Here is a 288,358-nt window from a genome sequence, read left to right as displayed (position 1 = left end):
TTTTACATCACAAGATTAAATGTCAAATGTTGCACATATTTCCAATTTGGACTAAATCAACTTGTGCCTAAAGATAGTAAATCGGGCCGATATCACGCCATTAAGGTTGCATAATGATAACTGATCATGATGAAAGAAAATGAGAGCTTGATGATCAAACCTTGATTGATATCGTTTGCTCGAAGGCAAGATGAACAGTAGTGAGAAAAAAAATCGATGTGCGCTGATAAGTTCAGGAGCAAGTGGACAGCGGGGTGTCCACCTCTACTGAGCGGAGTTTGGTTTCCGGGGGGGTGAGGGAAGGATTCAGCAGGGAGCCCTTCTCTGATAAAGCCATCGTGCCCACCCCCCCTTCCCCGAGACCAAAAGAGGCAAGGGGCTTGGGAGTCACACGTGGGGAGCGTCACCCCGAGGGAAGAGGGGGCGGGGGGTGTCTCCCCACTCACATGACCGAGCAGCTCTTGGTCTTCTCCTTCTTGAAGGTGGTGGACAGCAAATCTGACTTGCTGGGCAGGTGGAGGAGTCTTTTGGAGAGACGGCGGGTGGGGCTGGGCTTGGGGAGAGGCTGTAGCTTGTTGATGCAGGCCAGCGCGGCGGTGCGGAACACACTGTTGATGCTCTTCTCTGACGTGAACGCAGAGCACTCCAGATAGGCCTCTGCACCCAGCTGCTTGGCCATAGTAGAACCCTGAGCATGAAGGGGAGGGAGGGAGGGAGGGGGGTGTCAGATGCCATGCCAGTCTAAAGCCTGATTTACACTCAGTCGTACAACGCGATATGAGCTTGTAGATCTGACGTTTTTACGACAGAGTTTAAATTAAGCGTAACAAACCTTATTTTAAGCCTAGTTCGGCCCAAAGACTTGCAATGAGAAACGTTTTCTACTTCATTGTACGACGTGTCTCACACATGAAATAACCGACCTACAAGCTCACAACGTGTTGCGGATGCAATGCGTTGTGAGATAGTCGATATTTGGTTCAAGGGATTAATGGAAAAAACGATCTGACATTTTCTCTCTCACCTGCTCGTGAGTTATTGGTGTCTGTTTCTGATTGGACAGCTCCATCAGCGTGCAGACGTCTGTGCGTAGATCGGTCTTACAGCCAATGAGCAGGATGCGGGTACTGGGACAGAAGTCCAGGATCTCCGTCTTCCACTGTGTGGACATAGAAGATATCTCGTAAATAGTGTGGAAATAAAGCGTGTAAAGGGGGGTGTATTTTCTCTAAGCACAATCTGAATAAATCTAAATAGTGAAAATATAACAATTTTTAGAATACAATAGAAAACACAAGAATAGAACTTGCGCTGTGAGCTTGTAGTTCAGTTATTTTACTTTTGTTGTAAAATAGGGCATTCATTTATATAAAAAAACATAAATGAATGTTCCGCCCAATAGTGATGATATTCACCCCACCTCATGTTTGCGATGGATTTATGATGCCAACTTGCTATTGATTACCAATACGCTAAAGCCAAATTTATGCTTTGGCGATAAAGTGTTATGCAACATGTCAACCATGTTGAGCTGAAAATACGTCATTATTGGAGAGTGACATTATCTGACATATCACATTTGCACACTTTTACGCTGAATCATAAATTAGAATTAAGTAGAATTAAGGAATTGTCTGAATTATACCAAAATAATCTAAACCACTGAATATTCAACCGCGGGCTGGAGGCAGGCATTCGATTATCAAATTAATTACTTAAGTGAAGTCATTTAAACCTGATCTCCAAGCCTTTGTGGCTCAAAACGTTACCATTAATAGGAGCTATTTGGTGTGTGGATTTCTTCTGTTTTTGTGTTATGTTTGTTATGTTTATGATTATTACCTTCTTCAGTCCACTGTCAACGATGTCTGGACGGCTGATGTCAAAACACAGCAAAACTGCATCAGAGTCACTGTAGCACAGGGGCCTCACATTATCATAGTAGGGAGAACCTTGAAGGGGAAGAATGGGAGAACATATTTAATGTGGATAACACAGGGATGAAACAGGGGAACAGCACACAACAAATGAGTGACAACTGAAGGCACACATCTCAAGCTAGTTCAGCTATCGTTGTGAAGCTGATCAGTTCAATTTAAGCCTGATTTGTATTTCATTACATGCAACTGTTGCGCACTGGTTACACATGATGGCATCACGCAGCGAAATGCAATTTTCACAATGGGTCGCGATGCGACACATTGTAGCTTGTAGATCTGCTATTTCCAGTGTGTGACACCATAGCACGATGGAGCATAAATTAAGCATTTGTGTTTGCCTAAACACAAATAAGTTGTAAGATGGGATCTGCAATGGGTCGTGGACGTCTCTGGGGACTCAGCGTACATCAAGCATACAGTACCAGTTTTTTTTAATGAGCTTGGGTGAGACTATTAGTTTCTCCAATTGGCTCCAGGGCTGAGAAATTAATTAATTAATTTTGAGAATAGACTATATCTGGCGCTGGTTGCTGTGACCACGTGTGCTTGGGCAGAGCAGGGACGGAAATGGAGAGACTGAGGAGCGAAGGAGAAAAGCGGGGATTAGGTTTGATAGGCATCACTTCTCATGCTGAGCCTTACTTTGGTATCCCTGAAACTGCTCCTTTCCTGGCTCCTCTATCCTCTATTGGCATTTCGGAAGGGGGAGAAGATGACAATCGAGCACTAAATCCTCATTGATCGTCTCTAGCAGTGGATTACGCAAGTGGAACAGTGTGGCTCGGGGCAGGCAGACGCTCCCACTCATGTTCAGAATCCTTAAGTAAGCCGCCCCCAACCCCCCCCCCCCCCCCCTTCCTAAAGTCCTCCGCGCCGCGTGCAATACCTCCGGTCCCTTTGTTACCACAGCAACAGCCTTGGAATCCACCATCTGCATCAAGCATTCCTCCCACCCCTCTATAAAGGCTTGCCTTAACTGCCAATCAATCATTTTACACAGCAAAGTGCCCGCCCACCTACTGCCGAGGACATTCCTCTCTTCAGCAACAGGGTTGGAGACTGAAGACATACAGCCAAATCATCACCATTCACCACCATACCAAGCCCCAGTCTGGTTCAGTTCGGCACCAGCCAGAGATGAATACCATATTGGTTCACATGAAAGAGTAACAGTGTCTCAAGGGGATTAACATGTTTACTTAGGTTCCATACCAGTCTCAGTAGGGATTTATCTTTCCTATGTGGCTATAAATAACAACTGCATGGTGTAATCACTCATCAGATATTATATAATGTGCCTAATTGATTTACAATGTAGAAGAAAAAAGAACATAGCATCAGACAAAAAACTAAACAAAAAAGGGCAACATACAACATGGCCATGTGTGCATATAGATCTGTTTCATAAATAGTTAATGATTTTTCACATTATCAAAGGGTAAAATTGAATTTGCCAGCTGCTGGGGAGTCGTGAGTGGAATAACGTTAATGACAAGCTGTGGTTCCTCAGGGCTCAATGTCCAGAAGGAAGTAAACAGTGCTGCTGAAGGAACAAAGGTATACGCTTGTTGCATCACAATCTCTGGTTCTATGCCTTTGGGTAAGAAAAAAACGTTTGTTGTTGTTGGGAACAAATTATCCAAACAATGTGCTTAAGACCAATCATCTTGCATTTATTCCCTCGCAAAGGCAGCACAATTCACCAGCCTTTGAATGTCTCACAGAATTCAGAGGACCACCGCCATTTGCACCTTCAACTATAGGGGAGAAAGAGCATGGTCATCACCTCTTGGAACACATTTCTCATCAGTGAGAAAGAGACATGCGCTAACATTTGACCATGTTATCACCACCATGAAAGACAGAGAGATAGAAAGAGGGCAGACAGTGGTACCTGCCTGGCTGGGGGCACCACACAGCCAGGAGACCGGGTGTGATTCTGCATTAAATGGACACTGATCTAAATGCACAAATCGATGGACAGGCACACAGGGGTCCAGAGGGGGCCATTTCAATTAAAGCTGACAAATTGGTCCCCCTGCCAAGGAGAGGAGGGAAGGGGGGAGGGTATCTCAGACCTTTCATGCTGTTTTTCTCTTTTCTCAACACCACATAAGCAATTTCTTGTCTTTCATTTTGAAACACTGAAAATTCCATTTGTGTTTCTTTGTATCATTCTATGTCCCTTTGAAAAAATGTTAATACATACATCAAAGTTAGATGATGATGAATATTTTTAACCAGCACGGGGCTCTGTGTGTGTGTGTGTGTGTGTGCGTGCGTGCGTGCGTGCGTGTGTGTTTTTGTGTTTGTGTTTGTGTACAGGTGCAGTGGCACCACATTCCTAAGCCCGATTTCTAATCCTTGAGGAAATAGCTTGTTCCTGCTATGGGGGAGAGAAAGCAGGAGTGCACTCTACTGAGGAAGATCACAAAGAGCCCTCCCCTGTCATTAATCCTCCACCCTCTCTGCAGTCTGACATTACATCACAGAGAAGCCCTTCCATTCTCTTCCTCCTCCTTGCCAGTCAAGGCCATGCCAAGACATTTGGAGTCATCTACTTCACTTTCTTGGTCCGGCAATTCCAGCTGGCAAATTCGTCACACTGGGAGGCAAACTGGAGCCAAACAATGGAATGTATTGAGGTCAATGACAGACAAGCAAATGAATAAACACAATTTTTTTTGAATGATTGCGACCCTTGTAAAATAATCGATCCAGGGAAATAAAAGAAGACGTATCACACATTGTTTTCTGCTGTCCTGTTTTTCTGTGTGCACAGACTGCACACTATAGTTTTATTGAGGTATATACAGTATAAAGACCACAGATTAAGTTTCTGCCTTATCGTCAGACTGTCAACTATTGATAGCCTGTCAACCAATTCCTGCCCAGTCAGAAACGTACTCTGTGCTCTTTAGATACCTCAATAAAATGATATGTGCATTGTACACAAAAACAAGTGACCAGAAACCGATGCGTAATATGTCTGCATGTTTGTCTGCATGCCTGTTGTGTGCATGTGAACAAGTCTGTGTGCATATCTGCAGTATGTGTGCATGAGCATGCCTATGCCTATTTGTATCAATATTTATGTGTGCCCATATCTGTCTGTGAGCGTATCTATTTGTGCTCATACCTATATGTGTGTGTGTGTGTGTGTGTGTGTGTGTGTGTGTGTGTGTGTGTGTGTGTGTGTGTGTGTGTGTGTGTGTGTGTGTGTGTGTGTGTGTGTGTGTGTGTGTGTGTGTGTGTGTGTGTGTGTGTGTGTGTGTGTGTGTGTGTGTGTGTGCTACATTAACTAAATGACATGCCTTTTATGCTTAAATTAAAATGTAAAAACTGTTGTGTTGTGCGCCGAACAAATTAGCAGACCTACAATGCGATGTATTGTGAGCTTGTAGATAAGGCTATTTCCGGCGTGCAACAAAGTATAAATCAGGCTTTTTTTAGGCACATCATTAGCACACTCATCTCCAGCGGAGAAAAAGCAGAGGTCAGACAGATTAATAATCTACATGGGGATGACTCACAGATTTAGGTATGAGAGGAGACCATGCAGCCCATCTCCCTACCCAGAAGCTTGTACTAGTGCTGCAGCTGCTAACTACAGTATGTAGCTTGCAGCCCCCATCTCCGTACCCAGGAGCTTGTACTAATGCTGCAGATGCTAACTGAGTAGCTTGCAGCCCCCATCTCCCTACCCAGGAGCTGTATTAATGCTGCAACGGCTATGTAGCTTGCAGCCCATCCCAAAAAAAAAACACTCTACGTTACATTACGCCTGATTTATACTTGGCTGCATGCTGTGTCTCCCACAAGAAATGTACAAGCTCACTATGTGAGCTTATTATGCAACGTGTAGTGAGCTTGTACATAAGCGATTTCCAGTGCGTGACACCGGCACACAACTAAGTATAGAGCACCAAAGTCTGACGTAATGTACGCATCCTACCTGGGTCACGTTTTTTTCCCCCCCATTCTGAATTCCCAAATCCCATAGACGTGTTTAATATCCCGGCATATAAGAATTGTGTTAATAAACAAATGATCCCGGTTTGACTCAAATGGGTATGAAGCATCAATTGACGGCGAGAAAACGCTAATGCTACCGCCGCCAAATTAATTACATTTTCGCCAGAAACTGATCCGTATCAAATATGAGTTTGATATGAGTCTGACAATAGTAAACTACAGAGCCACCTTTCTGACGATAGCGCCGGGACAATTCGTTTATTTTTGGACCACAATTCTTATATGAGACGATTCTAAGATGACCCAATATTATTTTCCATAGAGAAAAACTTCCGTGACGTCAGGAGTGACGTCAGGACTAAAAAAGGCTTTCGTGTTTTGCATGCTACAGATAGAATCAGACCTGAATTGCATTGCAGGGAGAATAGAAAGGATGTGTCCTTGTTGGCTGTGTATCATTGTAGCTCGATTATGAACAAGCAGTGCTTTATAACTATAGGCTGTAACAAACAATTATTAATCAATAATCAATCAATAATTAAATCCATAAATAATCAATTAACCAATAATCAATTAACCAATAATCTATTAATCTGTCAATTTCACTATCTGAACATGAACAGACATCTTGAAATTGTTTACCCAGCAGTCAAAACCATAACTTTACTTATACTGTAGTATGGAACAAAAACTAACATTCACATTTTGGTGAAGTTGCACCATTAGAAATAACTATAATAACTACATGATAAAACAATTATTAAATATAACTACATGATAAAGCAATTATTAAATTACTAAAATGTCATTTGATTTATTTTTTTAATTACAGTTAAATAATTGATGAATCATTTTATCTCTATTTAACTAGGTGGTTCCATGGAAGTTCAAGGAACATAACAAAGATATAGTTTGCTTGATTACCTATCTCAAGCAAGTTTCAAGTCTAAACAAGTTGATTTTCATACTGTACTGAAATTAACAACTGGGGGGGGGGGGGGGGGGCGGGGGATTCACATAGTGTAGAAATGGAACCATATGGTTCCATTTGTAAACTCTCCGAGTGATAGATGAAGAAATCAACATTGAGGGTTTAACTGTGTAGAGTAGACTGACGCTATTTAACCACTTAAACCCTATATATTTAGTTGACTGGGGTCCCCCAACCCAGGGCTCTATTGTAGGTCCAAGTATTTCCCTCAAATATCTTTGCCAGAAATAGCCGATCTACAAGATCACATGTCGTGCTGTGATGTGTTGTGAGCTTCGAATGCTCACCCCAGAATCATGGTTAATGTGGTTTTAACCCATTAAAACCCGGGAAAGCATCTGTGTCACTTTAGATTTTAAACACTTTAACCATATTTTATACTTTGGCTGAGCTGCTATTTTTGAAAAATCTTGATTTTTTTTGAAAATCTTTGAATATATATTTTTAAGCTAACATTTTTCACTCAAATCTTTGTTTCTGGGGGTCCCTGGAACAAAATATTTTGTCCGTGGCCAAATACATATAATTTTGGGGGTCCTTGACATTAAACTACTGATATAGCAACATAAGCTTTTCAGAAAACTGTTAGGATTTAGATTATTATTTTTTCAATCGGCCTCAGGTTTTAATGGGTTAAAATGACACAGATGAACGCATCTGTGTCATTTCAGATTTCTTTGGCTATTCAAAAATAGCAGATCTACAAGCTCATAGCGCGGTCCGCGACCAAATACTGTACATATAATTTTGGGGGTCCTTCACATGAAAAGGTTTTGATCACACCACTGTACCAACATACGATTTTTCATTTTTAGTTAGGATTTAGAAGATTTAAAAGAAAATCAGCCTCAGGTCTTAATGGGTTGAAAAGCAAACAAACCACAGTATGATTTAGAAAACAATCTGCAGTAGTGTTAAGTAAACTGTGAGTCATAGTCAATGGGCTAAACATGCCAGACCACCAGTATGGTCCTTTAACAATATCCGTTAAAACAACAATTGGCTGTCTGTCTGTCCGGAGTTTGAATAATTTATTTATTAACAGTTTGCAAAAAGGTACAGTGGTACGATTACACAATGATGTTAAAAGGATAACACAAAAAGCCCTGAGGGCTTGTTTCATACCGCTGGACGGAGCAGCACCGAAACGTTGTACTTACTCAAATATTTTTGGTGTAACACTTTCAAAAAGTGTTCTACACTTTTTGAAATATTTAACTTGGATTTGATAATGGAATTGAATGGGGCTGTGATCGCGATGAAAACTTGCCCAAAGGTGGAGTCATACGTAATAGATATGAATGCAACATCACTACTTGTCACAGTAATCTGGGTGCATCACAGAGCCAATGTGAGAAGGGCAAAAGTGCTGTGATAAGAGAAATATAAATGTTAATTACTATGGGCCCTCTTTGTCCCAAACTCTCTGCTCACCTTGCCTTCTCTTGCCCATAACACTGCAAATGACCACATGGTTGATTGCACATTAATTCACACTGTGGCTGTTTCTATTCTCTAATAACAATACATCCTTTCCTCTAGGGAGGCTTACCCTTTTTAAAGTCCCTGATACATAAATAGTATACTGCCCTGGGTGGTAATAGCCAGGCGGCCGTTCGAGTATGTGATATATGACCATTAGCATGACGCTTTTCATCATCTTTTAACGATGGCTCTGTTTTACAGATTGGAACAGATTGTTCCATCAGCTAAATTGGATATTGGCTCATTCCAAATCAATCTCATCCATGTATCATGCAAGTAATCATTATGTGTATGGGCTGAAACACAAAGCCCTGTGTCAGCAAGTCCATTCAAACTAGTATTTATTACTCCCTAACAATATACTGTAACAAGATTCATTATTCACCATCATGAGTTACAGCCACTGGACAGTGTGAAGCCTGACTTATACTTAGTTGCGTGTGGGTGTTCCACACCAAGAATATCAGATCTACAAGCTCACAACACGTTGCACTGCGAGCGTGCACCGCCTTGTGAGCTTGTAGATCTGCTATTTTCAGTGCGCAACACCCGCACGCAACTAGTATAACTCAGGCTTTAGGTCTCCCCCTTGCCTTGTCTCTTCCTCTTCCTCTCCCCCCAGCCCCCACCGCTCTCTCCCTCCTCTCTCCCTCTGCATGTCTGATTGGGATGGGCTGATTAAAGCCAGTGGATTGATTTTGGTCAGTAAATACAGGGGTCCTGAGGAAGGGAGGGAGGGAGAGCAGCCTGCTGGTGGGGGGGGCGGCGATGAGGTCAGTCCAATCAATGAAGAGGAACCAGGATAACAAGGAGACCCGCTCGCCATGGTGGGGGCCCCACAGCGGCACAGCTCTGTGCAATTAGAGCAGATTACAGTAAGAAGGTGAAACTGCATGGTGTGTGACCATCCGTTAGCCCCTACTGCCTGTCATTCATCACCGGGACGGTGACGTGAGATGTGCTAGCCGTCCCGGACAACAGACTTAAGGGGGGGGGGGGGGGGGTTGCAATATGGTCCCCGTGGTCAGCCAGACAGGCGAGAGAGCGATAGAGGCAGAGGGGGTTGGTTGAGGGCAACAGGGAAAGTGCAGGGAGGGACGGGGGAAAAACAATGACAAAAGGGGGAGGGGTTGTAGAAAAGAATGGCAAATAATGCCAGAGACTTTTAGACTACTAGAGGTTCGGGCCACGTACGTGTATATGTTCACAGACAGAAGGGCGGATGAAGAAGTCCTAACACTTTAGGTCAGTCACCAATACAGCACAGCGTTCCCATTTTGAATCTTAATCCCCTGTATTGTGCTGCTTGTGCGGCCAACCCAGGGCAGCATATGGAGGGGAATGCAGGTCACGATCATTGCTGAATCTCCTGCCTAGCTGTCTGCTCCAGAAACCTTCCTCGTTGTCGGCCTTTCCCCACATCCCAAGGCACCCAGCCTGCTCATGCTAGCCAGACCAAATGCCCAGAGTCTGGGATTTAAAAAATGGGGGATTTGGTCTGGTCAGGGAATTACGTGAGTTGTACTACCACTGTTGTAACTTTCAGGTCATGGAGAAAATGCTGAGAGCATGGTAAACAGCATCATCACATACAAGTGAGTCTGTTACATAAGGGCTTTGTTGTTAGCAGGCGGTCTTACATGCCCACGCATGCAAATACTTTTATTCACACTTAAATGAATATGCATTGAATACACACACGCATACACACACACACACACACGTATGCAGTGCATGCAAATGCACGCACATACACACTAGCGCACATAGACATTGCCTAGCATCGGACGTACATACATACATTAACATTCCCAGGACTCATAAGGGTCCATTTGGTCTCATTTGTACACTCTCAAGAGTTAAATGAATACTGAGCATTTTGCTGTGTGTCTCTTTCACAATCTTCGAAAGCTACAGCGTCTGTAATTCCACCCAGTAGAAGTTGAGAACAGGAAGCTGTCATCTGCTCTTCAGAATGGAACGGTATTTGACCAATCCTCTTGACGCAGAAGGAGTATTCAAGAAAGTTTATTTTAAAATATCTTTAAAATAAAGTATTAGAATTTCCATTTCTGCTAAGCAGCTAGCTAGATAGGCTTTGACTTATTTGGTTTCCAGTAGGAGTTATTTATGCGACTGCACAGACGGATTGGCGAAACGAAAGTGTGTGAATGCCGTAGCGTCCGCTTTATTTTCTACTCATTTTCAGAGCTTTGAAATTTGTGGGAGCCAACGCGTCTGTCTTGAGAGACTAGTGGATGTACACAGGCATGTTTACTCAGCCATGGTGACCTAGTGAAGATGCTTGCAGCATCCAGCATGCATGCCTGTGTATGGATGAACAGGATGTGGGGTCTGTAAGCATGGAGGGAATCAGACAGGTGCTGCAGAGCAGACCCAGGTTTACTGTATCCAGGTCAGTACACTACACCATTGAACCCCAGGGCGAAGCCGCCATGACACACTGACCTTCTTTTACAAGTCTATTTAAAACAGTGGGTCGAGACCAACTTTTGGGCCGCAGACCCATTTTTATGGGTCTCGAATAAATATCCCTTTTTTCCTTTCCTACATTTTGTTTATTTTGAAATAAAAGTCAGAGAGAGAAGGCAGGGCACTCCGTCAGGCACCCGGAACTAGTGGCAAGCAAACTGACGCTATGGGAGCCAATCCAGGGCAAAGCCAGGAAAGAAGCGCACTACTTACGTCGATGCACTGCGGCGCGAGAGCTTAGCTAACAACACTGTAGAGCTCAAGACCCTGATATTAGATAGGAGAGTGTGGAGGGCAGCGGGTGGGGTTGTGGGTGATTTCATATTTACTGATGAGACATGCTGTGACACCAACACATAATTGTACAGTATATTTTGGGCTGAATTTGAGTTCAGTAGAATTGTGCAATTTTGTGAGGGGGTTTCTGATCTACTCCTGAGACATGCTTTCCTATATTTCATGGTTTAACCCATTAAGACCGGGAACGCGTCTGTGTAATTTTAAATGTCTTTGTCTATTCAAAAATAGCAGATACAAGCTCATAGTGCGGCACCGAGTGCCGCGCTATGAGCTTGTATATCTGCTATTTTTCAAAAATAGTGAAACGTTTTTTTTGTTTTTTTGTTTTCCAAAAAACTGTTAGGATTTAGAAGAACATTTTCAGAATCGCCTCAGGTCTTAATGGGTTAGATTCACATGTGAGTACGGTAGCCTATACTCTAATGCACCAATACTTGTCTCATGTTAGGTAACAGTACATGCATTTTGTGTTCTCAAAATTAATATTAATACATTTATAAGCAAAACAATCACCATAATATTTTAATTTTTTCCGTTTAATCTAAGTCCACACAAGGGTGTAAAAAGCAGTGCCCAGTCCCTTTTTCATGGTTCACCTCATGGCCTACTACAGTGGTTCCCAACCTGGGGGAAGCACCCAGGGGGTCCCCACTCCCCACATGATTTTGGGTGGGGGGGGGGTCCTCAGAAGACAGTGTAGTGTCAATTTAAGGACTTTTAAGACCGTTTTAATATAATAAAGAAAAGAAAAAGACCATTACAGCATCAAAAGTAATCAAAAACTATACTATAAAAACTGGTCAAACATTGGCCAAATTGTCAAATAATATAAGACAGAGGCAACATTTTTGAAAATAGACGATCTACAAGCTCACAACACCTCGCAACAATATCTATCTGTGGAACCGGGTCAAACTAAATGTAATGCCTCAACTCCTTCAATTCCAAGTACTTGTCAGGGTGGGGGGTCCCCAGTTCACATATGATTATTTTGGGGGGTCGCGGCCTGAACAGGTTGAGAACCATTGGCCTCTATAGGCTACTAGACCACACCAGATCATTCATCAACCCTGCAAAGCGACTTGATCCCAGTCTACTAGCTCAGCTGGAGATGATGGAGACAGATGCATCTCAAGATCAAAGCGCAGAGCATACATTCCATGCTGCAGGGAGGAGGCAGACAGACAGACAGACAGACAGACAGACAGACAGACAGACAGACAGACAGACAGACAGACAGACAGACAGTTACCTGAGGTGTCCCACAGACTGAGCTCCACACGCTGCTCCTCCAGTTCCAGGCAGGCTGTGTAGTTCTCAAACACCGTTGGCACGTATGTCTGTGGGACAATTAGCGACATGGTGTCATTAGTGCTGAGGCGTCACTGATCAGCCAACATCCTTGGCTGCCACAGTGCCAGTGGCACTATTGTGAAAAAAATTGCAGATCTACAAGCTCACAACACCTCGCACCACGAGGCGTTGTGAGCTTGTAGATCGTATATTTTCGAAATGTTTTCCTCTTTCTTATATTATTTGACTATTTGGCCAATGTTTGACCAGTTTTTATAGTATAGTGGCAGTGTGCCACAGGTAATGGAATGTAGCAGTAAGTAACACGTAACCATCTGGGCTGAACAACATACACACTGTAGTAAATTCCTTAATTAGCTGATGATAATTGGATTTCTATCTTTTCTATCTTTTATTGAGCCTTTTTCATTTTCTTGACAGTGTCATGCTGTTTACATCAACATCCATGTGACACAATACAACCCCAATGTCCCCCCTCCCCACCCCAGCATAATTGGATTTCTGTTCAATATTATATTTCTACAACTATAAATAGGCTATCATAGGTAGTCCTAGATAGGCTACTATGGCGCATAGCGTCATAGATGCAAAAGGAATATAGAACATGTTTTTATATGGCGCAAAAATAATAAAACATATAGGATAGCCTATATCTGGAATAATTAAATCTTTAGAATTGCGCATCAAATTCGCCAGCCTGCAACTGCATCACACTGGGTGTCTCTTCTGTGTGCCAACATTTTTTACATAGGCTCTGTTATACCGAAGAAAATATGCATTTTGCCCACAAACTATAAAACAATATAACCTATACTATTATGATGTTTTTATATCACATCATTGGTTCTCAAAGTGGGGTCCTTGGGAGGGGGGGGGGGGTTCCAGGGGGTCCCCACCAGCAATATTTGGCTGTTCAAAAATCGCAGATCTACAAGCTCACAGCACTGTGAGCTTGCCTTGTACATGCTATTTTTGAATATTATTAAAAATATATATTGAAAGTATTGGACATTTTTGCATACATTTTAATTTGTTTCACACAAATCTTCTCTTGATCTGGGGGTCCCTGGCACAAAGCATTTTCTGATCGGGGGTCCGCGGCCAAATAGCCTACATATCAATTTGGGGGTCTTTGACTTGAAAAAGTTTGAGAACCACTGATATAATACATGAGACACACACTGATAATGTGTTTCTGTGTGCCAAAAATGTCATTTTGACATAATAGGATCATACCGCAGAAAATCTACGTTTTGCCCACAAACAACAAAACAATATAACCTGGCTATACGCTAATATGATTTTTGTATATCAGATAACATAAACATAACATAACATAAATGAGACACACACGGTGCGTCTCATTTAACATATATGATATTTTAAACATGGAAAGGGGACATTCGCATACCTCTGGATAACAGTCCTTCGCCAGGACTTGCAGCATCGCCGTTTTTCCGCATTGAACGTCTCCCACCAGAACCAGTTTACATCTCACCACCAACGGCTGCGTGTTTCTCCTTTCCTTCATTGTATATAAATATATGGCCCAATAATGCTGTGCATAAAATGTTTTAAAAAACACAGGAAAAAGCTCCGAACCGTCCCAGTGAAAACACGCGTTGGTTCCAGTGTTTCTCCTCGGAGGATGAAATGCCTGCAGAGGATCTGCTTGAATCGGCCACTGCAGTTCTTTATACACGGCGGCAGCGGCCAATGGGGGCGCTCCATTCCACGGGCTTATTTCATCACTTTTAACCACTTAAACCCCATATGGGTAACGGAGTCCCTCAGGGCTCAATACTAGTGTATTTTCTGAATTCTGAGGGGAAAGCTTTCGCTGAAAATAGCAGATCGACAAGCTCACAACTTCAGCAAAAGCTTTCCCCACAGTAGCGATGCTGGGGTTTAAGTGGTTAACTGCTCACACAATCATGTTCACAAATCACACTAAAACAAGTTATTTTGCCCATGATTGTTATTGTATGAAACAAATCTATCCCTGGGGAATTACACTTGTGTGGATGAGTCATATAGCTAGCCTAAATTGTCTTTTCATTTCAGGACCCGATTGATATGCATTAAGCCACAGAGCCCCATGTGATATTTTTATTTATTTATATATATATATATATATTTATATTTTTACACACACACACACACACACACACACACACACACACACACACACACACACACACACACACACACACACACACACACACACACACACGTAGCTATATCTGTAATGTGTATCCTGCTCTGTTAGCCAAAGAAATGATATATAATATGAATAATATAAATATTATTAAGTATTTTCCTGCCATACATTTAGATAGAGACAAATGTTAATCATTCAGTTTAGACTTGTCTTTAGTCACCTGTTGGCCCTTGCATTTATTGCTTAGCTTGCTACAATTTAATCAATTTCATTGACTTAGCTCCTGAAATCAATAGCATAGCAGGGCCATAGGGAAAAAGTGACTGTTAAGCCATTCCTCTGTAGACTAATTAGTGTGCTTTCATCTGCACTACAGGGTCAAGTCAACTGCATTATCATTTCCCCCCTTTTGTCTAATCAACCAGTATCTTTCTTTGTCTCACTTTATTCTGTTAGTGATGGTTAGGACTCCTTCAAGATCAGAAAGATAACATTTAACAGTCTGAAATATCTTGTGAACTGTTTAGTTGTGAAAGTCTGCCTGTATTTAGCAAACATGACCTGAACCTCACATGAGGAGTCTATTTCCCCTCCCTGCGACCATGAAAACCCTACTAATTGCAAATAATGCCTCAGTTGTCCAAAAAAATGAATTAACCACTTAACCCAATTGTATATGTTGTATTACAAAGGTATCATATGAAAATAGCCGATCCACAAGTTGCATTGCAACACGTTATTAGAAACAAAAATTTAGAATTTTTGTGAAAACCTTTGAAAATGTTTGAAAATGTTTTAATGCCCACAATAGGGACGCCAGCTTGAAAGTGGTTAAAACCTATGACCACAGTGAGAAAAGAACAACCACCATGATCACATATGCATTATGGTAGAGCCTATGGAGTTCTCCATTTTGACATCCAGGGAGATGATGTGTGGTCACAGGAAGAGTCACTCAGGCCCCCTGATGGACAGCTTGCGAGTGGCCACACACAAGGTCAATTCAGAGGTCAAAAGGTCAGGCCTCTCATTGGTACAAGCCTGACACTGCAGACACACTGAGACTCACACCCTCAAGGTTATTACTACTGTATGGGAAGAGGTCCTCACTGCAGATAAAGGAGAATTAAAAGACAAATGTCAATTAGTCATCCTCTCCTCAGTGTCTAGCAGATTGCTGGCTTATTTACGTAACTTTTCCAATCAGTGCGCTTGCAGAGTTATTGTCCTGGGCGGTTAAAAGCAATTTGCCTTTGTTCACCGACAGCCCATATCATTCACCCTGCATGCTGACATCTGTCTACAATGTGGTGTTTACCATACTTGCTCAGAGACAAGAGGCAGCCAGTTGAAGGTGCAACATACAGGGTGAAAAAACACCCTTTTTATGGCAAGGCTTCTGGGCGAGCCGTCTAGAAGAGGCTCAGGGTCTTTGTCTGTGTGTCTGTGCATGGCTAATCATGCAAACCACTGGCCCAATCAAAGCCCAAATGTCTCCTGTTGACAATAGATGAAATACTTGCCTGAATAATTTTCGCATCATCTTTTGGGAAATATTTAACTTTATATAGTCAATATGACGTCATAACGACATGGCATCACTGGTGTCAATATGATATCATCAACATGACATCCAAGATCCACATAGAAGCCACACCATTATCACATTTGGGTAACTGTATCACTTTCAGTCATGATAGGACTGCCATAGACCTCTCAGTGACTGTAAAGCGATCGGATAGATTACGCCCACATTCTGGCATTGATAGGGTACTTGCATGGTACGTGTTTCTCTGTACATGTACGCTAACAACAATACTATTGTTCAGGCCAAAATGAACATATTTATTTTGGCCTGCGCAACGGTATTGTTCAGCAAGAAGAAAAGAAGTAAAGAAACTGAACTCTCGCTAACCCTTAACAGAAACACAGTGGTGCAGAGATGAATGCCTGCATGCGTAACCACTGCAGTGCCCCCTGTTATGGGACAGAGAGGGACAGGTGGCTGTGAATAATCAGCAGGCATAAAGTGACACCTTCCAATGTGGCTGACACACACAACAGGAGGAGGGGGTGGAGGAGGTGGATGGATGGGGCAGGGGGCGAAGGAAGGGGGTGTCACCGAGCTGTGACTACGGGCAGGATAGAGCCTTGACACCTTAACCCTTTAACACCCTGACATAATTTGGTTACAGTGATTGTAATAATCATCAACACTGGCTGGCACTAATCCACAAGTGAGCTCAGGAAAGTGATAGTAGGCCTAGTAGTTGTGGCACTACTGTCGTCACTTTTTTTTTTTTTTTACAGGATTCTCCTTTGAGGCAAAACACGATTATATTCTGTTCTTATGCCAAAGAATTCATCAGCAACTGAAACACAAACGACACACAGTAAAATCATCAGATAGTGTTATTTTAATTAAGAGTGTACAAATGGTTCCATTCTGTCAGTCGGTCGGTCACTTGGTCGGTCAATCGATCGATGGATATTGATCCCCATTGGAGAATTCAGGTGTATGTGAAATATTTTGACCAGTGTGAGCTTCATTTGAGAAGTTCCTTCAGACCTGGCAAAAACAGGGAATTGCAGACAGAATGGCAATATCATGCCATATTATGGCAGGACTGCAGTGCCATTCTCAAGTACATGACAGATGGGGCATGATGATTATCATGATGGAAATGGTCATAGGGATGGTAGGCCTCTGCTTCTGATAGGAAATAGAGCATAAGCTGAATCTGAATGAGGGGCATATGGAGATGGCTGTTTACCTTTGGGACAACAGGATCTAGCACACCACACCAACAACAGTACTTGGATTGCTAACTGCTATGGACTGATTTGGTGCCTTAGCTGTTTATACACAGAGACATGCGAGCGCTCATGTTGTTTCACTCTCAACTGAATCTAAAGAATGGTTTCCATGCATGACTTTTAACATCACTTGAAAAAAAGAGAGTTAGTTTATAGTTTATAGTTTATACAGTTGAACATACAGAATAAAGACAACAAGATAACTATTGACCAAAAAGGTATGGGCTGAAGCCGAAGCTTATTATGCCCACGTTATTAAAATTTCAATTAATTGTCACAATAGAAAAATGGAAACAAAAGATAAAAATAAAGAAAACCAAGTATCAACGATGCTGCAAGGCTTACAAATCAGAACAAACGAAACAGAACGAAAATAAACATATTCGGCTTTGCATCAATTACACAGAAAACAAAAAACTAAAAAACTAAAACAAAAAGTAAATACTATATACCAGTTGGCAAGCCGTGGTGGATGAAATAGGTCATCACCTGCACGTACAGTAAATAATACGTTTCGGGAGTCACTGATTCAAAACAATCAGATTCCACCCTCCAAAATCATCAGGGTTGGTGTTTAAAAGTATCAGGGTTAGGGAACATTGTTAAGGCATAACATTCTGTCAAACACTGAGAATGACAGGGTGAGATAGATTGAGAATGATTTTTAAGCATAATTCTTGAGCAGCTTCTAAGCATCATCCCAAACTGTGTGATGAACTTTCACTACAAAATAGAATCTGTATCTTCAAGCACTTGTACATATAGCACTTCTGCCCTCTGTTGGTAGAGTTCTTAAAATACATGCAAATATTTGTTACCTTTGTGGCACTACAGTCAGTCAGTTTTATCTCTGTTGTCTCCCTCTTCCGACAGAGAGGTAATTGCAAAATGTCCAAACTACAATAAAGACGGCAGTGCATCTAGTGTCCAATCCAGAGCGATCTGCTTCAAATAACTTAATTGACATTGTCAACCAGTATGCAATGCGTCCCGGACACCAGTTATGTCCATCGTTTCATTAGTGCAAACAGATTGTTCAGGATTAAGCCACCTAGAAATGGGTCTATGAGTCTGCCTGTGTGTCTGGGGCTAATCTCACAAACTGCCTGGACTGATTACATTTCTATTATTAAAACTATAACAATGTGAGTTGTCACAAAATTAAAGCAGAATTTTGGAAAAAAGTGCGGGGACAGTGGGGACAGGTACAGAGTACAGACACCGGTACATGTCTCCTGTGTACCTATCATAGAGCAGCCTCTTGCTGAAAAATTTCCCCCGGATGTTTAAGTTTAGCCGTACAAATTCATACTGAAATGTATGTTATGCTTGTAGCTTGTAGATTCCCATTCAAACAGGGTGCACATTCTGGAATCTCTTTAATATCTTTTTGTTTATCTGCACAGGAAGATGCAGTTATGGGGGAGTGGCCTGTTGAAGCCAGCTGTGTACTTGGGTGATTGGTGCCTGAAGATCTGATTGAGGGATGCCTGTTAATCCTGTTAGCTGATTGATTAGAACATCTTGGGTGAATTGCTATCATACTGTACTCTGGTTGGTTGGTTAAAAGAGTGGACTCTGCAGAGTATATGGAAACAGCTCGATAGAAGTGTAGGTAGGCTGTCATGGGGAGAGATTCACACTTTGCCTCTCCATTTAAGTTTGATTTTTGAGTTCTTTAATATTTGCCATTTTTGTTGTCCTGGCCTGGATCCAATACAAAATCGTAGTTTTTCTGCAAGCCTGCCTCCTGGTCCATTTTTTAACTTTCCATGGTTTTCACTGACTTTGTGACAGTACCGTATGTCCATTTCTCCCCTGCTAGTTACAGTTTATTAACATACTCTACTACACAGCCTAGTTATATTTTATTAACATACTCTACAGTTTGGTTAAAATAACATGTTTTACTCATTAAAAGGTCCCAATGTAGCCCGGATGGGAAAGACTGTGCTTCAAAAGTCTTTGTTTTGACAGTGTCAATTCATTTAAAAGGAGAGGAAGCCACAAAATGAGAAGACAAACATTGGGCTGAATGATTGTGACAGAAAAGGTTATTCAGGATTTTATCTTATGGTTTTGGCTAATGAGTGGGTGATGGCTGATTTAAGCAGTCATACGTATTGTTTATTTGTGCCTGTGAAATGTGTGGCTTGTTTATTTCACAGTTTCTTGTATTTGTGATTTACCTGCTATGGTCTGTATACAGCCCTTTGGTCCATGTGGGTTGTTTTAAAATGTGCTTCATACCGTAAATACTTGATTTGACTTGACTTTGGCTACTATGTAAACACACCCAAAATATGGATTGATTAGGAAATAAATATGTTTATATTATTGTATTAGAAAACTAATTTAGCAATAGATAATTAAAAATAATCTATTGCTAAAAATACATGTGCTAATAGTGCATAATACGTACATGTTTAGCACTACATTCAATAAAGCAATAAACAAATTTGCACAAATTGTATTAATCTCAAAGCATTGTCACAAAACCAACTTTTCTGTGGTTGTCTGGAACGTATTAGGCAGCTGGACTGGACTCCACATGGGTGATGATATCTTTGACCCAGTTCTGAGTTGGGTCAGTACAAAACTGCTCTCCATTCTTCATCGTGAACCTAAAACAGACAGAGAGAAAAGAACAAGACACTGCAGTTTTATTTATCATGATGAATAGATGTTTTAGTATTGATAAGCTGTCACTCTGAGTGTGTCACCTCAACTTTAACAGTTTATAAAATAGGTAGCTCAAATCACAATCTAATTGATATAATCTGGTTTGTTTCACTATTAATGATATTTAATATCATAATAGATGTTTTGAAATGTACTGGAAAATGTCTACATTTAAATGTAATACAGCAATGCAGTGATATTAAAAAGAAAATATACTTTGTAATGTTTACTTTTTAATAGTTAAGTATTTTTTTTAAAGCATGTACTTTTGAATACTTATATCGTCTCTGTCGGGTGGAAACCTTATATGTCCAAAACTATTACTTTTCAGGATTCAAAAGTAGCAAAAGTAGCAGATCTACAAGCTCAAAACACGCTGCGTTTCGAGTTTGTGGATCTGCTACTTTTGATACTTCTGTGTGACACTGTAGTATGATCAAGTAGGGCCTTAATTTTCGAAAAAACACAAAAGGTTAGAATATGGAGATAAGAGGTTTCTGCCCGACAGCAACGATATTTTACTTGACCAGGATACTTTAGGGTAGACTGGGGTCAAAAGTAACACTATTTACGTTTTCCTTCATAATTCACAGACTACTTGAAATATACTAGTTTTCTTGATATAATAAACATGCCCCATGTGCCCTAATTAATAATACCAGTTATAAGCTTTCACTAGAAAGGACAAGACTAAAATATTACTTTTAATGCAATAAGTCAGAGTGTTACAATTGCCCCCGTGACGGGGGTTGGGGCAATTGTAAAACTGTATAATAAGTCGTATATTATTACACGGCTTGGTTGAATGCTTGATTCTAATTGGTCAATCGCTGAATTCAGCGGTGTGTTATCAGTGAATAATGACCGATGACCTCTATAACAGACTGCTGTCTAATCAGAGACTCAGAGCACCTGCTCATGTCAACCTACGCTGCTTGGTTTTATGATGTAATCCAACTCCAATTCAATGTTTTCAAAAACATTCTTGAGAGCAACGTTTAGTTGTAAATGACATGGTGCTGTCATAGCCATGTAAACACACGCACCATGTCATTACATGATACAACTAAACTTTGCTCTCAAGAATGTTTTTGAAAACATTTGAAGTGAGAAATAGACGATGCAATTACCAAAAAGTGATTCTCTTTGATCCTCTACACTTTGTTTATCGTGGTGCAACAACGCAAGAATACCAAAACATTCGCCCCAAAACACCCGGGGGAAATCCGGCGGTATTACAGGGAAATCCGGCGGTATATAAAATGGGGGTTACCTTATGGAATACACCCTGTTGGGCTTTAATTTTCAATAATGACCACCGCCCGTACATTATCCCTTGCTTAACACACTATATCTCAAATAAAAGCACATCACTAAGTAATATTTATTTTTTATAATTTAATATTGTTACTTAAGAATGTTTTATATATATATTATTACAATTATTTTAACTTTAATTCGAATAATTTTATTTTTCTATTTTGTTTTATCAAATGTATGTCTATTTTTTATTTAAATGTATTTTTACTTAGAAATGTAGTGAAATGTAAATGTTCTAACATAAAAGTATGTAGTCCCTGACAAAAAATCTGCTTGCATTGTAACACATGTTACAATTGACCCCCATCACTGAGTTACAATTGACCCCGATCGGGCAGCCATGATGAAATCCCATATCTTACCTGGAAACACCTAGATGAGCATAGGCTGCTAACATTAATTTGTGACCATGACCAATAACGATACAATTCATCTAAGTTTAAATTTGCTGTCATCTAAACTTTAGACAGCAGAAGGAAATGACTGTACATTGAAAAAATTACTTTTACACCTCAAAATCTGAGATGAAATGATCATTCTACCCTTCCGCCTTAAGATCAAGACTATCATCGATTTTTACATTTGCATATCTATGATCGTCTTGGGCTTCACCCCCCAATTGTCACTGGACATCCGCCTGTAAAGACCGTATTACTGCGAACATGTACAAATGCAAAATATAAGGTGCTTACCCGCCGGTTAACATTCGGAATCTTTGCGCACTGTATTGGTATTTTTCAATAGATATGTGTTTTAATCCCTTCTTTGCCTGAAAGCCAGTTAGTCCATGAGCCAGAGCCCCAAAATTGAGCAATGATTATCGAAAGAGTGGGCAAAACCAAACCTATATTAAATTGTTCATAGGGTCAATACGAGTAAATAAATATATGATAACCTCTCCACAGGAACAGCTTTTTCATGGTTATCACACATTTTGTAATTTTCCCCATACGTACATGACAGGTGAAAAAATGACAACATTTTAAAAAGAGTTATCATAATGAAACTTCCTGAGCTGATTACTTACATGAAGACAATGATTTATCGTATTACAAGTTTTCTGAAATTGTATATTTAAATATGCAAATTCTGCATTTAGTCCATGAGCCAAAGCCCCAAAATGGAGCCAGATATTGAATATTCCCTCGTTAACAACCTTTGACTTCAACATATTAACAAAATGAAATAAGAATGTTGACTCTGGCTTTGTCCAATGTTCCAATGTTTGATTCTGGAAAGTTATGCAAATTCAGGAATATTTTCCTAATGCCTAATTTGCATATTTAAATATACAATTTCAGAAAACTTGTAATACGATAAATCATTGTCTTCATGTAAGTAATCAACTCAGGAAGTTTCATTATGATAACTCTTTTTTAAATTTTGTAATTCTTTCACCTGTCATGTACGTATGGGGAAAATTACAAAATGTGTGATAACCATGAAAAAGCTGCTCCTGTGGAGAGGTTATCATATATTTATTTACTCGTATTGACCCTATGAACAATTTAATATAGGTTTGGTTTTGCCCACTCTTTCGATAATGAAATCTTGTCTGGCTCATGGACTAAGTGTAATACTGGCTTTCACCGGATGCGCCCGGTTATTACCGCCCATTGAGGAATACAGGGAACTTCCGACAGAATCCGACACAGACGGGATTAAAACACAAAAACACCCAGAAAAACACAAAATACGGGCTAATACAGTGCACACAGGTTCCTAATGTCGAGTTAACATCCGGGGCTACAGGGTTAGCACTTTATATGTTTTTTTTTTACATGTACGGAGAAGTACGGGCTTTCCACGCGGATGTCCAGTGACAAACAGGCAGAGAGAGGACCCTACTGAGCGCGTGCAGAAGAAGTCTCATCTCATCCCTCGTACTTGTTACGGGGCCAGAGCTCAGCTCTGGACCTGTCTTATTATTGTAGGTATTCTGTTTCTGCCACTTTTCGCAGTTCTGGCTGAACCGTGCTGTCGCTTTTTACGAAACTCTGCCATATGGTAGATGGTCATGAAAAACTATCAAGAAATAATTCTCACAATCTTTCGTCAAAAGGTGGCGCTATAGCAAAATGCCAACTTTGAACAGGTACAACTCATGCCCTGTTTGACCTACAGCCATGAAACTTCAATACACATATGCGTCTACTCATGATGAACAACTTTAACCCTCTGACTTTTGACCTCTGACCTTTAGATCTCCCACCATTTTGAATTATATGAAAAACAGTTAAAACCTATCTCCTCCTGGGATTTTTGAGTAATCTGCACGAAACGTTTTACACATGAACTTTGGACCTATGCCGAAAAAATTATACAAAAGATTTTCCATAAGTGAAAAAATGAAGCTTTAATGAGCCAATGAATATTGCAGTTTTATGACAATTATTCATCTGCCCCTAACACATACATGCAGACTCACATTTCTTTGAAACTTTGCGTTAATGTTGAGGGTCATTCCAAATATTACTGAAACCAATCTTACTCCAATTGGTCAAAGGGGGGCGCTATAGCGATTTTTTGAAAGTGCAAACTTTAAACAGGCAAAAGTCATGCCTCGTTTGGCCGACAGCCATTAAACCTGCTTACACATGTACCTTGACTCATGAGGAACACATGTATCACGTTGACCAGTAAGCTCCGCCCTTAGATTGTCCGCAATTTTGAGCAGTTTGAAAAACACTTAAACCCAGGATTTTTCAGCTATTTGCGTGAAACTGTATCATCTGTGTGATCTCCTTTTTCACGGCTTCTTGTCTGTTGGTCCAATGCCTTCTCCCTTAAACGTGTGCCTCACAACCTGAAGGTTACCAGTTCAAGCCCCACTTGATGTGGACTTCATTAAAGTTGCATTGCACACAACATGATTGTGTCAATTAATACATGTGCAATTGTTAAACGTAACCTGAAAAACTTATTTGAGAGGGTATGTTTTTGCAATGTATGACATACTTCATTCTGAAAATAGCCGATCTACAATCTCAAAACTTTTCAGATAGCAACGTGTTTCTGAGCTTGTAGATCGGCTGCTTTCACTGGTTCACTTTTATCTTCAACAGACAACCTCAGCCTGGACAAAGCTATAGCACTATAGGTAATGTTGCAGCCCGTCAATCCGAAGGTCGAGGGTTCGATTCCTGTTAATGGCAATAGATTGACACGTCCAATCAATTCATTCTGCTTCCATCCTTCTCTCTCTTCAATCTATTGTTTCCATGTCTCTCTCTCTTCAATCTATTCCGTTTCCATGTCTCTCTCTCCGCCCTTAGATTGTCCGCAATTTTGAGCAGTTTGAAAAACACTTAAACCCAGGATTTTTCAGTTATTTGCGTGAAATGGTATCATCTGTCTGACCTCCGTTTTCACTGTATCAGGTCTGTTGGTCCAATGGCTTCCCGCTTAAGTGAATGTTTCACAACATCAAGGTTGCCGGTTCAAGCCTCACTTGGTGGAGACTTCATTTAAAGTGCATTGCAAACAACAAGACTGTATTAATGAATACATATGCAATTGATAAAGATAACATGAAATGCTTATCTGAGAAGGTCTGTTTTTGCAATGTATGAAATGCTTCATTCTGAAAATAGCCGATCTACAATCTCAAAACATTTCATATAGCAACGTGTTTCTGAGCTTGTAGATCGGCTGCTTTCACTGGTTCAGTTTTATCTTCAACAGACAACCTCAGCCTGGTCAAAGCTATAGCACTATAGGTAGTGTTGCAGCCTGTCAATCCAAAGGTTGAGGGTTCGATTCCTGTTAATGGCAATAGGTTGACACGTCCAATCAATCCATTCTGCTTCCATCTTTCTCTCTCTTCAATCTATTGTTTCCATGTCTCTCTCTCTTCAATCTATTCCGTTTCCAGGTCTCTCTCTCCGCCCTTAGATTGTCCGCAATTTTGAGCAGTTTGAAAAACACTTAAACCCAGGATTTTTCTGTTATTTGCGTGAAATGGTATCATCTGTCTGACCTCCGTTTTCACTTGATCAGGTCTGTTGGTCTAATGGCTTCCCGCTTAAGCGAATGTTTCATAACATCAAGGTTGCCGGTTCAAGCCTCACTTGGTAGAGACTTCATTTAAAGTGCATTGCAAACAACAAGACTGTATTAATGAATACATATGCAATTGATAAAGATAACATGAAATGCTTATCTGAGAAGGTATGTTTTTGCAATGTATGACATACTTCATTCTGAAAATAGCCGATCTACAATCTCAAAACCTTTCAGATAGCAACGTGTTTCTGAGCTTGTAGATCGGCTGCTTTCACTGGTTCAGTTTTATCTTCAACAGACAACCTCAGCCTGGTCAAAGCTATAGCACTATAGGTAGTGTTGCAGCATGTCAATCCGAAGGTTGAGGGTTTGAGTCCTGTTAATGGCAATAGGTTGAGATGTCCAATCAATCCATTCTGCTTCCATCTCTCTCTCTCTTCAATCTATTATGTTTCCATGTCTCTCTCTCTCAATTAATGCATGTGCAACTGTTAAAGGTAACATGAAATGCTTCTTGGAGAGAGTATGTTTTTGCAATGTATGACAAACTTCATTGTGAAAATAGCCGATCTACAATCTCACAACTTTTCAGATAGCAACGTTTTGTGAGCTTGTTGATCGGCTACTTTCACTAGTTTTCGTTCCGAGGAGACACAAAAATGCCTTTATTGGTAAATGGTTTGTGAACCAGTGATCTAGAGTAGTTCGGGACACAGAGGCTTGGTTCATAATGGACGGAAATACTTATAAATATCAACAGACACTACCAGTAATTGTGTCAATTAATACATATGCAATTGATAAAGATAACCTGAAATGCTTATTTGAGAGGGTATGAAGTATGTATGACATACTTCATTCTGAAAATAGCCGATCTACAATCTCAAAACCTTTCAGATAGCAACGTTCTTTCTGAGCTTGTAGGTCGGCTGCTTTCACTGGTTCACTTTTATCTTCAACAGACAACCTCAATCTGTACAAAGCTATAGCACTATAGGTAGTGTTGCAGCCTGTCAATCCGAAGGTTGAGGGTTCGATTCCTGTTAATGGCAATAGGTTGAGATCTCCATTCAATCCGTTCTGCTTCCATCTCTCTCTGTCTTCAGTCTATTATGTTTCCATGTCTCTCTCTCTCTTCAATATATTCCGTTTCCATGTCTCTCTCGCTCTCTCTCTCTTCAATCTATTCCGTTTCCATGTCTCTCTCTCTCTCTCTTCAATCTATTCCGTTTCCAAGTCTCTCTCTCTCTTTCTCTTCAATCTATTCAGTTTCTCTCTTTCTCTCTTTCTCTTCAATCTATTCCGTTTCTCTCTCTCTCTCTCTCTCTCTCTCTCTCTCTCTCTCTCTCTCTCTCTTCAATCTATTCCGATTCTCTCTCTCTCTCTCTTTCTCTTCAATCTATTCCGTTTCTCTCTCTCTCTCTCTCTCTCTCTTTCTCTTCAATCTATTCCGTTTCTCTCTCTCTCTTTCTCTTCAATCTATTCAGTTTCTCTCTCTCTCTCTTTCTCTTCAATCTATTCCGTTTATCTCTCTCTCTCTTCAATCTATTCCGTCTCTCACTCTCTCTCTCTCTCTCTCTCTCTCTCTCTCTCTCTCTCTCTTCTCTCTCTCTCTCTCTCTCTCTCTCTCTCTCTCTCTCTCTCTCTCTCTCTCTCTCTCTCTCTCTCTCTCTCTCTCTCTCTTTCTCATAATTATGTTCTTTTAGAAAGTGAGCAACAGCAACAGTCCACCTGGCCTATTCCAATGGATTGGATCTACCCACCTCACCTGCTGTCATTCCCTCTCAATCCATAATCACACCTGCCCTCACTCACTCCTCATAGTCTCTCTCTCTCTCTCTCTCTCTCTCTCTCTCTCTCTCTCTCTCTCTCTCTCTCTCTCTCTCTCTCTCTCTCTCCCTCTCTCCCTCTCTCTCTCTCTCTCTCTCTCTCTCTCTCTCTCTATTCCCTGGCCCCGCTTATCGCTGCTTGCAGCTATATTTCCTCTTGTACCTCTCTGATTAGAATTATTGAGTGAGTTACATTTGCAACAAAAAATCAACACAAAATATCACTTACCCTACCTTTAATCAGAGGTTACATTTTTAATCACAGTCACAGGTTAAGGATGTAATCACCGATTTGTTAGGCAATGCTTAAAATTAAGTGGTGCAACACAACTCGAATAAAATAAACCCTAGATCAACAAATCCTTGATAAACCCTAAACTATAAGCTTTATTTAATTATTCTTGGTGCAACTGGGCAGACACAAAGGCAGGAGTTCGTGGAATGACACAGGAAGAAAATAACAAAAATACTGTGATCATCATTAAAACTTACATTCAGCCAGCAGGACATCCAGAGTTGAGAACAGCAGCATGCAGACCACTGGAATAACTGGTATCTTCTTCATCCTCATTGTGGGATCGCTAAAGCGATCACACTAATGTTATTGCCACTATTTATTATTGTGGGATCGCTAAAGCGATCACACTAATGTTATTGCCACTATTTATATACTATATTCCGCCCGTTTTTTGATGGCTAACTAGTCCTTCATACTTTTAGCTACAAACTCCGTTCCAACTCTTCAACGTTCGGCCTACTCAGGACATATCGGCTACCATTTGAATTTTTGAAATCATTTGTACTTTTAGAGATATTTCACTTTTTACTTCTAAAAAACTCCCATTCATTTCAATGGAGAAATTCAAGTGACTAAAAATACTTTAAAGTAAATGCCTTGAGTAAAAATACTTAAGAGTACTTATATTGAGTAAAAATACTTAAAAGTACTCAAAATGAGTAAAAATACTTAAAAGTTGAAAAAAAGAGTAAAAATACTTAAAAGTTGATAAAAAGAGTAAAAATACTTAAAAATTGTAAAAATGTGTAAAAGCTACTTTAAAGTAAATAAAGTGACTAAAAATACTTTAAAGTAAATACCTTGAGTAAAAATACTTAAGAGTACTTATATTGAGTAAAAATACTTAAAAGTACTCAAAATGAGTAAAAATACTTAAAAGTTGAAAAAAAGAGTAAAAATACTTAAAAGTTGATAAAAAGAGTAAAAATACTTAAAAAATGTAAAAATGTGTAAAAGCTACTTTAAAGTAAATAAAGTGACTAAAAATACTTTAAAGTAAATACATTGAGTAACAATACTTAAGAGTACTTAAATTGAGTAAACATACCCAGTAGTACTCAAATGAGTAAAAATACTTATACCTTTCAAACTTTTCAAACCTTTCAAACCTTTGGAACCTCTTAAACCTTTAGAACCTTTCAAACCTTTAGAACCTTTCAAACCTTTAGAACCTTTCAAACCTTTCAAACCTTTCAAACCTTTCAAACCTTTAGAACCTTTCAAACCTTTAGAACCTTTAGAACCTTTAGAACCTTTAGAACCTTTCAAACCTTTCAAACCTTTAGAACCTTTCAAACCTTTAGAACCTTTCAAACCATTCAAACCTTTAGAACCTTTCAAACCTTTCAAACCTTTCAAACCCTTCAAACCCTTCAAACCTTTCAAACCTATAACACTACTAACACTATCAATACTCAATACCAATAACATTCTTAGCGATCCCACACTGTTTCTTCAGGAACAGTACCTTCTAGTTGTGGGATCGCTAAAGCGATCACACTACTGTTATTGTCAACACCGTTTTTTGACCCCTAACTAGTCCTTCATACTTTTAGCTACAAACTCCGTTCCAACTCTTCAACGTTCGGCCTACTCAGGACATGTCGGCTACCATTTGAATTTTTGAAATAATTTGTACTTTTAGAGATATTTCACTTTTTACTTCTAAAAAACTCCCATTCATTTCAATGGAGAAATTCATACTTTTAGATAGAAACTCCGTTCCAACTCTATAACGTTCAGCCTACTTAGGACATATTGGCTACCATTAGAATTTTTTGAAATAATTTGTACTTTTAGAGATATTTCACTTTTTAAATAGTAAAAATACTTAAAAGTTGATAAAAAGAGTAAAAATACTTAAAAGTTGTAAAAATTAGTAAAAGCTACTTTAAAGTAAATAAAGTGACTAAAAATACTTTAAAGTAAATACCTTGAGTAAAAATACTTAAGAGTACTTATATTGAGTAAAAATACTTAAAAGTACTCAAAATGAGTAAAAATACTTAAAAGTTGAAAAAAATAGTAAAAATACTTAAAAGTTGATAAAAAGAGTAAAAATACTTAAAAGTTGTAAAAATTAGTAAAAGCTACTTTAAAGTAAATAAAGTGACTAAAAATACTTTAAAGTAAGTACCTTGATTAAAAATACTTAAGAGTACTTATACTGAGTAAAAATACTTAAAAGTACTCAACATGAGTAAAAATACTTAAAAGTTGTAAACATTAGTAAAAAATACTTTAAAGTAAATAAAGTGACTAAAAATAATTTAAAGTAAATACCCTTTAGAACCTTTCAAACCTTTAGAACCTCTTAAACCTTTAGAACCTCTTAAACCTTTCAAACCTTTCAAACCTTTCAAACCTTTCAAACCTTTAGAACCTTTCAAACCTTTAGAACCTCTTAAACCTTTCAAACCTTTAGAACCTCTTAAACCTTTCAAACCTTTAGAACCATTCAAAGCTTTAGAACCTTTAGAACCTTTCAAACCTTTAGAACCATTCAAAGCTTTAGAACCTTTAGAACCTTTCAAACCTTTAGAACCTCTTAAACCTTTCAAACCTTTCAAACCTCTTAAACCTTTCAAACCTTTAGAACCTTTCAAAACTTTAGAACCTTTAAAACCTTTAAAACCTTTAAAACCTTTAAACCTTTCAAACCTTTAACTCTACTAACACTATCAATACTCAATACCATCAACATTCTTAGCGATCCCACACTGTTTCTTCAGGAACAGTACCTTCTAGTACTGTATCTGGTATTATAGATTTTTTTTAGCTGTTGGAAATAACTAGGCTGCCCTTGGTTGGTAAAGTCCAGATGACAAAAATATGAGGTTTGTGGAATTTATAGTTATGCAGTCTTATATTATATTATTGTGGGATCGCTAAAGCGATCACACTAATGTTATTGCCACTATTTGTGGGATCGCTAAAGCGATCACACTACTGTTATTGTCAACACCGTTTTTTGACGGCTAACTAGTCCTTCATACTTTTAGCTACAAACTCCGTTCCAACTCTTCCACGTTTGGCCTACTCAGGACATGTCGGCTACCATTTGAATTTTTGAAATAATTTGTACTTTTAGAGATATTTCACTTTTTACTTCTAAAAAACTCCCATTCATTTCAATGGAGAAATTCATACTTTTAGATAGAAACTCCGTTCCAACTCTATAACGTTCAGCCTACTTAGGACATATTGGCTACCATTAGAATTTTTTTAAATAATTTGTACTTTTAGAGATATTTCACTTTTTAAATAGTAAAAATACTTAAAAGTTGATAAAAAGAGTAAAAATACTTAAAAGTTGTAAAAATTAGTAAAAGCTACTTTAAAGTAAATAAAGTGACTAAAAATACTTTAAAGTAAATACCTTGAGTAAAAATACTTAAGAGTACTTATATTGAGTAAAAATACTTAAAAGTACTCAAAATGAGTAAAAATACTTAAAAGTTGAAAAAAATAGTAAAAATACTTAAAAGTTGATAAAAAGAGTAAAAATACTTAAAAGTTGTAAAAATTAGTAAAAGCTACTTCAAAGTAAATAAAGTGACTAAAAATACTTTAAAGTAAGTACCTTGATTAAAAAATACTTAAGAGTACTTATACTGAGTAAAAATACTTAAAAGTACTCAACATGAGTAAAAATACTTAAAAGTTGAAAAAAATAGTAAAAATACTTAAAAGTTGTAAAAATTAGTAAAAAATACTTTAAAGTAAATAAAGTGACTAAAAATAATTTAAAGTAAATACCCTTTAGAACCTTTCAAACCTTTAGAACCTCTTAAACCTTTAGAACCTCTTAAACCTTTCAAACCTTTCAAACCTTTCAAACCTTTCAAACCTTTAGAACCTTTCAAACCTTTCAAACCTTTAGAACCTCTTAAACCTCTTAAACCTTTCAAACCTTTAGAACCTCTTAAACCTTTCAAACCTTTAGAACCATTCAAAGCTTTAGAACCTTTCAAACCTTTAGAACCTCTTAAACCTTTCAAACCTTTCAAACCTCTTAAACCTTTCAAACCTTTCAAACCTTTAGAACCTTTCAAAACTTTAGAACCTTTAAAACCTTTAAAACCTTTAAACCTTTCAAACCTTTAACTCTACTAACACTATCAATACTCAATACCATCAACATTCTTAGCGACCCCACACTGTTTCTTCAGGAACAGTACCTTCTAGTTGTGGGATCGCTAAAGCGATCACACTACTGTTATTGTCAACACCGTTTTTTGACCCCTAACTAGTCCTTCATACTTTTAGCTACAAACTCCGTTCCAACTCTTCAACGTTCGGCCTACTCAGGACATGTCGGCTACCATTTGAATTTTTGAAATAATTTGTACTTTTAGAGATATTTCACTTTTTACTTCTAAAAAAACTCCCATTCATTTCAATGGAGAAATTCATACTTTTAGATAGAAACTCCGTTCCAACTCTATAACGTTCAGCCTACTTAGGACATATTGGCTACCATTAGAATTTTTTGAAATAATTTGTACTTTTAGAGATATTTCACTTTTTAAATAGTAAAAATACTTAAAAGTTGATAAAAAGAGTAAAAATACTTAAAAGTTGTAAAAATTAGTAAAAGCTACTTTAAAGTAAATAAAGTGACTAAAAATACTTTAAAGTAAGTACCTTGATTAAAAATACTTAAGAGTACTTATACTGAGTAAAAATACTTAAAAGTACTCAACATGAGTAAAAATACTTAAAAGTTGAAAAAAATAGTAAAAATACTTAAAAGTTGTAAAAATTAGTAAAAAATACTTTAAAGTAAATAAAGTGACTAAAAATAATTTAAAGTAAATACCCTTTAGAACCTTTCAAACCTTTAGAACCTCTTAAACCTTTAGAACCTCTTAAACCTTTCAAACCTTTCAAACCTTTAGAACCTTTCAAACCTTTAGAACCTCTTAAACCTTTCAAACCTTTAGAACCTCTTAAACCTTTCAAACCTTTCAAACCTTTAGAACCATTCAAAGCTTTAGAACCTTTAGAACCTTTCAAACCTTTAGAACCTCTTAAACCTTTCAAACCTTTCAAACCTCTTAAACCTTTCAAACCTTTAGAACCTTTCAAAACTTTAGAACCTTTAAAACCTTTAAAACCTTTAAAACCTTTAAACCTTTCAAACCTTTAACTCTACTAACACTATCAATACTCAATACCATCAACATTCTTAGCGATCCCACACTGTTTCTTCAGGAACAGTACCTTCTTGTTATTATTATTTATTTATTCCCGCCGTTTTTTGATGGCTAACTAGTCCTTCATACTTTTAGCTACAAACTCCATTCCAACTCTACAACGTTCGGCCTACTTAGGACATATCGGCTACCATTTGAATTTTTGAAATCATTTGTACTTTTAGAGATATTTCACTTTTTACTTCTAAAAAACTCCCATTCATTTCAATGGAGAAATTCATACTTTTAGATAGAAACTCCGTTCCAACTCTATAACGTTCAGCCTACTTAGGACATATTGGCTACCATTAGAATTTTTGAAATCATTTGTACTTTTAGAGATATTTCACTTTTTAAATAGTAAAAATACTTAAAAGTTGATAAAAAGAGTAAAAATACTTAAAAATTGTAAAAATTTGTAAAATCTACTTTAAAGTAAATAAAGTGACTAAAAATACTTTAAAGTAAATACATTGAGTAAAAATACTTAAGAGTACTTATATTGAGTAAAAATACTTAAAAGTACTCAAAATGAGTAAAAATACTTAAAAGTTGAAAAAAAGAGTAAAAATACTTAAAAGTTGATAAAAAGAGTAAAAATACTTAAAAGTTGTAAAAATTTGTAAAAGCTACTTTAAAGTAAATAAAGTGACTAAAAATACTTTAAAGTAAATACCTTGAGTAAAAATACTTAAGAGTACTTAAAATGAGTAAAAATACTTAAACGTTGAAAAAAATAGTAAAAATACTTAAAAGCTGATAAAAAGAGTAAAAATACTTAAAAGTTGTAAAAATTAGAAAAAAATACTAAAAATACTAAATAAAGTGACTAAAAATAATTTAAAGTAAATACCCTTTAGAACCTTTCAAACCTTTAGAACCTCTTAAACCTTTAGAACCTCTTAAACCTTTCAAACCTTTAGAACCTTTAGAACCTTTCAAACCTTTAGAACCTCTTAAACCTTTCAAACCTTTAGAACCTTTAGAACCTTTCAAACCTTTCAAACCTTTAGAACCTTTAGAACCTTTCAAACCTTTCAAACTTTTAGAACCTTTCAAACCTTTAGAACCTTTCAAACCCTTCAAACCTTTCAACCCTTTAGAACCTTTCAAACCTTTAGAACCTTTCAAACATTTCAAACCTTTAGAACCTTTCAAACCTTCAACACTACTAACACTATCAATACTCAATACCAGCAACATTCTTAGCGATCCCACACTGTTTCTTCAGGAACAGTACCTTCTAGTTATTATATACTATATTCCCACCGTTTTTTGATGGCTAACTAGTCCTTCATACTTTTAGCTACAAACTCCATTCCAACTCTACAACGTTCGGCCTACTTAGGACATATCGGCTACCATTTGAATTTTTGAAATCATTTGTACTTTTAGAGATATTTCACTTTTTACTTCTAAAAAACTCCCATTCATTTCAATGGAGAAATTCATACTTTTAGATAGAAACTCCGTTCCAACTCTATAACGTTCAGCCTACTTAGGACATATTGGCTACCATTTGAATTTTTGAAATAATTTGTACTTTTAGAGATATTTCACTTTTTAAATAGTAAAAATACTTAAAAGTTGTAAAAATGAGTAAAAGCTACTTTAAAGTAAATAAAGTGACTAAAAATACTTTAAAGTAAATACCTTGAGTAAAAATACTTAAGAGTACTTATATTGAGTAAAAATACTTAAAAGTACTCAAACTGAGTAAAAATACTTAAAAGTTGAAAAAAATTGTAAAAATACTTAAAAGTTGTAAAAATTAGAAAAAAATACTTTAAAGTAAATAAAGTGACTAAAAATAATTTAAAGTAAATACCCTTTAGAACCGTTCGAACCTTTAGAACCTCTTAAACCTTTAGAACCTCTTAAACCTTTCAAACCTTTAGAACCTTTCAAACCTTTAGAACCTCTTAAACCTTTCAAACCTTTCAAACCTTTAGAACCTTTAGAACCTTTAAAACCTTTCAAACCTTTAAAACCTTTAAAACCTTTAAAACTTTTCAAACCTTTAGAACCTTTCAACCCTTTAGAACCTTTCAAACCTTTAGAACCTTTCAAACCTTTAGAACCTTTCAAACCTTCAACACTACTAACACTATCAATACTCAATACCAGCAACATTCTTAGCGATCCCACACTGTTTCTTCAGGAACAGTACCTTCTAGTTATTATTGTAATTGAAGTCTCTGTCAGTCTTGGTCAAGTTGTTTCACTCTCTCTCTGTCTTAGGAAATACAAGATCTTAGGGTGGCAGTGTGGGTGGGTGGAAACATGTGGCGGTTGGGCCGGGACACCGGCTCTGGGATTCATGGTGAGGTGGCCCTAAACCAAAAACAAACTCAATATCACTCCCTCACACTCTCACACTCTCTCTCTCACGCACACACACGCACGCGCACACACACACACACACACACACACACACACATGCACACACACACACACACACACACACACACACACACACACACACGCGCGCGCACACACACGCACGCATGGACGCACACACACGCGCGCGCGCACACACACACACACACACACACACACACACACACACACACACACACACACACATAGGTTTTGTAAAGCACTGTATAAGGGGACTGGTTCCATGGGATTAACTTCAACATACACATCAGTAATCAATACACCTTTCCATACAAGCTGCTCACTAACATCATACAAACCCTGGTGATAATCACTGCAGCCGTGAGCTGCGCTAAAGTGGCTTAATTGGACCTCACAGCCAGGGCCGACCGCAGCTGCAGGACGTTGCGTAATCGCGGCGCCCGTGAATAGCCTACACATGGAGACGACAACATACTGTAGTGACTACATTACATACTGTAAGATGTAGGCTACTTCTGTTTTCATGAACGATGTAACACAAAGGTTTCCTTTGTAAATAACCTGAAGATTTAAACCAGCTTTACATACATAGATTCTAAGGAAGTGTATTATGAAATTCAATAAACATATATAGTGCAAGTGTGTAAGAAAATATCAAAAATGGCCACTTTTTTTTCCCTGCCTGGCAAAAATGTAACTTTTGATCCGCTGTGTAATACCTATTTTTTAGGGTTTTCATATGTGTAGAATCCATTCCTGATGTTATTTTTTTATATCAGGTCAATCTCACATGTTAAAGGTCAGGTCAAGGTTAAATTTGACCTCTGGGAGAACAACAAATGGAAACAACTTGATGAACATTCATGGTTCACTTTATTCATGATTTATTTTTGTGAAAACTGTCATTAACATGTCACAAGAACTGGTATTCATAATAACATGAATGTAAAATTATATAATAAGATGGCAATATATATCTTTTGCAACTACATCTGTATTCTCCAACTCATAATCCACCCACCGCATCCTGCTGGCCCTCACCCTCCTGATTGGCATGCACAACATTCTCTTACCCACATGCACATCCTGGTCTACCTCATACTTACAAGTATCCTCCTTATTGACATCACTCCTCACTATAGCTTGAACAAATCATCAGTAACTATCTTCACCAGAGCAGTTACAGTACATAAGTGATGCACTTCTTACTCTGTGCCCTAAATTGATATTGCACCATGTCACGTAGCTCTGGCGGCCCCGGGTCCCTGGCTCAAAAAGCCATGAGGAGCTAAACATGAGAGTGAGACACTGTAATGACACGCAAGCACAAGAATCCAGGTCCACTCCAATCCTTGCGTTTGACCATTTATTCCAACAACACTTTACAGGTACAACAGTTCCCAGCAACTATATAGCTAAACATGGATGTTACTGTGTTGTGATATGATACGGTCAACAGAAAATGTAGGCTCCCACGCTCACCCCCTCTCTGTCCAAATTCCCACACTATAGTGCCCAGGTGAACGCCATGACTAGTTATTAGCGTGCCAGTTTTAAGCCATTTAAGCTCCTTGAAGAATGATGGCTTTACAAGACATAATTTCCTAGATTTTTGCCAGACCCAAGGGGTCGGGCTTACATGAGGCTTTGTATCTGTTTTCTCCATACATGGGCATGGTCACTTTGTCCCCCGGCCCTAGCCAAAAAACGAACTATTCATGACATCATTATTATGTCACATACTAGGACTTCATTCTGGGTCTGGCAGAACCAGGTCTCCTGGTCTTGTTTTTTATGTTCTTATTAAGCATGCCTAGAGGTACCGGAACCAATTGAACCTAGGGGGGGGGGGGGGGGGGGGGGGGGGGGGGGGGGGGGGTAGGTTAAGACTTTGACAGGGGCCATTTTTGAATTGCAGCCCCCTGAAGGTGTATCTTTAGGGCAGTTTTGAAAGTGAGTAGGGTTTTACACTCCTTTACTCCTTTAGGTAGGGCATTCCACATTTTTGTTGAATAGCATGAGAACGAGTTCATTCCCTTTGTTGAGCCAAATCTGGGTTGAACATGATATAATTCTTTTTGGGGGGGTGAGTTTTGCCTAGTGTTATAAAATAAAATGCATGATAGCACCCACAAAGCTACTACTGGTGCAAGGCTATCACATATTTTCTAACTCTAGACATGTATACCATGACAAAAATCACTATGAGCATTATTCCCCTCAGGTGATACCGACCAATCCCCCTGGCTCACGGACTAATACTACTGTAATACTATGGTTGTCATCATTTGACCACCAACCAACAAACATGGATGATCCAGGTGCAAAGGTTGCTCCAAAATATTTCAGTAATGCCCCTGAAAAGCTTAAAGGTCAAATGTATCTTACAGGCCTATTTATTAACCACAGTTACCACACAACTGATGCCATTGTATCCAAATATGTCTAAATAATATTATTTTAGAATCTACAAAAATACAATTTACCATAGCTAGAAAGCAAAGGGTTAGCTTAAAAGTATTTGGGAAATTTGGACATTGTTATTTATCAAAATTGCAAATCATAACACAAATAAATCAGTTAAAATCAATACATTCATTAACAACAATGGTTGGTAGGTTAGCTAACTAACATGCAAAGCTAGCTTTAAGATGGTAAACATTATGCTTACAATCCTACTCAGGTTAGCTAACAAGCAATTAACTAACTGCAGGCCTAATAAACAGGAGATTGGGATAGAGGAAAGTTGCTGAAGGAGGGAGGGGGAGGAGCCACAGATGGACTGCATTCAACTGCATGTGGTTTATTATAAAATAAAATATATATTTTTATTTCATAATAAAATAATAACGCCAGTTTTGGTATGTGGGATACATAACATAATTACAATATGTAAATAGTATCTAAACAGATACTAACAGATCGCATGCCCTTCAGTTTCTTGTCTCTCTGTCCTCGAATAACCCACTGTGTGTGAGTAAAGGCATTTCAATGACACACACACACACACACACACACACACACGCACGCGCTTACACGCACACACACACACATTTGTATTACTATACTTGCGAGGACATCAGCATTTTGTGAATTACATCGTTTTTTAATTTTGCCATTTTTAACCCTAAATCCGCTATTTTCGGTGTACAACAGCGGCATGCAACTTAGTATAAATCAGGCCCACCTCCAACCCCAACCCCTGTCCTAACCCCAACCCCTAAACCTAACCTCTAAATGTCTAACCCTAATCCCATCTCTAACCTGAATCTTTTCCCAATCGTAAGCCTAACTCCCCAAATCATTTTAAACCTTTAAACAAACACTTTTTTCCTTGTGAGCACCAGGAAAATCGTCCTCCTTACAATGTCAATTTCTCAAATACCAAGGAATTATTTGTTCTGCCCCATGTGGCCCCATTGTGGTTGTGGCCCTTACAAGTGTTCGGAGACTGGCTAAAGACACGCGTCCGTTGTATTGGTGAAATTAAGAGCAGACAAGACTGTTAAAATTAAGTGTATTTAATAATAAAGCAGATTGAATATAGAAATGTACTTAACAGAGATCTCTGGGCTCCCAATGAACTTTCCTTAACATACAACAAGTATGTTCCCTCTAGTTCATGAAGTCTAGCGGGGTCTCTCTCTCCCTAGAGCCTATATATTATATCTATAATCATGCACAGTTTATCAGTAGAAGTCCACATTGGTCGGTCAGGTTCTCTTCCCAGGGTGTGCGAGTGGCCCCCCTTGATTTACAGGTTCAGCCGATGACCTTGGGTTCTCACAGGCCGAGTCCCTCGCACCTGCGGAATGCAAGCACAACCTCCCTAAAAAGTGGATGCAGATACCATTGTAATCCTCCTCTCTCTCACAGTGTCGGCCCGGAATGGGATTGAATTTTGTCTACTGGGAGATAACACACAGAGTTCCGCTATGCGAATAGATAATATTTATCACAATAACTGTACTTCTAAGAATATAATACTAACAGGGCTATAATGATTTCATAGGGTAATAATGTATTTTCTTTGGGTGTATATATGAACAACAATGAAACAATAGTAGTGAAGACACACACATATGCTCTTAATCTAATATGAACTGCTAATAACTAAAGCTTAAAAAGGATACCATACCTGTGCAAAACTGTAGTCCCGGGTTTCCAGAAAGTGGCACACCTGTTTCCTGTTCTGGTTCATTTTCCCAAATAGCTTCATTTGACTGGGTCAGTCAGCAGCGATTTAGAACTGGAAACATGTGTGGGTGGGTCATATGTGTATCTGGTTCAAACGAAGCTCTATGACACCTTTTGAAAACCTTGGGACTATATGCACAGATACTATGTATTACACTTGTTGTGCAAAAAATGAGTGGAAAGGACAACAACTAAGTTAACATACATTAACCACTTCAACCCTATTTTATACACTATCGCGACGCGTTGTGAGCTTGTAGATTGTATTTTCAAACATTTTAGTACTTTTACTTTTGGTACTTTATGTACATTTTGATACCAATACTTTTTGAATTCCGGACTTTTACAGTACAGAGTACTTCTACGTTGCAGTATTGATACTTTTACTTAAAGGGATATTTCACTTTCAAAAAAACTTTTGGTCATTGTATCATCTACTCAGGCTTTTGTGAACCCCCCAGACAGTTTTTAAGTTGCTCGATTCAGTATTTAGATATTTGATATTCATTTCATCAGACACGCCCCCTTCCTATACAAACCCATTGTAACTTCAAACTCCATTTTAACCATGTTAGATTCATCAAAAACACCCGTCCTTGGTTCTGGTGACTCATACCGCCACCCTAATACGCGAGGGGGCCGTGTTTTTTCAATTACTTATTTCATTTATTTTTTATATTTCTATTGGAAAATTAAAAAAATTAAATGGAGTTTGAAGTTACAATGGGTTTGTATAGGAAGGGGGCGTGTCTGATGAATATTAAATATCTAAATACAGATAAATACAGGCACGGTGGCGCAGTCAGTAGCGCTGTCGCCTCACAGCTAGAAGGACGCTGTGGGCGCTGAGGGCGTGTCTTCTCCTCCGCGTCATCAGCGACCATACCCTAGGTGGGGTTGGCGAAAGGGCCTACTCTGTGTGGAGTTTGCATGTTCTCCCCGTGTCTCCAAGGGTAGTTAATACCCTCACAAAAACATGTAGTAATCCTGGTCACTATACCGCCTCCCCCATGACAGCCGGGGCGCCTGATGGAGGGGAAGGGAACTGGTTGGAATAACGTGTTCCTTCCACGCGCTACGTCCAACAAGGGAAACTCCCCCCTGTCAGGTGACAAGAAGGTCAGTTGGCTCTCATGCCTGAAGGAAGCATGAGCTCGGCCCTGGCCTCCCTACTGTGGGGGACTGGTGTAATGCTGGTGTAGGGCTGGTGTAGCGCCCAGGATCACTTAGGAAATATCCCTTTAAGTAAAACATTTAAAGAATTAAATAACATAACCCTAACCTAACCCTAACCCTAAAACCAAAATAAAGTAACAAAAACTGGAAAAAAATGTAACAAAAAACAAATCGCCCACGGGCTGGCAACGCATACACGCACTGCTACAGATTTTGTCCAAACATCACGCATATCGGTACACAGAACACAGTATCTCTATAGTCATTAAACGAAACGGGTCTTTCAGATTTGTCATATTCCATCCTGATTGCCTAAGATTGTCTTCCAAAGTTTGCAGGAGTGCTCTGTTTTGAACAAAATACCTCAAATCATGAACACAGCGTGCGATTTCCGTGAAATTTTGCACGTACATTCCTACTAGGCAGAGGAAGAAATGCCACTTGAAAATGTTCAAAATGGTGGCACTGTAACAGGCCGATTCGTGTTTTCCTGCATTTTTCACAAATGCCTTTTATAGCGCCACCAGGAGTCCGACTTATGTAAAACAGTGTTTTTATATTACTCCTTCAAATTTTATCCAAATTTCAAGCAAATAGGTACACATTATTTCTTTAGTCAAGCAATCAAGACGGATCCGTCCAACTTTTCATATTCCATCCTGATTGCCGAATTCCGAACATTGCTGGCCCACAATAACTTACCTGACCTGGCACTTTTTCTAGTTTTTTTCTGTGACTATTACAATGTCATGGCAAGTAGTATGTTCCTGGAAATAAAGTATTAAAAACCTTGATCTGTCCTACAATTGAGCCTGTTACAGCAAAGTTTAGAAGTGAGTTACATACTGTATGTAGAAGTTTGGTTTGCATAGCACTGTAGAGGCCTGGGCCGGAGTTTAATAATAATAATAATAATAATAATAATGGCTCAAATTGATATAGCGCTTTTCTAATAAAGTCGCTTTACATACAGAAAGGAAGGAACCAATTTTAATAAGAAAAAAAAAGAATATAATTAAGAAATAAGTGGTAGATTAAAAACGATAAAAAGTTAAGCATGGGTTGGAGAGACGTCCTAAATAGACCGTACCTCAGCTGGGAAAGGCTATCCTGAAGATGTGTTTTGAGTGTGGTTTTGAAGGAAGTGAGGGAGGGGGGCATCGCTAATGCCGAACGAGCTAACGTTGTTTGCTTATTTCTCTCCCTGGCAACACCGAGTTGCCAGGTTCTGGGAGAGAAACAAGCAACCAGCGTTAGCTCGTTCGGCATTAGCGATAGCTTCTCAGGGACTTTCAGTGCATGTTTGAGTATCATGAGACTCTACAATGAGTAGTATTGGAGAAAAAAATTACTTTGCCTCGGTTATAATAGACGAATTTCACTTAGGCACGCGCTCCCATTATGCCAACGGAGGGGGTCGAAAAAATGACGACAGGGGAATCGCTGGAAAAAATCAACGCCACTTTCTACGTCGGTAGGTGACTAACGACACATCAAAGATAACACTTAAAATGTCCGGATCTCTCCTTTAAAAGGTTAAAGCATTATATTCTGATAGTAATAATACTTCCCATGCAAATAGGGCTTAAGAAACCAGAATCCCCCAGTTTATGGTCTATTCTATCCACCCCAGACAAAATAAAAACAAGACAGAACAACATTAGTAAAATGTATAGTTTATCAATTTATTCACCCACTGCCCCTTTCAAATGTGCTATAGACAACAGATGCACCCTGTACACAACATTATTAGACATTGTTGGATATCATTTCTGACTTTTTTTTAAACCATGGAACTTATGGACATCATCTTTACCATGAGACCAGACACCATAATCAGTGTTGGAGGTGGGTACAGCATAACTTTTAGTGCAGTTATTGCATTACAAAGCAGACATACAAATTAAAGTAGTGCAATTATACTCCCATCATAACAGAGGAGATATCTTGATAGTCTCGGCTAGTGTCCGTTGATGCTAGACTTTATATTGCATACATAATTTAGGCATGTGAAACCCAAATCAACAGGAAATCATAATTGTAAAAAAATTGTGCTTTGGGTGTCCAAAGATACAGTACTTCCATTCCTTTGTAGAAATTTCCTGCAGGAGAAATTAATCTGTAAATAGGAGGAGCTGACTTTGGTACTAATGAGAGTAGACCTACTGCGCTGACTGTGTATTGTTTTGCTTGTTTTGTTTTGTTTTATTTTGTTTTGTTGTGTGTGAGTTAAATAACTTTCACTTAAACCTGGGTCCCCCAGGACTCTATACTAGGGACACTAGTATTTCCCTTTACACCAAATCTCCAACAAAAATAGCAGATCTACATGCTCATGAGCTTGTAGATCTGCTGCTTTCGCAGAATGTTTGCCCAAAGAATATGGATGCTATAGGGTTCATGCCATGGTGTTCATTATTAAAGACATAACTGAGCTATCGTTTAAAGACTTCTGAACAGACAAAGATACACCCTGGATCAAATTGTTGTTTGATTAATAAAGAAGTCTAAAACTATAGGTCGGTGTGTGTGTGTGTGCTATCTTTAAAAATCCTGTTCTGCACCTAACCCAGCGCCCACTGATGTGCTTATAGTTAATCGTTCACTATAAGTTATATAACTTAAACCAGAGGTCTTCAACGTTTTTCAGACCAAGGACCCCTAAGCTGAGAAAGAGATGAAGCAGGGACCCCCAGTGCCACTACATATTATATATATATTTTTTCATAGATAGCTTCATAGACTTGTGTCGCATTGTGTTGGATTCATGTTAATGTGTATTTTCAGACAGTTAACCACTTAAACCCTCAATACTTAGAAAACGTCGAAAATAGCTGATCTACAAGCTCACAACGCCTCACAGCACGAGGCGTTGTGAGCTTGTAGATCGGCTGTTTTCGGCTAATAATGTTCCCCGGTATAGGGATGCTAGGGTTCAAGTGGTTAATGTAAAAACGAGTTCCTATCACACAAAGATTTGGCGGCCCCCCTGTAGTAACTCGCAGGACCCCCTAGGGGTCCCGGACCCTCTGTTGAAGACCCCTGACTTAAACCATGGTCCTTCAGAGCTGCATGAGGGTGTCAGTGGAAGCAATCTTTATGATGGTCTCAAATAATTACAGTGCATCATACCAATAAAACAGAGAAAATTACATATACATACACGTACAAACGCATGCTTTCTTTGAAGACAGAAACATGTACAGTGACCCAAAACCCTCTCAATTTACTGTCAGCATTTTTTTGTGCAACTTGATCTTACTAAGGAAGAACTGAGAATTGAATATACAATATATACAAATAAGTCTTAACTCTGCATACATGTGATTGGCTATACAAGTCATACAGTGTACTGATTTACTCTGATTTATTCATGAGCAAACCAAGAGGCTTTGCCTTTTTGCCAGGCTGCCATTGTAAATAATAATTTGTTCTTAATGACTTGCCTGGTTAAATAAAGGTTAAATAAAAGGTGAAAAGCTCATGTGAGGATGGTCCCGATAAGCCCTTCGGATGTTAGATGAATATGATATGTCATGTTATGCACATAGATCATCACATTATTTATGCCACAACAACATTTTGCTGCTTTTACCTGTAAGAGTAAGTGACAAATAAATCTTGAATCTTGAATGTTATCTATATGTGCTGTATTAACTACTGAGTTAATGTACACCTTTCGAGGACAATGAGTTACATTAGTGCTTCTTTTTTCTGTGCTGTTTGAGATGTATTTAGTTTTATGCTTGTGACAAAACTGTAAAAGGCATGAAGTTAGAGCTACTATGCAAAGTTTTTAATTAAACTTTTTGTGTTGTCAGTCAATTTATATATTCTTGTTCATTGTGTCTTCCTTCTTTTTTGCAATGTGCCGAGAAGGTGGGGCAAAAAAAAACAACTGTGGAAAGACCTTGTGGCTGAAGGACTGAATCTTATTTCAATTCAGATGACATTAATATACCACCAGAGGTCGCTGTCTACACAGTTTTAAGTTTGCAATGGAATGCTGCCCTTCAAACCAGCTCAAACCTTTTAAGTCTAGTGCTAATAGCTAATGAAACTATAAACAAGGATTATTTGGAGTTATAACAAAACCAAAAATGTGAGTAGCACATTGTGTACAGTACACAGTAAAATCCTCAGTGTTCACTTATCCATGTGACAAATTGTGACTCAGTCAGCATTTGCAGCTTGATCTTACTAAGGAAGAACTGAGAATTGTTTGTTGCACCAATTGTTGCATTTTTAAACTGAGTATTTTACGGTGTGCTCGCCTGACAAATTAACATTTGCAACACTCTCATAGTTAAATTAATGACCACTGAGGATTGTAGTGTAGTGCTGTAGCAGTACTTGATTGTAAAGTGTATTTCCACAGACAGGAGGCTGATATGGTGATAAGGCATGCAACAATACATTCTGGACTGTAGTACTTAGTGTTTTGTTCAGTGCTGATAAGAGCAAGCTTCCCAGTGGGAACTGATAGTATGATAATGTTATTTGTTATATACTTTAGACATTTTCTAGAAATCTACGTATATATAAAGACTATTTATTTGTTATGTGAAATAAATTGTTCTTTTTGGCCATAAAGAAAATTTCATAATCAGCATAACTTTGCTATATCTCGATACGTTCTGGTTACACGACCTACAACATCTAAAGTTAGATGAATCACCCACTGATAAACAGATGGGGGGGTGGGGGTATTTAAACAAAAAAAAAAACTTTCATTATTATTTGAAAAATGTGACATCTTATGCCTGTGATTTGTATTGCTTTTGGGTGTCATTTGTTGAAAAAAGCTATTTTGTCTTAGGGAATCAAAATTATCAAAAATACATTATTTGGTTAATATTGAATCTTCAATATAGCTAGGTTATAGGATTTTTGCCATCAACCACCATGTACTGAGCAACAATTAGCAGATTGTGGGGTTTGCCCTGGGTTGTGCCCAAAACATAATCACAATGCTTTCTAAGCTACCGGACTAAGCACTGATACATTCACAATTATGATAGGTACATACAGTATGAACCATAGCTGTTGATGTGCTTGTGCTTTTCATGCATGGGTTTTGAATCACCAATATCTATGGATATGTGGATAGCAATTGACAGCCTAGATATGAATTCAGTACAGACACAGTACAATAAAAGAAATTATCACAATTATACACTTTAGCCTGATTCATTCTTCGTCATACGATGGTGTCGCACGGCGAAAATAGCAGATCTACAAGCTTGTAGATCGGCTATAGGGACGCCAGGTTGAATGTGTTTTTTAAAAAAAAGCCTAGAGTAACACAAGCAGTAGAGAAAGCAAGCAATAAAGGAAGTGAAAGAACATACATTTCCCTCGAGTGTCCCAACACAACTGACATAGGTGTCGACTCTGCTACAGCCTAGTGTGCCTTTCAGCGAACATTTTTGTTGGACCGCTCGATGACGGCTCACAGAGAAGTGCGGTGATGGAAGACATACTGAAGATGTGTAATTTTCTGTCCCCTTTACAGAAGCCAGGTTTATTTTAGAGAGGGGTGGGACAGAGAGAGGGGAGTTCTGGGAACCCTGCAAAGGGAGAGTTACTCACCTTTGTGTTTTGATCTTCCCATTACTATTAGGATAGAATGGTAAAAAATTGTAAAAAGTACAGTACAGTACTCTGTGTGTGTGCGTGTGTGCGTGTGCGTGTGTGCGTGCGTGTGTGCGCGTGTGCGTGTGCGTGTGTTTGAGAGCTGGACCAGCCCTGGGTGTCTGGGCAGACATGGGACGGCTTGGCAGTTGGGGCATGTGGTTTTCTATGTTCAGAGCAGAGAGGTCGGGGTTAAGATTAGGCTTGGAGTCAGGATGAGAGAGGGTGGCATGCTAGTGGTCGGTCAGTGGCTGGGTTTCTGCACCGATTCCTATGAATAACGAAAGTGTGCAGCGGGAGGAAGCGGCCCTGAGTCGCGTGACGGTGGGAAACAGGGAGCTCTCGCCGAGGGGGCAGCAGTGAAGCGGGGACGGGGGGACGGGCCTTTCATCTGCAGCTGTACCGGTCAGCTCTTTCTTTGTCTCTTCTTCTATTTTCCCCCCTCTTCGGCATCCAGAACATCAGCCTCCTGTTCTTTCTCTTTGAGGATGCTCTCACCCTGTCTTCTTCTCAACCCCAGATGGGGCCACTTGAGGGTGTGGACGGAGAGTTGACGGCTGGCAGAGAGGAAGTGCTGCTGCTGCTGCCCCCTGGTGGGCCCCTGGTCCCTGTGCACTATGACCTCCTAATCTGACCCCAGCCCACAACACAGGCTGCTCCTGCAGGGCAGCAGGGGACACATTTTAGTGGAACACAAGCAGGAGGAGGCGTCACTGCTGTGTGATTGAGGGAGAATTTAATAAGGATACATAGTTTTCTGTCTCACCTGTCTGTCTGTGGTAGTGATCATTCTATCAACTCTTGAGTCTCAGAGAACTGCAAAACACATGCAGACAGGAGTTAGAGATCATTCATCAAAGAAGAAAATAATGTCCTTGTTCGTTCAATAGTTATATAATAATCATAGTAATAATAATAAGCGGTCAGTTTATCAGCCTAGGGAATACACTTTTCTATAGAGAAATGCGCTCAATTAAGTATTCAACTTGCCTGTTGGCTGGAATTAGCTGAGGGCGGGGTGACAACACTTTGGTCCAATAACGGGTTGAGAGGAGCGGATCCAGGAAGGTGTGTGGCGCGCCAGTATATGTCCAAATACTCAGATAGGTGTTCACATGCGTCCTCCAGCTGGTTCTCATCCAGTATGACATCAAACATCTCCTAACATGAAAGAGACAGAAGCATGTAAGCACATACAGTTTTAGCTTCCATATGATTTGCACGTTTTGAATTGAGATGATGTTTTGTTTTGTTGTTATAATAAAAGGCCTCTGCGATTCGTTTGTGCCCAGAAAAAATCGGACTCTGTGTGCAAGCGCCTCAATTGTATAACTCAGACTATACAACTCTGTTCTGGGTCTTGTCAATATAAATACAGGTTGGATTATGGAGAGCGTGACGTACAGGTGGACACTGTGACAACTTGTCGCCCGCCATCATCTGGACGTTGAGGTGTTTGCTCTGTGATTTCCCCCGAGATTTGATCAGCCTCTGAAGAACCTGTGAGATTAGCCAGAGATGAAAATAGCTAAAATAGAAACCAAAAGAAAACTCTTACTGTACAGTACAATTACACCTTCACTTTAGCCTGATTTATACTTAAAGGGATATTTCCCTTTCAAACATGTTTGGGTCATTTTAACGTCTACTCAGGCTTTTGCGAGCACCCTAGACCGTTTTCATGTTCCTTGATTCAGTGTTTGGATATTTGATATTCATTTTATCAGACACGCCCCCTTCCTATACAAACCCATTTTAACTTCTAACTCCATTTTAACCATGATAGATTAATCGAAAACACCCGTCCTTAGTTCTGGTGACTGATATTGTCCTTCTAATATGTGAGGGGCCATGGTTTTTCAATTCCTTTTTTTCATTTATTTAATTTGATTTAATTTAATTTTCATTTCCCCCCCAAAGAATAAAAACTCTATTAAAAAAGTGCTCGGGTGGCGTAGTGGTAAAGTCCCAGCCCACTACCACGGCGGTTGTGGGTTCAAATCCACCGTGGTGCATCCGGCTTTGTCGGGCGTCTATGCGAACACAATAGGGTGATATTAGTCATTGCACGTACCCCTACACGGCTAGGGTGGCACCTGTCAGCAGGGAGTGTTAGGCGGGAGGAGCAGGACGAAGGCCCTACGTCCTCCCGGTGGGGGCTCCTCCCTGGCAGGTGAGTCAGTAGGATATAACAGCAGTGACAACACAGAAATGTTTGTGGGGAGGAATTAATTGGCATAACGACTAAATTGGGGAGAAAAAGGGGCAAAAAAAATACTGAGGAAAAACATCAGTCACCAGAACCAAGGACAATGTGTTTTCAATGAATCTAACATGGTTAAAATTTAGTTTGAAGTTACAATAGGCTTGTATAGGAAGGGGGCGTGTATGATAAAATTGATATAAAATATCTAAATACTGAATCAAGCAACTTAAAAACTGTCTGGGGTGCTCACAAAAGCCTGAGTAGACGTTAAAATGACCCGAAACGGTGGTGAAAATATGTGAAATAAGTGAAATATCCCTTCAATGTCACACACCAAACAAAGGCAATCTACAAGCTTGTAGATCTGCTATTTCTGGTGCGTGACACCTACTAAGTATTACTCAAGCCTTAGAAATCAGGCCAGATGATGATGAAATAAAAAGATTATGTTCGCCGTCATAAAGAAATATTCTCAATATGTGTATTTCCACTGTGTTGCATAAGATATTGCCCTTTATTTGTGTGAAGTTGGTACATCTTGAAGACTCTTACCCCCCCCCCCCCAAAAAAAAAAGAACATGTCTACACCCACAATATGCATACACTGTAGGCTGCAAGACGCTTCTAAATACCTACATACACTTCTATCATGAGTTTGACTTTTAAAACCCAGTCTGCAGGAAAGTGTATGCAATCCACTGATTTTAAACGGACTTTGTGGAATTTCTTTGGGTTATTATGAAGTTTGAGTTTTACTTTTGGTGAAGAGACTTTGACGTAGACAATAATGGGAGCCAGGGAGGTCTTGAGAAGCTGTGCTGGGTGGTTAATGGTGTCTGCATCCAGGACTACTAGCTGCAGGGTCTTGGCCAGCTCGAAGATCCTCTCAATCTCACTCTGGACCTCAGCTGCAAACACACAACATACATACAGTATACAGTAGATTTGTGATATGTATGCAAGAATAGACCATATTAACAAAGTGTCCATTTTGCTTTTACTTCATGCTCGTGGGGGGGAAGCGTGTTTCTATACAACATTTACAGATGACAAGGAATGGTCTTGGCTGCTTGAAAGACAATAGACTTCTATGTGTCACAATTTACTTATTGGTTCTAATTTTACAACATTCATCAGTTGGACAATCACAATAACATTGGAACTGTAACACAATTATGGATAAGGCAAAGCATGTGCTCTAGGGCAGTGGTTCTCAACCTTTTCAGGCCGTGACCCCCCCAAAATAATCATATTTGAACTGGGGTCACCCCATCCTGATAAGCAATTGAAATGTAGGAGTTGAGGCATTAACTTTGGTTCAATCTGGGAACCCAGCGCCAAATGAAAAGGAAAAACAGCGCCCTCTGCTGTTTTTGACTATCTCAGTTGGCTCTGGGAGGAAGAAAACGTAGTACCCGTGCGCAAGGAAACCAGGGTTTTGGTCTGCCTTCAGCGCATCACTTCCGGTGGTGCGACTATGTTTTCATTCCCACTAACAATATTTCTACACGGAACACTAACACCACTTCTCCCAGAGAACATGGATCGTTTTGGTTATAAGCCCACTTGTTTCTATGATGAAAGAGCAAGTTAAAATGTGAATATCCTTCCGTGGTTTTGTCTGCTCCGCGGACGCTATTGTTAAATTCGTTTCGGTTTGTTTCGAGTGGGGAAGGATCGACGGACACGTGAATCCCGCCCACTACATTTGATTGGGTAAAGCGCGGCCTGCTTCCTGATCTGAAGGCACGCCCACTTGTAGGCTACTGCGTACATGTTATGACGAACCTCCCCGACAGATTCAAACGCAGAGCAGAATCTGTTCTTGAGAGATTAACTTTGGTTTGACTCGGTTCCACAGATACATATTGTGAAAATAGCCGATCTACAACGCGAGAACTTGTAGATCGGCCATTTTCAAAATCTTTGCCTCTTTCTTATATTATTTCTATTTGACAATTTGGCCAATGTTTATTTTATTTTTTTAGGTGTTAGGTATTTAGGTAAGGTCCTTTACTGTTATTTGACTTTACTGTCATCTGGGGACCCCCCAAAAATCATGTAGGGGGTCCAGGGACGCGGGAAGTGGGGTGCTGAGGGTGCTGCAGCACCCCTGGTGGTGGGGAAGAGAAAGAAAAAAAATTGAAAAAAAATTGATTAAAGTTGATAAAAGTCTATATACACACTTATATATTAAAACAATGATGTATTTAACTTTGGGGAATAAAATATTTGTTGAAAAAGGTGAAAAAAGGTGAAAAATGTGAAAGAAATCGCGGAACACATGTGAAAAAAAATTGCGCACGCGCGCTTCGCGCGCGAAGCGCGCGAAGCGCGCGTGCGGAGTCCCCCGCCAAGCCCAGCCCCCCCTGGCATAAATGACTTCCAGCGTCCCTGAGGGGGTCCCGAACCACAGGCTGAGAACCACATACTGCTCTAGGGGGCTTTTACAAGGGCTACAAGTATACAAGAAAAATGTGTTCATCTGAGTCCAGACCTTTTATCAAAATGATCAGGCAGCCATAGACAGACCTGGAACATAATGTCGTGCCAACTCACCCAGACTGGAACGTGTGTTGGACCTCTCCATAATGGCCTTCTTGTTGAGTACAGAGCGCTTGGCCAGCGACAGATCAGCAGTCACCCGTGTAATGGAGATCCTGCAGAAGAGGTGCCTTATCACATCACTTCCACAACTGCTCCAGTTCAAAGGATGATCTGAACTCATGGACGCTCTCTTACATCTATAAATACAACTGTCATGTGTGTCCTGTTGACCATGAAATATGATATACGGAACACAATGCACACGAGAGTCCTCTCAGGGCAATTGTCAGTGCTGCAGAACATTGGCGTATGCACGGAGAAGGATCATTTATCCAGTAATCTGCGGTACCCACCTGCCATCAAATCTGTGCTTGAGGAAGTCAAAGAGCGCTTTCTGCATCATGTCTGTTACCTAGGAGACAGAGGGGAGGAATGACAGCACGTTACGAGTGACACGTAATGGTATCACAAGTACACCTGTGTGCACACTCACATAAGCACGCACACACACACACACACACACACACACACACACACACACACACACACACACACACACACACACACACACACACACACACACCTCTCTCGTTTATATCAGTGGCTCTCACAGTGTGGTCCAGGGAGCCCCAGGAGGTTCCAGGGGCTCCCCAGCAAAATGAGGAACAGTTAAAAGTTTAAACACTTATGCTATATTTCATTTTCTTAGTTTCACTGAAATGCAGGGCGTTAGTGTGTTTGTGAAACTCTCTTCCAGGAGCAGCGGGATGTGTGTGTGCTCTCTTCCCCCTCATTGTGATGATGTGGTGATATGACTAGATCTGACAGTGGACCTAAATAGAAATGAGCACGGCAGAGGAAGACATGGATAGAGTCCTGCGCCAGACTACGTTTAGCTACATCTGCGCACATGTGCACGTGTGCACGTGTGTGTGTGTGTGTGTGTGTGTGTGTGTGTGTGTGTGTGTGTGTGTGTGTGTGTGTGTGTGTGTGTGTGTGTGTGTGTGTGTGTGTGTGTGTGTGTGTGTGTGTGTGTGAGAGAGAGAGAGAGTGCACGCGTGAATGTGTGTGTGTGTGTGTGTGTGTGTGTGTGTGTGTGTGTGTGTACTTGTGTGAGATGAGATCTATATTCAAGCAGGCCTGAAAAATAGATGTGTTGTGAAATGGTGGATAGTGCCAGCTGTGGTGCCTCTGCTCTACCATGGTCTCAGAACGAGAAGAGGAGGAAAAAAGACAGAGGAAGGAGGAGGGCAGAGTGGGAGAGTGCTGCTTTTCTCCCATAGTCTGAGAAAGAGAAGAGAGAGAGAGAGAGAGAGAGAGAGAGAGAGAGAGAGAGAGAGAGAGAGAGAGAGAGAGAGAGAGAGAGAGAGATGCTGGCGTACACCACTGGAGCATCCTCAAAGCACATCACCAGAGCAATGCATAAATATTTCACAAAAAAGCACACATGCGCGCACACACACACACGCACGCACACACACACACACACACACCCTCATATACAAAACAAACGGCTTGGCGCACAGAGCCTCTGCAGGCACAGAGGAGAGAGGGAAGCAGAGAGAAAATGTTGAAGTATGGAGACATTCTACGCATTTATACCACGCCACACACTTCTGAAACTTCATCTGCACCATTTTCTTGGAAATGAACAAATTGCACACCGACTGAACATCATGATTTGACATCTTAGAATAGTGATATAGACACATACCCGTAGCAGCTACTGTAGAGCCAAATTATGCAGCCGATGTGTTATTTGTTTTTTAATTGTCTAAAATAGCAGATCTACAACCTCACAACATGTTGCAATGCGTCATGAGAGCTTGTAGATCAGCTATTTGTTTTAATAGGGCTTAAGTGGTTAATAAAATAAAGTTCAGTTTATGTGTAATTAATATTTACTTATTATTTAATTACGAAAAAATATCTATCAAAAAGTAAAATGTCCTCAAATAGAAACTTCAATCAAATTTAAGGTTTTCAAAAGATTTTGCTTTTTTTCTGTATCCTATATTAAAATTTCCTGGAGGGTCGACCGACGGTGGGTGGACGGTGGACATGTGGACTTGCAAGGCGCATCATTGCTCCAATCCTCACCAAACTTGGCACAAACACTGTTCAGGGGTTTTCCATCAGAATAGCCACGCCAGGGGGGCCACGTGTGGTGGGGCCCCTGGGTGCCACAGGTGCACCCTTGCACTAATCCACACCAAACTTGGCACAAACACTGTTCAGGGGTCTGCCATGATAATAGTCACCCCAGGTGCCATGCCAGGGGCCTCAGGCACTCCGTTGCTCTGATATTCACCAAACAACATGGCACAAATGCTGTTCATTTGACTATTCATTTGACTATTGTTCCATGACAATAGTCACACACAAAAAAACTAAATTGCACACATATGGGGCACTACAGCACTGTTACAGCAGTGCCTAACATTTCAAATGGCCATAGCTTGGTGACCAATGCTCTGATCAGCGCAATATAGGACTGGGTTTGAAGGCCTGAAAATCTAGTCGTTCAAAACGTTGGTAATCGGTGGTCATAGACTCTCCAAAATCGCCATTGGACCCAAACATCTGGCATCGCCCCTATACTGTACTGTAGGTTTATGCACTGTGCTTTATCTCTGAGAGTGGGTGTGAGAGTCCTACTGCATGTGCTGTAACTTCATCAGGCTATGGCTATATGGCATTTGGTATGAGTGCTAATGGAATAACAGAGAGGGTGTTTTCTTCCTATCGATAAGACCAGACTCCTCTAGATCAAACAGCCTGAAACCAGTCTTAACAGAGAAGAAAATAAAAGGTAGGACATGATCAAGTTGAACTGGACACGATGACTCCAGAATGACCACACTTGATCTGACGGGAGAAAACCTGGCCAGATCAGGATGAATTTGGAACTGTTAAGCAAAGACACTGGCAGCTACACAGATAGTCTACCATTCATTTTCAATGGAAGCCAGCGACATGAAGATACAAAGATACAGTACATCCGACGTTTGAAGCTGCTATAAAAGCTACAACAGCTGTAAAGCTACAACAAAGTTGAGCTGGTTTCAACTTCAGCTATAAACATACAAAGCTACAAATATGCTTGTATCTTTTGTATCTGCCAGTGTGAACGCAGCATTACTGATGTAAGACCACGGATAAACGTCCCCTTTGAGCACATGGAGGATAATGATGTACAATGATAGCACAGATTTTAAATCAGTGCTTAATGATTCTCACCTCATAGCCTTTCAATGAGGGGCCCACCAGTACCACCGGCCTCATGGATGGAACCACGTCATAGGGTGGAACATGCTCCGTCTGGAGAGGCCATAAACACAAGTAAATGTTAAAAATAAGACATCTTGTACTTGTATATAGCCTACTTTAGCCATATAGGCTACTGTATTTATTTGGATTTTGGTATCCAAACATCAATATTCCTTCAGAATAGGAAGCAGCAGTCATATACATGTATCCGTTCGCATGATTTCTATGGCTTCAACCTGCATAGCCTCCCCTAACCCACAAAAAAAATGAAAAACACTAAATCTATAAGCTAGAAATTATTGATGGTTGCAGTGTCAATGTACATTACCATTTTTACAATAAATATTACAATAAAACATCAGAATGTTCAAACATTCTGATATTTTTTGTCATAAAAAGTGAAGAACATTTGATGGTGTTATTGAGCAAAGTGTAAAACTGTAATGCTCTGATACACAGCGGAAGAGGCACTGTGGCAAACATACCTGTTTCTGCTTCTGTTTGGCTTTCAGAAACAAGAAGGACAATCATTTAACAAGCGGAGAAAAAGCTAACAGGAAAGCTATGGCATTTAGGTGAAGTCATAGATTCAGAAGACAGAATTTGAGCATAGATTAAGTCCTTAAGAGATTATTAGTAAATAATGCATGCATGCCATGCTGATTTTAGACAAAGGCAATAAACAGCATAACAAGCATTGGACTGATGATATTGAATGACTGGTTAGTGGTTAGCTGACATAACAATTGCTTTTGCTAAGGCAAAGTTATTTGAGAACAGCACACATACACTATATCACTGGTTTCAATTACACAGGTTAAGCCAATGTTATCATTCCCAAAATACATTTCCAAGTAAATTTGAATACTTCCGCCCCCTCATTGATTCTTTGATACACACACACAAACACACACACACACACACACACACACACACACACACACACACACACACACACACACACACACACACACACACACACACACACACACACACACACACACACACACACACACACACACACACACACACACACACACACACACACACACACACACACACACACACACACACACACACACCAGCAGGGGAGGGCATTGGTTGTGGGGGGCCTGTTCAGCAGGGAGCTGAACTGGGAAGGATAGCATGTTCCTCTGCAAACATTATCCTCCCAGTGAAACTCCTCACTGTCAGGTGAAAGAAGCAGCGGTGACCATGTGTATCGGAGGAGACACGTGGTAGTCTACTCTACACCCTTCCCAGACCAAACAGTAGGGTTGGCATAGCCCTACAACGGCTGATATTCCATACATTGCATATAAAAGGCCATAGAACATGCAATGCATTTTCATGGAGGGATTCATGGAGGGATTCATCTAATTTGTAGCGCTACATGTGTACTCACCCATCCAATAATTATTTGGGGTCAGCTCTTGTCATCTAGTATCATATCCGTTTGAAAGTTCTGGCAGAAAACGTGTATTTAGTCAAATATCTCCACTTTTCCCACGAGATTCACATGACCACATTCTCTTTACGCAAAGGGACGTAATTCACAGCAGCACTAAACACTTCCTTCAATGAGCGCATACATATGGGGCACACTTATGCCGGGTGCGTTGCAGCTGCTGTGGGGTAATCGTAATCAATGCACTACAATTTACCAAAGCTGCTACAATGTCTGAGGAGACAAACAAAGATATATTTTACACATATGTATACCTGTACATGAGACGTAACAATAAAAAACCCAGTGTAAACCTCCTTTTAACCTTGTAACCTTGCTGAGCTGAATCCCTCCATGAGATTGCATTGAGTGTTCTATGGCTGTATATGAAATACATGCACTGTATATAGATTCTAGAATATCAGTCATTCTAGGATTATGGTTGGCAGTGACAGGGACTGTCAAACATGGGGGGAACGATTAAAATGTGGAGGAAAAACTAACAAAAAAACTACTAAATCAGTTAAAATAAAACGTGCTTCTGGATTATTCATTTTATCGACAAATTAATCAATTGAATAATCGTCAAGACATTAATCAATACTTGCAGCTCAAAATCCATGTCCATAAATTTAACCATAATGAATTCTGAATATACAGATGCAGGTCTCCACCGCACCCACATACCTGCAGATGGTGGAGTTGACCTCCAGCCCCCAGATGAAGCATTCCCTGCTTTCCTGTAGGGCAGCACAATGCCAAGGTTCATTATGCAAGAATCCCCACGGGGGGCAATTTAGTGGTGCAAGCTCTTCCACAGCGGGAACACGTGAACTAGAACTAGCGATATCTCCTTTTTGTCTTTTCAGAAAGTGTTCTAAGTAGACAATGTGGAATCAGGACAGAGTGGAGAAAGAGAGATTGAGCAACATACACAGACAGAAACAGTGGGACATGGGCAGTGACAAAGAGTTTGAGTGTGCTGATATGAGTGTGTGAGGGCGATATACCGTACCGGTAGTTGTCTTACACTGTATGAGTCCCTTTACCTTTGCCTATAGTCCAAAAGCCCCCAGGTTTACAGTGATGGTGACGCAAGAAGAAGGTCAAGTAACCAGAAGACCCATACGGATACATTTGGTTACATTTGTACACACTCTGGGTTAAATTAACAGAGAATTTGACTGTGTATATTTGAGCTCTGACCGTGCTGCTTGTTTCTGTTCCTGTTTTATCCTCATGGCCTCCAGTTTGACTGGGCTGGGAATGAAGGTGATGTCAGCGCCTTCCTTCACCAGCCGCCCAATCCACCAGTCATTGTTGAATTTCTGCACAACACAGGAAACAACACTTAGCATAGACCTATCAAATCAGCGTGATTTAAGGCTTAAAGGAGGAGTTCACCCAAAAAATTACTTATTTTCTATCAATTACACACCCCATGAAGCCTTGATTTCATGGATTTATTTTTGTTTTTGTAGCATTCCTAAGACAATAATTTGATGACCGTGTGTATTTCCGGTAGGAGACACAAATAATCTACTTTGTGTCTCCATACCGGATACATTAGCCGGTAGGAGACGGGAATCAAATTATTAGCTTAAGAATGCGACAAAAACTAAAAAGAATCCATGGATTCAAGGCTTCATAGGGTGTGCAATTGATAGAAAATAAGTAATTTTTTGGGTGAACTCCTCCTTTAATGCTAAACTACAGATGTTACCAAGTGGACACGTCCATTTGGTTACATTTGTACACTCTAACACCATGGATTTCACTGCGTAGAAAATGTTACAGAACAGATAACACTGTACTATAAATGTTTAAATGTAAGTGCTGATGTTATGTGAGGTTTTTTTTTTTTTTTTTTTTTTACATTTTTTTTATCCCATGATTTTGTAACACATTTTTTCACCCAGTGCCAATTGGCTATGTAATCCTGGGCGCTACTCTCCCTCTGCGAGCCTAGGGAGAGCCCAGCTCATGCCTCCTTCAATGCATGAGGAGTTAGCAAGCTGCTTCTTATCACCTGACAGGGGGGAGTTTCCCTGGTTGGACGTAGCGCGTGGAAGGAACACGTTATTCCAACCAGTTCCTTTCCCCTCCGTCAGGCGCCCCGGCTGACCATGGGGAGACAGTATAGAGACCAGGATTACGTGAGGTTTATGTGAGGTTCTTGTTAATCTCAGACAATACCTCGCCCTCATCTCCAGGGTCATTTCTTAATGTAAGAGGTACATGTATGAGTAGTTGCCTATATACTGTAGGGCCCCAAAACTGACTTGGAGGCACTCAAGGTTGTATAGTTGTTGTTTTTAACCACTTACGTAACCCCTATTTTATACTGTGTCATACGATGGTGTCATGCGCATTTTTTTTTAACATTTTCACCATAATGACACGCCAGTTTCAACCTTAGAATCCTAGCCTTGTCACAAGCAGGCCTGCTCACCTCTTTGATGTGTAGAAAGTCTTTGGTTTCAAAGTTGATCGCAGCCCCTTGGACAGGACAGTCTTCATCTAGGGCCCCACAGTAACTTACATTGGTTTTCACTGCAAATGCTACCGGTTTAGACTGGAGAAAGACACAGAAAAAAAGCACAAACATTAAACTAAGGAACATTAGAGCAAAAGCTATAATCACTGAGGCTAATCTTGTAAGTCTTCTGGGTCTGCTTCACAAGACTGGTCTTACAGTACGTTATAGGCTAACGGCTAATGATGATTTTTTTTTTTAAATGAATGTACTCTTGGCCTAGGATCTTTGTATGACTACAGTCTAAAAGCCTTGACGCAGTGCTCCTCCGTACAACCAGACCAAAGTGTTTTGAACTGACTGACATTGGCCTTAAAACAGAAAACAAGAGCAAGAAACGCGCACGCACGCATACGTGCACACACACACACACACACACACACACACACACACACACACACACGCGCGGGATCAGGGCCCACTTGAAAATCACGGCCCACCCATTTGACAGTTGATAGACTGCCGTGTTAAGTGGTCAGGGTGGGCCTGGATCAATGGAGCTAACGTAGGTATACTTTAAGGCCCTGTGTCCACTGCGCTTTTTTTCCGGCTGAAAACGCCAAGGCGCTCGCCTAAAAAAACTATTCCAGGCGCCCGAATTGAGCGTATTTTAGCTATATTCGGCAGGCAGGGAAAAGTGTCTGGCGTGCACGGCACGCGCAAGCTCAAGGTTATGCCCAGCGCAACGCCAAGATGCTGGAGTTTCCGAAAACGACATCTTGGTGGAGTTCCTATTTAGCAGTGCCACAATGAAAACTCACATTTTCAAGGTTTTTAAGACCAGGAACGCATCTGTGTCATTTTAAGATTTCTTTGGCTATTCAAAAATAGCAGATATGCAAGCTCATAGCGCGGCACCGAGTACCACGCTACAAGCTTGTAGATTTGCTATTTTTTAGAGGAAAAATATCTTGAAAATGTGTACAAATCTTTGAATATATATATACATTTTTAAAACGAACATTTTGAACTCAAATCTTTGCTTCTGGGGAGTCTACAAATGTCTTCTAAATCCTAACAGTTTTTTTGAAAAAACTTATGTTGCTATAATATCAGTGGTTCTCAAACTTTTTCATGTCGAGGACCCCCAAAATGATATGTATTTAGCCGCGAACCCCCCATCTGGAAATATTTTGTTCCAGGGACCCCCCCCCCCCCCCCCACAGAAGCAAGGATTTGAGTAAAAAAATAAATATATAAATATGAGCTTGTATATCTGCTATTTTTTGAATAGCCAAAGAAATCGGAAAATAACACAGATGCGTTCTTGGTCTTAATGGGTTTAAGAAAAATTACGACGTTCACATTTCACATTCACATTAATATTAATATTATATTAAAATACATTTCTTAGTGTTTTGCCAATTGTTTGGGGGCCCACTTGCAATATCCTCACGGCCCACCGCTGGGCCCCGGCCCACAGGTTCAGAGCCAGTGTTGTAAAGCAGGCCTCTCACCTTGGCTCTCTCCAGCTGCAGTTGAGCCTGGCGCTCGGCTTCACGCCGAGACGCCTCTGGGTCCTCCTCCAGGGACAGGTCGGAATCCGAGGGTCGACTAGTGTAGGAATCGGCTGAACCCTGACGAGAGGACGAGAGGAGACAGCTGAGGTGAGATCAGAGGAGACGGGAAATCTGTTATTGTCTGGAGAAATGAAAGTCAATCAACCATAATGGAGTACCCGCCCACCACCCTATAAAAAAAAGGAAAGTGCATTGACTCTTGCTTATCGTCAGGCAAGTGGCTTCACAATGTGGCTGCTGATCCTAAGCAAATTGATGCTTGATACCCTACAAAAAAAAAGAAAAAACATATCCATCAGCCAAGACCGAGGGTCCCCATGTCTTTCTTGTAATATGACCTGCCTTGATAGCAGATCATATTGCTGCGTAGTGACACTGGTTTGGTACCAGTCTGTCATTTCTTGGAGCCATGTGAACCTGCCAACTAGGACTGGCAATTCCTGCTGCTTTCCAAAGCAGCCTTCTCTGGGGAGTGTGTGCAGGCGTGAGCGCAGCAACAACACCAGCACCAGCACCATCACATCCCTGTTGTCTTTATTTATTATTGTTCAGGTGGTCTCCTGAGAATGCTAGGGCAAGTGGTAACACATTGATCAGAAAAGGAAATGAAATCACACCCTATGCTGTTGCATTCATGTTATAGTGCAGGGGTTCCGACATTTTACCATGCCAAGAACCCCCAAATAGCCATAACCTCTGACTGTGAAATGGCTTAAAAGGATTATATAGTAAAAATAGCTGCAAGACTGCTAGAGCATGTAGATTGGAGAAAATCTGGGAAAGCTGGGTAAGGAACTGCACCGAACTTCTGAAAAAAATTGAAGAGAACATCACCTGAAAATGATCGACCCTGTCATGTCGCATGCTAACCTTATATGCACTAGGTTTTTTTTCAAACACACACATGGTGGTACAATGTACGAACTGACATTGTCCATAATCACATGGTGGCCATTTTCCCCTTACTGTATGCTATATTCAGGAGTGGGAAATCCCATGGGGTTGGGGTTCCCACCCTGAGTATGACTTAAGAGGAAATGGGCAATTTGTATCAGAAGATATAGGCTAAAGGTACTCTTTGGACTCACTTGTTTCTCATTGGACTTAATCCACCTGCACATCCCTGGAGCTCATCACAACCCTAAACCCACGTTTCTAGAGGTATTACGGCAGCCTGGGGCAACTCCAAATGGTAGGGACCTACCTCCAAATGGTAGGGACCTCACTCCAAATGGGAGGGACCTACCTCCAAAGGGCGTAGCTTTAGTGCAAAGTAAAAAATAGTTTCATATGAACATTATATGCAACGTAGTCTCATTTACCTTCATTATCAAGTACTATGTACAATTCCAAAATGTATTAACTGATTCCCATCCTATCGGTATGCAGCTCGTATGGTCTCATTTACTTTCAAGTTATATGAGCATTTTCACATCACATTACTCAGCACGGGCACTTGCTCGGCTACCACCTTGCTCGGGCGCACCTCAAGCATGTTTCTGTCTGCATGCCGGCCTCGTTTTCAAGTGATGTAACAAGTTGTGTTGTTAAAACCATTTGATGCGGAACAGAGAGGCTACACTGTTTTGGTATGGGAAAGAGATGCTAGCCTTGATTGGTCCTTGCCAGCTAAACTGTCAGCCAGTGCAATTACCGAAACCCTTCTTTCAGCCAACGATATTGCCGAAACCCTGCCAACTTGCTCTTTGGAGCTTGGCCGCTCACCTTTGGAGCTAGGCCCCCCAACTTTGGAGAGGTTACAGCATGCAATAACATGTACATTGGCTTATACCTCCCTCACTGCAACCTCCATTTCCCTTGTGACCCTGCTCTGTCCCAACTGGGCTGTGAAGCCGACAGACTCCTCACTTAGATGGACACACCCACACAAAACTGCCAAATATAGCTCCATAACAACGGCAGCCTTCTTTTACTCTTTTTGCACCTCTCTCCTTCTCCTTGTCTAAATTTCTCTCCCTTTCTCTCTCCATCTCTTCTCTACACCATCTCTTTTGTACGCAGAAAAAATGGGTTTGCTTTATCCAGTGCAGTATGCGGATATCATTTAAATATCAAAGCCTGCCAGAGGGGGGCTGGAGTCTAAAAAGCTTGTACCACAGGATGTTATAAAGCCTAATTAAAGCATATAGCCTTTCACTGGGTGCTGCAGATGGATGGAGGAGCTGATGCTCTGAAATATCGGGTATGTTTACAGTGTAATATCCTCCTATCATCTGCACATACTGTACTGTGTATTGCATACTGATGTAAGGGCCGTGTTGTACAACCTATATGCGTGATGGGGACATATTATGACAATAATTGCCTGTAGATTAAACAAAGCTATAAGGGAAAAACTCCTGCATGTGTGTGAAACAATTACAAAGTCACACTTGGGCACGGAACCTGTTCCTGTGTAACAAAGCCAGTGTGTGTGCAGTCAATAGATTACTTCATTTGAGATAAACTCTATCTCTATCACCATTTCCTTACATTTTGTACTCAGGATACTGTGCAGCCACCGAATCAATGACAAGTGACACGTGGTTCAGTGTATCACTTCCTACTTCATCTTCTGTCTCTATAAAACATGAAGGAGGATCTGCTACGCCCTCATTGTGTCTATCACTGTAAACCTGGGGACTTTAGTGGGCTATAGGCAAAGGTAAAGTGACACGTAAGACAACTACATCACACTCACACACACTCATATCAGCGCACTCACACTCTGTGTCACATGTCCCAAAGTCCCCTGCCACAGCATCGAACAATTCTGATTAAGCCTGCATCATGTCATCCCATTGGGCTTAGAAAGAGAAATGCATGGATTTTCTCTGTTCTCTGGTCTGCTCTTTTGAGCAGTCAAAGAAAAGAACAATTCTTTAAATGGAGTGAAAGATTTAAATGGCAGCAGTGCAATGAACCTGCTTTTTGGACCAGTGAATGAATGAGGTCATGCAGTGTTTGCCTTTCACCCATTGAGTAAAACTCACCTCTACTGTACTGTAGGCTTATCCTGTTACCGGAAATCAATGTGAAATATGTTGAAACAAGCACATAATCTGTGATAAGTTGAGATCAGTTCTCAGTTTGCAGTTACTCTTGACAATTTGGGCAGACACACCAACCGAGTCCGACTGACCAAGCTTGCTTACTAGCTGTGTGGTCGCAGCTAAAAAAGACTATTCATATAAAATATGCGGGAGATTTTTTATTTTATTTTGGGTGAGAAAAATCTAAAGACTGACACTCACTAACTACTAAATGTGAGTTTTACATATTTTGGATCTGTTACATCTTTGTTTTCATTTGTAAGGTTTGTAAACATGACACCATAATTCAAGTTATAATGGGTCATTAAAATTTCAAAAGGCCTTTCTCCCATTAACAAGCCAAACGCATACACACAAATGTACCATACACACAGGTGACATACAGTATGCCTACGTAGTACCATACACACAGGTGACATATGCATACCATACCATACCATTGCATCAAATGGGTAGCCACCAACCAAAATAAAAAATTGCAATGGAGACAAAGCCGATTGACTCAGGATTTACACACTAGACGACAGATACATTCGTTTTAAACTGTATTTTGGGGGTGTAATACTGTAGGTTTGTTTATATCTGTAATGTTTGTAAACATTGGGGTAACCCAGACCTATATATTAAACAATGGGGTAAGGCTGTTCCTAATGGCATATTTTCAATCTATTACATATCAAACTCTATGTTTGACTCTGTGGTATATCTACTTTGAATTGTAAGTTTCACAGAGGAGAAACTTATAATTACAAGACCAACATTCCCAAAAATTCATGATCATGATCATCATTAATCATGATAAAAGGTTAAGCCATCAACCAAATCATTAACTGTTATTCTACAGCAATTAAGTGAATGTATGGGATTAGAACAGGGAATCCCAAACTGTGGTGCGTGCACCCCCTGGGTAGGGCTGTCACGATTACAAAATGTAAGTTGATGATTAATTGCAATTAACGATTTAATTGTGTTTTTTGCCTTTTTTCATATTTGAAAATGTATGAACATTTTTCAACATGGAAACGATAATGACGATTATGCAAAAATAATTGCGATTATGCAAAAATAATTGCGATTATCTCAAATTATTGCGATTAGACAATTATGTAATAATTATTACAGGCCTACCCCTGGGATGTGCCAGCTGCCTCTAGGGGGTGCGTGACATTAATAGTGAAATGGTGGTGCTGGTGTTATTATTAAAAATATGATCAACACATATACATTTCTCTGTACTTTGACCTTTCACCAAACACATTCCTCAGTAGGTCAGTTAACGTTTTCTTTTCAAACCACGTGAGAAGGTCATCTTCCATCACTGGTAAACATATGGTAACATTTTACGACACCAGATTGGAGAAATCTCACTTCACAATCACCTACAATAATTTGCTTTCAACACAGGCCTCATGGGAGATAACTAAAACCACTATTGCTAACCACACATCACTGAGATCAGTACAGAGTAATGTCATAAGAGACATGCACTCTACTTGATGTAGCGATAGCATTTGGTTGATATGTCAGTAACCAACTCTCCAAGCTCATAAGACTAGTAATAACCACCTACATTGTTTCCCAGATACAAAGGAAAAGATAAGTAATTGAGGAATTAATCCTAATTGTAACTCTTTTTGCAAAGATGTTTACACAAGCATGAGTCAGTGATTGCATATTTTCACCAGCAGGGGGAAGCATGCACATTAGAGTCAGCTTGCCTTTCCAATGTGAACTGCCAGCACATTAGATAATAACAACACTTCCACAAAGAATGATTCACAATGATTGGTGGCCTGGTTCTACTTAGCTCTCTGGTTTCCATTCTCCGTCATTCCATTTTTTCCCCATTTACATGCCCTGTAACAATGCGTGAGATTGATTTTGTTGTGTAATTGACAAGCCAGACAAAAGTAAACAGGACATGCGGTCTTCAAACCATCATGTGTATTGTTTGTGTACAGTTGTGTATCTAATTAGATCCAGCTTTTTCTAATTCATGTTTTTTCTTAAATATGCTTTCCTGTCTTAGTTGCTGCTCAAAGGCATACATCAACTAAATGATTATTATTTTTTCCTTTTGAAAATTAAGAAATTATTTTGACTGAGGAAATCCCAGTAAGGTTGAAACAATTTGTAGCCGTGGCATTTTTACTATGCAAGATTAATAAAGGCATGTAACTGCACTTATCTCCTTGTCCTGCTTAAGAGCCTGAACATCCTTTACTATATCTAGGGTCAGGTTTTTACCATGTTCTTGTCGACTGTAAATCACTATTGAGCACTTGTCAATTCGATCCTTTTCCATGTTTGAATGGATGCTTGAAGGCCCTGAGATCATGAAAACTACAAAGCAAATCAAAACTCTGGCATGAACTGATTAAACTTATACAATCAACATGTAAGCTAGTATCAATGCTTCTACCCTTCTTGTGTCTTCCAGATTCTTTTGAACTCAAACTTCATGGAGAATTCAACAGATGTGCCTCCCAGTGAGGCTAAAACATGAAAGAAAACAGGTGTGAAGGTTTAACAAACTGCCCCCAACTGTCCGAAGAGGATTAAGAGGAAAAAGGGAGGTACGAGAGAGGAGAGGGGAGTGGTGCCGCACGATGTGGATAAAGTAAATGAACCCAAATAGACTTATCTTAAGCCAGCGAGAGGGCTTGAAAACATGAGGTGTTAGAGAAAGAGTCAGAGAGAGGGAGAGGGGAGAGAGAGGGAGAGAGAGAGAGAGAGAGAGAGAGAGAGAGAGAGAGAGAGAGACAGAGAGAGAGACAGAGAGAGAGAGAGTAAGTGAAGGGGGCTGAGGATAGGCGAGATAGAAAGAGAGGGAAAGGCAGTTCAGAACAGATGGAGAATAGGCACAGTGGATGGATGGATGGATGGACGGATGGAGAGACAGACAGACCCACAGGCTTAGTTACAGAGAGAGGCGAGAGAAAAAAGGGGCGCATCAGCCTACCTTGTTACAGATGAGTCCTGTAGCGCTCGAGTCGGAGGCAGACATGCTTCTACTGCCAGCACTCTCTTCCCCCCCATCACACAGAGAAGGCGGAACCCTCCTCCCCTCAGACCGTGGTTACAGAAGGGGGAGAGAGAGAAGTGCGCTCGGCCTAAGTGCTCCACAGCTGACGTTGCCGCGCTGCCTCAACAGCCATTTCCTATACAAAATTGATGCCCTGACTGCAGCACTGGTGTGCACACGCCCTCCTACTGGTCCGATGTTCTTCTCCAGCTTCAGACAACAAGCTTCTCTCCTCTCCCTTTATGGAAGCAGAAGAAGAAGAAGAAGAACACCTCCGTGTTTTGGCATCATGCAACCCTCCCCTCCTTCAGTTACACAAGATCCCTCTCCTCTGCTCCTCTCTCCTTCCCCCCTACACCAGAGACCTCGATTCTCTTGCTTCAGCTACGTATCCCTCTGCTCATGCAACAATAACAGAAGGCGATAGATCTCGAGAATTTTACCACAAATCCCAACACCATCTTACATTAGGTTCTGTTTTCTGTCTGAGAAGTGACTTATAAATCCACCTGATCCAGCGGCTGGTTGGTCTGGTGTTTACCCATGTACACTGTGTAAAGTATCATTATTCATTGGGCGCAGATAGAATTTCTATAAATACGACAGAACAAAGAGTGAGCGGTTATGTAAGCCATGCTATGTGATAATAACAATAACCAAGCTGGGGGAAGGCTGAGAGACGAGGTTGTCTGTAATTGCCATTTCTCTGCCAATTAGTGACGTGGGTTACGATTTATCTATGGGAGATGGTGCCGAATGGGCGATTCTGCATCAGTGCCACTGCCAACTTGGTGGCCGTTTTGTAGTTCTTTGCAAAGCTAATCCCTGAGATACATACTGTAGGGTCAGAGGAGGAGGAGAGAGGAGGACATGGAGAAAGAGGAGAAGAATGAAGACGTTGAGAGGTGGATAGAAAGAGAACAGAGGAATAGAGGAGAGCATGGCTGTGCCTGCTGCCCGCCTGCCTGCCCTGCACCATCTTCCTGACAGGCAGGTGATGTATGAGCCTATAGAAATGCAGGGGTGAGTCAGCAAGCAGCCATCTCTAGTCCATCTTATGTCTCAATAGGCCAGCAGAGACATTCCTATTGTGGGAGACATCCTCATTGTTCCTGGCATGACTTAGGCTCTATTAGAGGCAGGCCAGGGCTGTATGCTTCTTCTCCCTTGGCTGCCCCGGGCACTGAGGACCCTACTTTGGAGTCCATTATGCTGGCAGCATGCGCTCTCTCTCTCTCTCTCTCTCTCCCTCTCACCCAGCTCATTCAACTTTGTCTGCTTCAGAATTAAGTGCACTCCACCAGCACTTTTAGCAAAGACGTCTTAGGGCGATATATTCCCGCACAGCTTTTTTCCCCTTTTTTTTAATGAAAGGCAAGCAAGCAGACAAACAAACACATGCACAAATGCATGTGTGTGCATGTATGCACTCATGTGCACACACACACACACACACACACACACACACACAGACACGCACGCACGCACGCACGCACGCACGCACGCACGCACGCACGCACGCGCGCGCACGCACGCACACACACACACACACACACACACACACACACACACACACACACACACACACACACACACACACACACACACACACACACACACAGAATTATTGTAGTTAGCAGAGCTAGGTCTTTCAAATGTCTGCTCTTTGTAACTGAGAAGATGGGGTAACTGTTTCCATCATTAGTGTTGTGCTGTACCAGTTATTGAGTCACACGCCCTTGCAAAACAGTGGGATAGGAAGCCAGACAGGGAGAGAAGCACTACGAATGAAGAAAGATTGTGATGGATACCTGCAATGTACGTACACACACACGCGCACGCGCACGCACACGCACACACACACACACACACACACACACACACACACACACACACACATATGTAGTAGTAATACTGTCTGAAGACGCAAAGATGTGAAAAACAGGACAGCATATTTCTGTTGAATGTTTATCTATTATAGCCCCTCAGTTATATTGTCATTGCTATAATCCTTGCTATTGTAACCTGTTTGTGCATCTGCTTTGCCAATGTTAAATTTAAAAGCTGTATTGATTTCAATGCTGAGACAGAGAGAGATCGAAGGGGGGATAGTGATACACTGAGATAAGGCAGAGGAAAGAGGAGAGAGAGAGAGAGAGAGAGAGAGAGAGAGAGAGAGAGAGAGAGTACTTCTCAGCTCTAGGAGTAGAGAGATTGAAAACGAAATGTTTTTTCCTATTTTTTTCTTCATGCTGTGAGTTGGTCTAAATATAGCCCTCCCTCCATTCTCAGCCCCTCCCTTCCACTTCTGTCTTCTCCTTCTCTGCTTGGTGATCAGGCTGCGTACCACACATCTGAGGACCAGTGACAGGCCTCAGGCTGTTTAGGTGGGGGTGGCACCATCGATGGCGAAATGTCAAAGTTCACTGAGTTTAGACAGATTCCCACAAGAAAGAATTAAGCAGATTCGAGACTTGTCCAATATACATATATATTTTTTTGATGGCACGTATAATGTATAATGTAAATGTGAACCAAATGTCTAACATTAACCACTTCTGACCTGGCATCCCTATATTTTTGGCATTATATGCTAAAATAATTTCCCCAAAAAATCAAAACAGAGAATAGCAGAAAATAGCAGATCTACATCTACAAGCTAACAACCCATCACAATGCGACATGTTGTGAGCTTGTAAATTGGCTATATATATATATATATATTTTTGGTCAGAATCAGCTTTATTATCACATCACAGATTTACAGAAGTGAAAAGAAAGGGAAGAAGAAGAAGAAGAAGGGGAGGGCAAGGGGGAAGAGAGGGGGGGGGCAAGGGGGAAGAGAGACCAATCAAAGAAAACAAACACATTGTCTACATATGTTTTCCTCACAGTACCTGAGATAAGATGTAAAGGTGCGTGAGCATAGCAGCAGATGTATATTGTACATGATATACTATGATATACTATGTTTGTCGTACAAACAAAGTATATAGGGCTTAAATTATTCATGGAGAACATGAATTTGTTTTCTGTAGTGACACATGCTTCACTTTTAAATCTTACCCTTCTAGGCCTTCGTTCTTACACAAAGGGATAATTTTAGATCAAGTGCCATTTCAACTTCAAACTTGCTGAGAAGTTCAGGTGTATTTATGTGTCATTCCATTCCTGTACCAGCGACATGCTGACTACCTCTAATACATAAGCTCGACACTTTTTAGTAGCGTGTTTTTTTGCACCCTCTATTCGTGCAAGGAAGAGTTTTGCTGAGCATGCAGGCTCCTCAGCACGCCACTGCTTCACATTCACACAGTTACACACATTAACACCTGAGAGCTACTCAGTACAACTGCGTCTGATGTTGTCGGACACTAAGAAGTTCTACCAAAGCAAGTATGTTTTAGTGCCTTGCACAAGGGTCAAATGAACAACACTTGGAGGCAAAAAGAGAAGTACGGTATTCATTCACTTCTACTCCCCAGACCCCAGCCAGTCCAGGGATTTCAAACAAACGGACAACCTTTTGGTTGCAAGCCCCATCTCTAACCTTTAGGCTACCAAAAGCTGCTTTACAAGCAGAGATAGTTCAATCAGAGCCAGAGATGGTCCCCTGACGGTGCAACCAGAGCAGGGCAGAGTGGATCAATAGGAGAGCCACACAGATTGATACTCCTTCCTGCTCTGAGCAGCTCCTCCTTCCTCCTCCTCCTCTAATGTTTCCTCAGGATGCGTACTCCCTGGCTGTAATGAGCCCTCGGCAGACCCCGCAGCCTAAAAATAAGCACTTCCGAGTCATTCCACCACACGTTACACAATAACGATACCTCCAGAAACCGCTTCCTCGTCCAAGCAAGGACACCAAGTTCTCCCAACGACGCCCATTAATACACGGTCTTAAAAATAGGAAGACATCTCGCATTACTGCGAGGGAAAATGCTGCCGATGTGACGGGGACAGTGTAACGATATGAATCATCAAGGATGCACTGGCACTGACATTGGCATACGACTGCAGCAGGAGAGATGGAGGGAGCGGAGGGCACACGGTGAGCTCGGCCAGGAATCTCTCTATCTTTCATCCACGCTGTCGACTTGGCCTTGCCGGCTGCGCTGTGCATACTTAGGCTTTTATCCCCCCAGGGATCCCTCAACCTGACTTCACCAAACTGCTTCAAAGTGCAGGGAGGCTGGAGCTAACCCACATAAAGCTGTGTGTACCAACAGTACGGCAGAGAATGGCACACTGCTGCATCCTTCATTAAATCAGATGTGTTTGTTAGGAGATGACCTGATTTTAGGCTCTAGGTCTTCAGCTAGGCCCTAATTGGTAACTTCTACTGAGCTGAGCTAACTGAGGGAATGTCACACTTATCAATATCGTCAACTGTCGGGTAGAAACCTCATATCGCCATATTTTAACCTTTTGTGTTTTTTCGTAAATTAACGCCCTACTTGATCATATTAGCGTCACACAAAAGTTCAAAAGTAGCTGATCTGCAAGCTCGAAACGGTTTACACCCGACAGAGACGATATGCTCTACTTGTCACATTAATCCAAAATGGGTATTTTCAATACTATACTGTATAGTTGAAGGCAAGTCACATTACAGGTTCAATGTTATGGCCAAAGCAATGTGTCTTTTCAAAAGAAAGCCGGCAGAATAAATTGGTGATGTATAAATTGTGTCCTAGATATAAAATGCCTTAATAAGACATCTCCCTTTCATGAATACTAACGATATGTTTTCAAAACGTACATCAACAATGTTTCCAGACAGGAGCTCAAAGAGAGGCTAGAACAGGAGTCTTTATCCTTCTCAAACTGTGCTGGTTCATCAAATTTAATCAAAGCTTTGCACACTGATGCACTAATACACACACACACACACACACACACACAGACACACACACACACACACACACACACACACACACGCACACGCACACGCACACACTCACTCACACACACACACACACACACACACACACACACACACACACACACACACACACACACACACACACAGATGTGTGTACATACACACACACACACACACACACACACACACACACACACACACACACACACACACACACACACACACACACACACACACACACACACACACACACACACACACACACACACACAAAGCACTTCGCTCCTCACGGGACAAGCTTTTAGTGCTCTGTCTCATGCAGTATTTAATTGACCCCACACAGGAAGCCTAGCGGTCCCAAATGTACTCCTTCCCCCCACGAACAGAGATGGCATGAATGCCTGCATATATGCCCACAGCCCCGCACCACTACTCCAGAGCCACGCAATTGCTCTAAATGTCCTATTCTGCTATAATACAATACTACATTTCAGCAGAAATATTGCCAAAGAGAGTAGGAGCTCATGTTTATCACAGGGACGTACATCATGTTTTTGGCAGTGCATGTAGCGTAAAATTCTATAATGTCCCAAAAACAGAAAAACATCGACTCAGTTAAAACTTCAACTCGAAATTATCAGAGCAGCAGTTTGATCTTTCATAAGCTGCTGTGGGGGAAAAGTTGATGAGATTTTTCCCTTTTTGCAAAATCAACCCAAAGCACTCACGAGATTCTGGCTCTGTGGTTTAAAGTGAATACAAATGCAATTTGCAGATGGTGCAAGGAGAATAGATGCGGCGAGCTAGCTGTAAAGAGAATGAGATGGCAGCATACTTACTCAGTCGGAGGTAGGAGAGTACACTCCCTCTCTCTCTCGCTTGTTCTCTTGGCTAGTCAGTCATGATGTGCTCTCTCTCTGGGGTAACACTGAAGTGTACTGTAGCATGCTTGTAAGCAGTCTATCCCTCTCTCTACCCCCTCCTCTCTCTCTCTCTCTCTCGCGCTCTCTCTCGCTCTCTCTCTCTCTCTCCGGTACGCAACCCTTTGCCACGTCAGTGAGGCTGTCTCTACCCTGCGCTCATCTCATCCTCCCCACCCTCTCTTCCCCTCATCCTTACCTCAACAATCCACCAGGACAAGTCTGTACCACAACTGCATGTTAAGTTTGGTCAAGTCTATATGCTATTGTTGTCATCAGCATAATGTTGTATTAGATGACTATAACACATTTCCTATTTATACTTAGTTGACCAGAGTCCCCCAGTGCTCTATACTAGGCTTCCTCCTGTTTCCATCTTCGCTGAAAAAGAACGCGTGGCGACATATTGTGAGCTTATAGATCTGCTGTTTTCACCAAATGTTCGCCCCAGAATATGGCCGAGTGGTTAAAATCAACCCAAAAAGTGAACTTACACTTGCTGTCCAATTTGATGGATCCAGCTACTGGCCTATTTGTTTGAGGCCATAATGAGGCCAATAAATTAAACAGCTAGTTTGTAAGAGAGAGTTAGTAAAGTAATGCTTTTAATCTCTACATAACTAACAAACATAGCCACTAAAACCCCAACATACAACAATCTCCCTTGTCAGTCCGATCACATAGCTTTATCAGCCACTGTGGATTTCAACATGTCAGAAGCTGAAAGTTTGCAGATAGAGGAGGACATTGAGATGGTGAGGGGATACGGATGCCATGTTAGGTGTCTCGCTGTTCGACATGTGGAAGGGTCCCTGGTGTGACCCTCTGTTCATGGCGTGTGTTCTCTGTTTGTCATGGCTGGCTGTACTCTGACAGCTGCGTAGCTTCTGTGTGTGTGTGTGTGTGTGTGTGTGTGTGTGTGTGTGTGTGTGTGTGTGTGTGTGTGTGTGTGTGTGTGTGTGTGTGTGTGTGTGTGTGTGTGTGTGTGTGTGTGTGTGTGTGTGTGTGTGTGTGTGTGTGTGTGTGTGTGTGTGTGTGTGTGTGTGTGTGTGTGTGTGGATTAATTTGTAGTATCTGTACTTGTGTTTGTGTGTGTGTAACTGTGTTTGATTGTGTGCATACGCATGTGTATGCATACAAGTGTGCGCATGTGAGGGGACATTATGCCCATGTGCGTCTGCTGATACTGTAGCACTGCAGCATTTACAAGCTGAGATCACCTTCTGATCTTTCACACTAATACAAATACATGCAATAAGTCATAAAACAAGACACAAAGAAATAGGGGTATCTATGTTTCAACTTGTACAGTATACCACTGCATTGTATTAGAGTGAATGCAGCAATATACAATGTACTGAAAGCTGAAGTATGCACATGGTCCAGTTTGCGATCAAACAATGACTATAGCTGTTTCCAGTAAGGTTTAAATTCATAATTTATAGGAAAGGTTGTAGGAAACAGGCAAAGAGGACAGAGAGAGGATAGAGGGAGATGGAGGGAGAGCACGAGTGTGAGAGAATGAGAGCAAGAGAGAGAGGGTGAGTATCAATTCGAATTCTGTATGAGCAGCAGTAGATGTGAATAAAACATGAATGAAAGAAGGCTTAAAAACTAAACTCCACACAATGCTTTGAGTGGAGAGATATTGGAGACAGAGATGCGGATAGAGAAAATCTTTGAGAAATACACAGACATGGAGATTGTGAGCTCAATCTGCAGTTGACCACCAGCAGTCTTATGAATGGCATCCAAACATTGAGTGCAGATGTCTGTCTGTCTGTCTGTCTGTCTGTCTGTCTGTCTGTCTGTCTGTCTGTCTGTCTGTCTGTCTGTCTGTCTGTCTGTCTGTCTGTCTGTCTGTCTGTCCCATATGAAGTGGCTCTGTGGGCTGAGCTACCCATTGATGCAATATGGATGAGGGGTGTGAAAGGGAGGTGGGGGTTATTTTAAGCCACCGGGGATTACAGCTTTACTTTTTTGAGTGGAGAGAGATGACACCTGGTTGCTGCCGATGCCGAACTGCTTTCAAGGCGTTGCGTTGCGTGGTGGCTGATGCGTTCGGATGTGCAGGTACAACCTGTGTTCCAAGACCCCCCCCCCATTCCTGTGTGAAGTGTGCACACAGGGAGGGGAGTGGAGGGAGGGCGTGACTGCACACATCGTGCTTGGCATTGCCTCAGATATTTAACCTCTTAAGCCCTATACACGTTGTATGACAAATACTTAAAATAGTTGATCTACAAGCTCACAATGAGTCACATTTTTGGCAAATGTCTGAATAAAGAAATGTTCAATATGGCATCGCCAAAATAGACTACAGACACCTGGTTGAAAAATACCTCTCAGAGGTAAATTATGTGTTTTTCATTTATTTTTAGTTGCATTATTCAGTTGAGATTAGTGTAGTTCTTCTTTCCACAAAGCTATCTCTGGAGTGATCATATTTGGTTATATGTATGTGGTTCTACTGTTTATAATGATGTTCTATTATTATTATCATTTAAAAAAAATCACTATAATAATATTGTAGGCTAATATCTAGGACAAATGTGAGTGCAAAGGGTAGGTGTCAAGGTATCAATAAAAGTAACAGTTCCAGGCAGTGATTGCATGTAGGCTACATCTTCTATCTGGATTCAGCATGCTACTGATTGGTCGGCAGGCTATAAGTAATTAAATCTCAAATCGAGTAATATACCATTTAATCAAAAGGGTATGGTGCTATTGGTTTTGCAGTGATCCATTACATAATGTTGAATGCATGTAGACAGAAAATATTATTAACTATTAAATAGCTACACCTTAATAATGTTATTAGGCTATTTATCATTGGTTCTTCTGCTTCTATATGCTGTAACCCAGTGGTTCTCATAAGTGGATTCTAGGGACTCTCTGGGTTCCTTTAAGGGTTCTAAATCGACCCTTAGGTTCCATTTGTAGTCTCTATTGTCAGAGTTAAGGGGAGACCTTGAAATGTAAAGGTTCGAGAAACACTGCTGTAACCACATGCGGTAAGGTGTGTAGTCAGAGAAGATGAGCGGGCAGCAAATAAAGCGACAGACATAAAAATCATGTAGGCTGGCTACGTCCTTCGGTCTCAAACCGTAGGACGTAGCCAGCCTACGTGATTTTTCATCTGTTGCGACATTGTGGCAAGGCTCCTAATTTATCCCAAATGTGTGCTGGCAGAGCAGACTACACTAGCCTTCCGAGGCTGCTCTCTGTGCCGAAGTGAAAGCCTGTCTAAATTAATTATGGAACTCGAGCGACGGACCCATTCATTCCACGAGTATCGCCGCTATCTTTTATGTCTTTATAGGCTGTATTATAATACACATAATGTTGGCTGTTGTATACCTCTACGTAGCAATCAAAACATCACATTCCGTCCCAAAACACTGAGCAACAGACCCCCAAACAAAATAAAAAACAACTAGAAAAAAAATTAACCAACCTCGTTAAGCAGAAAGACGCCTGAATTCGTCAGGGACATCCGCAATTGACAGAAATCTCGGTCACCTCTGGCCAACTTCGATAAAAGGAGCCACAGTTTGATGACACAAACTATGGCCAGCGCACCTCTCCTCCTCCTCGGAACATTTTCACAATTGGAGAGAGAAGCTTAGCCAACGCATGGTAGCTATTACTTGTATGAAGACACAGCTGCAACTAAAAAGCTAATGTCTTGTTTCTTGTTTCATGACATGATCAATGATTGTACACAAAGCCATGCACACACACAGATACGAGGATGGATTACCCTTGTGTTAATAAATAATGCAAGACCTGCACTTTTCATATAGTCAGGACTCAGGGAGGATTTCAATGGGATCATGTGGGCTATAGTTCTTCTATTTTTGAATTCAAATAATGGTGACATGGGGATGGGGGATCATATAAACTGTAGCTTGTCAGCCTTAATACACTGCTGCACTTGATGGATATCTATAGGCCTACTGAAGAATCTTGTAATTTGCCTGACATTTTAGGCAGTGAATTATATTTCTCCAGGCTATAGAATGTGCCTCATTATATTGTGGACCCAATTATGAAAGATTTGCTAACCAAGCAAATGGAGCTGCCTGTGTCAGCAGGATTTGTTGCTTATGTAAGACAATATGCCTATCACTGAGCTATTTAGATGCAGTTTGAACTTTTAACAATAAACCTGCTTGCAATTGGCACATTGTTGAAATGTGACTAAATGATAATTATGTCATAAAGAAATGGGAAATATCATCTATAGGCCTAACCAATCACAACTTGTGTTTGAAATGCATTTCCACATTCATAGTCCTAATTTGCTGCTATACATGTGCACTGTATGTGTTGTGATGTGCTCCATTGTACCTAATGCAATCCATTTAAACCCTAGTTGACCGGAGTCCCCCAGGGTTCAATACTGGGCCCTCTCCTTTTTTCATCTTCACCAGTGTTTCTCAAAAATTTCAAGGACCCCCAAATTGATGTGTATTTGGCCGCGGAACTCCTTCAAGGTCCCCACAACGCTTTGATGTGTGTATGTGAACTTCTAGATCAGCTATTTTCACCAAAATAATTGACAATAGGGTTCATGTGGTTAGGATTTTGGCACACAGGAGAGTGTTTGATTGAGATAGTATCGTCAAAGCAGGAAGGGAGTGTTCGCTATCTAAAGTTGGATGGAGAAGGGTGCAGGTCTTCTCCTTTTTCACTGATCTAGCACTTTGGCTCGCTCACATCCTGCTACGCTGTCCATTTTTACAGAGGTTATCGACCCCTACAGTCAGGTAGCCTAATGCCAATGTCAAAAAGACAGGAACAAGACACTTTGGATCTCTGTCTCTCTCTCTCACCCTTCTTCTGTCTTTCTTTCACACACTGTGTGTGTGTGTGTGTGTGTGTGTGTGTGTGTGTGTGTGTGTGTGTGTGTGTGTGTGTGTGTGTGTGTGTGTGTGTGTGTGTGTGTGTGTGTGTGTGTGTGTGCGTGCGTGTGTGTGTGTGAGGGAGAGATCATTGTTTCAGATACATCAGTTTCCATTTTATAATCATACTAGCCTATAACTTCCTCCTTTTTTGTACAAACTTTTCTAATTCAATCATGGCTTTGCCATATAGAGATGATTATTATGGTGTATTGGATTAATGTACTGTATTTGTCTCATTAGGACTTCCCTTATCCTATATTAAAATTGCCCATCTGCTTGCAGACCACTTCGTCACGCTCATGTCACCATGACTCAGCCATAAGGAGTTCCCAATGCAGCTACCCCCCAAATATGGAATGTGTTGTCTAACCTCAATGTGTTGTCATGGCATCAGGCACAAACAATCAGTCAGCTCCATATATGGGCACAAAAGGGGGATTGCCCATTATGTCATCAGATCACTGATGACATCAGTGATCGCCATATATGGACAAAAGGCCCAAGGACTGACAGATACAGAGATCTCCATTATACGACATATACATGTACATATCAGTCAGATTAGTCAGATTGGCAGTGCGATGTAGGTGTTACTCTAGATGTCCGCATAGTGGACCAAACCTCTTTCTTCTAGCCTCAGATGTGAATGGCATCCAGCAGGCACCGCTATTATTTTTATTTAATTAGTTGCAAACCCACAATCCTGGGTTACGCCGTGTTCATGCTCAAGCACAAGTTGTGCACAAATTACGGGGCCAGAGCTCAGCTCTGGACCTGTCTTAATGTTCCCCTCTTTTTTCTTCTGCCACTTTTGGCAGTTCTGGCTGAACCGTGCATACGCTTTTTACGAAACTTGGCCATATGGTAGATGGTCATGAAAAACTATCAAGAAATAATTCTCACAATCTTTCGTCAAAAGGTGGCGCTATAGCAAAATGCCAACTTTGAACAGGTACAACTCATGCCCTGTTTGACCTACAGCCATGAAACTTCAATATACATATGCGTCTACTCATGATCAACAACTTTCACACTCTGACTTTTGACCTCTGACCTTTAGATCTCCCACCATTTTGAATTATATGAAAAACAGTTCAAACCTATCTCCTCCTGGGATTTTTGAGTAATCTGCACGAAACGTTTTACACATGAACTTTGGACCTATGCCGACAAACAAGCAGCAAAGATTTTCCATAAGTGAAAAAATGAAGCTTTAATGAGCCAATGAATATTGCAGTTTTATGACAATTATTCATCTGCCCCTAACACATACATGCAGACTCACATTTCTTTGAAACTTTGCGGTAATGTTGAGGGTCATTCCAAATATCACTGAAACCAATCTTACTCCAATTGGTCAAAGGGGGGCGCTATAGCGATTTTTTGAAAATACAAACTTTAAACAGGCAAAAGTCATGCCTCGTTTGGCCGACAGCCATTAAACCTGCTTACACATGTGCCTTGACTCATGAGGAACACATGTATCACGTTGACCAGTAAGCTCCGCCCTTAGATTGTCCGCAATTTTGAGCAGTTTGAAAAACACTTAAACCCAGGATTTTTCAGCTATTTGCGTGAAACTGTATCATCTGAGTGATCTCCTTTTTCACAGGTTCTGGTCTGTTGGTCCAATGGCTTCTCCCTTAAACGTGTGCCTCAGCACCTGAAGGTTGCCAGTTCAAGCCTCACTTGATGCAGACTCATTTAAGTTGAATTGCAAAAAACATGACTGTATCAATGAATACATGTGCAAACGGTAAAGATAACATGAAATGCTTATTTGAGAGTATGTTTTTTCAATGTATGACGTACTTCATTGTGAAAATAGCCGATCTACAATCTCACAACTTTTCAGATAGCAACGTTTTGTGAGCTTGTAGATCGGCTGCTTTCACTGGTTTGGTTTCGAGGAGACATACAATTTCTCTATTGGTAAATGGTTTGTGAACGAGTGATCTTAGTGTTAGTGAAACAGGGGCTTGGTTCATGACAGAAGGCAAAAGTTTATGATCTTCAACAGACAACTTCAGCCTGGATGAAGCTATAGCACTACAGGTAGTGTCTCAGCCTGTGAGTCTGAAGGTTGAGAGTTTGATTCCTGTCAATGGCAATAGGTTGAGCTGTCTGTTTCACTCACTCTGTCTGTCTATCTGGCTCTGGTAGGTGGGTCATTCCACTTTACAATTGCATCGCACAAAACTTGACTGCATCAAATAATGCATGTGCAATTTTTTAAGATAACATGAAATGCTTATTTGAGAGTATGTTTTTACAATGTGTGACATACTTCATTGTGAAAATAGCCGATCTACAATCAAACAACATCTTGTAGATCGGCTACTTTCACTAGTTCGTTCTAAGGAGACAAAAAAAATCTTTATTGCTAAATGGTTTGTGAACCAGTGATCTAGAGTAGTTCGGGACACAGAGGCTTGGTTCATAATGGACGGAAATAATTATAGATGTCAACAGATACTGTTAGGGAGGTCATATATCTAGCTCAATGAGAAGAGAGGCAGCCTGTGAGTCCGTAGGTCACTAGTTTGATCCCTGTCCCCGACAATGTATTTAGGTGATCATGATTTGGCTTTCACATAGTGTTTCTTGAGGATAGACTTAGGCGTTGTTTTACTGAGGTTAGTGTTAGTGAGGGTTTAAAATGCTCATTTGTTAATTTTATGGTATAAGTCTAATTATAATACTACAATTCATTTGTGTCGTCTAGATGAAATGCAAAAATATTTTCATGTGAAATCAACTGGTTGCATTGCATCCATGTTGATAAAAGGTAGTACTTTAGTCAATTTCTTTGAAACTTACACATGTGCCTTGACTCATGAGGAACACATGTATCACGTTGACCAGTAAGCTCCGCCCTTAGATTGTCCGCAATTTTGAGCAGTTTGAAAAACACTTAAACCCAGGATTTTTCAGCTATTTGCGTGAAACTGTATCATCTTTGTGATCTCTTTTTTCACAGGTCTGGTCTGTTGGTCCAATGGCTTCTCCCTTAAGTGAGTGCCTCATGACAGCAAGGTTGCCGGTTCAAGCCTCACTTGATGCAGACTCATTTAAGTTGAATTGCAAAAAACATGACTGTATCAATGAATACATGTGCAAACGGTAAAGATAACATGAAATGCTTATTTGAGAGGGTATGTTTTTGCAATGTATGACATACTTCATTCTGAAAATAGCCGATCTACAATCTCAAAACTTTTCAGATAGTAACGTGTTTCTGAGCTTGTAGATCGGCTGCTTTCACTGGTTCACTTTTATCTTCAACAGACAACCTCAGCCTGGACAAAGCTATAGCACTATAGGTAGTGTTGCAGCCTGTCAATCCGAAGGTTGAGGGTTCGATTCCTGTTAATGGCAATAGGTTGAGACGTCCAATCAATCCATTCTGCTTCCATCTCTCTCTCTCTCTCTTCAATCTATTCCGTTTCCATGTCTCTCTCTCTCTCTTTCTCTTCAATCTATTCCGTTTCCATGTCTTTCTCTTCAATCTATTCCGTTTCCTTGTCTCTCTCTCTCTCTTCAATCTATTCCGTTTCCATGGCTATCTTGCTCTCTCTCTCTCTCTCTTCAATCTATTCTGTTTCCATGTCTCTCTCTCTCTCTCTCTCTCTCTCTCTCTCTCTCTTCAATCTATTCCGTTTCCATGTCTTTCTCTCTCTCTCTCTCTCTCTCTCTCTCTCTCTCTCTCTCTCTCTCTCTCCAATCTATTCCGTTTCCATGTCTTTCTCTCTCTCTCTCTCTCTCCAATCTATTCCGTTTCCATGTCTGTCTCTCTCTCTCTCTCTCTCTCTCTCTCTCTCTCTCTCTCTCTCTCTCTCTCTCTCTCTCTCTCTCTCTCTTCTTAGACTTACGCGTCTCCTCCTAACAGAAACCAGTGAAAATAGCCGATCAACAATCTTACAACCTTTCAGATAGCAACATTTTGTGAGCTTGTAGATCGGCTATTTTCAATGGTTAGTGTTCCGAGGAGACATACAATTTCTCTATCGGTAGATGGTTAGGGAACCAGTGATCTAGAGTAGTTAGCGAAACAAAGGCCTGGTCCGTCAGGGACGGAAAGACTTATATATATCAACAGACACTACCAGGACTATCATATCTCTAGCTCAATGAGAAGAAAGGCAGCCTATGAGTCCGGAGGTCACCGGTTCGATCCGTGTCCCCGACGATGTGTTGAGGCGATCATGATGATCTGTCTCTCTCTCTTCAGTTTCCATGTCTCTCTCTCTCCAGTTGCATGTCTCTCTCTCTCTCTCTTCAATCTATTCAGTTTCCATCTCTCTCTCTCCAGTTTCCATGTGTGTGTGTGTCTATCTCTCTCTCTCCAGTTTCCATGTGTGTGTCTATCTCTCTCTCTCTCTCTAGTTTCCATATCTCACGTTTCCTTGTCTCTCTCTCTCTCTCTCTTCAATCTATTCAGTCTCCATGTCTCTCTCTTTCACTGGCCCCGTGTTATCGCTGCTTGCAGCTATATTCTTTAACTTGTTCTTCAATCGATCAGTTCAGTTCAGTTTGTATTTATTTATAGTGCAATATCACCCCAAGGGGTCTCTGGACACTTCACAACAAGTCATACTTCAAAACACAGTAGCAAAGAATACACAGTAAAATGTGCCAGCAGCACGTATGGTGCTGGCTCAATCACCATGCGGCAGTGCACAGCTGAAAGATGTACAGATCAGCAAAAAAGAAAGTTTACAACACAGTGTTTAAAACCACAGGGTAAGAAGAGGTGGACACAACACTGAAATCAATAAAACTATGGGGAACCGTAATGCAAGGAAAAAAGATGGGTTTTTAGCCTAGATTTAGAAATGTCCAAAGAGTCGGCATCTCTAACAGCTGGAGGGAGAGCATTCCAGAGACAGGGGGCACAGTGGGTAAATGCTCTGCCCCCAACAGTTTTTAAACGGTCCTAAAACTGCTCCTATAAGTGGGTTTGGGACCGTCGTGAAAAGATCGTCGTGAAAATTTGTCTTTTGCTGTACTGTGATTGGCTGACTCTATTCACACCCTTTGCTCAGTACTGTGATTGGCTAGCGAGACGCATGATGACATTAATAACCTATAAATAGCACCACGCACTTCAAAAAATGTACTTTTTTTTTTTTAAAGTGAGCTTCCATCACTGTTGTTGCTAAATAACACCGCTCACTTCACACTGGGTGTGATTTTTTTATAATACTTTGTGACTGTGAGGTAACCAGCATCCTGGGAGCGTAGTGGTATAGTCCAGGGATGTACAATTAGACTTTACATGTACGGTGGAGCAAGTCCATTTAAGGCTTTATACAGTAGGTCAGGAGCAGCACCTTGAAGTCGGCTCTGGCCTGTATCGGCAGCCCGGGTGGAATTTCCTTTTCCTAGTTAGTACTCTGCTGCTGCATTTTGGACTCGTCTAAGGCCATTTATTGATGTTGATGTTAAAACGGAGAAGAGAACATTACAATAGTCGACGTTCGCTTGAGCCTACTCAGCGCCGTTCGAGTTATGTACCGATAGGCACAGAATCGTAAATCATGTTGTGGGGACTGCTCTGCTCCGAGTAGCTCAGTAGCTCCTGATTACACCAATGAATGGTCCGATGAATCGCGGGTAGGTGAGTATGTCGCCTACTCGATCGAAGCCGGTGATAGGGATGGGTCGACAGCTACTCCTAGATTCCTGACTGCTGGTTTGTGGGTTATTAAGCAGCCATCACGGTTTAAAGTTATGTTATTGAACAGATGAGTGTGCTTAGCTGGGCCGACTAGCAGCATCTCAGAATTTACCGGAGTTCAGGAGCAGGAAGCTTCTGTTCATCCATTTCTTAACATCAGTTAAACAGGTTTCGAGGTTGTGAAGGTTAGATGAGTCATTCATGTAAATTTGAGTATCATCTGCGCAGCAGTGGAAGTTTATGCCAGACTTTCTGAAGATGTCCCCTAATGGTAGCATACACACTTTACACACAGAAGAGAATTGGACCGAGGACTGAACCAACTTCAATGGTTGACTGAGCAGTCAACCATTGAGGTAAAAGCCAATTCACTAATAAAGACCACACTTTCAACAAAATTGATTTGAAAAGAAATTGGATAACAAAAACATTTATGGATGTACTGCATGTAGTCGTAGCATGGAGCGGCAGAGACGGTCAAGGGCATGGGATGTGAGAGCAGGGTCATCTAAGGCAGTGGTTTTCAAAGTGGGGTCCAGGGACCCCCAGGGGTCCTTGAGGGGGTTCCAGGTGGTCCCCAGTTAAATTTGTTAATAGGGGTGTAACGATACATTTTAACAGTGATATGATACGCGTCACGATACATGGTTGACGATATGATGCATGTACGATATTGGTTCATTTATGGCGATACGATACGATACGATTCAATGATTTAAAATCGATGCAGTAACTATTTAGCAAAAAATTATAATCTGTGTGAAACATGTGGAGAGTGCAGTTTTTTTTTAAGGCAAAATGTATTATTATGGATATAGATAAGTAAACACAGTGATTCTCTGGCAAATACATGGATATTGTATTGGAACACATATGGACAAACCCGCACCTTGACATGAACACATAGATTACACACATTTATCGATAAACCAAGTGTAGTGATATGTAATGGGAAAGTAATTAAACCCCTCTTTCTCTTTTTTCTTCTTAAAATTGCTAAATACAACGAACAATACTTAGGATCGATAACATCGATTATTTGCATTTCTAAACGATTCGATACTATACAAAGTCGAATTATACGATATTTTGCTGTTTGCATATCGATATAGTTGAAAATTCTAATGCATTTTGAGCTTGTAGATCTTTCAAGAGCTTGTAGATCTTGAAAACATTTGAACATTTTAGGATATTTTTAACATTTGAAAAACTAAAATCCAACAACCTGGAGAGAAAGACAAAGGAGTGTGTGTGTGTGTGTGTGTGTGTGTGTGTGTGTGTGTGTGTGTGTGTGTGTGTGTGTGTGTGTGTGTGTGTGTGTGTGTGTGTGTGCGTGTGCGTGTGGGTGGGGGTGGGGGGGATACAGGGGGATACATTGTTTAAATACTGCAGTATTTAAATGGTTTACTTTAAACGCTGCATGAGTGGTGAGGAACAGAGTTGGCATGTACTGTAGCCTACTTGATTTAATAATAGTCTATGGCAATATGTCCTGGTTTTGCTAAATTGTGTCTTCATACAGTATTGTCAAACTCATTTAGGGGCATTCTAAATCGATGAATGAAGAATTAAACAAAATCTTTTTAGTGAACAGAGCAAAATGAACTGGCTCAGAATGCCCATCACTACTGTGGCGTCCTCTGCTGGGCATGGAGGTTTACAGCATAGTTTTTCCTTATCATTTAAACGTCATAATAATAATACAAATAATAATAATAATGATAATAACCTAAAATAGTAATAAAAACAACACAAATAGGACCAACAGGACAGGAAGATCACAATAGTATCAATTAATTACAACAAAAGTTGGAAAACAGCCAATATGGAGCAAGAAGGTATAGACTACAGTATGTGAGGTTGTGTGTGTGTGTGTGTGTGTGTGTGTGTGTGTGTGTGTGTGTGTGTGTGTGTGTGTGTGTGTGTGTGTGTGTGTGTGTGTGTGTGTGTGTGTGTGTGTGTGCGTGCGTGCGTGCGTGCGTGCGTGCGTGCGTGCGTGCGTGTGTGTGTATGTGTGTGTGTGTGTGTGTGTGTGTACACATATAAAGCCATTGTCAAGGCTTTATATACACAGATGTTTTAAAGCTTATTTTTCAAAGCATCCAACTGTTGTGGATGTCTGTAGGGACTAGGGAGATCACTCCATCTAGACATAAGCGGGGGAATTCCTTTGTTTCTAAAATAACAGCAGCAGGTCAGGTATATGGGATGGATGGGAGGAGTAAGACTGAACTACCAGACTTCATAAGCCTAATAGGCCAAGAGGGAATTCCTCTTATGAGTGGTAGATGTTCGGTTTCCAACACAGGAGACCCAGGTTAGAATCCTGGGTGTTACACATGCATGGCACCACCACCAACCTGCTCATCGGGAGCAGTTAAGGTTTCATTGTCTTGCTCAAGGACACACAGGGGATCGAACCGGGAACACGCCGGCTCCTGGACTGCAGCTCTCCTTAGCCCCAGCCTTCATTCTGGGGCTAACATTTGGCAAAAATGGAAGATCTACACGTTGGACGCGTGTTGTGAGCTTATATATCAGCTATTTTTCTGCAAAGATATTTAGAGTAAAGTGGCAACAGGAGCCTAGTGCCCTTGATAATATGGTCAATTAAGTATAGGGTTTGAAAAGGCAGAAGGTGGAAGTTCATCAAGTATTTTGTGTCAACAATAGTGTTGCATTACTGGTTACTCCACAACTTTAGGGTTCATTGTTTGCTTACTGGTATAGTGGTGAGCCTTTCGTTGCAAAGATTTTCTTACAAACTCTGCAGGTACTAACAAACACTATATTATTTACACTAGATATTTTTTAACAGTTAATTTTCGTTCTGAAACTTCTGATCATATATCAGTGGCTCTCAAAATGCTTGAGAGAGTTCAAGGGGCTCCCTGGAAATGGTTGATAGACAGTACTGACTGAGTTCCATTTGTACACTCAAGAGTTATGGAGGTCCGTGACCAAAGTGGGGTCCTTGAACTTAGAGAACCACTATCATAGATCATCATTGAAGTTTGCTGAGGCATCTGCAGTGGTTCTCAAAGTGGATTCCAGGGACTCTCTGGGTTCCTTTAGGGGGCTCTAAATGGACCCTTACAAGTCTGTAACTCTGACAGTATACAAATGGAACCAAATGAGGGAGACCTTGACATTTTAAAGCTTGAATAGGCCTAACTGACAGTTTTACAAAGTTACCACTAGATGACGCTGTAACACTGAAGACATGACCATTTATTTGGCAGCATAGCCAGCCAGCATTGGCCGGTCAGGCTGAACTTTCCTGTCAGTCTCTGTCTGCCATTTAAAGCCTGGAAGAATCCAAAGTGATTATGTAATAAATGTCCTAATATAAAAAATAGCACTGACAGAATCCGAAGATATCTCGACAATCCAACAACAACAGAGCCAAATGCAGACTCAACTCAACTATGTCCTCGCACATACATACAGACAGACAGACAGACAGACAGACTCACACAGATAGGACTACAGCAGCGCACGGACAGACGCACGCGCTCACTCACGTGCACGCGCGTACACCGAAACGCGGCATGCAAGCAAGTAAGCGCGCATACGCACACATCACATGCACGCGGGCTACCAGGCTACCTCTAGGGGGACTCCTCAGTTCACAAACGGGAATGCAGCGTTTGTGTGTTGTGTGCATGTGCGTGTGTGTGAGAGAGAGAGAGAGAGAGAGAGAGAGAGAGAGAGAGAGAGAGAGAGAGAGAGAGAGAGAGAGAGAGAGAGAGAGAGAGAGAGAGAGAGAGAGAGAGAGAGTGAACGAGAGGAAGGGGGGAGAGAGAGAGAGAGAGAGAGAGTGTGTGTGTGTGTGTGTGTGTGAGTGAACGAGAGGAAGGAGGGAGGGAGGTCGACCCAGTAGAAACACCACTGGTAGAACTAGAACACGAAGGTTGTTCGGACACTAATGTGCCGTTGTCTACCCTTCCTTTCCCCTCAAGAACAACAACAACAAACAGGACCGTGGTGTTTCGCGTCTTATCGGCGGCCAGACGTCCAGTTTGTGCACCACTGCAGTGTTATTATTCCTGTACCAGGGTGTCCGTGGTAAGTAGACGAGCTCTCTCCCAAGGCAGCTTTCCCTCCCGCTGCTGCTGCTGCTGCTGCTGACACAAAATGTTCAGTTGAATGTTAATTATTTGTAGCCCAAGTCGGCTAAAAAAACTGAGATGAATGCCGGAGTCCAACATGATTCCTACTGCATGTAGTAGGAACATTATTCAGTGGAAACACTGTAGCAAGTCAAGTCAGCTGCAGCTGACTTGACTTGCTACAGTGTTGCCACTGAATAATGTCCGCTGCTTTCAGTAAAGCTTTGCAACAAAGTGTCCTCCTGTCCTGCGGGACTGTGTGTGTGTGTGTGTGTGTGTGTGTTAGCAGTGAAACCTTTAAATGCAGGTATATTATGGCCGATGTGATTGAATCTTACACTGGCACTAAATCATGTTGCTATTGGTAACAAGACAATCAGCTGTTCGAGCCGTTTTACCACAGTGGCATCATGTTAGGCTTGGAGGCTACTCTACTGCCATTACCCATCATCATCATCACCCCAAAACGGTTTGTGCTTTAGAAATGTGACGTGGTGCTGTGTGTACATGTCAGTCACTTAAACCCCTAAATGCCTACCTAATTGACAGGGGTCCCACAGGGATCTATACTAGGTACGCCCCCCCCTCCTCCTCCTCAAGTCTACACTAAATCTCTGAAAATAGCCAATCTACAACCTCACAACGATCTGTGCTATTTCGCCCCAGAATAGGGACGCTAAGGTTCATGTGTTGTTTCTTATGCTTTTCTATAATGTTGAGTTTTAATGTCACTACAGTAGCCTACGCATTTTCCAGTGGAGAGAGCTCAGAGCTATGGCCGTGGGGCAGCTGGGCTGCACATCCCCGGCAAATGAGCAGCCAGGGTCAAAGAGAGCCAGCATTGTCAAGAGGAATAAATGCCTATGTCATATTTTAGAGATAAGTTGCTGCAGATGTTCAACTAGTAAAGAGGCTAAAGCGACCCCCTTATGAGCTTGCAGGCTATTTCCCGACACGCGACGCCTTTAACGTCTTACGACGGAGTATAAAAAGCATTACGAACGAAGTATAGCGTTTTGCTCCAACACAGTCTTTATACTGTACATTATGTTGTCTTTCTGTGGAACTTATTGTCGCACAACAACGTCTCCATACGTGGTATGTTAGAAATGCTACAGTTCACCACTGATAGCAGCCGTTGACATGGTGGTAGCCTGTATGTACGCGGAGCGTCCCCGTCCCGTTATGTAATATGCGTTCGGATGCCTGCAACCAAATAGGCTTTACATACACGTGTGTAATTGCATTGCTGCCCTATAATAAAACATATCCGTCAAAATCGGGGCTGGTGATAGAACCGTGATAGAGATGCTGTAGTGGGCAGTGTGTCACACTATTATATAAACTGTTGTGAACATACCGAGTCATGTTGGACATCAATGTGTGTTTGAGGTAGCCGATTAAAATTGGTGACAGGCTTGACTGTGTTGTTATATTCAGATGTCATTCGCATACCAAGATGCATGCATGCACAGTTTGTATTACATAACCGCATGCTGCTTCATGGACTGTCGTAAATGCACCAGAGGTGAGTGTAGTCAGTGAGTGCATACACACACACACACACACACACACACACACACACACACACACACACACACACATACATACAGTAGCCTACTATATATGCTCATCCTCACAGAAAGCATAGGGACAGCACATCGCATGAGCTGTCAGTCCACTGAAAAGCATGTGATATATTTGCATGCACGGGTTATTCTAGAGTGACTGCTTTTGATGTTCTAAAAATACCATTGCTGAGTGTCATTCATACACAGGCTCATTATGATTGGGTTTTTGGCTCAGTTAGCACCGCAGCTATCGGGGATTATCTTGGGCTTTTGCAAATTAGGTAAATTAGGGTTAGGTTAGCTACAATTTCAGGCCTACATAGCTATCCTTGACAGTGAATTGATGGAACAATGCTTTGAATTTAAGTAGCCTATATGTTTTACTGTGTAAATTGCAGCTCTTAATGACCACATTAACCCTGGCATCTCTATTTTGGGCAAAGAAAAAATAAAGATTTTTTAAATATATTTTTTATTATTCTACTTGCCTGGTGGCTCACCTGGTTGAGCACATACCATTAACTCTCAGTCCTTGCACAGCCAGCCCAGGTTCAAATCTGACCTGAGGCTCTTTGCTGCATGTCCTTCCCCATCACTCTCTTCTTGTTTCCCATATCTCTCTCACTGTAAACTACTTAAATAAAGCATGAAAATGCCAACAAATATATAGCTTAGAAAAAGTACATTTTTTACATGTTCAAAAATAGAAGATCTACAAGCTTTAGGGCTTAAGTGGTTAATAGCTGTTGTTGCTGTTGATTATAAGCAAGGCCATGTGTAAGGTACATTTGCCTTCCTCCTGCTGTTTGTCTCTGCTCAGTGGACCTGGCAGAGATTTGCTTATTAAGTTTAGAGGTTAGCAGTGTCCTTGACATGTGCTGCCAGAAGCTAGCCAGTGACTCATGAAAGCTAATGGGGGAAGCATGGACAATTTAATCTGGAATGGAGAGCTCTTGATCTCTGATGGTGCCCACTCAGTAGGCCTTTGTTGTCAAATAGAGCACACCCAATTCTGCCCACTCAAGACCGATCTTATGGACAGATTTGTAGTAATACAGCTGAGCACCATCCACCAATACTAGAGTCCAGCAGAGTCTTGGACGGGAAAGCCCAATGGAAAGTGTTCAAAATCCAGCAATCAGTGAAGAGTTTATCGTAATGGGATAGGACTGCATTCGACTTCATGGACTAGTCTTTGATGGCAAAATTGAACACACACGGCATGAGGCAATAATTGGACCGGTTGTTGCTGTCACACAGTATTTTGCAAACAAAGCCGACAGTCATTCCTGTGGAAACAGTGAAAGACTGGTGCGGATGGAAGTGGGAGTGGAGGGTAACGGTATCACACAATACATTTACAGAAGATAATTAGATATATTTGCTACTGAGTGCCAAATTATTTTACCCTCTCTCTCTCTCTCTCGCTTTCACACACACACACACACACACACACACACACACACACACACACACACACACACACACACACACACACACACACACACACACACACACACACAAAAAACACACACACACAAAAACAACACACACACATAAAAACAACACACACATAAAAACACACACACACACACACACACACAAAAACAACACACACACATAAAAACAACACACACATAAAAACAACACACACACACACACACACACACACACACACACACACACTATTACCCATCCCATGGGGTTCTCATCTTAAACAAGCTGCGTGCTTAACTGAGTCTTCCAGTTTAGTAGACCTTGTATTGTGAATTTTGTACTTCCATGTACTGTGAGTCTTACTAAATAAAAGTACATCAATCAATCCTACCCCAAGTCCTCAGCAGATCCATACAGAAAGGGAGCATTTCAAAACACTGTCATGTGACTTTTATTTTCCACTTTCCCCCCATGGCTTAAGACAACACATCAACATCATATGCATTGTTCTATTATCCATTTTCCCCTCTGGCTATCCCAACGCAACAACATCAGATGCATTGTTCTATTCCCAGAAAGACAGCTGCGCTATAGGGTTACTGTAGTAAGTGACAACATTGTGGCTTTTTTTTGCAGAGGTGGGCGGCTCAAACCCCGACACACCTCCATCTTGCAGGGATAAATGAGCGGCCTGACCAAGGAATGCAGTGTCACGACACATAAAGAAGCCCACACAGGTGAGACAGTGGCTCAAATATAATTAACCATTTAACTCTACAATATACACTTTGAGTCCCACAGGGGTCCTCCTTTTTCCCTCTACGTACCGAATGTGTTTGCCAAAAATAGTTGATCTGCTATTTTTGACCTAGAATAATGACACTAGGGTTCATGTGGTTAATTCTAACTAAGAAATATTCTTACTTGCAGTCGAGCATGAAATGTTTAAACTTTCTTCTGTTTTGTTTCAGTAGGATGTCGTGGGCCAGAGGCTTCTTTGGAGCCAGAGTGGACGATCGAAAGACGGCATGGGGCGAGCGTAATGGCAAGAAAAGGAAGGACAGCTCGTCACTGTGCAACCCACACTACATGAGCTGCCTGCGGGACTCTGAGGATCTCGAGCCCCCTCCTGCGCCATCCCAGCACTACCACTGTGGAGCGGGCACCAGCGGTGGGGGCAACTTCGGTATGCGTTGCGGCTGGCAGGAGGACCACTATGGGAAGAGGTCGGCAGGCGGCACGGACCTGAAGTCTGTGGCTCTCGGAATTGACGATGGCGAGGTGAAGGGCAAAAAAGAAGATGAAGGTGGGGAAGCGGGAGAGGATGGGACGGGGAGCCGCAAGGCTGTGACGGCTGCCGACTGTTGGACGCAGTTGGTCTGGGTTTTCCAGTCTAAAAAGTTCCATTCAGCTAAGCTAGAGCGCCTGTACCAGCGTTACTTCTTCAGACTCAACCAGAGCTCCCTGACAATGCTGATGGGGGTGCTGGTGGTGGTGTGTGGCATCATGCTGACGTTCCACTGCATCCACGCCACCCCCGATGAGGCCTATGCCTCCGTGCTCTCTGTGGCCATGGCCCTGTTCTTGTCCATGATGGCGGTGTGCAACCGTAATGGCTTCCACCAGGACTACATGTGGATTGTCAGCTACCTGGTGATAGTCGTGCTGATTGTGGTTCAGGTGTTCGGGGTACTGATGGTGGCCCCCCGTAGTGCCTCAGAGGGGATATGGTGGACTGTCTTCTTCATTTATATCATCTACACACTGCTGCCTGTCAGGATGAGAGCTGCGGTGATGAGTGGAACCGTGCTCTCCACCATACATCTAGTCACCTCGTGGCAGCTCAACCAAGAAGACAAGTTCCTCTTCAAACAGGTAAGGTATCAGTCCTGGTATAAATGAGTGAGAGGATTTCCTTTAACGGTTTCCATCCAAATAATTAGGCTTCTTATGTGGAGTGCTACAGGTCCATTTGGTTACAATTGTACACTCTCAGAGTTAAATGAACACAGAAGATGTATGTCTGCCCCTCAAAAGCAAACCAATCACAGCGTGTGCTGCTACGTGCTTTCAGTATACAATTTAGGGTTTTAGCACACATCATGAATCAGAACAACTCTTTAGAAAAATGTGTATGGCTGCGCAACCACGAAATGCCTGGTGAAGTGAAAGGCACAGGGACAGGGGTACACTCAGGCACATGGGTACACTCTCCCCTCAGGCTTTCTGCCAGAAAAACGGGGGGCACGGTGGCACAGTCGGTAGTGCTGTCGCCTCACAGCTAGAAGGTCCTGGGTTCGATTCCCGCAGGGGACGCTGTGGGCGCTGGGGGCGTGTTCTCTCCTCCGCGTCATCAGTGCCCATACCCTAGGTGGGGTTGGCGAAAGGGCCTTTCTGTGTGGAGTTTGCATGTTCTCCCCGTGTCCCCTAGGGTAGGTACCCTCACAAAAACATGCAGTAGTCCTGGTCACTATACTGCCTCCCCCTGGCCAGCCGGGGCGCCTGATGGAGGGGAAGGGAACTGGTTGGAATAACGTGCTCCTTCCACGCGCTACGTCCAACCAGGGAAACTCTCCCCTGTCAGGTGACAAGAAGGTCAGTTGGCTCTGATGTATTGAAGGAGGCATGAGCTCGGCCCTGGCCTCCCTAGGTTGGCAGAGGGAAGGTAGTGCCCAGGATTACATAGACAATTAGCACTGGGTGTAAAAAATAGGGTTACAAAATCGTGGGATAAAAATTAAAAAAAAAAAAAAAAAAAAAAAAAACGTAACCTTAGTGGTATTGTGGATATACCATCTTCACCCACTCAGCCACCCGCTGTTCCAACCCACTTTTGGATTTGTTATTTGTATTTGAACCTTCTTTATGGCTGTGGGGCGAGTGTAGCGCCCAGGATCACTTCGAAAATTGGCACCGGGTGAAAAAAAGGGTTACGAAATCATGGGATTTTTTTTTAAAACCTTCTTTATGACAGAAAGCCTTTCTATCAGAAATACTTTCTGTCAGAAAGACCCCCTTTCTGTCAGAAATGGGAGCTGCCCACTTTTCTGGCAGAAAGCCCCCAGGGTAGACTTCTCCCACTGTTAGTGAAAGTAAAAGTGAAGCTCAGGAAGAGTGTGGAAGTTAGAATGTAATTCATAATCAATCCCTTTTGTCTTTTTTTTTTTACAGCGAATTTCTTAGTTACACCAACATTGTTCTTGTAAAGCACTTTTTGAAGTGTTTAAAGATCACTAGACTGTAGCTGACATGTCCACAAGCAGCCAATTAGTTTTTTTCTGCACGTTTTTTCCTGTATTCACCTGTTTCCTAGGCTGTGTTTTCCACTTCCTGTCGATTTCATTGGATATCATTGGTCATCTGACCAGTTTCATTGGATCAAATCGACAGGAAGTGGAAAACACACAGCCTAGGAAACAGGTGAATAGTGCGGCTTCGCCACAATAGCTAGGGAGCCCACGCCAATATTAACCTAGTATCAATAACTAGGGAGGCCATGCCATTATTATTATTAGGATGCACCTTTATCTTGCATATTATCTTTTTTACTGTACAGTCATGGTTACATTCAATATAAAATATCTATTGCAAATTCATAAAGTTTAAGGGAACTTGCACTTTCAACAGAACTGATCTGGCCCTCAATCCACCAGGTCCCCCTATTATAAATTTAAATTTGGGCCCCATTTCTCTATGACTACTGTACATTCACCGTCAGAATTTACTTACTTTTACTTAGCATCAGTATAGTAAAAACATGGTACATGGTACATACTCATCAACCACTCCTCCTAGGTTAAAGGTGCTGCACTTAAAGTAGATGGTACTGTACATCTTGGCAGCTTTTCAAATTAGATTTTTAATGAGGCTATGTTATGTGCTGTAGGGCAGCTCGAGCAGGCAGCTCTGCTGGGGTTTGTTGTCTAAGGCCATCTGGGTTGAATGAGCCTGTTAGGCTGTATTATGAACGAATATCATGATAATGTAACACAGTGCCATTCAGGCCTCGATTCCTTAAAACAAGGAGACTATTGTTGTGAGGTGAAAAGGGGTGGGGTGGGATTCTGGGGTTGTGCAATGGACTGAACAACACAAAAACAAGATGATCATTTCTTTACCATAGAGAGTGTACAGAGACGTTACAGATTCAGATTTATTTCAAATAAAATAGTTATTTTTTTGTGCGTCCGTATATGTGTGACCCGTACACACGCACACACACATAATTTGCTCATTTACACAATACACAATAGACTTTACTAATACTATATACTAGTTTATACACAAGCACTAACAGCTATCATGTATAGCTCAAATAAAACATTTGTCCTAACACTAATGGCAAGTTTGGAAGTTTACTTCCTGTTGGGGTCACAATGTTAAACCTATACCACCAATGGCTCTGTGAGGTGCTTGGGATGAAATTGCCCCCGCATTGTTAAAATGAACTTATCTATTTAATTGTTTATAAACCATATGGACTCCCTATATTCTGAGGTGGCTGAATTATATTTACTCTCTGTCACAGCCTACTTTATTTCAGCAGTCAAAAGTTATTGTTTTTTTATTGCCTTTAAAGCCACCAGATGATGATGATGATGGAGCCACTCTGAGTGAGCCAATATTGACACAACACTAGCGGTCCGGTGAACTTATGTGTTAAGTACCTATGTCCTAGACAGGCTGGCTATAGGACCATTGGCCTCGTACCTTGTGCGCCTCTTTTGTACTCCAGCTACGGTCTTCAGATGCTGTTTTGGACTTCCACTTTTCCCCCAACCATAGCAATATGTATCAGTCCACTGAGCAACCAGTGATAGGTCACGACTCACCAGCCTCAGACTGTGCAGTAATTGCTGCATTCACTCTTACGGAAGTACTCTTCTTATAAAGTTCTACTCAGGAAATAATCTGTGTTTTACACTCGAGGATACTGCTCTACAGTATACATCACTGTGCTCTTTGGATGATCCTCAGTTCATAGGATCTGGAGGAATGTTGTCTTTGTGTGATCTTCAAGAAGAGACCACACCATTTGTCAATCTCGTATAAGAATAGGCATCTATCAGTCTGGCTCCTAGCCAATAGTGGCTTTGTGAAAAGTTGGATCCCATTCAATCTGTCACACACTCTTTATCACATGTGCGCGCACACACACACGCACACACACACACACACACACACGCATACACACGCACGCATGCACACGCATACACGCACGCACGCACACAGTGGCCCTTGGCGTCACAGGGCCAGAATCTGTGATATGGGAAAACTGTTCTCCTCTTCTTTTTTCTGTACCGCCCTCCTCTTATTTGTGTTGTACCCCGGGGGGATGGACACGCAGGATGAGGGCTGAGAAGATGCAAGTCTGATGATGATGGCAGGGGACAAAAGGCATCTTTGTGAGAGACATCCATGATGAAGCAGAGAGGGCTGGACGACGGAGGTTATGGTGGTGACGAGTGGCATCACCACACACAAGGGCGTGAAATAGCACGGGGCTGACGCACCCGGCTGTACAGGGGCTGTCGCTCTATTCTCTCTCTCTGTTCTCTCTCTCTCTGTTCTCTCTCTCTCTCTTGCATAGTTATTAAGAACCGCCACCCCAACTTTTTAACATTGGCCTGCAAGTTTTATATTACTCCTACAGACCAAACCTTATGCCAATCTGTACACATTATCTCTATAGTCATGTGATCAAGATGCACGTGTATCTGTATTAATATTTCATTCTGATTGGCTACGATTGGCTTGCAATGTTTGCGGGAATGCTCCGTTTTGCACAAAATGCCACAAATCATGAACGCAGCGTCAGATTGCAGTGAAACCTAGCATTCACATTCCCACTAGGCCAAGGAAAAAATGCCCCCAAATGTTTCAAATCGGCCTCATGGTGGCGCTTTAACAGGTTGCAACACAGCCCTGGGTAGGCAACGTGGCCTGGCGAGGATCTGTGCTCCAAAGAGCACACTTTTCTAGTTTCTCTCTTTTATCTTTCTCTCTCTCTCTCTCTCTCTCTCTCTCTCTCTCTCTCTCTCTCTCTCTCTCTCTCTCTCTCTGTCTCTCTGTCTCTGTCTCTGAGTCATGATTCCTTTTTTCACAATGGGCCCCCTCAGATAGAGTGGTCTTTTTATTTCTCAGTGGACTGAGATTGAGCTGACAGAACTCGCAGTGATTGTTTAGAATAGATCTCAATGAGGATTCTCAGCTCTACTCCAGATCTGGAGAATGGCTCACTCAGACAAATAGAGATGGATAAAGATAAAGCTACTCTCTGTGTGTGTGTGTGTGTGTGTGTGTGTGTGTGTGTGTGTGTGTGTGTGTGTGTGTGTGTGTGTGTGTGTGTGTGTGTGTGTGTGTGTGTGTGTGTGTGTGTGTGTGTGTGTGTGTGTGTGTGTGTGTGTGTGTGTGTGTGTGTGTGTGTGTGTGTGTGTGTGTGTGTGTGTGTGAACTTGACGTGCCTCCATTATCCTAGGAAATGTGGGGATTCAGACCCCACATTTCCTCTATTCGAATCTGGGGTCTTGGTTTTTGAAAGAGGACGTCCCTCAAAGGTTTTTGACGGATGCCTAAGTTTGATGTCATGTATGAGGGATGGTCTAATTAAAAGCTATTTCCTCAAGCTGTGACATGTAAATTAAAAAAGAACACCAATGTGCCATCATTGACCATCTTCACACAGCAACCATTTTGTTCTTGAGCAGTGGGAAACTACACCCTGATACATGATTCTTTTCTACGCTGCTATTAAGCAAAGACCCGCCCCATAGACCCGCCTTACCTGCCTCTGATTGGCTTCGTGGCAGCAGCCGTGTGTTGTTATCCCTGCCAGGCCGGAATGGCCAAAGGCGTGAGTGAGTCTCTGTCCATCTGTGAACAGCTAATCTCGGGCACCGCTGGACCGATCGGCGTGAAACTTTGCACGCCCACTTCCAGGAGGCCCAAAACGTTTCAAATGAGCCTTTTATAGCGTCACCATGAGGCTAGTCAAGCTAGTCATATGATCAAGACATATCTGTCCGAATTTTTAAATATTTCCAATATTCCATTCCCATTGGCTACGATTGGCTTCCAAAATGGCGACGTTTTAAAAAGATGTACTCTTAACGGGAAGATTTTTCTCAGCCTGTCTCCTTTCGTGCATATTATAACATTGTATGTTGGAGCTTTAATATAAACTTAGTAGTGCTTCCGCTCATCTACTTGATCTTAGTACCTGAGTTATGGCTTCCCTTCCTGGCGCCACACACTCTGGCTATGCTATGGCTCGGACTCAGACAAACAAATATAACTGTGTGCTGCTGATGCGCATAGAGCCCCCACATATGAACAGACACATTTGCGCGTGTACACACACACACACACACACACACACACACACACACACACACACACACACACACACACACACACACACACACACACACACACACACACACACACACACACACACACTAGGCAGACACTGTGCCGGCCGGAGAATTTATGTTTTGATATAGAGTGTATTTCCACAGAGAAGTATGCACAGCTGGGTATGTAGTATCTATACCATTGTGTCTTATGGTGGGATTATATGACTGAGGCAGCTATTGTTTTGTTCTAGGAATTTGTAGCACTGCAGACATGCATTATGCTGTACACGGATTAAAGAGGGACCAAAGACAAGTTGGTCATTTGTGTCTTCGTGGGTCCGCTAAAAAGGATCTATTGACTCACAGGTCAAGAAGAGAGTATGTAAAATCCTCTGTGTTGATTCATCCATTTTCAACTCCGAGAGTGTACAGACGGAACCACATCTCTGAGTGACACTCTCTGGGTTAAATTAACATTGAGGATTTTACTATGTGGAGCCTAAGGTACATTATTTATGCTTTTGTTTCCTATGCAGAGCTGGTACTAGAGGAAAAACCTGTTCGTGAGGCAGATTGTTGTGGGGTCAGTGAATGCAGAGTTGGTGGAAACATACTGATCCTTCACTGCTGAAAAAGATACCAGTCAATGAATTGTCGCACACCTGACAGAGGCGTGCATAATGCATTTAGGCCAGAACATTGGACTTACGTAAGAAAAACAGGTTGACACAGCAACCACACAATCTATCTTAACAGATTTTTTAGTTTTTCACAATGTTTAGAGTGAAAGTGTATGTCTCCCACCAACAATACTGTAAGTTAGTTCCTTCTTTTCACTCAGAATCTCAAATGAATGCTCAAAATAAGTGGGTTAGGGTACTGCTAAGATGTACTGTACTGCTCACAGTGAATCCAGTTCAGTGCACGCACGCACCCACACACAGGCAGGGCAAGGGCAGGCGATATTTAAAAAACTAATCTAAAAATCTAAAAAGGAATTCAAAAAATATATTCCAAAGATGTTTATCACACTAGAGAATGTGGATAAACATGATTATTGAAAAACATGACAAACGGGTACAGTACAGTTATTGGTGGTTCATTCACTCAGCTAGAACGTCCAATAAGTTCAGAAGTTTTATCACTTTACTGTAATGCAGCCATTAAGCCATGTAAAGCCGCCCTCCAGTAAATTTTACTTTAAGTTTCGCCCCAATTTCCTCACCAAACTAGGGATGTTAATAATGAATTGCCTATCAATTAATTCAGCAATTTAATATATTTTATTTGAAACAAACTGATCACCTTGATGAGGTTTGGTACCCAGCATTGACCGGTTTATTGCGTGAAATATTTCCCCCCTATCACCCCCCCCCCTCACTGATCGAGCTCTGGTCTGACATGACAACCACTTAAATTTTAGCAGTCTTGTGTGTGGTCCCCCCTTACGAGTTAATGTGATGACATCAACAAATGACGCGTTGACTCAACTTTGACTTTATTGACAGACAAGTCGACTTGCAAAAATCTGAAGTTGTTAATTCCCTAGCACACACACACCCATGCATGCACACTCACAGAGTCACACAAATACACTGAACCACATACCACAAACCTAACTATCATGGAGCCGTGTGTGTGTGTGTGTGTGTGTGTGTGTGTGTGTGTGTGTGTGTGTGTGTGTGTGTGTGTGTGTGTGTGTGTGTGTGTGTGTGTGTGTGTGTGTGTGTGTGTGTGTGTGTGTGTGTGTGTGTGTGTGTGTGTGTGTGTGTGTGTGTGTGTGTGTGTGTGTGTGTGTGTGTGTGTGTGTGTGTGTGTGCGCGTGCGCGTGCGTGCGATCTCTGTCCCCCTTCACAGCTCCAGATCACTTAGCTGCTGTCATCATCAGATTTGGTGCGTGCCAAACAATAATGGTGCAAATAATACATAGGCTGGAGTACCCCCCACCCTCCTCAGAGAGGGAAGGGGCTTGTTGTGACTCATCCACTTATTGTATTACAGCTTGGAGCAATGATATACACCTGGACAACCAACACCATCATGGGTGAGAAATATTGCTCTTTAATACTGACACTGATAGGGTGAATAACAGCTGGACTAATAATAGCTGAATGGCATATATGGTGGTTTACTAACAACGCATTTGACACCATCGTTTCGCGATGCCAACATTCCACGGCAAAATACACAAAATACATACTGTAGGGTATTTTTTGCACACTGTAGCCTATTACTGATCTTCTCCCCCATCAGAGCAATGGGATTTAGGTTGAAAATTGGTGAGATTTCCCTTTATTGCCAAACAGAGAACAGCTATTGTTGCGTATTAGGATCCATAGTGGTGATAACTGTTGAACAATGTGGCGTGCAATCCTCAAGGCTTTGAAAGGCAGTTTTGACAGCAGCTTCTACTGAACCTGGTGTGCCCTGCACAGTCAAATCCAAAGACTTTGAAGAGTGGACCCTTACGGGTCCATTTGGTCCCATTTGCACACCCCATTTGCACACCATTTGCACTCCTCAAAGTTAAATTAGCACAGACAGATTTTAATGTGTGTGCCCACTGATGGGAGAGAGGGTGTGAATGCCTGGCTGTCAAAGTTTGCCATTACGCTGGCTAAGTCTCTCATTAGCGTACTTGTCAATCATGTTCTCAGTCAACTGTGTCAACATTACAACAGCACAGAGACTGGCATCAGAATGCTACAGCAGTAGGATTCCAATGAATAAATAAAATAGATTATTCAGATATTTTATTTGTTAGATTATTTGTGGTAGTGTCCGTTTTGCAGGAGGGTTATCTTGACATGTTTTGTCCACACAAAGAGAACACTGTGTTCTTTAGTCCTCTTCACTTTTTCAGGGCAGATATTGCACACAAAATGTTGTCTTCGTTACACAGTGAGCCTTTGGCTGTTTGGATCTGTGGAGCAGCACAGGAAGGCAATGCTCATTCAAATGTTATTCAGACACTGAGATGCCGTAGATAAGATTACTGCTACTTTTCTCCATCTGTATTTTTCTCTGTCTCATTTAACAAGTCATTGTTCAACAAATGCCGGGGTTCACGGCAAAAGCACATAACATTTGGCGTGTCATCTTATCCCCATTGTCAGTGGATGATGTCACGTATAATAACAAGACCCTGGTCTCATGATGTCATTTCACAGACTCGGGGTTAAGCTACATTCGTTAGCCTGTTCGGGCACTTGGTGCCTCCGACAACATTCACCAAACCAATGGCTCCCGTAGCTCAAAAAGGCAATTGTGATTTATGATGCTTTCGCTCCATAGATATTTCTGTGTCATTTCCCATTTCCTTGCCTTTTAAGGCTGTATTACAGACCAAAACCAGATGACTGGCAGCTTTGCATGTTTGCGGCTTTCCCTTTTTTAGATGACATAGTGATTTGTCATGAGCCTCTTGATGTTGTAAAGAAGAGGCTTAGCCACGCAATGTTCATCATCCTTTAAAACACACACACACACACACACACAAAATAATCGTGAATTACCAAACACCGAACAAGCCCCTTTGATGCCAAACTGTACATGTCAGCAAAGTGGCATGCAGTCTAATTGGAGTTCCCAAACCTTTCCATGCCAAGGACCCCCAAATAGCCATAGCTTCTGGCTGTGGCCCCCTATTGTAAAATGACAAAAAGAAAAAACTACAAATTATTTTTTTTACAATGACATGCCAAAACTACTGGGTGAAAGTGGTTAAACTGGCACAATAATCTTCTAATGAACCGAATGGCCCTCCTGCCCCCCCCCCCCCCCCTGTGGCGCCCTGGGTGAGCCACACTTTGAAAACGTGTTCTAATTTTATCTGGATCCCCATCCCCAAGAGTCTTTGTTTCGGCATGCATGGCAGGGACAGAACACAATGTTACGACGTAGCACGGCATGTTGTGGTTGTCACTCTGTTCGTTGACACTCAACACCCATGTGTGGCTTTATCTTTGTAAAACTCTACTGACGTATCAAGCTTCACAAACATGTGGGACACGTGATGCTACCTTAAGCTGCCTCAGGAGACGGATTGGTTTCATGCATGAGTTCAGGGCTGAACAACTGATGAGGGGAGCAAAGCTTTCTTTTTTTGGGGGGGAAACTGCTCTCACTCTCCCGATGTTTAATCTATAACCTGTTTCTCTTGTCCCCAGTATTGATCTGTGTGCTTTGTAGTAAAAGTCAATATTAGGCATAGTTTGGGAGGTACTGTAGCACTGGATAGGGGAGGACACCAGTTGACGCTGTTAGTGGTAGAGTTTTGTTAGTGAGCTTTACTGATGCTTATGTTACTGGACTGTGAAACCAGACCCTTGTGTGTTTTTGTTCCCAGCCTGTGGTTCAGTCACTGTTTCATTTGATGTAGTTTATGTTGCTGCCCCGGTCTTTCTTCTGTTACTGTATTTTGATTGCAAAACTTGCTCATACAGTGCATGCTATTACACTGAACTTAAACTAATTGGTTCGCTCCATTCATTTCAGTTTTGTTACGCAACATTTTGGGATACATCCTGTTTTTTGGGAAAACAAAGAGAATGATCCTTTCATACTGTAATAATCACATGAATTGATTTGGAGGGAACAAATGAAATGAAAATTCTTGGAAGTTTTGCTCATAGACGCTGTACAGTTCAAGGTCCAGCCTCCCTCGCTTGGTTGGAAACTGAGAGGGGCCAACGGAGAATGGACTTGGGTTTGTTGTAGGGGTGCAGCTGCAGCAGTTAATGGAACTATTCAATTTAATCAATCTTTTTAAAAAAAATAGAATAATCGCTAAAAAGATAACCGAGGGGTGCCCGCTGGCCTAGCGGTCCAGGCGCATACCACATTTGCTGGTAATCCAGCTTGACCTTTGCTGTGTGTCACCCCCCCCATCTCTCTCCCCATTTCCTGTCAGCCTATGGCCCTGTCAAATAAAGGCATAAAAGCCCCCCCAAAAAGAAGATAATCGAGACTTGCAGCCCTAGTTGGTTGGGTTAAAATTTCACGTGTTCATCATGTATCTGTCAGCTTTTTCAGATTCCCTTCTGATTGGCTTGCATTGGCTTTCAAAGTTTGCACAAAATGCCACAAATCATGAATGCAGCGTCCGATTGCCATGAAACTTTGCACAGACACTACCAGTAGGCCAAAGAAGAACCTCCACCCTAAATATTTAAAATCTGCCTCATGGTGGCGCTATAACAGGCCACTTCATGTTTTGGCCTATAACTCTTGAGCCGTAGGTTGTACAATCAAAATATTTTCACCCTTGGATCATGACGCAACTCCCCTCATAGGCCCCGGCCATTTGTGCCAGACTAGATTTTCTGCCATTTCACGTTTTCTTCAAAACACACTTTTTGCTCCTACTCCTACAAATTCTGTCCAAAACCCACACAAGTCGTTACATATTATCTCTGGAGTCAAGTGATCAAGCTGCTGTATCAGTCAGACCTTTCCAGATTCCATTCCAATTGGCTATGACTGCCTTCCAAATTATGCACCCTGACCTGGCGTCGATCTGCGCACCGAAGAGCGCACTTTTCTAGTTGCAGCTGTCCCTTCTCCAGCTGGGTGGGTGTGTGTGTGTGGGCAGGAAGTGTAAGGTTTAGTGAGGACACAGCTGGGAACAGAGTGTTGTGTCCACTGTTGCCCATCCATCCAGCCATCCCTCTGTATGTCCAGCCAAGCAAGCGTCAGACCACCAAAGCAGCCTAGACAGCTGACGGCGGACAGCCAACAGTACACTGGTGCACTCATACCTTTTACAAATGCACTTGACACTTCCTGACAGCACACAACGACAGACCTGTCTGTCCATCCATGCCCATTCATAGCAGCGTGATGTTTCTGTTCTGATATACCAAACCATAGTAGTGGATATGTTTTTTCTTTTTTTTTCAAAATCCTTTTATTAGATTTTTTGAATATTCCCCAGATATAATCAGATAAAAAAAATTGGACAGAAGTGATTGAACATTCATAGTGAACAAAAATAACGAATAATAAGCAATAATAAATAAAAGCAGTTAACAAAGACATGGTAAGTATGAATTGAGAAACAAAATAGGGTACAACTGCAATTTAGCTCTTTTATCATGTCAAGGACCCCCAAAATTATATGTTTTTGACCGCCGACCCCTATCAAAATATGTTGTTCCAGGGACCCCCAGAAGCAAGGATTTGTGTTAAAAAATGTGTTCCAAAAAATATACTGTATGTATTCAAAGATGTGCACAAATGTTCAATATTTAGAAAAAAAATGCACATCTACAAGCTCGTAGCGATACGAGCTTGTAGATCTGGTATTTTTGAATAGTCAAAGTATAAAATAATGGTGATCACTTAATTCTCCTCTGCTTTTGTTGGGGGGGGGAATTGAACACATATTTGCCATTTGGGATCCTTTTTGAACATAATGCCAGTGTGCGATAATGTGTGTGAGGACAGGTACGTACGTACCTTGAAGATTAAGGAAAGATGAGCGCAGTAATCCCTTCATTTGAGAACTTGTTGAGGACTTGTTGAACTAAAACAAATGGAGACTGATGTGGGTATGCTTAGCATTATTCAATAAATCCTGGATAGCTGGGAGATTTGCATCATGTTTGGAAAACATTCATCTGCCAGTATTAATTTAGGATATTTTCCTCTGAGAGATGTGCGGCCCAAGTCCAAAGCTCTTGAGCCTGGTGGAATTTACTCAGTTTACACAGTGTTTCACAAAGATTACTCCATGGTCTCACTGGTCACCAGAGACCAATTTAGCTATGACGCAAACAGAGCTTCAATTCCAGATGGCAATGACCCAAGTTGGCAAAGATAGACCAACCCCCCCCCCCCCCCCACCATGCCTCATTTTTCTGCAACATTTAAACCTTTATAAGGAATGAGTTTGCTTTGTTCAAGTCTAGAGCTAGCAGAACAACAGTGTTTCAAAATAGTGTGTATTTTTGCGACAAGATTACAGGCCGTTGCTGATTTTGGAGTTTGGGTCCAGTCGGAAGAGTCTCTGATGGACTGATCATCCGAGATGAGCTGTTCATCTCTGACACAAGTTTCTGAAAGACATTTCAAAAGCTCTTAGAGATCAATCAGTGGGAAGTAGTCCCCATGTCAGCAGTGTCTCCAGAGCATTTCTTCTGTCTTAGGGGAAATGTCATTCTGAACTTTCAACTCAGCTGCTATAGAGAGACAGATGGGCTGGTGGGATAGCGGTCACAGTCACATATTGGAACTTATCCTTCACTGTGTCCATTGTCAAATGCTGCAGTTCCGGTTCAAATCCACGCATTGATTTCTTGGTTGATGCCTTTGTTTGATGAGTGTTGAGTATGTCTCTAGTTATCAGTGCTGAAGTGACCCCTATGTTGTCTTTTTTTTTTTATCCCGCGATTTTTGTAACCCTTTTTTTTCACCCGGTGCCAATTTTCTAAGTGATTTAGCCATCATAGTCATCATACATTTGTGTATGTCTCAGTATGTGAGTGACTTCACTATTGAAGTCAGGATGCGTTTTCAGCATGTTTGCAGATAGAGACATAAATAAAAGAGATAAATTAGCACTCATAGGCAATAAACTGAAAATATATCAAAACCAATTTTATGTAAGCAATAACCGACTTATAACCGAATAATCGAGATGCAAGTTCTTTTTTAAATTATTTTCTTATATGAACAAATCGACACGAAAAAACTAGATTTTTTTATAATCAACTAAAATGTTTAGACTGATTAGCCGTCGTTGTACAATCGTGGCGTGCAAAAATAGTGTAGATGTAGATATGCTAAAATCGTTCATTAATCATAATCAAGGCAAAAGTTCAAAATAATCGTGATATTGATCTGATGTCCTATCACCCAGCCCTACAGTGTACTTTCTTTATCATTCCATCCCTTCCGCCTTGCCCAAAGAAAACACCTTGCTGAGAGCCGCACCTTATAAGCCAATGTTTGGTTGTGTGTGGTGTGCCTCCCGGGACACCCCAACGAGTACATGGAGAACGTTTAACGACATCATACAGTAGGAGGCTAACTCCCAGGGTTCGATTTGTTAAAAAATAAAATAAAAAAGGACTTGAGCCCCTGTATCGCAAACATTGACAAATTTGGACACACATATTTTTACACAAATTGTGATATCATCAAACATATCAGAAATGCTAGTATTTAATTCAGTCTGACCAGAAGAAGGGATAAAACATATCCCCAGTGGCTATAAAACGAATGACCAGGTGGGCGATATCAAAAGCAGAGGCATAGACCCCTTCACCCCTGCAAATCGAACCCTGGTTAGGTAACCAAACGCCCTGTTATGGTCATTAAGGGATTGCATTATGCCTGGTGAGAGACAGAGCCCTCCTGCTCAGTGTTGCCATGTCCGCTTATTATAAGCGACTTTGGGCTTGTTTTTCTGTTAAGTTGCTTGTAAATATTGGTGGTTGCGGGTTGTGTTTTTTTGGGCTTGTTTCTAAAGTGTAGATGCTTATTTGGGCTTGTTTCCTAATGTTGTTTAAACCAGTGGTTCTTAAACATTTTCATGTCAAGGACCCCCCAAATTAATATGTATTTGTCCTCAGCCCCCCCCCCCCCCCCTCATCTGAAAATATTTAGTTCCAGGATTTACAAGATTTGTGTATTTAAAATGTTTAAAAACTATATAAGATTTTTTTTTAAATAACAGATCTACAAGCTCAACACACGATGAGCTTGTAGAGCGTCTATTTTCAAATAGCCGTAGCTTAAGATGCTTCTTTTGGGCTTGTTTTCACAAACCTGGTTCCTTAATATTTCTCTAGAAAAATCTGGCAACACTGCTCCATGCTCCTCTCTTTACAACTCATCTCTCTATCAGGTCAGAATGACCTGCACGGTCTGTGCTGGTTTAGCCAGCCAAGCTGATGATGAGAGACCAGTAGCAAACACAACAGGCTGTGTGGATCAAAGAGCTGTCAGCCTGAATGGAACCACATATGCACACATCACACACACGCACAGACACGCACATTACGTGCGCACGCACGTGACACACATATACATCTCTCACACAAGATTTGTTAAAAAGCGCAAGCATCTGATGACCTGTCATGAATGTGAGCATTATTCATAATTAATATTATCATATTATATTGAGGTGTGTGTGTGTGTGTGTGTGTGTGTGTGTGTGTGTGTGTGTGTGTGTGTGTGTGTGTGTGTGTGTGTGTGTGTGTGTGTGTGTGTGTGTGTGTGTGTGTGTGTGTGTGTGTGTGTGTGTGTGTGTGTGTGTGTGTGTGTGTGTGTGTGTGTGTGTGTGTGTGTGTGTGTGTGTGTGTGTGTGTGTATAGTGTATATATATATATATATGCGACCCGCGTTCGAATCCCGGGCGTTGCACAGTACACACATATATTTGATATCTTATCTCAGGTACCATGTGTAAATATGGAGATAGCTTGTTTGTTTTTTTTGTTCTCTTGTTTGATCTCCTTTCCCCCTTGTCTCCCCCCCCCCCCTTCTTTTTCCCTTTCTTTTTTTCTATGGAAATAACGATACGATATGAACTATGCACGAAAACGAATTTCACCCACTTTTATTGACTATAAAGCTGATTCTGATATATACTGTATATAACAGGCTGACATGAGGTTAGACAGGAATCCCCATGGACCATGATTTTTGCAGATGACATTGTGATCTGTAGTGAGAGCAGGGATCAGGTGGAGGAAAAACTAGAGAGGTGGAGATATGCCCTGGAAAGGAGAGGAATGAAGGTTAGCCACAGCAAGACAGAATGCATGTGTGTGAATGAGAGGAACCCAAGTGGAACAGATAGGCTACAGAGAGAAGAAATAAAGAAGGTGGAGGATTTTAAGTACTTAGGGTCAACTTTCCAGAGCAAATGGAGAGTGTGGAAAAGAGGTAAAGAAACAAGTGCAAGCAGGTTGGAACAGGGGGAGAAAAGTGTCAGGTGTGATGTGTGATAGGAAAGTATCAGTAAGAATGAAAGAAAAGGTGTGCAAGACGGTGGTGAGACCAGGTATGTTGTATGTTTTAGAGACAGTCGCACTTAATTTACCTTCCTTGGTTCAGAGCAGGAAACCATGCAGAGCTAAGCCCTATACGAATGCTTCAAACAGTAAAAAAAAAAAAATCAATGGATTATTAATTGCGATAAAATTATGAACGCTGTTAATTCGGTGACGCGTTAACACGTTAATAACGTGTTAGTCTCCCGTTTTTCAAATGTTTCCGGTCATACAGTCTGGAGCACAGAAGCTCTGATCATGATCAAGCGATAAAGCGGATGTGAAGCCTACCCACTTCCGTTTCGTCTTTACAGTCGCGCACATTTTTCATAACATAAATAAATATCATCTAAGCATATATAGCTTGCTGCTTAGCAGAAATGGGGAAATAATTAAATGTAAAGATATATTTTTTGATATTTTCGTGAACGGAAATGCCAGCTTCCTCTCTCGGATTTCGGGAGGTGTAGTTCCAGACTATATAGCATTCGGAGACTGTGGATTAGTTGTCTGGTTACGCAAGACTAATAACGTGTTAACTTTGACAGCATTAATACAGTATATATGGTTGCACTTGAAATTATTCAAACCCCACTGCAAATCTGCTCATTGGCAAAATTCACAATCTGTCAACTGTATGAAACAAACTAATCAAATAAGAACAAAATAAGTAGCTCAACACAACTAATAATGAGTTGTTTCCCCAAATTCAACGCAAAATGACACTTTTAATGACTATTGCAGGCTCAGAATTATTCAAACTGTTCATGACAAGTGTCTTTTAGTACTTAGTAGAGCACCCTTTTGCTGTTATGACCTGCTGAAAACGTGATGCATGCATAGCCAGACACCAGCTTCTGGCAGCATTCATGAGGAATCTTAGACCATTCCTCAGGCCTCCGGTTCTCTCATATGCACTCATTTGCGTTTTGCAACCGCCTTCTTCAAATCCCACTAGAGATTGAGGTTCAAGTCAGGAGACTGTGACGGCCACGGCCACTGTAGAATCTTTCAGAACTTCCCCGAAACCAAGCCTTACGCTGTGTTCAGATATAAAAGCACGAAGCTACGCTAAAAGCAATAATTGGGCGTGTACGAGGTTTTGAGTGGCAGCTGTCAGTCATGTCTCAGCGTATGTGCCTGCGTGGTGTGGTGAACAAACAGACTGTATGGACAGCAGCTGTAGATGGGAAAGGAATCATATATCACATTTCTCAAATAGATGATTAATTAGAATATGTATTAACATAATTTAAACAGATCCACTCAGAACACTGACGTGTAAAATGTATGTAGAAGCCTTTATCAGCCACCTTTAACACACCAAACTCTTTGTTTCCTCTTTCTGATTCCAAGCAATAGTGTGGTTATGGAACTAACCCAAAACAGTCATTCAATGGAGTTATTCCAAACAATATATGTATTGAAATAACCCCAAATACAGCCATTCAATAGAGTGATTCCAAACATTAGAGTGGTTATTGAATTCACCCAAAACAGTCAATCAACAGAGTGATTTCAAGCAATAGCGTGTTTTGACCTAAAACACAGTAATTCAGTAGAGTATCACAAGCTATAGTGTGGTTATTGAACCAACCCTAAACACAGTCATTCAATAGAGTGATTCCAAGCAATAGCGTGCTTATTGAAGTAACACAATACAGTCATTCAATAAAGCGATGATTCCAAGAAATAGTGTTGTTATTGAACTAACCCAAAACACACAATCATTTGATAGAGAGCTAAAAAAGAAAGGAAAACAATCTTAAAGTTTGCAATGAGTTCACTCTGTATGCAGAGAATAAGGTCTGTGGTTAACATAAGCCTAAGAGAGTTTCAGGTTTTGTTATATGACATAAATTATACCTGTTAATTTGTCAGCTGTGAATTTGAAGCCATTTTGTGCGAATTAACATATTAATTTCCTGTGTGGTTCACAAATCTTACATTTATTTGTAAATTTTTGTATCTTGTTGAATAAAATATGTAATATCATAAGGCATTGTTTGTTACAGAGAATATTTATCCAAAACCCAATGCAATAATTATGCTAGACATCTGTGATGGGAACCCATGGTGGGAGTTACTATTGTAGGGTCATCCCTGTAGCACTTCAGCTTAACTGCTGTATTTTTATTGGTCTCACTAGGTATTTCATTTGCATTGCATTTGCAACCAAATTTACATTAGCAAGGATGACTGTGCTGTTTCTTTATTCAGTCAGGAGAATGAATAATCAGGAGAGAGAACTCACAAGGATACAAGATGAACAAGTGAAATACAAGATGAACAAGTGAAATTAGAAGTGATTAAACGAAAAATAGTACTGTAGAGTACCTTTAATGTCTTTATGGCAGTGGTTCTCAAAGTGGGGTCCGGGGACCGCCAGGGGTCCTTCAGGTAAATATATCATCAAAATCTGTTTAACCACTTTAACCCTATATACATCGGCTATTTAAAAACAAAATCTTGGAAAGAATTTGAAACGTTTTGAACATTATGTTTATGCCAATTTGGGAGTCCTGGGAGACATGAAAATGTTTGACAACCACTGCTTTAGGGCGACTGAAATCCCACACCGTTGCCGGGCTGTGCCCACTTGATTTGGCTGCATGTAAAGTATTGCCGAGATGTGTGGTCCTGCGACCTGCAGGTGGCCCTGTATCTCAGACTGGGTCACTTAACAAAGTTATTCGGCTCACTTAACTCTGTTGAGCGCCATCTGTTAAGGATTAATGTGATCAAGACGTATCAGAGGCCTTAAAGAGCGACGTGCCTTCACTGATGTCCCTGGGATTGCACAACAGGACTTAGTGGGAAGCATTGGCTCATCAAAGATTTATGAAGGCAATAGGCTCATCAGTAATTGAGCTACTATATGGCACAAGTCCAACATTGTGGTTTAGCAACAATTACCTGGCTGATCCAAACAGATGTTTTATTAGAATGAACACAAAACTTTTGTACTTCTCTCACACGCCTGATCTTTCAATACAATAATGGCGAGGTGTCCTCCTGACAACTTTGTCCTGAAAGTCTTGAAAATGTCTATTTTATGCAGGTGTGAAAATGCATACAGTATATGAACATATATTTAAATATCTTGTCAAAAGGACAAAACAAAAAAAGCTGGAGTCGAGCTTTTCCATTGTGGTCCTTTGAGTGCAAATGTGTGGGTAAACTGAGTGCCGTGTGGGGGGTTGTAGCAGAGACATACAGAAGAATAAAGTTCATAATAAATGCGTTCATAAAATTTCAACCTACTACTCCACTAAAATAGCAAAATGAGTACTGTAAATGGAATTTGTTACAACTCAACTAATTGCGATCAGCCATTCTCTGACTTCATGCATCAAGGGTGAAGGAAAAGAAACACTTGCTGCCGTGTTTGGGTGCACTTTACTGTATGTGGACTTCCCAGAAATAAAAGATGAGAAGAGATTTGAAAAGAAATTAGAGCCTAGCAATGCCATATTTTTGGGTCCAACACCGATCCCGATTTTGGAGAGTCCTAGACCACCGATTACCGATCTTTTGACCAATATTTTCTCAAACTTCATCCAGCCTGTGACCTCAGTCATCTTTGACGTCTGACTCCTAATGTGGGCAAGGTTACTTTCAGCTTGACCACAGCCCCATTGAGTTCCATTATAAAATGAGAAAGTGTATTTCAAAAATTATAAAACCTAAGTGTGTGTGAAAAATAAATGAGTGGAGGTACTTCTGTGACCTACTGGCAGTGTGTAAACCGGGTTTAATTCTATTTCCCCATTTAAGCATTATTCAGAAATGGTAAAAAAATGCTAGTCTGCAAGCTCACAACTCATGTCATGTCGTGTTGTGTTGCGATATATTGGCCGGGTGCTACGAAATATGTCCTTCCCCTATTGACCTGCCCCTAATCCCGTTGGGTCATTGTTCTCGGATTGAACAAGGAGTGGTCACTGGGTCCAGACTGATAAACAGATTGAAGTTGACATGTCACTGTCCTGTGGTAATAGGTGTTTTGTTGGAAATGCAGGTCGCTAGATTGTCTTTGTCTTGTTGTGACAACAAAGGGCCAACCCATATGTATACAGTGTAAACCTCATTCTGGTCCTGTAGTGAAAATGGCAAATACAATTTGCTGCATCTTCTGCAACTACATTTGACAGCTATTTTTTCCCCTTTTATATTTTCTTCTGTTTTTTTCTTGTAGGTGTTATTCATGTTCCCTCCCTCAATTGCTACTTTTCTTTACTGGTGTTCACAGCCATTGACAAGAGCGTGTGTGTGTGTGCGTGTGCGTGTGCGCCCAATTGTGTGTGTGTGTGTGTGCCCAATCTTTTTTTATTTGACCAAGGAGATATGATTTTTCGAAGATCTAGACTCCCATCCACTTCCTTGTTAACTTAAAACTTAAAAATTCTGTATCTCGGCTCCTGAGTACTTTTTTTTTTTTCAATGAAAAATCTCTGGCAGTGGGCAAACGCGGCCGTGTGTGTGTGTGTGTGTGTGTGTGTGTGTCAGTGGAACACCCAATAATGTTCCACTGGAAGACAGTTTACAGTAGATTTTTGAAAATTGTCCCAACCTACAGTATGTATGATTTATTTCGGTCCGTTTAACAAACCTAGTATGACCCTGACTAGTTCATTCTGTGCAGTCTGCAGGGTGACTTTGAGAAGTTTAATTAAACTCTCAAACCAGGAAGTGCAGGCAAACTCAAATTGACATAAATTAAATATTAAAGTCCCAGCCTATCACCAGAAATCCCCCCCCCCCCAAACTGTTTACTGTACATATTTTTGGTTTTTAATCCTTTTAGCAGATCTTGTATAGAAATGTACTTTCTGTGCCTTTTTTGCAAACTGTTCATAAAGTATTAAATCAATCAATCAATGGCCAAAATTAACATTATGTCCTTCCTTATGCAGTAACCTAAAATGTTGTCAATCACGAGAGTGACGAGACCAGATGTCTCACTAAAATACAACCAAGGTACTTCACTAATGATTTTAGCGAGACTTAAGTCATCATTCAACATAATCTTAAAATCAGAAGCTAGCTGACTCGTCTCTCTCATTCTCTCATTCACACACACACACATGCACACAGGTTTGACAACATACCGGTCGTGACTCAATGAACGCATGGTACCGGTGTTTAGATTTGCTTAGTGGAGATGTTCTATCAACATTGTCTGAAAATACGCCGACCGAACGAACACTGTGTTTTGTTCTTGCATGTCTTTTTCTCATTATTGATGATATAATCTTCAGAGGAAGCACTCCATGCTCCCCGGTCAGGGGTCAAGAGATTTTCCCAGGCGGGAGTGTGTTTCTTGAGTTTTGTTTTGTAACGTGCACACATGCGTGTGCACGTTTCACAGGGAAAGGGGGAAGTCCAGAGCTCAAGGCATCATTTTCTGATGTTCTGGCTGTGTCTGTGGTCTTAGTGCATGAAGAAATGACTACACACACACACACACACACACACACACACACACATACAAACACACACAGCAAGTTTGGAGGATTGCTTTCGAGGTCATTAGCCTGACTAAGCTAACTGTAGCCCTGTGGTTCTCAACCTTTTCTGGATCAGGGCCCATTTGAAAATCTCCAAAGTGTTGGGCTGCCGTGTTAAGTAGGGCTGCCTGTCACAATTAGGACATTTTGCTTGACCATTAATTGTCACCCAAAATAATTTGCGATTAATGATTAATTGTGTTTCTGTCGTTGAACACTGGAATATATGAATATAAATGACATTTCTGTTTGGATTTGAAGTAGCACAGGGCAGATATTACCGAACCTAGATATACAAAGAAATGACTGACATATTTAATAACTATATTTAATTTTAAAAAAAAGGCCTAGTGTTAAGTGGTCGGATGGGTGGGCCGCATGCATTTTCAGAGCATTGTTTATTTTAATGATCAATCGATTGTGTTCTGGCTTGGATCAATGGAACTAAACACAGTATATTCCTATTTATCGGTATCGCAATCAAGGTTTTAAAGAAGAAGAAAAAATACCACGTAACTTTGTGTCATGTTGTTATCATTCAAATCTTAGTGTTTTTTTGGCAATTATTTGGGAGTCCACTCTCAATTATACCCTTGTTCTCAACCCGTGGGTCCCCGGCCCACAGGTTGAGAACCACTAGTTTGGCCTACATCTAAACTTAATTTACTCAAGCCATAGATAATGGCATTCTGCATTGCACTGTGGTCTGAGACAGCCATTGTTCAGCCAGCATACCGGACTGCACAGGGTACACATGAGAACTAATCTTTAGTCCATAGTCTCCCTCCGTCTTTCTCTGTTATCTACAGCTTCCAGTTCAAATATACCCTATTGAGACACAATAACATAGCCACCCAGTGCAACCCAAAAAACTTTGAGTCTCTGTAAAGTCAACATTTCACAAAACCTGTATCTTGTTTTTGTTTCGTTTTTATTTATGATGCATCTATGTATACTGGTATAATTGTATTGCTGTTGTGATGTGATAAATAAAAACAATTGATTCAAAAAAACATTTCACAAAACTGTTTTTTAGCTGGCTGTTATTATTTTCATAAGCCCCTATAGGGCCTACACAGTATAGTGTTCATTTAACTCTGAATGAAAGTGTAAAAGTGGACCCCTTACTCTCTGATACACATGTAAATGAACCACTTTCAACCTGGCATACCTATTTTGGGAATGTCATTATAGGCAAAACATAGCAAAAAAATAGCTCTGCGGAAATAGCCACAATAGATTGTGGATCGTCTATTTTCGCCATGTGACACAAGGCAGTATGAATCAGCCTTAAGTCTTTAACCGTCATTAACATTTTACTGTGTAGACTCATGACGCTCGGCGTTGAGAGGATGTTGTAAACTGTCCTTTTTCAAGTAGGAAAAAGAAAAACAGGCAAACTGGAGTCACGGGGTTTCCACGTGACTCCAATGATGCATTGCATTGGACCCTAGGGGCTTCCTATCTGCCGTATAGAAAGCGAGACACGATAAGAATGTCCCCTCAAGAACAACCACAAGGCCGTGCTCATCATCGCTAACCAGATCACGTCCGATGACTCCTCAGACATTTGAGGAATTCTTCTGCTTGCAGTAGATCTTATGACATAAAGTCATATCAATTTTGTTTATTGACCTCACCCAGGTCACGGAAGGTTCACCGCGTTGTCGTATTATGAAATCTTATCTATACTTGAAGGTATGTTTGTAATGTTGTTGTCTCTTTTTTTTTCTTTCTCCTCCCCTGTGTGTGTGTGTGTGTGTGTGTGTGTGTGTGTGTGTGTGTGTGTGTGTGTGTGTGTGTGTGTGTGTGTGTGTGTGTGTGTGTGTGTGTGTGTGTGTGTGTGTGTGTGTGTGTGTGTGTGTGTGTGTGTGTGTGTGTGTGTGTGTGTGTGTGTGTGTGTGTGTGTGTGTGTACCTGAATATTTGTGCATGTGGGTGCATTCAGATCAGTGCCAACGTGCTGATCTTTCTTTGCACTAACATGATTGGGATCTGCACCCATTACCCTGCGGAGGTGTCCCAGAGACAGGCCTTCCAGGAGACCAGGGGCTACATACAAGCCAGACTGCACCTGCAGAGGGAGAACCAGCAGCAGGTGAACACACACACACACGTGTCAATATAGCCATATTCATGCATATGCACTTGCATGCACATATTCAAGTGTATGCAAGCGTTCTTACTTTAAGTTACTCTCTCTTAAACACACACACGGTTGCACACACTGCATAAGCAAATCAGCACCCTCACCTATATCCTTTAGGGAAGATAAATACACAAAAAGCATCAACAATGCTCAGTGTTGATTTATCCGTTCCTAACTCTTGACAGTGTACAAACCAGATGGACCCGTTACATTTGTTACACTGTCAGAGTTAGGTTTGTTTGTCTGAGCTTTTTGGAGGTCAACAATATGTTGTGGAGTGTACTGTACGTCGTCTCTCTATTTGACTAACACGTTCCCACTCAGAGGCCAGCCAAGGCAGGGTGACTCATTGAGCATTCTACTGGTGCAAACTGATGGATGTGAATGGACTGAACTGAATGCCCTCCCACTACCACCATCTCTCTCTCTCTCTCTCTATCTCGCTGTTTCTCTGTCTCTCTCTGTCTCTCTCTGTCTGTCTGTCTGTCTCTCTCTCTGTCTGTCTGTCTCTCTCTCTCTCTCTCTCTCTCTCTCTCTCTCTCTGTCTCTCTGTCTCTCTGTCTCTCTCTCTCTGTCTCTCTCTCTCTCTCAGGAGCGCCTACTGCTGTCGGTGCTGCCGAGGCACGTTGCCATGGAGATGAAGGCAGATATCAATGCCAAGAAGGAAGACATGATGTTTCACAAGATCTACATCCAGAAACACGACAACGTCAGGTAAACACTGACTGGACACACGAACACACGCGCGTGCAAGCACGCACGCACGCACGCACGCATACATACATACACACACAGACACACACGCCCACAAGTGTGTGAAAGTGACGAGGTAGATGTCCACTGCACACTGACCTGATTTACACAGTAAGTGTTGGTTGGGTGAAGAAGTTCCACATCAGGTGGTATACATTATGCAAGTTGTTTGCTTTTGGCATTGACAGCGCTGGCTGTGATAATGATACTGACTGAGGCATCCTGCTATGCTTTCAATAGTAAACTATAGGCGGTTTGCCCCCCCCCCCCCCCAACACACACACACACACACACACACACACACACACACACACACACACACACACACACACACACACACACACACACACACACACACAGAGACACACACGTCTTGGTTTTCACCATTGGAGCTCACCTCCAGAGAAGGGAATAGCTGTGTTTGAGTGCTTAATTAAATCTTTCCTTTCGTTAGCCCGCGGTGGAGGGGCCACTCTGTCGAGGTCAACAGGGTGCAGGGTAGACGAAGGGCTAAGACCACCACACACACACACACACACACACACACACACACACACACACACACACACACACACACACACACACACACACACACACACACACACACACAGTCCCTACAGTAACACCTGTGACATGACCCAAATAGATACACCCTCTTTGTCTTGCGCTGGACAGTTAAAAAATTAAGGTGCTGCCTCTCCCAAGAGAGACTGAATTATGTTATTAGTGGATGTAATGAGGCCGAACCAGAGGGCCCAACAGCGCCATCTGTCTGCGGCGAAGGGGAGACTCGGTCTCTGCTGCCTTGTTGCCTTGTTTATCCTGTTCCGTTAATTACTATCACAAGTTAGAAATGAAAGGCACGCAGAGCTTCTCCCCCCATGCCTGGGAGAAACGGAGGGAGGGAGAAACATATGCAGACAAAAGGATGAGTCTGAGAGAGAGAGAGAGAGAGGGGGGGGGGGGGGGTTAGAGTGAGAGGAAGAGAGATAGAAAAAGAAAGGAACAGAAAGAGGGAGGGAGGGAGGGAGAGGCAAGGCTTGAGTAAGGGAGAGACAGAGAGAGCGAGAGAAAAAGACAGATGGAGGGTAAAGCGGAGAGGCGGAGGGCAAGAGGAAAGGAGAGACAGAGAGTGAAAGAAAGAAAAGGAGAGAAGGATGGCAAGAGAAAAGGAGAGGGAGAGCAAAACAAACCAAATCAAGCGCTGGTTGTGGAAGGGAAAGGCTTGAGGAGGTGACCTACATTGGCCTCTAGATGGTAAAAAACAACAACATAGAGCTCAGGGTGCCTGGTGGCTCAGCCTGCACGGACCATATTGTCACTGTCGAGCAGAAAGCTTGTACTTGTACGTCCAAAACTTTACTTACTTTTCAGGAAATGGAAAAAAATAACCTGTATTGGATCCAATGTAGTTATTATTTAGTCTCAAGCTTTTGTTAATCCTTGTCATTGGTTCAATATTTATAAAACCCACAGAACCACTTTCACTTTAAAAGACGCTTTGTGAACTTGTAGAACGGCTATTTTTGCTACATTTGTGTGACACTGTAGTGTGACAAAGTAGGGCATTCACTTACGAAAAAAACCAAAAAGAACATTAAAAAGTTGAAATATATACAGGTACAGTACAAGGTTTGCGATGTGCTCCTAGTGAGCCTGAGGACCCGGGTTTGATTCCGACCCCCGTCTTGTCTTACTTCTCTCCTCTCTCTCTGCCTGTGGTTTCCTGTCTCTGTACACTGACCTAACATAAAATGCCATAATCCTGACATTTTGGTAATATCTCTCTCTCTCTCTCCATCTCTCTCTCTCTCCATCTCCCTCATGCCCTGGTTGTCATAGCACAGGGACAGGAAGGAGGAAGGTGTTAGACTGTGGCTAAATTAACGCTCCTCTCATTGATCCGTGTCTCTGTCCTCTGTGTGTGTCTTTGTCTTCCTCTGTTTCGGCTTTGGTTACCTTGACCCCCCCCCTCACCCATCCCCTCCGCAGCATCCTGTTTGCAGACATCGAGGGCTTCACCAGTCTGGCATCCCAGTGTACGGCCCAGGAGCTGGTCATGACACTTAACGAGCTGTTCGCTCGCTTCGACAAGCTGGCCTCGGTGAGCACTATAACAACAACAACAATAACAACAACACTATTTTAATTTTCATTGCAGAACTTGCTACAACCCTTTTATTTGTCCACTTCTTGTCCCTGTGTTTGTCAAATCCTCTAAACCAGCAGTGGTGCATAGGGTTTCAGAGACAGGAGGAACCACTTTCAACATGGGGTCCCTATTTTGGGCATGTCATTATACGTCCAAAAATTATATTTTTGAAACGGGGCTTAAAGGAGAATTTTGCACTAAGTTTTTCTTACCTTTTCTATGATGTTATGATATTTTAGGATGAATGGTACAGTTGAACATTTTCATAACTCCATCCTGGGTCCGCCACAGCTTAAAACGTGCGCGGATAGGCCTTGCGTTAGATCACATATTTTAATAGCTTTTTTTTTTTTTTGATCTGACGTTCGTAGTGACAGAACACTGTCAAAAAAAAAGAAAAAAAAAGTCTCGCTAGACGAGATCTCAATCTCGTCTAGCGAGACTTAGATTATTATTATTATTTTTTTGGTTGCATAGTGTTCTGTCACTATGAACGTCAGATCTAAAAAAAATATGCGATCTAGCGCAAGGCCTATCCGCGCACGTTTTAAGCTGTGGCGGACCCGGGATGGAGTTATGAAAATGTTCTACTGTACCATTCATCCTAAGATATCATAACATCATAGAAAAGGTAAGAAAAACTTAGTCCAAAATTCTCCTTTAAGTGGGTAATGGCTAAACCATACATGGGCAACTGGCGGCCCAGGGGCCACATGCACCCCCCACCTTCACTTAATGCGGCCCGCAGGTTAATATCGGAATACTGATATATTATTGATTTCAGCTGTTCCAATTCCAAACATGCGAACATGACCCGCTTTAATTACTGTAGTCAGTAGCTTAGTAGCTCAGTGACTAGTATTAAAATTCTATTGTCTTTTTTTTGTCCAATGTATTTGTATTTAAGTTCAAAAAGTTAACTTAAGTATAACTAAATGCATTTGAAATTAAACAAAAAAATTACTTTTCAGGATTCCAAATCAAAAATATCAAAAATAGTAGATCTACCAGCTCAAAACACGATGCAGCGCGACGGGTTTTGAGCTTGTAGATCGGCTATCTTTGCTACTTTTGTGTGACATAGAATGGTGAAGTACAGCATTCATTTAAAATATGGAGATAAGAGGTGTCTGCCAAACAAAATTATGCAATGTGGCCCTCTGGAGTGAGTGTGGAAATATAGTGGCCCTCTCCATCATGAAAGTTGCCCACCCCTGGGCTAAACGATTGTCTGTCTGGACATACAGTAACATTTTCCGTCTCTTACTGTTTTTTGAGCCACTTGTTTATGTACACCTGCACAAGTTAAGTGGCGTACATAATAGACGGATAGATGGGGATCGACGTACGTCGGGGGTGAGGAACTGTTACGTTCTTTACGTCAGTGCATTCAGTGCATTCAGTGCATTCATAGTTTGACACGTTTCTTATGCGTGATTAGGGCCAAGAGGCTATTCATCCTCCAGAGGGAAGCAGTGAACGTACGTCAGGTTGAGCTCAGAGCTCAACCTGACGGATGACATAATCGACGGACAAACCCCCCATCCCCCCTCCCCTTTTTGGTCTCCCCCTCCGTTCCTTATGCTTACTTAAGGGTCTTACGTCGAGTATGAATAGGCCTTTACCTAACATGGTACCTGTGGAGAGTTACTTAAGCATTGTGTAACAAGTCATTTAGTATACACATTGTACTGTTCTGTATGGTAGAACATAAGCTGTATGTATGACATAAGCATGGTGTGTATTTGGTAGTATTAGGGTCTGATATATACGTGTGTGTGTGTGTGTGTGTGTGTGTGTGTGTGTAGGAGAACCACTGCCTGCGTATTAAGATCCTGGGTGATTGTTACTACTGTGTGTCCGGACTGCCTGACCCACGGGCTGATCATGCCCACTGCTGTGTGGAGATGGGTGTAGACATGATTGAAGCCATCTCGTAAGTCATACACACACGGACACGTGCGTACACACACACACACACACACACACACACACACACACACACACACACACACACTGCCAAAATCTTGACATTTTGATAATCTCTCACTCACTCACACACACACACACACACACACACACACACACACACACACACACACACACACATGCTTGTGCTACAGTGCAAGAACACATGCAATCGCACATGCAATCAACATGCACAACCAGTGAATAGACAATGGACATTAAGAAGATAATATTGTACTATTTATTTTATTTTTCTATCACACACACACACAACAAGTGCACATGCCACATGTATCACACACTCACTCACACGCACGCACGCACGCACGCACGCACGCACGCACGCACGCACGCACGCACGCACGCACGCACGCACGCACGCACGCACGCACGCACGCACGCACGCACGCACGCACGCGCGCGCACACACACACAACAAGTGCACATGCCACATGTATCTCACACACACACACACACACACACACACACACACACACACACACACACACACACACACACACACACACACACACATAAGCCACCACCAGACAATGTAGGATTTCACGGTATGGTAATACCACACAGGACAAGCACGACATTACATTACAACTGAAGGTCACACAGTGCTGTGTGTGTGTGTGTGTGTGTGTGTGTGTGTGTGTGTGTGTGTGTGTGTGTGTGTGTGTGTGTGTGTGTGTGTGTGTGTGTGTGTGTGTGTGTGTGTGTGTGTGTGTGTGTGTGTGTGTGTGTGTGTGTGTGTGTGTGTGTGTGTGTGTGTGTGTGTGTGTGTGTGTGTGTCTATGTCTACAGGCTGGTGAGAGAGGTAATGGGGGTCAACGTTAACATGCGGGTGGGCATCCACAGTGGGCGTGTCCACTGTGGGGTGCTGGGCCTGCGCAAATGGCAGTTTGACGTCTGGTCCAATGATGTGACACTAGCCAATCACATGGAGGCAGGGGGGAAGGCAGGGTAAGCCCGCCCATTCATGTTCTCCTACCTACAGGGTCACAAAGCATTTAGCTTAGTATTGATTCCACTTCTTCTGGTAGGCTGTTGTCACTGATGTATCTATCTGAGTCTTCTATGACCTTGTGTGTGTGTGTGTGTGTGTGTGTGTGTGTGTGTGTGTGTGTGTGTGTGTGTGTGTGTGTGTGTGTGTGCGTGTGCGTGCAGGCGTATCCACATCACTAAAGCCACACTGGAGTATCTGAACGGAGACTATGATGTGGAGCCAGGCCATGGAGGGGACAGGAATTCCTACCTGAAGGATCACGACATTGAAACCTTTTTAGTACTTGGCTGTAGTCAGAAGAGGGTCAGTGAACCACTTAAACTCTCTAGACCAGGGGTCTTCAACGTTTTTCAGGCCAAGGACCCCTTAGCTGAGAGAGAGATGAAGCAGGGACTCCCACTACATATTGTATATAATTGTGTTGCAGATTAAACTTTTCGTAGATTTCATAGATAGATGCATAGACTTGTTTGACAGCAGTGTCGTGTCAATAAATGTTTTTTGTTTGTTTGTTTAGACATTATCTTTTCTATTAATATGTTGGATTCATGTTATTTTCAGACATTTAGCCACTTAAACCCGCAATATTAGTAAACTTGACTTTCACTCTGTACTTGGTCTGCTGTTTTTCCCCTCTACACGAAACCCCTTTGCAGAAAATAGCCGATCTACAAGCTCACAACACGTCGCTTGTAGATCGGCTATTTTCTGTGAATGTTCCCCCTAGAATAGGGATGCTAGAGTTCAAGTGGTTAGTGTAGAAAAAGAAAGGCAAAAAGTTCCTATCGCACAAAGATTTGGCGGCCCCGCTGTAGTAACTGTAAGGACCCTCTAGGGGGTCACGGACCCCCTGTTGAAGACCCCTGCTCTAAACTTAGTAAGCTGGACCTGAGTTGTCTCTGCACTTGGACCGTTTTTTTTTAATGGATCTATTGTAGTTATTCAGTCACAAGCTCTCGATGCTTTTCACTGGATAAATATTTATAAAATCTATCTTTCAAATTGGCATCCCTATTTTGGGCATGTCATTATAGGTGACATTTTATAACAGTGAAAATAGCAGATCCACTATCTCTGCACTTCAGTCGTGTCTTCAAACGTGTCTGGTGGAATCACAATCATTGTCTCGAGTAGCCACAATCAGCTGCGTCTTTTGACACGGCGAGCACAGGCTGACATGGGGGGAAAGGAGGATTATAGAGAATCGAAGACTTCTCAAATTATCCTGCGTGATGCAACCCAGTTTCAAAATCGGTTAGGATTTGAACTCTACTGTGTGTGAGCGAGGGTACGGTCATACATCTGCATCAGAAGCGTTGTAGCTAAAGCACGTGAAGGCTCCAGACGTGTCATTTTCCAATGTCTTGTGGGCAGCTCCGGCTTTCTGATGTGTAGTTTGTTTGACCTGGAGTGGTTGGCTCACTGAAAGAAAACTACAAGCAAAATACCTGTCAGGCTGGGTCAACCGCGGAGCTTCTTTACTATTGGTTGATGTCTGGTTAAAGTTCATGTTGAAAGTATCGCGTCAATACGCTGCAACCTATGCCCGCATAGAATGGAAGTGAATGGGGCGCTAACGCTTCTGAAGCGTATGTGTGACCGTGCCCTTTAGCCCCGGTCAGACAATTGCGTCTCAGATGCGTCGTAGTCAACGCATTTGAAATACAAGCCGATGCGTCAGACACATTCGTTTCCCATGTTATCTTGTGGGGCTGCAAGAGTGCCTGTTTTCCGGTGTGTAGTTCGTTTTGACTTTTGTTGGAGCGGAAAGTGAAATGGCTGCCAAGTGCAGTCAACACGCAGCGCTTCTGTCCTATTGGTCTGTGCACGGTCAAGGTTCACCATTATTGTAGGCTCACAGCAAATCAACCCAATTAGAAACAGGTGAGACACATTCCCTGCATTCCAAACAGGCCAGCTGCACTGGGCGCCACCTCTTGACCCTCCCCATGCTGCCCACAACAAACCACACCCATGTATTTTTTTTTCAAAGATCAATTTGGGCGACTCAAAATATATGAGAATTTATTTGTATGTATGTATGGGTCCCATTACAGAAAGAAGAGAAAGCCATGATGGCAAAGATGCAGCGGCAACGCGCTAACTCTGTTGAGGGTCTGATGCCACGCTGGGTTCCTGACAGATCCTTCTCCAGAAGCAAGGATTCCAAAGTCTTCAGACAGATGGTGAGATACACGCTGGAAGCACTTAGCGCTCCGCACACCCAGCATGCACCAATTTTAACTTCTTAGCAGCTTTCACTATCCACAGGGTTTCATGCCAAAGTACTGTTTATCGTCTGTCTATGTATGAATCTACTTTCTCTTTCTATCTCTCTCCAATATGCAGATGTGAGTCTTGGTCTATCTTTCTCTCACTCTATCTGTATCTCTATCTCACTTAATCTCTCTATTTGTAACTGTCATTTCACTTCATTTTCTACCATTTCCATCACTCTCATCTCTCCTCTCCTCATTCTCTCTCTCCATCTCGGAGCGGTAGTGCCCTAGGGATGAGGAGGGTGTAATTTGAAGCCTCCAAGCTTTAATTAAAACATCAGCCTAGCTCTCAGGGATTAGCTGTACAGATGACTGTCTGTGAGTCTCTGTATTTTTTTTTTGTTTCACTGGGGTTTCACTCCAGCCATGTGACAATTTCTGTCTTTCTCTCTCCTACAATGTCTCTCTTTCTTGGTCACATTCTCTCTGACTCACCCGTCATCTCTCTCTCTCTCTCTCTCTCTCTCTCTCTCTCTCTCTCTCTCTCTCTCTCTCTCTCTCTCTCTCTCTCTCTCTATCTTCCCAGGGCGTTGATGAACAATCCAGTAAATATAAGTAAGTGTTTTGGCGCTAGCTGCTGCTATTGGTTTAACATTTTAGAGCTCACTGTTGATATTTTTGTTGTTGAGTATAAGACACAAATCAGTGGGCCAATATCTCTCTCCACTCTGTAGGCCAGTAGTCTCGTGTAGCCAGTCTACTATTCCACAATATCCAATGCTATATAGAGTCTAGAACTACACCCGTTGAAAGCTGTTTCCTGAAGCTGTCATCTGTTTGTCATTTCCGTTCACGAAAATATATTTGAAAACATCTTTGAAATATATTTTTTAATTTCCATTCCTGATAAGCAGCAAGCTGTATATGCTTCAACTAATTAGATTTACATGAAGGAAAATGTACGTAACTGCCAAGACGAAACTGAAGAGGTGGGACATCCGCTTTATTGTCTCCGCCGTAGGTGAAGAGTATGTTTTCGCTTCGTCCCGCCGTGTGTGAGCAAACATTGTTAGCCAAGCTAACATTGGTCAAGCTCCACGTGACACGTGTCAATATGTTGACACCAATGCCTTTGATTGGCTAGAGGGACGCATGACGAAATAAAATCCTATAAATAGGTGTGTCACTTCAAAAAGCCGTTTACGTTTTTGAAGTGAGGTAAGACAGGATCAATCAGTCTTGATTGGAACAGTACCTTCCAGTCCAAATCACCCGTCCGTGCGTGTGTGTGTCCCTCTGAGAACACCTAACATTGGTCAAGCAAAGGCGCAGAAGGCCAAAGCTAAGAAAGCATACTCATCTACAACAGTAACACAGAAGAGGACTATAGAGTTGAATTGATCCCACAACAAGGCCGAAGTCTTAATACTGTAACAATTGGCCGCCTTGATCAAATACATTATGTAGCACTAGAGAAAACTGACATAGATCAAACACACCAATCAACTGCTGAAACTGTTCAAGACAATGAAGATGAAGAAGACAGACAAGCATTTGAACAAACCAGTCAATTACGAGGACTCCCATATGACACATTGCTTCAAGAAGAACATCTTTTAGATGCAGACACTACATATTCAGTCGCCCCTGCAGAACACCAAAAACCAAGCGCATTCTACCAAGACGACCCGTTCTACCAAGACGACCCGTGCTATTAAAATAGCACGGGTCTGCTGGCGGAGACTTGTGCTCCGAGGAGCACATTTTCTAGTTCCCGGATTGTTTTCAGCGCTTCCAAAGTACTGTATGACGGAAGCTTTTGAAAATTGTGGGAGACAACAGTCTGGCTCGAGAGACTAGTGGGCCAGTCAGTCGAGGACGAAAAAAAACAAACAGCCGTCTACTGGCCCCACATGCAGACCAGCCCACCAGGAATTCTCCTGTTACTCCCGATGGTCAGTCCACCCCTGGCTGTCTCCAGGTGGCGGAGACATGCTGGAGGTGGGAAGCTGCGGCCTCCTGGCAGCTCTGACTCATCCTGCCCTTCACAGAACCGGCCAGCTCCCACACGTACACAGGCACACAGACACACACAACATCAAATACCCCAGCCATCCCAACCATGGATTGTTTCAGCTGCTACTGTCTGGCAAGCAGTTCTGCAATATCGAGGCTTGGACTAACAGCCTTCGGGACAGCTTTTTTTCTACCAGGCAACCAGGCTTATGAACAATAGACATTAACATACTGTTGCCTGTCTACCTGTTATTAATCTCTCAAGAACAGATTCAGAGCTGCACTTGAATCTGTCGGGAGCTGTTTTGATAACCCATGCACATTGGCTACAAGTGGGCGGGCCTTCAGATCAGGAAGCAGGCCGCGCTTTACCCAATCAAATGTAGTGGGCGGGATTTACTGTCTGTGCTCGCTTCCCACTGAAAACAAACCGAAACTCATTTAACAATAGCGTCCTCGAAGCCGACAAAACCACGGAAAGATATTCACATTTTAACTTGTTCTTTCATCATAGAAACAAGTGGGCTTAGAACCAAAACGATCCATGTTCTTTGGGAGAAATGGTGTTAGTGTTCTGTGGAGAAATATTGTTAGTGGGAATGAAAACATAGGCGCACCACCGGAAGTAGAGGGCTGAAGGCATGTCCAAACCATAGATATGGTCCAAAACCCGGTTTCCAGTGAGCATGGGGCCAGTTAATGGCCTCCCCCAGAGTAAAATGCAAAAGTGAAAAACAGCAGAGGGCGCTGTTTTTCCTTTTTATTTGACGATTGGTTCCCAGATTGACCTGTTATACTGTATATACTTACTTTTAGGCCCGAAAACCCGAAAAAGCAGAAAAAGTGTCATGATGTGCTTAATCTCCTCAAAGTCACTTATGCAGCAAGCTTTGAACTGAGCTGCATCCAACACATACATTGCCATTTCCGTCGGCCTTACCGTTGGGCTGCTAGGGGCATTTAAAACAATTTTTTTGCGGGTAATAGATTTTATTAACTTTTTTCTTCATGGAACCCGAGGCTCGGCCTGGCCCGACTAATTAGCATAGATTTTCATGTTCTATACTATTTGCCTGTAATTGACTTCCAGAATTAGTAAGAGGGGCCTATATTACGAATACAGCATCTGATCAACCCCAATTGGAATCCCATGTTGAGGGCCCTCTATAGAGTTGATATCCCAAAGCAATTTCACTTCTGCCCATACGGAGTGCCACAAATGCCAACATTTGTATTATGTTGTAGACACGCTGTTTACCCCCCCCCCCCCCCCCATCTTCTTCGGGTCCTGACGGCCTTAACCCATGTATTACACAGCCTTGGATAGCCAACTCGGCCTGGCGGAGATATGTGCTCCCCGGAGCGCCCCTTTCTAGTTAGTTATTTTGGATGTTTTTGCCTTGTATACTTGTATAATGGGAGGTTACAATAAAGATCTTGGGGCTTGAACACACACACACACACACACACACACACACACACACACACACACACACACACACACACACACACACACACACACACACACACACACACATACACACACATACATACATACATACATACATACATACATACATACATACATACATACATACATACATACACACACATATATATACACACACACACACACACACTCACAGAGTGACCGGTTGTTCTGTCTACTCTGTAATAGCCGCTGTGCTCAGGAGGCTCTGAACCCAGAGGATGAGGTGGACGAGTTTCTCGGCCGTGCCATCGATGCTCGGAGCATTGACCAGCTGAGGAAAGACCACGTCAAGAAGTTCTTTCTCACCTTCCAGACCCCCGATCTCGAGAAAAAGGTACGAAGAAATGGTGAAAGTTAAGGGGAATTCCTCCAAACCACATTAAACACTAAAATGGCACTAAAATGGCATACAGTATGACCTGTTCCATGTTCTCTTTCACAGTATTCCAAAAAGGTGGATGATCGTTTCGGCGGCTATGTGGCCTGTGCACTCCTTGTCTTCTGCTTCATCAGTTTCATTCAGATAATCATCTTCCCGCAGTAAGTCATTTTGTCCAATCTAATACTAGATTAGATCATCATGGCAAGCCTTTCCCAAAGGAGGAAATTACTTTTTGTTTTATTTTGGTGATTTTATTCCACGAACGGGAAATACAATCCTGTTATTTCTTTATGAGGAGGCAACAGTTGTAAATCCTACTAATAACCCTGATTGTTCTCTTCCACAGCACGCCGCTCATGCTGGGTTTCTTTGTCACCATCTTCGTCATCCTCATCAACATTCTCTTCATCTGTGCCATTTACTCTTGCATTAAAGTAAGGAGCCTCTCCTGTTCCTCTGGAGTCACACTGCACATATAATAATATATAATATATATATGTAATATATCTTTTGCATGTGTACAGTTGTGCAAGCTAAGGTCTGTGTCAGTAATATAAATAATGCTTTGTTTTTTTTCTTCTCTACACTCCAGATCTTCCCAGCTTTCTTGCAGACGGCTACCAAGAAGATTGTCCAGTCTCACACCAACAGCACAGTGGTGGGAGTCCTCACCATCCTCCTCCTCTTCATCTCTGCCTTTGTCAACATGGTAGGGTTCTCCTAATTTATTTGTCGCATGATGGTGTCGCTTACCGAAAATAACTTTCAAGCTAACAACGTGAAGAGGTGGTGAAGAGAAACAGAGGGAATTCAAGGTAGGGAGGAGGGATGACATGGGGATACTGTACACCAGTGGTTTCAAACTGGGGTCCGTGGAACCCCAGGGGTCCTTTTTGGAGTTCCAGGGGGTCACCAGCAAAATATAGCTTCAAAATCAGTTTAGCCACTTTAACCCATATACATCTACAAAGCGTTGCATTGCGGTGCGTTGTGAGCCATTAGATCTGCTGTTTGCATAAAATCTTGAAATGTATTGTTACATTTGGAATAGATCGTGTATTGGGGCCCCTGGCACAAAATATTTTCAGATGGGGGTCGTCGGCTAATAATTACATATTCATTTGGTGGTCGTTGACATGAAAAAGTTTGAGAACCACCGCTGTACTCGTCCTAACCAAGGAAACTTTTGAAAGGAATAGTCGTTCAGTCCGCACTCTAGATATATTATAACTCTATGGGATGCGCCATGACACTCATGGGTGGCAAACCTTGCACCGGAAGTTCAATTAAATACATTGCAGTGGGTGGAACCGGCTGGACCAGGTCATGAACAAACATTATATCTGAATGATTGCGACCTTTGTCATATAATCGTTTCGGGAATATAAAAGAAGACATATCAGAGGTTGTTTTCTAATCACTTGATTTTTGATGTGCACAGTACATAATTTTATTGAGGCATCTAAACAGCGTCAGGTATCATTTTGGTGTTGAATCCTGTACATTTTTCTTCACCTGCCACAGTTTTGCAAATTCCGATGAGATGGTGGTACTGCAAATGTGCATTGGTTGCAAAACAAATATGGCTGATTTTGGACTGTACTTAACTTTCGAACCGTACACAAACAAAATATTTTTTGTTGAATCTATCCATTTAAAGCTACTTCCATTTGTACTAGATCAATAAAATAAAAAGGCTTCATGTGCTCCAGTAATTTGTTTTCATCTTATTTTGTGACACACCTCCTCCTAAACTGTAGGTTGCCAAACTGTGGATCATTATTGGACCAAAACTGACATACAGTTTATTGATATTTTTTTTATTTTAAAGATATTGACCATTGAACTCATGGCATGGCTCAGCACATAAATAGACCAAAGATAACGCCGTTGGGCCAATCATAACAAAACAAGCAGGATATGTCGAAGTTGGTACCTGAAAGATACCTTAATGTATAATTCAAATCGACCACTAGGGAGCACTAGAAATGCAAAAAATGGATATAATTACAAATGGTTTGAGGACCCAGTTTGAATCTGACCCTGCATTGTCTCGCATGTATCTCCTTTCTCTCTCTGCCCTTGGTTCCACTTTCTGTCTCTCTATACTGACCTAATGAAATACAGCTTAAAACTCAAAAATGTAAATAAAAGCAATTCACAGGATATGTTTCATAACACTGTTGAATTTGTTGATGTCGATGTGTGTACAATTATTTAGAAATCACCCAATAGGGGGAGTCACCTGTTCCAAACATGTGAACTGGCCTGGTGCAGATTTGGCCATAAACAAGTTGTCCAAAAATTACGAAACTAGATTTATATATTTAATTAAGCTGTCAACAAAATGCTTATGAAATTTAACAGTAAGAAATGACGGCATTGTCAAAAAAAGGGCATGGCCTGGCAGTGTGGCACAAGCCTGGCCTGGTAAATTAATGAGCATCTGTCAGATCGATACTGGTGTGGGAAAGTGCCTCGCAGCTCTCAACGTCTCAACAGTGCGTGTTTCAAATACCCCTGAATCGCGACTTTTCCGCTATAATTTTTGGGTTGTTCTTTTCACTCCTTTTCCTGCCAGTTTACCTGTAACACAGAGAGCCTCCTGGACTGTGCATCAGGAGATCCTGATGTCCCAGTAACTATATGCCTGCTGCACAACCTGACTAAGACAGCAGAGGACGGCTTGACCCTCTGTCCCAGCCGGGGCAACCCCTGCCATTTCCCTGAGGTCAGCCTGTGTGTGTGTGTGTGTGTGTGTGTGTGTGTGTGTGTGTGTGTGTGTGTGTGTGTGTGTGTGTGTGTGTGTGTGTGTGTGTGTGTGTGTGTGTGTGTGTGTGTGTGTGTGTGTGTGTGTGTGTGTGTGTGTGTGTGTACACAGTATGTATGTTTTGGTGTGGGTGGCTGTATGTGTGTGTGCACTCACAACATTCCCCTGCCGAGTGCCTACATGTTTACTTGCTTACAGGAACACATTTCGTTCCAGTGCAATGGGTAACTTTATTCCAGTCACTGAGTCTATCTCGGTGACTGGTGAGAAAATGAAAAATATTTGAAAACTGGGGTTCCCCCAAAACTCTATAGCTCTATATAAGGACGCCAGGTTTCAAGTGGTTAACATCTCTCCTCTCCTCTCCTCTGCAGTATTTCAGCTACAGTGTACTGCTGACCCTGCTGGCCTGTTCAGTGTTCCTCCATATCAGCAGCATAGGGAAGCTGGCTCTCATGCTGCTCATCCAGCTCGTCTTCCTCCTGCTGGTGGAGTGGCCTCATGTCACTCTGTTTGACAACGCAGACCTGCTGGTCACAGCCAACACCCTGTACGTGGCCTGCTTGGTTGACACACACACACACACACACACACACACACACACACACACACACACACACACACACACACACACACACACACACACACACACACACACACACAGTAACACATACAGTAACACATACATTTGAGTGTCACGCTCACCTGTTTCACTCTTCTCTTCAAATGCACTTGATCTATTATTTAAATCACCTCTTTTATTGAATATGTCATTCTGTTTTCTTTCCTCAGATTTAATGATTTTAATGATACAGAGCAATGGTAAGTTGCGTTGTGTACGTATTGTGATTTGTATTTTCCCTTTTTCCTGTTATAATTAAGATTACAATTACAATTTGGGCAGTTAGCACACGCTCTTATCCATAGAGCGACTTGCAAGTACGAGACGATCAGTGAAAGTGGACCCGAATGCAGACACAGACAATGGAATGAAGTAATATAAAGGGGTTTATTTTAAGGGATGAAGGGGAATGAGAGCGGCAGGCAGGCAGGCAGGCAGGGCAGAGGGTAGACAGGAGACGGGATGGCTGAGCTGAGCTGGATGCTGGATGACAGAGCTGAGCTGAGCATGACTGGCTCAAGGATACGCTTGAGGGTTTGGCAGCTGAGGTGAGTAGACAGGCAGGCAGGCAGTCAGTCAGGGAAAAGAGGGAATAGTGATCCTGGAGGCATAATGAAACATGGTATGTACAAGTAAGCAACCATGAAGAATTACTAGTCTGCATACACAATTATGGACCGGCCCGATAGCAACAATCTGGCAATATATGGATGGAGGACCAGAGTTGTATAGTCGATGGAAGGCAGATGTGCAGCCTGAACAGGTGCGGCGAATGTGCAACAAACGGGAGAAAGCCCGGAGAATGCCAGTGTAACGCCCAAGTTTCAAACCTGGGTCTCTCATGTAGGAAACTAAACATCTACCGCTATTTAGATGTTATGCTTTTGGGGCTGAGCTACTCTACCCCCCCAAACGGGACACCCGATCCGGTTTACGGCACAATGTAACACCTGAGATTCGACCCCGGGTCTCCCGCATGGGAAACCACAGAGCTACTCTGCTCTGCTATACCAGGAAGGAAGCAGACCACACACACACACACACACACACACACACACACACACACACACACACACACACACACACACACACACACACACACACACACACACACACACACACACACAGAGGAAACAACTACAGCCAGAGGGAAACAACTACAGCCACGGCATGGCCGTGACATTTTCTATAAAAGCATAATTCTAATGATTCTAATGGCCCTGTAGTTTGTAGACAGTGATAAGTTCCCATGTCTGTTTGTTTTCCAGGCCCAACGATGCAAACGAAACAGCACATGAGTGGTAAGCAGCTGTCACTCGATCTCTAGGTGTTAATACTGTATCTTCATGCATTTTCTATAACATTTCCCCTGCAAGAAGTTGATATCCGTACCTCCATCTTTCCCTCCAAACAGCCTGGAACACATGACCAAGGTGCCCCTTAAGATCATGACCCCTGTCATCCTCACCGTGTTCGTTTTGGCTCTCTACCTGCACGCCCAACAGGTGGAATCCACCTCACGCCTTGACTTCCTCTGGAAGTTGCAGGTACAGTAGGTCAAATAGAATGTGTGCCTTGGGTTTTTGTGACAACCACAAATTATTATTGCAATATACAACCATACAATCAGTACACTAATTTCCCAATACAGAGACAACTTCTATAAACAAAAAAATATTTTAACCTCTTTTAATATATATATATATATATATATATATTTTTTTTACACACACACACACACACACACACACACACACACACACACACACACACACACACACACACACACACATACATGCTAAAATAGCCTAGCTTCATGCTCACAACCCGTCACAGAACTTGTTATTTTTTTATTTGTGAAGTCGTATTATTTTTATTTGGCATTAGTAAATACATATAAACCAAGTGATAAGTGTGATGATGATAACACATGTTATAGAGGCTAATTTGCATGGATATGAATAGAGGTGTGCCTTCACATTTTGACTTGGTGTGCCTTGGCCACAAAAAGTTTGAAAACCACTGCTGTGTAGAGTGTTCAGAAGTGAAAGACGATGAAAGCGGCAGCTAATGCTATTAGCATTAACGAAAAGTTTCAGTCAGTCAGTCCTCCTTTTCCCCTCACCTTCTCTACCTCTACATCCTATTCAACCACATCCCCCAACTTGTTTTACTCCCTTCCTCTACCTCTTCCACTCCCTCCTCTCCTCTCTTGTCCTCCCTCAGGCCACAGAGGAGAAAGAGGAGATGGAGGAGCTGCAGGCATACAACCGCCGCCTCCTCTACAACATCCTGCCCAAATACGTGGCCGCACACTTCCTGGCGCAGGAGCGTCGCAACGATGAGCTGTACTACCAGTCGTGCGAGTGCGTGGCCGTCATGTTCGCCTCCATCAGCAACTTCTCCGAGTTCTACGTGGAGCTGGAGGCCAACAACGAGGGCGTGGAGTGCCTCCGTCTGCTCAACGAGATCATCGCTGACTTCGATGAGGTGTGAGGAGGAAAGGGAGGGTGAAGGAATGAATGTAGGGCTCTGCAACTGTCGATTATCTTAGTGATTATTCTATCGATTACTTTTTCAATTCATCGAGAAGCACGTATTTGATATAGTATATATATTTTATACTGTATATGACTGAATCGACACACAAAATATGTTTTATAGTCGACTAAATCAGTTTGTCCACTTAAGCCCTATTTAATACTTGGTTGCACAACAGTGTCACACAAAAACAAGGAAAATGTTCCGATCTACAATCTCACAACACGTCACATCGCTATAGTTTGTGAGCTATCGGTGCAATCGGTGTTGTTGTTATGTCATCATGTCTAATAACACACTGTTGACTTGGAAGCGAACATTACATTGTGGTTCATCTCCTTGTTCCACATTTTCATAACATATTGATCTTTTATCTACAGATCATCAGTGAGGACCGGTTCCGTCAGCTGGAGAAGATCAAGACCATCGGCTCCACCTACATGGCGGCCTCCGGCCTCAATGAATCCACCTACGACAAGGAGGGCCGCTCTCATATCCTGGCGCTGGCCGACTATGCCATGAGGTTGAGGGAGCAGATGAAATACATCAATGAGCACTCCTTCAACAACTTCCAGATGAAGATAGGTAATGATCAACATCTCACACCAGAGGCATGCAACTACTACTAATGCTACTAATACTGCTACTACTACTACTCACACTACTACTCAGTGTTTGGCATAATGCATTACTATGTAATATATTGTAATATCATTACTTTCCCCAGTAACGAGTAATGTTACTGGGGAATTACAATTGCAAAACGCAAAAAATATTACAGTTATTAATCCAAGAAACACTCTATTACTGCGTTACCAGAACGTGATTAGTATTTTTTTAAATCTAGATAGGCTATATTAACTCATTGAGTGCCATTCACGTGTTTCACGTGTTTTACCGCTATGGTGCAACGTGCCGTGTTTTTGAAAAAATAGTTTAAAAAAAAGAACCCAAGATATCATTATCTGAAGATTTGCAGCTCCATCCACTCCTTGTTTAACTTATAACTGAAAAGGCTATATCTCGCTTCCTAAGCACTTTTCTTTTACTTTGAAAAAAAAATCGCACTGGCCAGAAATAGCCAGAAATAATTCTGGCACTCAGTGAGTGACTATAATTTATAATCTATTGTACGACGTTCTCACATGCGAAAAAAAGAATGCGTTGTTACAAGCTAACAGCGCATTGTGATGCAACACGTTGCTAGCTTGTAGATCTGTTTTTTAAGCATGCGCCCTTGGGCAAAATGATGATGTGTACGTGCGCCCACTGTGCTAGATCAGTGCAGGTCCATGGGTAGGTGGTAGTTCAAGTCACATCGGCTATTTTCCAAGAAGATTAAGTAAGGATGGAGGATCAGGCTTACTTTCAACACCTAGAATTGTCATTATTTTGAGTTTGTCTCAGTCAAAGATACGAAGAGGGCGCTCGGGTGGCGCAGTGGTAAAGTGCCTGCCTGCTGAGACTGGGTGTTCGAATCCACCGCGGTGCATCCGGCTTTGTCGAGCGTCTATACGAACACAATTGGCCGTGTTCGGGGGAGGGAAGCCGGGTGGGGAGGGTGATATTTGTCACTGGACTGGGGCAGACACCTGTCAGCAGGGAGCGTTGGGCGGGACGGAGTAGGACTGAGGCTTTACGTCCTCCCGGTGCTGGCTCCTTGCTGGCAGGTGAATCAGTAGGATACAACAGCAGTGACAACACACAAATGTGTGTGAGGAGGAATTAATTGGCATAACGACTAAATTGGGGAGAAAAAAGGGGTACAATTTAAATTATGAGAAAAAAAAGATACAAATAATATAAAACTGGGAATTAAGTGTCTCAAGGAGGAGTAGCTACCAATTTCTGCAGGAGTATGGCACCATTATGAAGCCGCTTACAGCAGCATTGGATATCTTGCAAGGGAATAACTGTTATGGGACTTGCGTTGAAACACACCCTCTCACGGATGACAGCTGTCATTGTGAAGGTAAGCCTATATTCCTAAACTTCTTTTGCTTATTCGCGCCATTCATTAAAAGAGGGTGAAGATCGAATATGCTACAATATTTGTTTTTAAAGCAGTCACTACAATTATCAAAACTAAATAAATTAAATCCATTATATTCATCATCACCAGAAGATTAAAACAATTAAAGGTGTCATTAATTAAAAGCCTTAAAAGCCTAAAACCTAATTAAATCTATAGATCGTACATGGGAGGAAGGATGGTTTACAGCATGTCTACAGCAAATAGCCTGTATTACAACATCAAAATGATTCAACATTGTGTGTGTGTGTGTGTGTGTGTGTGTGTGTGTGTGTGTGTGTGTGTGTGTGTGTGTGTGTGTGTGTGTGTGTGTGTGTGTGTGTGTGTGTGTGTGTGTGTGTGTGTGTGTGTGTGTGTGTGTGTGTGTGTGTGTGTGTGTACGGCGGGGGGGGGGGTGTTGTCGAAAGTAATATAGTATTATGACTAGTAATGTAACTAATTACTCTTTCTTGACACCAGGTAATAAGTAAAGTAATATATTACTACTAATAATAATACTAAGTCCTGAGTTTATGTTTTATTTACTGTCCGAAGGTATACTGAATATTTGCACAAACTGAGTGCTTAATGTCCATTTACTGCTCAGTAAGTTTATTGGTACCCCTACTTAGCAATAAAGTGTGGCTGACTCTGATTATAAAACTCTTCTCGACATTGTTCTTTGGTGAGAAATCCTTTGGTTGGTTGAAGGAAAACTAAAAAAGTCTACTTGCTCAAGACAAATTACATAATGTTTGAAAGTCATATAACGGAACCAGGTCACTATGTATGTTTTGTACGGGTGTAACAATACTCGTATAAAACACATATCCTGGGTTGAAGTTATATTGTGTTGATACTTGTATTTCTGTTTACCAAAATCAAATCAAATTATTGAGCAGTTCAGTGTTTTGGAAACACTCTTTCTTTTTTCATTAACTTTGGACGATGTGCTCTTTGCGCCGTGTTGTGAGCTTGCAGATCTTCTATTTTCACTACTTCTTAAACATTTGTTTTCAAATTTAGGGAATTTCTTTGATTATTTTAATTTTATTCATGAATTATTTCTTTTTATCTTTTAATTTGTTTTCAACTCATGACAATTCGTGAATTGTTGTGGAAATCTTTAGAAAATATTTTTAAATAATAATAATTAATGACAGAATCTTGGAAACAAAAAATAAAGGGATATTTACTCGCGACCCGTGAAAATGGATCCGCGACCCACAAATGGATCCCGACCCACTGTTTGGGTGTTCAGTGCTCTACGCCATAGATAGAGCGACCACCAACAGAACATCAGCAGGTTCCCTGTGAATTATGAGGGCGATGACAAGAGAGTGGTCAATAAAAAGACAACGGTATGTCGTATCTGCTACCCAAGTTACACAACAGTAGGTTACGTCAGCCGACATCACCCCATTGTGTCAAACAAGGAGCAACACACGCTACAAACCCTCCCTGCAGCATTTAGGCAGCCATACCCACCTGATATCACCACAGCATTTGGTACATTTATTGCCACCGGATATGAGACGTACTCTGTATCGCAAAACACAGGCTTTACAAACATGATTAATGTAATTGAGCCCTGTAACACTGTTCCTTTTTAAGCTCATTAAAAACAGCATAGTTTATTTTATTTTTATTTGTTTATTAACTCATTCACTGCCACTGACGTAAAAAACGTAATTTGTCCCGTTTACCAATCCTGCCACTGACGTAAAAAAAATATATATATATTTTTTTTTTAGTTTGTTTTTTCAAATTTGACCCAAAGACCAAGGAGATATGATTGTTTAAAGATCTACACTCCCATCCACTTCCTTGTTAACTTAAAACTTAAAAACCTTTTTTTCAATGAAAAATCTCTGGCAGTGGGCAAACGCAGCCAGCAATAATTGTGGCAGTGAATGAGTTAACTACTTCAATGCCACATGTAATTTTTATAAAGAGCTGTTAAAAAATATATATATTATTTTTTACCTGTATGCTGCTAAGAAGACCCCACAGAAGATGGGTCATGTATAATAGCTCCAACATGTTTCATAGTCTTAAAAGATCATACTTTATTTTTATGATCTTAGTACTTTTCATAACTTTAATAACTAACTAAAACAAATCAAGGACATTTCTCTGGCCGTTCTACTTTTTTTCTGTATTAAAAAGGTACTAAACTGACACCTCTGTATCGTATCGAACCAGGCTGTGAATTTTGTGAATGTTTTCTTGTCAGGGCTGAACATGGGGCCAGTGGTAGCAGGAGTGATTGGAGCCAGGAAACCTCAATATGATATTTGGGGAAACACAGTGAACGTGGCCAGCAGGATGGACAGCACAGGAGTTCCAGACTGCATCCAGGTATAGCACGTCGACTCTACCTCAACAACCTCCCAGTCTTAATACTGTATAATATTACACTATTAGTATTCATAGTAGCAGCATTGTTTGTGTTTTTTAATTGTAGGAGAGGCAATTCTGACCCACTGTGTGCAAATGACATACTTTTAAGTCAAATGAAATTGATTTGTGATCAATGACCCTACTCCCTTGTCCACCTACTTTATGGAATCAAATTTTTTTAATCACCACACACACCCTGGGATACAATCATTCTGTTTTCCATTTTGAAATCAAATGGCTGAATTGGTTTCTTGGAAAAATCAGAGCAGTACTGCCATCTGCTGTTCACTGTGTTGCTGCAGATCAGAATGGTGCTAGCCAGTATAGAATGGGTAGGCCTGTACACAACCACTTAACATCAAGTGTAATTGCTACATATATTTTGCACTGACATTTCAAACACCACTTTTCATGCAAGCTGTCACAGATTCCTTGTCGTCCATTGACACAGAGGAAAAGCCTGCATGTCTTGCAGCAAGCTTGGACAAATACATTACTTCCCACTGTCATTGTAAAGCACAAGAGTGTCTCTTTCATGGCCTAGATATCAAATGTCTTTGACCTCACCCAGGTTACCACGGACCTGTACCACGTGCTGGTCAACAACGGCTACCAGCTGGACTGTCGAGGCCTCGTCAAAGTGAAGGGCAAGGGAGAGATGACCACCTATTTCCTCAAAAGCGGCCCCCCGGGCAGTTAAAGAACAGCTCAGCCGACCAAACTGGCCGCATTGGGACTCGCACTGCACTGAGAAGAAGAGTCCAGGGAGACGCTTCAGAGACGGTCCGCAGCTCAGTGACAAGCACTGAACCACGCTGCAAAACACACTGGGGACAGACACCATGGCTGAGATGGGACACGCTTGGCCTGTCTGTGTGCTCTTGTGTACTCAGATGAGCGCCCGCGCGCACACACACACACACGCACACGCAACCACACACACACACACACACACGCAACCACACACACACACACACACACACACACACACACACACACACACACACACACACACACACACACACACACACCACTCAAGCTTGTTCTAGGCTTGTTCTAGGTTCTTTGAAGGCCCCCCTCCCACTCACCCTCCAAGCTGCTTGAGAAATCAGTTGCCTTAGAAGGAAGTGACTGGTTAGGTTTGTAAGCTACAGTACGGTACAAGTACGTCATCCAGATTCATTATTTATTTATTTCTGCAGAAGGTTTTGTTTTGTTTTGTTTCGTTTTTTTGTCTTTTGGGGACGACCTTGTAACAAGACTACGGGACATATGAGAATATGCAAGGAGAAAGATGATGGATGAAGATGACCAAAGAACAAAATGTTTGATATGATACACCACTAGACACGTCTGGCAATCCTGTTTGAAAATGTCTGCAGGACTGAACAGCTATCTTTATTTATTATTATTATTATTATTATTATTATTATTATTATTATCATCAGTTTTTCACTTTTGACAACAAAAGGCCATGGTAACTTCACTGTCGTTGATGCAGTGCAACCGCTTATTTTGTTTTGGACTGGATATATTCATGAAGGAAAACAAACGTACACACAAACACACACAGCCGTCTTGGCTAGGATTAATGTGTTCTTATCAGGTCCTCTATTGTTTCACCCTCCTGACAGTTAGTTGATTCAGAATCCTGGCCTATGTATTTTTGGTACAAGGCAAAAATGTCGGAAGTTTTTGAAATGAAGGAAAACGGTTGCATTAGTACCATGGTACTAAATAAAGATTGTTTCTGTTAGGAGAATTTTTATAATTGTGTGCGTGTATGTGTGCACTGTGTGCGTGTGTGTGTGCGTGTGTGCGTGTGTGCGTGTGTGCGTGTGTGCGTGTGTGTGTGCGTGTGCGTGTGCGTGTGCGTGTGCGTGTGCGTGTGCGTGTGCGTGTGCGTGTGTGTGTGAGAGAAAGAGAGAGAGAGGGCTTACAGAAATGCTGTTCTTTGTCATATGAGGGGGCATAACCTTTCACTGTGAGGTTTTTATGAAACTGTATGACAAATGCTTTCTTGCCAAACTGATTGCTGCAAGGCATGTTTTATATTATACTTTGGAGTTGTGTCCATTCCTGATTTGTAACAAGACTGCGGTCTGATTTGTCAGTTGATTAATTAAGGAAGAATTATGTGTACTATGCCTTTTATTGGACTGTGATATTCTGATTTTCTTCATTCCATCCTAGGTTAACTAAAAGCCTGATCTTTGTTTTGTTTTATTCCTGGATTGTGTTACAAGATGTGAGCATAACCTGGTTGTCCAGGTGGTACCAATTTACACTGGGTCAAGGATAAACTCTATAGAAAGTATTTGTCTTTTCACAAGCAATTGCCTTGAGGTTATGCAATTCCAAGGTCCAGGTGCTTATTGCACCAATAATGGCAACAGTAGACATCAGTATTTTATAGTATTTGGTAGGATCTGGCACATGTATCAACCCAAACTAGTCTTTTGAAGTGCTAATCTAATGAATGTAAGTTTAGGTAAAAACATCCATGCCCTTAATGACACTGCTGTTGGAGAAAACCACTCATTTTATTGCCAATATCACTGGCAGAGGGGCTGAATCACTGTATTATGTGAAGTATAGAGGTCAAATACTGATCTGGTGTCAGGTTTGCTGAGGTGTTTTAAGGTGTGTGTTTTTACATTTGGATGACCTTTGTTGCTTTGACACTACATAGAAGAAATGGCGGAGCATGGTGGAATTATGCTCATTTGTTAGCCTCTTTTCTCTCTCAGCCTGAGCCAAATGCTGCCTCGTACTCAGGAGGCCCACAGGCTGCTAATTGTCTGTTACTGTCTTCAAAATGAAAGGCCAACAATAAAGTACTGTTTCACTGTCCATTAAAAAGACTATTGGCAGAATTAGAAGACTTAAGCCTAATTTATGCTTTGCAGTATGATGGTGATGCTTGCCAAAATTCAGTGAGTACCTTAGGCTTTACTCTGCTGATTAGATTTTTCCCTTGGATACAATAAAATCAATAAATGGCTGTTTTGCATTAATCCTGATGTATCTAGTCATATCAACTGTCCTTAACACATTGTTACACAGCATACCTTGCTTATTTTTCTTTTATAATGTGCATTTGATTTTCACGTCAATCAACAGTCTGCAATCAAGATTTCTACCAGTGGCAGTAACTGGAGACACTACTAAGCCAGAGCCAGAGTGCTTCTCCATTTTCTGAATAAATGAGTGTACGGTTTCATGACGGTGATACTGGAGAGAGTATTTAATTGCTTTTGCATGAATAATGGATTTCTGTTGAGGTAACGGGTATGTTAACTTAACCGCACTCAATGCAGAACATTAATTAAACTATATGAATTCTGTGCATAATTACCATGATAGTTGAGGAATATAGGCCTATCCTCTGTCATCTCTTGGGAAGTACAGTAAATGTAAATGCAGGATATATGCTGCCTTGTGCTTTACATTGACTTTACAGCAGTGGTTCTCACCCTTTTCTGAGCTCTGGACCACTAGCCTATTTTGCCCCCCAACTCCACCTACCAACAGTAATATGTATAGGCTACAATAGATTTTGTAAGAATGCATATCACAGTCATTTATATATTTTTAAAAGATTAATATTTAACAATGTTAAATCCAGCAGCAGACCGAAAATAGACTATATACAGGCTCACAATAAGCTTGTAGTAATCAAGATCTACTATTGTCAGTACCTGTATATCAACAAGTACCTGTATATCAAGCTTAAGTAGCCAATACACAAAAAGTTTCTTAAATGTCGTCGCCTTGCTAAACGAATGGCCTATGTCATTTTTTTAAGTTTTTCAGGAAAAATAAAAAACTGATCCAAAACAAAACTATATGATATTTCTTAATCATTTCACCCAAAATGTTTATAACAAATTATGACTATTTAAATAGAAATAACACTGTCTGTCAGTTATGTAACATAAGAGATTTAAATAGGTTTAAATAGGATTAAATCTGACTTTTAATGGCCTAAATCAGTAAATAATTCAGTCACAAAACCATGTGACTTAGGCCAAAAAAAAAGCCTATTTTGGCCTAAGTCACACTAGGGAGTTAGGCCATTATACTAAAAGGGGAGTGAACAGCATGATCCTTTTCAATTAGGAGATGGGCGATTTTAAGAGGTGGCCAGTGTCATGAGGAGCTGACTTAGGCAAACATATCGTTTTCCTCAAAAAATTACTTAGGCCATTAGTTTAGCAAGGTGACGATGTGATACTTACAGTATGAAGCATATATTTTTTTTTTGGATGCATTTAACAAAAGTACAATATATATATATTTGCAGTGGTGTAATGTTACTAAGTACATTTACTCAAGTAGCCTACTGTACTTAAGTACAATTCTGAGGTATTTTCTACTTTACTGGAGTATTTCCAATTTCAGTACTTTTACTTCTACTCCACTACATCTCAGAGGCAAATATTATACTTTTACTCTACTACAATTTTTTAAAACTTTAGTCACTAGTTAGTTACTTTGTAGATTTTTTACTATTATTACAAAACATACATTAGCCTACCCACTTCAGACCTATATACATCATTTTGGCCATTTGAAAATAGCCGATCTACAAGCGCTCAATGCATGCATCGTGACGCATTGGGAGCTTATAGAATATCTGCTATTTTCTAAAGATTCTTTGAATGTTTTGAGATTTGAAAACATGTGAAATGGGACATTCTGCATAATGAGTACTTTCTACGTTTGGTACTTTAAGAACATTTTGATACCAATACTTTTGTACTTTACTCAAGTACATTTTGAATTCTGGACTTTTACTTGTAACAGAGTATTTCTACATTGCAGTATTGATACTTTAAAAAAAAAAAAAGAGTACTTCTTAAGTTCCACCACATTTTCCCATGGACCACTGTAATTATTCCATGGATGGATGGACGGACGGACCGCTAGTGGTCCGTGGACCACTGGTTGAGACACAGTGCTTCAGCATCATGCCCCAGATGGCCACCAGGGGACTCCATCCATCTAATCATGTGAACGGCATGGCACCTGTTGTACGTAGAGGAGAAGTGTATCATCCGTACAGAGCTCTCACTCACACATTCATAACGACTTCAAGACGCTATAGAAGTGAATGCTTGATTCTCAAACAAATAAACCCTGGAGCAATTAGTTCTCCTCATCAAATATCGGGAGTTATTTGAGGTAAGTTGGTGTGTGTGTGTGTGAGCCTGCCAGTGCAAATACAACCATTTGTAGTAAAATACACACTTTATTGCCCCGGGTGGCGCGGATGATGACACGGATGCGCTGTCATATTGTTTCAGATTGACTTATTAGTTCTACTTAATCTATTCTATAATATGTTGGTAATATTAGACTTAATTAAGCACATGTACACCGCTTAAAAATATATATATTAAGTCATAGGTTTTAGTGGGATTATGTAATGATGCGCTGTATGGATTTAATAACTTCCTGATATGTTGTCACAACCTTCCTGGTTCTTTTTGGCACGACACCCATGACGCTCAACTGAACTCTCTGCTCTGTCTGTGTTAAACGTACAGACTGTTTTTAGCCTATCTTTGGGGCTTTGTTAAAGGTAGGGGTAAGTGATTTGCTTTTGTTAAAATAAGTGTTAAATAGCTCTATATTATGATAGTACTCATTGCTATAGAGTGTTTGTTCAGTTAAAGGAGTCTCCCATGTCTCTCCACCTCTTCATTAAACAGAAAATACATTTTCAGTGCTCTCTCCTGATTGGCTTAAACTTTGTCACCTACCTGAACATTTAATATATTTTGTTTACTGAAGAGCTGGAGAGACCCCTGTGACCAAAAAAACGCTCTGTAGCAATGATTTTTTTTTTAACAAAAAGAGAGAAAAAAACAAAATATCACTTACTCTACTTTAAATAGTTTTTTTTATTTTTATAGTGAACTTGAAAATAAGGTTTGGAATAGTATGTGAGATATAGATGATTACTATAGTATGAATTAGATACTATAGTTTTATTATTATTACAATTATTAGTAGTTCTGTGCTGAAATATCAGGACCCCAGGAAGACTAGAGGCTCATCCATGTGTCTCTAATGGGTATCCTTTAATAAACATAAACGTTGCTATTTATTTTGTATCTCTTACTGTATATCAATTACCTTGATAAACCTTGATGTGTAAACTATGTGACAAACATCACATCTTATGGTGGGGCGTGTCACTTTATTAGCATACATACATTTAAAATGTTAATGTTGGGCATGAATGGAAGTTTTATCTTTCCACCGCCCTTTCTTTTCTTTTCCACCACATTTTCATGTTCTGTGTTGACAGCAAACTTGACAAACTGGTTGTCCAGGTAGACGTATGTCATTCCACTAGGACAAAGAGGTGGGTTGCAGTCGCCACCGCCTGTCACTATCCGTCACTAAAAGAGTGTCTCCTTGAATCAAATATGAATGAGGCTGGTTTGAGACCAGAGTGAATTAATTATGCCCTAGTAAGAGTGACTCTAGTATGAACAGTGATCAACTAAGGACTTTGAGGGTGCCCTCAATAGAATGATATCCCATTCCACATACCATGCCAGGGAAATGGTTCCCTATTGTGTCGGAACAGAATAAAGTAGGCCTACAGGTTATTAGCTGACATATTTCCTGGTAGGGGACGGTCTTTGTTGCTGTGGTATGGATACGTGTGCTAACAGGTGTTTCTGGGAGACGTCACGTGTCAATCAGTAACCGGTGTGGGAGTTGTACATTGAGCCACCTGGCCAGTACTACCTGTTGCCACGTGGTTCCTGGAGGGCTGGGTACCTGGGGGCATGTGGCTTCAGGTATTTGCCAGAAGGTGTGCTCCTTGTTTGTTCACTCTCTACTTGTCCCTGCCCTCTCCCTAGCTGTCTGCCCTTTGGGACTCCACAGAGAGAGAGAGAGAGAGAGAGAGAGAGAGAGAGAGAGAGAGAGAATAGGAGGAGGATTGCAGGTTAGGCAGCCCGGCTGCTATGACACTTGAAGATAAACAAGAAGAGATTTAAAGGATTTCTTCAGAGTGTGTTGTGTTAATCAAAGGAATAAGCTGCTGTTTGGACGGATCAAGGCAAGTAAGATTTACATGGGATTTGGATTGTATTATCAAAGAGAGAGCCTTTTTTCAAACCTTGACTACAACCCTGTGGGTGACATGCCCTATTACATCATGACCAGGTTGTTTTAGTTTAATTGTTTTATTTGTACCACGTTATCTATCTAGGTTGGAGTGTGACATCCATCCGGCGCCATGCGGTTCTTCCTGCGCCGGCGTTTCTCCCTGCTGAAGCTGGTTCTCCTGGGAGGGGCTCTGTTCATGGTGGCCCTGGTGGCTCTTCAGAGGGATGTGGGCGACCAGCCTGCGGGGGACCCCTGGTTCCAGGAGCTGGTGGTCAAGAAGGACCAGGTAATTGTCATGGTGCGGGACGCCATGGGCTTCCAGATCAAGCCGCCAGCTCCCCCGCCTCCAGAGGAGAACCCCACCGAAAACGTTCACTGCCCCTCTGGGTTCTACAGCCAGGCTGAGCTAAAGCCCGCCCTGGAGAGGCCCCCACAGGATGCCCAGGGCCCTGGCGCCGACGGCAAGGCGTTTAACAAGGAACATATGAGCCCAGAGGAGGAGAAGGAGAAAGAAGAGGGCATGACCAGACACTGTTTCAACCAGTTCGCCAGTGATCGCATCTCCCTGAGCCGCAGCCTTGGCGAGGACACCCGGCCTCCAGAGTAAGAGAGGACATTCCTAGAATTATCTTGACTGGTCGATAGTTGAGGCTAGCGCTGTTGCACTGTTCTTTTTTTCTGTTAAGTGCATTTACATGCTTCAGATAATAACCAAATTCTCAGTCAAGGTTATACTTGCAAAAAAAAGCATTTCAATCTCAATATTATGATCTGAACATTGCCACGGAAATGGAACAGAACCTAAGTGAATTACGACAATGGTAAAACAGGATCAGACGTATAGGTTTTTATCAGTGTTGTAGATGAAATAGGAATATAGATGGCTACAGTATCTTACTCCGAGCTGATCAGGATGTAAGCTTATCTGGGACATTTGAAACTTACCCTACTGTTAATTTTCCTTTATCTCCCAAGTAGTGAGACGTGTCACAGTTTTAATGCCCTTGACAGTTATTTGTTTTGTGAAAAGCTTTTAAATTGCTTTCTTCATGGAAGAATTGTTTACCAGTGTATGCTCAGGGCTGTGCTTTATTTGTCTAAAATTGAGAGCCTGCCACCCATAAGCCTAATGCAAACAATGGTTGGCTATTATTACGTACTATAGTAGCTGGCTGGAAGACTTTTTCTGTGTGTGTGTGTGTGTGTGTGTGTGTGTGTGTGTGTGTGTGTGTGTGTGTGTGTGTGTGTGTGTGTGTGTGTGTGTGTGTGTGTGTGTGTGTGTGTGTGTGTGTGTGTGTGTGTGTGTGTGTGTGTGTGTGTGTGTGTGTGTGTGTGTGTGTGTGGCTGGGGATTTCAGTATTTTTGTATAGGATTGAAGTGTATAAGAATGGGTCAAACCAGAAGTATCTTCCATAAAACATTAATGGTCTCAGATATTTCCTAAAACCAAAGGTTGAAGCCTCAATCTGCAATTTCTTCAACTGGTTGGCTTCATGTAGAACCACAAGAACATACAGTATGTTTAGAGAGATAATACCTAAACATAATTCTACATATTGTGCTACAGTAATTGTTTAGGAAACACAGCGCTAGTGTGGAGGACTCCTTTCACGCTGTTTTACAAATCACAGATTGGGGTTTGGCCTAACAAAACTTTACAGTCGTGAGATTTGTTTCGGTTTTGTGTGTGTGTGTGTGTGCGTGTCTGTGTGTTTAGAATAAAGAACAAAGTACCAGCGCACTGTGTTAACACTTGTTTGCTGGACGACATCATCATTGATGAAGAGCCACCAGGTTCAAAACATCATCCAGTACAAGGTGTTGGAGCATTAACGTGTGCTCGTTCTTTGTTCTTTATTCATGGTACAGTATTCCCCCAACCCAACACCTGCCAAAGGATGTGTATAATTTCTCCCCATAATGTGTGTGAGTGTTTTGACATGGTTCGACTTTTATTTATTTATTTTCCAGGTGTGTGGAGCGCAAGTTCCGCCGCTGTCCTCCTCTACCGACCACCAGTGTCATCATTGTGTTCCACAATGAGGCCTGGTCCACCCTTCTCAGGACGGTCTTAAGTGTCCTGCACACATCCCCTGCTGCCTTGCTTACAGAGATCATCTTGGTGGATGATGCTAGCGTTGCTGGTAGGACACACACACACACACACACACACACACACACACACACACACACACACACACACACACACACACACACACACACACACACACACACACACACACACACACACACACACACACACACACACAGAGAGAAACACACACGCTCTCTCTCTCTGATAACCAATACTTGGCCATACAACTTGAGAGCTATAGTAGTCTACTATTTTTTTTAAATATTGTTCACCCAAAATCAATTATTTTACTACAATTGTTTCTAATCGATTAAATTGATTAGTTCGATTAACTGTTGCACCCCTACAGAAAATGTCATGACATTCCAACCAGCAGTGTTGGGTGGACAGATGGACCATCATCACCATCCTTAGAACTCTGCTGCTAGCGGGGCTAAAATTGACAAATATATATATATTCTTTATATAATCGTTCCCAAATCAAGCACATACATAAAATACAGACTTTATAAACCCCATTCATTCACACGATACAGCAGTTATGAGTCTGCCCCATACCACCACCACAATTCACACATATAGTAATAATAACACCCACACAGGATACAGCAACACGATGTGTACACTGAACACACACACAAACACAAATGAATTTTCTCTTTCATCGAAGTTAGTACTTACTGTCTTTTCTGCGGTCGGAAATGTGAAACGGAGTAACTTTTATGTTAGTGTTCACCATATACTGTGTCAACACGATGTTGTTTTACAGTACTGTGTATATAATTTCTGAGGAAGTTACAAAGCACTAGAATGGAATTGTGCAAGCATTTTCAAACAGTTATAGTTTAGCTGTATGTAATATTACAGTTTAACAGATCTGCAGTGAATGATTAATCAGAACAATTGTATCAAAATAGAGGTGCATACTGTATCACAATGAGTTTTACAACACCCTGGCCTACATCAACTGTAATTAATTTCAACCACTGAGTGTTCAAGAGCTGGGGCAAAGCAGTAGCAGAATGTTATCAGACAAGTTATTCATTACTGATTAACCTTTCGAACCAATAGGTGTGGTCATTGTTCCGGTTTCTTTTAGTTTAGTTTTGTTTTTGAGGTATAATAACTTTATAGTTTGTTTTTCTTGTTTTTCTTGTTTCAGTCATAGCCTTTTGAATTAAATTCTATTTAGTTTTAGTCATATTTTAGTCATCTGAAATGATTGTCAGTGAAAAAAAGGTAGTCCACGAACGCCATAGTTTAGTCTATGAAATGAACACTGATGCTTCTTTCCCCTGCAGAGCACCTGAAGATTCAACTGGAAGAGTTCCTTCGTCAGTATAAGAATGTCCACGTGGTGAGGCAGGCGGAGAGGAAGGGCCTCATTACAGCCAGGCTGCTGGGGGCCAGTGTGGCTCAGGGTGAAATCCTTACCTTCCTGGATGCACATTGTGAGGAAACACACACACACTCACAGACACGCACACAAACAAGCCAATCTTATATTTTTTGTAGATCTATGGTTAGAAAGTGGAAAAACCATGTCAGGGAATGAGAACTTTCATAGGAAATGTTTTAACATAATCATTATCTAGCAACAACAGGTGCATTCACTGAGCATATATTTGACCTGGTATTACTTATTTTGTAATGTATATTTAATAGTCTCAAAGTATTTGAACTAATTCTGTGTTTAATCCTTTTAAACCTGAGGCAGATTCTAAAAACACCTTTTAAATTCTAACTTAAAGTCTCACTATGTAAGTATTTTTTTAAATGAATAAATTAGAATTTTGTCCAATCTGTATGGTGGAGTATGTTAATATTATATAACTTATATATACATTTGTGGTGGTTGTATTTTTGTCTCCCTGCTCTTCTATTGAGACATTTAGATTGTGTCAAGGGTCATGTCTCACCTAGACACAGGATCTGACACGAATTTTGACCTGATGGTCAAGATTCAATTTATCCACTGAGCAAGCAGGCAGGCTCCATTAGCTCAAATACAAATCTAAGCAGGTTCAAATCCGGGTAGAAGAATAAAAAAAATCTATAAAAAAAAACGGTCTTAATGGGTTAACAGATACTGTACGAAAACAGCATATATGATAGTGTATATTGTCTTTTAATTAATCAATAATCGACTAAATCAATTGAAGTCCAACAAGCCTGTCTGCACAGACATATTCTATGACCTTGCTCTACAAGTCTCACATCCTTCTAGATAAGTGTGTGTGTGTGTGTGTGTGTGTGTGTGTGTGTGTGTGTGTGTGTGTGTGTGTGTGTGTGTGTGTGTGTGTGTGTGTGTGTGTGTGTGTGTGTGTGTGTGTGTGTGTGTGTGTGTGTGTGTGTGTGTGTGTGTGTGTGTGTGTGTGTGTGTGTGTGTGTGTGTGTGTGTGTGTGTGTGTGTGTGTGTGTGTGTGTGGCGATGCCTGACGCCATAGGCTAGCATCCAAGTACTCTGATAACGGGTACTGCCCTAAGAATTCTGACAATGGGTATTACACTAGTATTCATACAGTATTTGCACCAGAGGCAAACTTTGAGATCGGTAGCACACCCGTTTTTACAGTCTCTAAACTTCATATGAATTTAGGGTTAGAAGATATGAAGTCATGTATGTTCCTCTTCCCCCCTAGGTGAGTGTTTCCATGGCTGGCTGGAGCCCCTGCTGGCTCGTATCGTGGAAGAGCCCACTGCAGTGGTCAGTCCAGAGATCACCACTATCGACCTCAACAACTTTCAATTCAACAAGCCTACGGTCAACGGCCATGCCTACAACCGTGGCAACTTTGACTGGAGTCTGACCTTTGGGTGGGAGGCGATCCCTGATTATGAGAAGAAGAAACGCAAGGATGAAACCTACCCTGTCAAGTAAGTTAAGAAGGGGGTTTGTCATTGTGGAATTCTCAAATTCGGAAACGTGACGTGGGCTGTTTTAGGTGCACAGACCACATGGGCACAATTTTAGTTGAACTTGTGACCTGTGCCTGATGTCGTTCCCCCTCGTTAAAATGATATTCTTTTAAAATCTTTTAATGTCTGATGCTTTTCTCTTCTCAGAACACCTGCCTTCGCTGGTGGTCTCTTTTCCATCTCCAAGAAGTATTTTGAACACATTGGAACCTATGACGACAAGATGGAGATCTGGGGTGGAGAGAATGTGGAGATGTCATTTAGGGTCAGTCTCACTTTCTACACTCTCATGGTCAAGATTCTATTTAGTGTCAGATTAATCAATATTGCTAGGAATGTGCCTATGGATCCATAAAAAAAATATACAGAAACACATCGCATACAGTTCTTTTTTCTTTTTCTTTTTTTTTTTACAGTTCTACAATCCAGTCAGTCCATGAAATAAGAAACTATGGCATCAGTGATTAATAGATATACTGTAAAGTAATACATATTTTTGTCATCTCATCATTGTTGTCTTTGCCTATCTCATCCTCAGGTGTGGCAATGTGGGGGTCAGTTAGAAATTCTTCCTTGTTCTGTGGTGGGTCATGTCTTCCGTACCAAGAGCCCTCACACCTTCCCCAAGGGCACAGAGGTCATCACCCGCAACCAGGTGCGGCTGGCTGAGGTCTGGATGGATGACTATAAGAATATCTTCTACCGCCGCAACAAGAATGCTGCAAAGATGGCCAGTGAGGTTAGTAGTCAGAGTTGATGATAAAAATAATAATTAGGTTATACTGTAGCACTTGCCAAACCACAGTTTCAAAAGAAACTAGAAAGATTACACTGGGAGAGTACATAACTCCATCAACTCCATACTCGCACTGTATTTGTTCAGTGGCTGAAAATGCTCTCCAGCACCCCCATTTGGTTTGTTTTGGTCTATAGGGTAGGGTTTACCTTTTTATGTCTGCTGTTAGGTTCGCAACATTTCATCTTAAAAAGAAATTCAAACCTGCTTCTTGATTATTTGATTAATCAGAAAAGCAATTGCTAACAAAATAATCGATAGTTGCAGCTCTATAGATGGGTTTCCTGTTTGTAAACATAGAGGATGATGCGCGCGCAGTGGCGGGATGAGCCTGTAGAGGGCGCTATTACCCGCAGCATCTCTGGCCACTGTACATTCAGAAAATAAATGGTCTTCACCAGGTTTAATGAAAGTAGATTAAATGATGCAGTTTGTAATATCTTCTTTACTCAATAAAAATGATTTGTCGAAAGTTGGATCTGTTTGTATATAATAGCAGCATTATGCCTATTATGCCTATAATAGCAGCATTATGCCTATCTAAATCCCGAAAATAACGAGAGAGTGAATGGCGCTTCCGGTTCGTTCTCCCCCGCGCATGCGCAGATCGCGCACTCTGCTCTGTGATGACGTCGCGCGGAAACCCATCTATGGTGTTTCCATTCTGGAGTTCTATGGCTTTTTATGAGAATCCATGCCCATTCTCTCACCCTCCTTTGCCCAATTTGTGTAATAAGTGAATCAGTTCTTCCTTGCCTGATGACCAAAATTTCCACTAACGTTCATGGTGTTGCGAGATTGTTGGGACCACTAACCTAGAATGCTATTTGCCACATAGCCCTGCTGAATTTAGTTTTAGTGTTTAGTTTGTACAATAGAGATTTTAATTTAAGTAATACACCAGACAGCAAAGGTTTCATGACAGAATTTTGTGTTTTATGTAGTAGTATGTCCAGAATTACAAGTCCCAGGTTCTTGAGAGCTTAAAGTACTTTTTTTTGGGTGTTACAGAAACAGTTTGGTGACATCTCCGAACGTCTTCAACTGAGAGAGAGGTTGCAGTGTAAAAACTTCACCTGGTTTCTCAACACAATTTACCCAGAGGCCTTTGTTCCAGACCTGTCTCCTGCTAAATTTGGAGCCGTAAGACATGTTCACCTTTTTCCTTAATGTATTGTATTCAGTTTTTCCTTATGGTGCTGTATGCAGGCAGCAATGTCATCACTCATTGTTTGTGTGAATGCACAGATTAAGAACTCAGCGTCTCAAACCTGTTTGGATGTGGGCGAGAACAATCAGGGAGGCAAACCATTGATCATGTACCAGTGTCACAACATGGGAGGAAACCAGGTACAGTTACTCAATGTCAAACTCTTCTTCTATGTGAACGTTTCTTGAATTAAAATGTCTATTAGACAAAATTATAAAAAATGAAATGAAGTAGACAAATGACTCTGTCACCTAATAACAAGCAAAATGTACTTGTTATTAGTAGGTGTAATTAGGCTCATTTAATGAGCAATGCAAGTTCAGCCAGGAAACTCTACCTGGCTTAAACTGATTGGACCAAGCAGTAGCGCACATTTATGAGTGGACCAATCATGATTTACACACCCTAATGTCAAGAGTTATTTGGCTTACACATACCTAGTTGCTGCTGCCTTGTGTCGTCAGTTTTAATGCACACACCGACTCCCCAGCTCCACCTGCTTAGATCTGCTTGCACACCAACACGGCAGTGAGCCATAAAAGCAAAAAACGTATCTATCAATCGAGTAAATCCAAGCCCGACAGGATAGAACCATCTGCTCTCCTGTGTGAAATGTGTTCGTAGCTACAGGATCTTGAGATCTAGTACCACAACATGGCAAGCAGCTTATGTGACACTGTTTGGCTACTGGTGAAATAAAAGGAACTTTGTTATCTTGAAACCTGGCTGTCGTCTGTCCAACTGTCGAGCCTGTCACAATATCAACACATCCCCCACCCCCTGAGTATGAAGTTAAAGCAAAATGGCCAATTGAATATCATCTTCAATAATTGTGTCTGATCAGGCGTTTGTCTCTTCCAGTACTTTGAATACACATCTCACAAGGAGCTGCGTCACAACATTGGAAAGCAGTTGTGTCTCCATGCGGCGCCCCCGTCGGAGCAGGTGAAGATTGAGGAATGCCAGCTGAAGGGAAAGGGTACCAGTTTGTCACCACAACAGGAGTGGGCCTTTACTGAGGTATGGAGCACTGGGATTAATGCAATATCTCTGCTTCTATTGTGAAGGATGGATGGATGGATGGATTTTTTTGTATTGTTTTTGTGATTTCTAAAAGTGTCATTATTGATTAGGACTTCATAACTATGGCTAAAATGTTAATGTGAGATATTGTACTCTGTACAATATTTAATTACAAATGCTGATCTGTGATTTTGGGAACTTATAATTGTATTGTGTGTTATATTTGCATCTTATAATAATGTTTTGACTAAAATCACTCTTTAAATTAAAATAACTATTTCAGTATGGCAGTTGAGCCAGTATTGTACAATTGGCAATTATGGACGTGAAAAACTACACAAACGCTAGCACATGATTCATTGTGCAGTGCTGGCACTTATCTGTTTCTCTGGTCTGTGCCCTGTAGGAGCAGCTTCTGAAGAACCCCGGCAGTGGAAAGTGTTTAATGCTGAAAGGAGGCCAGATTCAGATGGACGACTGTAATGCTGCAGACCTGAACCAGCACTGGTCCTTCAGCTGACCACCCAGTCTGCCTACCAGGGACCAACAACTCCCTGTTCCTCTCCTCTGACACAGTGGTCTAAGACACGAGCTCTGCTTTCAGCCGATAGGACTGCATGATGTGGAGCTTTGGGACTTATGGGTTGACCTGTGTGAACAACAGATGAGGAACTGAACCCATCTGTGCAAAACAGCTCAGGGTAACCTGTGACTGGTTTTTAACCTATTTATGACAGAATCTCAGGAAAGACGGTGGAAACATTGCGGCTTCTACCTGTTGACTATGTGAACTTGACAGCCAGAACTGGCTAGCGTGGACCACTGGGACATGTTCAGAGCTGCTACTGTATGTACAGTATGATCACAAAGCTGTGCCTTTCATGTGCAACACGTGGCTGTGTATTGTCTCCTAAGACTGTAAAATAATGTATAGTGACATTTCAAATGTGAATGTATTGCCAAAGAGAGATGGGTCAATTTTTAATTAAAAAAGAAAAGCTATGCACTGTTACTGAAGTGAAATGGTCATTGTATAAAAGTAAAATGTTTTTTTAGGTATTACCAAGGAAAATCTCTCTGAAATTGTCAGTTGGTTGTCAGTGTTGGTTGCCATTCATCAGTAATGGTAGTCAAGCGTGTCAAAAGGTGTCTCAATATAATCATGCTGTATTATGTACACTACAACTACAGTATGTCTACCAATAGCTTTTCATTCAGGGTTTGGGTCAGTTAACCACTTAAACACTATACTGTACTTAGTTGACCGAAGTTCCCCTGGGCTCTGTACAAGGCCCCCTCCAGGTTTTGCTGCAGTAAATACCTTTGCCAAAAATAGCCTATAGTATAAGCTCACAATTCATTGTGATGCGTTGTGAGCTGTTTTTGTGGGTTGTTTTCTCCGAATGAAAGAATAGGGACGTTAGGGTTGAAGTGGCTAATAAAATGCACAAATGTACCTGTTGCATGGTCTGAAAGTATAGAACATTCATAGCACATATAGTAATACAAACAAGTTTGTAGGCTTGCTGATGCTACAGACTAGAATTTGAAACGCTCACTTGATGTCCACCTGCTTGCAATGGCCACTTGTAACTAAGTAACATACAATTTCCCTATATACAACTTAATAACCTTGAGTTATGATGCATACTTATCTGGCTTATCTGCTGATAAGAGCTGTTCACACAATAAGTCCTAGCATATTATCTTAGTGGGACTAGTTAATATTTGCCTTTCCAGCACAATGTACAGTATGTTTATCAAAGGAGTGGTGTGGCGGCGGAAGCCATTCCTTCATGCCGTTTCAGCCTCAACTGTAATGAATTGTGTGCGAGTGTGTGGTGAAGAATCCTCTCTGGAGTTGTCAAACCAGGTCTGATGGAATGTGAATTATCGTGGGGAGTTGTCCCTTAACACTCTTAGTAAATACCTCTCCAGGCCGTGGTGAGGGCTGGACAGAACCCTGTTTCTACAACACCCAGCATAGAACAAAGCTTTCAGAAAGTCAAGGAAGTGTTGAGTGATGCCAAGACATTATTTCTTTACAACAATAGGTGGCAGCAATGATTCACTGGGTTATTTTTTTCTGCAACGCAATGATGACAGTTGAGAACTCCACATACTTTGTATGTAGTAGTTTGACCACGGGGGAAAGGAGAGCCGCCTGGGGACCGAGTGAGACAACACAACCTAAAAGAAGATGAGTGTGGAGGCTTTGACTCGCTCTGAGGTGTTTGGACAGCTGCGGCGGGAGCTCTATGGAGACGAACCATCCAGTCACTCAAACACACACATCTTCATCATACTGGGAGCCTCTGTGAGTACAACCTTTCAACTTCAAGGATTATGGCCGTGTGAACCACTTCTATTTCTCTGTGTATTTCTAAAATATACAGTATGATCATGATTGCTTGACGTAAGTTCCTACCTCACCATAATGCGTGTTATCTGGGGCTCATGGGAATGATCCTATAAACCCTAATCTACTGTTTGTTACATAGTTTTCTTACGGAAACTGTTTTATTTGTTTGAATTGGCCTTCTCGGTCCCATAGGAGATGAGTGCCTCCATCCTATTTTCCATCTACTCTGCATTCCAAACAGAGGGTTAAACGGTGTCAACTTTGTGACAAGGGGACAGGACGGGAGAAACGGGTTATAGAGTTTGCACAAAGCCACAAAGGGGAGCAATTCAATGGGGAATATTTCAGTGTGGTAACCTCCAGTGAGTGCATGTTGACTGAAATGTGCTGCATCTGCCCATTCCTTTGTCCAGCGATGAAAGAGAGTGATAATTTTAGGGCAGCCAGACATTTTTTTCACACTGTTCTACTGGCCATAATCCAATCACAAATCCCAGGTCACAAATTCCTAAATGCAGTTTTCTTTTTTCACTTTATGATTCTTAAATCATGCCCTTGTTGCATTTTACTTCCTTGTTAATCTGCAAACCAATGACTATTAATTTATTTAAAATGACATTGCATCTCAGAAGTTGCGAATCATGTCGGTGTGTTGAAATATTTACACATTTACTCAATGCTATGTGGGCCCATTACTCAATGCTATGTCTGCCCATCCCAAGCCCCGACCCCCCCACCCCCAAATCACTATGACCATTCAGTTTCAGGTTCACTTACTTTCTGGACTCTGCTCCTAGCACACATGACTGCCTGCACCACTATCTGGAGTGCTTGATGAGCATGTATCTTTTTGCTTTTTCTTATCGATCACTCAGGGAGACCTTGCAAAGAAGAAGATCTACCCCACATTATGGTAAGAAGAGAGTTTGTTATGTTATATTGAATGGGAGACAAAAGTAACATTTTGTTATCTTGTGTTCCCTGTAGCCATCGTGCGTCACTGGTTGACCTTCGCCCGGTGTTTTGCATCATTGCTTTTGAATGAATGTTTACCGGTATCTGTATTTTCTCTAGGTGGTTGTTCAGAGATGGCCTGCTTCCAGAAGAGACCTACTTTGTGGGTTTTGCACGCTCCAACCTGACTGTGGAGGACATCAAGACGGCATGTCTGCCTAATATGAAGGTAATGTTCCTTAACCACCTTGGGGGGAACATTTTCCAAAAAGCTGATCTGTAAGCTCACAACCCGATGCATTGTCAACTTATACATTGTCTATTTGGTGTAGAGGGAAAAAAGAGTGGACTGAGTGGACAGAGCTGACCCCGCTCAGCTATTAGGTTGCTAAGTATAGGGGGTTTGAAGTAGTTAACACAGTTTTCTATATATTCTTTTAGACGTTATGCCAATTCCCAGTTTTTCTGCTCCAGTGTAGTCCCCGTCACTGCTAACCCCTACAGTTGGTCATGTTGGGAGGCTATAGTCTCCTCCGATACTCATGAAGTCGCTAGCCGCTTCTTTGCACCGGACAGTACCTGGAGGAACACGCCATCACTTATATAGTTACACAGCTCCCTGCTGAACAGGCACCCTGAACCTGTAGGAGTCACTAATGCAGTGACAGAGATCGCCACCCCCCCCCTCTCCCCACCTGGCTTCCCAGTTCTCTCTAGGTCGTCTGAGGACGACCTAGTTCCCACCCATGGAACGCATTGAAACGGTTTTCTGAAAAGTTCATACAAATTGAAGCGTTGACTATTGTGTGCTGCTGCATATTTTCATACAGTATACACGCAACACACAGGTTGAAGCAGGTGGGTTCATTGGAAAGTGTGTGTGGGGGGGGGATATAGTAATTTCAATTAAAATTCAATTCATAAGATTATTGTGCCAGTTTAACCACTTTCAACCAGGCGTCCCTATTTTGGGCATGTCATTATTGGCAATTTGTTGTTTGTAAAAAGAATCTTCTGTTTCTGCTAGTTTGTGGTTTTTTAAGCCATTTCGCAATGGGGGCAGCAGCCACACACGTTTGCTATTTGGGAGTCCTTGGCATAGAAAGGTTTGGGAACCCCTGTCTTAACATAGGCTGCAGAGGAGCCCCAAAGCAATATTTTTGCTAACTTTAGATGTTGACTGTTTTGTGTTTGTTGTTCATGTGGTACTTACTGTACTTGGAACTGTCCATTTCTCTCACAGGTTACCGATGAAGACGGTGAGTCTCTCTCAGCCTTCTTTAGTAAGAACTCCTACCTGAGAGGCAGATATGATGACGGCGAGTCATTCTCTCGGCTTAATGCTCACCTGTCGTCCCTGCCTAGGGGTGCTGACGCCAACCGACTCTTCTACCTGGCTCTGCCTCCCAGCGTCTACCACGACATCAGCTCAAACCTCAAAGCCCACTGCATGACTAAGTCAGTGTCTGTAAATTACATTAAATAAAATAGTAAAATGAATTAACCCATTAAGACCTGAGGCAGATTCTACAAATTCTAAATCAGTAGTTCTCACACTTTCAAGAAGAAATAATATCAAAACTTATATTTTGAACCAATAACTTAATCTTGCTCATGTAGGTTAATTGAGTAATCGAGAAGCAGTTGTTTTTTAAATATATTTTTACATTTCTTATACTAAGAAATGAAAGCGAGAGAACAGCCAGCACACAAGAAATGTCCTTTTCACATGTGCTCTCAGAGCAACGGGCACATTTCAACCTAACAGTTCTTCCTCAACGTGGCGTCAAGACAACAGGAAGTGAGGTATAAATAGTGTATATATAGTGTAATCAAGTCCAAATGAATACAGGTGCCAACTGTCATCACCTAGAAAGCTAACAATGAAGACTCAATATTATTCATAGGGTACCAGGAAAGGACCAATGCTATATGCATATAAGACACAGATACAAATACAGTTTGTAGGATGATCATGCAGAGCCAACTCTATATACATAAATACAGGCCACTTCAGGGCTTATTAAGTGCCTGAAAAGTAGACAAACAAGTGACTCATGAGATTCAAAAGTACATATGACAAATGAGCCGTACACCTTGAGACTTTTATTTAATATGGATTGTTGCGGGCATTTTGCTTTGCAGTGCTTTCTCTCTTATAATAAGAAATTTAAACAATTCTCAAAAAACAACTATATCAACGAATCAACGTATTAACAACTTCGTTGTACAATGGTGGCCTACAAAAATAGCGAAAAGGGGTGATTTACAAACGCACGCCGCATTGTCAACTTGTAGAGCAGCTATTTTCACTATCGAATTTTTTAAATAATAGTTTATTAATCGTAGTCGAGGCTAACGTTTGAAATATTTGTGATTTGATGTCATATTGCCCCGCCATCCTTAAAGGGATAGTTCGCCCAAAACATTTATTATCTTCAATCAATTACGTACCCCATGAAGCATTGAATTCATGGCAATCTTTTAGTTTTTGTCGCATTCCTAACACAATAATTTGATTACCGGCGGAATGATGTATCTAATGTATCCGGTAGAGACCGCCGGTCATCACATTATTGAATTCAATGCTTCATGGGGTGTGTAATTGATAAAAAAATAAGTCATTTTTTGGGTGAACTACTCCTTTAAAGGCCAGACCGCACCAATGCAACTCCTTGCAACTGCCATTGGGGATAATGGTTGCAAGTAGTTGCAAGTAGTTGCAAGTAGTTGCAAGAAGTTGCGTGTTACAAGGAGTTGCAAGGATTTCCATTGGTGTGGACTGGCCTTTCAGTGTAAGTGATTTTGCATGCTTCCTGAGCACGTGGCTCTAATTGACTGTGTCTGTAAACATCAGAGGCTGGAACAGAGTGATTGTGGAGAAGCCGTTTGGCCGCGACCTGCAGAGCTCCCACCAACTGTCAGCCCATCTGTCCTCCCTGTTCTCAGAAGACCAGATCTACCGCATAGACCACTACCTGGGCAAGGAGATGGTCCAGAATCTCATGGTGCTCAGGTAGTGTATAATTGATGCTAAAAGTCATTCCTGGTGCTCCTATACCCCTGGTTCTCAATGTTTTGTTTTTTTAATCTCTGGGACCCTACACTGTAAAATCCTCAGGGTGTGTAGAGTGTACAAATGGAACCAAATGGACCCATAAAGTTCCATTGTTTGCATTTGTACACTAGAGTTACAAACCTGTAAGGGTCCATTTGGACTCCTGGTGGTCCACGAATCCAACATTGAAAGTGTTTTATACTCATACTTGCTTATAGTGTTCGTTCAATCGTCCATAGGCCCCAAAGTTACGTGATAGATTAAAAATGTTCAGATCCTAAAGAACATAGCCCTCCTCCCTCTATACTATCTTTATGTTTCCGGGCATTCATTGTTGTATTTTGTTCTCTCCTTGCCAGGTTTGGAAACCGTATCTTTGGCCCTATATGGAACAGGAACAATGTGGCTTGTGTAGTCCTAACATTCAAGGAGCCGTTTGGCGCTCAGGGCCGTGGCGGGTACTTCGATGACTTTGGCATCATTCGGTGAGAAAGTGCCCACCCCCCATCCCCTTTATAATACATAAACTTAGAAAGATGTTCCCTTCTTACTGTAGACGTTTTCCAAGTCTTATCCCTCTGTTTTTATTACCTGAATTAGTGACGTCATGCAGAACCATCTCCTCCAGATGCTCTCGTTGGTTGCAATGGAGAAACCAACTTCCACCAGCTCTGATGATGTGAGGGATGAGAAGGTAGGACTGTGCTGCTGTACAGTAGAAGACAGCACACTGTCTTTAGCCCTGAGGCGATTCTACAAATGTCTCTTAAATCTATATTAGTGGTTCTCAACCTTTTTCATGTCAAGGACCCCCAAGATTTCAGTTACAAATGTTCCCTTTAAAAGATATATATATATTCAAAGATTAGTGTGCAGTAATGCCATGTCAAGGCAAGTCAAACTGTACTTCTATAGCACATTCCATACACAAGGAAATTTGAAACGGAAAGAACACACACAATATGGAAGGTACAAAGTACAGTTCCTTGTATAGCTGTGCCATTTGTGTAACCTTAGCCCCTCCTTTTATCTAACCAGGGTTGATATCCCACCCTTGTGCACCCAGCACACACACACACACACACACACACACACACACACACACACACACACACACACACACACACACACACACACACACACACACACACACACACACACACACTTGTGAATCGTGTTCATAATTCCATGCACCTGTGCAGGAATGTATGCCACACGCACGCACACATGCTCTCCAACTTGTGTTATTGATCTGCTTAACAGCTTTACAGCTGCTTACATGGTCATTGGTCAACAGTATTATTATTGTTATTACAAGTCACCAGTCTTCTGTTCCAGTTCAACTTATTTTATTGCATTATCACACTTTACAAGCAAATATTTGGAGAACATAAAAATAGAAAGAAAAAACAGTACAGTGCAAATCAGCAAGGTTAATAAAATAAAAAAATAATGTTGTTGACGCAGCAAAGGGGGTTGAGGTACATACAGTACAGTAGGATATGGTAGGTTGAAGGACAATGAGAAGAAGTGGCTAATGAAGGTTTCTAATGAGTCATCATTTCTGACAAAGGTGGGGAGGTCATTCCAAAGGACTCAACATTGATCTTCTAAAACAGTAAAATCCTCAGTGTTCATTCAACTCTGAGAGGCGTGCCCACCTGACCCGAAGAAATATTCCTTAAAGGAGTAGTTCACCCAAAAAATGTCGTATTTTCTATCAATAGCACACCCCATGAAGCCTTGAAATCATGGATATTTTTTTGTTTTTGTCGCATTCCTAAGCCAATAATTTGATTACCGGCGGAAAGATGCTAATGTATCCGGTAGGAGACACAAAGTAGACTCTTTGTGTCTCCTACCAGAGATGCACGTGGTCAGTAAAAAATTGGCTTAGGAATGCGACAAAAAAAATGTAATGCCTTAACCATTCAAGATGAACACATTTGCATTACAGAAGCACTGAAATTGTTTCAAACAGGGTTCTTTATTGTTGATTAGCTGCAAAACAAGCCCCATGACATTAAGAATGACCGAAGATTGATGAGTTTGTGTATTATTATTGTGTTTTGTAAAGAAGAAATTGGTCTTGACTTGCTGTGTGTAAATGAGACAGATGTTTTATTATTAAGCAGTATGTGTTATGTTCTTGTGGGCTGGTACTGTATGCCATAGCCACGACACAATGATGTCCTCGCAGATCCTGCACTGCACGTACAGTAATTCTAAACAGATTTCTCACTGTTAATTCCTTGTGTCAGTTATGAATTTATCAGCAGTCAATCAAAAGTTATGATTCAAAGTGTGTCGACCTACACCGCACTAACTAGTCCATTCCAGCTTTCCAGAGAGAGAGAGAGAGTATTTATTGTTATTGTCCGTCTTATTAAAAAGCCAATGTCCACGTCTCTTAGTAAGAACTATTGTTATATTCATTAGGGCTTAAAACGTGGATGGCTTGCATTTTGTGACGGTGTCGCTGTCCATGGTGCTTAAGGGTGCATAGGGATAAATCTACCTCAGTGACCAGCATCTACTACCTACTAACACCTCCGACATGAACTCTGACTCTCTTTCGCTCCCTCCAGCTCTCTTTGTAAAATGTAAAATCAATTCACTATTTAGTCATTTAGCAAGTAACTCTCTCTCTCTCTCTCTCTCTCTCTCTCTCTCTCTCTCTCTCTCTCTCTCTCTCCTCTCTCTCTCTCTCTCTCTCTCTCTCTCTCTCTCTCTCTCTCTCTCTCTCTCTCTCTCTCTCTCTCTCTCTCTCTCTCTCTCTCTCTCTCTCTCTCTCTCTCTCTCTCTCCTCTCTCTCTCTCTCTCTCTCTCTCACACACACACACACACACACACACACACACCTTTCCTTTAGTACACGTACCCCTGTTGTAGCACCAACAGGTTATGTAAGCCCCATTGTCATCAACATTGTATGAAAGCATGGTGCGCGCTCCTAGATTAATAGAAAACAGGTCGGGAGCGCATGTACAGTACACGCCATAGAGACGTGCAAGGTCAGCACCAGATTTGGAACCATAATAGACCATTTGGTTAACCTTTTTTCTACTTATCCTTTGTGATTGTGTGCATGAGTGAATCTGAAAGCAGTAAGAAGACACACTTTCACAACCTCCTTGCACTGGAGATTTAATTTAAATGTATTCTCTGAACCAATTCTCTGGCCAGGATCATTTCTCCATAGTCGTCCAAACCAGACCAGTGTGTTCCTGATGTCCCATCCTCACAGACATCCTTCATCACAATTGTGAACCATGACAAAATAATAGCCTATGGCTATATGTGTGGCGCTCCATACTGTTACTGTAGCAGTAGTCGTGACAAACCAAGGACATCACTCTAGTCACTAGAGTCTAGTGACTAGAGTGGTGCTGAACCATTCACCAAACGATGCATGTAGACTAGTGTCTAGTCTACATGCGTCTACATGCATATGGTGACTTACAACATTTCATGGCATGTCCAAAGATAAATACAAAACAGCTGTACAGCTAGGCGAAAGAAGGGAAAGCGAGAGAGAGAGAGGAGAGACTACGAGGCTCCATTTATTTTGTTTTTTACATGTTGACCCATAACCTGCAAGTGGGTCGACCCGTGCTTCACTAGTAGGGATGGATAAGTAACCAGAGTCTCCTGTCTTTCCGCTGTTCTGTGCTGTAGGTGAAGGTGTTGAAGTGCATAGCTCCAGTTGTGCTGTCAGATGTTGTGTTGGGTCAGTATGTGGGGGACCCAAATGGAGAGGGCGAGGCCAAGCTTGGTTACCTAGACGACCCCACTGTCCCCAAAGACTCCTGTACACCGACATTTGCTACAGCGGTGCTCTACGTGCAGAATGAGAGATGGGACGGTATGGGCAGGCATCCATAATTGTTTGTAATCATTTGTTTCACACTTTTTCCTCTTTCAATATACTGTATTTAATATTTAATCCTTACTTTACTAGACTTAATATTTGGCTTGTTATGTGACTGCTGCAGTATTTTGCTTCCTTCATCTCTGTCTTTTTTGTCCCACCACCAATCCATCTGTCGATCCATCCGTCCATTCATGTGCTTTTCAGGTGTTCCTTTCATCCTGCGCTGTGGGAAGGCTCTGAATGAACGTAAGGCTGAAGTGCGTCTCCAGTTCACAGACGTGCCGGGGGACATTTTTGACTTGCACTGTCAGAGGAACGAGTTGGTGGTCCGAGTGCAGCCTGACGAGGCCATCTACCTGAAGATGATGACCAAGAAACCTGGGGTCTTCTTCAGCCCAGAGGAGACAGAGCTGGACCTGACATACCGCAGCAGATACAAGGTACCCCAGGCTTACGTGCACGAAGACTATAGAGCCAAAATGCAGTAACAGCATGAGAAGTGAAAGAGGAAAAAGCCTCACCTTAGTTTTTGTTTGGTTTCCTGTCCCACCAAATGTAATTCTGGTACAGATGTGTGTCCTTACAGTACATGGCATTTAAAGGTAGAATTGTTTTGTGAAATCTCTTCTAAAACGAAGTGTAAGCACATCCCAATAAACCGAGTGTACCAAGTGCTTGGTACAGAGCAGACAATAATACATAAGGAATACCTGCACAGTGGATAGTTGCTCTTTGCAACGTTTCGACATTAGCATGCTACCATGCCGGATTTACAGTTCAGGCATTATCAGACACTCTTATCCAGAGCAACGTATGAGAGGTGATGACTAGTTGTGCCCTATAACCTTATGAGACTGTCGTAAACCGACTGTAACCGATACATTATAAACACAATAGCTAGATCCCATCAATCCCATTGCCCGAGGGGATGGAACAGTCGACTTATACTGTACCAGAATTACACTTCACAATAAAGGCATAGCAAAAAAGCCACTGCAGCTGGTCTTTAAAGAGCCTTCCTGGGCTGGGGTTGCCAGGGCGATCAATTTTCGATATTAGGAGATCAGCAGGCATCGGCTTCCCTGATTGGCCCAACCAACCCCTTGGGCTTCATGGACTGGCCAAGCTTCACGTGATGTTTGTGTTGCTGTATCAATATAAGAGGGAGTGTGCACAATAGAACTTCATTATTTTACAGAGCCGTAGTTGTCTGCAATGTACTTATGGATGGTGCATGTGAAAGGAGGACCACAGAGATTCAACCATGCTGCTGTGGCAGTGGGACACAAGGTCTACTCCTTTGGAGGTTACTGTAACTCCAACGGCAGGGATCAGATTGACGTGCATGTCTTCAACACAGTGTCTTTGCGCTGGATGAAGTTGCAACCATTGACTGCCAGAAATGGAGAATGTTCCCCCGAGGTTCCCTCCATGTGCATGAGCCACTCAGCTGTGCTGATAGAAGACACAATCTACCTCTGGGGGGGAATGGTAAATTTTGAGATAGAGGAGCACGACAACCAGTCTACTGTCAGGGGGGACAACTGCAACATGCTTTATGCATTTAACGTCGACACCCACAGATGGTTCAAGCCCAAGGTGTCTGGAGCTGCTCCACAGATGAGGCGCGAGCACTCGGCCTGTGTCTTGGAGAAGTGCATGTATATCTTTGGAGGGTTCAACCGGCCAAACGGAATGGACAGTGATGACATCTACAAGCTGGACACCACTACAATGGTCTGGTCTTTAATCAACACCAGAGGAAAGCCAGCACCTGCTTCATCATGTCATTCTGCCACCATCATCGGGACAAAGATGTTTGTATATGGGGGAAAAAGGACATACACTGACCACCACAATGACATGAGCGTGTTTGACATAGAGACCAACTGCTGGCTGGGCATGCCTTCTGCACAGCTTCTTCCAAAAAGACGTGCGTGTCATTCAGCCTTTGCCTTCAATGGAGAATTGTACGTATTTGGTGGCCATAACTTTCTTCTAGTCCAGACCTTTAATGATCTATGGAAATTCAATCCAGAGACATTCTCCTGGAAGAAGGTTGAGCCCAAAGGGAAAGGCCCGTGTAGGATGACTAATATGTGCTGTTGCATGGTGGGAGATCGTATCATCCTCTTTGGAGGATATAGATACACAACGGATGATCTGTACATCTTAGACTTAAGTCCTAGTCTGAAGACGTTATGCAAGCTAGCAGTTATGCACTACGGTCTGGAGCAGTCGGGACTCCCACACAGCATCAGGTGGGAACTGGCAGTCATGACAACAGCAACAGAACAAATTACGTAGCCCACTTCAAGGAACCAGGAACTATGCAGCATTATACAAGAGAATAGAGAACTCTACTACCAAATGAAACGCCCCATGGCTAGACATGACTTCAACGAAGATCTCTAAGACCACAAACCTCTACACCCATTTAATCTTCATCAGGAATGAATTCCGAAGTAAAGAGATGCTTTGGGAAAAGAACTGACAGTCATGGAAGAACTACAGGAAACATGTTTGTAAAGGAAAAGAACTTGGAGTGGGAGATGAGAATGACTGCAAAAGTAGAGAGCTTTGCAGTTTTTCTGCTATTTTTTTGAATATTTTATTTTTGGTTTGAGTTTAAACATGATATACAAGCACAACAATACAAACACAGTGAACCCTCTCCAAGAGACGTTTGTGTTGTATTTAACACTTTCTTTTTTGCTGCTGCTCTGTAATGTTTTTGTTATGTTTTTTTAGTTTTTTGGACATTTAATGCTTTATTTCAGATAGATACAATGAGAGAGACAGGAAAAGGGGGATGACTTGCAGTAAAGCGCAGGTTGGATTTTAATCGAGGCAGCTGCAAGACGGATTCTAGCTCTTACTCTGTGACCCACCACGTCACATTATATCATACATTTTGGACTTACTGTATATGGATGAGGTTATCTTGAAACCTCTCCAAATCTTGGAGCAGCTATCTAGTGTGCAGGTATTTTTCTTTACTGTATATGATATCTAACCCTTTGATCTTTAAAATGGCCAAAAAGTAGTGTGTTTCTGCTTTTTGCTTTTATGTCGTAATATGGCTTGTATCTGCTCTTATGTAATGCATAAGGGCCGATGCAAATAACAGTGGGTCTGATGTGTCATTCCCCAGGATGTGAAGCTCCCAGATGCATATGAGAGACTGATACTGGATGTCTTCTGTGGCAGTCAGATGCACTTTGTTCGCAGGTAAGTGATCTTTGTATTTTGTCATCATGCAGCACTTTCCCACTAAACTACTGACTCCCCCCTCTGTCCCAGTGATGAGCTGCGGGAGGCCTGGAGAATCCTCACCCCTCTCCTCCATCAAATAGAGGAAGAGAAGATACGTCCCATCCCCTACATATATGGAGGGTAAGTATGTCACTGTCGTGCTTCAAGAAATAAAAAGAGTGTACCTTTCTGCGTTGCTCTAACTAATTTTGGATGGTCTGTGCCACGCTTCGACACTCCAAAATAGAACCAAGCTCTGAGAGATGCGTCAACAGGTTTTGACATGTCCAATCGATGCTTCCAGCATGGCTGTGGCCACAATGGGTGTGTTTGATGATAATGCGTGCGTCTGACGCATGCAGGATGTCAGCGCCTTGTCTGTTGAAACACAGAATCAAAGCAATCATAGCAATTGATAAATAAAGTATATTAGGGATACAACTATTGATTATTTCATCGATACTTTTTTTGATTATGTGAATAATCAAGAAGCGTGTTTTTTTTATAATTAATTTTGACGTATAAATATATCAACGAATGAATGTGAAAAACTTCTAATTGTTTTTTTATAATCGACTAAATTGATTCTTGATTGATTCTTTGTCATCGCCTACAACTGTGTCAGACAAATAGCCAATCTACAAGCTCACAGCGGGTCGAATCGTGACTCGTTGTGACCTTGTAGATCTGATATTTTTGGTATTTTGGAAATTCTATGTATTTTTCATAATCGATTAAATCAATTTGTTTGATTAACCGTTGCACCCCTACACCTAATTGTGATTCATATTTACAATATGTATCCTATTTTCTCTGTCTTGTCAGTCGTGGTCCTATTGAAGCGGATGACCTTGTCAGGAGGGTGGGATTCCGCTATGAAGGAAGATACAAGTGGGTGAAACCCCACACTGCATGATTATTACACACATACGCAACCAAAGTGTAGGCTTGTTTACAACAATGACAATGATGTTCACTTCAATTCTTCACTGCTGCTTTTTACCCACTGCATGGAAAGAAAGCTCACTGCTTTTTGCCCAAAGATTAAGCCACAAAGTATGATTCTGGAAATGTAAAATCATTGCAATAACTTGTTTTGCTTGTGTGTCTGAAATAGCATGGCTGAATAAATTACATTTTGCAGTTCACTCATAATGGTGCCTGTACTTTATGCTCACTGCTGTGGATGTCATTGCTTAAAAGGGCTATACAAATACATTTGAGTTGAGTCCTAAGTTAACCAGCGTAGGGCACACAGTGAGTTTTAATTGCTCTTTACACTCTGTGTTAAAATGGACCCTTAAGAGGAGTTAAATGAAGGATTTTAATGTGTATGTTATACATATATACATTATACACATACAGTATACACATTTAGTCTTAGTTGAACGCCTGTGTCGCGCACCGAAAATAGCAGCTCTACAAGCTCATAATGTGTCGCAATGTGATGCGCTGTGAGCTTGTAGAGCTGCTATTTTAGTATATATCAGGCAGTACTCTCTGATAGTGGAATGCCATTGCCATGGAGTTGCGTGAATGCCAAGGACTGTGTTGTGCTTCTCAGCAGTCCAGTGTTTACTGTCAACATTCATTTATAATGATATACACCGAAGTAACTTCTGTTCTACAGCATACCGTATTGTCCTTTTGAAGTGATATTACATTGACCAGGAAAGCTGGTTGGCCTGGTTCAGTAGTAACATGTACAGTACAAATTGTTTCTCTTCTGACCATTACTGTGGTTATAAAGTGTTACCTACTGTACAAAGACATACCTGGGAAAAGACAGGAACTTGAACAGTCAACTTAATTTAGGTAAGTTTGGATCTCAACTCAAATTTACACTGCTGAACACCCTAAAAACATATTGATATATTGTTTCCTTTGTATTGCATGAACTAGATTTCACATAATGATCATTACCTCCTCACCAGACTGTGAGTGTACATTTAGTTAGTCAGCCCTGACCCCTGCGTCTGCTTTAAGCTCTCTGCTGCTGACTGATACTGTTTCCCGTGTCTGTCTCTACCAGGTACATGGCCTAACTGGGGGCCCCCCGTCCACACACACACACACACACACACACACACACACACACACACACACACACACACACACACACACACACACACACACACACACACACACACACACACACACACACACCAGCAAATGACAGACAGCGTGATTGCTCTGTGCACCTGCCAGGCATTGGTAAACCAAAGGAAGGAGAGCGGCCCAAAGGCTAACATGTGTTACAGGCGATTATCCAATGTTATCTAGTGTTACTGTGGCCAAGGATAATGGTCACATCATGAAATAGAAAGGATGTCTGTCCTTGTCTGATGTGCTGTTTTGATTAAAAGGATTTACTGAATATGGTCTTTTAAATGCTTTTATTCAATAGCTTTTTGGTCTCTTTTAGCATGTGCAACAATGTCACTGACTTGGACACTCATAACATAAATATATTGACATCAGCAAAAACCATACTACAGTACATAATCAAATTCAAGTGACACATTTGTGTAGAAAACATTATCACAATAAAGTCTATCATTAGTACGTATATCATGGATCAGCCACATCAAACACACAAACATTCAGAATAAATAAACAGAATTAATAGGTTTTATATTGTTGCTAAAACCTACCTGAATCATCGTTTTTTTTGCAAGAGAGATAACTACAGAAACCGAAGGCTTGGTTGGTTACAGCGTTGATACATTCACCATTTCCCTTTCTTTAAACCCACATCATCATTCACTAATGAGGTGACGCAGTTACTGCACAACTGAACAAACATTAGTTGTGAAGAACACGAATCCCTTCGCAATTCCTGGTCCCCTCTCTACAGTTCTGGATAGCTGCTCCGTCCTCAATGCCCCGAGCGTAGAGACGCACCAATTGACCATGGATCCTAAGGGAGAAAATACAGCATGGCAGATGAACGACTGGCAGAATGTTACTGTATGTGATGCTATGGCGAATACAGCCGCAACATAAAAGTTGTGTAGTTTGTTTATGGTCTTTTTTTCTGGTGTCCCCCCTTGATGCTGATTATCTACAAATAGAATTGGGTGCATCCATCAATTCAATTAAACGCTTCTTTCCACAGTGAACTACAAAACCGTAAGAAAGCGGTTTAATGTATTTCTCAGGAGCATAGCATCAACAGGACTTGTATTATTTATGGTGATCGACCCTGTGATCTTTCAATTATGGGGAGGTCTCTCAAGCCTGTCCTTGGCCCCAGTGACATTAGTACCTCATATTCAGCACAAACTATTAAACTTTGATCAATCCCTCACCTGCAGAAAATGTCAGTGAAAGGCAGGATCTCTCCATCACAGTTCCACACGGAGACTGAGGGTGACTTGCTACAGCACAGTCCACAAAGTAGTTCATTCTTCTGCTTCTTCTTCTTGTCGTTTCCCATCCCTCGTTCCGCCTCACACCCTGCCAGATGCTGCTGGGATCCATCGCTGCTCTTGGTCTCGCTGTTTTGTTCACCTGTCACTCCACCCATTTCCCACTCCTCATCCTCGTCCTCCTCTTCACCCGGAGGGAGAGAGAAACGGACGGCCTTCACGCGGTGAACCTCCACGAAGGGCAGGTCGAACTAAGACATGTTAAAAGACAAAGAAGATACAGATATTACCTCATAATAGCGTTGTTATGTAGCTCTGACACTCACAGCTAGGGGGAAGTCTGCATTTCCACAATATGCAGGCTTTTATATGACAATGAGAAATGAGAAAGAATTCTGTATATTATATTATAGATATATACTCCTTGTATTCCTATTTTTAGCGATATACTTTTTTATACATATTCTTACAATATATCTATATCCTCCAGGCCCACGGCAGAGGTGGACGTTATGTTTCCACGTGTGTGTGTGTGTGTGTGTGTGTGTGTGTGTGTGTGTGTGTGTGTGTGTGTGTGTGTGTGTGCGCGCGCGCGCGCCGATCACTATAAAACCTTTTGTGCACGCTGCCAGCAGGCCAAAGAAATAAACCCTCTATATTACCCCCTATATTATTCCAGTGTGTCAATGACAAATATACAAGTAAGACGCGCGGACGCGGGAAGCGAACGAAAAAAAAAAAAAAAAAAAAGTAACAAATATATTTTTTTAAAAAGAATCTGCGTTAAAAGGAGCATCTTAGAAAAATACAAATTCACCAAAAAAAAAACTTGAATGTTTTTGAACAATTCAACAAAGTGTTTGAAGTGCCTGTTTCACCCACTTCCGGGGGGCGGAGCCAAAATCCGAGCCCGAAGTATTTGTTCGTAGACCCCCACTTAGGGGGGGTAGAAAAAGTTTCGGAGCGATTCGCAGAAGGAGCGAGTGCATTCTCCGGCAGCGGCAACAGCCGCGGAACTTCCGCGGTAACTGCCGGTGGAGGAGCGGCAGCTCCCGGCAGTGACTGCCGGCGGTGGAGCGGCGGAGCAGTGGAACTGCCGCGGAAACTGCCGGTGGAGGAGCGGCAGCAGCGGAACTGCCGGTGGAGGAGCGGCAGTCAACTTATTTTTTCCGCCGATAAAGTATAGTTTTGGACCATGACAGAGGCGTGCCGAATCAGCAGACCTTGAGGCCAAGGAGTCGCGCCCGAGCGCCTCCAGGCGCGAGTGCCCGCGACGACCGGCCGATGGTCTGCTATTCGACTAAGCGCCGTCCGAGTTATGTACCGATAGGCACAGAATCGTAAATAATATTGGTGGGGACTGCGTTACACAAACGCAGCACACTCCCAAAGCTCGCGCCACCGGCAGCTCCAGCCGCTGCCGCCGCCGCCGCCGCCGCCACCGGCAGCAGCCGCTGCCGGAAAATGCACTCGCTGTCCCTCGCGATTCGGGCACTTTTAATTTAACATGGGGTTTCAATGGGGAGTTTTTAGGAGCCTTCTCCGGGGCGTGGCTTCCGGGGGAAGGGGCGGGCTTAAACGCAACCTTGACAGGTGTGTTCAGTTTTCAAAGACCTTTCATTTGATGTATGGTACGTCTAAATTGGACATTTACTTATCTCAGAGGAGCTGCACGCAGGCAGTGCACACAGAGACACACACAGAGACACAGAGACACAACCCGAGCACGGCACACACAGAGACACAACTCAAGCACGGTTTCATAGTAAGCTCCACTTGCGCGGAGGCGCGCCTCCTTCCACTGCGTTCGCAATTATAGAATTTTTGCGAATACATAATCTCAGACTCTCTGTCACTCCAGGGCCTGGAGGGATAGTGAGTCCCACATACTTCAGACAGGTATACTTCAGACAGGTATCCCACCACATACTTCAGACAGGTATTCCATAGGCTATGTCATGAGATACCTGTCTGAAGTATGTGGTGGAACTAGCCAATCGATTGGAAGCTATCCGGCCGGTGTTACAGGATCTACTACTATAGTATTTACTCTCAACTGCTGTATACATTTTTCTTTTATTTTTTTATTTTTCTTCTATGAGAGCAAGTCCAAATTCTCATATGTGAACATACTTGGCCAACAGATTCTTCTGATTCTGTCATGTTCATCAACATCAATACATTTGGAAAGTCAACAATACCTAGGTGTGTGTGGTGAGAGGGTGGGTATTTAACTATTTCTATATGTAAAACCTATACATTTAACAGATACAGATAGTTTTTTTACCAACCGTATGTAACGCTTGCTAAGCCTCTCTAAAGTATAACAGCAGGTCTATGGAACAAAACAACTTTAACTTTCTATAAGGGTCTAGGTTATTTGCTACGTGGACTTCATAATAATGTAAAGTAACAGATTATTCATCAGTTACTGTAAAGTACCTCATCTATAGATAACATGTTCCTGTTTCAGTGTCACAATGTTGTGGCAGACGTTATACAGTACCTGGTCCTCTGCAGTGGTGTGTCTGTGGAGGAAGGTGAGGAAACCTAGTGGGTGAGTCTCCCGCACCAGGATGAGGTCCGCTGTCCCATCGGCCAGGTGAGCAGAGGGAGACAGACCCAGAGGACTTTTGGGACAGGAGCTGGACATACATGTGAGAGCGACACACCTGAACCTGCCCTCCACTCTCACCCATCCAGCAGCTGGAGAGAGATGGAGAGATAGAGAGATATATGGGAAAATAGCACTGATCCGTGTAAATGTCTAGCTTTAATTGTATGCGTGCATGTGTGTGTGCACGTGAGCGGACTTCGCAACGTTCGGCACGGGGACTAGTGATGGGTCGTTCATGATCGATTCGTTTAAAATAACTAGTTATTTCGCTTTCGTTCATGCCCCCCGTCCCCTCCCCTCGTACACAGGACGGGAGGGCAGGCTGTTCCCGCGACAGACAGACAACGGGAATCATTTGAACGGATCATTGCCATGAACATGAACGAAATCGTTTGTTCACTGAAATGAACGTTTTTTTCCCACCACTAACGGGGACTCGCTCGCCTAACGGCTTGCTCGGCGCCGTCGGCGGTGCCTCTGATTGCTCAAATCCGCTTCAGATGGCGTGCCATTTAAACGGATCCGTCACCCTTTTACGTCTTGGGTTTGAAAACGGCACTTACGCATTCCAGGAATGCGGAAGTGACCAGGACGGCCGTCAAAGGACGTGAACGGGACGGGACCCCCGTCACGTCAAACGTTTGCCGTTTGGTCACATTTGTCCCATGAAGTCACTATAGTACTATTTGAGAGTGAGAATATGTGTCATTCTGTTTTGTCTTGTTACCTTCTGAATCATTACTGACTTGGCTGTAATGGGAGCTGTACAGTGAGCCACAATCTGAAGACGGGGGAAACAGCTTCTCTGTACTCCTGGAACACACACTGCACCTAAACACACATAAACATCTTTCAGTGAGTCACCCAAATAATTCTACATCACATGACCATTTCTCTTGCCGACAAGAACTGATGTTCAAGCAAACAATGTGTTGCGATTCAACACGTTAGCTTGGAGACACGTCGTACTACGTTGTATTACGGTGTCGCGTGCCCAAAATAGCAGATCTATTAGCTCACAGTGCATTGAATGGCGACTTGTAGGTTAGCTTGTGAAGAGCTTCTAGATCGTCTATTATCGGCTATGTAGATCGGCTGTAAGACAAAGTATAAATCTGATTTTAGGCTGCACTTGACACAAGCACTGGATAACAAACCAAATTACCTTGGATTCCATTCCTACTGTATATGCATTACTTCTACCTTCTACTCAGTGACAGCAAGACAAAGACACGTGAATACTCTTACACTCTAGCTCATCTTTCTTCAAGATCAAGTTCCCCCAGCGTTGGCATGGTTCCTGCCCTCCTTAAGGTAAACCCAACACCTGAGTCTCTGTTGCATGTGGCAACAAGGATGATGAGCAAACTGTGAACTCAGACCATGTCTGGGGCACTCATGCAATTATGATGCAACTGCCAAGAACACTTTCCACCATTCCCATGAGGGGACTTGACTGTGTCCTGAAAACTAGGTTAATCTTTGTTTCTTAACCTTTAATGTCATAGCTCCTAAATGTATGGGATTAGGATTGGGCATCAATAGGTGTTCCCTCAATTCACAAATGTGTTGTAATCTTCCAACACAACACTGTCCATTCTAAACATGGTGTTACCCATCACACTAACGAAATAGGTCATTTTCATTGTGATTAGAGTATCAAGGGGGAGTACCAAAGGCTGACTAGTTGTTGTCATAGTGACAAGTGATGACTTGATCAATACAAATATCCAGTAGATACACTGTACAGCATAGAAACCAGCTACAGTAGACTATTACATTCTGAGTGTTAAGAGTGTACAAATGTACATTCTTAAAGGAGGATTTTACTGCACGTTTGGAGGATTTACTGTATGTATACCTTTGCTATGGTATGTATGACTTTAACTCCTCGTGATAAAGGATCATGGTGCTTACTCCAACTTTGCACTTTGTAAATCAATAACAGCGTCTGCTAAATGCCTAGATGGAGAGTGTATGTGCTACAAGGTAAATTTGGCATCTATCTAAACAACATACCTATAATAATTTATCTAATTTGCACTAGTATTTCTGTTTACCCAGAGAGGCAGCGTGTGTTGTCCCTGGGGCTGGAGAGCGGCTGGTCTGCTGGAATGTAGTGAACTATGCCTGCATAGGTCCTGTTACTCAGGTACACCATAAAACCTAAGGAGAGAAGAAGCAGAAAGACTTTCTGTATACACCGTATGCAATTTCAAAGACTTGAAACAGAGTCATGTACAGTAACCCAGTGGTTCTCAAAGTGGGGTCCGGGAACCGCTAGGGGTCCTTGAGGGGGTTCCAGGGGGTCCCCAGCAAAATGAGGAGGAACAGCTTAACCACTTTACGTTCAGATGTTTTTAAAATCTTTTGAAAAATCTTGAAAGATCTTGAAAAATGTATTGAAAACTTTGGAATATTTTTACATTTGATCAGGGCTGCCCTAATGCGTCAACCAGTGTGTATAATACATAATTGTTGTCAGTTTCAGGTTCATATTTTGAGCATCATGTCACCTGATCACCCAGAAGTATCGCTAAAATATAACCTTTACAAAACAAATGCCATCATATCCATTCCTCGGATTAACCATTTTCATGCTGCCGTCCCTAGTTTAAGCTAAATAGAATAGAAAATAGTGAGAATAGCCGATCTACAAGATCACAAAACGAGCTTGTAGATCAGACTTCTCGGGCACGCCATACCTGAAAAGTCATATCTGAGAGGCCCCATCCAGCGGTGTCTCTCACTCTCTGCCAGCACGTCTCCATAGAAGCCATATCCCAATAGAGAGACAGAGTAGCGTACCAGAGCAGAGGGGTGGTGGACAGAACACACATCCAGAGGTTGAGAGTCACCTGCAGGGGGTTTTAAAGAACACAGAAGACCAAATAAGTGAGTCTAGACCTCTCAGCGTGGAACAAGGGTTTAAGTGTAAGATTTAAGTGATTTCCAATCATTCAGGAACGAACTGAGTCCGTGTGGGGATTATTTGAAATGTTGATGTAGTGTTATATGCAAGGGAAATATAACCAGGGTTTGATTTGCGGGGGGCAAGGGGGGAATGTGCTTAGACTGAATTAAATACATGCATTTCCTTTTGGGAAATGTAGACTGTAGAATCTGTTTATGTTTGATAAGATCACAATTTAACAATTTCATTTGAAAAAAAAATATTTTAACCACATTAAACCTGACATCCCATACTTTGGGCCAAATTAAAAATTTCAATTCAAAAATAGCAAAAAGGTTATACAAGCTCACATGATGTGACATATTATGAGCTTGTAAATCGTCTGTTGTCACTGTATGTCGTCACTGTATGAGAAGTACAAGAAGTACAGTATATACCTGTAGGGATTAAGTGGTTAAGAAAATGGAAGCCCACTCTATTTTCTTTCACAAATCGAACCCTGAACATAAGCATCTCTTACCAATGATGATGTGCAAAGCTGACGTAGTGGGATCATTCACTCCCACTGTGGCAAAACACACACAGTCTGTAGAGCCTGTAGGTACAAATACAACACGATGAATGTGCCACTCAAAGCTACATTTTAATAAATGTATTTATGGACTAATATACTGCTGTGTGCTTCACAGCATCTGTTACCAGCAGGAATAATCCCAATGTGAAGGTCACAGGGCTGTAAAGTCACGGTGGGATCATTCTCCGAAAGGCCCGCCTCCTGTTGCGTCCGTCCAATCAGACCATGCAGTATTTCGCTGAACATTCCGTCCCCGCCCACACATACCACACTGTTGTGAGCAAACACAAGAGTTTCTGTCATAAATTCATTCTCCCAGTGAGTGCAGTTCAGCTGTAATGCTCCTCATTCCACTGTGTTGTTTACGCCCACATGGACACACGTCTTACCCGTCAAAGCCTGTCAGGTCTTTCTTCAGTAGGTGATCTCTGGCATGGTTTGCCCGCTCAGTCACTATACAACAGAAGTGAAGGAATTACTAAATAAATTACAAGCATCTTTGAATAATTGAATATGTGAATTTAATATTTAAAATCACACAATAACCTTAAAAGCCATTCAAAATTGATAAAGTGACATGGAAACAAGCTTCCATTGTGAGAGAGGCCATGGTCAACCAGTATGCTAATTGACCATGGCCATGGCTTGGCTATTGTTCTCACAGAACAAGTTTGGCCACCATAAACTTTCACAGGTACAGTCAGCGGCGAGGGGGGGTGGGGGGATAACTGCCTCTATTGTTGGAAGAAGCCAAGCAGCGGTGTCATTAGAGGTAGTATGAATTAACTTTTTGCCAGACCCAGGGGGTCGGCCTACATGAGGCTTTGTCGGTCGGTCGGTCTGTCCCTCTTTTCCTACCTGTCCCTCTTTTTGATTGGCCAAGCTTCACGTGACGTAGTGCTCTGATCTTCAGATTTCAACCACTAGGGGTCTGGCAGTGCTCCGAGGAGCACCTTTTCTAGTTTTCTATCATGTTGCGGGCTGCATTGGACCTCCGCGCACAGCAAAATGCCCGCGGGCCGCAAGTTCGACACCCCTGATTTAAAGCGTTATACAATCTTGGAGGCCAGTCTATGTCATTACTATGACATCATATTGATGACATCAGGGATCTCCATATATGGGCATAAAAGGGACAAGGAGAGACAGACAGACAGAGATTTTTGGCACATCACACCCTTGGGTCCATGGCAATGCACACGCCAAATTCGGGCGGTTCTCGGGATATGCGGGGAACAGGCAGAGATTATGTGCATTTACAGATAAATATTTATGATCAGCCGCTGATCCGATCGACTTCCCTTCCCTTCCCATCACACAGACAGATACACAGAGATTCTGTGCATTTAGGCTATAGATAGATAAACTATTGAAAACCTTCAATGGTGATGTAACGTGTCTCAGAGGTACGTTGTCTTGTCTTACCAACGACATGACAGCTGATACCAGCCAGCTCAAACAGGGGGGCAACCACAGAATGGTAGATCTTTCTTCCTCTCTTCTTTCCTCCAAATGGGTTGATGAACACCAACAGTCTGTGAGGCCGTAGAGGGCCTGGCGATGACAGATAACCACACAACAGTTTCAAACAAAACACTGTAGGTCAGTTACACCGCCCTCAAGGGACTGTTAATGATAGTGGAAATAGTCAGGCATGTATAGTAAAATCATGACCCCATGTTTTTCACGAGTGTAGATAAAGTCTGGTTTAACTTTTTCAAATTGATTACAAGATTCTGCATTTTTGGATAAAATGTCCATCAAAACATTGGTAATCGGTGGTCTAGGACTCTCCAAAATCGGGATCAGCATGGGACCCAAATATCTGGCATCGGTCGGGCTCCAGCTCTCAGTCTTATCATTCATACAGTATAATGACTCATCCTTACTGTGAGTTAGGGGTGCAACAGTTAATCGATCTAATTCGTTTAATCGGTTATAAAAAAATATTGATGATCAATAATTTAATAAAAGAATCGATTAATAATTGATCCCATTTTGACCATGTAATTATAAAAAAGCTTTGAAAATACAGAAAATAGCCGATCTACATTGCATATTGCCGCGCAATAAAAAATATTTAAAAAAAATCCAGCTTCTCGATGATTTGATTTAGCAAAAGAGTGATTGATAGAATAATCGCTAAGAAATGAATGCATCCTTACTGTGAGTTTTGAGGGCAGCTCGTAGTTGCGTTGTCCACTGGTCTCTGAGATCCCGACTAGGGCAGCTGAACTGGATTCGGCCCAGTCTCCATAGCAACCCATAGGAACCACCACTGCTGCTGCGCTTCACATAAAAAACTGAATAAGGAAGATAAGGAAGTACTCAAAGTAAACCAGGGGTGCAACAGTTATCTAACCTAACAGATTTAATCGATAAAAAATCATGAAAATAGCGCATCTACAAAACTCACAACGCAGCTCGATGAGATTGTAGATTGGCTATTTTTGCTATTTTAGTATGACGCTGTTGTACGATAAAGTATAAAATGCGGCATAAGTGGTCAATCAGACTAATCGATTTCATCAACCATAAAAACAATAATTGTTTCGCATTGATTTGTTGATATATAAAAACGAAACAACAAAAGTCCCCCAATTATTTGATTAATTGAAAACGTAATAAAATAATAATAATAATAATTCTTAAGCAAATAATTGATAGTCGTAGCCCTAAAGTAATCACTCTGCAACATTAGCTCTGGTCTCTGGGACATAAACTACTGCTGTAGGCCTATGTAGGCTACTACCAGCTAATTAAAGCTCCAGTATACTATGTGATGTCAAAATGTGATGAAGTGGATTTTGCTCAAAACATCACTATGATGCTTAATTAAAAATGTAAAAGGGGAGCTATAAGCTACAGTGTGTGGAGTCAAGAAGAATATTGGGTAAATAAAGGGCCTGTTTACATGAGCAATGTTTAAAGCTACTTTATTGTTTGGTTTAGTACAGCTTGTAGCCCTGCGTTGGTGACATCTAATATTTCCCTTAATCACTTTCAACCTGGCGTCTCTATTTTGGGCATGTCATGAAATCTTCCAAAACTTTTCAGAAAGAGCAAAAATACCAGATGTACAAGCTCACAGTCACAACTCACAACCATCGCATCGACAGCTTGTAGATCAGCTATGTGGGGGGGGGGGGGGGGGTGATAGTGTATAAAATAGGGCAGCATATAAGTGGTTAAACCCACCTGTGAAGTCTTTGTCTGTGTCTTCAACAGACTTGAGGGGAAATATCTCCACCCGGTCATCTTCCACTCCGATCAATTCAGCCACTGGTACTGAAACTTCAATCAAAAAAGTAGGATATAATTATCTATTTAAAAAATAAAAATCATAAAAAATATAGCAAAAAAGTCAACTCAAGTCAAAGTAGTTCAAAATTGTACTTACGTATAGTACTTGAGTAAATGTACTTACATTGTAGTTACCTTCCAGCACTGGAGCTATTCTGACCGTTTCCACCTTATGGAAGCTAAATATCTATTTTGTTATCAATCAATATTAACTAAGAGAAAAGATCATTAAAGGTACCTTCATGGATGGCCTGTAAGAAATTAGAGAAGAAGACTGTGTGTCCTACTGTTGGATAATGTTCTTGGGCTGCATGTGAACCTCAACTGTCTTGCTCTAGTCTATGCTGTTATTATGAGTTGTTGGCTGATGCTATGGGCCTACTGTATGGTCAAATGTGCGGTGCGTGCGTGCGTGCGTGCGTGCGTGCGTGCGTGCGTGCGTGCGTGTCCTGTCCTCTTTGTTATGATTGAGCTGCATGGTTGCATGTCTTGTTTGTAGTGTTTTTGTTCTTGTTCTTTGTTGTCATGGCAATAAAGTCTTCTGATTCTGATTCTGATTCTGATTCTGATTCTGATTCTGATTCTGATTCTGATTCTGATTCTATCTCACTATCTGTAGTCTTGTTTCTGCATGCTGTCAGACAGGATGGGTGGCTTTAGTGCATATAGCAACAACCAGTGGTGTAAAATAAGTACTTGTACTCAAGTACTGTCCTTAAGTACAATTTGGAGGTATTTTTACTTAACTGGAGTAGGCCTACTTCCAATTTTCAGTACTTTTACTTATACTCCACTACATCTCAGAGGCAAATATTATACTTTTACTGCAATTATTTGAAAACTTTATGACTAGTTAGGCTACTTTGTATATTTTGATTATTATCACAAAACATGTATTTTAACCACTTCAAATACACATTTTCGAAAATAGCCAATCTACAACCTCACACTTGTAGATCTGCTATTTTCAAAGGATTTTTATACATTTTATACATTTGAAAACTTGTGAAATGGGACAAGTCTGTGCTGTGCATAATGAGTACCTTCTACTTTTGGTACTTTAAGTACATTTTGATGCCAATACTTATATTTATTCAAGGACATTTTGCATTCCAGACTTTTACTGCAATGTATTTCTACATTGCAGTATTTATTGATAGCCTACTTTTACTGAAGTAAAACATCTGAGTACTTTTTCCACCCCTGGCAACAACATTGCGGGTTGAACAGGCAGCCTAATTACACGTGCGTCCATATTTTGTGTGCCCCATGTTAACGGCTGGAAACAATACTCTGCCTAGTCTACATGTTGCGTAGCCCTGAAACATGACTGTCATACCATGACAGTCATGTAACCGAGTGTTCCTGGTTTTCGAGTGTTCGAGTGTTCCTGGTTTTTACATTTACAACATGTACATTAACGTTCAAATTTCAAATATAAAGTGCTGACCCCCATGCAACGGATGTAAAAAGTTGAGCCGGCAAAGGTCTAAGTACCTGTATCAACCGTATTGTTCAATAAAAAGCTTTTTAATTCGATCGGCGGCCATTTTCTATTTTTTATTTTATTTGTTTGTAATGTATCAGAGTGCAATACACCTCCAAACCAGTAATGTCGCATAGTTGAAAGCATCGGAGAAAATTTGGAGAAAATGGCCGGCGATTGGATTAAAAAGCTTTTTATTTAACAATACGGAATATACAGGTACTTAGACATTTGCCGGCTCAACTTGTTACATCCGTGGCATAGGGGTTAGCAGTAGCACTTTATATTTGAAATTTGAACGTTTATGTACATGTGAGAGTTGTAAATGTAAAATCTAAAACCAGGAACACTCGGTTCCATGACGCTTGTGACACACGAGCGTCATGTGAACCATGGCTACATGTTGCGCTACCCTCAAATGCCAGCCTAAATTAACGTCCAACTATATATTTGGAGATGAAAGACTATATCGTGAAAAAGCGACACACTTACTGGTTTTCTTGTCGCAATTCTTCTTGTCCACTTCAGTCCAGTTGAAGTACCAGCCGGTCAGCACCGCCCGGTACCTTTTCTTTCCAACCCATAAACTGGACTCCAGCCTCTGATCCATCCTGCATCTGAAAATGTCCATTAACGCACCGATCGCAGGGTCGCTTCTGTCACACTGCGGTCAACAATAACAATTTGTTACGATCACATTTTATATCACATTTTTTAGACTATATCCTGGGGGGGAATCAATTTTTTATCTTCATCAATCAGCAGCATATCCGTACCAATCCTAATTATCCATCTTCATCTGAGCTTAAATTAGATGCACAAATAGCAATAAAATAATCTAGTCCAAAGAAAGTTCCAAACCACTCTGTGGCACCTACTATGTCATAACATAGGTGTTGTTCCAAAACATACCCTGACAGTCCCTCCCACCTGACACCTGCATGCTGCAGCCTCAGTGTCCCGATTGGACAAGAGAAGCGAAACTACGTAAGTATACAAATGAATACACTTACAGACTCACACAACCAGAATAGGTTGTCCATGACTCCATGGGTAGGATATTCATATTCCTGCATAACCTGACAGACAGGATAGACAGATAGATAGATAGATAGATAGATAGATAGATAGATAGATAGATAGATAGATAGATAGATAGATAGATAGATAGATAGATAGATAGATAGATAGATAGATAGATAGATAGATAGATAGATAGATAGATAGATAGATAGATAGATAGATAGATAGATAGATAGATAGATAGATAAAACCTGGACTTGTCTGATGGCACTGACTCACTTAAGAACCACTGAGATTGATTGATTGATTGATTGATCGATCGATTGTTCAATTGATGGGGTGTTGCACTTTTGCATTCTGGGATGTAAATGTTACACAATACGACTAATAGTCTGTAAAAGTCTGTAAAATAATCTAAATAAATTGTTCCCCCCCAAAATATGAGTGATAAAATATTTTCATACCACACACGCACCCAGTATGAAACGCATTCATACATTATAGATGCAATTTTAAGAAGTAATCATACAGTTGATTATTCAATTATAAGATACAAATTTGAGTATAGGGTGTAGCATTTAAATTTTAGTATAAAAGATCTGATGCAAATTCCCTCAATGCTATTGAGTAGATCTAGCAGTGTATTTTTTTGGATTGATTGAATACTTTATTTAGCAGTTTACAAAAAAAGCACAGAAAGTGTAGGTCTATATACAAAGGGATGCTAAAAAGGATTAAACCCAAGAAAGCACTTATAGGCCTGGCTTGTTTTTATTGGGGTGCATTCAATTAATCGAAACATTTAGTGACAGACAAATATACAATACTAAACATCAAAACATCTTATAAACGAGTTGTAATAAAAAAAAGAAAAAAATGTACAGTAAACAGTGTGTGGGGGGGGGGGGGGGTGATTGAAGTAGTTTGACAGCCTTTGTGGTGTAGAGAGGCCAATAGCCTGACCAGTTTGTTTTGGGATGTCTGGAGCCTTGTTTTTAAGGCCTTTATAGTGATTTTTGGTTCAATTTAACTGATAACCAATGTTAGCATCTCACATAATACATGAAGTCATTGAATGGTTCTGTCAGTCAGTCACTGTCACTGAATGTGGAAACTGATCTCCGAGCGAGATGAACTTCCGGCGTGACAAACACATGTTCCTGAGTAGTGAAGTTAACTTTAATGTTCCAAAAGATATCATCCGGTTTGGGGGGACACTGGCATATTTTACTTTGAAATAAAAAACAGGTACATGGCAGTTTATTCAAGCCAGAGCCATGTTCAAAGGAGCTTTATTGGCTTGAGAAAAAACATACGTTTACATTGGCCAAAGCAAGTGTCAAAATATAATAAAAACAGTTTAAGAAAAGGGGAAAGTATATACAGTTGGAGGGGGTACAGTATTGTGACATTGCGTCGTGGCATGTACATGGCATATTATATGTAAATATACGTATGGTATATAGCCTGCAACAGGGTATGAAGCTTTTTTGAAACAAAAAGGAGCAATCAAATTGCTGTCACTTTGGGACAATTAGCAGCATTTTTTCTCAAAACCATTTAAATAGTAAAAAAATAAAATGTAAAAATCATATTCATATTGCAAGCATATGAGCTTTTATTTTGGAGTCAAAGTGCAGCCGCTGACCGGATATGTTGTAATCATTATATCCAGCTTGACAGCCGTTGCATCCTTGTTCCTTCCCCTCTCTGTTAGCACATAAACTTAGCTAGCTAGACCAGGCTTCTGCAATCTAATCTGTTTCTGTCAATATTATGAATTACTAGACCTCTAGTCTGTATTATTACAGTTCATTGGTGTTTCCATAGTCCTGATATACAGACAAAATGAACATACGAAATGCGAGGGTAAGTTTGGCCGACAAGCTTTTTTCTAGCAGCCATGCAGTTCCAACCGGCTAATCTTAGCTAGCCTAGCTCGTTACTGAAGCTAACATTAGCACTAGTCGTTATTATTAACAATGCTGATATTGTGTCATAACACATGCTTGTGCTATATATATAATATGCATATATTTAGATGAATTAACAGCCAGTGCTGATGTCTAAGATGTAGTATTGTATACTATTGTATGTCTTTAAATGTCTCTGAATTGAATACACAGGTCCTCAATGGAAACAAGTCCTCAGGGCTTTTTGGGGTTATCCTTTTAGACCAAGTTTGACTGTGCTTGTTTGCCTTTCTGTCTAATAAAGTATTCAATCAATCAAAGGTGTTTAATTTTGTTTCTTCTTCTCATAAACAGCCAGAGGACCTAATGAACATGCAGCACTGTAACCTGCTGTGTCTACCAGAGAACTACCAAATGAAATATTACTTCTATCATGGGTTGTCTTGGCCACAGGTGAATTATACTGTTAATATAAGTTTCCATGTACATGTTATGTCCGTATAATCCCATATATATATATATATATATATATATATATATACATATATATATATATATATACATACATATACATACTTAACCAGTGTCCATTGCCATTACATTTCAGCTCTCCTACATTGCAGAAGACGAAAATGGCAAAATAGTTGGATATGTGTTGGCCAAGATGTGAGTATCTGTAACCATTTTTTGCAGAATTGAAGTAAGTAGGTGGAAAGTAGATCTAGTGGTGGAAAGTAACTAAGTACATGTACTCAAGTACAGTTTTGAGGTATTTGTACTTACTTAAGTATTTCCAATACTTTTCCTTCTACTCCACTACATCTCAGAGGCAAATATTATACTTTTACTCCACTACAATTATTTGAAAACTTGAGTTGCTTGTTACTTTGTAGATTTAGATTATTATTACAAAACGTACATTAACCACTTCAGCCCTATATACATTTCGGCCATTTGAAAATAGCCGATCTACAAGCTCACAATGCGCGACACATTGTGAGCTTGTAGATCGGCTATTTTCGGAAGAGTTTTATACATTTGAGAACTTGAATTGGGACATTCTGTATTGAGTACTTTTGGTTCGTTTTGAATTCCGGACTTTTACCTGTAACAGAGTATTTCTATATTGCGGTATTGATACTTTTACTTTAGTAAAAAATGTGAATACTTTTCCACCACTGAGTAGATCTGATTTGTGGTGTTTTTAATGGGTTTCACCAAACTGTTTCTTTCCAGGGAGGAGGACCCAGATGATGTCCCTCATGGTCACATTACGTCTCTGGTGAGTCTGTGCTCCACAACGAAGTGAGACTAGCCTGCACACCTGTGCTGTGTTGCGTCACGATTAGGACATTTCACTTGATGATTAATTGTCACACAAGTGGTTGCAATTAACGATTGAATTGTGTTTTTGCCATTGAACATTGTTTTTGCCGTTGAACATTGGAACATAGAAATTAAAATTACATTTCCGTTTGGCATTTAGGCTTCATAAACAAACACAGATACTGTAGGATAGGATAAAAGAGCTGTTGTACTTTGAAGAGGTGCGCCTTTTGCTCAGCTGCATGGTTCGATTTGAGTGTAATATTAGTTACTCTTATCAAAACCTCAGTTTGAGAAAATTAACTTTATTAAAGCCATAATGATGAAGTAATATTATTATTGTTTTCGCTATTTTATTTAGTCTATTATTATATAGCAGTCACTCTGTATGTGCACACACGCACCTGAGTTTGTTCAATGTGTGTATGTTAGGTTGGTGAGTGAAGGATGGGGGTCGCTAGCCATAGCCAAGTCTCTTTTTTTTTTGTGGCCAGCCAAAAAGGTTGAGAACCACTGGAATCAACGTCTTTACTGAGACCTGGTTGGCTCACAGGCTCCGTTTCAGGGATCATTGAAGGCTTCAAGGCGTTGGCTCGGCAGACAAATCTGTGTATTGGGATATTGTGTGGGCTTTGAAAACCGGTGATCGATCGCGGTCGACACCTCTGTAGACAGATACTGTAGATAAGAGAGTCAGCCAAATGTTTGTTATATGAAATGTAAATATAAGTCGCTGTCTGTGTCTTCCAGGCTGTGAAGCGCTCCCACAGACGCTTGGGTCTGGCTCAGAAGCTCATGGACCAGGCCAGCAGGGCCATGATTGAAAACTTCAATGCTAAATATGTCTCTCTTCATGTGCGCAAAAGGTAATGCCCATTTCAAGCTATCCATATGATTTGTATTTCTGTGTGTATTTCTTTGGGGGCTGCAACACTAATAGATTTAATCTATAGTAAAATCGTTTATCAGTAATTTAATCAAAATCTATTAAAAAATCAATCCCTATTTTGGGCATCATCCTAGGCGTAACGTGTCGGGGGGGGAATTAATACGAAAATGGCAGATGTACAAGCTTACAATGCGTTGTATTCAGTGGTTAATCAGTACATTTATATATAATGTTTGGTAAAAATATTTTCAAAACCTGCTTCTCGATTATCGACAGTTGCAGCCCTAATAGAGTACAGAAGTCCTGACGTCACTTGTTCATCCCCTGGTTCGTAAAGTAATTTCTCTATGGAGAATAACATTGGGTCATCTTAGAATCGTCTCATATAAGAATTGTGGTCCAAAAATAAACAAACTGTCTCTGCGATATTGTCAGGGAGGAGGTTCTGTATCGTTTATTATAGTCAGTCACTTATATTTGATGGTCTGTTTCTGGCGAAAATTTTACTAATTTGGTGGAAGTAACATTATCGTTTTCTCACCGTCAGTTGATGCTTCAGATCCATAAGAGTCAAACCGCCGGGATCATTTGTTTGTTTTTGGAACACAGTTCTTATTTGACACGATATTAAAGACTATGGGGATTCAGAACGGGGGTGGAAAACCGCGAACCAGGTAGGATGTGTAAATTACGTCAGACTTCGGTGCTCTATTTCTTTAATGTTTAAGATAAATAACCAGGGTCCCACTCACCTAGCAACCCCTGGGTGTGAATACTGATAATTGTGCACCTGTGTTCTTGTTGCAAGGAACTTATGAATGCTTATTTTCTCATCATAGCAACCGAGCTGCCTTGCACCTGTACTCCAACACACTGAAATTCCAGTAAGTCCTTTAGTCATATCTGTCATATCTGTCTATCAATATTACTTATTGCATGTAGCTCATATTCATTTGTTATATATTGATACATTTTCCCTTGGCCTTTCACAGAATTAGTGAAGTAGAGCCTAAATACTATGCAGATGGGGAGGATGCCTACGCCATGAAGAGAGATTTGATCCACATGGCAGATGAGGTGACTTTCTAATCCCAAGTTTTATTTACCATAGCAATGATGGCGACTCTCTAGCAATGATGGTGTGTTGTCCAGTTCTTTGTCCCTGACGAATATTTAACAGTCCTGAATTATGTCCTGATGAAGACCATGTTCGGTCGAAACGCAGTGACTCACTATGTTAATAAAAACTTTTTTTAATATTATTTTTGTACTCATCTCTTTACTCAACTCAGATCGCTGTGGGCGTTTTTTGCTTTATGGCTCATGTTCATTGTTTATTTACTATATGGTAACAACAGAGAACTGCTGGTGGGACCGCTTCCAAGCAGGCCACAAAATATAACGAAAAGCTCCTTGAAATTATTATTTGTTAAGACTGTAAAGTGCACAAGATTATTAGAATAGCATTGAGAAGCCAGGAACACAAATGGCTGTAAAGTTAGCTACATGCTGATTGCTTGCTATGCATTTTAAACTTGTGTTCTTCCTTAAAGGAATAGTTCACCCAAAAAAATACATTTTTTCTATCGATTAGTCACCCCATGGAGACTAGAATTCATGGATATTTTTGTTTTTGTTGCATTCCTAAGCCAATAATTTGATGACCAGTGGACCGGTAGGCAGTGGTTCTTTGTGTCTCCTACCGGAGCTGCTGCCTGTCATCAAATTATTGGCTTAGGAATGCAACAAAAACAAAAATATCCATGAATTCTAGTCTCCATGGGGTGACTAAACGATAGAAAAAGTCATTTTGGGGATGAACTATCCCTTAAGACGGCATTGAAGGACTTCATGACTTCTCAAACCATGTGTTGTTATGTATCATGTTGCACAATGTACACAGTACAAGAAAAAAATCCTAATTTTCCTTTGCTCCAACAGAACTCTCTTTAAAGAAATGTACCAATGCCAATGTGCTGTCTGTGGCCTGCAGTTACGAAAACCAGGAGTACGCGTATTGGGACCAGATGCCACATCTGCCTACAGCCTGTCGGGGTCTGGTGACCTGGAGGGAGAAAGAGACAGCGGAGGAGAGAGTAAAGAGCTCAGTGAAGTTAGCGAGGCCACAGAAAGCACGGACGTCAAAGATTCCTCCTCTGATTCACAATGACTCTAGCTATTTTTTAATTCATCCCTTACTCTTTTTTTTTTTATCCCGAACCTCCTCTGATGCTACCTTGGGTCTCACCATCTTGGCCGTTGATACCTTTAACCACACATTTTTTTTGTTTCAGAACTCTCTTTTCACTGTATTGACCAACAACGGAGACTTGGAAAATGGGGAGAATGTTTTGTAAATGAAAATAATGTTCAAATTCACGACTTGTTTCAGAAGTTTTTATTATACTACTTGGTGTTGTTACTGCTTCAGGAGTGGGCCCCAGCTTCTGTAAGATTTTGAAATTGAAAACATATACAATGCTTTTCAATTTGCCTCTGTCAGGTATCTTGAGTATTTAACAAAAATACCAATAAACCTGTAAAATGAATACATTAAGTACTGCACTTGTGTCATTGAGTACATTGCACACAACGTTGAAGGCAACATGCACACACCACTTGCTTTATCTCTTCAGTGGTGCAGGGATTCAAATTCCCCAAAGATCAAGATTTTAAAGAACATTTTGAATTCCACTCATTACCTCTGCATTGATATATATATATATATTGACATTTTGGTCGCAGGACCTTTTATCAAGACAACCAACCATGAAGTGGCAATGCATAAGTACAATGCATAATTCCATGATTATTATGGATAATTATTTCGTAATTATTATGGAATTATGAAATTTACATACACAAACACAAATTTACTTTTTTTTAGCTTTTTCTTTGGACAAAAACTGTTGGTCTGTTGACTGGGGTCCCCCAGGGGTCTATACTTGACCCCACTCCTTTTTTCTCTTTGTAGGAAAATAGCCGATCTACAAGCTCACAACACATTGTGCTATTTCTGTGCTATTTTTGTCAAATGTTCACCTATTTTAGCCAGATGTTTGCTTATGACATGCCAAGAATAGAGATATAGGGACTGTGGTTAAGACTGCTCTGCTGAATGTGATTGAAAATCTACTAGGCGTAATGTATGTGTCTGACATTGGTTTGGACTCTGCATACCACACATCGAATGCTGCAGTTGCTTTTTCTGGCCTGGCACAGAAACTCATGCTTTCCTCCTCTTCCAAGTTATTGCTCTTATTGACGATTCAGTCAGTAGTACACACCTGAAAATGTGCTTGACATTACAGTAATATGAGACTATATTTTGCAACTGGACTTTTTTGACCAGCAAACTACTTCCCAGTAAACCTCTCTTGTATTGGTTGTCTTACTGGATCAACTATGCATTGCTGCTTACATCTTCTTTGGACAAATTACCCACCTCCACCCCTACTTTGAACTGAAGTAGTCATTATTGAAGTTGAGTAATAATTATACACGAGGGATGGACACTTTACAGTAGATTTCCCCTTTCTTGTTCCGTGTTCTTTGTGATATTGATCAAAAACTGTAAATTCAGAGATATCCAGACTGACTAGGCAACAGTTCTAGTGCATGTTAGAGGAAGGAAGGAAGGAAACAAAGGGAAGGGGTTCTTGCTAACCACACACTTTCTGCAAGAGTACCAGACTGATCTTTATGCCACTGACTGTCAGAAATTAGGGGTGTAACAGTTAATCAAACTAATCAATTTTATCAATTTAAAAGAAATCTATAATGCCCTACAAAGCCAAAGTGCAGTAACTAAACAAAGAATTGAACTGATAAAAAGGACTCTAAAGTATTTCAATTGACCAGCCAAATGGGTTATCAGTATATAAGTGATGTTGCACTAATAGTATATCTGTTCTTGAGGTAATTATTTATACCCCAATATCATGAAGCATGAAACAAATAAGTCAGAGTGCCCCAAAATTTGTGTTACTGCACTGTTACTGGGCTCTCTTCATTCTAGGTAATTTTTTTCAAGACATTTAAAAAATAGTGAAAATAGCCAATCTACAAGCTCATGACTCGTGAGATTGTAGATCGGCTATTTTCACTATTTTATGACGCCGTTGTGTAACGAAGTATAAAAGATTTGTTGATAATACATTTTTATGTTAAAAAAAATCTTCTCAATTAATTGAAAAAGTAATCGATAAAGTAGTAAAGTAGTAGTAAGATGTCTCCCATACGTGTGAAAAGACAAGACAATGTTTTCACAATTTGTTTACTTTTTTTTTTTTAATGTTCTTTATTTAGATGGAGGAAGTGGAAAGTGAGTGGCTAACCATGCAAGACAAGACAGAGTCAGGTTCAAACATGGGTCCTTGCAATTGCAAAAAAGGAGCATTGGGTCACTCAGACATTCACTCACTATTGCACAAGGCACTATGTTTCAAAGTCTATGTGTCAGACAGTGAGATTAAAGGGTGACAGATAGAGGGTGTGTGTGTGTGTGTGTGTGTGTGTGTGTGTGTGTGAGAGAGAGAGAGAGAGAGAGAGAGAGAGAGAGAGAGGGAGACATGCCGAGACAGAGGAAGATGGTGAGTTCCACCCACATCTATCCGTGTCCAATGTGAGGGGGAGGTGAAACAGTTCAGGGCTTATACTGTACCACCAACTGGCATTACAGAATCTCATTGTGGAGAAGAAACCAGAGGAGTCGGGTTCTCTTCAGGTAAGACTTTCAATTTCGTTTTGAACTGAATACAATGTATTATATTGTTCTCAATGACAGGCCAGGCTTCTTGTTATGCTTTTTTTCTCCATCCAAAAGCCTGGCCATCTTGTGAGAGATTTCACATGTTTATAGTTAAGGTTTATTGACTGGGAACATTGGCTTCTTTTCACAAATGTTTCTCATCTTGAGCTCAGCATCTGTAGCCTAAGGTTTTATTGAAAACTTAGGTTTTCAATAAAAAGATGAACAGATGCATCCGAGGAGAGACGGGCATCAGTGAAATATTGTTGCTCATGGTGATGAGCCCATGCTGGAGGGGGTGATTCAGCAGTGACCACATAGAGAAGGAATGGAGGGACTGATGGAAAGTGGGTGACAGAGAGGGGAAGAATTACACATTCACTCCCCTGTACAGCAAAGTGCGTAATTTGGCTGTTGTTGCAATCAATGCTGTGGGGCCATGTACTGTACATGTACAGTTCATTAGTGAAGTTGGTTATTTTCTTGTGAAACGTGGGAGAACAAATGGTGCATTGTCAAGTCAACTTTTTGGTTTCAAAAGAAAGGGGAAGTAAAGAGAGGGAGAGAGAGAGAGTGTGTGTGTGTGTGTGTGTGTGTGTGTGTGTGTGTGTGTGTGTGTGTGTGTGTGTGTGTGTGTGTGTGTGTGTGTGTGTGTGTGTGTGTGTGTGTGTGTGTGTGTGTGTGTGTGTGAGAGAGAGAGAGGGAGCGAAGAATGTGTCATGGATGAATGCAAAAGGTTTACATCCACTTTCCTCAGTAAGGAAACACCCCTGGCTTCCCCTTTTCCATAGTGCACTAAAGCTCTCCTCAGCATAGAGCTAAGTGAAAAACAAATGACACAGAGCGACATAGTTGCTAATCTTCCCTTCATCACAGGCCTTGTTAAACGATCATGTGTTTTGGCTGCCCCTCAGGCATCACACACACAGGCACACTGGGCTCCAAGCCAAAAGCCGTTGCATAAAAAGACTTCTGTTTTCTCTCCCGTTTCTACTTGATGAGTTTGTGGCTCCCTTCTCAAATTAAACAGGAAGAAAGGAGAATTACAGTCGGATCATCCAATCATAACCTCAGTACTTCACCCAGTTCAAAGAACCCTGTTGACCTGATACTACTTCCCTTGCTGTTACATTTAGATTCACATGCAATGAATGAAATAAATAATTATAATAGTAATGAACAAATATAATTAGTGTTACAAATTAAATCTAACCCTGAAATTGTGGATTCACATTGAGCTTGCTTATACATTGAGCTTGCTTATTCAAGTGAGGATACATTTATTATAACTATAACTTTTCTAACTATATCAACCAGAATAGAATGGTTACTGTCAGAGTCGGCGACCAACACTATCACATGACCAAAATCACCTATAATCTTCAACGCAAACATCCCCTCAGAGTTGTGCGCCCTTGTGGTGCTGCTGCCCCTATTTTTAGGGCAGCTGAAATGTTGCTGGTGCTATTTTTGCCCCCTCATGAACTTCTTGCATCAGAGAGCCGTGCGGCAGGCAACACATGCCAACTCGCGTTTCTAGTTGTGTTCCAATCAGCAGAGCAGGAGTGCAGAGGAAGGCCACTTTTCAGGAGATGTGTTACAGTAAGGCGCGAGCATGCTCTATTTTCACTCAGACAGGAAGAAACCAGCGTGTGTATAATAGAAGGGGAGGGGAAGGGGGCATGGGGAATGAGAAAGTGTGTCAAGTAGGTGGACATAATTGGGTCCATCAATGGAGTATGAGTTCTACCAGACTTTGTTCAGGGGAGTAAGATCAAAAATAGCCCCCCTCCCCCCCATGTGCGTACACGTGCACACATACACACGCTGGAACCAAAACAAACTCTCATTCTGTAAAGGAGAGAGGCATGAGAAGGACTTGATACTTTGAACGAGATAAGGACACCCTTGCTTTTCTTTTACAGAATTCCACCCTGGAACAACAATGACTTCCCATGTGAAGCTGAGGAAGGAGAGGATTGGACTGGTGGACTATGACACGCAAATCAAAGGTAAAGGAAAAACATTTATAGTAATGTATAATAATAATAATAATGTAACATAATATTATTTATGCAGTATATGAATATACAGTGATATACAGTGTATATATATGTATATATATATGTATCTTATATCTTATATATCTTATCAAGTGATCAGGTCGGAACACATTCTTTCAGCCTCTACTGTATGCATGAATTTCATAATGAGTAATATAAGGCCACACCAATGATGCCTTGCAACTGCAACCATTATCCCCAATGGCAGTTGCAAGGAGTTGCATTGGTGCCGTTGACCTTAAAATTGTTTTGTTGCAAGAGTTGCATTGGTGCGGTTTGGCTTTTACACTCTCCTTTCTGTGTGTGTGTGTGTGTGTGTGTGTGTGTGTGTGTGTGTGTGTGTGTGTGTGTGTGTGTGTGTGTGTGTGTGTGTGTGTGTGTGTGTGTGTGTGTGTGTGTGTGTGTGTGTGTGTGTGTGTGTGTGTGTGTGTGTGTGTGTGTGTCTGTCTGTCTGTCTCTCTCTCTCTCTCTCTCTCTCTCTCTCTCTCTCTCTCTCTCTCTCTCTCTCTCTCTCTCTCATCTCTCTGTCATTCAGAGGTACGTCTGCAGCTGGTAGACCAGCTGAAGGTGTTGGACATCCAGCTGGAGCAGAAGAGCCAGCAGCTCCTGGACCTCACTGATTACCTGAGAGCCAGCAGCTCCTGGACCTCACTGATTACCTGCGACGACGGGGGGAGATTGAGGGAGAGTACGCCCGCTCCCTGGACAAACTGTCCGAAAGGTTCTCTGCCAAGATCAAGAGGTGGGTACAGAAGCTGATGGGGTTAGGTGCACAGACCTTATCTTTGCTAACATTACGTTATTAGCTGGACACTGCATGCTCTCTAAATAATATTTAGCCAGATGTCAGTTGATTGAAGATATTATCTTCAATCATGTTTAAATTAGGCTTTAATTCAGTTTTCTCCTTTCTTTCTTGGGGCCACAGGAAGGACCCTGGCGGTCATTCGGTGGCTCAGGTCTGGCTGACCCTGTTGACCCAGACTCGCCAGGAGAGTCGGGAGCACAGCGGGCTCAGTGAGAGCTACAGTAACCTTCTCATCCAGCCGCTCACACACTGCCTGGAGTACACACAGCGTCTGGCCAGGAAGGTACTTACACAAGCACTGAACCCACTCATGAATGTCCATTAAACCTCTTGATCCCTATAGCTTCCCGATTCTGGGAGCGAACATTTGATTGGCTATTTTCGTCTAAGAGATTTGGTATGAGGAAAATACTAGTTGACCTAGTATAGAGCCCTCCAATACAAATGGAAAAATAAACACTGAGGATTTTAATGTGTGATGCAGGGTGAAAACTCTGCATCACTTCAATGTAATTTACCAGGGTGGTCTTTGGTTCAAATTGGTCTCATTTTGGGGTGACCCGACAGCCGAATGGTTTGTGCACATACCACATGGGCCCTCAAGCCTGACAGCGAGTCCCTGTTCGATTCCCAGCTGTCCCGGGCCATTTGCTGTTTGTCATCCCCCTACTGTTTACTGTCTCTCTACCCTGTATACCTGTCCTATCAAAGACTCAGAAAAAGACCCCAACAATAACACAAAAGTGTCACAGCTTGGATTCCGTCCCCTTATGCAACTCTCGACCTCATCATTGTTGTCCGTCTCTCTACGGTCTTTCCCTGTATCCTTATCTCACTCGTTGTGTGTTGTTTGGTCTGTCCTGCATGTTTACAGAGTAAAGACGTCTGCACCCAGTTACAGGATGGACTACTGAAGGTCACCACAGAGCTACAGACCGTGCGTGGGAAATGAATTACCCAAAACATCTTTCCACTTTAATAAGCACTTTAAAAAAAAATATTACAACATGTGGGTGTGTGCATACTGTACATAATGTGTGTGTGTGTGTGTGTGTGTGTGTGTGTGTGTGTGTGTGTGTGTGTGTGTGTGTGTGTGTGTGTGTGTGTGTGTGTGTGTGTGTGTGTGTGTGTGTGTGTGTGTGTGTGTGTGTGCGCGCGCGTGTGCGCGCGCGCGCGTGTGTGTGTGTGTGTGCAGGGCTGGAGGACATACTACCAGTATCACTCCGAGTATGTGAGTGCAGATGGGAAGCTGAAGGAGGCAGAAAAGATGGAAGAAAAACTGAAGCAGAGTGCCGCCAAGAAAGTGGAGAAACTAATAGGAAAAGTAAGCAACCTTTACTATGACAAATAACGGATGCACACATGCCACATAATATGTGCAAATAATGGACACACATAACCACTTCTCTCTGTAGCTAAAGGTCGTTAGTCATCCTTACCTTTGTGACCACAATGCAGAGAGAAAAGCTGATCTGTAGAGGGAAGTACTAGCAGACCTAGTATAGAACACTGGGGGACCCCGTCAACTAAGTATATAGGGTTCATTAAAGGTCTCTGCCTTTATTAAAGATTCGTAACAACTCTCTGAGTAAATGCTCAATGTTGCAGTATATTCTCTCTCTTTCTCTCTCTGTACCAGTCTCCCTGGACCCTGTGTAACTAGTTTCATAATTGCTAACATTCGACATTGAAAGTGAAACTTTCTATTATTGCGCCATGGGCGTCTATTCCTGTTATCATACCAAGTGACACTTCAGCAGCTGATGTGGTTGCTGTGGTATTGTACTACACAGGGAACGGTTCACACCGGAAACGAAAGCTCTGCTTCATGCAACTGTATAAATTGGGCTTTCCTCTCCTTTCTCAAAATCTTATTTAGTCGCATTTCCTGATAATTCGCCATCTCTCTCTCACAGCCACTTATTGTCTCCGCCAGGCCGAAAGGCATGGTGAGAGAGTATGTTTTACCCCCTGTCTGTCCGTCCGTGTGTGTGTGTGTGTCCTGTCCGTCCGTTAGCAGCTAATCTCCGGCACCGTTGGCCCGGTCGCTGCGATACTGTGCACACACACTCCCTGGATACCAATTCAGAACCTCTGCCCCAAATGTTTCACATGGGTCTGTTATAGCGCCACCAGGAGGCCGATTTGTGCAAAACTCATTTTTTGACATTACATTATTTTATCCAAAGGTCATGCAAATTGGTACACAGTATCTCTATAGTCATGTGATCAACACGGATCTGTCCGATTTCCCATATTCCATCCTGATTGGCTAAGGTTGGCTTCCAAAGTTTGCAGGATTGGTCCGTTTTCAACAAAATGCCTCAAATTATGCACGCAGCTTGCAATTTCCGTGACATTTCACACGCGCATTCCCACTAGGCCGAGGAAGAAATGCCACCCTTTTCACATTGGCCTTTTATAGCGCCACCAGCAGGTCTAATTTAGCTAAACACATTTTTGGAACAAAATGCCTCAAATCATGAATGCAGTGTCCGATTGCCGTGAAAGGCCTAAGAATAAATGGCACCCTTTATACATTGGCTTATTATAGCGCCACCAGGAGGCCACAATAACGTACCTGACCTGGCGGAGACCTGTGCTCCGAGGAGCGCTTTTTCTGGTTATGTCATGTGATCTATAAAATAGTAATAATTGAGTCCCATTTAGTTCATTTGCACATAATGTTTTTTGCACATTTAACCCATCCTAACTAGGTGCAGTGGGGAACTGCCCTTAAACTTTTTACTTAATAGCATTCAGACCTCTTTCTACTCCAACCAATTATGTGTGTGTGTGTGTGTGCGTGTGTGTGTGTGTGTGTGTGTGTATGTGTGTGTGTGTGTGTGTGTGTGTGTGTGTGTGTGTGTGTGTGTGTGTGTGTGTGTGTGTGTGTGTGTGTGTGTGTCTCTCTCTCTCTCCCTCTCCCCCCTCTCTCTCTCTTTCTCTCTCTCTCTCTCTCTCTCTCTCTCTTTCTCTCTCTCTCTCTCTCTCTCTCTCTCTCTCTCTCTCTCTCTCTCTCTCTCTCTCTCTCTCTCTCTCTCTCTCTCTCTCTCTCTCTCTCTCTCTCTCTCTCTCTCTCTCTCTCTCTCTCTCACACACACTGATCGAGCTCTGTTGTGTCATCACACACTGTCATTAAACATCGCCGAACCGTTGCCCACCCCACAGACGGTCAGAAACACACTCACAACTTCAGCTTGAATAGTGTAGATGTGTGTTTAGTGCTGCATGCATGTGTGTATGTTTTTCTTTCACGGCTGACTCTAGTTGACCATGTACCATAACAGAGACAGGGGAAGGTCCAGGAGATCCGACTGAAATGCACCAAGGCCCGTAATGAGTACCTCCTCAACCTGGCAGCAGCCAACGCATCCATGAACAAGTACTACGTCCAAGACATCTCCAGTATCATAGACGTGAGTAACTCAGCTTCACAGCCTCAGCCCTTAATACACCCTTACACATTAAAGTCCTGCGTTCATTTAAAGTCATTCTGTGTAACTTTCTAAATTGCACATGTTATTTTTGATATGATCTTTAATGACATACTGTGTAAATTGTTTGAATTTAAACAAAAGTTATTTTTAATATAATCTTTAACTGGAATATTCTTCCCAAAAACCATTCTACAGAAGTGTGGTTTTTGAGAACTTCTACACTATTTTAGTTGCAAGTGTCTGTCCCAGACACTCGCACCAAAATGACGCACTCATGTAGTACTGGAAATGCATTTATTTAAAAGTTGATAAAATACTGTTTCTGACAACGTAGATCTGTTACTTTCCAAATGATGCGACCCTGCAGCATTCTTTTTAAGGTGGTACTTCCGTGGCTTTGTTTCAAACTGAATTATGTGAATCGCAGTCCATTTAAACGGATAGATTAACACTGAGGATACTGAGTATCCTCAGTGTCAGTCAGTATACCTTAGTATGAAGATCTCACATGTCTCTTGAGGGAAACTCAAGTTGTAAGCAGGGGCGTCCTTGGGGGTCTCAGGAGATGGCAATTGCCACCCCCTACTTTCGCATTTAACATCAAAATTCATGTATTTTTGCAGCTTTTAGAACTCTTTTATAGACACTTGTTTTCTTTCCTGCAACAATACATTAATTAATCAGTTTAAACTGGCTATTTTACGCATGTTATTACAGGCAAAACTAAATGTTTTCTTCTTTCAGAAATAGCAAAAATAGCCAATCTTCAAGCTCACAACACGAGATCGTCTATTTATGAAATTGGCCTTAAGTGGTCACTTTTTGGCCACCCTCTAGTTTTTAAAGTAATAGTTCACCCAAAAAATTACTTATTTTCTATCAATTACACACCCCATGAAGCCTTGAATTCATGGAGATTTTTTAGTTTTTGTCGCATTCCTAAGCCAATTATTTGATAACCGGTCTCTGGTTGTACTGTACATGCACTTCAGTACATGGTGCTGAAGTGCTCTTCCCCATGGATCTACAGTACCTGCGGATTATACCAGTGTCAGTTTACCTTCAGTCGACACACTCTGACATTTTGCAGTGACTTTTTTCACAGACTTAAGTTTTTTGTGTTTTTCTCGTACCTTAACTAACGTCCATAATATTGATTGATTGATTGAATACTTTACTAACAGTTTGCAAAAAAAGGTCACGGTGGCACAGATTTAAGTGTATCACATACTGTACTGTATCACATACAGTAGCCTATACATCTGCTGCTTTGCTCACGCACCTTTATATCTTACCTCAGGTTTTTATGTGTAAATATGTAGATCATTTGTTTGTTTTCTTTAATTGATCTCCCCCCCCCCCTTCTTCTTCTTCTTCACTTTTTTTTTCTATGGAAATAACAAAAACGATTCACCCACTTTTTCACTTCTGTAAACCTGTGATTTGACAATAAAGCTGATTCTGATTCTGATTCAGTGTGCAGACGCGGGGTACCACCTCACCCTGGGCCGTGTGATGAGGGCCTACCTGTCCAGCCGGTGGCGGGCTCAACAGAACCTGGACACGGGTCTGCAGCAGCTCCAAGGGACGGTGAACGGGCTGGACGAGAAGCAGGACAGAGACCACCTGCTGCAGGCCTACCACAACATCTTCTGCCTGCCTCTACGGTTCCCCTACCTGCCTCACGACGGTGACCAGGTACAGCAACAGTATGTGTGTGTACTGTACGTGTGCTTCGATAGGCTATGTTTTTTCTTCACAGTTTTGTTTATTCAGGATTTCAGGGCATACATTAAATAATGACATACTTACATTTTATGTGAAACACCCACATAGGACATAAGACAATAGCAATAATATATATCGACATACAAATGCTATACCATCACTGTAATTACAGGACATACGTCCTAAGTACATACAAAATATCGAAGTACTGTAAGTAAAATAGATAAAGATGCAAAAGAGTATAAAAGACCAGGAAGAACATCCTGTATATAAATCACAAGTGCTCTGCAAAATCTAAATGTGTGTGCATGTATGTCTGTTTGTGTGTCTGTTTGTGTGCGTGCGTGCGTGCGCGCGTGCGTGCGTGCAAACGTGTGTGTGAGTGCGTGTGCATGCAGGAGCCCGTGAGTGCGTCTGATTATGAATTACTGTATGTAGTACTGTATGCTCACTCACCACTTCCTGTTTGCGTTCAGTTGTCAGAGGTCAGTGCAGAGTGTGAGATGAGAAATGACCTGGAGAACCGATACGAACAGATCCGGGTCAGACTGACTGCAGTCAGTCAGGAAACTGAAGAGGTACATCGCACTGCTACCACTACACTATTGTTGCACTGCAATCCCCCTAAAGCAGTGGTTCTCAACCAGTTTCATTTCAAGGACCCCCCAAATTAAGACTGTATTTGGCAGCAGACCCCTATTGAGAACCACTGTTCTAAAGCAGCTCTGAACCACCAAATTTCATGTGTGCAAATAATATACAGTCACAAATAACACCCCAAGGCGTGGGGACCAAATTATTATTAGTATTTTCTCAACCTCACTCCTTGGGACCCAGGAAAGATCCGTTTGGATTCCATCTGACGAGTTGGGGAATAATTATCGACTTGAGACAGAAAACGTCCAATAGTTTGATTCTGCATGACTTGAGTCGAGAGCGACACTCACGACATTCATGACACTCACAACACTCACGACACTCACGGATCCATTCCTTCTCCATGATGGTCCAGTTCAATTTGTTTCTCATCATCCTCTCTCCTGCTTGCAACCCAGGCTCATAAATGCTTGCTGTCAGGTCGCGCTTTCCTGTTGGAAAGCATCTGTGACGATGACCTGGAGCCCAGTGCAGCCAGCAGCTCAGCTCAGGAAGGCAGTACTGAGAACCTAGCCAGCAGGCCAAGTGTGGCTCAACGGAGAGCCAATCTACAAGAAGCAGAACATCTCTACGTTACTGTGAGTCCACACAGTAGTACTTACCCTCACAGATTATCATCTGGTGGTAATGTATTATACAGCAGGGGTTCTCAAACCCCAATTGATATATATTTAGCCGTGGACCCCCATTTGAAAAGATTTTATGCCAGGGACTCCCACAAGATTTTGATAAATGTTTTGAAAATAGCAGATTTACAAGCACAGTTAGCACACGCATCGCACATGAGCTTGTAGATCGGCTGTTTCCGAATAGCTGGGGAAAAAAGTGTTTAAACATAATAGGGACCCCCTGGAACACCTCCAAGGACCCCTTTGAGAACCAGTATTGTTATTACAGTGTAAATGGGGGCTAATGTGACTAATTGTGATGACACAAGCCATAGCGGGCAATGTCGATTGTACGATAACAATGACTTTGAACGTACAATGTACACATGCACCTGCACTTGCTCTATTATATTTAATTTCCTAATAAAAATATGTAATAAATAATAATAATTATGACTTTGAAATGCTGATTTCTTTTGCAGAGAGTAAAAGAGTACCTGGTAGACAGCTCTCTGGTTTCCAAACTACAAGCCAAACATGACTTGCTTAAAGTGGCTGTGGAAAAAGGTACCAAACACTTCTGCAATTCTTACATTGGGTAGTATAACAAGGCAAGAACACTGAACCATATTGTTCAGCTTGACTGCAGTGTACTGTACTGTGTCCGTAGTAAATTGTTGTTCCTTTTTTAAACCAAAGCAGTGTATCACTTTAGCCCTGTTGTTTCCCTTTATTTGCCACTTAATACCTAATTCTGCATTCAAAATGTTCTTCTTCCTAGCTGTAGTAACGAAGGACCATCAACCCAGGTACAGCTGAATATGCTTCTGTGGAGAGCATTTAGAGCCAACCACATCAAACCACAAAACACATTTAAAGTTGTTTGAAAGATACAGATATCTATATGTTTACTCCAGACAGTATATTGACTGGTATACTGTATTGCCCTGCAGAATCAACACAAAGTCTATGAAAAGGAGTCACTCCAATTCCAAGATGACTCACAATCACAAACTTTTCAGTGGGGACATGCTGTCCTTCATAAAGGTAACTAAAAGCACAATTAATCATACAGTACTGTAACAGTCTTAAACATCCTTCTCTATATTATATTTGTGTTATGGTCTAGCTGTCCATTTATTGTATTTATTGCTGTTATTTTACAGTTTTTTTCCTTTTCTCATATTATATTATATTATGTATAAGTACTTAATCTCTTAACTTTTTCTTTTCATTTAGGCGTCTGGACAACAAATTCCACTGGTTGTGGAGAGCTGTATTCGATTCATCAACCTCAATGGTGAGTCAACTGCACTGTATCACTATAAACAGTGACACAGTGTTGTCAGTGCTGTATTTCAATAACTTGTATCATACATGTATTATTTTGATTTGGTTAATATATTCCATCCATCTATCCATCCATATTTTCAGGTCTTCACCACGAGGGGATCTTCAGGGTGCCAGGGTCGCAATTGGACGTCAACAGCCTAAGGGATGCCTTTGAGCGAGGTATGTGTGTGTGTGTGCGTGCGTGTGTGCGTGCGTGCGTGCGTGCGTGCGTGCGTGCGTGCGTGCGTGCGTGCGTGCGTGCGTGCGTGCGTGCGTGCGTGCGTGCGTGCGTGCGTGCGTGCGTGCGTGCGTGCGTGCGTGCGTGCGTGCGTGTACCGTCACGCACTCTCACAGAATCAACATATACTAAGTGCCCTTTCTGAAGAGCATTAATAATGTGGGACAGTGTGTTGTGGGCTTCTTCTACAGGAGAGGACCCACTGTCTGAGAGGAATTGTTCCCTGGATTCTGTGGCTGGAGTGTTGAAGCTTTATTTCAGAAGCTTGGAGAACCCCTTATTCCCTATTGACAGCACCGGCCAGCTCCTGGAACATACCCGTAAGGCTTAATAAATGTATACTCTTTACTGTACTTAACTGTGTCTTAAAGGCATCGTGTAAATAATGTGAATATTTTTAAGATGTCATTTTTGACATAAATGTGCATCGAAGCATAAATTAGCCATACGTCTATATGTAGTATTGCACATGTGTGTGTGTGTGTGTGTGTGGGTGCATGTCTCAGAGTTTTCAACAGCAGCTTGAATCTCTTAACTTATCTCCCTTCTGTGTTTTCCTTTCACAGACATAGATGACAAGGCTGAGAGAGCAGCTTATCTCAAAACGGTCATCTCATCCTACCCTGAGCCTCTGACTGTTGTACAGAGATACCTGTTTGCATTCCTCCATCAGTGAGTGATGTAACACGTGGTCAGCACCTCAACACCAATCATTTACAATTCAGCATTTTATTTATTTTTAAAAGCCATTAAATTGACTCAAATGTTAAGGTGAACTTGGAACCTTTTACTTAGAAGGACACTATCACAATTTTCACAATTATCGATATATTGCTATTACTAACGTTCCATTAGCAGTCATAAAACTGAGTGGTTTTTCTATGTGTCTCATATGTAGGAGCACAGAGAATGGAAACAGACAGATTGAATGCAGATCAACAGTGTGATAGTGTCCCATGTAATACATTTGATGAGTTGGCTCTTTTCCACACATGTCTGCTGCAATAAGAGTTTCATGCAACTTAGAATTTCAGTTTCTCTTCTCACTCAAAATCTCTGTCCTCTGCAAGTCTGCACTTCCTCTATCTTTTTCAGTCGTGAATCTCCTGATTTCCATCGTTCCTCCCAGGGTTATTATAGTTAACTAAAACTAACAAAATAACGAAAACTAGAATAAAAACGAAATAAAAATAAAAGATGTATGAAAATGTTCAAACTATAATAACCTTGGTTGCTCCTTCTCCCGCCAGTGTGTCCCAGTACAGTGATGAGAACATGATGCAGCCTTACAACCTGGCCGTGTGTTTTGGCCCCAGTCTGGTACGAGGGACCCTCGATGACGACGTGGTCACCCTGCAGCCTCAGATCAATAACTTGGTCAAGAACCTAATCCTCCAACATGAAAGCATCTTCCCCAGCCAGGCCGAGGTACAGGGACCTGTTTATGAGAAATGTATGGCACAGGAACATGATGACGGGTGAGATGAGATACATACCTGCAAACACACATACGGATATACACATATTTGTATAGAGACACTTCAATGTAAAGATCACTCTTGATCATATATATACACTATATATATAGCCTGTGTGTGTGTGTGTGTGTGTGTGTGTGTGTGTGTGTGTGTGTGTGTGTGTGTGTGTGTGTGTGTGTGTGTGTGTGCGTCTAATATAAAATGTATTTATATATTTTATTATCGTTTTGATATAATCTTTTCAGTGAAGCGATCACAGAGGAGGGAGATGGAGAGGCAGAAAATACCCACAGTAAAGATGGTACGAATAAATCATTCTTTGCATATTATGCTGGAGCCCTGACAGTTACAAAATTGCGTGTCTCAGAATAGTTAAAACACATTTTTCAATATACCGTACTATGTACTACAGATTTGGAGACAGGAACCTTGATAGACCAAAACACCAGCTCATTTCCAGCGCTGACACGGCGTAAAGATGAGCGACCTCTTGCCAATAGCAGGGCTTCCCCAGACCAGAGCAACTGTAGAAGAGGCATCTCACCAGGGACCAAGATTGCTCCAAGTGGAAAGTTCATGCTAACGCCCCCCATGGCTTCACAGGGCAAGCCACCACGGGCCCAGTCCCCTGGCTTCATATGGAGAGAGTAAGTGCCACATGATTAAACAGTTCATCAACTGACTTGTTGTGGTCAGTAGAGACACAGAATGGATTTTTAACAAGTTCTTTTTTTTTAATTATCTCCACCTATTGTCTTCAAAGGGCCCAGGACCTGTCTACCTCTGAGGATATCACTGTTGACAAGGTTTGGCTTCTTTCACATTTAGTTTTAAATTACTTTTCTCATAATGACCGTCCACAGAACATTGTTGCTATTATCAAACTCAGTCAGTGAGTGAAGCATAATTAGAGGTTCAGTGGATGTGGGCAGTGCAGAGGAGACACGGAGCCTTGTATCTTTCCTCTCCATCTTCAATGTGCTTTTGTTTCATCTCACAGGAGGTCTGTCGCCAGATGAACTCTGTCTTCAAGGAGCTGCTCTCTAAAAAGACACTACAAGATCCCTCCCCCTCTCCCTCCATCCAACCCTCCCAGAGGAAAGGGAGGCGTAGGGCTGTTTAGACCAGCAGAACAACTGGATCGGGAGAGAGGACTCGGTTGAATGGATCATATCGTCGCTGTCAGGTGGAAACTTTGAGCCTGGGTTCCAAATGGATCCAATGTAGTTATTATTTAGTCACAAGCTTTTGTTACTACTTTTCAATGGTTGAATAGCCTATTTATAAAACCCACATACAGACTTAAACCCCTTTCAACCTGGCGTGTCATTGTAGGCGAAACTTTTAAAAGAATTTCAAAATCTTAAAGAAATAGCTAAACGAAAAAGCAGATCTACAAACTAGGGCTGTTTTCACTACTATTGTGTGACCCTCATACGACGTAAGTATGAAATAGGGCATTGATTTGTTGCAGAAATATAATTATAGATCAAATATGGAGATACAAGTTTTCTGTCAGACAGCGACGATACAAATAATTATGCATGGATTATATAAAAGAGGAAAAGGATTTGAATGTATGTGTACTAGTCTAGTGTCAGCATCTATGGGCAGTTTGATCTCTAGAAGCTGAGAGCACTGACCCACAAACACCTCGCTGAACATGTTCAGACAGCAGCTCTGTGAGCCATTTTGGTTGGACAAGAGCTTATTCATACTGAGAAGCCTTTTGTTAGTGTTTTGTACAATGTACAGCATGTCAGTTGACAGTGCAATATGTGCCTAAACAGTAGTCTAGCAAGAGGCTATGGATCTATGTTTTTATACATTTACTGATGTTGTGTTTGTAAAATGATTTGACATGCACTGAAGTGTTCTTATTAGGTTGTATATATTGTGTTCAACTTGATGCTGTGCCTGTCCTGTCCTTCCTGTAAGCTAGCACTGTTAATCAGTGTAGACAGACCAATTTTAATCAGTGCCATTCGCAAATTAATTTGCTTTGCTCATTGGACCTTGAAATGCCCTCATTACAATGTCCACCTCCCAGACAAACATACACACCGGTGGCACATAATGTGCCTGTGCACACCCATGCAAGTTTACACACACACACACACACACACACACACACACACACACACACACACACACACACACACACACACACACACACACACACACACACACACACACACACACACACATACAATTTTATCATTTGTCAGTTGGAAAAATGATGGAGTCATAGAACTGAGACGAGGGCAAACTGTGAATTATGTGGTCGATTAAGTCTTCGCCCTCTTGGAGATATATTTTTTTTAATGTATTTTCCACACTAATATTGTTCTGTACAGCTTACATCAAATAATAAACCATACTGATTGATACAATGAAACAGTGTTTTAAAGTATTTTGAGATATATTAGAGACTTTCAAATGATTTTAATGTCAATACTTCATTCAAATATTACATGATAAGTAGTTTTTGATTGATTGATTAAATACTTTAATAACAGTTTGCAAAAAAGGCACAGTGGTACAGATTTATGTAAAAGGGTGCCAAAAGGATTACCCAAAAAAGCCCATGGCTTATTTCCATTGAGGTCCTGTGTAGTAGTAGTAGGCCTTATGGATTTTTGTAAATAAAATAAAAATAATGGGAATATCTAGAATGAATGTATTTAAATTATTATTTAGGGCGGCTGTGGCTCAGGAGGTAGAGCAGGTTGTCCAATGATCCGTGGGTCGGCGGTTCGAATCCCGGCTCCTCCTGACCACATGTCGAAGTGTCCCTGGGCAAGACACTGAACCCTACATTGCCTCCAATGATTCGGTCGGCGCTCGCTTGCCACCATTGGTGTATGTGAATGTGGGAAAAAGTGGGGACGCTGGCGTCGACTGTTCGCCGCTCCACCTCCCAATGTCCCCCACCTGTATGAATGAATGAACCATTGTAAAGCGCTTTGAGCACTTGGAAAAGCGCTATAAAAATGCAATTCATTATTATTAAAGGGATATTTCAAATACAAAAAAAATTGGGTCATTTTATCGTCTACTCAGGCTTTTGGGACCACCCCAGACAGTTTTTAAGTTGCTTGATTCAGTTTTTAGATATTTGATATTCATTTTATCAGACACGCCCCCTTCCTATACAAACCCATTGTAACTTCAAACTCCATTTTAACCATGTTAGATTAATCGGAAACACCCGTCCTTGGTTCTGGTGACTGATATTGTCCTTCTAATAAGTGAAGAGACCGTGTCTTTTCAATTACTTTTTTCATTTATTTTTAATATTCTTTTTGGAAAATGAAAAAAAAATACAATAAAAATAAATAAATGAAAAAAGGTAATCGAAAGAACACGGCCCCCTCACGTAGGCCTATTAGGAGGGCAGGATGAGTCACCAGAACCAAGGACAGGTGTTTTTGATGAATCAAATCATGAGTTTGAAGTTATATATTATAACTTATAATGGGTATAGGAAGGGGGCGTGTCTGATAAAATGAATATCAAATATCTAAATACTGAATCAAGCAACTTCCAATACTGAATCAAGCAACTTCCAATACTGAATCAAGCCCCCAAAAAACTGTCTGGGGGCTGACAAAATCCTGAGTAGACGATAAAATGACCAGTTTTTTTTAAAGTGAAATATCCATTTAATATTAATAAAATGATTTTCAAGTAAAAGGTATATAGGCTACAGTAGGCTATATACCATATACCTATACAATATAAATAAGAACGGCACAATTATTTTACATTTTCTGATGACGTGTCAAGAAGACTAGGACGCTAGTCCAAGCCCAATTTATACTCCGTCGCGCGACGGTGGCGCGCGCGGAAAATAGCAGACCTGTAAGCTCACAGCGCGTGGCGGAAGCGACGCGCTGTGAGCTTACAGATCTGCTATTTTCGGCTCGAGCCTTCCCAGCATGCATTGCGTCAGCACGGTACGTACACGTCATCTCAGCGCACCGGTGGTCAGACTGAAAGCTGAGGTGGACTTACTTCATTTCTCTAACCCAGAACCTCTGGAACAGAACAACACATCAGGATGTTCAGAATAGCCGCTTTCCTCGCCCTGCTAGTGGTCGCCTGTTCGGGTAAGTTCAGTGCAGTAGATAAATGCTGTGTTTTGTTGTCTTTTAATAGTTTTTTAACCCTGTCTTTACGATGCTCGCTACACATTTCTAGCTAACCATACGAATACCTAAACGCTCGCCCCAAAACACAGTTGCCCCGGGGCAAATCCGGCGACCTCGGAACGGTCGCCACTAGGTATTTCCTGAACGTAACCTCAGTAAACTATGCCTAAAAACTAACGTTATTGCTAAACGTAACCTCAGTAAAACTATGCCTTATTACCCTAAACATATTCCCAACTTTAACCCCTGTAAAACGAATACAAGAGTACAAGAACCGCTGGGGGTGAACGGTCCGCGAAATAAATGGGGGCGAGCGTGTTTTGGGACGACTCTTCCGGTTACCACCAACCATACCCCACCTCGGCTAACTTGACTTTCATCTATCTGCGTGGCGTTAAAGGCTCTAAACTTTGTTTATTCATTAGGAAAAAGCTTATATATTTACTTTTTTAGTGAGTTTGCAATGCAAGCTGGTAAAAAAAATAATATAATATATTTTATTCCTTGTGTACAGCGGAGAGCTGCACAGAGCCAGTGATTACCCCGTCGGCCTACACCACGTCTGACGCCGTCATCTCCTCCGAGTCCGTGTTCATCGTGGAACTGAGCCTGGCCTGTGCCAACGGCGCACAGGTGAGTGTTTTTTTTTTTTTATCACGACCGATTTTAACATGACATTTCTTAAACAACGTGTCCCAGCGAAGTTGCTGAATGATTAACGGATGATGCACTACTTCATTCATTTTCACCAGAGTGTGGCGCTGTATGCTGATGTCAACGGAAGGCAGTTCCCAGTGACAAGAGGCCAGGATGTTGGCAAGTACCAGGTATGAGGCTGGTGCTCTGTACTTATATGTAGGGTTTGGGTCCTTTGGGATTTTAACGATTCTGGTTCCTTAACGAATCCCCCTTAACAGACCCTAACAGGTCTGTTACTCTGAGAGTGTACAAATATGGTGGTCCTTGAAATTTCAAAGTGTGAGAACCACCGGTATTGTAATTGCATAGCCGATGTGCATAGCAGATGTGAAGTCCACATCCCAGCTCTGACAGTGTTCCAAATGTGACGGAACCGATTCCGGTTCCACAATGTTGGATTTCGGTTCCTTCGATTCCTTCGGAGCGATCCCAACCCTACTTGTATGGCTCTCTAATGACTATGTACGTTGCAATGTTCGCTGGCTAACTCCGGCAATGTATACCTTTCTGCTTTTCTCAGGTGTCCTGGAGCCTTCCTCACAAACAGGCCAGCTCTGGAACTTATCAGGTCAAGTTCTATGATGAGGAATCTTACAGTGTGCTGCGCAAGGTGGGTTTTGATAACAAGTGTACAGAGGATTGTACTTGTATAATTGCGAAAGCTACAATATGCTTCTCCCTCTTTTACGGAATGGCTGGTTGTATTGATTTGTATGTTATGTATTCCAGGCCCAGAGAAACCATGAGGATGTAGCATCCATCCAGCCTCTCTTCTCCGTCAACGTGGATCACAGGGTGAGTTTGAGTAGACACGCAGACATGAGCAGGCTGGTCCTCTGATGAGGCAGCCACAGGAAATGTTGTATTTACAGCAGATTAATTTTTGGCGTGGAATGAAATTCAGTATATGATGCTAATGTTCGCTCATCTTAAGTTGGCCCAATGGATGATTATACCCGCCAACACTCCTGAATTTACCAGGAATCTCCTGAATTTCTAGCCGCAAACAACTTTGATGCTATAATGCTATCTGGCATCTAGAGTTGCAATACCAACCCTTGACAGCCCATTCATTGAAACGGAAAAGTCCTAGTAGTAAACAATGTTAAACTCCCCAGCATTGCAGCTGTATGGAAAGCTTGGGTTATCCTCTTTGTATCTTTCAAGTTTTTGTTTCATAAAAATCCACGTAGACATGTTATGAGCTACTTTCTATCAATACATTCCGTACAGGTGATTTTATTTTTCACAGTTTGGAAGCACACGTCCTGCTGCCTCCCACATTATGTGCAATTTCAAAACAGGTGGTACGCAGGACCGTTGAGTGATTTCCAACGAGCGCTTCCAAACTCGAACACTGGGATAATAATAATAATCACCTGCACGGAATTTATTGACAGAAAGCAGGTCACCGTCATAACATGTCTACGGTGGATTTTTATGAAACAAAAACGGATACAAAGAGGATAACCCAAGCTTTCCATACAACTGCAATGTTGGTGAGTTTAACGTTGTTTAAAACAATCGGATAGGACTTTTTGGTTTCAATGAATGGGCTGTCAATGCAACATAGATAATAGATGCCAGATAGCATTATAACATCTAAGTTGGTGCGGCTACCCTTTCTCCTGCTGTGTTTCTGAATTGTAATTTCTCCTGAAAATATCCCAAATTTTGGACAACTTAACCCAGACTCCATGGTAAAAGTGAACATACCATGGGTGTTTATACACATCCCACCAGTGGCGTAGCTTACATAGGGTTGATGGGTTATGAGAACCCATACGCAGGATTTCACCGCAAGGGGGCCCCCCCTGTTTTTTTCTTTTAGTTCCTCTTAGCACCAAACGGCTTGGAGAAAGTGAAAGTTTAGAAGCAGTGGCTGCTGAAGGAGCACTAAAACAGTGAAACGCATCGGTGGAGCGTCTTTTTTGACAAAACGGTCCCGGGGGCCCCTTTTGATCTGAAAACCCATGCTGAAAAAAGTGTGTCTACTCCACTGCATCCCACTGATATGCAGCCAGGGCCATAATGTGAATACTAAGTTAGTGAATATTAAGCCAGGCCCCCCACCAGAAAAATCAACTTATTTTTCAGTTTAATGTTGGCAGGTATTGCACATGACACAGGAAAGTTTTAATCATATTGATCAAAATCTTAAAGTAAAAAATATGAAGAGTGCATCTTTTTTGTTCCTTGGTACAGTAAGTGGCCATGGTATATGATGTAATCATATATGTGATAATGCACTCCCAAGGTGACAGACTCGACAGGGAACTCCACAATGTGAAGCACAGTTCTTTATATTGGGCTGCCACCTCGTATAGTCAATTAATCGGTTTTGTTCTTGTTTTGTTTTTGTAATTTTCTTTTTCCCCCATGCACATCTCTGGTCAGCTCTAGATATAACCCTTTAATTCTGACAGTATATAACTTTCAAAAGCCAGCCCAGTAGTTCTTGTGAAATCAACATTTAAATGTTCGCTTCTCAACCTCACCAAGCTGAAAAGGCTGGTCGCTGCATGATTGTTTGCAGCAAAGACAATATCACAGATGTATCAATGATGATCAACTAAGTATGTCTTTAGTTGAGGCAGGGCTGTCCCTGACTCATTGATTAATTTCCTATTATTGGGACACATCATCATGCTTTATCGCTTACATAGCCTTGTGCATAGATGGCACCTTGTTATAATGTGTAATGTAGCTCAAAAGGTACTTCACAATATTGAAAATATAAACATTTGACACTTAATGTACTGATATGAAATCACCTAAACACAGCTGATAATTCACGTATTTATAGCTATACTGACATCTAATTACAGTAATGCACTTAAAGGCCAAGAATAAGGTTAAACTGAAATATATGGATGGTATCCTGCACAACTCTAGTGTTAATTAGCTGGTTCTTTGCTTCTGGTTCTTATGTGACATATGAGTTGGCACTGACAGTAATGCAATCATTATGTGAAGTTGCAAGGGGTTGTCCACAGTCGAATTCAATTCAGTGAAACATTGTCTTACAAAACAATGCATTTATTTGAAAGGAAGCAGAAATGTGTATGATTTATTAACAGTTCAGGTAGAAATGAATGTATTTTATTTATCCGTTTTGTCAATTGAGAAGGTATTTCCGTTTTGCAATGATGACATGGATATATGAGGCAGTGAAAATATCCAATACTGCAATAGAGGCAGTTTCACACATATAAGTAAAAATTTGCATTAAAAACAAAGAAACCTGGCCTACCATTGGATAAAACAAGCAATTAAAACCTTCACAAGCCGTTGAGTTAAGCTCCATGGATTTGGCCACTGAGATGTAAGGTGGTCAAGCAAGCAAGCCAGCCATAAATCATCTTCGAGCAAATCCATTGAATTTGGCCTGGAGTAACTATAGGCCGCCTTGTCATAAGCAGTTTGAACCCTTCTTTGGGACATTAAAGGAAGGGGGGGGGGGTTGTCCAATTAGTGTCATTTACATGTTAAAGATAATTATCCCTCCCGTAAATGTTGACAGTGGTAAGTTGTAGATAGTCCAACATTAACATTGGTTGCTTGTCGTGCAGTGCTAATTGGTTTCCCAACAAGTTTTCTTCCTAGACTTTCTACCTTTCTTTTTATTCAAGACATTGCACTTTAAACTTGGTTTCTGTTCATTTGCATTTCGCGCGGGTGTATTGATCTTGGTGTCTTTTCTATCTAACCACAGGGTGCCTGGAATGGCCCATGGGTGGCGACTGAGGTTCTGGCTGCTCTCGTTGGTATTCTGGTCTACTATCTGGCTTTCACCGCAAAGAGCACCATTCAGGCATAACGGATCCCCCAGTAATTTTTTTTAACCACTGGATCTTTAAAGACTGCATTCTGGTGCAACCTATCTGCCAGTCTTATCATCTATTATTGTGGCAGATCTATTTAATTTGGCCACCGACTCTGTTTTCAGATGAGGAGCCAGAGCAAAAAATCTTTGTAATTTTTTTATTCAAGCAGACTGTGTCTGTATGCTGTCAGTCTTGTCAATTAACAGATTCATTTAGGATGTTTTTTTTGTTTTTTTGTCTTTTGTAAAAATCTGAGCAAAAAATCTGAGCAAATCTGAGCAATCTACAACAGTCCTGTAAACTAAACAGCGAATAAAGAAAAACAGGTGGTCATGTCCTAATAGCCATGTACGGTATGGACCTGCACTAATTAATGTCTGTAGGAACATGCAGACATCAACTTTCTCCATGCTCTTCACTGTGGGTGACCGTTGGATGGATTGGGACCCTTGCAGATAACGGTGAACATCAGTAGCAGGAGATCTCCGCCTCTTGTTTATGACATTGTAATGTTTAGTGATCATCACAAATGTGACTGCACTGGCTGACCTGGATAGGCCTAACATTGTTATAGCATGTTCTGCCAAGCGACATGGTCAACTGAATAAATGGTCTGTTTTTCTTCCACTGTTGTGTTTTGGCTTTGTGAGAGAATCCAGCAACAGACTGGCTCTTCCATAAATTCTTCTTGTTCCAAGGCAGAGAGGAAGGTTAACGAGCCGTCGATCCATAGCAACACATTCTTTGCACGCTTTTTGGGCGACTTCAGTAAATGATTGATGACAGATCCACTGACCTCTAGATCGAAATGCACAATCTATACCATGAAGGGTTTTTTTTGTTAATGGTTTTAGATTTTAGATTTTACTTTATTAAAATAACAATGTAAATGGCAAAATAGGGGGATTATCAGCTCTTACTGATGTTTTTGTTCCTCTTACTGATTTGTCTTTGGGAAAATATGCCATGACGATTGAGGGCCATCATATACGGGGAAAATATTTGCCTAATGCTAGACAAATGTTATGTAAATAATTATTTGTTTCTGGCCTATCTCGAAGCACTTACTATAATTCCTACAGTATTGTGTATTTGTGACCACTGGCAGTAAAGATCAACATAGTGCTGCAGCTTTGCTGTTGCTGTAAACATGATCACATGGGTTAACTTTGAGAAGATCTGACTCGACCATTAGTTGAGATGGGGTGCTATTTTTGTCTTTAGTGGAAGGGAAAAGCTCCCCCACTGGTATGCCTAGATGTCAACGGAGGGGTGCACACAAGACCCAGGAGTCAGGAGCTCACAAGCAGCAAACTGGTGTTCAGTTTTCTCTTTATGCAGTAACCCAAAAAAAGCATGGCATTTGTCTAGTATAGAGGCACCATAGCATCTTGGATTGCAATATTCTGATTTGCTGCAGTGCTGCCAAATGCACACACAGTGGCAGCTCACTGCTGCTTTTGTAGTATTACAGAGGCTCTTCATCACTGTCTGTCTTCCCACTTTTTTTTTCTTAATGGACAGCGATATCATTCATTTCATGAAGCGAGATTATAAATGGCTATTATAATGATTTATAGTCGGCCTATCGTATAGTAACATAAATCTGTTATGAATCTAATGTCACAAATTGAATAATAACCATATGGGCCTCTGTTAATACTCAGCCCTTCATTCCAGTTTATTTTTATCACATTAATAGGCAAAGGGGCTTGATCTTGGTGGTTGCATAGATTTAAACTTAGCATTTCTATTTATGTAGTTGGTGCATAAAAACTAAAGAGAACATTTGGACCCTCAATGGTGTACCATAGAGTCTCATAACTGCAACCTCTTACTGCCTCCCATGGGATTCATGTAAACTTTGTGTCCCATGTGTGTAACATGATACACACGCACGTATACACAACATAATGTACAAAGTACACGTGAAGATTCTCATATGACTGCCTTTCTTTGGCTTTGTCAGCACAATGCTGCAGTTTATGTGTGACACCCTACCGATGCAAGCGGATATCATAGCTATTGTTGTTCGATAACAACATGCCGTCGTTGTTAACTTGAAGATTGGTTCTTGCCTGCAAGTGACTCCATTATGTGTGAAGGACATTGGGGAAAAGGGGCCTTCATATTGATACTAAATCTGAAATGACATAATAGTAGGGAGGGAATCTAGACCTTCCTCGTCCAGTGGTCACCTATTGCAGTGGTCCTCAAACAAGGACACAAATTAATGTTAACTGCGGACCCCCATTAGAAAATATTGTATGCCAATATTTTTGCCATAAAAGGATTTGTGTGGACTTTTAAGTTCAGAAATATTCCATTTTGTTTCTAGATTTTTTGCTCGCAGATCTACAAGCTCACAACACGTTGTGAGCTTATAGATTGGCTATTTCAAATATGAATATACGTTTAAAGTGGTTTAACTGATTTTGATGCTATTTACCCCCTGGGCGGTCACCGGACCACACTTTGAGAACCACTGACTTAGTGCAATGTGGGAAATGGGAATGGTTGAGCGTGGGGATAAAAATGGAATGAATGAACAAATAAACATGGCTAGACTCTCTGAGCCATGCTCACACCAGGGCTTTTCTTCTCTTTGCTGGTGTAAATTGGCTAAATACACCTAAATCTGCAGCTGTTACATTAGTAGGCGCAACGCAGATCTCTGCCAGGCGGCCTATACCCAGGGCTGTGTAATGTGTCTTTTCCACTGCTTAGTATCTACTGTACACTGTCGAATTTGCCATTTTGTTGTGAGAGTATGTTTTACCCCCTGTCCGTCCGTCCGTCCGTCCGTCATTCTGTCTGTGTACAGCTAATCTCCGGCACCGTTGGCCCGGCCGCTGCGAAACTGTGTACACACACTCCCTGGATGATTTCTTTTTCACATGGGCCTGTTATAGCGCCACCAGGCCAGAGGCCACTCCTACAGATTGTATCCAAACATCACGCAAATCGGTACACAGTATCTCTATAGTCATCATGTGATCAAGACAGATCTGTCCGATATTTCATATTCCATCCTGATTGGCTAAGGTTGGCTTCCAAAGTTTGCAGGATTGTTCCATTTTGAACAAAATGTCTCAAATCATGAACGCAGCGTGCGATTTCCGTGAAAATTTGCACGCACATTCCCACTAGGCCGAGGAAGAAATGCCACCCTTTTCACATTGGCCTATTATAGCGCCACCAGGAGGCCACAATAACCTACCTGACCTGGCGGAGACCTGTGCTCCGAGGAGCACTTTTTCTAGTTAGTGTGGTTGCCCTAACAGGGCAACCAGACTATAGTACTCTACCTACTTTATTCTTTATTTATTTATTTCTAGATAAACTTATTTTGGCACGCTACTCCTCCCACAGTTTTTTTTCCCCACACTTGTGCCATATGTCAAAATGACCGGCTTCACCGGTAATCGTGCAATATCATTTTGCTAAGAGATTGGTTATATAGTTTTAATTGATATTGATTTATTTATTAGTGCATTAAATTTCCCCATCGACTTTAATGGGAAAATGAAAAAACTCCCATTCAAGTATTTTTTTCTCAGAAACCGTAAGGGCTAGAGTTACAAAACTTGAAGGGGAGGTTCATAATTTAGTCCAAAATTATTATATAAAATATCTACACCAGTCGGCCTCATGGTGGCGCTATAACAGCCCCCTTTACGTTTTGTTCTATAACTCTTGAACCGTAGGTGGTAGAATAAAAAAAAAAGTTTTCCCTGGATTCCTTGGGTCATGACGCAACTCCCCATATAGGCCACGCCCATTTGCGTCTGGATAGATTTTCCGCCATTTTGAATTTTCTTCAAAACACTTTTAGCTCCTTCCCACATATTTTGTCCAAATTTCAAAAAAATCGGTACACATGATCTTTGAACCCATGCGATAAATATGTCCAAGCGGCATTTTGATAGTACTTACCGTTCGTCCGTAATTGGCTTCCAAAGTTAGTGGGAGGGGCCTGTTTGACCAAAAATGCCCAAAATCACGAACGAAACGTCCGGTCAATCCCAAATTTGAATCACATGTCTAGGGTGGTTTACCCAACGAATCCCCAAAAGCATTTCCACTTTCATCCATAGGGGGCGCCACAAATGTGCAAAACGTAACCGTTTGATGCGAAAAACAGTTTTTTGAGGGGATCAATCCTCTCAAAATGAAACGCGAGTGATCTCAGGAGTGACGTGACTATATCATTGGGCCGTTACATTTGTGGGAGGGGCCTATTTATTTAGTGGGAGGGGCCTATTTATTCAAATCAAAACGGCACGTATCACGAACGCGGGATCCGATCGGCACCGAATTCGAATCGCGCGTCGCGCGGCCTCCAACGGTATTCCTCCAGGCGTATTCCTCGAGTCCCAGCGGCCGCGACCGGCGTCGGCGCAACCACACTTTGCAATTTCCCAGAATTGCGACGCGTCTAGTTTTACTTGTTTTTGCATTAGACCAAAGTCCTTGGTAAGAGGCAGAATGTGACATTGGCAGGGATGATGTGTGGCCTTGCATCAACCCAAAAGTAATGTATGCTGTTGGAACTTGCATATACTGTAGTATACATTGTGTGAGTAAAATGACTGGGTAAGTCAGGGGTGGGCAACTTTGTAGATGGTGAGGGCCACTAAATTTCCACACTCACTCTGGGGGGCCGCATTGTTTATCGGCACTTTCGCCAGTAGTACCCCATTACTCAAAAAGCCCATAATAATCACATATGTGATAAATAAGGGATATTAACAATTATTATTCGTTTTAACTTTGTTTTTATTTAGCATTTAGTAATCCTTCTATCAACTTACTACAGCTGTACTGCTAAACAAAACTTCACATTCCTGAGTATGCCTTTCAGAGTATTGCTGTAAGTTACCTTGGCTTAAAAATATACAAAAATGAACACTAGTATAGAAACCATCATCGACTGACTCGTTAACCAGATCCAAGGCCACTTCGAGAATATGCTTTAGGCTGTGCTAACCAACTGGATTCTCTTTGATGCTTCTCGTCCTGTTAGGGATGAATCTCTCTCGGAGTCGCTGCTGGGACTGAACTACCGAGGGGTGTTGAGCCCCTCTTATAATGCTGCTTTTGCGGCTATATATGGAGCTGCCTATGTTAGTTATGCCCAAATATGGGACCATGACGTCAGTCCTGGACGTGATGGTTATGTCTAGGAGTTTCTGGGAAGGGTTCGCTGATGTCAGACTCCGTACATATGGCACGTTTAGGTCTCTATGACGACTTTGCAGGTATATCGTCTCCATCTATGGGGATCTCCATATATAGGCTATTGCTGGCAAATATGCCCTGAATGTTTTCTGGTGCTCTACTGGTGGACTGTTGTAATTAAAATGGTTCATGGAAAGTTGCATGTTTGGAACAGCTGAAGGCAATAGTTCACCATTTCGGATATGTTTAGATTACTTTGTTTTTCTTTGTGATTTTAAAATGGTGGATTGCATTGATTAGAATCTGTGCTATGTGTATTATGTGTTGATGACATAGATGAGATGCTGTGTCATTGGAGCGAAAAGCTGGCGTCCTTTCCTATTGTTTGAGCAACTGAGCACAGAGCTACAGAGTGGCAGAATAAATGCAACTCTTTGTCTTACAGGATTGGATGGCCGAAAATTATATTATAGAAAGATAAATGCACGCACATTCACTTAAGTGCCCAGGTGTAGGACAAACCACAGTTCAACATCAAAGAAAAGAAAGTTTTCACAATGGTTAAATAAACTAAGTAAATCTTCATCAGGAAATTTACCTGATGTGGAAACTTGCAATCAGTGTGCATACTTTATTCTCTTTTATAAAGAAAATTACATTATGCCATGTATCAATGTTACATAATGTTCTTCTTCACAGCATGATCAAGTACTGGGACACGCCCCGATAATAATAATAATAATAATAATAATAATAATAATAATAATAATAATACATTGTCTAATGCAGTAGTAGATCATAGGCGGCGGGTGAGGCTGAGGATTGGGAAGGCTAATATTTGACCAACTAATGTATTATGCTTTAGCCGGGGAGGACAATGTTATCATGTTCATAATAGCAATTATATACACTGACCACAAAAAATACACACAGATAATAATGCAATAGTCAAAGTTCACCGACTGATAAATGTACATGCATAGGCGGATCAGAAAATTGTCTGCGGGTTGTAAGAAATTTTGTGGGTTTTTTTGTGTTTTTTGTTTTGCATATAATAAATGTGGGTAAAATTACTGTGTGTGTCTGTGTATGTCATGGCAGGATTGCATTGATTATTATTACTATGTGTGTGTATATGTGTGTTGATAATAAGTTTTGTAATATTGACTGGGATCCTATGATAAATCCTGACCTATGATATCAAATTATTATGATTGCGGTGCTATTTGAACAACGGAGCACAAAGAGCTACAGAGTGGTGGAATAAATGTCATGTTTGTTGTAGCAGCATTGGATGGCTAAAAATTATGTTATTGCATATAACAATGTTACACATTGTTCTTCACAAGGCACGCCCCAATAATAATACTTACATTGTCTGATGCATTAGTATATAGGCAACAGGTGAAGCTGAGGATTAGGAAGGCTAATATTTAACCACTATTAAATGTTTTTTTAATGACCACGGAGGACAATGTTATCATGTTCATAGTAAACACAGTAAAAGTATGCCGAAGATTGTCTGGTGGTGGTTAGAAATTAAGCTTTACCAGGCCAGAATGAAGTGACTGACTGACATGTGAAATAAAATACATTTATTGAACCATGCAATTGCCGCAGAAATATATGACAACATGAGGCTATTGTTTCAAAACAAAGAATACATGTATTAACAAGAGCACTTGTAACTCTCTGTCTATCTCTCTCTCTCCCCTTGTTAGTCTTCTGTCTGTGGATTGCTTTAATGGAGGAGAGTGGAATTACAGACAAAAGCTTTTTGTTTTGTAACCATGAAAAGCATGTAGACAAAACAAAACTGTGCTAAAACAAAACAAAAAAACATTTTGGCCGCTCATTAGTCCAGCAGTTTGCACATACAGAGACAGACAGAAAGACAGGCAAACTGGGTGAAAACATCATCTCCTGCATCCCTTATTTATTTTTGCCAGGCCGAAGGCCGGGACGGCCTTCGGCCTGGCAAAAATAAATAAGGGATGCAGAGTGGGATAGGCTACTTTTCTTTTTCTTTCAAAAATCCTTTTGGTTTGTTTTTGTCTAAATTAGAATTGCTCGCAGCAATTGCATGTTTAGCTAGTGAATAGAGAATGGATCAGACCCTTCCTCACCCAGCCCAGGAGTCAGCCCAGGTCCTTATGCAGACATCAGTCATATCAAAACTTGACTACTGTAACTCACTCCTTACTGGCCTCCCGGGCATGTGCAGTTTGTGCACTTAAGCCCCTCCAAATTATCCAGAATGCCGCAGCACGCTTGGTCTTCAACCAGCCAAAATTCTCACATGTCTCCCCCCTTCTCCGCTCCCTTCATTGGCTCCTAGTTACTGCCCGCACAGAGTACAAAACACTGATGTTGGCCTACAAAGCAACCAAAGGTTGCTTTCCCATCTTCAAAGCCTGATCTGACCCTATAACCCCTCCCGCTCACTCAGATCATCTAACACAGGGAAGCTGTCAGAACCTTCCCCAAAACATCCGGGACAACGCTCCACACGCCCCAGACTCTTCTCCCTTCTGGTTCCCAAACTGTGGAATGAACTCCCCATTGCAATTAGAACTGCAGAGTAGACTCACTCCCAATCTTCCGCCGTAATCTGAAGACTCACCTCTTCAGACTCCACCTTAGCCTGTAGCACTTACCGTAGCACTTGCCCTAGCTGTGAGAATCTTGCAGGCTTATGCAAAGGCTAAAATGTAAATGACATAGCATGTTATTTTGACAGCTGCCAGGTCATTTGTAGACCTGGCATCCTATAGTGTGTTTAGTACAATGTACAGATTATGCTTTTTTGATATTATACTGTTTAGACTGAGGAATGATGATAGGTTCTTGGTTTACCTATGATCCTAGATTACAATTTCTGTGCATTTGATGTATTACCTTGAGGTTTCCTTTCTTGCTGTAAGTCGCTATAATTAAGAGCGTCTGCTAAATGTCTAAATTGTAAATTGATATATGGATTTATTGTTAAAAGTTTCTGAATCTGTAAGACTACAGATGATCTTCTTGACTGTATTGAGTATTTGGATATTGCTGGTGTGTTGAGTAAAGAAACAGAATCACATGAGAATTAACATCTCATCTGGCTTTGTGTGTAATCACATTAAAGGCACCATACTGTGAAATTAGCTACTAGTGGAATCTGGGGCTTGTGTGCAACTGGGCATGTATTCTGTGAACATACTGTACGTTGTGTGTAAGTGCGTGCGTGCATGTGTGGCTGCGTGCGTGTGTGTGTGCTGCGAGGCAGATCAAAGCTGGTCTGACAGAGGTGTGTAAAACAGTGACTTCAGGAGCAGACAGTAATGGGCTTAGTGGAACTCAGTAGAGTGGAAACAGACGAATGATTCTCACATGAAGTCACAGATTTCTGGTTCCACCATAGACGCTATTTACTGCTCACGTCTCACACTTTATGTCAACACACTGTAATAGAACAGTCAGCAAACAGACTATATTTTCCACCAGATTCCATGCTGTAATAACAATTATTGTTCTAGTTATTTCATGGATGGGTACAACCAATGAGCCAATGTTAAAATGTATAGTTTCTTCGCCCAGAACAGCTCAGCAATGTTTGAAGTGAATACAATCACAACCAGCCTTTGTAATGTGTCTCTATCATCCCTCTCTTCCTGTCAACTAATCCGCTTTACTTCTGGAGGCTATTGCCAGACAAGAAGCAACCATATAAGGGGAAAATGCCTTTTTTCCCCTCTTTATGAAAACATCATCCTCCATAGTCATCCATAGTCAAATCCCCCCCCCCCCATGTTTCACACAAAGAACTCAGTTTCTGTGACATGGCATTGTTCGTTTGCACGCACCATTCTTTGAAATATTTCTGTGTGCCTTGGCCCTGAGCAGAAAAAATAGACAAACCGTAGGCAACAACAGGTATATTTTAACAGACCTCTTAGCCGATAAAACCAGCAGAAGAACTTCAAACATGCAGACCATAAAATATACAGGCCAGTGTCTGTTCATGTCTGTTTTTACCATAAAATTACACATTACCAGCTCTTGTAAAGCCATGCAGATACAGCCAGGCAAATATAGGTAGGCGTGACAATAAATTGCGATGTGAAGTCATAAAAGCTAACCTTTCTCCTTCGGGGCTTCTGGACAAATAACATGTATTACATAACTAAAATAGTTTTAACATAGCAGCATTTAATGGGCCTTGTTTGCCTTCAAAAGAGAAGAAACTGTATATTATTTAGAGTTTCATTTTGCAAACCGTTCCAGTGGAGCTATACATATAAATATTTGCTTTGAGTCCAAATGGCTTATATGTAAGAAAATATCCTGCAACAAAACAAACTCCCTAAATAAATTCACAGCTGTTCTCACTGACATTCCCCATAAAAAAAGTCATCAAGTCATGACAGAAATACTGTAAATGTGTAAAGAATGCCCCATTTAGTTTTGAAAGGCCATGATATATTGTACAATTTGTTTTTCCATTTCCCCCCTCTGATTATCAAGTACAATCTGCAGTGTGTAGTAATAATACACAGTCATTTCTGAATTCCTAAGTGTTAGCATTTTTACGGGTCCATTTGGTGCCATTTGTACACTCACACACAATAAAGATATTACTGTGTATGGGAGTATGGCTAGGGCTTGGTTGTGTAAGTCACTCAGGGTCTCCTTGTGTGTTGGAATGAGCTTAGTAATGGCCTCAGCAGTCATTAGGTCTGTGGAAGCATCTTGAGTTGAGCAACGCAGACACATTGTTCAGTGTCGTGGCGCTCCATGGCGCTGTCTCTGATTTATACTTCCTTTGGTCAAGGCTGAGGGGGATCCTTCATTCCTCAAAGCTGCTGGATAAAGTCCTTCGTTGACCCTAATTGATTTCAACAGGGAAGTTCACCTATACCCTGTCCTTCTGTACAGTCACGCAGAAGAGTCGTTTATTTCTCGAATGCCCTGTCAGCTTGGTGGCCTGGCGGGAGGCTTTGCCCCCCCCCCCCTGTAATGAAGAAGTGACCTTGGATTTAGACATCAGACTTGGTTAAGCCTGGATGTCATCAGCATCCCGACATTGGGAACACAAATAAAATTGCACACACACACACACACACACACACACACACACACACACACACACACACACACACACACACACACACACACACCTGTGAACTCTCTCTCTTGCACACACAGTACATGAGTTTTTAGTGCACACAAATGCACAAACACAAGCCAGGTGCTGATTTACAGAGGGGCAGTGATTGTATCATTTATCATTGGCTCTGACAGCATTAAATATCACACCAGTTGCTGGTTTGATGATAACTATTGTAGGTCATCCACATTCACATGAAGCCATATGGAAAGTCTTGAGAAGGATGGTTGTAGCCTAATTCTTGTGGGTGCGTTAAGGATGTTTGCACCAGTGATTTTGGCGCTCTCAGGAGTACATTCATTATTTCGTTGTTTTGTGCCTGCTAATGGCTACACAGACAGCATAATCCATAGAAGGAGTACGTCTGGCCAAATTCACTTCCACTCCACAGATCAGTGGGGCTGGATGGGTTTGAAGGTCGGCGGCATCAGCAGAGACAAAGAATCATCTGCTGACCTCTCAACTTCCTGACAGGAAAGTGAAATACACGAATGTATGCCTAAGGGATTGGGAGAAGTTAATCTCTTTCCTGATACAACAACGTGAGACACACAAGACATGTGACTGCTGCCTGCTGCCCTTCATTTGGCAAAAGATCAAAGTTGAGGCTTGCATCTCTGGAACACATGCATGTGACCGCGTAGAAAGACAAAACACCTTGAATGCAGAGGAAATGTTGGACCTGCCGCAGAGCCCTCAAGACACCTTGAAAGGGACACGTGCCAGTATTGTCCTGCAGATTCACACAGCGCTGGTTTCATGTTCGAGGACGTGCAGAATTCACCCAGAAGGACATAGCCGCGGGAAGACCTTTTAGGTTAGGGGTGCGGTATGCGCACCTCATGCGCGCGTGCATGAGGACCCCCCCCGCTCGCGCGAAAAATTGCTGTGGTTCTGGGCGGATTGGGTTCGTTTTTTCCCCAGTTTTTGGTTCCTTTATTTCGGTTTTAGGGTTAGGTTAGAGTTATGTTATTTAATTCTTATTTTTGCCTGATTTTACCGATTTATTATCAAAAACCTTTTTTTGATGGGCTGGGGGGAGGGGGGGCGGCCGCACCCCCAGCACCCCTACTTCCCGCGGTACTGCAGAAGGAGACTGAGTCAAAACAGAAAATCTTAGTATTTTTAGGAACATTTTATCTGAAACCAATAGTTTTTCTTTATACAGACATTTCTCTGCTTGTTTGTTTTTACACACAGAAAGTTATGACACCTTATAACATGTGTGGTAACTATAAGCATGATCTTATAAAACGAAATGTTGTAATAGACTAACCACACGAACCCTAGCATCCCTCTTCAGGGATAGCAGATCTACATCTAGATCTTGATTGGCTCTTTTCGGCTGAGAGATTTGGTGTAGAGGTGGAAAAGCATAGACCCCTTGGGGAACCCAGTCAATTAAGTACACAGGGTTTAAGTGGTTATTATGATTATTATTATAGGGTCTGCCATGCAGTTGAAGGGCCTAATGCAGTACTCTGCATATCAAGAAATTAAAAAAGTGTTATATCAAAACTGTACATGAACATGAGGCAGTAATAGGAACTGTAATAGATACATATATATTCTCATTTACATAATAAATAAAGAAAAGAATGAATGGCTCGAGGTGTGACATAACATCGTCTGAGGATCCCTGCATGGGTGATAGCTCTGGCTAAGAATAACATGGCTAATATGAATTGCATGACATCATCGTAAGATTCATCTAGCAGGGGAGGCCACTCTATGAGTGGCTACTAACATTAGAGGCACTTAGCAGCACTTGGAGCAGGTTTGCAGATGTTATCTTATCCCAAAGGTTTAAGTATGTGTTCAAATGCCCCACACCCCACCCCACCATATACCCATTTATACACATTTCTTAGCTTGGATGAACACACATTATCTTGGGTAGCACTTTAAAACGTGCATCAGCACCTGAAAATTACAGTCCAGCTTTAAAATCTTTGGTTTGCCATTTTCTTATTGTTTTTTAATAAGACACATATAATATGTCAGCCTGTCACAATTGTATGGTGTACATTCAACAATTATCAAACACAATATGTAATACTAATGTGCCTTACATTTTCAGAATTTCAATAAATATATTATACAATGTTGATCAGTTTACATGGAATGCTGCTGTGCTGAATGACTCATTCCTTGTGTCCTTGTGTTTTCTTCACAATGTTCATTAATTATATTTTCACGAGGATATGGCAGGAGAGTGCTGCTTTGTACCACATATACTGTCTAACAATCAATTGTGTCTCGATTGGTGAAAATCTGGTTTAGTAACTTCTACTTTGATTCTCAGTTGTGTGTGGATGTGTGTCTGAGTTGTGATGCATGTATGTGCAATCCTGTACATTCTTACGTGTGTTCTTACTGTGTGTGTGTGTGTGTGTGTGTGTGTGTGTGTGTGTGTGTGTGTGTGTGTGTGTGTGTGTGTGTGTGTGTGTGTGTGTGTGTGTGTGTGTGTGTGTGTGTGTGTGTGTGTTTGTTTCTACATTGTATTTTAATTCCAGGCCTAATTCTGTCTGTATTGCATTTTATGTGTTAGCATATCTTTCTCCAGCACTCTCACAATTCACTATTGTTCTTTGAAATGGGACTCCTTTTATGGCTGAACATGAATCCAACCCTAGACATCCGTCTCTGATCCATTCGCCTTGATTCACCAAAGTGCAATATTATTACATTATTTGTTTTCAACTACTAAAGCTTTCGCATGACTGCTCCACCAGTTGTAACATCCATGCAATCCCCTGTCTGTTCTCTCTCCAACAGCAGTCCCCTGCCCTATCTCATTCCACCTATGGTGCTCTCTCTTTCTCTCTCTCTGTTACTCACCCTCCTTCCCAAAGCTCACAGTTTTGTTTTTCTCTACACCCGTAGCTTTGTCTGCTGTTTTGTACATTAGACATGCTGTCAGTCGATTCATGCGACAAATCCTGCATTTCTAAAGCCCCACTGGGCAGGACAGGTGATTTACAGTGTCAGTGTACAAATTAACAAACAGGGTACTTCTCGATGGCTGTTAGAGTGAGTGACGTTAAATAAAAATATAAATTATGATTTTCCTTCAAGGACATTCGGTGAGGCAGATGTTGTTGTTGACAGCTGCTGTATAATCCATGGTGCTCCATGGTGTGCTGTTGACATCTTCACTGCCACCCTTCCCCCAGTGCCAGGGGTGGAGAGAAAGAGGTGACGTCTGATAGGGGCCCTGCTGTCCTTATTATTGTTGGTGTATGACATCTCCTCTAACTCCACTGCCGTTTGTTTGCTTCAATGTTCTGTTCTGTCTGATAGCCTGTAGGAGGCGGGGATTGTCACTCAGTGCTTATGAGGTTCACCTGGACCCGGTGCATCCCATGGCACACATAAGCTGGTCCTCTCAATTCCAGCGCTGCATGTCTCGTGTTTAGTTTTCTGTTTGTGTGGTTCTGCATCCTACTGTACAACACATAAAACATGCCAGTACATCCACTTACATACACCACTGATAAACTGGCTGGCACACTCCACAATATCCTCTTTTGTTATTTCTTGGATTATTTGTTAATTAAATTCCTTGAGTTGGGTCTATTCAGTTGCAGTTTCTCCCTTATTGTTACTGCCTCTGAGCCTCAGCCTGGTGGTGACATTGGGTATCTCTAGTTTGTCCACTCCGTTTTCAGTCCTCGCCGACGGCAGCAGCAGCAGCATGCTGCATTGTGGTGCGGGCGTGTGTATCCGCAGGGACACGCTGTCCTCGCCTTTTGAAGGGCGATCACGTGACCCGTGTCTTTTGTGTAGCTATTGCGTTCATAGTTTTTGTCCCGTGTCAGTACAGGGTGTCTTTTGTGGTGGAGGTGTGTGTGGTGGTGGAGTCGTCGTACATGGAGCCCCGTCGGCTCGGCCGCGGCCGGCAGCACAGCAGGCCCTGTAGCTCACTGGACACGCTGCTGGAGAACGCCGTGTAGATCCAGGGGTTGGTGCATGAGTTCAGGCTGGCCAACAGCATCAGGATGGTGAAGGCCACACCTACAGTACAGGGAAAGGACACACATGCAAATGCATGCGTACTAACGTGAGCCTGAATACATGGAGGCGTACACTTGGATGCAAGGTTAAACACATGTAGATGCTGACACATGCAAATGTACACACACACACGCTCGCACACACGCGCACGGGCGCGCGCACACACACACACACACACACACGCGTGCACACACACACGCACGCACGCACGCACGCACGCACGCACGCACGCACGCACGCACGCACGCACGCACGCACGCACGCACGCACGCACGCACGCACACACACACACACACACACACACACACACACACGTGTGTGTGCACACACACACACACACACATGCACACACACACACGCACACACACACACACACACACACACACACACACACATGCACACACACACACACGCACACACACGCACACGCACACACACACACACACACACACACACACACACACACACACACACACACACACACACACACACACACACACACACACACACACACACTCAAATCATACCGTACAGCCAGTGGGAGCTCATGTACTAAGTACTGAGTTACAGTACAATAGAGGGTAGTGATAGCTACAGTACAGTGTGAAGCGTAGATGAAGAAGAAAAAGGTCATAATTCCTCTCCTCTTTCCTATGAGCCAAATATAAACATGTTCTCCCACCGTTGAGCATGAATATAAACCGTTTATGGTCATTGTATCGTGTTCCTCACAAAATGTCTGCTTCCTTTTGGCAAGTTCTCCGATTTCTGATTATTACGGTTGTTTTAATGGGACCTGCTTATTTCATCATTGCCAATTTAGGGAGATGAATAGTGCAAACCGAGTTCAGACTAAACAACTGATGGTAATCAGATACACCTCATGTGTGTGTGTGTGTGTGTGTGTGTGTGTGTGTGTGTGTGTGTGTGTGTGTGTGTGTGTGTGTGTGTGTGTGTGTGTGTGTGTGTGTGTGTGTGTGTGTGTGTGTGTGTGTGTGTGTGTGTGTGTGTGTGCGCGTGTGCGTGTGTGTGCATACAGGATGGTCGTTTGGTTGTTGGCATTGTGGTGGTACAGTACATCCCCTAGGCATGAGTGTGTAATGCAAGTACTTGTGTCTGTGCTTGCACAAGAACAAGTATCCATATATGAATGTGTACATACCTATGTCTGTGTGCCTGCCAATTTATTTGAACTGTGTGTGCAAGCTGACATGTCCACATCTGGCTGGGTTGCAAAAGCAGCAGAGGAAGTAAACTGCTTATTTTTTTTGCCATGGGGCATTGTTCCTAGGTTCAGATGAGAGGGACAGAAAACCCAGTCACTCTGTAATGTAGCCCAACTGACTGCAGTAACCTGACTTTTGGCTCCACTATCCATGGTTCACAACTGGCTGCCAGCAAATACATCAGCAGATGCTCTCTGTCTCTTAAAATTGTACTGTGGCCAGAACTGTCAAACTGTCATTCCTTTTTGACCCTACATGAACCCTGTATTTTATACATTGGTATCACGACATGGCTAGTGTCCTTGGTTTAATAGAGAGAATCCTATTAGGGCTTCAATGACTGATGAACAACATCTTTATTCAAGGATTGTAAACCAGACCTGTCCATCAGCGCTCGCTTTGGGCTACCTGGACTGTGAGAAAGGTGCACTCAGCGACTTAACATACAGGCTCAAAAATGTGTAAAGCCAAATCAATCCTTCCCAGAAAAGGTGTCAGTTTGTCTATAAAGTCTTGCAGAGCTTCTTTCTTTTTGGGCATTATCTGCTTTATTTGATAGGAAAGGCAGGAGAGAGGTAGCCTGGTAAACCATCCCGGTCGCGTGAATGCACATTATCATGTGTCTCCTGCAGACCGGTCTGGCCCCTCAGGGCCCTGTGATTGGCAGACGCTGATTGGCTTTTCCACTTTTTGGTTTCTGCCAAACGCCCACCCAGCGCTTGGGACCAGACCGGTCTGCAGAAGACACGTGATAATGTGAATTCATGTGACGGGGGCGGCTTGGTATGACTGGTAAATATGAATTCATCCTCTTGCAACAAATGTCCCACAAAGGTCTGGTTCAGAGACTAACCTTGGTCTGGGGGGTTGGGGTCCCAGGCGGCCCACAGCTGGACGATGAAGAACGGCGACCAGCAGATGGTGTAGACCAGCACGATGACCAGAGTCATCCTCACCGTCTTAGACATGGCCTTGGTGATGCTGGGGGGCGGACCGCTGGGGGACAGCGGGGAGGAGACATAGTCCAGGGAGGTGCGAGGTGACCCCCGGTGGCAGCTGGGGTCCACCTCGTAGGAGGTGTAAGACTCCTGGCAGAAGCAGCCGGTGGCAGGTCCATGGTGACAGTCACAACACGGAGTGGTCACAGCCGCGGTGGGCACATTGGCGTGGTTCTCCACCGCGTTCAGTGGTCCTTGTTGTGTGCCTGTTGTGTGTTCTCCATGGCAGCTGCTGTATTGAGTGACAGGCGACGCATTGTCATAGCGTTCCCCCACCTGGCTATTGTGAGTGTTATTGTGAGAGCCCGAGGGGTTGTTATTCACACCCTTCAGGACCGACCCTTTCCTCCCATCCCTCGTTCCTCCCCCTCCCCCCCCTCCGGACGACCTCCTCCCCCTCTCTCTGAAGCGCTCGTCCTCCTTCTTGATGCTGTGGAAACGGAAGAAGACCTCGTTCCTCTTCAGCTCCGCCGTCACCACCCTCTCTGACTTCAGGTAGATGTTGTTGTGAATCTCCCGGAAGATTCTTATCTGAAAGGGACATTTGACGGTTTCATTTGCGAGGAACGTAATCAAGAAGGTTTATTTGTCACCACTCTTACAGCTACTACTAACTACTAACATGACATAATTACAACAATAATATAGTTAAATATTGAGATGTAGCATTAGGATAAAGATTGAGATCAAAAAGAAAAAGAAAGAGAAAGTCTAGCCTATAGCAGCAACGGGCTTAGTATCTGGGTTTGTACAATGTGCAATAAGGCATGACCATAATATACAGATACATTTTTATATTGTGCAATATCGGAGTCATCATACAAATCTGAAACTGATCAGCATACAATACACATACACTTTTACACTCAGAGTTAAATTAAGGATCAGGATTTTACTATAGTTTATTCACTTTCAGTGATGCAAAGGAACTGATATGGATTTATGGCCAACATGGTCCAGATTAATGTCATTGTTTTTATTCATTTATTTCTGCGTTATTGGATGATATGTTCTTGGGAATGACGGGAAAGTGAGATACTTTATGACTTTATGACATTATGCCTCCCATCTGTTAAAACAATGAAGGCAGTGTGCTACTATATGAGCCATCTTTTTCATACAAACCATTGCTGAGCAACTTCAATTATTATTTGCAGGCATCATCTCAAATTATATCTAATAATACACAATTTAGCCAATATGCTTTTTTTCCCACGCATGATATGGTTATTAAATATAGCAGAACCGTTCCTCCCATGATGTCTCATGCCTGATCTTTTTTCTTCTGTTTTTATACATGCACAGATGTCACAGGGAGGCACACATTCTCACAGGAGGCAGGATTTCATGGGCACTGTGCTACATGATACTGTATGTGGCCATCAGTGGTAGACAAAGTACTCAACCCCAGTACTTGAGTCAAAGTACAGATACTCAAAAAATGTACTCAAGTAAATGTACTTTGTTACTGACCACCACTGACTGCGCTACATGATACTGTACACAGTATGTTGCCATCCAGCTCAATCATGACGGACGCTGAATCTGATGTGTCTGGCAGTAGCAGACACTTTGTATCTCTGAAGAAATCTGCTGAATACACCTGACATGAAATATGAAGAATAAATCAGAGCCAGGTCTTCCACAATTGGCTAATATCTGGCACGTTTTGCTTCTTTGAAAGTGGCCAGATCTTCGAACTGCTCCTCCCACTGCGGTGTTAATTAAGGGAAATAGTTGAACCCTGAAAATATCTTTCCCTAAATAGAGCAGCATGGGAGGCAGCCCAGAATGCTTAAGCCTGATTTAGACTTCATAACATGACGGTGTCGCGTGCCAAAAATAGCCGATCTACAAGCTAGCAAGGCGCTGCAATGTGATGTGTTGTTAGCTTGTAGATCGGATATTTCCGACATGCTACAGCAGCTACACCGTTGTACGACGTAGTATAAATTGGCTATTAATTTCAACAGGATGCTACATAACACAAACTGTCTGATGATGATCATTCAGTGCCACAACTGCCACCAGTTTATTGAACGGCCCTGCAGCCAAACTGCCCCTCTCCGTGAAAAACAAAGCATTTCATTCATACTGTACCAAACTTGATTGTCGGATACTATTGCTTTATGTAATCTTAGCCATGGTTGGTGGATGGATATTTTACGGTGCTGAGAGTTCAGCCAGCACAGTCAGTCAGTATTTTATTGTTTTATGGACAGGATTGTTATTTTTACATTTTTATTTATTCAGGGGAAGTCGTGTGAGCACAGATGCACTTTTACAGCTATGACCTTCTTGACCCTACTGAATATATTCACATACTGAATATATTCACATTGGTGAGCTGCCCAGTACAGCCACAGTGTTATGCAATTCCAAAATGGCGCAGCCCCTGCAGGATGCCTTCGTGGGAGGTCCACAGATACTGTGCTTATATCTATAAAAACTATTGATTTATTAACCACTTAATTGATCCATCTTAGTTGATAGTATTTGATAGGAATATTTATTAGAAAATGCATTTACAATGGTGTGATTTCTGCTGATTCTAAATAAATGTGCTGGACAAAATATGTTGAAATAGAAAAATACTCCATACTTACTACAAATTTTTATAATCGATTTATTTGAATGCCACCAAGGTGACACTTTGGGCGTCTTAGAATAAATGTATTTTACAAAATAATTTTTGATATAGGCCTAATCTTTAACTGGTGTAGTTTTATTTTTTAACCAGTTTTTTGACAACTTCTCTGATCACCATTTTTTGTCACGAGTGTCCGCGCCAAAATGAAGCAGGCATCGGAAATGAACTGAGAAAAATGACTGCAAAGCAGAAGGCCCGCAAACACTCCAGATTAAATAAAAGTCTTAAGGTGCACGGCTCAAAAATGTCATGAAATTGAGGAAATAGCCAGCACACAATGAATGTCCTTTTCACATGGTTTTATTTACCTCTCACGGACAGAATCAACGGACGCGTTTCAGCCAAACAGGTCTTCCTCATCGGAAATGAACTGGAAATGTATTTATTTATCCATTTCAATACCATTTCTGGCAACCTCCAAAATATCCTTGGCGCTAGGACACTGCATCGTTTTTGGGTGGCATTCTATGGTTTTGTTTCAAACTGAATTCTGGAAATCGCCATTCTAACAGACTATACACAGAGCTACTAGATGTGTCTTCAAAAAGACTACTAAAATGAATGCTATACGCAGAATGACTTTAACCACTTGAACTCCATTATGGTTGAGCGGAGTCCCTAGTGTCTTTTCTGTTTTCTGTTGTTGTGGGGAAAGCTTTTGCTGAAAATAGCTTGTCGATTTGCTATTTTCAGAGAAAGCTTTCCCCACAATACGGATGCTGGCCGTTTATGTGGTTAAAGTGACTTCAGTGGAAGCTGAATCTGGCAACCATCTGGTAATGAGAGCTCATAATTCCACACCTCTAAATTACCTGACAGATGGTGATAATGAGGGCGGGCAGGACGAAGACCGCCACGGTCATCCAGGTGACGTAGGCCTTCAGCCCCCACACTTCAGCAAAGTGACCCCAGCACTCAAACTCCCCGGGAGTCACCTCCGAGCGGGAGAAGATGAACACCTGACAGAGCAGACAAGAGAGCTGTGAGGTTATAAGGCACACAGGAAGGCATGACTGTAGCTAATTTCCTTCCCCATTATAGCTGAGCTCTAGTGCTAAAAATAGACCCAACATCTTGAATTCTACTGAAGGAGTCAGGAGTTGAGAGACGTCCTGTTGTGGTCTTATTACCTATCGCAGCGTGGGTATCTGTCTACAGCAGTCACTACAGCTGTCTACACCCTATGTTTGGTTTCCCAAACATAGGGTCGGTTTCCCAGACATAGGGTCGTGACCCATTTTGGGTCGCAAGTAAATATCTTCTTTTTGAACCTCTCGTACAATGTTTTTTTTATTTTTAGTATTGGAACGTCGATTTGTGATCTCGCCCCTCCTGCAAAAGACTTTCAGGAATGTCCCTCCCCCAAAAAGATCCACATTTTTTTAGACATTATCAATTTTCTTTCAAGAAATCTTTATTATTGTCTATTTATTTATTTCAAAAATAGTGAAAATAACAGATCTACAAACTCACAAAATCACATCAGCTTTTTTTTTTTTCATATTCAAAATACGGCATTCATAATGCATTCTGGATGCAATTTTTGCAAGATTGTGTGTGTGTGTGTGTGTGTGTGTGTGTGTGTGTGTGTGTGTGTGTGTGTGTGTGTGTGTGTGTGTGTGTGTGTGTGTGTGTGTGTGTGTGTGTGTGTGTGTGTGTGTGTGTGTGTGTGTGTGTGTGTGTGTGTGTGTGTGTGTGTGTGTGTGTGTGCGCGCGTGCGTGCGTGCGTGTTCTCCTTCCTTACCTGTGGTATGCTGAGAATCAGAGCCAGAGCCCAGGCCACCATGATTGGGGTGTTCCAGCGGGATACAGCCCCACCACGGTAGGCCTGCAGTGGGCAGCAGATGGCATAATGCCTGTCGACCGTCATGGCGACTATCATGTACGAGGAGGCAAACATTCCCACTATCTGCATGTACTTGACGGAGCGACAGAGCAGATCTGGGCCCTGGAATCGCTCTGTGATGTCCCACACTAACTGGGGAAGAACCTGAAAGAAACCGTGGAAAATAATGCAGATTCAGACAAGTGTCACCTGGCAAAACGTAACAATAAGTGATTTTATAAATTAGCTTTCCAGTTGGCTAATTGCTGATTGCTTCCTCCTTTACTCGTATTCTAAGGACAGCAACAGTTGTATATGATTATTTCCGTCTTATAGACCAGGTTCTCAAAATTGGGTCTGGGGACCCCCAGGAGTGCTTGAGGGGGCTCCAAGGGGTCCCCAGCTAAACGATTGATAGTTAGGAATCAAATGGACCCTTACGGGTCTGTAACATCCAAGAGTGTACCAATGGGGTCCATTTGGTTCCATTTGTACACTCTCAGAGTTATGGAGGTCCATCCGCTGCCTAATGGATACCAAACTAGGGGTTCTTGAAATGAAAACGTTTGCTGTTCTAGACTATACTGTATACTACAGGGGGTGAAAGAATGTTGAGACTGGTTTAAGGGTATGCAGGCCACACAGCACTGATGTGAAGACAGTAAGAAAGATGGAAGGGAGAAAGACACATTGGAGTTTCAAGAAAGGCGTCTTAATCACTACACTTTCTCTGAGAAGTTAATTGCATATCCTGATCTATATAGTTGTTATGGCTAAGGTGATAAACGGATGAGCCAGCTGAATGAATTAATCCTCACAGCAGAGTCTCTATATATCAATAGAAAGCCTGTGGTAATTGTGGATGATATTAATAATAATGTTATACTTGGTGCCAACTCTGGGGGGGACCGTTTGGAAAGGCTTCAAGAACCCTGGGTTGATAAAGACCAACAGAGTGGCAATGGTTTACAAATGTCATTGTTTAATAAACATTTCCAGACTGATATTTTGCCATGGAGCTCAGAACTCCAAGCAGCTCCCCTGCTCACATCACTGTCACGAAGAAGAGGTACTTTTAGTATTAGTAGTATAAGAACATAATATATGGCTATATTAAGGCCACTGATAGAGGCTATATACAATTTGTTGCAGCCTGGGCAATGAATCACCTACTTATACCTAATTTATACATCGTTGTATGTGGGCGGACTAAGCTGGCTATAAATCAAGCTGACACATGACCGCGGTAAAAGTATATGTCGCCGTGTCAATTTCATCCCTTGAAAATGATCCAGTTCAAGTGGCAGAGGGCAGGGGGGGTTATCTTTTCAACAGCCAGCTCACCTGAAACAGAGCCACCACCAGGTCAGCCACACACAGGTTGACCATAAACTGGTGCATGGGTGCATTGTGCTTCCGTCTCCTCAGCAGCACCCACAGCACAAAACCATTCCCCAGGGTTGTGAGAGCCAGCACCAGTCCCAGCACTGCAATTTCAGCGCGGGCAAGGACCTGGTCCCTGGGCTGAGGCGGTGTGGCGGTGGCATTCTCGGGGAAGAGCCCGAAAAATGACCCCGCGCTGTTAGAGCTGTTGAGGGAGGTCAAATCGGAAAAGAGTGAGGCGGATGTGAGGTTGGTCTGTCCTGTTGCCGTCAGAGAGGAGAGGGATAACCCATCCCAGCTGGATTCCCCGCCAATGCTTTCCATGCCTGGAAGACAGACAAATGCCGTAATGTAAAAAAACAAAACAAAATTGGCTACACAGTATGTTGTTTGTGGAGATGACATAGTACATATGAATTGTACAGCTGTTATGATAGGGGTTACAGGGTTCGTAGGGCATAGGATAGGTGATGTGATGTTTAAACACTCCCTGAAAGGGAGTGTTTCAGGGTTAGCTGACTGCGTGTAACCGGTCTGTAATGGAAACCGAGACTCGATACGAACTGTTTTACACTGGATTAATGTGTAAAGGGGAGATCTAGCAGGCGTGTTTGTGATAATAGTACATCTCAGAGGATCAAAGAGTACTTAAACACATGTTTTCGATGTGGTCCTTGATGGAAGACAAAAACAAGTAATGAAAACATTACATTTTGAAAAACTTTCAAAGTAGTGAGAATAGCCAATCTACAAGCTCTTGTGAGCTTGTAGATCAAATATTCTCACTATTGTTGCACAACACCATTGTGTGACAATGACAAAGTATAATATAGGGCTTACGTGGCTAATCGATTCATGGTTATACTGTTGTTGTTGGGTTATTTTTTACAAATAAAAAGAAATCAAGCTTAATCAAGATAATTCAATTAATCGAACAAGTAATCGATAGAATCATCTCTAAGAAAATAATCGATAGTTGTAGCCAAAAGGAAGTTTGTGAGGTAAAGAAAGATTGAAGGAAGAATGTCCATATGAGTGTGTGTAGACCGGTTCAAAGTCTAGCGCCTAATAGTGCAAACTCAGTTTCTTCCAGAGGTTCAACTCTCACCTGAATGCTAAAAACATTCTGAGATGCTACCTGTAGAATAGATAAGACGGAGGCCATAACAGGCTGTTATCAGTTATCAGTGCATGCTCAGGCTTTTATCAACAAAACTACAAATTGTTGGGATTATCAAAACCAACATCGGAAGCTGCTTGTTTGTTCACGTCACTGTTGTGTGATTCTGAAAACTTTCTAAAGTTTCAAGTTACCCTCAGACTTGTGAGAAGAGTTAGTTTATGTTTGACTATTGCTGAACTTTGGGTCATTGCCCCTGTCCTGACATATCTGTTGAGAGTCTTGCTCAACACTTTTTCTTTAATGCTAACTAGTTCAGAAATCCTGTTTGAAACTGATTTTTTCCTGACGTCGGAAGGAGCATGTATTGGCCTTTAGGGTTACATTTGTGTGTCGGAGTTACTGTAAGAGTCCATTTGGTTCCTAACTATTAATCATTTAGCTGGAGCCCCCTCAAGGACCCCTGGGGGTCCCCGGACCCCACTTTGACAACCACTGTAATATGATATAAAAACAGCACCATGTGATACATCACAATGTAAATTCGAAGGAGACGGCTGTGCGTCAGTCACTCCTTGTTTGGATATGTTTTCGGCACATATATTGCATTTTCTAATTACACATTATTAAATACTTTAATGCTATTTATTATCACTGGATTAACTTCCTTGAGAAAGCATGTGATTTATTTGATAAGACGTATACATATATACAAGTTATGTGAATGTTCTTAGTCTGTAGTTTCGTTTAGAAACTATTTATATTTAGCTATGCTACTGGCCCATAGACTGTAAAAAAGTAGACAGAGCCAGCCGAAGAATTATCACATATCTACAGCATTTCACCTAAAATAAGCAGATCAGTTTAAACCAATTTTCACCCAAACATTATGTTTCCACACATCAAAGAGTTTTTATTAATGGATTACGGATGTAGGACAGCTGGGAGCAATCCGGAGATTGGAAGTGAAAGAAAAATTGGGAGAAACCACAAATGACCTGGAGCAAATCAGCAAGAAGTCACTTGAAGTGATTAAAAAAGTAAGGGGTGTTGTCTTATAGAGTTGGAAATAGAATATCAAGTTTTATTAGTAAGCAGTAGAATATTGTTGTTGCTCTAAGGAGGGCAGTGTTGTTGTTGTTGTTGAAAGCCAGGTTGTCGAAAGGACATACAGCCATTGAGCTACTGTCACGGGGCAGTCCGTGCCCTCTACACAAACACTGATTGAGGACAATGTGCACACACAAAATGACTGTGGAGGTGCTGGTTCATGGACAGTGTTCTTTAACATAACACACTTATTAGTCCATCTGCAAGTGTGTTTATGTTTGTACAGCTGTTATTTTGGCCAGTTTGCCGAGGCAGCACTGTATTATAGTCTGCACTGGACTTCTGGTGTTGGAAAGGTGAATAAAAAACCTCAAAGACTTTGATTAAAGTCATACATACAGTGTACACTTTTTCAAAACATAACAAAAGTTATGTTTGATAATTATACTCTTTCACTGGTATATTTTTCACAGTAACCATTCCGCATTAATGTGTTTTTTCATAACTTCTGGAAAAAACATTATTAAACACAGCGAGTGTCCCAGACACTCATCCCAAAATGAAATACGCACCAGAAATGTATTTTTAACGAAATACTGTTTCTGACTAATTGTTGTTGTGTTCCAAAAAACACTGTTATGATAACGGAGCTACGAAAGGTGTCGCCAAAAAGACTACTCAAATGTATGTTACACAGTATGCAGGTGCAGATTCTTAAACATACTTAATTAAAAATGGGAACATCCACACTCATGAATAACATTACATAGATTCTGTCCTTTAATCGCCTCAAGGTGCTGCTTGCCTGCTTCGCAACACATCCTGTTCAAGTATTTGGTGGCGCATTTAAATGCATCAATTAACTACCATAATTAAATATTGAATGTAGGCCTACTGAGTTCAAATCCGTCTCCTGTCATGTCTCATAGCTATTCTCATTGGAGTGGCACACTCAACTCTCAAAACATTTAAACTTTTATTATGCAGATTCTTAAACATACATAATTGAAAAAGGGAACATTTCACAGCTTCTTCCCTTCAATCACCTCAAGGAGCTGCTTTGTAAAACCTTTTTCCCCCGGGTATTTAGAAGAAATCTGAAGTATAGAAATAGCATAGGTCTGTAGTTCTGGGGTGCCTGGTGGTGCATAACCAATTAATGCATTGATTAACTAATTCATACATTCATTTTATAATTCATGCATTGAGTTCAAATCTGTCTCCTGTTATGTCTCACATATCTCTTATCATCTCTCTACCCCTTTCCTATCTCACTACTCTATCCTGTATAGCAGTGGTTCTCAACCCTTTCTGAACTCTGGACCACTAGCACATTTTGAACCATCCTCAAGGCGCCCCTAAAAAGAATCAAAAGAAATAGGTCTGTCATTCCTTAATTGGGTTGGACTGAGAGTGTTTCTTTAAAGAGAGGCAGGACACTTCGGACGTCGCGGTTTGGCCAGGATTGTCCCGATTCCAAGCTGTGTGTCCCAAGTCCCGACAAATATCTCTAAAACACTAATATGCCCCAGTTTTCAACATTTACTAGAATCACTACCAAATTGTCCCGGTTTTCGCAAACAATTGAAATAATAATAATAGTTGTTTTCAGCGGTCCCATAGACATTTATCATGTTCTATTCATGCTACATGCTCACCAGGGGTGCAATGCTCACTGGACGGCCTTGCATGCCGTGCCGGAACCTATTTGACCAGGAGCACACGCAGGCACACGCATAGATTTAAAACTACTTTAAATTCGCACCTCAACAAAGTTTTCAAAGGCTCCCGACTCACACCTAGCGAATTAACATAGGAATAAGCCTAGATGCATATCAATTGTCCATTGTGTGACTTGCAGTGTAGGTGTTAAGCGACGTGCGCGTCACGTCATTGAAATAGAGTGCAAGAACATACCAAATGAGCATTGCATGCCTGCACCTAACCAATCAGAAAACATGAACATTGTATTGCGTGTCTGAATGGAATGGAACGCTGATGTGTGTCAATAACATCGTTGCCTGTATGCAACCACTATGGTGCGTACTGTATACATGTGTGCATGCGTGAACGTGCATGAATTGGCGTACGCGAGCACAAACATGCGCATTAATTTGAAGTGTACCGGTTTTGGGGTCTGAAAATATGGTTTAACCTAAGGACACTGGCTGTCTTGAAAGTGAAGTTAGGGACTTGTGTTTATAATGGAGAGAATACTAGGAGCTTCGACAGGCAGGACCTCGATTAAACGTTTGGTAGGGATTACATCCGCAGGACCGGAAGATGAGTGCATATGATATACTATATATCTAAAAGGTTCTGGCGGGAGCTAGAGGTGAACTCAGTCAGAATATAGGGCAACTACCTGTTGAATCAGAGCACAATGATGCAGGCTTGAACTTTGATTTGATACCATTGATCTTGCCTCGTCAATAATTACATCAAAACAAACAAGCAAAACAGAACAGAACATCAACATAGTGATGTGATGTCTGTAGGTGTCCCACAGTGACGGTACAGAGCCTCTGTATTGGATGGAAAACAGATCAGATCTGTTTTTCAGCTCTGGCTCCAATTCTTAGAATCTTTGTCAAATAATAATAACTCAACTCTACAGTGTCAGTCTCCCTCCATCCATACCCGTTTCCGTTTGACGCAAGTCCAACCCTGTTTGTTTTCATTCTCATACATTGGCTTGACAACCTCTCCCTCCACCCCACCACTCCTTCATCCCTTCCTTACAGCATTGTACATTCCTATATTCTTCTTTTTGTCCTCCCTCTTTCTCTCTTCCATGGAGGCCGGCAAGCTTTTCTCCTCTTATATTCTATTTTGATCTAAAAATCCAAGTTTATTTTCCTGCACCTATATAAGTAGGCCTAAATAGCACAAAAATAACAAATTGTGACGTGAATGGAACTGACAATTTCAGAAGCAGGGTCATGGGATTTTGTGTGGCCTCGATCAAATAAACATTAGAGAATCAAATCTAAGCAGATGAAGAAAGAGTGATGAAGGAAGAGTAATGGGAGGGAAGATAAATGAAAAACCACTCAGAATGCATAGAAGAGCAACAGAGGAGGCATGGAGGGATAGGATATGATAAGACAATAAACAGAAAGTTTATTGTCTGCTCTTGATTAAATGTCATGATGATTGATACCAGCGGTATAGCCTTATATCAATTTGACTAATCTGCAGGAGTGTCCAGACAATGAATTGCTGGACATTTTCCCATTCCACCCAAATAGAAGCCACAATTAGTCAAAAGTGTAATTTAATCGATCATTACTAAACAAGCATGACACGTTGAAGCCCATAGTGGTGTGGCCATGCATGCAGTCTTATGGCAGGTGCCTGACAACACCAGTTCATCCACATGAGTGCCCTGAATTCTTCTCCACAACACCTTACTTAATAGGAAGTCCTTCATTGATCCCAGTGGGAAAATTCAGGTGTCAACACAGCGCTGCAGTAAGCATAAAAAAAGACGACACTTGTTTTAATGTACAATATGACTCTGTCGTACTGTATAAAGGTGGCATTTCAAAGACGGCTAAAAGGTGAGTAATAAGGGCAGTTCGTTTAATTAGCCAATCTGTGGTCTAACAAAACTTTGGTGTGTAGTGCAGTATTCTGCTTGGGGCAGCTTCACAGAGGGAGGAAACTTTTGTATGCATAGGCTATTTTGGCCTTCATATTAACAAATGGCATTGGGTATATCAACTGTTTAATGGTTACTTATCTGATATATTTTTTGTAATGTAATTCTATTGATATATTGATATTCCAAAGATTTACACCATTGTAAACTTGAAGTACTGTTGTAAATTGACTTTTTCTTCCCTCTGAGAGGCTGCCCCATGCGAAATACTGCACTTTGCACCTTATTAGTGTTAGTTACTAGTGTTCCAGTTCCACTAGAGTTCTCGATCCTGATTGGATAACATTGGTACCCCAACCTGAAAATGCATTTTCTGTTTAATAAAGAGCTGGAGAGAGATGGAGAATCCTGTTACTGAACAAACACAATGAGTTCTATCAGAATATAGAGCTATTTAACACTTATTTTAATCAAAGAAGTATTTACAATCTATCACCAGGAATACGAACATACATATTTCGCCAGTGAATGGATACACAGACTATTGACAGTGGATGTAATGCATATATAATTGATGTACAATCAGCCTACGGTGTGTAATAGACAAATTGTTGCTTGTTGTATTAAACTTTAAGCCTTATGAACAAGATAACACATGACAAGCTGAGCTAACAGGACCTCTCTGTGCCCAGTGAAGGTATATAGACAGTTGGCTAAAACAAAGAGGATCAGAGTGAAGCCATTTCTCAGAAGAGCCACAATGAATCCTTTGTGTGAATCCCTTAAGGGATACTTGTGGCTTCCACAATGTTGCCATAGATGGCAAAACCACTTTAGACTTTGTAAAACATCCCCAAGCTTGTGTCACTTTTATGAACATCTCAGTAATTCTGCTCAAATATTTTGTCTGGTGCTGGGGACTGGCTGTCTCTCCTCAGATCAAAGCCGGCAATTATCTTTGCTATTAGCTATGTTTTTAATTAAGGGCTTAGACAAGAATCTGCCTCTTTCGTTTCAATCAGGCAATCTCATGGCCTCCCTTTGTCTTGACCTGAAGATCATTCTGCTCTTCTCTGCAATTATATTTCATAAGATACCTCTTTCTTCTCCTGCAGTGCTCTACAATCCTCCATGTAATTACATTATGTATAATTGCCCTCATGACTAATTTCTGACGTCAAATGCCTTTTTGTTGCCCTTTTGTCCGCATGCTGTATGCCTGATAAGTTACCTCATGGTGAAAATGGTAGATTAATACAATCTGTCCAAATATTGGTGTGAGTGACCTGAACATTGATTCCAAAGTCCAATAGTGTGTAAGACATTGGTTTTACAACCTTTTGTGGATCAGGGCCCACTTAAAAATCTCGGAAGCGTTCGCGGACCACCCATCTGACCTTTTACTTTTTACCCCTAGACACTGCAGTGGTGGACAGGTACTTTACCACTGCGCCACCCGAGCGCCCTTTACATTATCATATCTTTTTTAATATTAACTTAAATTAGATATAAGATATAGACCAGGGATTTCCAAACTGTGATGCGTGCTGTGCACTCCCTGAGGTGTGCAAGCTGCCTCTAGGGGGTGTGTGACATTTATAGTGTAATGGTGGTGCTGGTGTTATAATTAAAAACATTATAACATTAACAGTCAACACATATACATTTCTCTGAACTTTGACCATTCACCGAACACATTCCTCAGAAGGTCAGTTCACTTTTTCTTTTCAAACCATGTGAGAGGGTAACTTCTATCACTGGTAAACATATGGTAACATTTTACTGCACCAAATTGGAGAGATCTCACTTCACAATCACCACCATAGACCATTGTCCCTCAAGAAGACAATAATTTCCGCAGTCTGTACTATATCAGCCCTGATTGGTCAGTCAGCTTCCTTAGCTTCCCTAGGGGTTATACAGCAGCTGGCCTATCGGTCTAAAACCGTATCTTCCCTATAGTGGTTGTATATGGCAGCTGACCAATCAGCACAAGCTAAATTGCCCACACTGGACTGGCGCAGTGAGTGACCTCAAATACCTGTCAAATATTGACAAAACTCAGCCTTTCTTTCTGAAAATGGTGTGGTGGAATTCACAGCTGAGGGAGACGCTGGAGTTTATCTGGGGCAAAAAGGAACCAAAATACAGAGCGGAAAACAGGCGATCTTCGACTGCTCATACTAGAATATACCAACAAATGTGAGACAAGTCAACAACACACTGAGCCCACTCTCTCCACACACTCTCCAGATCGCAGTAGTATTATACCATTTCATTCACCTGAGGAGATAGTATTGTTAATCTATTAATTTAAAGTGTTGATCAATTGCTATTTTGTTTTTGTGAATAAATAAGGTTATGGGTACTCTTATGTGATAAACGAATGATCACCTGACATTCATCAGCATCAGCCTTTACCTTAGGCAACGGCTGATGATGCTGAGTAATGCCCTCAGATGGATGAGCTCAGGCAATGACAAATGCCCGGGTGAAAATCTATATATAACATTTACAGTATACATATACTGGCTGCATATACAGCACATTCATTAACTGTAGATATGAACAAGCATTCAGTGCCTGATATCATTCAGTGGGTCACTATAGCAGCGGGACTTGTATGCATGTATCCAGATGGTAGTCGTGTTAAGAATGGATTGCGGTGGGGGGCCTGGGGTCATTGGCTACAGTGAGAGCTCTTAATAATAATAATCCTTTCTGACTGATATATGTGCTAAATGTAAAGTTTTACTTCAACTGGGAGTGCAAACTGGTTTGGTAAAAGGTGAGGTTTCCTCTGATCTCCCCAGGAGATTTACAAAAACATGTGATTCCGCAATCACCACACTAGATCAATTCTTCAAGATGCTCTCCACAGTCTCTTCGGAGACCACAGTACTCGGAACTCAAGGAACAAGGAACTGAATTAGTTCCTTGTTCCCGGAACTCCTGAAGGAAGTATTGAATTTTATCCAAATATGTTCATGTCTCATTTGCATAGGGGGTGCATCCAAAAAAATCTGATAGATTATCTTAGAATTGCCCAATGGCTCGGCTACAGAAGACACACGGACAGCCTAGGAGCGCTTTGGCACCAGCATATGATGTCCTGTCCTGCGGGAAAGTTCCTTGAACTGAAGTTACATAGAAAATGAGAATGATGTATGCGTGCCTGCACAACTGTGTTGTGTCCAAACAAATACAATCCTCTGCACATTCAGCAGTCAAGAATGTATTTTCTTCCTCTGACAACACAAGAAAAGCATGTCATTCCTATCTCTAAGTCTGACTGATTACACGTTAAATATCCTGTCTCATTCTCTTGGAGGGACTGCTGGTAGGAAAGTAATTCATACGTTGTCACACGGACATGTCGCTTGACGGGAATAACTGATTTTCGAGTGAAAATCATACGCATTGCGTCATGTTTTTCAGTTGAAAACCAGTTATTCTCGTCTAGCGACTCGGCCGTGCGATGAAGAGTAAATGAGCCCTAGCCTAAGTGTTGTGAGCCGCTATACAGTACCTCTTTACCTCTCAGAGCTTGTACTCTGATTAATGAGTGAGTCAGTACCTCCTTCGGCTTTCCTCTCCAGAGGCAAATCAGTGTGGAACCATCCGTTTTCCTGCCTCCCTCATTCTCGCACGTATTTCCCTCCCTTCTCCCCTCACACGACCTCTCAGCAGTGGTGGAAGAAGTACTCATATTTTTTTTACTTAAGTATTGATTGATTGATGTACTTTATTTAGTAAGACATGAGAACAGCAGTACATGGAAGTACAAATTCACAATACAAGGTCTACTAAACTGGAAGACTCATTAAGCACTGAGCTTGTTTAAGATGAGATCCCCATGCACACAAATCATGATGAAAAAGTAAAAGTTATAAAAGTAAAAGTATCAATACCCTGTTGTAGAAATAGTCTGTTACAATTTACGATTTAAGTTTGGTATTCAAAATTTACTTGAGAGTAAAAGTACAAAAGTATTGGCATCAAAATGTACTTAAAGTACCAAAAGGAAAAGTACTCATCATGCAGAAGGTCCCATTTCGCATGTTTTCAAATGTATAAAATGTATAAAGATCCTTTGAAAATAGCAGATCTACAAGCTCACAACGTGTCACTTTGTGATGCGTTGTGAGCTTGTAGATCTGCTATTTTCAAATGGCCGAAATGTATAGAGGGCTGAAGTGGGTAATTTATGTTTTGCAATAATCATCAAAATCTACAAAGTAACTAGTAACTAAAGTTTTCAAATAATTGAATTGGAGTAAAAACATAATAAGTGTAAAAAATACCTCAAAATTGTACTTAAGTAGGCTACAGTACTTGAGTAAAGGGCCATTCACACTGAGCACTATAACTATAACTAGAGAAAGTGCTCCTCGGAGCACAGGTCTCCGCCAGGTCAGGTAAGTTATTGTGGCCTCCTGGTGGCGCTATAATAGGCCAATGTGAAAAGGGTGGCATTTCTTCCTCGGCCTAGTGGGAATATGCGTGCAAATGTTCACGGAAATCGCACGCCGCGTTCATGATTTCAGACATTTTGTTCAAAACGGACCAATCCTGCAAACTTTGGAAGTCAACCTTAGTCAATGAGGATGGAATATGAAATATCGGACAGATGCGTCTTGATCACATGACTATAGAGATACTGTGTGATGTTTGGATAAAATCTGAAGGATTAATATCCAAAAATGTATTTGACATAAGTCGGCCTCCTGGTGGCGCTGTAAAAAGCAGATGTGAAAAATGCAGTGCAGATGTTTTTCCTTGGCCTCTAGGGAGTAGGCGTGCAAAGTTTCACGCAGATCGGTGCAGTTATAGTTAAAAATGCAAATCGGCCTGTAGCGCCACCATGAGGCTGATGTGAAAAGTTTTAAGTGCCATTTCTTCCCCGGCCTAGTGGGAATGTGCGTGTGCAATTCTATGCAAATGGCAAGCTGCGTTCATGATTTGAGGCAGTTTGTTCAAAACGGACCAATCCTGCAAACTTTGGATGGTAACCTTAGCCAATGAGGATGGAATATGGGAAATCAGACAGATCAGGGTTGATCACATGACTATAGAGATACTGTGTACCGATTTGCATGAGGTTTGGTTAAAAACTGTAGGAGTAATGGGAAAAAATGGGTTTTGCACAAATCGGCCTCCTGGTGGCGCTATAACAGGCCCATGTGAAAAATTTGAGGCAGAGGTTCTGAATTGGCATCCAGGGAGTGTGTGTGCACAGTTTCGCAGCGACCGGGCCAACGGTGCCAGAGATTTGGTGCTAACACACAGACAGGACACACACACGGACGGACGGACGGACACACGGACGGACGGACGGACAGGGGCGAAAACATACTCTCTCGCCATGCCTTTCGGCCTGGCGGAGACAAAAATATAGTTTTAGAAATAGTTTTAAGTCAAGTGGATAGCAGAGTTCACACCGACTATAAAAAAATACACGAACGATATAGTTATAGTTATCTTTATAGTTGTAGTGCTCAGTGTGAATGGCACTGTAATGTACTTAGTTACTTTCCACCACTGCCTCTCAGGCACACAGCTGTGTGCGCTGTGCCTCAGGGATGATTAAAACAGGTATTTAAAGGGGCATTTCACCCATAGCACAGCTGAACTATATTTTCGTCCCTCATGGCTTTACTGTGATTGATGCTTCAGAGAATTTCACTGCGGCCTGAAGTTCAGTGGAAATTTTTGTGTAATGTTTTGGTTTGATATTAACCCAGAGCCTCCAGAGACCAGAGTCACTGTGCATAGCAGTGGTTCTCAAACTTTTTCATGTCAAGGACCCCCAAATTGACACTTATTAGCCCGCGGACCCCCATTTGAAAAGATATGCCGGGGACCCCGATAAGAGAAGATTTTTACGGCTCTAGCAGTGATCAATGTTAATTTAACTAACCCTAACGGGTCCATTTGGTCCCATTTGTACACTCTCAGAGTTACAGACCCATAAGGGTCCATTTGGTTCCTAACTAGCCATCATTTAGCTGGGGACCCCCTGGAATTCCCTCAAGGACCCCTGGGGGTCCCCGGACCCCACTTTGAGAACCAATGGTACATGAAGTAGCCTAACATATAGTCATTTGAAACCTACAGTGTATACATTTTCTTCCTTTCAATGCACTGTACAAATGTTATATGGGATATAGGATCACTTCTATTCCAGTCCTGGTATAAGCCCTGGTATTATTAACACAGAAATAACTTAATAACTTGTTTTTTGAAACCAGCTGTTACATTTCAATGATGGAAGTCACAGTATTTCATCCGAGACAGGAGGTGAGCCGATAAGAAACGATGCACAGCAGGGATGAGCACAGAAAAGCTCTCATTTTGAGCCTGGTGGCTAGACTCAAATCTCACCAACTGTTCGACATCTCTCTTTACTCAGCCTTCCCCCTAAAACAGAGATTTGGTGCTTACAAAAAAATCTCTGTTGAACAAAGTGAACAAGAATAAATATGGGCTATTTCTATGTTGGATACCAATCAGGAGTATCATCTGCCTTTCATCCACCATCACATGAAGTCACTGTAGCACAGCCTTCCACAGTCCATAATCTACAGTATCTATCTATCATCAAAATATTTGTATTGTAATACGATGAATTAATTTGTTGAAGACTTCATAATTTTGGTGTGCCATTACGTGCAGACAAATAAATCAATTATAATTTCTGTTGAAATACATTTTTCAGAGTGGGCCCTGCACACACACCACACACACACAAAAAGAAATACTACACAGCCCTACATCTACACTTAATCTTTCATCATGTCGGCTCTCTTTTCTTGCCGCCAACACAGTGTTCCGTCTGCCAACTATGCAATGAGATTTGGCTCCCGCCTGTGTCTGTGTTAGCATGGACATGGCGTAGAATAGAAAGTAAACCAGAGGCCAACACAGGATGGTGCTGTGGAAGCCGCAGCAGACACCCAACAATAGGGAATAATGATTCGGACATCAATCTAGGGAATATCATTCTAAATTAACCACTTAGCCCTGGGCATATTCTGGGCATGTTGTAATAGGCGAACATTTGACGAAAACAGCAGATCTGATGATGCGTTGTGAGCGTGTAGACGAGCTATTTTCAAGGAAGAGATTTGGTGTAGAGGGAAAAGAAGGTTAGACCCATGGGGGACCCTAGTCAATGAAGTATAGGGTTTTTAAGAAAGACTCATTACATCTACTGTGTGCGTGTGAATCCCTTCATTAGCTCCATTTAATCAGGTCTGAACCTGATGCATAAACACCTTACTGTCCTCATTACCAGTGGTGGAAAGAAACGTACAGTACTTAAGTACAACTTTGAGGTATTTTTACTTTTACTTACTTTTACTTCTACTCCACTACATCTCAGAGGCAAATATTGTACTTTTACTCCATTAGAATTATTTGAAAACTTTAATTGCTAGTTACTTTGCAGATTTGTATTATTATTACAAAATAAACATTAACCACTTCCCTACATAATATAGGCCTACTTCGGCTATTTGAAAATAGCCGATCTACAGGCTCACAACGCGCCGCAAAGCGACACGTTGTGAGCTTGTAGAACGCGTCGCAAAGCGACACGTTGTGAGCTTGTAGATCTGCTATTTTTATATACGTATTTTAATCATTAGAAAACGTGTGAAATGGGACATTCTGTGTAATGAGTACTTTTCCTTTTGGTACTTAAAGAATATTTTGATGCCACAAATACTTTTGTACTTTTACTCAAGTAAATTTTGAATACCGGACTTTAACTTGTAACTTGTTTCTACATTGTGGTATTGATACTTTTACTTAAGTAAAAAATATGAATACTTTTTCCATCACTGCTCATTACCCACCCAGTGAATTTTCACTCAACCTGTCTCAAATTTGTCCATTCTTTCTTTCTTTTTTCTCCCACCTCACCTGTTAGTTTCCCCCTCTTTGCCATTCACCCACTCACTGTTCTTCCTCTCCTACCATACATACAGTACCACCGCTCTGTCATTCAGCATTAAAACTGCAGAGGAAACATCTCCTAAGAGACTAATTTTATTATTAATCTCATTGCCAATTATCCGCCTCGCTGATGAATTTGGGGAGCCAGAAACAGGATCAACTCAGTACGGTCAGCCTCCAGCAGCCTCACTGAAAGTAAACATATGACTCAACGATGAGATCACACCATGTAAAGCAGAGAAGCAACAATGGCTACGCCGCTGCTTCGAGTTTGGCAAAGAGCCTGTATTTATATGCAGATCAATAGCACATTATTCAACAAAGTCCTGGGTGAATCATGCGGGACCACATGCTCGGCTCTGAATTCCTATAGGCTTCGATCAGCATGCAGAAGTGATACGAACACTTGGTAGACCCTCTCTCCTTGCCGTGCAGATCATGAATCATTGCTCCCATAACAATGACATCCTGAATGTACCGTACATTACGGGTCCATTATACACTCTGAGTTAAATTTACGTTTTGCAGTGTACTGTAGACATGGATGGACTGAACCTCACCTTCCACTGAACGTGAAAGTGTCAATACGATGACAAATCTGTTTCAATTTGGAGATACTTGCAGGCACTTGCTTATACTTAAACCCAGTCTGTATTGACAAGCTCCTAATTGTACCCATCAGTGATATTTGCTTTGCTTTGCTGTGTGTCAGTTCTGGCTCCAGCCTTTACTGTGTGCAGCCAGGTGAACACTTTGTTCACTATCTCACTCTGTTCGCTATCTCACCTAAAGAGCCCATTAACTGTTAATCATAGGGGACAACACCTCATTGCACTTGCTGATATAATCATTATAGCCCATATGTCAATGCCACTCATGTGCGCGGCTGCTTGAATTTTGTATTTGTCTCTAGGCATAAAGTCCCTGTTTGTTTCAAAAATAGACAGGACCGTGGTCCAGGCTTTGCTGAAGTTGCACAGAAAAAGGTCCCAGTCCATCGTACCTCAGCTGATAAAGGCTGTTCATTAGCCCGTTGTGTGTTAACCCTAACCCTTGTTATTTATCATTAACTTGTACACTGTCAACCAGCATGTCCTCCACACAAAACCATTGAATTTGACATCACATAAATGCTAGAGAGTATACTCTGATGGACCCTGGCCTATACTGTAAGTCCACTTTCAGAGTAAAATTAAGGCTAAGTGTTTTGCTGTGTATCATCCGGTTATGATCTTAGTCCTTGTCTATGACTGATTGACCTAAATAAAGCATGACGAAGATGATGATGGTAACGACGATGCTGATCGCTTTTCCTGAGTCTCCAATCCACAATTATAATCAAGGAGGCAATTTAAACATCTGTATTTTTCCAGTGTAACATGCATAACACACACAACGTGCCAAATAGGAATAGAAACAGGCGGTGTGGTTGGTGTATGCGTGCTGATTCAGTAATGACAATGCCATACAGTGATTTATAGATAGAATTGTCTTGCTGTGATTGGGCATATAGCTGTTGCACAGTGGAAACTGTCAAGCCAAACCACAGTTACACTGCCTGCATAGGAAAGTCACAGAAAGAGCTAATTTATAGCCTACTTTGTCACATAACCATGTCGCTCATGAAAATCTATTATTCTCATCAAGCGGCGTATAGCAGTGACAAAGCACATGTTGGCCTGAAGAGACCATAGCCATATAACACAGTGCTACCATACGTTAAAAAAAAAGCTGAGTGCTGACATGAACTCACATTTTGCCCTAGTGAGTTTGTTTCAAATCCACAACAATGAGCTTTGAAGATGTGAAAGCATGTTTATAGTATATAGTTCTGTAGCTTGGTCTATCAGGGTAGCCTCCTATATAGACCCACAATCTCCTTAATAGAGCTTTGAGTTTTCTGTTATAAAATATGGGGTAGGACGCGCATCCAGACATTAGGACAACACACACAAACACACACACACACACACACACACCCCCACACACACACACACACACACACACACACACACACACACACACACACACACACACACACACACACACACACACACACACACACACACACACACACACACACACACACACACACACACACACACACACACACACACCCCCACACACACACACACACACACAACAACAAGAGCACCCCAAGGTGAGTGTGGACCCACCCCCCTGTCATCTCTCACCTTGCTGTCAGTGCATGGTACTGTAAGCCTCCTCACCCGTGTCCTCTAAAGGTGTGTATGTCTCTGTTTGTCTAGGGCAAAGTGGGAGAACCACTCATCAATCCCCATTAACATCAGCTTGCATTACATGCTAGAGTAGCCTGCATCACATAAATGCTTTAGTTATTTATTTATTTATTTATTTGCTTCTGCTTCCTATTTTTTTTCACTCTTCAAACTTGACTTGAAAACATGCATTTCACCGTGGCTGTGTCATAAAGCATTTACAGTGCTTGCCTGTAATTTTTATGTTTTCCACGTAATACGTAACACCAGTTTGGAAATAAATCTTACAATTTTAAATGTCATAGTCACTAATGTTTTATATACATGAGTGTATTCAAATATTATATAAGGAGTATCTATTAAGGTCACCAGTCATTTGGTGAGGTGAAAAACGTCACCTTTCACTATATTAAATCAATCTTATAATATGTACTGCACATGTGTAAAGTCAAATTAAATGTTTTTTCCTTATAAATGAAGATACCGTTTGACAAATAAATTAAAATGATCAGGTGTGATCAGGTTAATTGATAACTTTGTTCATTATTTCAAGAATTTCTTTAAAGACTTTTGATGTTGGATAAAGGATGACCATGGTAATGTTATTAAGTTATTATGTGTATATACTTGTCCAAAACCCATCGGTACAGGTGTACTGTAAATTAAAAAAAATTATATAGTGACGTACAGTATATATGTGTCATATGGACAGATCGAACTAAATTGCTCAGTAAACACAACTATTCAAACAAAATATGTGCTGTATTTTACTTTGAGTACCTTACCATTTTTGGAACATACGTATGTTTGTAGATAAGAGACTAATTGATTACTCATAAGATAGTAACTGATTACATTTACTGGGAAAACTTTTAACATTATTATCACTATTGTTATGATTGTTATTATTTACAGCAGAGAGTTACTAAAAGCAAAGTTTAAGGTACTTACTGTCTTAATGCTCCTCTTCTGTTGCGTGACAAAAAGGTGTCACAAATGTGTCCCTCTCAGAGATCCACATCCTCGTATCTACAGTATGAAAGCCAAGTTCCGTTTCAGACTGGGGTGCCAATGCCAAAAACACTTGACTTCTGAATGACGTGGGCAGGAGATGGAACGCAAGCTCTCTCTCTCTCTCTTTCTGTCTGTGTCAAACCCAGGACATCTTGCGTGTGAGCTTTATTTAGGTTAGATAGTACTTTATTAATCCGGTTGGGAATGCAAGGTCTGAGCAAGTTCCGCGTGTGAGCTCCAGTGGCGTGCCCTGCGGTGTAACAGTTTCACAAGTGCATGTCAGAGTAATCCATATGATACCCATGTGCGTCCTGGCTCCCCATGCCTCAGATATTAGGCTCTGCTCTGGCTGTGCTGTGCTGCTGCTGTGCCTCGAGCGCAGACAGAACTGAATTTGAGCTCTGTCTGATCTTACTGCCCCCTCCTTCCCCCTCAATCCCCTCCTCCTGGGTCAACTATCCTGTCCTGTAGGACGGAGGGTGGAGCCTGCAATGCAGGAGAGTGTGTGTGTGTGTGTGTGTGTGTGTGTGTGTGTGTGTGTGTGTGTGTGTGTGTGTGTGTGTGTGTGTGTGTGTGTGTGTGTGTGTGTGTGTGTGCGCGTGTGCGTGTGTGTGTGCGTGTGTGCACGCATGTGGGTGGGGGTGTATGGCTGCTACACACATAATGTACCTATGAAGTGTAATAACAAAGGGAGGAGTTAAAGAGTTAACTATAACCATCATGGTAAAGAATGAGGAGGAGGTGTGTGTTGTGTGACTGTGTGGGTGTGTGTGGGTGTGTGTGTGCGTGCGTGCGTGCGTGCGTGCCTGCCTGCCTGCCTGCCTGCCTGCCTGCGTGTGTGTGTGTGTGTGTGTGTGTGTGTGTGTGTGCGTGCGTTCATGCCTGTTTGTCTTATGCATGTGTGTACAGGTGTGTCATGTGTATTTTTGTGTGTGTGTGTGTGTACAGGAGTGTCTCATGTTTCTATGCGTGGGTGTGTGTTTGTCGGCAACCACGTTCAGCTTGCATCTTGCGTGTTTGCATGTGTAGTCTATGACTGTTTCTGTGAGAGAGACATCAGAGAGACGAGGTGTTTGCATATTGTGTAGCCTATGACTGTTTCTGTGAGAGAGACATCAGAGAGACGAGGTGTTTGCATATTGTGTAGTCTATGACTGTTTCTGTGAGAGAGACATCAGAGAGACAAGCACCCTTTGCCTGAGTGACAAACATTATACTTCATGTTGCTCAATGATGCCCAGACACCGCTCATGATTTAATTCAACGCTCTGCTGTTTTTCTCTTCCCTGCCCCTGTCGGAGAACACGAAAACACACACTGTAAAATCCTCAGTGTTTATTTATCCATTTGTAACTCTGAGAATTTACGGATTTGTACACTAGCTCTCAGAGTTCAATTAACAGTCTGAATTTTGCTGTGTGGGGAACATGAAAACACAGTGATCTCCATAGGCCTTCCTGTTGTTCTTCTGCCCTTCCACCCCATCCAGGAATGCGTATTGGCTGACTCAGCCTGGTCAACAACAGTTCACACCCTTGGTTGAACACGCCTTGCTAGAAAAGGTCAGCACAAAAAAAGAGGTCTGTCTCTCGGTTTTCATATCACGACTCACACGCAATAGCATAGGAATACGTGTGTATGTCCATATATGTGTGCAAACGCTCACAGGTTGGCACGTATGAGTGCATACAGAATTTCCTGCATGCCTGTGCACATGCACGAGCGCAGGTGTTCATTGCAATGATAATAGTGGCTCAGATTTATACTATAGCGCTTTTTCCAAAGTCGCTTTTTGTGCGTGTACTCTGCTGAGTACATATTACAGGCACGCAGTTTTTGATTTGTGAAAATGTAATGGGCAGGTACCGGTATACGTTTGTCCTTGTTTGCTCTTGTGTTCCTCGGATGAGTCAATTGTGTTTCAAGTATTACAACATCTCTTCTCCAGTGACAACGCTGCACAGTCACAAACACACACACGCACACAAACAATGCACGCAGGCACGCAGGCACACACACACCCCGATTATGGTCTACCCATGGCATATTTTGATGTATGTTTAGCACTATTGATCCACAGCCAGCGGTGACTGACTGGTCCCATGATGTCAGAGAACCTAGTCGTTCCGCTCCAGCAGTGCTGCAAGGTTCACATCAGATGTCGAGACCAAACTCTGTCGTACCCCTGGGGAGGCAGGGCCCTCGAAGTCTCAAAAGAATCAGCATAATGCGATTATCCAGGCTCCTCTGGTCTCCAAGGACATTAGGTCACACAGCAGCAAAAGTATAAGCCCCCGTCCACTTTCACTTTCTCCCTTCAACGGCTGTGTGTGTGGCATGATGAGTGAGAGAAGAGAGAGGGAGAGACATTTTAGCCTAGAGAGAAAATGCTCATCAGATGGAGAATGAATGCAATGCATGTCAGCCTTTTGATACAGATTTTAATCACTTGATGCGAGTTGTCAGGTAGTACAGGAATGCCTGCATAACCTGTTTTAATGGCACTGTCCTACTTTCACTTTTATTTGACATTGAGCGAGTTGGACAAGTCCTGTGTGTGTAATGCTCACATGATGTGACGCAGCTACACTGACGCGAAAACCATCAAATATCTCAATCCATCAGTGGATTCTGGCTGGAGATTTCTGGCTTGACATTCTCCCACATGTTGGGGCTTATTTCCAGCGCCTAGTGTTGTGGCCAGAAATAAATATGACAGCTGTTTTCCTTTGAGAGGCAGTCGCTTTTCAGACCTTTCAACAACTCTTCACAAGGGACCTCCTCGTTCTAATGAGGGTGTTGACAGAAAAGGCGGCTTGAGTCTTGAATAAAGGCCACATGAATCAATCGTGTGTTGACTGTGTTCAATCACGGACCTTCTTCTTGCCTGAGGGAAGAGGAGAGAGGGAGAGAGATTCAGGGATGGAACGCCCAAAGTCAGTCATTCACTCTCTCAGGTTTGCTTTTGCCGTCCAAAGAATTTGGCTTCTTCAACGGCAGCTGTTTCCGTCCCAAAAAACATGGCAGACCTTCTGCTTCTATGGAGAGGCCCGCTGCTTTGCTGTACTCAGTGGAGATAAAAAGTTCAAAAGACCAGTTTGTCTTTGCTGTATGCTGTTTGAGATGAATTTAGGTCATCAGCCTTGAAGCTGAAAGAAGTGCGAAGGACAGAACAACACCTGGTTTGACAAAGCTGGAATAGTGGCATCAAGGAACATCTGAAATAATGATTAACTGTCAGCTATACCGCTACCCCATAAATAGGAAAGACAGATGAGGAATTTAGGATCTAATTGTATTTGCACCGAAGTCTGACGTAATTTATGCATCCTCACGTTTTTTCCCCCATTCTGAATTCCCATAGACGTGTTTAATACTGCGTCATATAAGAATTGTGTTCCAAAAATAAACAAATGAGCCCAGCGCTTTGACTCATATGGGTATGAGCATCAACTGACGGTGAGAAAACGCTAATGTTGCCGCCGCCGAATTCATTACATTTTCGCCAGAAACAGACTGTATCAAATATGAGTGACTGACTATCATAAACGATACAGAGCCACCTCCCTGACAATATCGCCGGGACATTTATTTTATTTTTGGACTACAATTCTTATATTAGACGATTCTAAGATGACCCCATGTTATTTTCCATAAAGAAATTACTTCCGTGACCCAGGGGATAAACGAGATATAAATACAAGATATTGCAGAAGATGACTTTGACTTTCAAATATTTCTTTTTTTCTCCAAATGTATTTGTATAGAGGCGATAAGTCATATTTCAGTATATTGTTCTTATTTCCACAAGTTTTCTTACATGTTCTGGTCCTGAGTCTGCTTCTGCATGTCCATCAAAAATAGACATTTTGGACACATGGCTAAATCCAGAGGAACTTTTGACCATTTGGGTTTATAAACAGTAGGCCATCCTGCCACTAACGAGTGCAGACATCCTAAGTATGTGTGTTCTCCTTCATGACATGTTAACTTAAAAAGATGGATTGTCCATGAGATAATCTGTTAGTGTTTATACATTTTTAAAGCTTTAAGCCCAGAGCAGTGAATACATTAATCAAAGCCTTGCATGGTCACGGTACGATAGCCAGAGTCACTTTTCGTAGTGGATCACTGCAATTATCTGTGTGTGTTTTGTCAGGATAATAGCTTAGGAGGACAGAGATGGATCAACTAGGTGGCAGACCTGTGATTTTCAGCACCAAGTTGGAACGCTGATGGAAGCATATATGGGGGAGAGATAAGGAGTAAGATAAGGATATTAGACAGAGAGTTACTTACAGTAACCACATCCATGCCCCATTCTACCTTCTTGTGTGTGTGATTTAAACCTAGGGAGTGTGTGTCAGGAAGAGAGAGAGAGAGAAAACACATAAAACGAAGATAAAAAGGGAATGCATCTGCATGTGCTTGCATTGTACGCATTTCATGCCTCCTGTGTGCAACCACTCAGGAGTCCTGTGTGGTATATATATGTTTTAATTTCTTTCTTAATCCATGTTTATTTTGTGTGTTATTTTCTTTCACAACTTCTTACTTTTCTCTTTATTGTGTACACGGTTGCAGGCGGAAGTGGTCGCTCTAAGATGGAAGATTTGGTTAAGGGGGCCCCGGGGACATTTTGTACTTCAGTTTTTATATCACATTTTGAGTGTTCAGTGACAACTACGCCAATTTTATGTGCTTAATATAGAGGTTTTTCTGCCCCGGCTGTAACCGTGTACTCTTCTTTCTGTTTTTCTCATATTATTATTATTTTTGTTCTTTATTTACCCAGGGTAGTAGCTGAGCACAAGTGCTCATTTTCAGCAATGCCCTGCACATAGAAACACACAGACAGACAGACACAACAGACAGACAGACACATATCTTCTGTAATGTCATTTGTCCAATACTATATATATTCTCTGTGTAATAAACTTCAGAACTTGTCGTGTGATACTGCTTGGTGTCATCTTGTTCTGCGCACGTGACTCAACTGAAACATCACTCACCACCCTTAGTTAGAGGGAGACTCTTAAATGACCACATGGTTGATCAACCAAAATCACTACAGATAAGGAGTAAGATCCATCGTTCTGCAGCTATACATATGGTCAAGATGGTCACAGATCGCACAGCAATAGGTTAACTAGTGGATATTAGACAGAGAATTGCTTACAGTAACCACATCCATGCCCCAACCTTCTGGTGTGTGTGATTTAAACCTAGGGAGTGTGTGTCAGGAAGAGAGAGAGAGAAAACACACAGAGAGGGAATGCATGTGCTTCATGCATGGTACGCATTTCATGTGTGCATGTCTCCATAACCACACAGGGGTCCTGAGAACTAGCCCAGAGAGGTCCTAGACTGATGAGTATTCCCGACAGGGACGCTCCCTGTGCAGAATCCCCCTCTACCATGTTTTATTCTTATCCTCATCATGTGTTTCTTCATCCAATTCACCCCAACACACACGCACGCACGCACGCACGCACGCACGCACGCACGCACGCACGCACGCACGCACGCACGCACGCACGCACGCACGCACGCACGCACGCACGCACGCACGCACGCACGCACGCACGCACGCACGCACGCACGCACGCACGCACGCACGCACGCACGCACGCACGCACGCACGCACGCACGCACACACACACACACACACACACACACACACACACACACACACACACACACACACACACTCACACACACACACACACACACACAAACACACTTTGATTTACCAGTAAAATGCTGTTTTCTGTCAAGTCTGTAGTCCCTCCAATTGACAGTGATGGATCTTTTATGTGCACAGCACATGAGTGATGTGTGTACAGTACAGGGCACAGATAAATGATGGATAACCAACAAAGAAAATATACTGACATCATGATGACAAAGGAGAACCAGGTTGAGAACAACACACAAAAGGGAGACAAAATGCCATTGAAAGAATATCCTGTAAAAGTCAACTGAAGAAATTTCTTAGGTGAACAAAGGTACTGTATATTCATGGTGTTAAAGTGAACACATATATCCGATAACATATCTTTTTTTTCTTTGATCCTCCACCAATAAAACGTCCCCAAAGTTTGGGGACATGCGGTGCCATTCGAGCCATCAACTGATAGGGACTGCAACAAAAACAAACTTTGAGAGCTCTCTGCCCTCGTGCAGTATTTCCTTTCGCCCCTCTCTTCCGTGCGTGCACACAATCCATTCCAATCCGCCCCATCCTGCATCCCTTCCATGGCAAACAAAGATGTGGTCCGATGACAGGAAAAACGAGCAAGGCCGTAATTCAAGCGTGAAAGATGGATGGAAGACACTTGAGCAGAAAATGGCAGATATCATAGCATCCTGGAAAAGAGAGAAAAACAAGACGCCACAGGGAGAACGAATCGCAGGGATTAGAGGGAGCGAAAGGGATTATTGTGTGGGGACTGGGAGGGGCACTGGGGGGGATACTATACCTCATGCCTGATTTACTCTCCGTCGTACGGTGAAGTATAAATCAGGCTTTACCCGTGTTTAGTGAGCTGAGAAAGGAGGAATGAATGGTACCACATCGCGACATCACCGCGCAGTAAAGCAGCGTTGTGCACGTTGATTCTTGAACATAATCCATCCACATCCTTAAATAAACTGGCGATGTACAACAGGATGATGATGGGATGCTGTGCGTGTGCGTATGCATGTGTGTGTGTGTGTGTGTGTGTGTGTGTGTGTGTGTGTGTGTGTGTGTGTGTGTGTGTGTGTGTGTGTGTGTGTACAGAGTGACTTCTTGACGGCATGCATTGACGGTGCAGAGACTTTCCATGCAGATGGGAGTTTGTTTAGAGTAGTGCGAGTGTGAGAAGCGACTATACAGATGGAGATGCAGATGTTGTTGAAGACTGTTGCCGAATAGGACGCTGTGCAGTTTTGGGGCCTCTGGGCTAAATTGGCAATGTCAAAACTGTTTACCCTCCCCAATTATTTTACTCACTCTGTGCCAGCAACACCCCCCCCCCTCCACACCACACACACACACACACACACACACACACACACACACACACACACACACACACACACACACACACACACACACACACACACACACACACACACACACACACTAGATCTGAACATGCAACCTGTTGTCTCTCCGAAACTCTTGAGTGTCTCTGAGTGTGTGTGTGTGTGTGTGTGTGTGTGTGTGACACTTAAGGTCCTTACACACCGGGGCGATTTTTTCATGCGAATAATACGCTTTTTTTAAAAACCTTATAAAGTCAATGCAAGCGTACATGGCGCGAAAAAGCGGAAAAGCGAAGCGAAAAAGCGTCTTTTAATTATTCGGAACGAGTCCGAATTTTGCGTATATTCGCACATTCGCCGGTGTGTAACCGCCTTTAAGGGGACACATTTTGGACATTAATCCAGTTGACTGGGCATGGCATGTGAAATTTACTTTGTATTTACTGCAGTTTCATAAGGGTAAGAAAGTGTTAATGTTAGGCATGTGGGTTAAGGTTAGGACAAGGGTTAAAGGTTTTATGACATTCATTTTAACTTTTTAATTTTTTTTATGTTTTTTGGAGGGGTTTTATGACCTTAATTACACCCAAAAAATCTGAACTTTGAACATTCAGTGGATTTTCTGTGGTCTGGGGTTTTCTGAATAATTAGGCTGAAAAGTAATCTGAGCTTGGCCCTTCGGCAGTGAGGTCACAGCCGATTAATCCCGCCCACTCTCCTCCTCGCCCCTCCCCTCCCCTATCCTTTCCTTTGGGGGGGGGGGGGGGGGGGGGCGGAGCAGAGGCGATGTTTGACAGGCAAAATCTCTCACCAGCGACACCCGCAGGCAAAGATTTTCATTGCAGTTGAAAAGGCTTTAGAAATGTGAGAGAAAAACACCTGCCATGGATCAATGGAGTGGAAGTTTTTGTTAAAACTTTCTATACACGTTTGAAGGACCATGACAAAGACTTTTAATGTGTGGTAAAACTGAACGTCATGAAACCTTTAAGGTTAAGCATGTACTGTATCTGTAGGGGTTACGTTAAGGATATGGGTTAACTTTAGGCATGTATCTACGTATCGGTTGGTTAGGGTAAGGGTTAAATTTAGGTGGTAAGTGAGGTTGATTTCAAAGATTTAGTGAGGAGTGTCTTTGTGGGTCTACTGGCAGTGTACACGAAAACATTGGCACAAATTGGTCCCGGGGTTAGGACAGACACACAAGATTCACAGAAAGACAGAGACGAAAACATAATCTCCACCTCCCGGCCTGGCGCAAAAAACAAAATCATAACAAAGCAGAGGAGGGGAACACAGCAAGTGTACTCGAGGAAAGACATACGGAAGAGACGAATGAAAAGTTAGGTCTGCAAAACAGAAACACCTTGACAATAGAGGTGTATCAATCTCACTTTGTAAATACAGCCGGTCACACAAACAAACATAGAAGCGCGGGGTGAGTGAAACCAGCCCACAGAAACCCTGCAACAATATTGACAGAGAAAACCAAACCTCCCTCCAATGCATTACGAGTTTATGGGAGCAACGTAAACACCGTGGACGCAATGTAAATCTAAGATGGAAGTCATCTATAGTGAGCCCACCAAGAGAGGACTGGCGTGGGAAGATGGCTCATTGTCCAAATGCGAGCAAGCACACAAAAGCAACACTCTGGAGTGGGTGTGTACCAAGGCGGGTAAAAGGGTGTTGTGTTTTGTGTCCTGAGTGGATGTGTATGATCCAACAAGAATAAAATGTTCCATATGGAAGCTGTTAGGCCTAAGGGGGGTGTGTGTGTGTGTGTGTGTGTGTGTGTGTGTGTGTGTGTGTGTGTGTGTGTGTGTGTGTGTGTGTGTGTGTGTGTGTGTGTGTGTGTGTGTGTGTGTGTGTGTGTGTGTGTGTGTGTGTGTGTGTGTGTGTGTGTGTGTGTACACACTCACATGGTGTGCATTGGTGTACCTATATGTGAAATTTGCAATTCATCCATCCATGTATGTGCGCGTGTGTACATGGATGTTCACGAGGGGCCAGGTGCATGTAGCATGTTCAGCCTGTGTGTTTCCTTCCCTGCATTCCTACGTATCACCTATATGAGAGCTGTTTACGTCATCGTGTTAATTATAATTATCATGATGGAGGTGTTTGTTTATCTGTGGCCGTGGAAAAAAAGGTAGCCAGAGTTGAATGAGCACAGTGTCGGAGGCTGCGGAGAGCAGAGCATGAGCCAGGAAGAGAGAGGGGACGGGGGAGCGTGCTCAATAGTTCTCTGTGTCGGGGAGGATGGAGAAAAGAGAGAGCCTCTTGTGGTGTGTTTACATGTCACTGTGGTTCTGCATCCTGCATCTGATTGATCGTATCTGTGTGTGTGTGTGTGTGTGTGTGTGTGTGTGTGTGTGTGTGTGTGTGTGTGTGTGTGTGTGTGTGTGTGTGTGTGTGTGTGTGTGTGTGTGTGTGTGTGTGTGTGTGTGTGTGTGTGACAGTGTGTGACAGTGTGTGTGTGACGTCTTCCAGCATTTTGCTTGCATATTTGATCGTCTGTCTGCATATGTGTGTGAGTGTGTGTGTGTGTGTGTGTGTGAGTGTCTGTCTGTGTGTGTGTATGCATGGATGCGTGGACGTTTGTTTCTCTATATATATAGCTATGTAAATGCACGTACATTGTGTTATATTACAAGGATTTCACTTGCCATAATTTAAGTTGAGCCATTATGCCATGTACTATATGAACTCGATGATATGTTATGGTTGCGTGCACTTTCATTTAATAACTCATTGGGCACTGTTAGTAATATCTGGCCCGTAACAAGGGAGGGGTTGAGCTAAAAGGTTTGCTTCTGGCTGTTCTGCCATTGTGATTTAGAACGGCATAAACCAACAAACCACCTCCGTCCGACAGGCGGCATAAATCTGAGCTTGGCGGGTTTGCTGTCTTGGACCGAGAGATGCAGCACCGGTAAAATCCTGAGTGTTAATTTAACTCTGAAAGTGTACAAATGGGTCCATTTGTACACTTTCAGAGTTAAATTAAATGCTCAGGAGCTGTTTTTCATCTGAGAACGAGTATGAGGTAAACTTGAACACTTAATGGTTATTAAAAGTGTAATTTCAGGTAATAACACCACAATTATACTACCATTTTTACATCCAAGAGCAAAGAGGCACTGTTTTGCTGATATATCCAGCGGATTTCATGTCAAGGACCCCCAAATTGATATGTATTGACCCCCATTTGAAAAGGTTTTGTGCCAGGGACCCCCAGAAGAGAAGAACTGTGTTAAAATGTTAAATTTCAAAATGTATTGTTCACAATGAAGATTCTTCAAACTTATAATTTTTTTTGCAGAACCACAAGCTCAAAACGCGCCACAAACCATTGTGAGCTTGTAGATCGGCAATTCTTTAATATCTAAGTATAAAATAGGGCTAAAGTGGTGTAACCGATTGTGATGCTATATTAACTAGTTTGGCTGAGGACCCTTGGACCCCATTCAAGGACTCCTGGGGGTCCCTGGACCCCACTTTGATGAGAACCACTGTTTTACATCACGGCTGTGCGTTGAGCCATCGCACCGATTTCATATAATGAGGGACGTGTTCGAAAACAGCCAGTCCCCCAGCAGATTCACACTGGTCTGCCTTGAAGTGTGGTTCAGGAAAATGTGGGAACAATTGCTCTGGGTCTTAAAAAACTGACCTGAGTGTTAAAGCTGTTGAGATGCTGGTTAGACTAGGCTGGTTCTCATTACTCCCCAAGCCAGAAGGAATGAGGGGAGGACAGAGTCTCAGGGAGGGAGAGACGGAGAACAACAGAGGAACGCCAGCAGAGAGTGTCTACAGGGCTTGCATGGAGCGAGGAGCCATGAGTCCGCTGAAATATGTTTTCATTTTCATCCTTGAGGAAGGTTTTGTCCTACGGTGCATTGGAAAATCTCCATGACATGATAGTAGGAGGTATAGCAAGAGTAATGAGAGTGATTAGAATGAGCGGGACAGAGGCAGACAGAGACACACGCACGCACGCACGCACGCACGCACACGCACACACATAAAGAGGGACTTAAGAAAGATTATGGTTGTCTCCTATTACAGTCAATAAAACATTAAGCGAGGCAGTCTCCACACTGTGAGGTGTCAGGTTTGTGGCGTCCATGACAGAATCCCTCGTCAGTGGTGGCACTGTGTGTGTGTGTGTGTGTGTGTGTGTGTGTGTGTGTGTGTGTGTGTGTGTGTGTGTGTGTGTGTGTGTGGGTGTGTGTGTGTGTGTGGGTGGGTGGGTGGGTGGGTGTGGGTGCATGTTTGTGTGCGTGCGTACATGCATGCGTGACCATGCATGTCTGCGTGTTTGTTGAATGTAATCTTAACACACCATCAGTCTCAGGGTGTGGGCCTGCGCTCTGTGAGGTGCTACACTCCTACAGTAGAGTGACCTTGTTAGGCTTTGCCTAGACAGACACACACATCTATTTAGCATGTTTGGAGTATGCTAATTTTGCTCTAAACGTGTAAAGGCTGCAGTGTGCTCCAACCGAACACAAACCATGTTCGGGTTTGGTAGGTCATTAAGAACAATGATGTTACAAGAACTTTGGCAGTGCCTTACCAACGTTCTGTTCTCCTGCACAGTTTTTGTACATAAGAAAGTCAATGATGGTAATGGGAGGTTGTTTGCCTGATGTGTTTCTAACTGTTTTATGTGATTATGATTATTGCTGTATGTTTACTGCCCAGTGTCTGAACCTAAATTGAGAATATGGCTGTTATAATATGTCTGTGATTATGGCTGTGCTCCCGTAGCTTCTAAGGGAACATGACCCTGAAATTCCCAGGGACAGAGGACAGATGGGCTTTTGGATGTTCTGTCCCCCCTTAACTCAAATTGTCCCCCCTTAACTCAAATTGTCCTCCCTCCTCAGGCCCATATAAATTGCATTCTCTCTCTCTCTCTCTCTCTCTCTCTCTCTCTCTCTCTCTCTCTCTCTCTCTCTCCCACCCTCTTTCTCTCTCTCTCTCTCTCTCTCTCTCTCTCTTTCTCCCTCCCTCCCTCTGGTGTCACTTAGAATTAGGAGTCGGAACATTGGACCGAACCATCTTGTCCCCATGCAGAGTGCCATAACAGGCCTTGCGTAAGACCCGCCAGTACTGGCAAGTGAGCGTGGCAATGAGCGAGCGCTCTCCTTCCATCTGCTACCGCTCAGCGCTGGGCTCTCATATTTACGATGACAAGGCTGTAACAGGGTACTAATGAAGTTGGATCAAATGGCCAAAAGTGAATTGGACGTCAAGTCCCAGTTGAGTGACAGCGGATTAACTGTTCCGTCTCTTACGCTCCCTCCCCGTTCATACTGTAAAATCCTGAGTGCTAATTTCAATTAACAGGATTTTTTACTGTGCAGTGGATCTCACAGCTGCGGCGGGAAGTTATGATGAACTCTTTGAACCCTCTCAACACATCATGATAAAAGTAGCTGATAATCTGTGCAATATTATACTCTATTAGGCCCTAGGCTCACTTACTGACTACAGAGTAAAAGCCCCCGGCTATATGGGGAAGTCCTGCTCTCCTTAAGCACTTATTAAGCCCTATACACATAGTCGTATAGCAAAAATAGCCGATCTACAAGCTCACAATGTGTCCCGATGTGACGCGTTGTGAGTTTGTAGATCTGCTATTTTCAAAACATTTTAGCATTTATTTTTTATTTTTTACAGCATGGCTCCTCAGATGCGAGCCGTCTAGAAGAGGGTGTCTGTCTGTCTGTCTGTCTGTCTGTCTGTCTGTCTGTCTGTCTGTCTGTCTGTCTGGATCTAATCGTACAAACCGCTGGACTGATCAGTACCATATTTCTTCTGAACACTGCTAGTAGGCCACAGAAGTACCTCGACAATAATTTTTCCACATTCTTTTACATTTCATGTTTCATTATATAATGGAAGTCAAAGGGAATCTGATCAGGCTGAAACCTTGCCCAAATCAGGAGTCATATGTCATATTGTCATAGACGACTGACATCATAGATTGGCCACATGAAATCTGAGATCCACATTGGAGCCATGACGCCATTCCCGCGTGGATCCCGAGATTCACGTGATTCAATTTAGTTTTTTAGATTTTTTTATTGACATTTGTTGTAAATTGTTTTGGAATTGTTTTAGCCTATAATGACATGCCCTAAATAGGGAAGTCAGTGTTAAAGTGGTTACTCCTCAACGGATGTCCTCGGTACAATAGGTCATACAGTATATTATACTGTAGAGAAAAATAAACAATCCAGGACTGCTCATGGACTGCTTGCCATAGTCAGGCAACTAGCCTTAGAAATTCCATGACCATGTAACAAATGGATTTTACCAGATGTTCTTATTAGACATTTCTCGAAGACTGAAGACATGCTCAAGTAATGGTGGATGACCCAGTAAACCCATAAGCCTTTATTATCATTTCATGAGGCTGAATAGACTCTAAACGTGCTTGTATAATGAAAAGAGAAACGGGAACCTGTGGGGGATATATGAGAGAGATATATTTAGACTGTTTTTAAGCTGTTGTCTTCAACAACGATTTATTTAGTGGAAGGGGGATTAGGTCTGATTTCCGAATTGTATTTCCATGGAAAATGAGCTAGTGATGCAGAAGATGACATGGAGTGAAGGTGTTTAAAGCCTTTTTTTTATACTTTGCCGTACGACACGGCAGTATAAACATTCCACACTGTGTTTCTTGCCAGTGTCCTTAATCCATCTGCTTTCTGGGTTTTCTGTTGTCCCCCCCCCCCCCCCCTGATGAAATCTAGTAAAGGGCCCCTATGGATCTAATTGAAATAGCTTTTGGCTCTGTGTTGTTTAGTAGATTAGACTCAGATTCATGATTTTTGCTTTTTTGTTTTGTAAAACGGGCCCCTCCTGCAAATTTTGGAAGGCCAGAATGAAATATGAAAAATATGAATGGTACATGTTTATCATGTTGAGTAGTATAGCAAAAAGAGTGTGTGAAATAGAGTGAATTTTTATTTTTATTGTATGACCAATGGTTCAAGAGTTATAGGCCAAAACCTGAAGCAGCCTGTTATCGCATGAGGCTGATCTGAAAGTTTGATTTCAATCGGTCCAACGGTGACCGAGAACGGATGGACACACACAGTCAGGGGCAAAAACATGGTCTTCGCCTCCTGGCCTGTCGGCTTGGCGTAGACAAAACAAAACGTTTGTCCTCAGGATCTTTCGGCAATTTGTAGTAATGTCTTAATAATTGATAATTTACTGCAGACAAGGGCTCCATGGGAAAGAGAGAAAGTAGGAACAGAAAGGCCTCACAAGAACTTTGGACTCCTGAACTTAATCCCACGTGCTGTTGGTCAAAACAGATATGGGCTCATTTGATGAATAAACACACTGTAGCAAAAACACACTGGTGTGTTCAAGAAATGGCCACATTGTACCGATTCGCTGTATGAGCTCATAACGGAAACTTGAGTTATGCATTAAATGGAAAAATGAAGCCACATGTTAAACATACATACATACTGTATCCTCAGCTGAGCTCCTGGTTTGTTTAAGATTAGGGAATGCGGCGATAGGAAGGAAGCCAATGAAACACTGGTGGAGGAGGTTTGAAGAAATGCAAGGAAAAAGAAGGGGCCAGGCAGGTATGTGAACTTGGGGTTGCTGACGCAAGGAGCAAATTATGATAAAAATGTACAAGTGGAACATCTTGATTCTTCCCGAAACGTGTGGAGCCAATAAAAACAAGGCTGTGTCCTGGGGTTATAGGATTTACAAGCCATCTGCTTATGTCGGGTAATATTTAATACACTCCAACTACTCTACACCGTCAACAGAATAAAAAGTGTTAAAGTAATAAATTAAGGCATTACCAGTGGACTTCACTTGAGAAAAGTCACCTTGTCCTCACTCTGGTGTTCATGTTTTCTGGATTTGTCCAAAGACGGGGATGATTGAGTTATTTGTATATTGAGGCCATAAAACGGAAGTTAGAAGCTTATTTATCATTTGACCTGTTTTCTTTATGTTCGGGTGACTTCTGTCTTTAAAGCCAGGTCAGGACATGTAAGGATGTTGCTGCTGCTTAGCTTGCCCTCAGGTGGTGTGGCTTCCCTGCAAGCCAAGCATAGCACTTTCCTTCCTGTCTGAGACTACTCAGCTGGCCAACCACCAGATTATGGATCTCTCCAGGGATCTACTGTCCTTCACCCGCTGGATCCTGTCATGGTGGAAAATCACTGAACACTGAACACTTCTTCCTTGAAGATGCTGTAAGTGAATTGTTTTTCCATTAATAAAAACGTTTATTTTTTGTTAAAATGTGTTTTTTCAGTAACTTTCCATCTCTCCAGCTCTTTAGTAAACAGAAAATACATGTTCATCCAATCTCCCCCCCCCCCCCCCCCCCCGCACACGCACACGCACACACGCACACGCACACACACACACACACACACACACACGCACGCACGCACGCACGCACGCACACACACACACACACACACACACACACACACACACACACACACACACACACACACACACACACACACACACACACACACACCACACACACACACACACATTTCACTTGTTTATCCTGTATCTTGTACGAGTTCTCCTATTTGGATAAAATTGGTATACCAAATGTTGTTTACTAAAAAGCTGGAGAGACCTCTTTTTCTGAACAAACAATAGCAATGATTACCATCATTGCTCTTCCCTTTTCACTTCCCTACATTGGCGGCCAATCTCTTTTGACAATTTTAAAATTGTACTCATTACATACAATGCCAGGTCGGGTCTGGCTCTGTCCTACATTTCTTATTTGCTCTCCCTATTTGCAAACGCATTGTCTGACATCCTCGGGCAAAGCAATTCTTCTGTGTATTCCAAAGTGCAGGTTAAAGACAAAAGGAGACCAGGCTTTTGCTATTAGAGCTCCAGGATTTTCTATCCTGGATCCTTAGGAGATCAGGCTCGTGAGTCGGCCCGTGTTCTAAATCCCTGCTTAAAACTCACTTTTATAGATTACACATTTGAACCTACATTTAAACCTTTTTTATATACATGTATTAAACCTAATATTGGGGCACAGAGTCATAAAAATCACTGCCAGACAACCAAATGCGACCAGAGTCAAGTTGTAGTTTGTGTGACACTGTGAAATGTTTTTCGTAAACTATCTCAAAAGAGACACGAGACAGGTTTAATGGAAAGCCACTGAGGTCAGAATGCTACTGGGTTGAGAAGAATAATGAAAGCTGTGTTTTCTGGTGGATTTGCAGAAATTGTTTTTCATCAAAAGCTATTTAGAGACGGTTCACCTGAAAGGAAGGTGGTGGGGGGGGGGGGGGTGCACAGAACAGACATGGAGGGGGGGGGGGGATTAAGGTCAGGAAATAGACCAAGATAATAAGAGGGAAATGGAAAGGGGAACAATCAGGATGAATTGAAATAGTTTAAGCTGAAGCCAGCTTACATTGAATACAAGAAACATATGGACAAAAGACATGGACTGTTATAAACAGACCTGCCTTCTTTTTTGTTGTTGTTTTACAACATAATACTGTAAGAACAGCCTGCATCTCATTTTGAGCGTTTTAGAGGGACTGAACAGATGTCTTTGTATGACATATTTACTTACTTAATGGCAGTCTAGACAAGACCCTGGCAGCATCAAAAAGAGATGCCGGCCTGGTCCAGGGGAAGACTCACATACGTCGACATTAATCATGTCATTGTACATCACTGGGAAATAAGCTCTGCTTTGGCAACCGTTGGCTGGTAGAGCAGAGTGTGTTTAGGCTGGAGTCATACAGTCCCGCACAGAGGCAGAAAGTGTCTTGGCAAAAAGCCAAGGTGCACTGAAGTCAGAGCGAGCAAATCTGCCTGCGCTGACGTCCAGGCAGTGTTATGCAGGTTGTCATGAGTGCAGCACACTGATCTTAATGAAATAGAGTTCAGGGTACTGCCCCGTGACCCCAGGGCACAGGAACAGGTCATAGAACTCCTAATAGCAGAGATGGGGAGAATATGATTTATATTGCCCATGACTGAAGTATGGGTTCGGATAGAACATAACATTCCATCAATAGCTCATGAATTGCCCCTGCTTTCTTTTCTCTCTCCGCTCTTCTTACCTGTTATAACCTGTCTATACACTGATTAGACATGCTGTCTATGTTATGTTCCTCTGATGAGAACCTACATAGTCTTATCTGCTTCCTTTGTGAACTCCATTCAGGAAACCAGGCGAACCAATTTATTCACTAATAGAAAACCACACACAGAAATAGCACATGGCCAGGCTCAACCCTAACCTGCCAAGCGGTTTTCAGCATGCCGGGGAAAAAAACAGCGAGTTCGTCAGAGACAAGGATAGACAGAACAAGGTAAAGGTTCCTATCCACAAATGATGCAACAGGGAGTCTGGTTAACATTACGCACATAATACAAATCCCTGACATCCCCTCTCCCCTCCCCACAACACATCACAGTAAAATCCTCAGTGATCATTTAACCCTGAGAGTCTAACAATGAACTCAAATGGACCCTTGTGGGTCCATTAACACTGGGGAGTTTATTACTGTGTTCCATTTTGCAGTTGTAATTTGGCCCTCTGACAGAGAATAATACCAGGTCACATGCATGTATAGAGCTGAACCTTTTGGCATATACACAGGTGGGATCAATTTTCTATCCTGGATCACAGAACATGGCTCTGCTAAAAGCATATACACATGCACTGTGGTATCACAGGGGGCCAGGTGGTGGTCAAAGAGGGGGGCTACATTCCCATACCGGAACCAGCTGCCACATCACAAAATGGCCACCGTTGGACACACTACTTCTCCCAAAATGCCTCACCACTCACACAGGTGTAGGCGCCTCCTAATTGAAGCAGGATTCAAGTAGGACAGAGGGCGTGATATTTTTCTAGATTCTGACAAGTCCCGGAAAGGACGTGCTGTGATTGGCCAGTAGTCCCTTTGAGTGGCGGTTGGGGCAAACGCTCACCCCAAAACATGATTTACGATTCTGTGCCTATCTGTACATAACTTGAACGGCGCTGAGTAGGCTCAAGCGAACTTCGCAACGTTCGGCACGGTGACTTGCTCGCTTTAGCTCGCTCAGCGGTGCCTCTCGTGGCTCAAGTTCGCTTGAGATGGCGTGCCTCCGTCGCGGTCAAAAACCTACTTTATCTGCAAAAAAAAAAATCTGCGGTCGTTGGAAAAAGAGTGCCGGCAGCAGGATTCGATTATAGGAGGTTGGGGTTAGTAGTCCAGTGGTTAGTGTGGTGCGCCACCAGAACAGGTATTAAAATGGGGTTTCAGGCTGTATTGGAATATGACAACGCCCCCACCGTCTCCTCTGGGGGACCTTGTTTTCTCGTTCTTGCTTCAGCCAATCACAGGGCGGGGCTTGATAGAATCTAGTTACCATTAAATAATACGCGGACAGCAGGCAGAACAGAGGAAGGGGACATAGAGCAGTGGTTGGTCACTGTGGGCGCCATATTGTGAAGGGGAGCTCTGAGGCAGCTGCGCAGCAGCTTGGAACTTGCCATTGGCGTGCAGCTTGGGATGAGGTTGGTTCAGAACAAAGATGTTTTTGTGCTCAAGGAGCACATTGAGGATACTCAATTTGGTATCATAATTTTTATGTTGTTGTCATAATTTAGTTGTGTCTCAATTTTAGTCTCAATTTTTTTTGTGGCTTCACCACAAAACTAACACAAAAATGACAGTTCTCTTACAGGGATTTTAGTTATTTTACTTCATTTATTTATGTATTAATGTTATACTGCTCTGCAACGTTGATATTATAATTGCTTTCAACTGTATTGGAGTGTTATGTGTTATGTTACTGTATGATGTCAGCTAAAACAGGCCGTTTCACGGCAAGGATAGCCGTTCTACAAGCTCACAACGCCAACACATGAGCTTGTAGATCGGCTATTTTCACTATTTTTGTATGACACCGTGGAGCAACAAAGAATAAAATAAAATCAAACAATTATACGAACATAATCGAGTTCTACTGTGAATAACCTGCCTACAGGATAATAAGGCTTCCATTTCTTTTGAACCTTCTCTTTTGCCTGTTTTCTCTATATTGCACTGCCTCACACTACTCCACCCTAGTGACCTCTCATGACATTACAGCACTCATACACAGTACACCGTGAGTGCCACACATGCATTCACTTCACTCCAAAGTATACATCACATACATCCACAGTACTGTACATGCCACACAACCATGGATGCATGAACACTCACCCGCAATCAATTATGTCGGGGCATTGGATCTACTCTCCAGCGAATCATGCAGGAGTATTATATGCACTTAGGTAACTGCTGGCATAGGCCACGATCTGTGTGTGTGTGTGTGTGTGTGTGTGTGTGTGTGTGTGTGTGTGTGTGTGTGTGTGTGTGTGTGTGTGTGTGTGTGTGTGTGTGTGTGTGTGTGTGTGTGTGTGTGTGTGTGTGAGAGAGAGAGAGAGAGAGAGACTATACACTGAACAGGCATGTTTGTATTATGCAATCCCATGTTTTGGTAGTAAGCTCAGCATTGGGGACCCCCCCAGTATTTATGGAAGGCTCAGTGTGAATGCATAATGAGAAGGATCTATTGAGAAAATCTCTTGATACACAGCTGTGACGCCCATCTCCAGTCCAAAGCCTGGCTATGACAACAAGTCCAGATAAAGAACCAAGACAGTCATTCAGCTATGTGGTCTATAGTGCATGCCTCTGATTTTAAAATGGGTGGTCTCTGCTGCCAAGCAATATATCATATCAACACCCTCCTCCCCCTTAATCAGTCCTCTGGCTCTCTGCAGTCCCCTCCAAATTGTCCACACTCCTCTCTGCCACTTTCTCTGCTCTTTCTACTGTATGTCCCATGAGTCCTGTCTTCTCCCTCTCCTCCTCTCCTGTTGACATCCACGTGTCACCCCAGCCTTCCCTCCTTTTCTAACTGCCTGCCCAGTGTCACCACCCACGCTGCTGCCTCGTGCCTCCCCCATCACTTGATTCTGCAGTGATTATGCCTGTCCCTGCAAAGAAGGACACAACGATCCGTCTCACCCCAAGACCACTTTGGGTTTGGGATAAGTAATGGAGGGCATAGTTAACGGCTGACGTAGCTTAATGTAACTAACTGGGGTGGGGGGATGTCCCATTAACAAAGAGTAGAGCTGGCTGACTGGATCCAGCTGTGCCATGGTGATTGATTTCCATCACCTGTTGTTGTGCTGTGTACTGGCCAAGAGCTGATAACGGAGTGAATACACACGCATGCATGCGCATGCGCGCGCGCGCACACACACACACACACACACACACACACACACACACACACACACACACACACACACACACACACACACACACACACACACACACACACACACACACACACACACACACACACACACACACACACACACACACACACAACCTTACGCACTCTCATATACATAATAAAATAAGGGGTGAAAGGAAATGACCCTTACGAACTTGGATTAGAATGAATAAACAGTGTGTAAGAGTGAGTGAGTGAGAGAGAGAGAAATAGAGAGGGGGGGGGCAAGGGGATAAATGAGCTGAAGCAATTCCCGAGTGCAAGAGTTATGGCAACTAATAACAGCACATGTTTAATATCACTCCCATATCTTGCGGTTAGTGACAGCCATTTAGATTACTTCATATATCACGCAAAAGCAGAGGGATTTTAAACATGGTATTGCAGAGACACAAGAAGACTATGAGGAGAGGGAGTTGAGAAGTACACAGTCAAATCCATAGGGTTCATTTAACTCTGAGAGTGTGTCATGGAACTGTACTGGTCCTTTTTGGGGATAGAAGGAAAATGGGGAAGGCACATATGGTTGAGGGTAAGAAAAGAGTCCTGGTAAGTGTTAAGTGCATTAGAAAGACGAAGCATGTTTGAGAGTACAGAACATTGAGAACACCTGCTCTTCCAGCTAAATGTGTAAGTGAATCAGGTGAATCAGGGTGAAATCAAGATGAGTGTCAGCTTTCACCTGGACTAACCTCGCCAGCCCTGTTGCTTTTTTGCCCTCTTTCGTGAACTCGCCATGTTGTGCCTGGAAAGAAAGCCAGGCAGTGAGGATGAATGGAGTGTGACTGGATTGGGCTTCAAGGCAGCTCTTGGATCAGTGTTTGATTAGCAAGTCGAGGGCCTCTGGTTCTACAAGGGCTTGTGGAAGGAGTGGGCGGGGACCCCTCAGGTCAGGCAGTTGGTGTCTGTTGCTTAAGCTTGTTCTAGGGTTCCAACCGTTTGACTCACAACCTGGCTCCAGGGTAGGCTCATAGGGGACCAGAGCTGAGACGAGGAGCTGATGGGCAACTGCGGAAACAGTGCAGGAGTCACGAAACAGCAATTAGAAGTGATTTGAGGTGTCAGGCTTCAAGGGTGTTATAACAGTATAGGAGCATGAGAAGAAACTGGGACATCCAGAAAAAATGCCAAAAAACGTTCAATTTTCTATTAGACATATGAGCACACAAGCCAACTTGGCATCTCAGTAGGGTGAATTACTGGTGTGAATGGATAGAGAGAATAGAACAGCAACATAATGCCAATTCCAAACCACCAGAAGCCAAAATACACACCTGTAATTCCCTGCACATTTCCCACTGCTTTTGCAGGCTTGTTGATTCCCTCAGATCCGATAAATCTAGAATAAAATGTCCAGGCCCTGTCATAAAACAGCTTACTCAATACTCTAAACAGAGGAAACTGTTGTTTAGAAAACATATGTTTTCCTAAGATTCAGATGGGACCTGTCCCTCAAACCACCACCCCTCCCCCCCCGATCGGAACAATAATGGTAGCCTGCTGAGATTATGTATGCAGCACTACAGCATGGACTTTGACGTCATGGTAGTCTACCATGACATCAAAGTCTGTTAATCGCTCATCCAGTCCTACATCTTCCTGGCTTCATCTTTATGGCGTGGGCCACACGGCACTGGAGGTGCTGAGCCATCTAGAGCAATGGGTAATGGGGCAGGAGAAGGGACCCGTTTTTATGGGTCGTGAGTCAATATCCCCTTTTTTAAGTTCCTACAATAAAAAAAGTAATTCATTATTTCAAAAGATTTTCAAAAAAAAAATTCTTTCTTAGTAGTATAGTAGTAGTAGTAAAAGTATTAGTTATAGTAGTAAATATCAAATGTACAATTTTCCAAAAGAAATAATTAAATTAAAGAAATCCAGAAAACCCATAAATTAAACTTAAGAAATAGTGAAAATAGTTGATCTACAAGCTCACAGCGCGTCGCATCGCAACGCGTTGTGAACTTTCTGGCTATTGTCACTATTAAATATGGCTTAAGTCACACATGGGCAACATACGGCCCGGGGGCCGGACCCGGCCCTTTGACCATCTCAATCCGGCCCGCCAAGTCCTCAAAGAAAAACAAAAATGACCCCAGCGAATAATGTACATTCTAAAAAGCTGCTGTATGTTAATGGTTTTGAGAAAAGATTATTTAACTCGACTCCAATTAATAGTATATATACATTTTTACCATTTGAGTACTATACCTGCATTCCTCCATCCGTATGTACTCAAATGTATATAATGTAACCGTGAAACAGTCAACCTTGATTCCATATTTATAACATAATGCAATATGATTTATCAGTGACCTATGGCGTGGTGCATATCGGATAAGATAAGATACTGTATACATTTATAGGCTCATTTAAAAGTTGATACGGCATTGACGTGGATTGTTTTATGCAAGTCATCTTTTTATTGTAAGGCCAGAGTAAACCAGAGTGATATAGTACAGTACAGCTGTACAAAAATAAAAATGTTTTAACTGAACAATTTTCAGTAACAACATTTTGTAACTGAAAATTCTTGTGGTGAAAGCGAGTACCGTACCTTATTCTAAAGTAGTCTGGCATGTCTATCAAATTCATGCAGTTTTAACATAATTCAGCATTGTGTTTCAAGTTTCAATTCAATTGTACAATGTGTGGCCCTTCACTCACTTTATCGAAGTCAGTATGGCCCTCTGGAAATAAATCTGTCCTACAGTATACTCCATACAGTGACCCCTTATTCCTTAGTTACCAGGTAAGACTGACTAGGTTTCAGCCACCTACCATCTATGTTTTGTCTCTCTCCACTTAAACTGGTTGCTATAAATGTATGACGTGGATTCTAGCAACCTGCTTTGTTCTACTTCCCGGATAGTTTAGCCGTCGTAGTTAAAACATATTCTTTTTTTTAAAGGAAGTATCCCTCCACCACAAGAGGAACATGTACTGCTGTATTTGTTAAATTTATTTTTTCTTCCACATGAGTCAGTGTTTTATACTGTGGTCTACTGTTCTCAACCAGTAGGTCATTGTCTCTGTTGCAATAGGGAAGGTAATTTAAACAAACACCATGCAAAGCACACAAACATGGAAGTATACAGATTTGCATCCCCTAATGTGGCTTTGTCTCAAATTTCTGACCTTGTCCTGATCACTTGCTTGTTGTGTCGTGTTTAAATGGTGCTCACATGACATTTATAGTAACATGCAGGTTATCATATTTACCTGTGTTCTACCTCACTGACTGTTCCCTACAAATGAAGGTAACATCTATTCTCAAATTTCTTTATTACAATGCCAGCTTTTATTGACTGTAATGGTCAGTTTTGCATAGCATCAGCACTTAATCACTCTCTCTACATATCCCTTTAAGCAAAAAAAAAAAGATGATCATGTAACATATTGATGTACTAGAATTAATCATTGGCAAAATGTCATTTTACAGGAGAATGGTCAGCTAGCAGAACGTCGAGCCAATGAGCATTTTGAGCGTCTGTTTGAGACCCTGCAGGAGAGGAAGACGGAGATGTTGAGGTCCATCGAGCAATCTCGCACCCGACGCCTGGATCAACTCAAGGGACAGGTACTGTATAGTGGTGAATTAATTTGACTGGACTGCATATTAATGTAATTTAACAATAAATGCACATAATCTCTGTGTATGCGCGCATGTCCTTGTCCCCCCCTGCATATCTCGATAACCGACTGATGGGCTTTAGACCGATGGGAATGCCGTGCTCTGTGTGAACTGTGAAGTCAGTCGTGTTAGCGGATCTCCAAAAATATCTATAAACCACAAATCCCCATATATGGATCTCATAGATCAGTTTGACATCATAGACTACTCTCAAAGTATATGCCCATATACCAGTATGGAGATCCCTGATGTCATCAATATGAAGTCATAGTACTGACGTCATAGATTGGGCTACAAGCTGGCTTCCAAGTACTCTAAGAATGGGTACTGCACTAAGCAATGGGCATCGACCTTAATAAATACAGTGACACCTTGTTTTAAAATGCATTATAAATATGGACAACCCCTATAAATATGGACAACCCCATAGATCACACATGGGCAACATACGGCCCGGGGGCCAGATCTCATTCCGGCCAGCCAAGTCCTCAAAGAAAAACAAAATGACCCCCCCCCCCCCAAATCTACATTCTAAAAGGCTACCATGTTAATGGTTTTGAGACTAATTAATTTAACTTGACTCCAATTAATGGTAATTAATATTTATAACACAATGCAATGTGTTTTATCAGTGACCTATGGAGTGGTGCATATCAGATAAGCTAAGATTCTGTATAAATTCATAGGCTCATTTAAAAGTTGATGTGGCATTGACATGGATTGTTTTATGCAAGTCATATTACCAGAATGCTACAGTACAGCTGTAAAAAAAAAAAAAAAAACATTTTGTAACTGAAAATTCTTGAAAGCAAGGACCTTAGTAGTCTGGTATGTCTACCAAATTCATGCAGTTCAAATTTCAATTCAGTTAGTACTATGTGTGGCCCTTCACTCACTTAAGCGAAGTCAGTATGGCCCTCTGGAAATAAAGGCTGCCCACCCCTGGCTTAAGTGGTTCATTCATGATGTATTTTTTTAAGATTGGGTCCCGGGGAGACACCAGATTTCTCTTTTGGGTCTCGAGCTAAAAAGTTTGGGAACCACTGATCTAGACTGAAATGGGTGGGTCTGCGTGTGTCTGTTTCCGGGGCTAATCTTGCAATCCACCTCTGATCAGCACATGTCTTGTGCTTGCTGCCAGTAGGCCAAGGAAGTAAATCCCAGTATATTTTTCACATATTGTTTATGTCATACAGAAACCAGCTTTTTTTTATATATAAATAAATCAGTGCTATTGAACACCCTTTACTGTCTGTGGGTTTTACAAATATTGAACCAATGAAAAGTATTAAAAAGCGCTTCTGACTAAACCTCCTAACTCCATTGGATCCTCAAAACTGTCGGTCAAACCACATACTGTAACTCCATCTTTGGAGATAGTTGTTTTTTCCATCTGATTTGAATTAAAAATCTCCACATTAATGGTCAAAAACCTCCTAACTTGAGTTGTATTTGGGTAAAATGGTGATAATATAAGGACACATTCAAATATCTGACAATGTGTAAAGTCACCATACCAACGAGGCGGAATTGTATTATTATTTTTTCATTTCCTGAAAAGTTTTTTCTGCCCGACAGCAGAGATATGTTTAACTTGCATACTTCTTGACATTTAACTTAAAACTAAAATGTTATTCTCAGACACACAAACTTTTTTTTCTTTTCGTCCTTCGCTTGCGAATATATGTATATATATATAGACACACACAGACACATATGCATATAGTGTGTATGTGAAGGTAAGCTGCAATTGTTGCCACCTAGTGAGAAAAAGCTAAACAGCAACTCATCCATCACGTTTTAAATAAGGCATGGCATGACTGTGAAAATGTCAAGGGATGGATCAACGATGCCAATTTTATTTATAGACGAATAATCCCTATTCTCAAGAGAAGCGGAGAGTTCACAGATGTGTTGTAACGTTACTATTCTAAACAGGGGCAGGGAATGAAAAACAAGTGGATCAGAGGGATAAAGAGTTCATAAAACCGTCTTTTACATCACCCAGTATTAGATTTAGGGTACTCTACGCATCAAATAATTTATTTTGCTTGTGAAGGAACCCCCCCCCCCTTACACACACAAAGATATAAGATGAATAACCGCTTTATTGGTCATATTTATGTTATACATTTACTCAGATAAAACAGTTTTCATATACACATTTAACAGTTCATAAAACCATCTTTTGCGTCACCCAGTGAGTGTTAGGTTTAGTGTAGACTCAATAATCTATGTTGCCCCGGTTGGAACTCTGAGGTCACCCTCCACACACACAAGCAGATTATGGATAACTGCTTTATTGATCATATTTGTTATACATTTACTCAGATAATTTACTCAGTCTTTTCATATACACATTTAATAGCTCTTGCCAGACAAGGCATGTGCCTATCCCTATGATTTGGGCCACATTGAGGTAAAAACGAAAAAACATTATGGCACAAACACTGTTTAGCTGTAACAGAAAGCGTTAATCTCCCCTCAAATAAAGAAGTACCCACAGTAGGCTACAGTACATAACAGTTTTGTACGGTATATAGAAGATCTTATACACAGACATACAGTACAGCACAATATTTAATAATAACAGGATCACAGAGTTGTAAGGCGAAACTAAAGCTGTATATTTGGGTTGATGCAAAAGGTTGTAATAGACAGCAGTAAATTATAAGACTTGCATTCAATAGATGTACCACCAACGCTAAAGGCGAACACTGGCTGGTGGTGAGAGAGGGATATCATCTTTTGACTTTGCACAAAGAATGCAAACTACACATGTCGTTTCTTAAAGGCAATGTCATAACCCATTTGTTTGGTGTACTTTATGTGTGCCGGTGTAACAGGCCGTTCTTGTTCATATTTCAGTACCACTGTCTAAGAACAATTTTACATCTTTATTAGCCTCAGGCACTCATTTTTCACGAGTCATCAGCTGTGCCCTAAAGCCTAAACTAAACAGAAGTGACCACAGGAATTGTAGGAAATCTAATTGTGATACAGAGATCACAGGAGACAAGTAAAGCATAAAGTGAAGGACAAATGGAAGTTTTGTACAGTGGACAGTTTTTCGATTTTGTGGTGTTAAGAATTCGATATAGACAGACATGACATGCATGGACACACAGGTGATAAGTCTGTGTGTTGTCCTCCATGGTATGGTGTTGCAGAGGCTTTAGAACTCAGCAGTGTGCTGTCCCTTACTCTGTATCATCCTCATGATGGAATGGACCACCTCTGATGTGGTACCCTGCCCCCCGATGTCTGCCGTGTGCAACTGCAACACAAGAAAGAATTGGCCGTTTCTTATTACTAATCACTTTGTAAGTAATTTGTTCATTTCTGAAGAGCATGTGTTGAGCGATTTATGTGACGTTTGTTTTGTTGGCCACATGAAATCAACTCCTTTTGGAGGACTCATAAAAGGTTTATCTAATTCCTTTTAACATTTCTTTAATGGTAACAAGATCTGCCAATGTGGCCTTTCTGCTGCTTTGGATGACAAGCGCAACAGATTGGCCAGGGTTTCATTGAGCTCAAGGAATGTAATTCACACTACACCACATAGGATGAAGCTGCACCGCGTGGTAGACTCTTTTTAAATAAAAAACTAATTGTGTTAGTATGTCAGTAACGGGAGACAATTTCAGTAAGAGGAGACTACAATGTTTTGTGTGAGGGTTCTGGAGGAAACCTGCCAGACCTGCCATCCTAGGGCCTCTGGGTCTGTTTCAGACAACAATGCCCTCTGACAAGCAGGCTGGTGAGGGGAGGGGAGGAGGCTGAGCAATGCCATCTGAGGCGAACTTAACTTACCCTGGTTTCATTCATGGTGGTGAGGATGGCATTTCGGATCAGACTGGCATATTCATAAAGTCTGGAGACAGAAAGAGAGGGGAAGGAATAAATAATTCTGTAACAGTAGGAGTATCACATAGCTTCGCATTCACTGATATTTAAATAAAACACTGTCACGCAAAAATGAAGAACGATGTTATCACATGCAGGACTTCCTCCAGACAGAGGAGGCACAGCTGCACTGCTGAATTCCCGAGTGATTTCACTGACGTCAGAAAATATGAAGACATTTTTATTTAAGGGGGGGGGATTCAAACTCAGATGACCTTCAGAACCCCCAGGGAGAATCTATTTCTGTCACATTAAAAGCCTTATTTAATGTGCGTTAGGCTATAATTTAACCTACCCTTTCTGTAGCACAATTTCTCAGCATTTTTAAGGCGTTTCACATTTAACTTTCTTATAGATTGATTACCAGTCACACATGATATCAGTCTGGTAATCAAAAGGTCACGTTAGCCAGCCCCCGGTCTATCTGTCAAAGTGTCCCTGAGCAAGACACTTAACCCCTAACCGCTCCTCCTGAGTAACCATCTGAGCAGCAATCAGGTGGGTGAAGCTGAAACTGGTCTACAAAATGTTTTTTTTAATGCAAAGGACTTTGTTTTTCTTGTTAGCTTCAGTTTAATCTAGGTTTCCTTATCTCTAGAATGTAAAGCACTTTGAGCTGCATGTTTCGTGTGAAAGGTGCTATACAAATAAAGTTTTTAATATTATTATTAGTGATCTCACAAATGTGAGGAGATGCTTGCTTGTCATGGTCTGCCAATGATTTGGTTCGTTATTCCTGCCCTTCTTAGGTTCACAGTGACTTTCATTAAAACAGCACATTTTAATTTGAGGAAAACCAGAAAAGGATATTGTTTTTTTTTGTGGAAAATGTTGGAAGTAAGCCACACTGCAAGTCACAATACTACCATTCATTCTCTAGCCACTGCAGCTACCACACTGTTCAGCAAAACTGTTTTCAACTGTATATATTATATTTTCAGTCTTTTCTACTATTACTACTTTACACATAATGGGATTTGTCCATATTTGGCTATCAATCATAGTTGAGTTTTTCGATCAGTTACTTATTGTTACTATGCTGTTCAATTGCATTGCAATTTGTCTGTATTCCTATTATAATACCAAATTAATTGCTGCTATCGTAACTCTGCCACGTACTCTCAGTGGCATCTAGCCACCATGCCTAGATGTCTTCAGGAGGAAACCATGGATAGTGGGTATAGGTACAGACACACATACATACATATGAACTACAATAATATAAAAGGTATGATATTCTCTAGGTGGATGATTAACTTACTTGAGGTGGTCCAGCATCATGCAGCTCGCCAGCAGCATGGCAGTGGGATTAGCAATGTTCCTGTTTGCAATACTCCTCCCAGTGTTCCTTGTAGCCTGAGACATCAAGAAGAAAGTTAATTAATTATGTATAATCATAATTAATTATTATATAACATTATGAAAATTATACATGATATGTTTTTATATATATTATATTAAGTCCATCCTACTGTGTAACCTACTACTGAAATGATCAGAATGCCATATCTAAGCTCTTTTAAAATTAGGGATGTGTGTAGTTAGTCAACTAATCTATTAAACGGTGCTGCCCCTACTAATCCTTTACTAAATACTAATTGTTTAAACTATTATTTATTATCAGAATCTTATCACTAAATGCACTTTTATTCTGACCCACAGCAGGTTACAAAGCAGTCACAGCTCACCTGTCAACTTTCTTAAGTGTTTTCCCCAAGTTATTTTCAGTAATGCAGTTTTCAGCATTGTAATGTGGTGGCTGCCTCATGGGTACATTTATGGAATAAACTACCTTCCCCAAAGTAAATACACCGGCATACAATGGCTACCAGAATGTTCGCTGGAGTCCACTTCCTTTCAGCGAAGTTAACCATGGCTTTCCCCATTTCGATGTCATGTGAGAAAGACATTGATTTCCTAATTGTTTGAAATGAAACCATTTTGCCTTTGCATGCATTTTGTTCTAGGACAACCATGGAGCATGTTCGCAAAATGCACTACTTTTCTGTGGCATTTAATATAAGATTTGGTTATTTGAATATTGTATAAAGCATTTCCAAATGGCTTTTATATCTCAATAATTTTTTGTACAGATCGAAATGTTCTCAGTTTTGGCTATTTTCTGAGTATTCCCTTAAATTAGCCATTTACAAAAATATTGTTGAGGGAAATTAGTTGCCGTGCAGGTACCTAATTACAATACAAGTATAAACTAAATACTAATTGGCAACCGCTTACTACTGCACGCATCCCCAATTAAAATACAAGTATACAAACTAATGGCAACCGCTTACCGTTTCAAAGACAGCATAGTTGAGTCCGTAGTTGGCCCCCGGCACCAACCCAGGCCCTCCCACTAAGCCGGCACACACATTGCTGACCACGTTCCCATATAGATTTGGCATCACCATGACATCAAACTGCTCTGGTTTGGACACCAGCTAAAGATACCATCACAAAAGGAAAGGGAGGTGGTAAAAGATGCAAGTTTAATTGAAACATGCTTCATAGATGTAAGAAATGTCTAAACTATTGGCATGTCATTCAAAAGGGTTAGTCACCTGCATGGTGGTGTTGTCCACTATCATGGCGTCAAAGGTTATGTCTGGGTAACCAGAAGCCACCTCCTTGCAGCACTGCAGAAACAAACCATCACCAAGCTTCCTAGTGGGAGAAAACAAGCCGTGTCAACGCCTGAAACAGCCAAGATAGTATGTTTGACTTGAGTTTATCAGTCAGCGATCATGTTGTCACATCACAGATCGACTCACATGATGTTGGCTTTGTGGACAGCAGTGACCCTTTTGCGACCCTTTTCCCTGGCCAATCGGAAGGCGTAGTCAGCAATCCTGAGGGAGTTAGTCCGGGTGATGATCTTGAGACACTCCACTACCCCTGGCACACTCTACAGTGGGACAGCAAGACAGGAGAAAAGGTAAAAAAAATGAAAAAGCTGAAAGAAACGCTGTTGTGCTCAGATGACTGTGGCATACTGAATGTGCAGGTTTTTTGAAGTCTGGAAATTATAATATGGCATTGTTCAGTGTCCACACACTTTAGAATGTGCACTGGGAGGGAAAGTGATGGTCATCCTCTGGTAGTAGGGTTCCCACCCAAAAAAATTATATGTTATTTAATTACGTAGTTTATTTGTAAACAATGGTTTTTTGTTTTTACTTTTACAAAAATAGCACTGATAAAATGTTCAATGCTGTATATACAATATATCCCCAAAAGCCTAGGATGCCAATGACTGCAGTGTGCTGGTTTGGATTTGTAATAATAATTAAAAAAAAGGTTAGTGCTAAACCAGAACTTGCTACAGAGTACAGACTCTACTTTCTGTAAATAAATAAAAAACACAGGAGGGAAAAATGAATGAAGAGCCTTCTCCGGTGTGAATGCAACCACTAGAGGGAGTGGGTTTTCACCGTTTTATTTGGGCTTTTTATATTTTGTTTGTTTATTATTATTTTTGCCTGGCCAATTGTTTTTGATAAAACAAACAAAATATAAGATCAAAAGTGCAATGTGAAGCTTGGGCCATTATTTTACTTTTGTCTTTTTGGTTACAGATGCACCATATACTTTAACTTTTTGCACTTTGCTTATTATAGTATGCATAATAAAATTGTCTAAAAATTACCATGGTATGTGAATTAGGTCAAGTGAGAACAGGCCAATGCTCCGTCATACTTTGTTGCCTGCCGGTGTCACACACAGAAAATAGTTCACAATGGCCCCTTTTCCAACAAAAAAAACGTTGGTTCTAGAACTGGTTCCGTTCTAGATTCTTGGAACCTTAAGTGCTTTCAGCGAACCAGGTTGCGTTTCCACCAGTTTTAGGCGACATAGCTGAATGGTTAAAGAGCCCGCCTGTGGAGCAGGAGTCCCCAATTACTGATAAATGATGATGATTTTTCGCTTGCTTTTGCCATTGTTTGTATCGCATCTACATCTTCCAACCTGTAGGATAGTGACACGCCCACTTTGGTTCCCAGTTCAGGGCAAGAAAAAACAAGTATTTTTTTGTTCCAGTTCCGAAACAACTTCTAGGGTTCCGAGAACCAATTAATTTTCAGTGGAAACACTCTGAATTGGTTCAAAATTAGGCGGAAAAAATGTGTTGTGAGCTTGTAGATCTGCTATTTCAAGTGCACCACAACTGTGTGCAACTAAGTATAAATCCGGCTACAGAGACATGGAGGCCCCTTTTTCACCAGGGTTGAACTGGTTCCTAATTTTGAACCAGTTCAGAGTGTTTCCACTGTAAATGAGCTGGTTCTCAGAACCCTTAAAGTTGGTTCAGAACTGGAACCAAAAAATACTTGTTTTTTTCTTGCCCTGAACTGGGAACCAAAGTGGGCGTGTCACTATCCTACAGGTTGGAAGATGCAGATGTGATATACATTGGCAAAAGCAAGCGAAAAATCATCATTAAAAAAAGAAAAGGGAAACTGCCATTGACAATTGAATTCCCCCGATGAAATGGACACTTTGACCAGTCATATTCAACACATTGCTAGCCAAGCCTGGAATCGAACCTGGGGCTCTCTAACCATTCAGTTATGCCGCCCCCAATTACAATGGTTCTGCACCAAGGTTCCAAGAATCTAGAACGTAACCAGTTCTAGAACCAAAATTATTTTGGTGGAAAAGGAGCCGGAGTGGAAGGTATGATCATAGAAGAAACTTGAAAATGTGCTTCTGAAATCAGCTGCGGGCATGTCTGACCTCATGCTCCAGGCTGCTGTATTCTCCCTCTGTGTTCTCCCTGATGATCATGATGTCAATGTTCTTGTGGCGAGTCTGTACGCCAGGGAGGGACTGGCAGTGCATCACATTGGCAAACAAGTCTAGACTGGTGCTGTGAACCGATGTACACACAAACACATGCACGAGAAGAGGGGAATAAAAATAGATTAGAGTCAGCTGACAGCACTAGAGGCCAAATCACAGGGTAGGCTTTCACAACAAAATAACCTTTTCAAAATACTTACCGAAGGAGATTATTCCTGGATTTCACAGAAGCTGGCGCCCTGTGGTTTGTCTCTATATTTCCTGCCAAAAGAGGTGATCAGCGATGGTAAATGTATAAGACAAAAACATATTTCAATTATAACTAACACGCAGCAACAACAAAAACGGAACAAAAACATCTTTCCCTTTTCTCACCTTTGAGGGCAACGCCATTACGGCGGATGGCAGTGATGGCATCATTGATGTCATCCTCAGAGGTCGAAGAAGAGTTGACATGCACCACCTCAAAGTCCACCGGCACACAGCTGAATCTACAGCGTGATGGAATGTCACAGGATTAGGCCAATTCAAACCCAAACCACCTGAGAGTAATTTACAGAAGCTGAATGCCATTTGTGTAACATGTTAACAAACTTGACCAACCGGAAGACTTCCCTGACGTGATTAAGCAGCTCTGGACCAATTCCATCTCCAGGTATGAGTGTGACTGTGTGTCTGCCTCCATACTTTGCCGGAGGTGGCTGAAACATTGACATGACACAAATTAATTGTATTCAGCTAAAACTTCTGCCATTGTTGATATTTTTGGGTTACAATGGTAATTTCATCCTATATTAAGGCTGATGAGGTTTTGTAATCTGTTTGGTGCAGACTATTGAGACTAATGAGTTACGTTAGTGTGGCTACTTACAATGTGTTCACTCTGTTCGTTGAAGATGGACAGCAGAACAAGCCAGAAGAAAAACAGTTTAGTATGTTAGAACGAAGTGTACCAGAAATCCAAAAGCTTGCAAACTCCTCCCACAGAGGATGGAATCATGGAAAATAGAGGTTAAAACAAATGCCAACCCAATGTACAGTATAAACATAAAGAACAGAAATAAACACCCCTGTAGGAAAGTTGTTGGGCCAAACAGGTCATGAATGATTGATGTGGCAGAAGCGCCAAACTGATGGCACCAGTTCTGTCACAGAAATGATTGATAAAGCTGCTGTTTATTGCAATGCTGCCTGCAGTAGGTTGAGCTTCTGCAGCTGCTATAATAGATAGATATAGATAGCTTTATTGTCATTCAACATAATTGAACAAAATGTCGTTCCACTGGCTTACTATATAATCTAAAACTACTCCTTGTTAAAAGAATACAAAAATCACAGTCAGTTCATAATGAGACTTATGTCCTCAGCAGCATAAAGGTTAAGGAATATTGCACTTATAGGAGACTATGAATGCGATGCCAGATAGCATAGCATCTAAGTTGCTTGCGGCTACTTCTGCAGGTAGCATTGAGATACCTGGCCCCATTTGGAACCTCTCCAAGGGAGAGGTTCCGATACCAAGATGCAACCCCAGTGAGTAACCTTTATGAAAGGGACAAAGTCACATCTATTTCAGTAACAAGCTCGGTCAGCAAATATTTCAACTCACAGCGCTTGACCACTTCTCTCTTGTTGTGAAAGTTGTTCCAAATACCTGAAATACAGTAACGTTATCAAAATCGACAGAAACCCAGTGGTGGAAAAAGTACTCAAATGTTTTATTTAAGTAGTGTATCATCACTGCAATGTAGAAATACTCTGTTACAAGTAATGTCCGTACAAAAGTATTGGTAACTATCAAAATGTACTTAAAGTACCAAAAGTAGAAAGTACTCATTATGCAGAATGTCCCATTTCAGAAGTTTTAAAATGTATGAAAAATATTTTGAAAATAGCAGATCTACAAGCTCACATCACATTGTGAGCTTGTAGATCTGCTATTTTCAAATGGCCGAAATTTATAGGGCGGAAGTGGTTAATGTATGTTTTGTAATAATAATCAAAATCTACAAAGTAACACAAGTTTTCAAATTATAGTACTGGAGTAAATGTACAATATTTGCCTCTGAAATGTAGTGGAGTAGAAGTAAAAGTACTGAAAATGGGAAATACTACAGTAAAGTAAAAAAAAAACACAAAATTGTACTTGTAAGTACAGTACTTGAGTAAATGTACTTTAGTTTCTTTACACCACTGAGTAACGTTATCAAAATGGACAGAAACCTAGATATCATAGATATGTGATGATGAGAGATGCTTTAGCTTGCTGCTCAGTGCATAACCAACCAAATGACCTTGTGTTGCGAGAGGAAAAAGCCTTTGAGTTTTAACCTGGAACCTCGATATAACTAAAAAAGACATGATATCATGCGTGATAAAACCGTCTCCTCTTACTTTGACAGTATTTCCCACTAGTCGTCCACTCCAGAGTGGTTTAATTATCTTGGCCATCGAGGGTGCAACACTGGAAGCTGCCATCTTGATTTGAGATGTGTGTTGTGTACAGCGTGCACGAGCACGTCAGATATGACGTGCCGGTGGGCCGTGACACACAGGAAGGAAACTGAACAGAAAGGGAGGAAACTGAACAGTAAACTGAACTGTGTTTACTGTACATATTTTTCTTTCTTTTCTTTGCATAGTATTGTATATTTGTCATTAAATGTTTCGACGAATTGAATACGCCACAGGACCACAATGGAAACAACAGTGTTTTCTTGGGTTTTAATCTTTTTAGCATAGTTTCTGTGCTTTTTTTTGCAAACTGTTAATAAAGTATTTAATCAAAAATCAATCAAAGGTGTTCCTCTATAATTGTTGTATTGCTTTATTGTGTTCATTCAAAAAAAACAAAGGACACGAGGGTGCTTTTGATTATCAAATGCAAACCAGTGAAATGAAATGAAATAAAATAGATCCTGACGGACGGTTGTATCCAGTACGGTCTCTATTTACTGTTCAGTGCTCACATCCGGTCTAGAGTCCGCCTATGCGCCTACTGTATCCGGTAAAACACACACACACACACACACACACACACACACACACACACACACACACACACACACACACACACACACACACACACACACACACACACACACACACACACACGCACACACACACACACACACACACACACACACACACACACACACTCCCCATTTCCTTATCCCCTCTAGACCGGATCTGCAAACCGCTAAGCGAATGGCTCCCCTCGTCCAAGCTCGCGTGGCCAAAAAGAACAGATCTACAAGCTAAAAACGTGTCGCATCGCTACGCGTTGCTAGATTGTAGATCTGTTCTCTTTGGCCACACGACACGCCCTGTGACGTCACGTCACTCACGCTGAACGCAACCCACCCATAACGCTAAACCGGAAGATTTACAGAAAAAAAAGAAAAAGAAGGGGAAAAAAACACACCAGCCGACATAATTCGTCCAAGCGTGACAAAACTGGAATGATGTGATAACACAAAATACATATATGGTCGACTAAAAGCGCCGATTCGCGTTTTCGGGAGCAAATCAAGGGAAAGGGAAAGTAATTTCGCACGAAAAAAAACAACAACCAACAACGTCTCGATGAGGAAACAGCGCAAGAAGAAATAAAGTCCCTCCATGGTGACAAGAGCAACAGCTCTTTAATACCGTTTCATAAGAGAGTCAATTAAGACAATAATCATTCTCTCTTTCATTGAAACAGCAGGTAGGTTCTCTCGCTCACCTTGTTGCTGTGGATTGTTAAAGTGGATTTAATACACAGGTTGAGCAATAGTCTCGGTGCTTTAGTTTACGCGTTATATGCTGCGTTCACACTGGCAAATTCAAAGATTCAGTCTACCATTCTTTTTCAATTGAAACCGCAGCGACATGAAGATGCAAACACATCCAACGTTTGTAGCTGCTAACAGCTACAATATAAGTTGAGCTGGTTTCAACTTCAGACACAAAGCTACAAACTACAAATAATGCTGTTTATCTTTTGTATCTGCCAGTGTGAACGCAGCATTATGCAACGTTCATTGCACCCCACTTCAGTATAGCGTCATCTCTGCCGAGCCATCTTGATTGACCAGTTTGTACATTTCAACGATTATACAGGATAGGCTACATATCCTGTATTACTAGGTTATTATAGCATTGCACTTAACCAGTTAACCAACCACTTACCATTTCACCCTGTTTCACCCTGTACAGGACCGCGACTCCGTGAATCATGAGAATAACAGGTTGGCTGACATTTCAGTACGTTTATTTCATTTGAGAACTTCTGTGCTTTTCTGCTCGTGGTCATTTCATTTGTACTTTCTGTCATGGTGTATGTGCGTACAGGAGCTTTGCGTGTTGTAGCTGTGCTGCTGCTGTTGGGACTCACCTGGTGGCTGGTTAGCACCGTGCTGGGTGGGGACAGTAGTGGCCCAACATCCTTGCGTAATCTCTTCACAGGTAGGACAACATGTGGAGCTAGCTATTATGTTTAACTGGGATTCAACTCAGATCCAATGTATCTTTCTGTAATTGCCATTGATCCCGTTTGTACTAAAAGTCTTTGTTTAAATGTGCAGGTAAAATTGAAGAACCAACACCTGGTAAGTAGAAGAACTATTATGACCTGACCACAGTATAATAACCACACGCAAACATTGTCTTGAGTCGGTAGCATCTCTTCCTTGTCATTACTAACTTGTGTACTATGTGTCCTTTAGCGGAGCCTCATCCCCATAGGTATAAGTGTGGCCTTTCGGCTGCCTGTCCCCAAAAACACTTGGCTTTCCGCCTAGTGTCTGGTGCTGCCAATGTCATCGGCCCCAAAATCTGCCTCGAGGACAAGATGTGAGAATCACTGCACGTTTACTCTCCTTACTTCTTTGTCTGTTTCTTTCCCACTGTCGTTTTTGTTGTCGATCACACCACTTTTTCTTTCTCTGTGCTGTCATCCCAACCGGGCCTCAAGTCTGTCTGAGGAGCTCAATGCAAGTATTCTCTGTCTGGCTGCTCCTCTTTTGTTGGTAGTCTTGTTGTGTGGATCTTTCTGTTTTGGCTGTTCACGTGACGGTCTTTGTCTGTATCAGTGGCAGATTAACCTTTCCCGATGTCTCCTCCTAAGGCAGAGAACTGAGCTCTTGCACCTGATTTATACTCTGCCATGACAGTGTTGCTCGACGTCAAAGATAAATTATTTTTTAGCTAACAACACAATTTAGCGTGAGAACAAGTTATCTTCAGCATGCGACAAAGTACCAATCAGTCTTTACAGTTCCTCAGTCAAAGGCAAAGCTTCAATCAATCAGTACGTTCTGTCTTACAGGCTGGTGAGCAGTGTAAGGAACAATGTTGGCAGAGGACTAAACATAGCTTTAGTAAATGGTAAGAATGTCAGCCTCCAGTCTTTATAATGGAATCTATTATGTGGTTTTGTGCATTTTTATTGTGTGCCTGCTCTAACATTTAGTGGATGTTTGTGGTTTGCAGGGGTGACAGGAGAGCTATTGGACACCAAGGCATTTGACATGTGGGAGGGAGGTAATTAAAACAATGAGCTTAACATAAGCATGTTGCACAAACATGTGGTGACTTGAACATAAGAGTCCATAAATCTGAGTACTTTGCTCATATGCTTTTCATTCCCAGATGTTTCAGACCTGTTGAAGTATCTCCGGCCTCTCCATGAGGGAACACTTGTGTT

General features: G+C 41.7%; 12 protein-coding genes and 1 pseudogene across 20 annotated transcripts in view; 8 read left to right on the top strand and 5 right to left on the bottom strand.

The window, feature by feature from the left end:
• Positions 1-14,029, bottom strand: part of rnd1b (Rho family GTPase 1b) — a gene marked incomplete at its 5' end in the record, with an annotated part of 14,239 nt that extends 210 nt beyond the window's left edge. The window contains 5 exons of the mRNA XM_080445704.1: positions 1-688; positions 1,025-1,159; positions 1,843-1,952; positions 12,437-12,524; positions 13,910-14,029. The exon at positions 1-688 is cut by the window's left edge and continues 210 nt beyond it. Of these exons, the coding sequence (XP_080301830.1) occupies positions 443-688; positions 1,025-1,159; positions 1,843-1,952; positions 12,437-12,524; positions 13,910-14,029 (699 nt within the window). The 3' untranslated portion in view covers positions 1-442. The remainder of the gene's footprint in view (positions 689-1,024; positions 1,160-1,842; positions 1,953-12,436; positions 12,525-13,909) is intronic.
• A 30,380-nt stretch (positions 14,030-44,409) lies between these two features.
• On the bottom strand, positions 44,410-58,213 carry cacnb3b (calcium channel, voltage-dependent, beta 3b). 2 transcript variants are annotated; one of them, XM_080445701.1, is made up of 12 exons: positions 58,099-58,213; positions 56,853-56,974; positions 56,334-56,386; positions 54,685-54,704; positions 54,170-54,250; positions 51,283-51,341; positions 50,942-51,042; positions 49,139-49,290; positions 47,581-47,676; positions 47,167-47,337; positions 46,943-46,992; positions 44,410-46,835 (listed from the first exon to the last, which is right to left on the bottom strand). In XM_080445701.1, exons 2-11 carry the CDS (start codon positions 56,885-56,887, stop codon positions 46,963-46,965), a joined length of 798 nt encoding a protein of 265 aa, XP_080301827.1. In that variant the 5' UTR covers positions 56,888-56,974; positions 58,099-58,213; the 3' UTR covers positions 44,410-46,835; positions 46,943-46,962. The 2 variants fall into 2 exon arrangements, with proteins under 2 accessions (XP_080301827.1, XP_080301828.1); XM_080445702.1 differs by lacking the exons at positions 54,685-54,704; positions 58,099-58,213 and having other exon boundaries at positions 56,853-56,976.
• Positions 58,214-85,996: 27,783 nt separating this feature from the next.
• On the top strand, positions 85,997-140,316 carry adcy6b (adenylate cyclase 6b). Of its 2 annotated transcripts, none has more exons than XM_080443622.1 (24): positions 85,997-86,240; positions 89,929-90,029; positions 90,267-91,167; positions 114,106-114,255; positions 114,899-115,020; positions 117,052-117,163; positions 119,020-119,147; positions 119,990-120,148; positions 120,353-120,494; positions 122,249-122,377; positions 122,997-123,025; positions 126,105-126,252; positions 126,361-126,458; positions 126,647-126,734; positions 126,893-127,009; positions 128,882-129,031; positions 129,445-129,620; positions 129,863-129,892; positions 130,961-130,993; positions 131,107-131,239; positions 131,919-132,182; positions 132,614-132,818; positions 136,481-136,605; positions 137,219-140,316. In XM_080443622.1, exons 3-24 carry the CDS (start codon positions 90,268-90,270, stop codon positions 137,345-137,347), a joined length of 3,567 nt encoding a protein of 1,188 aa, XP_080299748.1. In that variant the 5' UTR covers positions 85,997-86,240; positions 89,929-90,029; position 90,267; the 3' UTR covers positions 137,348-140,316. The 2 variants fall into 2 exon arrangements, with proteins under 2 accessions (XP_080299748.1, XP_080299747.1); XM_080443621.1 differs by having other exon boundaries at positions 90,264-91,167; positions 137,219-140,315.
• A 1,363-nt stretch (positions 140,317-141,679) lies between these two features.
• galnt6 (UDP-N-acetyl-alpha-D-galactosamine:polypeptide N-acetylgalactosaminyltransferase 6 (GalNAc-T6)) lies at positions 141,680-152,836 on the top strand. Of its 3 annotated transcripts, none has more exons than XM_080444604.1 (12): positions 141,684-141,834; positions 143,532-143,731; positions 143,885-144,384; positions 145,753-145,925; positions 147,178-147,327; positions 148,519-148,753; positions 148,943-149,060; positions 149,334-149,534; positions 150,603-150,734; positions 150,840-150,941; positions 151,663-151,821; positions 152,231-152,836. In XM_080444604.1, exons 3-12 carry the CDS (start codon positions 143,912-143,914, stop codon positions 152,342-152,344), a joined length of 1,857 nt encoding a protein of 618 aa, XP_080300730.1. In that variant the 5' UTR covers positions 141,684-141,834; positions 143,532-143,731; positions 143,885-143,911; the 3' UTR covers positions 152,345-152,836. The 3 variants fall into 3 exon arrangements, with proteins under 3 accessions (XP_080300732.1, XP_080300730.1, XP_080300731.1); XM_080444605.1 differs by having other exon boundaries at positions 143,532-143,735; XM_080444606.1 differs by lacking the exon at positions 143,532-143,731 and having other exon boundaries at positions 141,680-141,834.
• A 934-nt stretch (positions 152,837-153,770) lies between these two features.
• LOC308097246 (glucose-6-phosphate 1-dehydrogenase-like) lies at positions 153,771-166,716 on the top strand. The gene is made up of 12 exons (XM_080444917.1): positions 153,771-154,141; positions 155,062-155,099; positions 155,261-155,369; positions 156,384-156,598; positions 157,998-158,156; positions 158,558-158,683; positions 158,799-158,892; positions 161,877-162,063; positions 162,277-162,512; positions 165,227-165,303; positions 165,376-165,468; positions 166,153-166,716. Exons 1-12 carry the CDS (start codon positions 154,025-154,027, stop codon positions 166,241-166,243), a joined length of 1,542 nt encoding a protein of 513 aa, XP_080301043.1. The 5' UTR covers positions 153,771-154,024; the 3' UTR covers positions 166,244-166,716.
• LOC308096805 (kelch domain-containing protein 3-like) lies at positions 163,288-165,004 on the top strand (the record flags this gene model as incomplete). Its single annotated transcript, XM_080444272.1, has 1 exon — positions 163,288-165,004. One exon carries the CDS (start codon positions 163,288-163,290, stop codon positions 164,377-164,379), a length of 1,092 nt encoding a protein of 363 aa, XP_080300398.1. The 3' UTR covers positions 164,380-165,004.
• Positions 166,717-167,706: 990 nt separating the features above from the next.
• On the bottom strand, positions 167,707-180,542 carry LOC308097230 (ceramide kinase). 2 transcript variants are annotated; one of them, XM_080444894.1, is made up of 14 exons: positions 180,505-180,542; positions 180,085-180,256; positions 178,002-178,097; positions 176,969-177,106; positions 176,229-176,357; positions 175,193-175,256; positions 174,929-175,074; positions 174,750-174,824; positions 174,021-174,173; positions 173,376-173,481; positions 172,043-172,146; positions 171,205-171,404; positions 168,639-168,949; positions 167,707-168,247 (listed from the first exon to the last, which is right to left on the bottom strand). In XM_080444894.1, exons 2-14 carry the CDS (start codon positions 180,221-180,223, stop codon positions 168,133-168,135), a joined length of 1,776 nt encoding a protein of 591 aa, XP_080301020.1. In that variant the 5' UTR covers positions 180,224-180,256; positions 180,505-180,542; the 3' UTR covers positions 167,707-168,132. The 2 variants fall into 2 exon arrangements, with proteins under 2 accessions (XP_080301020.1, XP_080301019.1); XM_080444893.1 differs by lacking the exon at positions 180,505-180,542 and adding an exon at positions 180,369-180,462.
• Positions 180,543-182,306: 1,764 nt separating this feature from the next.
• On the top strand, positions 182,307-187,292 carry naa10 (N-alpha-acetyltransferase 10, NatA catalytic subuni). Its single transcript, XM_080444488.1, has 8 exons — positions 182,307-182,484; positions 182,883-182,981; positions 183,136-183,194; positions 183,765-183,810; positions 184,605-184,720; positions 185,583-185,627; positions 185,736-185,820; positions 186,737-187,292. Exons 1-8 carry the CDS (start codon positions 182,464-182,466, stop codon positions 186,911-186,913), a joined length of 648 nt encoding a protein of 215 aa, XP_080300614.1. The 5' UTR covers positions 182,307-182,463; the 3' UTR covers positions 186,914-187,292.
• Positions 187,293-189,350: 2,058 nt separating this feature from the next.
• LOC308096834 (rho GTPase-activating protein 4-like) lies at positions 189,351-204,215 on the top strand (annotated as a pseudogene). The gene is made up of 22 exons (XR_013935126.1): positions 189,351-189,469; positions 191,419-191,505; positions 192,092-192,298; positions 192,485-192,647; positions 193,239-193,301; positions 193,560-193,688; positions 195,655-195,783; positions 197,281-197,502; positions 198,009-198,110; positions 198,588-198,767; positions 199,280-199,364; positions 199,579-199,606; positions 199,751-199,844; positions 200,037-200,097; positions 200,232-200,309; positions 200,559-200,687; positions 200,934-201,039; positions 201,618-201,845; positions 202,091-202,146; positions 202,258-202,492; positions 202,609-202,651; positions 202,846-204,215. The product of XR_013935126.1 is annotated as a rho GTPase-activating protein 4-like (transcript).
• A 1,593-nt stretch (positions 204,216-205,808) lies between these two features.
• ssr4 (signal sequence receptor, delta) lies at positions 205,809-211,152 on the top strand. The gene is made up of 6 exons (XM_080445635.1): positions 205,809-205,957; positions 206,514-206,632; positions 206,752-206,826; positions 207,219-207,308; positions 207,428-207,493; positions 210,414-211,152. Exons 1-6 carry the CDS (start codon positions 205,909-205,911, stop codon positions 210,516-210,518), a joined length of 504 nt encoding a protein of 167 aa, XP_080301761.1. The 5' UTR covers positions 205,809-205,908; the 3' UTR covers positions 210,519-211,152.
• A 9,839-nt stretch (positions 211,153-220,991) lies between these two features.
• On the bottom strand, positions 220,992-250,324 carry avpr2aa (arginine vasopressin receptor 2a, duplicate a). Of its 3 annotated transcripts, none has more exons than XM_080445365.1 (7): positions 249,879-250,015; positions 248,883-248,953; positions 232,916-233,280; positions 231,491-231,736; positions 230,559-230,705; positions 226,952-227,627; positions 220,992-221,606 (listed from the first exon to the last, which is right to left on the bottom strand). In XM_080445365.1, exons 3-7 carry the CDS (start codon positions 233,276-233,278, stop codon positions 221,452-221,454), a joined length of 1,587 nt encoding a protein of 528 aa, XP_080301491.1. In that variant the 5' UTR covers positions 233,279-233,280; positions 248,883-248,953; positions 249,879-250,015; the 3' UTR covers positions 220,992-221,451. The 3 variants fall into 3 exon arrangements, with proteins under 3 accessions (XP_080301491.1, XP_080301489.1, XP_080301490.1); XM_080445363.1 differs by lacking the exon at positions 220,992-221,606 and adding an exon at positions 223,233-224,872; XM_080445364.1 differs by lacking the exons at positions 220,992-221,606; positions 248,883-248,953 and adding an exon at positions 223,233-224,872 and having other exon boundaries at positions 249,879-250,324.
• A 25,726-nt stretch (positions 250,325-276,050) lies between these two features.
• Positions 276,051-285,217, bottom strand: idh3g (isocitrate dehydrogenase (NAD(+)) 3 non-catalytic subunit gamma). Its single transcript, XM_080444825.1, has 12 exons — positions 285,064-285,217; positions 284,279-284,323; positions 283,273-283,370; positions 283,045-283,160; positions 282,870-282,930; positions 282,604-282,736; positions 280,641-280,774; positions 280,431-280,533; positions 280,164-280,310; positions 279,131-279,225; positions 277,777-277,837; positions 276,051-277,237 (listed from the first exon to the last, which is right to left on the bottom strand). The coding sequence occupies exons 1-12, from the start codon at positions 285,145-285,147 to the stop codon at positions 277,136-277,138; spliced, it is 1,179 nt and encodes a 392-aa protein (XP_080300951.1). The 5' UTR covers positions 285,148-285,217; the 3' UTR covers positions 276,051-277,135.
• An 817-nt stretch (positions 285,218-286,034) lies between these two features.
• The window catches only part of fam3a (FAM3 metabolism regulating signaling molecule A), a 9,253-nt gene continuing 6,929 nt past the window's right edge, over positions 286,035-288,358 (top strand). The window contains exons 1-8 of the mRNA XM_080444826.1: positions 286,035-286,378; positions 286,870-286,901; positions 287,005-287,118; positions 287,238-287,261; positions 287,379-287,505; positions 287,981-288,039; positions 288,145-288,195; positions 288,304-288,358. The exon at positions 288,304-288,358 is cut by the window's right edge and continues 30 nt beyond it. Of these exons, the coding sequence (XP_080300952.1) occupies positions 286,889-286,901; positions 287,005-287,118; positions 287,238-287,261; positions 287,379-287,505; positions 287,981-288,039; positions 288,145-288,195; positions 288,304-288,358 (443 nt within the window). The 5' untranslated portion in view covers positions 286,035-286,378; positions 286,870-286,888. The remainder of the gene's footprint in view (positions 286,379-286,869; positions 286,902-287,004; positions 287,119-287,237; positions 287,262-287,378; positions 287,506-287,980; positions 288,040-288,144; positions 288,196-288,303) is intronic.

Source organism: Gymnoscopelus braueri (assembly GCF_963280865.1).
Source record: "Gymnoscopelus braueri genome assembly, chromosome: 12".
NCBI lineage: Eukaryota > Metazoa > Chordata > Actinopteri > Myctophiformes > Myctophidae > Gymnoscopelus > Gymnoscopelus braueri.
The sequence above is the reverse complement of the archived record's forward strand: the minus strand, read 5'-3'. Positions and strand labels throughout refer to the sequence as shown.

Excerpts from the sequence above, each read along its gene's own strand:
- naa10 (XM_080444488.1), top strand. The coding sequence starts at position 182,464 with ATGAACATACGAAATGCGAGG. Across the intron at positions 184,721-185,582 it reads TCTCTTCATGTGCGCAAAAG|CAACCGAGCTGCCTTGCACC; the intron begins GTAATGCCCATT and ends TTCTCATCATAG. Across the intron at positions 185,821-186,736 it reads TGATCCACATGGCAGATGAG|TTACGAAAACCAGGAGTACG; the intron begins GTGACTTTCTAA and ends TGTGGCCTGCAG.
- adcy6b (XM_080443622.1), top strand. The coding sequence starts at position 90,268 with ATGTCGTGGGCCAGAGGCTTCTTTGGAGCCAGAGTGGACGATCGAAAG. Across the intron at positions 130,994-131,106 it reads AACGAAACAGCACATGAGTG|CCTGGAACACATGACCAAGG; the intron begins GTAAGCAGCTGT and ends CCCTCCAAACAG. Across the intron at positions 136,606-137,218 it reads GAGTTCCAGACTGCATCCAG|GTTACCACGGACCTGTACCA; the intron begins GTATAGCACGTC and ends GACCTCACCCAG.
- LOC308097230 (XM_080444894.1), bottom strand. The coding sequence starts at position 180,223 with ATGGACATTTTCAGATGCAGGATGGATCAGAGGCTGGAGTCCAGTTTA. Across the intron at positions 173,482-174,020 it reads TCTCAGATATGACTTTTCAG|GTTTTATGGTGTACCTGAGT; the intron begins GTATGGCGTGCC and ends TTCTCTCCTTAG. Across the intron at positions 168,950-171,204 it reads ACACCACTGCAGAGGACCAG|TTCGACCTGCCCTTCGTGGA; the intron begins GTACTGTATAAC and ends AACATGTCTTAG.
- idh3g (XM_080444825.1), bottom strand. The coding sequence starts at position 285,147 with ATGGCAGCTTCCAGTGTTGCACCCTCGATGGCCAAGATAATTAAACCA. Across the intron at positions 282,737-282,869 it reads TCCAGGAATAATCTCCTTCG|CACCAGTCTAGACTTGTTTG; the intron begins GTAAGTATTTTG and ends ATCGGTTCACAG. Across the intron at positions 280,775-282,603 it reads ACAGCAGCCTGGAGCATGAG|AGTGTGCCAGGGGTAGTGGA; the intron begins GTCAGACATGCC and ends GTCCCACTGTAG.
- cacnb3b (XM_080445701.1), bottom strand. The coding sequence starts at position 56,887 with ATGAGGATAAAACAGGAACAGAAACAAGCAGCACG. Across the intron at positions 51,342-54,169 it reads CCTCATTGAAAGGCTATGAG|GTAACAGACATGATGCAGAA; the intron begins GTGAGAATCATT and ends TCTGTCTCCTAG. Across the intron at positions 51,043-51,282 it reads AAGCACAGATTTGATGGCAG|GATCTCCATTACACGGGTGA; the intron begins GTGGGTACCGCA and ends CCTCTTCTGCAG.
- galnt6 (XM_080444606.1), top strand. The coding sequence starts at position 143,912 with ATGCGGTTCTTCCTGCGCCGGCGTTTCTCCCTGCTGAAGCTGGTTCTC. Across the intron at positions 147,328-148,518 it reads TACCTTCCTGGATGCACATT|GTGAGTGTTTCCATGGCTGG; the intron begins GTGAGGAAACAC and ends CTTCCCCCCTAG. Across the intron at positions 150,735-150,839 it reads CTCCTGCTAAATTTGGAGCC|ATTAAGAACTCAGCGTCTCA; the intron begins GTAAGACATGTT and ends GTGAATGCACAG.
- LOC308097246 (XM_080444917.1), top strand. The coding sequence starts at position 154,025 with ATGAGTGTGGAGGCTTTGACTCGCTCTGAGGTGTTTGGACAGCTGCGG. Across the intron at positions 165,304-165,375 it reads CAGATGCACTTTGTTCGCAG|TGATGAGCTGCGGGAGGCCT; the intron begins GTAAGTGATCTT and ends CCTCTGTCCCAG. Across the intron at positions 165,469-166,152 it reads ATCCCCTACATATATGGAGG|TCGTGGTCCTATTGAAGCGG; the intron begins GTAAGTATGTCA and ends CTGTCTTGTCAG.
- ssr4 (XM_080445635.1), top strand. The coding sequence starts at position 205,909 with ATGTTCAGAATAGCCGCTTTCCTCGCCCTGCTAGTGGTCGCCTGTTCG. Across the intron at positions 205,958-206,513 it reads GCTAGTGGTCGCCTGTTCGG|CGGAGAGCTGCACAGAGCCA; the intron begins GTAAGTTCAGTG and ends CCTTGTGTACAG. Across the intron at positions 207,309-207,427 it reads CTTACAGTGTGCTGCGCAAG|GCCCAGAGAAACCATGAGGA; the intron begins GTGGGTTTTGAT and ends TATGTATTCCAG.
- avpr2aa (XM_080445364.1), bottom strand. The coding sequence starts at position 233,278 with ATGGAAAGCATTGGCGGGGAATCCAGCTGGGATGGGTTATCCCTCTCC. Across the intron at positions 231,737-232,915 it reads TGGTGGTGGCTCTGTTTCAG|GTTCTTCCCCAGTTAGTGTG; the intron begins GTGAGCTGGCTG and ends GGTTTCTTTCAG. Across the intron at positions 227,628-230,558 it reads TCATTATCACCATCTGTCAG|ATAAGAATCTTCCGGGAGAT; the intron begins GTAATTTAGAGG and ends TGTCCCTTTCAG.